This window comes from Sebastes umbrosus, chromosome 12 (assembly GCF_015220745.1).
Source record: "Sebastes umbrosus isolate fSebUmb1 chromosome 12, fSebUmb1.pri, whole genome shotgun sequence".
NCBI classification, from domain to species: Eukaryota; Metazoa; Chordata; class Actinopteri; order Perciformes; family Sebastidae; genus Sebastes; species Sebastes umbrosus.
In genome coordinates, this window is record NC_051280.1 from 20,664,461 (window position 1) to 20,950,497 (window position 286,037).

The 286,037-nt window shown below is 40.8% G+C and overlaps 17 protein-coding genes and 1 long non-coding RNA gene across 42 annotated transcripts; 8 read left to right on the forward strand and 10 right to left on the reverse strand.

Moving 5' to 3' along the window:
* Positions 1-2,056: 2,056 nt before the first annotated feature.
* LOC119498282 (mitochondrial coenzyme A transporter SLC25A42-like) lies at positions 2,057-13,075 on the reverse strand. 2 transcript variants are annotated; one of them, XM_037786986.1, is made up of 8 exons: positions 12,648-13,075; positions 7,673-7,819; positions 6,773-6,884; positions 5,829-5,854; positions 5,372-5,538; positions 5,126-5,242; positions 4,529-4,680; positions 2,057-4,402 (listed from the first exon to the last, which is right to left on the reverse strand). In XM_037786986.1, exons 2-8 carry the CDS (start codon positions 7,733-7,735, stop codon positions 4,077-4,079), a joined length of 963 nt encoding a protein of 320 aa, XP_037642914.1. In that variant the 5' UTR covers positions 7,736-7,819; positions 12,648-13,075; the 3' UTR covers positions 2,057-4,076. The 2 variants fall into 2 exon arrangements, with proteins under 2 accessions (XP_037642914.1, XP_037642913.1); XM_037786985.1 differs by having other exon boundaries at positions 7,661-7,819.
* Positions 13,076-13,286: 211 nt separating this feature from the next.
* armc6 (armadillo repeat containing 6) lies at positions 13,287-17,238 on the reverse strand. Its single transcript, XM_037786984.1, has 8 exons — positions 17,031-17,238; positions 16,693-16,824; positions 15,582-15,667; positions 14,933-15,503; positions 14,666-14,811; positions 14,440-14,571; positions 14,127-14,264; positions 13,287-14,021 (listed from the first exon to the last, which is right to left on the reverse strand). The coding sequence occupies exons 2-8, from the start codon at positions 16,811-16,813 to the stop codon at positions 13,809-13,811; spliced, it is 1,407 nt and encodes a 468-aa protein (XP_037642912.1). The 5' UTR covers positions 16,814-16,824; positions 17,031-17,238; the 3' UTR covers positions 13,287-13,808.
* Positions 17,239-17,639: 401 nt separating this feature from the next.
* On the forward strand, positions 17,640-25,356 carry mau2 (MAU2 sister chromatid cohesion factor). The gene is given in 16 exon segments (XM_037788428.1): positions 17,640-17,688; positions 18,540-18,623; positions 18,718-18,743; positions 18,852-18,962; positions 18,964-19,008; positions 19,991-20,128; positions 20,246-20,503; positions 20,659-20,727; positions 21,301-21,386; positions 21,616-21,742; positions 21,744-21,772; positions 21,883-21,930; positions 21,932-21,986; positions 22,103-22,193; positions 23,067-23,189; positions 23,281-25,356. Coding segments are annotated over 16 exon segments (1,419 nt in total). The 3' UTR covers positions 23,361-25,356.
* A 2,769-nt stretch (positions 25,357-28,125) lies between these two features.
* On the reverse strand, positions 28,126-43,807 carry LOC119498581. Its single transcript, XR_005209137.1, has 3 exons — positions 43,668-43,807; positions 41,322-41,437; positions 28,126-30,104 (listed from the first exon to the last, which is right to left on the reverse strand). It is a non-coding gene; the product is annotated as an uncharacterized LOC119498581 (long non-coding RNA).
* Positions 32,847-54,433, forward strand: LOC119498579 (transcriptional repressor p66 alpha-like). Of its 6 annotated transcripts, none has more exons than XM_037787576.1 (11): positions 32,847-33,158; positions 43,397-43,932; positions 45,738-45,867; positions 46,907-47,035; positions 47,157-47,234; positions 47,338-47,457; positions 47,755-47,949; positions 51,289-51,544; positions 52,007-52,419; positions 52,517-52,775; positions 53,235-54,433. In XM_037787576.1, exons 2-11 carry the CDS (start codon positions 43,400-43,402, stop codon positions 53,372-53,374), a joined length of 2,253 nt encoding a protein of 750 aa, XP_037643504.1. In that variant the 5' UTR covers positions 32,847-33,158; positions 43,397-43,399; the 3' UTR covers positions 53,375-54,433. The 6 variants fall into 6 exon arrangements, with proteins under 6 accessions (XP_037643504.1, XP_037643507.1, XP_037643502.1 ...); XM_037787579.1 differs by having other exon boundaries at positions 32,848-33,158; positions 45,735-45,867; positions 52,517-52,640; XM_037787574.1 differs by having other exon boundaries at positions 32,849-33,158; positions 45,735-45,867.
* Positions 54,434-55,543: 1,110 nt separating this feature from the next.
* ndufa13 (NADH:ubiquinone oxidoreductase subunit A13) lies at positions 55,544-61,461 on the forward strand. The gene is made up of 5 exons (XM_037788676.1): positions 55,544-55,738; positions 59,701-59,779; positions 59,887-59,958; positions 60,075-60,144; positions 61,214-61,461. Exons 1-5 carry the CDS (start codon positions 55,645-55,647, stop codon positions 61,331-61,333), a joined length of 435 nt encoding a protein of 144 aa, XP_037644604.1. The 5' UTR covers positions 55,544-55,644; the 3' UTR covers positions 61,334-61,461.
* An 879-nt stretch (positions 61,462-62,340) lies between these two features.
* LOC119499378 (cold-inducible RNA-binding protein A-like) lies at positions 62,341-68,150 on the reverse strand. 5 transcript variants are annotated; one of them, XR_005209383.1, is made up of 8 exons: positions 68,004-68,150; positions 67,188-67,294; positions 66,939-67,045; positions 65,820-65,958; positions 65,571-65,727; positions 65,430-65,488; positions 62,775-62,866; positions 62,341-62,691 (listed from the first exon to the last, which is right to left on the reverse strand). XR_005209383.1 is itself a non-coding variant. In XM_037788673.1 (7 exons), the coding sequence occupies exons 2-7, from the start codon at positions 67,285-67,287 to the stop codon at positions 64,885-64,887; spliced, it is 564 nt and encodes a 187-aa protein (XP_037644601.1). In that variant the 5' UTR covers positions 67,288-67,294; positions 68,004-68,148; the 3' UTR covers positions 63,960-64,884. The 5 variants fall into 5 exon arrangements, 4 of the variants coding, with proteins under 4 accessions (XP_037644601.1, XP_037644600.1, XP_037644602.1 ...); XM_037788673.1 differs by lacking the exons at positions 62,341-62,691; positions 62,775-62,866 and adding an exon at positions 63,960-64,898 and having other exon boundaries at positions 65,832-65,958; positions 68,004-68,148; XM_037788672.1 differs by lacking the exons at positions 62,341-62,691; positions 62,775-62,866 and adding an exon at positions 63,960-64,898 and having other exon boundaries at positions 68,004-68,148.
* A 2,888-nt stretch (positions 68,151-71,038) lies between these two features.
* Positions 71,039-80,006, reverse strand: LOC119499377 (midnolin-like). 2 transcript variants are annotated; one of them, XM_037788671.1, is made up of 8 exons: positions 79,905-80,006; positions 79,530-79,787; positions 78,564-78,651; positions 75,390-75,452; positions 73,527-74,072; positions 73,237-73,342; positions 72,261-72,497; positions 71,552-71,715 (listed from the first exon to the last, which is right to left on the reverse strand). In XM_037788671.1, exons 2-8 carry the CDS (start codon positions 79,781-79,783, stop codon positions 71,552-71,554), a joined length of 1,458 nt encoding a protein of 485 aa, XP_037644599.1. In that variant the 5' UTR covers positions 79,784-79,787; positions 79,905-80,006. The 2 variants fall into 2 exon arrangements, with proteins under 2 accessions (XP_037644598.1, XP_037644599.1); XM_037788670.1 differs by having other exon boundaries at positions 71,039-71,715; positions 79,530-79,965.
* A 4,989-nt stretch (positions 80,007-84,995) lies between these two features.
* LOC119498201 lies at positions 84,996-98,454 on the forward strand. Its single transcript, XM_037786794.1, has 11 exons — positions 84,996-85,313; positions 85,501-85,676; positions 89,845-89,916; positions 93,529-93,674; positions 93,859-93,920; positions 94,019-94,181; positions 94,269-94,449; positions 94,737-94,880; positions 95,626-95,824; positions 95,959-96,163; positions 96,248-98,454. Exons 3-11 carry the CDS (start codon positions 89,869-89,871, stop codon positions 98,055-98,057), a joined length of 2,958 nt encoding a protein of 985 aa, XP_037642722.1. The 5' UTR covers positions 84,996-85,313; positions 85,501-85,676; positions 89,845-89,868; the 3' UTR covers positions 98,058-98,454.
* A 1,388-nt stretch (positions 98,455-99,842) lies between these two features.
* Positions 99,843-120,754, reverse strand: stk11 (serine/threonine kinase 11). Of its 3 annotated transcripts, none has more exons than XM_037786795.1 (11): positions 120,494-120,747; positions 116,512-117,465; positions 110,176-110,259; positions 109,901-109,990; positions 109,430-109,562; positions 108,532-108,668; positions 107,512-107,639; positions 106,062-106,119; positions 105,722-105,915; positions 102,360-102,603; positions 99,843-101,607 (listed from the first exon to the last, which is right to left on the reverse strand). In XM_037786795.1, exons 2-10 carry the CDS (start codon positions 116,793-116,795, stop codon positions 102,395-102,397), a joined length of 1,317 nt encoding a protein of 438 aa, XP_037642723.1. In that variant the 5' UTR covers positions 116,796-117,465; positions 120,494-120,747; the 3' UTR covers positions 99,843-101,607; positions 102,360-102,394. The 3 variants fall into 3 exon arrangements, with proteins under 3 accessions (XP_037642723.1, XP_037642725.1, XP_037642726.1); XM_037786797.1 differs by lacking the exon at positions 120,494-120,747 and adding an exon at positions 118,020-118,174; XM_037786798.1 differs by lacking the exon at positions 102,360-102,603 and having other exon boundaries at positions 120,494-120,754.
* A 1,585-nt stretch (positions 120,755-122,339) lies between these two features.
* Positions 122,340-131,977, reverse strand: sugp1 (SURP and G patch domain containing 1). Its single transcript, XM_037788072.1, has 14 exons — positions 131,959-131,977; positions 130,503-130,671; positions 130,195-130,292; positions 129,501-129,752; positions 129,228-129,351; positions 129,033-129,133; positions 128,341-128,464; positions 127,942-128,255; positions 126,870-126,976; positions 126,487-126,664; positions 126,241-126,347; positions 124,716-124,861; positions 123,019-123,148; positions 122,340-122,822 (listed from the first exon to the last, which is right to left on the reverse strand). Exons 1-14 carry the CDS (start codon positions 131,975-131,977, stop codon positions 122,796-122,798), a joined length of 1,896 nt encoding a protein of 631 aa, XP_037644000.1. The 3' UTR covers positions 122,340-122,795.
* Positions 131,978-134,589: 2,612 nt separating this feature from the next.
* rnf126 (ring finger protein 126) lies at positions 134,590-142,842 on the forward strand. 2 transcript variants are annotated; one of them, XM_037787168.1, is made up of 10 exons: positions 134,590-134,800; positions 138,408-138,466; positions 138,569-138,629; positions 138,717-138,955; positions 139,439-139,507; positions 139,594-139,663; positions 140,079-140,172; positions 141,063-141,137; positions 141,452-141,567; positions 141,727-142,842. In XM_037787168.1, exons 1-10 carry the CDS (start codon positions 134,726-134,728, stop codon positions 141,877-141,879), a joined length of 1,011 nt encoding a protein of 336 aa, XP_037643096.1. In that variant the 5' UTR covers positions 134,590-134,725; the 3' UTR covers positions 141,880-142,842. The 2 variants fall into 2 exon arrangements, with proteins under 2 accessions (XP_037643096.1, XP_037643097.1); XM_037787169.1 differs by lacking the exon at positions 141,063-141,137 and having other exon boundaries at positions 134,599-134,800; positions 141,727-141,879.
* A 1,398-nt stretch (positions 142,843-144,240) lies between these two features.
* On the forward strand, positions 144,241-186,597 carry LOC119498355 (potassium/sodium hyperpolarization-activated cyclic nucleotide-gated channel 2-like). 3 transcript variants are annotated; one of them, XM_037787172.1, is made up of 9 exons: positions 144,241-144,396; positions 146,534-147,820; positions 150,816-151,239; positions 153,883-154,044; positions 163,530-163,748; positions 177,220-177,366; positions 178,497-178,737; positions 178,835-178,999; positions 180,511-181,463. In XM_037787172.1, the coding sequence occupies exons 2-9, from the start codon at positions 146,586-146,588 to the stop codon at positions 181,461-181,463; spliced, it is 3,546 nt and encodes a 1,181-aa protein (XP_037643100.1). In that variant the 5' UTR covers positions 144,241-144,396; positions 146,534-146,585. The 3 variants fall into 3 exon arrangements, with proteins under 3 accessions (XP_037643100.1, XP_037643099.1, XP_037643098.1); XM_037787171.1 differs by having other exon boundaries at positions 144,243-144,396; positions 146,492-147,820; XM_037787170.1 differs by lacking the exon at positions 144,241-144,396 and having other exon boundaries at positions 146,514-147,820; positions 180,511-186,597.
* A 23,288-nt stretch (positions 186,598-209,885) lies between these two features.
* LOC119498842 (spindlin-1-like) lies at positions 209,886-216,399 on the forward strand. Of its 3 annotated transcripts, XM_037787915.1 has the most exons (6): positions 209,886-210,041; positions 210,654-210,695; positions 212,336-212,598; positions 214,019-214,252; positions 214,410-214,524; positions 214,723-214,863. In XM_037787915.1, the coding sequence occupies exons 2-5, from the start codon at positions 210,676-210,678 to the stop codon at positions 214,481-214,483; spliced, it is 591 nt and encodes a 196-aa protein (XP_037643843.1). In that variant the 5' UTR covers positions 209,886-210,041; positions 210,654-210,675; the 3' UTR covers positions 214,484-214,524; positions 214,723-214,863. The 3 variants fall into 3 exon arrangements, with proteins under 3 accessions (XP_037643843.1, XP_037643841.1, XP_037643842.1); XM_037787913.1 differs by lacking the exon at positions 214,410-214,524 and having other exon boundaries at positions 209,887-210,041; positions 214,723-216,399; XM_037787914.1 differs by lacking the exons at positions 209,886-210,041; positions 214,410-214,524 and adding an exon at positions 210,255-210,278 and having other exon boundaries at positions 214,723-216,399.
* Positions 216,400-232,487: 16,088 nt separating this feature from the next.
* On the reverse strand, positions 232,488-240,903 carry LOC119498916 (fizzy-related protein homolog). 2 transcript variants are annotated; one of them, XM_037788033.1, is made up of 14 exons: positions 240,718-240,903; positions 238,625-238,698; positions 238,011-238,139; positions 237,773-237,836; positions 236,872-237,011; positions 236,702-236,787; positions 236,422-236,605; positions 236,232-236,297; positions 235,980-236,082; positions 235,641-235,825; positions 235,316-235,549; positions 234,906-235,010; positions 234,122-234,214; positions 232,488-234,023 (listed from the first exon to the last, which is right to left on the reverse strand). In XM_037788033.1, the coding sequence occupies exons 2-14, from the start codon at positions 238,691-238,693 to the stop codon at positions 233,982-233,984; spliced, it is 1,500 nt and encodes a 499-aa protein (XP_037643961.1). In that variant the 5' UTR covers positions 238,694-238,698; positions 240,718-240,903; the 3' UTR covers positions 232,488-233,981. The 2 variants fall into 2 exon arrangements, with proteins under 2 accessions (XP_037643961.1, XP_037643962.1); XM_037788034.1 differs by having other exon boundaries at positions 236,881-237,011; positions 240,718-240,902.
* Positions 240,904-242,855: 1,952 nt separating this feature from the next.
* On the reverse strand, positions 242,856-248,126 carry plekhj1 (pleckstrin homology domain containing, family J member 1). Of its 2 annotated transcripts, XM_037788479.1 has the most exons (7): positions 247,895-248,126; positions 247,671-247,772; positions 247,429-247,496; positions 247,244-247,310; positions 246,632-246,722; positions 245,352-245,415; positions 242,856-244,100 (listed from the first exon to the last, which is right to left on the reverse strand). In XM_037788479.1, exons 2-7 carry the CDS (start codon positions 247,762-247,764, stop codon positions 244,008-244,010), a joined length of 477 nt encoding a protein of 158 aa, XP_037644407.1. In that variant the 5' UTR covers positions 247,765-247,772; positions 247,895-248,126; the 3' UTR covers positions 242,856-244,007. The 2 variants fall into 2 exon arrangements, with proteins under 2 accessions (XP_037644407.1, XP_037644406.1); XM_037788478.1 differs by having other exon boundaries at positions 247,671-248,123.
* Positions 248,127-249,162: 1,036 nt separating this feature from the next.
* sf3a2 (splicing factor 3a, subunit 2) lies at positions 249,163-253,717 on the forward strand. The gene is made up of 8 exons (XM_037788514.1): positions 249,163-249,313; positions 250,492-250,787; positions 250,896-250,942; positions 251,177-251,286; positions 251,404-251,453; positions 252,819-252,959; positions 253,042-253,110; positions 253,219-253,717. The coding sequence occupies exons 2-8, from the start codon at positions 250,590-250,592 to the stop codon at positions 253,483-253,485; spliced, it is 882 nt and encodes a 293-aa protein (XP_037644442.1). The 5' UTR covers positions 249,163-249,313; positions 250,492-250,589; the 3' UTR covers positions 253,486-253,717.
* LOC119499249 (junctional sarcoplasmic reticulum protein 1) lies at positions 249,941-257,653 on the reverse strand. Of its 5 annotated transcripts, XM_037788519.1 has the most exons (8): positions 257,521-257,653; positions 256,909-257,004; positions 255,338-255,366; positions 255,188-255,263; positions 254,970-255,089; positions 254,793-254,890; positions 254,595-254,688; positions 249,941-250,301 (listed from the first exon to the last, which is right to left on the reverse strand). In XM_037788519.1, exons 2-8 carry the CDS (start codon positions 257,000-257,002, stop codon positions 250,204-250,206), a joined length of 609 nt encoding a protein of 202 aa, XP_037644447.1. In that variant the 5' UTR covers positions 257,003-257,004; positions 257,521-257,653; the 3' UTR covers positions 249,941-250,203. The 5 variants fall into 5 exon arrangements, with proteins under 5 accessions (XP_037644447.1, XP_037644443.1, XP_037644444.1 ...); XM_037788515.1 differs by lacking the exon at positions 249,941-250,301 and having other exon boundaries at positions 253,987-254,688; XM_037788516.1 differs by lacking the exon at positions 249,941-250,301 and having other exon boundaries at positions 253,987-254,688; positions 256,909-257,050; positions 257,521-257,609.
* Positions 257,654-286,037: the final 28,384 nt, after the last annotated feature.

Genomic DNA, 286,037 nt, shown 5'->3' on the forward strand with positions numbered 1-286,037 from the left:
TTGCATCTGCTGTTAACACTAATGCATCACCGCTGTTTTCTGATTAGAATAATATCTGACTGTGTTTAGGTCACCAGATCGCTGCTACAATCCTCCTGATTCACTGAACAATGAGTAAAACAAACACAACAGTGATGAACAGACAGATAACATGATGATGGTCAGACAGGCAGGTCAGGGAGGAGTTGACTAATGAATGGGGGTAAAGTGTAGTAGCCTATCCAGTACAGGGCTTGGCATCAAATCTCAATACTGTTTTGGTACTGACCCAAATGTACTTTATTTACTTACTTTCTATCAAATACTTTCTGATTTCAATCATGAATTTACCAATTTTAGACTATTTTATTTAGGCAAAGTTGTTGTATGCTGCTTGTGTTTAGACTAAGGCTGTCAATCGATTCAAATATTTAAATCGAGATTAATCACATATATTTTATCTGTTCAAAATGCACCTTAAATGGAGATTTGTCAAGTATTTAATACCCTTATCACATTGGAGTAGGTAAATATGCTTGCTTTATGCAAATGTGTGTATATATTTATTATTGTAAATCAATTAACAACATAGAAAAATGACAAATATTGTCCAGAAACCCTCACAGGTACTGCATTTAGCATAAAAAATATGCTCTACTCATAACATGGCAAACTCAAGCCCAACAGGCAACAACGGCTGTCAGTGTTGCTGACTTGACTATGACTTGCCCCAAACTGCATGTGATTATCATAAAGTGGGCATGTCTGTAAAGGGGAGACTTGTGGGTACCCATAGAACCCATTTTCATTCACATATCTTGAGTTCTGAGGTCAAGGGACCCTTTTGAAAATGGTCATGCCAGTTTTCCTCGGCAAAATTTAGCTTAAATTTGGAGCGTTATTTATTTACTTCTCGGCGAGCTAGTATGACATGGTTGGTTATCTTCACTCTAACTTTAAAACTGAGCCCGCTACAACCTCCAGAAGATCGATAGCATTAATGTGTTAAAGAAATTAGTGTCGTTAACGCGTTATTATCGCGTTGACTTTGACAGCCCTAGTTTAGACATATTTGATATTTGAGAAGTTTGGCCTCTTGTTAAATGAAAAAAAAAGTTGAAAATGTTTTTGTATTCCTGAAAGAAGTATCAATAGATAACTTCCCCAACCCCTAGCAGCTACTTTCATTGGAAAAGAATTAGCAACAGTGCACAGGACTGCATTTTGTTTTCCACAGTTACTTCGATTGTTCCACGGTCCACCATTTCCACTACTGGGGATAGTAACACCAAAGAACTTAAATTGATACTCTTTGGTATCTGGGGATAGCTACCGGGGGAAAACAAAAGTGCTATCCTCTTCCTGTTATGGTTGCACAATGGTTGACGCACTTCCTTTGCGCCGTAGATCGAGCCTTCATTTTCCTGGGAGATGGTACCCAGTGGCAGACTGAATTGCATAGTGAAAGCGAGGCTTATTGGGAACCAAACTAAATGCTGATGGTGTCATTATTCTATAGCCATTACATTGTGCATTCAACATTTACTTCACAATGATAAGTTAAAGCAAAACTCCTGTCTATCGCCACTTTAAAGTAACGTATCAAGAAAAGTATTGTTGTGATATTGGTGCAAAAACCATCAGCATTAGCATAAAAAGTCCTAGAGCATAAAAAAAAATCAATCGATAAATTGATTAGTTAATGGACAATTTTAAATAGTGAAAACACAAAACATTGGCTGATGAAGCCCTAGTAGAGTGTAAATACAATATTACAATATTTTAGTAATACAGTATTGCAATATTGTTTTTTTTAAGTATATTAAGCACCGTTTCCACCACAGGAACTTTCCCCGGGAACTAAGAACCTTTTGAGGAACTCATTAAGTTTCGACTGCAGGGTCCAGGGTCTAGGTTAAATTCTGGGGACAGTTTACGAGGCCTTTTTACCCCAAAAAAAGGCCCTGGTCCTACCAGAACTTTCATTTTCCTATGCTGCATTTCATTCATTACATCAGTAAATATATGCAGCAATAAATATCGTTGCAGTGAGACATTTTTTTTCAGCGTGTTTTTAAGATGAAACGGGCGGACACACTGAACTGCAGGCTGCAGAGTGTGTTTACCGCTGTGACCACCAGCAACACTTGTCCCATGTCATGTTGCTTGCCTAATCTTCACTTGTTTTTAGATCGCTATGGAAACGCAGATAACAATGGGCTGAAGGAACCTTTTAGTTCCTTGAAAAGTAGTTCTAGAGACTAAATATCACAGGAACTTTTGGTGGAAACCCGGCTTTAGTTTCAGTGGAGATCCTCAGACCCATTTCACAGAGAAAACGTCCTGCTTTATTCTGGTAAAGGTGACACTTTCCTGCCCTCTGCTCCACCTGGCACTGCACCCAGCTGCTCCGTCAGCTAAACCATCCTGCCTCGGTATGTCTGTGGTCTAAGTATAGAAACTATTGACACTCTTCAACAACTGTGATCCTGCATCAATACTCTTCAAACTGTCTCACACACAAATGAAAACGGAGCACCAAGTCCCATTTTTGACAATACTCCACGCAACACATTGACATGTGAGAATTTCATTATTATGTGCTGAGGTAAAGTACAATACTGACACTAAAATGTACTAAATCATGCCTGTAACAGAGAACTCAAATGATCTCTCCACTAGGTGTGTGCATATTTCCAGTCAAGCTAGTTCATTAGTAAATACTGGTCCAACTCTACAACTTGTGTGCCAAGTTTCAAACAAAACCCTCTGCAGCTGCCAAACCAACAGCAAATGGAAGACAACATTTGTATACGTATATGTGACTCTGTGTGCGTCCATTACCAGTGACATACTGGATTAGAAACACCTCTCAATATATTGTAATCCAAAACAACACGGCTAAAATAGTTAAAGCAACAACTCTCACACAGCGTCAACCACAACAGACCATTGTACGCTTCATAAAGGTAGAATTCCTTGTAGGGATGTTGTATTGGGTTACATTAGACTGTACATGAGTTCCTCCTAAACTGTTAAATTAGTGATCTCACATTAGTGATCTCACCTATCGAATTGCTTGATGTGCATTAAATGGGACTGTATGTCCATAGGAGGTTATTTTCAACTACAGAAATCTGTCTAATCATCTGTATTAATACTTCAAACAATAAAACTGGCTATCACAATTGACAATATTCTTCTAAAAAGCCCATTATATGATCACAGTGAAAACAAACCAAATCATATGGGCACTCTTTACACTTCATACATGTTGGCACTGGCATAAAATCTAGCTCATTCATCTGCTGTCAGCACAGTAGCTGAACTACAAATAACGGTTCTTTAGGAACTTCGCTTATAGATACTGGACTCATAGTGATTTCAATATATTCTACTCAAACAAAAACTGACCATCTGACCGCAGTAACAATGCTGTTACCTGTGTGCTGGGCAAGATTTTTGCTCTCAGGTGGTATTCTGTGAACTTTTGTGCTTAAATATACAAACACCACAAACATATAATCTGCCACTAGCTCATATCTGACCCTTTGGTATAATTCATTAAAACAAACTGACTCACAACAAAACTAATCTCAAAGGGGCTCAAAATTTGCTGTTATTTAATCAAATGCATCTTAAAAAGTTTATAATAAATGAGTGGCAAACTGCATTGCATTGGAAGGTGTCAGTTTTAAGCGGACATACAAGGCAATTGGGAGACCTTAGTGTGTGTGTGTGTGTGTGAACCTCTAAACTGTCAGATTGACACTCACAGGCCTGGTCCACGAGGGTAGAAGCGTTATAATTTATGTGTACACAAAAACACAGAAAATCACTGAGCATATTGCACTTAGCTGTACATGACAACAGTGTGTACAGGTATTCCGTACCATCCAACATACCTCACGCCTACAGTGACTGGACATCCCCCGCTGCACGCAGATGAAGTGAGAGAATGCATTAATATCACACATCCTGAGCCAGTGTGTGTTTGCTTCTACACAATGATACACTCACTCACTTCCTTTCTCTCCAGAGGGTGAGTGGGGAACTTGTGATCCCACTCTTCCCATTTTCTTCTCTCTGTATCGCTATTATCGAGCCATATAGCCCATCTGATGCAGCTTCCTAAGGAGGATCTGAGTAAGGTCGAAGGTGGTGAAGCTGATCCCCACTGCGATGGGCCCTTTGACCCAGTTCATACTGAGACCTTTGTAGAGTCCCCGGACGACCCCTTCCTCAGATACAATCTCTCTCATGGTGCCCAGGATGGTGCCGTACGTGTGGCCTGTGACTCCTGCAGTCTGCATGCGACGTCGTACCACATCCAGAGGATAAGACGCCGACTGGCCAATAAGTCCTGCACAGGCTCCAAACGCCAGACGTTCATATGAGTAGGGCTGTGGGCGCCCACTGCGCTCTACAGGGGAGAGGAGGATGTTAAGAAGTGCCATTTTATATATGCAACATTAACATTAGGTGTCAAAGAAAGGGGTTGTGGATAAATACACAATTCCATGTAGACTTGGCAGTGGTAATGCATTACCTGCATGTAATTTCTTCAGTGTCTCATAGGTGAAGAAGCTGAGACCAGCATAGGGAATTACACCCAGTAATGTGGGTGTAAAGCCTCGATACAATGTCTTCAGGCCCTCTTCTCGGGATATTCGCACAAAAACGTGCATGATGTTACTGTACCTAAACAGTGGAGGCACCAAAAACAAAAAAAATATGAGCATGAAACTTGGTGAGAAGCACTGTGTAAAGTCCATTCAAGGCTAAACAGCTTCTAGAGATTCGAGGTCTCGCCTGTTTTTTCCGCATGCCAAAATAGACCTTGATTCTTGATGATCTTTTGACAGTATATTGACATCATACCAGCAACATTACCACAGTTTCAATGTCTAGATATCTATCTTACAGGGTTGTACTATAACAATTGTATCTATGTATGAATTGCTTTGCGGTGTCATGGCTTTTGATAAGCCTTCCAAATGTTCCATATTTCATCTTAACCCTGAACCTTGTAGCAACACACTCTACTACAGCCCCCTGTGTTATTTTGCTGTAGTGTCGTTGTCAGAGTGTATACGTGTTAAATACATACTGATGACTTTGTATTGGAAGTTAAAGATGACCTTACATTTCCTTTGGCGTTACAGCCATCCTAGCTCGCACCATGTCCAGAGGATAGGTCAGCATGGTTGCCGTGGTACCCGCCATAGACCCAGCCAGTAACCTCGGTAATGGAGGCAGGACTCTGGAACAACAATTGTATGAAAATCTTGAATGAGCTTAAATTCAGTCTCAAAACAAACACAAGTGTCAAGATAAAAGTCAGTAGATGAGCCAACAGACCGGAGTAGTTCTACCATAAACTGACACTTACTTCCCCTGAAAGCCATAGTAGCCTCCCAACAGCCTCTTGTACTGCTCATGTGCACAGAACTGGATGGCAGCGTATGGGATGACTCGCACCATGGTGGCAGAGTTCCCCCTCCAGAGACTGAAGAAGCCATTCTTCAGGTAGGTGCGGTAGATCAACCTGTAGGCCTCCTGTAATGTAGTGTGCACAAATTCATGATTGATTGATGATTATCTATTTTGTTTAGACTTTTGTCTTTAAACTTGTTCCTGTGATGTATTCTTTGAAGGTCGGACTGAAAACTAATATGTTACTAAATGAACATGAAAATTGTATGCAAGTTTATTTGAACTGTGAATTAAACTCTAAACGTGTGGCTTATGTTAACTGCAATGGGTGTGAATTAATCTCTCGGTATGGATGAAAATCAGAGACAGTTGTTTTACAAAGAAACTGATATTAAATATGTGATCAAACTTACCTTGGCAGAGAATCTTGCTGAAGACACTAAAAAACAAAACATATGTGCAATATAAATAACATGTCCAGTGTTTCTGTAAGTCATTGCACATTTTCTAATATTCTCATTAATATAAATGCAACTTTCAAGAGCAACGCAGTTAAAATCTGGGTAAAGTACAATCAGAGATTTGTTTCAAAACACATTATACATGTTAGAAAATAAGTGCTTATAGTCACATGACATTCATTTCTTGGAAAGAAATAGACAACACACTGGGGAAAGAAGAGGCTTTTTGCTGCAGGTTATGAAAGAATATGAGAGATTGTTTTGTAAAAGCTAAAAAAAAAGGTCTCATGTAAAGAGTGGCATCCCGAGGGGAAGCACCAAAAGACAGAAAGTAATTTTGACTTGGAGGTAAGCGAGTTATAATTACAGTTAACAGATGCAATGTTTGGCGGTACGTCGATGTTTACTACTGTTGTCAGGCAGCCTACTTTACGATTACTCGTTGACTTCTTGCTTATCCACGGAATATTTCGTTTGTACGCCCACCCGGCGTTTTGGAGCATATTGCAAGATGGCAAGATGGCCAACAAGTCGTGTTGTATATACTGTAACTCTGCATATGTATTATCAACCCTCACTGCCATTTGGCGTGGTATCAGAGCCTTCAGCTGACACGCCCCCCCCCAGTGTTTCAGAGCAGAGAATCCTTAATATGTTTTTAATGATTTTGAAACGTAATTTTATATACTTGGCAATTTGTTTAATCATTCAAATGTGGCTGGGTGGGTAATAACGGCTTTTTCTGTTGTGTGACACACTCAGACCACATTTATTTTTGCTTTACCCAGATTTTAAAACATAACATTAGTTCTCGATATAACTCCATGGCATCCATGTGAGTCATTTCTAATTTAAAAACAGTTTCCACTTTTAGGTCAGCAGAGAATCCAACTTGCCTTGGAAGATGATTTTAGTCCTGTCCAACGGGGCGACAGCTGTCTTGGCCACAGCCCCCGCTAGAGCCCCAGAGAAGAGCGAGATGAGGACAGACCGAGTGTGCTTAAGGCCCTGCAAAGCGATGGAGGAATCACATTTAGGGTCACCAACACCAACAGAGTGAATCCTGCAAAAACTGCCTCCTTATGTGAACAAAGTTGTGTTTGAGGTGCTGTTGATCATTAAACTGGAGTTGTGTAAGGATAATAGATCACGTCTGACTAACCAGTTCCCAAAACATTACAAATGGGAGCAGATGTCCTTAAATGAACCGAAGACCGTGAAGAGGCCATGAAGCTACTAAGCTCAGCTCAGTTCATCTACAAATACAGCAAAGCAACTAGCAGAGAGAATTTCCTCCAAATAAAGACCGTACACAGGGCCTGTTCCCTGCTAGGGCCGGAATCGATAACGTTACTTGCTCCCGTCACCGCCACTCTCTTACTCTCTTGCTCGCTTCACCACTCACTTCCCACGTACACGCACACACACACACACACGCACACACACTCTACACACGGGCTCTGCTCCAGATGGCTCTAGAAAGGGCCATTCACATTTTTGCGTCGGCCCATCATAGCTCTCCAACGCGCTGGGCACACGGGAGAGACTTCAGTTGGTTGCAATCTCCCCACCTCACCGCTAGATACTGCCAGATCCTACACACTGTTCCTTTAAGATTACCAGATAATGACACATATGTTCTTTATTCTACTTAATAATATAGTGATTGCTCACTGTCAGCAATGTGATTGAAATTCACAGATTAAAACTGAACTGCAAAAAAAACGATATATTTTTGTGTGTTTTTAAGTATTAAAGGAAGGATCATGTCTATAAAATGTCACCTCATAACTCACTTCTGACTTCAGCACTTCTCCCTGTGTGAGTGATGCCCGTTGTTCCTGTACTCCACTCCCCATCCCCGAGGACTACGCACCGCTGACACTGGCCGTGCTCATGAATTCAACCACAGCAGGGGTGGCAGCAACACCAGGCGCTGAGAGCTGCAGAGGAGAGGAAGAGATCGGAGAGAGAAACAGTTTTAGAGGTCAGTTTTAGGTTAGCCTAAATATAAAACAATTGATGAGATATTTCAGTGGCTAAGCTTCTGTGTCAGGATCAGGTGACAAGCATGTTGACAATGACAACACTGTCTACAAATGAAGTCTTTGCAGTATAGCTAGCTTCATCATGTATGAGCACCAAAGTATTCAAATCTAGTCCAGTGTAAACCTGTAGGCACAGGAATCTATTCTAGTTCAGTACTTTCTTTGCACTCCCCCTGCTGAGACATAAGTGTCATGTCAGCATGTGATGACTAACAGAAAGGGGGGTTATCTTTCAAGAAACTGTAAATACAACAACCAACTCAAGTAAATAATTACTTAAAGAATAATCCAGTTACCTTTAGCCAACTGACACTCCTTTGAAGGCTATATAAACACACTGTCTCTCTTGGAGGGCAGAGTCGAGGACTTGTAGGTGAAAGATGTCTGAGCAAAGCTTTAGATACAAGAACACCATTGAAGCCCCTTCCTCGCTAACATATCAGATAACAGTATTAACACATCTTTGTACAATCAGGACATTCTTGCCTATGTGGTCAATGGAGATTTACATGTGATGAACTTTAGAGGGAGAACATTATCTGGGGCGATCTCACTACCTTCACAAACAAAGACGTCTGCATGTTCTACAATGAGCTAATCATTTTACTAGACAAATCACCTATTCATGCAACTTTCAACCCCCACAGGCTCACTAGCTCCATTATTACAGAGTGCACACGTGTCACAGCCAAGCATTGCTCAAACCAACACCACTTTTAAACCACAATCACAATTCAAAAGTTGTCAAATATGTGAATCTGAACTGCAGGAGAATGTGTTTAAAATTGGCATGTGTATTCTTTTAGGGCAGCAACAATTACTTTCAGGACTGATTAACCTACAATTTACTTCTTTAATTAATGACTTTGTAACATACATACGTATATGCTATTCTAAATAACAGCGAAAACAGTAGGGATGCACCGATCCAACTTTTTCAGTCTTGATACCGACAGCGATACCGAGTACCGATCAATGCAGCAACAAATTGGTCAAAACTTGAACCGGAATTAAGTATATGTATGTATCGTATATAAACATAAAATTGAATTGAATAGATCGGCCCCATTGTCACTGATATCTGATCCAGCTATTTGAGTCAGTGTTGGCCGATATCCGATCTGGTATATCCCTAATTTTATTATATCTAATATATAAATAATTGATTATTGTATTCTGATTTTCTTTTTCAGTACTAGATTATCCCATTGAATGTTACAGTGCAGCGACGTTAAGTTGGCACCTTTAGTTTCAATACCTCACTAGATATAAGTTAGATCCAGCTTCAACACCAGAACTATTATATACTCAATATTTTATAAGATTATTGGGGAAAATTCCCCTTAGAGACATCAGAGTCCGAGGAGTTAAGTAACAGTGAGGAGAATCGAGCAAAACAAGATGGAGAGAGAAAGCCATGGGACAAGAGAGCAAACAGAGAGGCTACTGAAATGCTGGGTAGTCATGGGCAACTAATATTGGCATCAGAACAGCAGGGCTTCAAGCCAGACCCTCAAATGAGCACTTAGATCCCTAATGCGTCCCCTTTCACCTCACCCAATGTCCTTATTAAGGGGCCGTCCCTCACCCCTCCTAGCAGCCTCCTTCCCCATACATTTCATTTTAGAGTTCCTTGTTCTTGAAGGCTAGCTATGCCTGTTTGGTGTGGATTTTTCCCACTTGTCATCTATGATCCAATACACCATTCCCATGCTATATACACAGCAATGGAGAGGTAGAGCTGTCCCTGTGGATTAATAGTGTTAATTAAGTACACAGCAGTGCCTTCTTGTGTGTGAGATGATTCTGTAAGAAACTTCTGTGAACAACCTGCCCTTTCAGCTGAGTGAGATCAGCGAAATAATCTATCTGTAACTGTTTAATTTACAAAATGTTCGAAAATAGTGCTCGCAATTTTCCTGATCCCAGTGACATTAGGGCTGGGAAATACAGAAAAAATCAAATATCACAATATTTTTGACCAAATACTTTAATATAATAGATATTGTAGGATGGACTGTTGGTGCTTTCACAAAATATTTAGACAATGAGAATTTTTATGATAAATAATCATCTAATGTGTGGATATAATAGGATCCCCAGGTGTCCCACTTTACGGGGGACTGCACAGCATTTTTATCCCTTGTCCCACGTCCAACACATTGAGACGAAATCCCAAATATTGAGATGATGTCCCACATTTTCATTGGCTCTAGCTTTCAAAAGTTAAACCACTGCAGGACAGACGCTTTTTTAAAATCTGACTTTTATCCAATGGCTGTGAAGAAAGCAGGGAAGGCTGTCATCATAGGGCTGTGTTTGCTGTCAAACTGTGCACACGTGGGTCAAGTTCAGGTTGACCTTTCACCGTCTTTGTTACGCTATGCCCAACGGGGAAAATTGAGAGTTACCGCAAAGTCACAAGCTATGCAGATTTAGGCGGAATATGATGGAAACTACCACAAAGAAAAGGAAGAGCAGCTACAACAAAGACTGTGAAACTACTTATAAAGTATTTATAAGCCGGTGGAAGGTGATTCTCAGAGGGGGGAATATGACATGAAGCAACATAGTATGGCTCCAAAAGAGATGTGCCTATCTATTGATCTATTGATGCACTCGGGCAAAGCATAGAGATGTTACAAGATAAGGGTAGAATGGAAATGTTTATTATTTAAGTTAGATAGACATTTTACAGGGTTGGAAATTCACTTTTTTGTCCACCTGCCACTGTGGCTGGTGGATTCCAAAATTTACCAGCCTCTCAATAGATTACCGTTGTCAACAGACTTCTGAAATTAACAAACTTCAGAAGATTACATCACTTTAGTGTGATGCAGCCTTTAAAACCAGTAAACGACAACACTTATACCATGTTATGATATTACGATATCCAAAATCTAAGACAATATCTAGTTTTGTATCACGATATTTATATAATATTGATATATTGCCCAGCCCTAGGTGACATCTTCATATTGTTAGTAGCTCAAAAACCCGAAGATATTTTTTTACACTGATTATAAAACAGAGAAAGGCAGCAAATCTTCACATTTGGCATTTATGCTTAACAAATGATTAATCAATTATCACAACAGCTGGTGATGATTACTTCAGCTTTAAATTCAAGACCCACATCTTTTCTTTGGCTTTTGAATGTACTTGAATTGTGATTACTAATTGGCATTTTATAATGCTCATTATAACAGTCTTTTACTCATGGATTTTATCTTGGTCTCTGTCTGTGGTTATGTGTGATTTTGTTGTCTGCTCTGTTGACCTGTTTTTATTCTGCCTATGTCTGTAAAGCACTTTGGTCAGCTCATGTTGTTTTAAATGTGCTATAGAAATAAATTTGACTAAATTAAATATGTCAATTTCAATAATGATCCTGAGTTTGTGGTATTACTGTGAGGGACATGCATTATATTAGGGTGTGTTATTTTGTCCTTTTGTAACAGCATTGTATCCCATAAAGCCACTATTTTTCATGGCATGTAACTAATATTGTTTTCGACTTATGTGTGCAAGTACTAACACTGCATAACTACAAACAGGGTATGGTTATAATTCATAAGGAAACTACAACACTTATACCATATTATGATATTACGATATCCACAATCTAAGACAATATCTAATCTTATATCACGATATTTATATAATATTGACATATTGCCCAAGCATCTTCATATTTTTTGTAGCTCAAAAAAACAAAGATATTTCATTTACGCTGATTATAAAACAGAGAAAGGCAGCAAATCTTCACATTTAGCATTTATGCTTAACTAATCATCACAACAGCTGGGGATGATTACTTCAGCTCTAAATTAAATATGTCAAATTTCAAAAATAATCCTGAGTTTGTGGTGTTACTGTAGGGGACATGCATTATATGATGTGTTATTTTGTCCACCATTTGGTAGGCAATAGTTTTGTAACAGCATTGTATCCCATAAAGCCCCTATTTTTCATGGCATGTAATATTATTGTTTTCGACTTATGTGTGCCAGTACTAACACTGCATAACTACAAACAGGGTATGGTTATAATTCATAAGGAAACTACAACACTTATACCATATTATATTACGATATCCGCAATCTAAGACAATATCTAATCTTATATCACGATATTTATATAATATTGATATATTGCCCAGCCTTAGGTGACATCTTCATATTGGTTGTAGCTCAAAAACCCAAAGATATTTCATTTACACTGATTATAAAACAGAGAAAGGCAGCAAATCTTCACATTTAGCATTTATGCTTAACTAATCATCACAACAGCTGGGGATGATTACTTCAGCTCTAAAATAAATATGTCAAATTTCAATAATAATCCTGAGTTTGTGGTGTTACTGTAAAGGACATGCATTATATTATGTGTCATTTTGTCCATCACCTGGTATTTTGTCCTTTCAGCAATAGTTTTGTAACAGCATTGTATCCCATAAAGCCACTATTTTTCATGGTATTTAATATTATTATTTTCGAATTATGTGTGCCAGTACTAACACTGCATAACTACAAACAGGGTATGGTTATAAAACATAAGTATTGGAGTTAAATTAACTAGATATTCATTCATAAAACAAGTCACCATGCTTCTCCCTCTCTGTCACACCGGTCGGTGCTCTCATCACCAGTGCTGTTGAAATTTGTCCACTAGCTAAACACATTCAGCCAGCTGTCAGTAGTTACAAACATTACATTCTTACCTTACTAATTAGACACCAGGACGAAGGTTTCCGATGCTATGATATCTCTAACTCGGTGCTTTGTTTGGAGTCGCTGGCAGGTTGGTCTGAAGCTGTTTCTAAGTTAACCAAACAGCAGGTTAAGTAACGTTAGCTAGCTGTTAGCTCGTTGCTACATTACCGTTAATGTAACTGTCGTCGACAGCGTTCAGGGGGATATTATATTAAATATATATATATATATATAAATGTCTCCTGGTGTTGAAGGCACTGTCTTCCACACATTCCTCATACTTCACCAGCTCTGCGGTGACTTTAAGTGAGTGGCATCGTCCATGCTGTGTTGTTTTCTTACCGTTACAACCAACTGCTGTCAGCGAGGCAGTGAACTGACGTTAGCTTGACCACAGTGAGCTCTGGGGTTTGACAAGGACGAGAACAGAGGCATTCTGGGAAATGAAGTCTGAACGAGGAGGGGCTTGTTTGGATAGGTCGGTTAGAGGGGCGTGAACAGGAGGAGACACAGTTGGCGTCTTACCAGATACAGTGTGTGATTATCTATATACACAGCCACACACATATACACATACACAGCAACATAAAGGTGAGGCACCAAAGAGTGAGTTTTATCATAATCATGCAACATATACTGTAATGTTGTCAGTGGTTGGGGTAGGTATTTTAGTTTTACACTGTAATAATACATATACAAACTAAAAAAAACATAAAAAGTACATGTTTAGATTGAGTACAAGTACAAGGCATTCAATAAAATTAAAATTTGGCTCTGCCAACATGGGAAAGGAATCTTAAAGGGACTGTTTGTAACTTCTTACACGTATAAATCAATCCGGGTCAGTGTCCCATGTGCGCTCGCATGTGGCTACGCTGTTCAGACTCAGACTCCAACACAAACTACACAGAAGTACTACAATGACCTTTTTTGTACTTGTCAGAAACAGAAAAAGGACTGGAAAGCATATTCAACCTCTCAAAGGTGTTGTGTGGGCCTTTCAGCTTGCTCACAAGCCTTTTCTACATCAACTACTTTTAACAAATACGTCTACCTGGGTAGATGCATCTGCTTAAACTCTTCGGCCATGTATACCAACATAACATTTCATCTAAAGCACGTCAGGCAAACTCATGGTAAGAGTGTACAGTGATTGCTCTCCTCTACTTTCACTGGGTGAGGCTGCCATGTTTGCCGGTCCACAGCTCTCGGAGCTCCACCTGGCATCCCAGATCTCTGAGGGCTGCTTTACCCACGTCACCACAGTCTTGGTGGGTCCGTAGTGCCTGGGTTATCAGGGCCTCTGCTCCCATCTCCAGGAATTGTTTGCTTAGGTCACTTATATGTGAAACCAGGTTTCTCATCATCATGCACGCCTGTTTCTGTTTAGAAGGAAAGAAAACAGGGACATAGAGAGTTGGCAGACTGTCACACGGCCTGTTTTTTTTAAGTAAGCATATCAATTATTATTAATGACCTCATATTACCTGCACATTGAGCACATCAGTATGTGTTTTCATAGCCTGCACAGCAGCCAAGGCACCTCCATTTTCCATGATGACTTTGCAGTTGTTGGGTTTACGCAGAGCAAGGACAGAGAGACATGCACAGCCCTGCTCACACACCTGCAGCAGAACGTGAACATAATCTTAGGAAATTTGCAGAATTTTTTTATAACTGAAATTCATTTTTATACAACAAAAAACAATGTATATTAAAATGTGTATATTAAATATGTGGTAAATGCTAGATCAAACCCATTCACAGTCTATTCGCGTGTAGGTATGACATTTAACTCACAGCAGAGTTGTTCATGTGTCTGTTCATGGCAAAGACAATGAGCTGGACTCCACCAGCATTAACAACTGCATCTTTCACATCGTCATTTCCTGCTATGGCTCGTATTGCACTAAGGACCTGCCGAACCAACTCCTGCAAGGAGAAAACCAGTTCATTGAACATGACAAACATGGAGGTTGAATCTTGAATCAGTTTGTATCACAATGCCTTGTTTTTAGTTGGCTACCGCTGTCTCGTAGCTGTCCGCAAGCAGCGTCATGATGAGTTTCAACCCTCCCAGATCACAGATGTCTTGACAGAACTCGTTCCTCACAGCCAGACGGGACAGAGTTGAACACAGTTCACTCAGAACTGAAGTATTATCAGGGTGAGCTGTGAGGGAGGAACACAGGAGATAAAGGAATTACAGTAATGAAATCACAATCTGATTTAGAAGATGATGAAGTAGTTGGAGCTATTATGCTAAACACCCTCAGCCATCAGCAGGCCTTACCTTTCGCAGCCTCAATTAAAACCTTCAGTCCATTGTGCTCAAGAACAATAATCTTGGCGTGTTCATGAGCATTCCCAAACGTAACTCGGACGTCATCATCAAAGGTCATGACCCTGAGGGCTGCAGAGGCCTCCTTGACCAGCTCAGCACATCCTTTGTGTTGTGTAGCGGCACCGGTCAGCAGAGTCAAGACGCCACCTTTTATCAAATCCTGCCTGTTCTGTTCGTGTTTCAAACAGCATTGACGCACAACACAGATGGCTACACGCGTCACAGAGGAATCCGCCTCGTACTTCTTCAGGACATTCATAAGGAACTGCTGACCCTCTGCATCCAACAAGTCTGGCTGTCTATCTGTCAGTGCAACCAGCGCAGACAGGGCGGTCAACACATCTTCCTGCTCCTCCATGCTCTTTTTGCAGTAAAAGAGGATGACAGGGTAGGCGTCTTTTTGGGCAGCCAGGTACCTCTGGGCAAACCCAAGTGAGCATTGCTCAGTGAAGCGTTTCATGTCTGCTGTAACTTCCTTAACACCGACAGAGTCTTTTCCAATGCGGAGAGAATCCAAAGCCTGAAAGTGGAAAAAAAAAATACGTGAGATTTTGACACTATGGCAGCCATCAATTCCTTTTCACAAAACAGGACTTACCTGTAAGATCTCATGTGTTTGCTCTTCTTGTTTGTCATCAGATGATACAGCTGGCGCAGTTTTTACTATATAACTGAGGTTCACACCTGCACATATAAGATTAGGGTTAATGCTTTGACACACAACAAAATATCAAGTACAAAACAGAAACGATTAAAAATAAACATAATTCAGTAAGCATGCAAAACTAAGTTTGCATGCAGCCAGGCAGGTGCGTATGAGTGTTCTCTCTTCTTCAAAACTGCACATTTTAAGGAGGGATGACAAAGATCTGAATGCAAGACTATAAACTATCCGAGGAGGATTTTTAAAACGGACGTTGTGTGTGGGTTGGAAGTGGAACATTATTCAAGACAATTAACTCCAGTTAATTAAGGGATGAAGGAAAAGTTACTATTTAATACTTAAACTCTCCATTAAGGTAGAGAGATGTTTATACATGCAGAGGAGAAGAGATGGGTCTTGAGGCGGGACTGGAATAGGGTGAGGGAATCAGAGTCTCTAATGTGTTGTGGGAGGGAGTTCCAAAGCTTGGGAGCTGCCCTGGAGAATGCTCTGTCCCTAAAGCTGCGGAGGTTGGACTTGGGGGTGGAAAGTAGACCAGCTGAGGTGGATCTGAGGGACTGTGGGGGTTGGTAGGGGGAGAGGAGGTCAGAGAGGTAGGGGGGAGCAAGTTGGTGGAGGGCTCAGGAGGCGAGGGCCAGGATTATGTAGGTGATCCGGTGGGAAACAGGGAGCCAGTGGAGGTCTTTGAGGACTGGGGTGATGTGATGCCAGGATTTGGTGTGAGTGAGGAGTCGGGCAGCTGCGTTCTGGCCCAGTTGGAGTTTATTGATGGAGATGGTGCTGATGCCACAGACGAGAGAGTTGCAGTAGTCAAGGCGGGAGGAGATGAAGGCGTGGATGAGCTTCTCGGCAGTAGGGGGTCCTAGGGAGGGTCGGATCTCTGCAATATTGCGCAGGTGGTAGAGGGAGATTTTGACAAGTTGGCGGATGTGGGGCTCAATGGAGAGGGTGTGGTCAAGTATCACGCAAGCTCACCATCAACAGTCAACAACAAACCTGTATATTAATCAATCTAATCAGTCATTGTCCCTTCTAGCTACGTTACCTTGAGACTCAAACTGCACCACAGCCTCCTTCAAAGCCTCATCAGGATCCATCTCAAACTCCTCCATGTTCTCCCTGACAACAGCATCAAAGGTCTCCTGTGTGATCCTCCGCGTCGCCATTTTCTCCAAATCTGAAATGAAGTATGTAATGACAATAAATGTCATTGATTCAGTTTGATCGAATAGAGCTAGTAATAACAGCTATCGTTCGCTAATACATGATGCAGACTGGATGTTGAAATTCACAAAGCTACCGTTACATTAAGCTGTTGTAATGTCATGTTTTTCCTGCTTTAGAACAATATATAATAAAACACATTAAGTTAAATCACTTAACTGTTACGACCCGCCAAGTAAGACACAACCTGCTCCACTGATGTCACTGAGCCGACCACCGCTGTCGAGTTACGCACTTTCAGTAGCCGTTGTGCTCTACTACTAGCAGCTCTACGTCACGGCGTGAATTGTGCGTAACAGTTTAAGTGAATAGTAAATTCCGCAAAAAGGTCTCACTCATATATATTCTCGGTTGGGAACATAGACTGCAACACATTAGTTCCACCAATTATAGACCGGTTTATACTGGAGACACCATATCCTGTATTTTAATAATAAAATTACAAATAAACTAGCTTAGTTTCATATCAAGAAGAGTGTTTATCCGTTGGTTATGGGACACAAACGGCTACTTTTAAGTTGACGTTTTTATTTTTACGCCTTTCCCCTTCAAAATAAAAGAAGCATTTGAGAAACTTTTAACATTACCGTTGTAAACTCCTGTGTCTAGTGGATATATATCGTGGAATGTATTTTCGATATAAATAGTTTATTGTTGTAGCTGTGTGTCACTACCATAACCTGAATTACATGAAAATATGAGTTAACTGTTACTCAAGTGGTTTTATTTTGAAAAAATACCCCAAAAAGACCGGAACTTGTTATTACCATGGTTCCTACTCTTGCTAGCTTTCCGCTAGTACTCATACATATTGTCGGTTGGAACATAGACTGCAACACATTAATTCCACCAATTATAGACCGGTTTCTCCTGGAGACACCAAAACCTGTATTTTAATAATAAAATTACAAATAAACTAGCTTAGTTTCATATCAAGAAGAGTGTTTATCCGTTGGTTATGGAACACAGACGGCTACTTTTAAGTGGACGTTTTTATTTTGACGACTTTCCCCTTCAAAATAAAGGAAGCATTTTAGTAACGTATAACATTCCCGTAGTAAACTCCCGTGTCCAGTGGATATAAATATCGTGGAATGTCTTTTCGATATAAATAGTTCATTGTTGTAGCTGTGCGTCACTACCATAACCTGAATTACACGAAAATATGAGTTAACTGTTACTCAAGTGGTTTTATTTTGAAGAAAGAAAAACAAAACCGGAACTTGTTGTTACTCTTGCTAACTTTCCGCTAGTACTGATATATACTCTCGGTTGGAACACAGACTGCAACACATTAGTTCCACCAATTACAAACCGGTTTCTCCTGGAGACACCATAACCTGTATTTTAATAATAATAATAATAATAAAATTACAAATAAACTAGCTTAGTTTCATATCGAGAAGAGTGTTTATCCGTTGGTTATGGGGCACAAACGGTTACTGTGAACGTTTTATTCTGACGACTTTCCCCTTCAAAATAAAGGAAGCATTTTAGTAACTTATAACATTCCCGTGGTAAACTCCCGTGTCCAGTGGATATATATCGTGGAATATCTTTTTCGATATAAATAGTTTATTGTTGTAGCTGTGTGTCACTACCATAACCTGAATTACACGAACATATGAGTTAACTTTTACTCAAGTGGTTTTATTTTGAAAAAAAAAGACCGGAACTTGTTCTTACTCTTGCTGCCTGTGATCTCCTATGAGTCGGATCAGAGTATAGAGTTAAGGGCTCAGAGTACACAAGGTAACAGATTAGATTTATGTTTGAACATCTGTGTGAACTCTGGTTTAATTCTCATTATCTCACATTAAGTCTTGTTGTTTTTCTTTTCCTGCAGAGCTGTTTTTACTAAGTAAAGAAATGGTTAGCATAATGAATTCTCTGTTAATTAAAGGCACTTCACATATTAGTTGTGTTTTTTTCCCTCACCTGCAATCTTAGAAACTGCACATGCATTTTGTGGCTCTGCAGCTGCTGATGATGGAGCAGAAGCTGAGCGAGGTGCACCCTCTGCTGACGCTGTGTGGGACCATCGTAGAAAACTGGCAGGGAAACCCCATTGAGACTGAGTCCCTTAGGGTTTTTCTTCATGGTGCTGCAGGTCACACACTACCTGGATGCTGGACAGGTACAGCTGCATCCACTACTGGAAAATCACTAAAATCCCACGTCAGGCGCTGCCTTTAAAAGTAAAATAAGTAGATTTTTTTTTTGCATTTGTAACATTTGCACATTTTAAAGGGACTATTTGTAACTTTCAGAAATGCTTGTTAACAGCGACACCTGTGGCTGTTAAGTCAACGAAAGTCAGCATCAGGCTCGCGCTTGCTCGACCTAAATATACCTGAACGAGCATCGCTCAAAACAGTGAGGCGACACACGTCAGCTAAAACCACAATATCACTCTATATTTCACCTGCTTGGCAGTAATGTTAGTTGACCAGACAAAGGTCTCTCCATGATCAATGCTGATCCTAGTGTTGGCTTTTCCTGCTACAGCAAAAGCGGGTCGGTGCCGGGGCTGAAGCAGGAAGAGAAACGTTATTGTCTCCCGACTGTGCCCGCAGGGAGACACCGGCACCCGGTCGGACACGATAACGTAACTCGCTGTGGAGCCCCGTCGCTTCAGAAGACACGGAAAACTTTTGTTGGTTTGGAGGAGCTGCAGCATTTATTTCTGCACAAATGTCCACTGTACATTCACTAGATATTCTCAGAGCTAAACTAACTCTTCTGCAGTGTGGAGTGTGCGCGCATGCTCGTCTAGAGGTGGAGCGAGACAGCGAGAATGCGCGCGATGTGTGTGAATGAAGGCGAGCATGCAGAGGAGGAGAGACTCCAGCCACACGCGAGTTCACGCATGGGATCCCGACTTGGCACATTTATACGCCTAAAAAGTTACAAACAGTCCCTTTAAAAGTAAAATAAGTAGATTTTTCTTTTGCATTTGGAACATTTGCAAACTTTAAAGAAAGGAAGACTTATTCAGTGAAAGATTTTTGCTCCATACTAGTACAACCAAATCTAGTAGTTAGGTTGTGTTGTTGAGTAGATCAATGGATTATAATGTATATATAATGGTCAGTCTTCTATCTATATGTTGGGTTTAGGTAAAGAGTGTGAAGCCGTGTCAGAAGCAGCTCCAGCAGTGAATCCAGACCTTCTCCACTCCCCACGACGATGAGATCCTTCCCACTTATCCAGCAGCTCTCTTCCACTGGCTGCCCAAAAAGCACATGTGTGTGTGCGTGTGTACCTGGTGAGGTTTTGATATCCTTAAAAATATGACCATAATTTCTTAAAGAGCATATTCTGTGTGATGCAGCTGCAACATGATTTATTTTTTAATTTTCTTTGTGCAAAAGGTGACGGGGATGCACTCCATGCAGGCAGGCTACTTGGAGAAGGCCCGGAAGTACACAGACAAAGCTCTAATGCAGCTGGATACGCTCACTGCTTATCTCCCCCTAGATGACGACACCACTCCGATCCATCTGTATGTGTTCAAAGTGCTGGACAGCAGTCCCATCCTGTCCACGTTCTAAGTCAGCCTGATGGAGCACATCATCATGTGCCGGCTGGTCACTGGACACAAGGCCACGGCTTTACAAGAGGTACGTCATGTAGCAGTAGCAGTTCATATGTATGTTGCCAGACTGTTGCTGATTATGAATAAAAGCACATATTCTATAACACCACTTTACTCTGGAGGTTGTCCAGAGTTTTTGATTGTAGTTTAAGTTTGTGATTACATGCTCTCTGTGTTTACATTTCTCAGGTTTGTCAGCTTTGCCAGCAGTCTCCGAAGCTGTTTACAAATCATGCTGCCCAGCTTCACACACTACTGGTAGGTCTACACACATGGAAAACACACTTTTACGATAAAGGAAACTATAGCTGCAACGATTAATCGATTAGTTGTCAACTATTAAATTCATCGCCAACTATTTTGATAATTGGTTTGAGTAATCTTTTAGGAAAAAAAAGTCAAATTCTGATTCCAGCTTATTAAATGTGAATATTTTCTGGTTTCTTTACTCCTCTATGACAGTAAACTGAATATCTTTGAGTTGTGGATAAAACAAGACATTTGAGGACGTCATCTTGGGCTTTGGGAAACGTTGATTGACATTTTTCACCATTTTCTGACATTTTATAAACCAAACAACTAATCGATTAATCGAGAAAATAATCAACAGATTAATTGACAGTGAAAATAATCATTAGTTGCAGCCCTAAAGGAAACACAGGCATTCTTATGATGAGAAAAATAGAACATGATATATTTGTGAGAACAACAACATCAACAATTGCCTTTTGGCCAGATTCCAATGAAATACAGTTTGCAAACTTTACAAGATGCATCTGTCCCAGATAATCTGAAGCATTCACACCTGTTTCCTCTTTTTCTGTGTGTCAGGGCCTCTACTGTATCTCTGTGAACTGCATGGATAATGCCGAGGCTCAGTTCACTGCTGCTCTACAGGTGAGTCTCATATCGTCCCTGTTAGATCACGAGCTCCCTTGTGGATTGTGAACTCTCTCTGACCTCCCGGGTTTATCCAAATCTGAATTAATCCGCTAACAATTCTGTTTGTTTCGGTTCATGAGAAGTTAACAATGTTGAAGACACAGGGTTATGATCATGTGACAGCGCTAAATGTAATATATTTTCCTCCCAAGACGATAGCTTGGGGTATAAAAGCCCTGACTATGTGACGCTTAGATGATTCAGTGTCTCTTTTCATGTAGCAGCATGTAAGTTTCACGCGTTTTGTTGAATTTTAAAATAATATAACTTTGACTTCTTCAGCTCTCATTGTCTACGAGCCGCAGCGTTTTACATCAGGGGGCTCCAGTCTTTTCTTCCAGGGACGTTACAACGTGGCCAAGTAAGAACACCTTACCTTTAATTTTAATATGTGCACTGTAAATGTCACATTTACTCTTCTGTCCTTATGTTTAGAGCAAGAGGGTTTAACATGTGAACTTGCATCAACAGAAGATTTCTAAGGGAGACCCTGAAGATGTCTAATGCTGAGGATCTAAACTGCCTGCTCGCTGGTCCTGCTGGGTCACATCTTCTTTGTCCTGGGCAACCACAGGGTGAGTCTACATATTACCATATATCCTCTTATCCATTAGACAACACACTGTGGTACCAGTATCTTAGGGCTGCAGATGTGATCTTGACTACATGTCTGGGTCTATATTTTCTTCAGGAAAGTAACAATATGATGGTTCCTGCCATGCAGCTGGCCAGCAAGATCCCAGACATGTCTGTGCAGCTCTGGTCCTCTGCCGTGCTCAAAGGTACAGCGGCCACACAGTCTTAATTCACAGTGAGGTTTTATGTTGATATTATGTTACAGGAAATATTTAGCTGTTAGAGGATGTAATAGAAGATAAGTTTACTGCTGGAGGAACAAGAGGAAAAGTCATGTAGTGTCCCAAAATGGGATGGCTTCAAGAATATATTAATGTGATCAGTGAACTTAAATGCTGGCTGCCCATTCAATTGAGATTTCTGTGTACCAGTGGACATCTTGGTCTGATGTTGGCAAATGTCAGGGGATCACCAAAAACATTAAGATATATCATCTGGATATGATAAACAGTATAAAAAATGTGTAAAATATAGAAATGAAACAATAATTCATGAAATTATTTAAATTCAACTCTTTATTATGAAATATTATTTCATCATTCTTATTTTCATAAGGGTTTGTTTTTTAATTTTTTAATATAAATTATTATTTCAAAATGCCCTTTTCAAAACTCTGTTTTTATTTCATATTTTTTAATTAATAATATCACTTTTCAAGTAGTGCTGTCAATCACATGCCCCCAACCTCTTAAAGGTACAGTGTGTAGCATTTAGGGGCTCTATTGGCAGAAATATAATATATTATTAATAAGTAGAGGTCCATTGCAGAGGAGGCAGACATATCCACTTCTCATTCAGTAGTAGCACAATTGCACCACAGAGTAATGAAGCCACAACTGAATTAGAAGTGGACATGGCTTAGAGAAAACAACAAGTGACTGAAGAAACACTTAATCACTCTGCAGAAACTCGATAAGTGTAAGCATCTTCAAAGGTGGATCTGACGTTAGGACCCAAAATCGTTAAACATAAAACTGCAGCTGTGGTTATCAGTGTTCACAGTAATCTTCTCCCAGCAGATCTGAACAAGGCTTGTGGAAACACCATGGACGCCCACGAGGCAGCTCGAATGCACCAGAACCTTTCCCAGCAGCTCCTGTAGGAACACATTGCCGCCTGCAGCCTCCCTGAACACAACCTCAAGCGCAACAAGATAATCAATCAACCCATAAACCGTGAGTCAATCCATGCTGCCTGGATTTTGATTTTGAAGGAAACTGTAATGTGTTGTGTTTCAGTGGACAGATGGCCTCCCTCCTGTGCAGTTTCAGCCTCAGAACGGACCCGCTACCAGCATGGCCAGCCTGCTCTGAGAACTAAATCCCACCCCTTACTGACTGGGAGAAGGAGACACAGAAGAGCTATTGCAGGGAAAATGACATAAAAAAGATGAACAGAAAAAAGGAGAAGCAGCTTTTAAAGGGATAAGAGGAACAGGAGGCAGGTCGATGAAATTGTGTCATTTGGTAGGCTTCTATTCAGGGCACCCCTTCACCTATTTGGGGCACTGGGGCATCATTACTGGATTTTAAGAAATGTAAGTTTTTTGGAAAGCATAAGGTGTCTAGGGCACATTTGTAATTACACTGACACTGTAATAGTTTGTTCTACCACACCAAAAGCAAATTGAAGGAAAAGTTATAAGAAGACCACTTTCATATATGTATTGAAAATATGCTTCCCCAATATATACTCGCCCGATGTCAGCTGGGATCGCCTTTAGTGTTTAATTTAAACCATCCATTAGCCAAACAGACGGTCAAATGTGACTCAACCTAACTCAGTGACTCAGTTCTAATTAGTAGTCCTAGTTGTGCACGAATTCAATATCTTTCTTTTCAAAACACTTGTTGGCTAGTTCTGATACACACTGTTAGGTACATTTGGATATACAGTATACTATATATCTGTAATGATCTTAATGTTGTGTAGTAGTATGTGTGATATGTACTTGCTGGTTGGGTTGACAGCTGCATATGTAGTTTATTCACTGAAAAGGAACAAATGTGAAATTAAAGACAATTTAAGATTAGATTAGATTAACTAGACCCTGGAACCAGCTGAGCATTTTATACAAAGGAAAATATTGGCTTGCTTCACATCCATGTTTTGAAGGTATAAAAAGTGTATTTTAAACATGTTTTGAGATGCATCCAAAAAACATTTGAATAATTTTGGACACTATTCAGCCTGACCTTTAGATTTTTACTCTCTCAGTGTGGTCTATGTTTATATGCAGTGCACATTTTGTGTGGATAGCAGTAATAATAAGATAATAATAAGACTATTACATGTTTGCACATATGTTGTTTCATGATGAAACTCACATTTTTATCTTTTCCATGTAAGCATTTTGGAATAATTATCTTTTTTTTCTCCTTTCCTGTTTTACTCATGTCTTCCAGATGATGGCAGTATAAATCTGTATTAAAATATCTTATTTATTTAATGTTGCTTTTCATTATACCAGATGCAGTTGTTGTTTGCTGATTACCATTTGATATATTATCAAATAACTGGTAGGACTGTTGATTTAGTTACGCTAAGGGTACATTGTTTAATTTTATCTTGTAAAGATATTTGTTTACAGATTTCTGCTGTGGTAGTTTCGAAATAAACTACTGAGTTTGGTCGATAGCAAAGTAATTACTGCAATAAAAACTGCATTATGGATGCCATTTATTGTTTTGACTTTTTACAGTAGAATGTTTTATTTGTGTTTTCTCCGTTATAATTTTAACTGTACTCAACTTTCTATGACTTTTTATAAATAAAGATTTAAGCGTGGAATGACTTGATTATTTTTGATTGTTTTCTAACAATGACTAAAATCTAAGTGCTGACTGAAAGAACCACACCATGTTTTTTTTCATGTTTGCTGTCTTTTAGACATTTACGTTTATTTCGGTACATACTATGCAGACTTTTGATTCTTGCAGTCTGCATTAATTTATGTTGAAGTTGCTGCATTTTCTTGTCTGGATAATGCAGTGCAGACTTTTAAGATCCATCTGCACTTATACACTGCATTACCACACAGCGATGGGTTGCACAACTCAGTTTCGAGTGTTTGCATATTCATTTTTATGGCAAAATGAATGGATCCTTGCAACAATAGAAAAATGCATCTAAAAATCTGAAACATAGCAGTCATTTAAAAATGGTCGGTAAAAATATAATGTGTACGTGATATAAAGTATACTGTAATGGTCCTGTCAGGCCAAATTTAGGAGATTTAGGAGAATTAATATTCCATAAGACAAGCAGAGTGATCAGACTTAGGTTAATTGGCATTGTTTCATTTCATATGCAGTGTGCTGGAATATAGAACCAATATAACAACAAACATGGGTAACTGTACATGTTCTCAGATTGATGTGGATATTGTTGCTCTGAATAAGGGAGACCCCGCCCCCCCCCCCCCTCCTTATTCAGGGCAACAATAAACAACAACTCCGACCTCAGAGGAACAACTGAGTAAACTGTGAAGGACATGACCTTTGTATCGAATGCAAAGGCCATGAAGACCGCGAGGGAGGCGAGGATCAGGTCACCGCTTTAGAAAAAGGTCATCATAATGTTTTTAGATCATAACCACTCGCCTCTAACTGTCTAGAGGTTTTACCAAGCTTTAAAAAATGGGAGTTGAAATGACTGTTTGAGTTAAAAAGATACCGAGAAACGCAGCACATGTTAGGTGAAAAGGGGAACTGTGAGGTGTGTTTATCACTCAATATCCTCTCAATATCCTCAATGGAAAACAAGACATTTGCTGTTTGAACACAAGATGACCCATCAGGCCAAAGTAGGTCTACAATATTAAAGGTCATTCAGGGGGATAGTTTTTATTTCCTTATCTATCTAACATATAAACTAGGGCTGTCAAAGTTATCACGATAACGCGTTAATGCATATTAATTTTAATGCCACTAATTTCTTTAACGCAACTTGTGATTTCTAGGTTGTAACAGGCTGCGTTTTAAGGCTAGAGTGAAAATACTGGTATCATATTAAATTAAAAAACCTAAGGAATCCATTGGTACCAACTTTGTCATACTAGATTGTTGTGAAGGACGATAAATAACGCTCCAAACTTAGGCTGAATTTTGGAGAGGAAAAACTGGCATGACCATTTTCAAAAGGGTCCCTTGACCTCTGACCTCAAGATATGTGAATGTAAATGGGTTCTATGGGTACCCACGAGTCTCCCCTTTACAGACATGCCCATTTTATAATAATCACATGCAGTTTGGGGCAAGTCATAGTCAAGTCAGCACACTGACACACTGACAGCTGTTGTTGCCTGTTGGGCTGCAGTTTGCCATGTTATGATTTGAGCATATTTCTTTATGCTAAATGCAGTACCTGTGAGGGTTTCTGGACAAAATGTGTCATTGTTTTGTGTTGTTAATTGATTTCCAATAATAAATATATACATACATTTGCATTAAGCAAATATTTGCCCATTTTCATGTTGATAAGAGTATTAAATACTTGACAAATCTCCTTTTAAGCTACATTTTGAACAGATAAAAAAGAAAAGTGCTATTAATTTGTGATTAATCGCAATTAAATATTTTAATCGATTGACAGCCCTTATGTAAATAAAAAATCCAAAGATGTTTGCAGCACTAATAAAACAGCCCACATTTAAAAGAAAAAAAACAGTCTTAATTATATATAACTGGACTTTGTGGAGGCAAAGTGATTTAAAGTCATTACATTGTTTTAAACATGTAATATTTTACCTTAATATGTAGGATTAAGCTGTCTTTTATTTAAATTATACAACTGAAAATATCCCCCTTATGAGACCCGATTTTAACAATATAATTGCTAAAGTAAACGTGTTGGTTGTCTTGATTCATAAAGCCTAAAAATATCTTATTATGAAACTCAAGACATCCTAAATGAACATGATGTTCTGCAGCTCATCGGCATTCAATGGAGATCACCTCCGAGAGCAAAGCTATTTTAAACCATGCAAACAACTATTTTCTAAACATAATTATATGAAGTTATAATATTCCTTCTCTCCTCTCGTATGTCCTTGTGTCCGCTGCTGTCGGTAAACTATCCTTCACCAGGAGGAGGTTTAGTGAGAGGAGAAAAGTTTTGGGACGCTGTAGGTGTCTCGGACGCAGCTGAAAGGAGTCATTTCCTGCCAAATAGTGAGCCCGTCTAATCGTGACTGCAGCAGCTACTTCCTGCATTGTTACAGTACTTAATGAGGATTAAGTTGAAGCTGTCATGTCGTAACGGGCGGCCATTAGGCCTCCTCCACACAGAGAGAGGAGAGAGCAGAGAGGCTGGCTGGAGGAGGATGATCTTACCTCTGTTTGATTTGATCAGAGCTGCTGATCCCTTCACCTGGTCAGGACCTGCTCACTGACTGGCCTGTCCCATTAGATATACAGAATATATATATATATTTAGCCTTCTTCACACCAAGCTAGTGTGACAAGGTTGGTACCAACAGATGTCTTTGGTTTTCTAGTTTCATATGTCAGTACCTAAGGTTACAAGCTAAAAATCACAAGTTGATGCGTTAAAGAAATTAGTGGCGTTAAAACGAATTTGCATTAATGCGTTATTAGCGTGTTAACTGTGACAGACTTGGTAATTATTTCTGTAAATATTTCTCAATATTACATTTTAAAGGTCCCATATTATAAAAAAGATTTTTTTCATGTTTTTTTTATTATAAAGCAGGCTTAAGTCCTATATAAATACTGTGAAAGTATCGAAACACTCAATCCACAGGGAAATACACACAGCCCGTATTCAGAAACTCTGCATTTGAAACAAGCTGTCAGGATTTCTGCCCATTCGTGATGTCACGAATATACAATATTAAGACCCTTGACACAATTTTAGACGTAAACATTATAAATGTGTCCCAGTTTACTCCTGGTTGCAGTGTATGTGAATGTCATCAGCTGACAGGAAGAACACATGGACCCAAGCTGTTGCCTAGCAACACAATTCTGTTGCAATTCCGTCAAAATGCGCTAAAACGGAGCGTTTCAGACAGAGGCTAAATACAGGCATATTCAGGCTGACAGTATGAGTAATATAAAGTTTTTTTTTAACATTACAGCATGTAAACATGTTCTAGTAAAACACAAAATACAAGTATGAACCTGAAAATGAGCATGATATGGGACCTTTAAATTTTATTTAAGAGCCTTCCCTACAAAACCAGGAATCCTATTCTGGTGAGGAAATAGTTACAGGACATTTTGAAATTTTCACGGCCCCCAGAGGATGAATCCTGATGACTTTACTGATCCCCTGACTTGTCCTCTAGCGCCACTACGTGATTTCGGGCATTTTTGTTTTTGAGTGAAATGTCTTGACGGCCACTGGATGGATAGCCATAACATTTTGTACAGACAGTCACCCATGTTCCCCATAGGATAGATCCTAATGACCTTTTATCTAATAAAATTTCTCAGATTGGCAAAAAGATTCCTGTACCCCAGAAAAGAGAATCCTGATGACTTTGGTAATCCCCTGACTTTCCCTTTCAACAAATGTTGGATGGGTTGCCATGCAATTTGGTCTTTGTAAACTTCCGTGACTGACTTGTGGCTTTCATCAGGGTCATCATACAACACCCTCCACTCTGCTATAATGTAAACTCCCCTCAGGTTGCTGAAAATGACCATAAATCCCAGAAAAGATACTGAGGACATGACCTCAGTGTCAAATGAAGCTGGCTCTGATTCAGTTATATCTGGCTGAGGTAACATCTACCAGTGACAATATTTACAGAAAGATTCATCATTACATATAAACTCCAGAGTGTTGTTTAATTTTTGCATTGGGCGAGGTGATTATGAGAAGATGGCCCCTTGGTGCAGATTTGATTGCATTTATATGAGACGATCTGTAGTCTCAGGAGATGGAGCGATAGGATGAGAGGACGGAAACAATCAGACCTGATGACACAGCATCATCTAGAGAGAGCTTTTTTTTGTCATTTAAAGAACAGCAACAAAGAACGCTGACAAAGCATCAACCCCCCACCTGTTAGAGACCAGCAGCCCCCTACCCACTTCAGTCTATTACTTATACTATTTCAAACACATAGTGTGTGTGTTTGTGCGTTTCCATGGGTGTTTGTGTGGATGACAGAGGATTAGTTCAGTTCACAGGGATGCTTTGAAGGGATGCCATGAAAGAGGCAGCCAGCTGGATCCTTTATGGAGCCGATTCTGACACTTCTGACGTAGTAACCCTGCCGTGTGTGCTCTGGACTTGCATGTATGGATCTGACTGTAACTGCAAGCTATTAATGGAACCCTCCTTTTAATCGCTATGATAGCGTCAGACGTAAATACTGTGTTTGGGGTTGATGGTTTGGATTTTTATGTGGCGTCAGGGAGTCATGTGTGATGCTAGCGTAGGTCCTTAAGAGACATGAGGTAATTATGTGATGCTGAGATTGGGATAAGGATCCGAATGTGATGATGATGCAGGTCCCTGTTGAGAGCCTGTGCTCATGAAGCTTCAAAAAAGTTTGAGTTTGGGAGGTAATGACTTCCCCACCTCCCATCCTCAGTGTTTTCATCCAGTATAATGCCTACAGCAGACTATACATGGCCTCAGGGTTACGTGTGTCAGTTATTGGGAGTAATTTCCTTAATGGGGCCAGATGTAAGAATCAGAAATGGCTTGTTAACAGTGACACCTGTGGCCGTTAAGTCAACGACAGTCATCGTCCTGTTGCTGGCGCTCGTAGTCAGAGAACGAGCATCGGTCAAAAACAGTGAGGCGACACACACCAGACTGAACGTGATTGAAAGGCATCATGTTGATTAACGTTAGCAACATTAGCAGCTAAAACCACAACATCACTATAAGTTTCACATGCTTAGCTGAAATGTTAGCTTGCCAATCGAAGGTCCCGCCCTGCATCGAAGGCACGGTCGATAACTTTTCCTGCTTCAGCCTCCCGACCGTGGTCAGAAGGCAAAGGGGAGACACCGTAGTTCTGATCTCCTGGTCCGGAGTCGATAACGTTACTCGCTCCGGAGCCCCGTCACGTCACTCTGGAAGCAAGACACGGGAAACCTCTGTTGGTCTTGAGGAGCTGCAGCATTTATTTCTGCACAAACTGCAACTTTCACTGTACATTTACTTGATATTCTCAAAGCTAAACTAACTCCACTGCCCGTTTGTTTCGTCGCCACTCTCTCTCTCTTGCTTCACCACTCACTTCCCACGTGCAAACACACCCACACAACACTAGTATTCGCCCGATGTCGGTCATTTTCCTGTTTTGCAAGATGGGCTTCACTAGATATAACTTTTTTTTTGTGCCTCGTGGAGTTTATGTTGGAGTCTGAGTTGTGGTGGGGGCCGGTTGTTTGTTTGCGTTAGCAGACTCCATTTCTAACCAACCGTTAGCTATCGTTAGCTATCCCTGTAGCTGCGCTGAAGAGAGTAGGCACTCGTGAGCACGCATGACGTCACATACGCTGGGACACCGACCCGAGTCCTTCACATAAAAAGCAATCTATAGGCTGATAGAGAAACAAAGAAAGTCACGGAAGGTCTCATTTTTTTTAGGTTACAGTTACAACCTGCTCCCTCATTTGCAAAAAAAAGGATTTATACGTGTAAAAAGTTATATACAGTCCCTTTTAACACATCTTTATTTAGGAACATGTGAGCTCAATATAAACTAAATGATTAGATCTTAAACCTAGATTTACTATACAAGATTATACAATAATAAAGAATCCACATTAGCAAATATTGTGCTTTGGTGGTGCAAGTTCCCAAACAAATTAGCAGTTAAAGCTGCAGTGGGTAGAATTGGACCAAATATGATTAAAAAAAGTTATTTTTATAAAACATTCACTATATCCTGACAGTAGTGCATGAGACAGGTAATCTGAAAAAAAAATCATGTGCCTCTTTGTCATCCGGTGCTCCTAATGGCATCTGCGAGATTTCACAGACCGGAGGAAAACAACCAATCAGAACCGAGCTGGAGCCTGCCGTCTCTGAACAGCTGTCAATCACTCGCAAACTCTGATCAAACAGTCAAACTAGGCAGAGCTGATCAAATATGAATCAATCTTCTGTCACTGTAATGCCCACTTCTCCCTTCAAATGTTTTCAGAAACATCTTGTAGTGTACTGTTTAGCTGTAAAATGACAAAGTTTGTGACCCGGCAGCTGTGCTGAGATCAGTTGAGGAAATTCCAAACACCGCCCACCAGCCGGAGCACAGCCAATAGAAACCACTCTCTCTGAAATGACCTGTGATTGGCCAATGTTTTTAGATATTGTAAAGCCTGTAAACAGAGCCCTAAGGAGGTGCAGATGTCTAGTTTTCTCTCAGAACACTTGAATTACAATATGCTGAAAGGTTATTATGGAATTTTGCCCAATGATGGCAAAAATATTCTGCCTACTGCAGGTTTAATCAGATTACCAAAAAAAAAAAATTTGGAGGGCCCTCTGTGGGTCTAGGGACCAGTCTTGGTTCCTGGCTATATCAGTTGTGCACTGATAGTGCTGCTTGCTCTGTGCACGGCATGTTTGTCCACTGTTTACTGTGTAAATTGGTTTTGATCTGCATGTTGCATGTTTTTCCGATCGTCATATGTTTAATGTTTTTTGTTATAACCAGATCCAGTGTGCTCACCATACTGGCTATAAAGTGATTTTGAGTCCTGACCTGAGGTTGGATCTTTATTGTATGTTAGGAGGCGATGCTGTTTTTAGGGAAATGTGTGATGATGCCTTAAAGGGACTGTTTGTAACTTCTTACACGTATAAATCACCCGGGTCGGTGTCCCATGCATGCTCACATATGCGCGCTCGCGTGTGGCTACGCTGTTCAGACAAGTCTCCAACACAAACTACATGGAACCACCAAAACCGCAAAGTTATATTTAGTGAAGCTCGTCTTGCAAAACAGTGTTGGCCACGGTCGGAGGATGCGGGGGAGACCGTAGCTTTGGTCTCCAAGGCCGGAGTCTCTGCTGTACTCTGCTCCTCTGCTCCTCTGCCTGCCTGCTTGCCTTCACTCACAGCTCGCTCCACCTCACGTGTATGCGCCCACACTACACACTGCAGAAGACTTCGTAGCTCTGAGAATATCTAGTGAATGTACAGTGGATGTTTGTGCAGAAATAACTGCTGCAGCTCCTCCAGACCAACAGAGGTTTTCCGTGTCTTGTGAAGTGACGGGGCTCCGCAGCGAATTACGTTATCGTCTCCGATCGGGTGCCGGTGTCTCCCTCCCACTGCGGTCGGGAGGCTGAAGCAGGAAAAGCCAACACGAAGATCAGCAGTGATTCATGGAGAGACCTTCATCTGGTCAGCTAACATTACTGCCAAGCAGGTGAAATATAGAGTGATATTGTGGTTTTAGCTGACGTGTCGCCTCACTGTTTTGAGCGATGCTCATTCATGTCTGTGTAGAGCGAACACAAGAGCGAACACAAGAGCGAACACAAGCGCGAGCCCGACGCTGACTTTCGTTGACTTAACGTCCACAAGTGTCGCTGTTAACAAGCATTTCTGATTCTTACAAACAGTCCCTTTAATGTTTTTGGTATAACCAGATCCAGTGTGCTCATCATACTGGCTATAAAGTGATTTTGAGTCCTGACCTGAGGTTGGTTCTTTATTGTATGTTAGGAGGCGATGCTGTTTTGGGGGAAATGTGTGATGATGCCTTAAATGTTTCTAGTTCCTCATTGTTACAAGATGAGAGTGTGTGTGTGTGTGTGTGTGTTGGAGGGGATCTCTGTACTTGCTGGTACAGTGATGGGTCACCCCTAGGAGCCCCCTGACATGCTCGTCCTGCGTTGGCCCTTTTGGTGGTCAGTGGTTTTAACATGATGTGATCCGGTCGTCCTGGTACGCCGAGGTGCGCATGCCCACTAAAGAGGACGCAGCGGCGGCTCCATGTGTGTGTTGAGGCGCATTATTTGGCAACAGACGCGGCAGTGGGGAGGGCCGAAAAAAAAAAAAGAGGATATCCCCTGGATTTAAAAAAAAAAGGCAACGATTTATCGAGGTTAACTGCAGATTAAACATTCCTTGGTCGACCATCGGCGAAGAACGGGCGACAAAGAGACCGAGTAAGTTGACTGGAGAAGTTTTTGTTAGTGAGTGAATCTCGTCGAGAGAGAGAGAGAGAGAGAGGAGCCAGGTTTCTCCTCCTCAACCACCACCACCTATCTGTGACGATAAAGAAGCTGATGGGCTGTTGAAAAGTAACACTTCTCTCCGCAGAGCCAAAGGTTGAGCACCGGGGAGGAGGAGGGGGGGCTCTCTCTGCCTAAAAAGATCATTTTATTTTACGTTTCAGCTCCTATGATGTTGATTATGTGCGGTAGAAGTGGTTAAATGAGGTAAGGATTATAAACGTTAACGTCGCCAACGGCTCTCCTCTCCTCTCCTCTCCTCTCCTCTCCGGCGGCGGCGGTACGCTCAGTCCTCCGGGCCGGTCGATGAGACTCTCTCTTCGGGAGGGGACACCCAGGTAACGTTAAATGAGCCCCGTATACAGGCTCACTTTTTTAGGGCAGTAGGGTAAAAGTTTGTGGCTGCTTTTTGAGCCCCCTGGTTGTCCCGCATCGGGGTGCAAACCAGGTCAACGGTTCTGGCTCGGTTCTGTGGGTCAATGTTGATGGAGGAGTTTCACTACTTTGACTTTCTGTACCAGCCGTTGACGTTCCAGCCAGCCGTTGACGTTAACGGCTACAGACGTTAACCGCTACAGACAGACGTTAACGGCTACGTGTTTTTGTGTTTGTGTCGATGTTAGCTATAATGTTAGCTCCGAGGCGGCGGTGTCAATAATAATAATTAAAAAAAAGCCGGCTAGTTGCACATGTAGTGTGGGCTGGGTTTAGTGTTGTTAAAGGGGCTGAGTTGTGTGTTTGGATGCTTGTACTGGGGTGGCCTGTAATGTTAGTTAATGGTGGTGGTGGACGCTGCTTTAAGCCCCCCTGGCACCAGTGTTGGTTCTGCTATCTGGTAGCTAATCTTCCTACTTCTCTCTCTGTGACAACCGTAGTCTTCCTCCTCTTAAAGCTGAACACACACACACACTGACACACACCGCACACACTCTGTCTCTCAGACAGACACACGCACACACATTCACATTTGCAGCCACTACAGTCACACCAGTTTGCTTCAGGACAAAAAAGCTGTGGCCATCAAACCAGTTTATACTACATTGTGTGTTTATTTGTACGGATGCATTTAAAAGCTTTTAATATTTAATGATTGGATATGACGGAAGCCGGTTTGTTGATACAAAACTACATGCAGCATTTTGCATGGTGTTGTTATGGAGGCACTGGCTGCATGCTGTTAACTTTATTTGTAATAGTTTCACTTTTTTTCTTATTTACTATGGTCTTATTACATAGTATCAAGATTCAAGATCCAAGCCCTTTATTGCCATTGTGACAATCCCATAGGTGCCAATGAAAAGATAATACAATAAAAAAAGAGATTGTACAATATAAATATTAAAAATATAAAAGATAATACATAAAAAAAGAGATAGTGCAATATTAATATAATCACCACAGTCATACCAGTTTGCAGCGCTTCAGAACTAAAAGCTGTGGCCATCAAACCAGTTTATACTACATTGTCTGTTTATTTGTACGGATGCATTTAAAAGCTTTTAATATTTAATGATTGGATATGACGGAAGCCGGTTTGTTGATACAAAAAAAACATGCAGCATTTTTGCACGGTGTTGTTCTGGAGGCACTGGCTGCATGCTGTTAACTTTATTTGTAATAGTTTCACTTTTTTTCTTTTTATTTACTATGGTCTTATTACATAGTATCAAGATTCAAGATCCAAGCCCTTTATTGCCATTGTGACAATCCCATAGGTGCCAATGAAAAGATAATACAATAAAAAAAGAGATTGTACAATATAAATATTAAAAATATAAAAGATAATACATAAAAAAAGAGATAGTGCAATATTAATATAATCACCACAGTCATACCAGTTTGCAGCGCTTCAGAACTAAAAGCTGTGGCCATCAAACCAGTTTATACTACATTGTCTGTTTATTTGTACGGATGCATTTAAAAGCTTTTAATATTTAATGATTGGATATGACGGAAGCCGGTTTGTTGATACAAAAAAAAACATGCAGCATTTTTGCACGGTGTTGTTATGGAGGCACTGGCTGCATGCTGTTAACTTTATTTGTAATAGTTTAAGACTTTCAAGCTTAATTGCACTTTTTTTTTTTTTTTTTTTTTTTTTAGATTTGCTATGGTTTTATTACATAGTATCAAGATTCAAGATTCAAGCCCTTTATTTTCATTGTGTAGTACAACGAAATTAGATTGTGACAATCCCATAAATGCTAATGAAAAGATAATACAATAAAAAAAGAGATAGTGCAATCTAAATATTAAAAATATAAAAGATAATACAATCACCACAGTCATACCAGTTTGCAACGCTTCAGAACTAAAAGCTGTGGCCATCAAACCAGTTTATACTACATTGTCTGTTTTATTTGTACGGATGCATTTAAAAGCTTTTAATATTTAATGATTGGATATGACGGAAGCCGGTTTGTTGATACAAAACTACATGCAGCATTTTTGCATGGTGTTGTTATGGAGGCACTGGCTGCTGCTGTTAACTTTATTTGTAATAGTTTAAGACTTTCAAGTTTAATTGCACTTTTTTTTTTTTAGATTTACTATGGTCTTATTACATAGTATCAAAATTCAACATTCAAGACCTTTATTTTCATTGTGTAGTACAACGAAATTAGATTGTGACAATCCCATAGGTGCTAATGAAAAGATAATACAATAAAAAAAGAGATAGTGACAGTAGATTTATAGTATTTACATTGCACAAAAGTGACACAAAAGTGACCAACGTGTTATTGCACATTTACATTGCACGTGTTCAGCTCAGACAGAGGAGATGTCAGAGTTCAGGAGGTTTACGGCAGTTGGAGAAAAAGCTGTTTTCAAGTCTGTTTGTGCGTGTGCGGATTGATCTGAAGCGCCTGCCTGATGGGAGGCGCTTAAACAGGTTGTATCCGGGATGAACACATGAATGGCTTTAAGTTGTTACATTAATTATTTCTTTCATTGGTTAATGTTATATATTTCAGAGATTATGGTTGTTGTTTGGGCTGCAGTAAACCATCACTTTCAATATCGCTTAATAATGCGCTGATTATTTTTAGGGATGCACTGATCCGACTTTTTCAGTCACGATACCGATCTTTGGGTATTGGCCGATACTGGTACCGATCCGATACCAGTGTTTAATTAATAAGCTGTATTCCTCACTGTGTGGAAGTGACTGGGATCATTCTTTTATGTGGAAACGCAACATCAGGATTGACTTAAATTAACAGGAATTACAAAACGGTAGAATTCAAGGGGACGTCTTCAGAAGTCTTGTTTTGTCCAACCAAAACAGTCCAGAATCCAAAATATTAAGTACACTATTATAAAAGTATAAGAAAACTAGACAATATTTGTGAATTTGGGCCATTTTTGTCTGAAATATTTAAACAATCGGTTGATTATCAAAAGTTGTTGCGGATTAATTTTCTGTCAATCAGCTAACTGTTGCTTTTGTCAAATATATTTAACATCTTTATCAGTAATCAATGACCATTGGTTAATTAGGACCTATGCACAACAAAGCCACTTAAAACCAAGTACTGTGCCTGCCATGTGGACTGAGGCTGGAATGGTGGTAAAGTGAGGAGACTTTATTGCCTCTTTGTGGAGATCTGGAATAAACAGTCAGTTGTCCATGTGGACAAAGACCCTGAAAAGTGTTATTTGCATGTTAAAAACCTGTTGCATTGTTTATAAGCTGTCACTGTGAACAAAATACAGGTTGCCTTTAGAGAAAGGGGTTGGCTAACACAGGTCAGAAGAGAGGAGAATGCTTTGCTTTGACAACGGCAATACCCACTAGCTACTACCTGTTATGACAGACAGTGTTGAAGTTGTACATCCACTGGTAGTCCTATCCACCATCCTGGGGTGACTCATGACCCAGTGTATTCATAGTATTAAAATTACAAGACAAAGTGTGAGTCAGAAAGTGCTCAGAAATTTCAGCCTTGTTTTCCAGAAATCACTGTTCCAGTGATCACACATAAGAGCGATCCAGAGCAGAGTTGTGTAATCAGCCACTGTTCTGGAAAGGGTCGTCTGCTGGACACATTTTAAGCTGCTGCACATGACTGCAGGGGTCACAGGGCAGCTGTTTAGTCAAGCCTCCATGACTTCATCAAATATATAGGCAGCAGCACTGATTGCCTTTTTCTGCCTGTTTTGTGTAGACAGTGGTGCTAGTTGCTCCATAAAGCACTGACTTGTTAAGAGTTAAAGTTATGTCATTGAGCAAGCCAGTGATCAGCTCCAAAGTTAAATTGTTCAATCAAACCAGCTTAGATCATTTTATTGTGAAGGTTTTGTTACTAGTTGATGCTTGGAGACCATCATCATCGCTATCATTTGTTATTCTGACAGATCCAATCAGATAATTGATAAGAATAATTTGCCAGTGCAGCAGTTCTATGACTGGGCACAGGTTTCTGAACACCCGGTGCAGTGTAGAAATATGTTTTCACAGGTTAAAGGTCGGTCAGTGGGTAAATAACATGCTGAATGCACCCTCTATGTGCAGCCAGACATCGATGATGGTTGAGAGTGAGTCTGCCAGCATGAATGAAGGATGATTGAGTGACTGATGGTTGACATGATCCACGAGTGATTAGATAAATAACCACTGCGGGGCAGGAAGTAAAGACACTCGGCAGAAAACAAGACCGGTGTAGATAAACTCTGGATATGGATGAGCGGCGCCCTGATAGTGGTAGCAACCTGATACCAGATTAAAGTACAAGTATTCTGCCTTGGTGAAAGCCACACTCGCCAAGAGTCAAGTACCTGCACAGTGCAATATAATAATATGGTTATGGATATATGGAATTACACTGCAAATGATAATGGGAGGTTTGAGTTTGATTAGATTAGAACTTTTTAAAAGTCTTCAAACAGGCTGTACTATCAGTTAACCAAATAGAGCAATAATGAGATATTAGATCAGACCTTTTTTAGCATAAAAAACGTAAGCAGTATCTACAGTTAACGTGCTGTTGGTTAAGAATTATTACATGTACTGTATATTAGAGCCCTATAAACTCTAATTAATTGTCATAGCTTAATGATAAGATGACAAACATGGTAAAAAAGAACACATTTATACTGCATGCAAGAACCTGCATGTTTTTTGCCCAAAACTGCATGTGGTTATCATAAAGTGGACTTGTCTGTAAAGGTGAGACTCGTGGGTACCCATAGAACCCATTTTCATCCACATATATTGAAGTGAGAGGTCAAGAGACCCCTTTGAAAATGGCCATGCCAGTTTTTCCTCCCCAAAATGGTTGGTTGGTTGGTACAAATGGATTTCTTAGGTTTTCTAGTTTCATAATATGCCAGTGTCTTCACTCTAGCTTTAAAAGTGACCGCTACAACCTCCAAAAGACAGAATAGCGTCCGGGTCCGCTGACGGGGCGTCAGATTTATTAAGAGGTTAGTTAAAATCTATACAGCATTTTGGAGAATCGGTACAGTATCGCAAAACATAATATCGTGATACTCATGTGTATTGATATTTTCTTACACCCCTACTGTACATACATATCATGGCACGTATCTCAACTTAGTGTGCCGTTTATTCCCGTTTTACAGAAATAACGCCCTCTCCTACAATGGAAGACCAAACAGCATGCTGGGAAAGGGCAGAGAAATAATGCCAGAAAGAACTGCTGATGGAAAACTAGTACTATGAGAGTGACAGCCAAAGGCAGCAGCCCAACAAACTTAAGGACACATCACCATGAACGCACCACCACACACAGTACAATGGCGTTTTTACAGTGTCGTTAAATGCTGTTCGAGGATTTCCATCTTATTTGAATATTTATCAGGATAATATTGTGTAGCGAGATAATTCTGATAATCATACTCTGAAACTTTGAAAACCACATTGATAGAAATAATGTAATATTGAAATGGGCAGTGTAGCTCTTTGATATGTGTGTTAGTGCACAGTCAGTTTACTTCTATGTTAACTTTGTGTACAGACGTAGAATTAAAGTGTAAAGTTGAGTTTTCCTTTCAGTTTTGGATGCCTTCAGAGCCTTTGCACTGGTTGCATGTGATGTCAGGTTCTTGGGTGGTAGGGGGTTTGATCCGTCATACGTGTGTGCGTGTGTGTGTGTGGGCTTGATGGAAATGTGTGTAAACTGCCATGGAGATGAAATGTGAAACCTGTCAGCCATTCAGATACCCCGTTACAAAGATAGGGTCGGTGTCTGCATGAGGTCGGGGGGGTTGGTGCGTCTAACTTCTTCCCCCAGCATCATTTCACAGCATGAGAATTAAAAACGCCATCACAACTCTCCTCAGCACACACACACACACACGCACTCACATGCCGTGTAATGGCCGTCACTGTGGAAGCACGGCGTCTACTCCGGCACCTGAAGGGTTAAAACAAGCTTCTCTCTCAGTCATACACACACACACACACACACACACACACACACTAGCCAACCGGTTTAAACCAGTTCTCAGGAAAAGTGCTTTGTGTCCCACTGAATCCTGGGAAGGGTCATGTCATGTGTGTCTCAGTGATGTCAGAGTATTTAAAAAAAACTTAGTCAGCTCTCTGTTATCAGATGATTGCTCTGCATGCTGCATCGGGACTCTGCATGTATAGTCTATATAGGTACATCATGGATACACTGAGTGTGCTTTATGCTCGCCGCCATAACCACTCTGAGAACAGGAAGAGGAGGGGGCAGGACTGTGTGTACAGTGTGTTTCACTGAGAAGTAGTAGGTTGTAAGGGTTAATTGTAGTCCTTTTTTTTTCCTTAAAAAAAAACATAGCTTCCTGTAGCGTGTCGCTGGGCAGACTGACGGCCTCAGCAGACTTGGAAGGACCGGGCCTCGATTCTGTAACATACATTCATGAATATGATTCAGGACGTAACGGTGCTGTGTTTCTTCTTTGTGGTCGTCCCGTAAATAGCGGCGGTCTGAGTCGGTCTCTGAATGTCACTTGTGCTTTCTGTTTGGGATTCTGAACTGAGAGCACAGGTCGTCTCCTGCAGCATGCCACACGGGCCAGCACGTGTTCACCTTTTTACATATTTGATTTGATTGCACAATAGTGTGCCCATTTTTTTTAGTCTTATCCTGGTTTTGTTGAAGTTGGAACATTAAAAACCTGGTTGTTCACTTCCCTGTTTACATGGTCATAACAGTCTTTGACCATCTGCGTGCAGGTGTGTCTTGATCCTTTGACATCTGAACCACTTTGTGTCATTTCTGTACTTACTGAGTTACCTCAGCAGCTGAGGATAAACACAGTTGTGCTTTCCCTTTATTTCAGCGTTTTGACAATCATTACATCATTTACCATCATGTTTTTTGTCTACAAAAGGTAACAGGAAACCTGGTAAAGTGTTAACATGCCACACTATCACAGTCTCTATCGGAGAACCCCAGCTAGGGACAAGGGTTTATCCACATTTCTGAAAGAATAGGACGTTAAACTGCGCAATGAGGATACTCCCTAAATTCTGATGATAATTGGGATAGTATTGCGCATGTAACACACTCGGTGTTGGACTGACCAGTCATTTTCTTTTCTGTACATGTTTAAAGGAGCAGTTTGAAGGATTAGTGGTATCTTATGGTGAGGTTGCAGATTGCAACCAACGGAGTACCCCCTCCGTCACTCCTCCCTTTCTAAAGCTGGGGACACACCAACCTGACATCAGAGAACTTGTGGCGACGAAGACCGCCTGTTTCGTCGTCTTATGTCGCCTTTGTTTTGGCCAACAAGTTGCATCCCGAACTTCCCGCAAAGACTACACCCGACGGCCAGATAGCACGGACGTTCTGTGTCTGCGTGAGAGGAAATATCTCTTCACGCCAGCAGTCGGCGGTAGTCAAGTCCACTGATTTATCAATAGTAAGGTTGACTCTCTTATAGTACACATTTCTTTTGTTATTGTGCAGATAAAGGCAGGGTGTTCTTTATACACACAATACAATGTGATTATCAAAACCATAAATATAAACATGTATTGACTCGTGGTCTACCTGTGTCTCCTCTCATTTCTGACCTAACACTGAGGGATTCAGAGCAGCCACTGTAGGGGTATAATGTGTGTCCGTATGTACCTACCATGTACATTCTGTCTTTCTGTCTGCTGGCATGTCAACATCCGGTGGGATAGAATTTGTTGTACAGGGGGCACATCAGTCGGTAATGGATCCGGTGCTCTTTGGTGCACTAGCTCTCTGAAATGAATGAAAAAATAATTTCACTTACATAAATTACTAAAATACTTGGATTAATGTGTCACTATGAATATTTTAACAGAATTCATGCTCCAGTTAATTTTTGGATATTCCCCAAGTCCCTTTTAACTCTGATGTGATTACGACGTTGTCATGTTTTTCCAGCTGTTTTGATGTCTCACCGCAGCACGGCAGCAACTTTTTTGTTGTTATCCCTCTTACAAAAAACAGTGAAGTGATCCTCAGTTGTTTTTTCTTTTGTTTTGCACTGAACATTGAGGACTTATTTAGTACTCCCATCTTTTTTTCAGTTTTTCTTTCTTTTGGTTTTTGGTTTGCTCTGACATTTGGATAATTGGATGTTTTGGAATTATACTTGAGTCAACATCTGGGTCATGTGACCTTTCTTATTCCACATGTTTTGTCTGGGCGCCATTTTAGTCACCCTGTGTCCCCTACAGCTGACTCAAGGTCAGTTTTGTCTACTTAAGTTCAGAATGATAGGCCCACAATCACAACCACAACTTAATTTATTATTATAATAGCTCTGTATTGTATGTTTGTCAGATAATGTCAACATCACAGGAATAAATTGTGACAATCAGAGCTTTAAATTGTCTTTTTAAACATTGTGCAGTGCAGCTGTTGTTTCAAACATCTGTAATCAACTTTATTTTTAACCAAATGTATTGGTTCAAGTTAATTAATTCAGTGAACACATTGCAGGATGTTCCTTAGTCATGGAGAGCTAAATGAATAGACTTTTGTTGATGTGTTTGTATTTGTCCTTCACTTCAGCTGCTTTCATCTCTTACTCTTCAGATGTTCTTTTAACGTCTTTCAGGACTTACATAGAAAAATGTTGGAGCCTAACTACCTGTTGGGTTTAAACTTGCAACTGTTTTTTAGCTTGAACTGACACCTTAAAGGGGCCCTGTGGAGTTTTCTTGTAAACAAAAGTTTTATGTTTTAACTTAAACTGACACTTCAACTCCTTTTAAGTGTTTGAACTTTACTGCAACTCACAATATTTCACAAGCAAAGATTTGTTTTTCATTAGGCCTACGTGTTAACCTGTTTACTGGTTTACATCTGCAATGGCTAGCCAGGTTCAACTACTTCAGCTGACATTTCCACTGCTTTCAACAATTACCATATTATCGTATTTATGGTGTTTACACCTGCTTTTTTCAGCATAATGCCTCGTTCATAGTACTTGACTTTAGCCCTGATTCTCCATACAAAAGACCCAGATCAGAGGTAGGTCCGCGTTAGCTTTTCACACGCACATGGGTGCTTGAGCGCCATGTGTGAACTGTTCAAAGACGGGAGCCGAGAGGTTCACCGGTGCCTCGCAGACACATTCCAGATATCTAGCATGCTATGTATCTGGACCTGTCTGGGTGTCTGTCAGGGCTACAGATAATGAGAACGCGAGACACGGGTTGAGGGGAAACCAAAACTGGTGGAGGGATCGCCTATAACAATAAGAACTTACTGTATGTGTTGCATTTGCAACACGGACCAAAGTTGTTGTTGCACCCCAGGGTGTTGGATGTTTGCAAGAATGAACATAACACATAATCAGATCTACAGAGGGGAAATAGTAAAGACTTGTGGAAACAGGTCATTTCTTTGAACACCTGTGCCAACAACAACATCAACAAGCATGACTACGCCCGTCACTTCTCGCCTGTGTTTTTGTGATGGAACGCAATTTGGAGACCTCATCAAGTCCTCACCCCTCATACAAGACAGCAAGTTGCGTAGTGTGAACAGTACAGTGATCTGACGACTTTGAAACTAATGTAGTGTGAACTTGGCTTAAGCAAGCACGCCTAACATTTTTCTCCAGAAAATGTAGCCAATTGTAGTTCTGTCTTATTTGTTGCTTTTAATAAAAAATGTTAAAATATAAAATAATACAGATAATTGAGTTATTTCTTCCTATATCTGCAGGGGATGTCTGAGGAGGCTGTCCGCCAGACGCGCAGCCAGAAGAGGGCGCTGGAGAAGGATGTTGCTCCCGATTCTGTAGAACCCTCTGATGATGAAAATGAAAGCAAAAAGCCTAAATTGGACCCTTCTGAAACTACAACACAGGAACAAATTGAACCTGAACCTGACTCTGTACTGGCACAGGAAGATCACAACCGGACTATGGTCGGATCAGAGCACGTGAAAGAGCAGGAGGAACGGCAGAGCCCGTCTCCGTTATCTTTAGCGTTACCTTTGGCCTCTCAGCCAGTTAAGGACGATCAGGAGCGGACCCAGAGAGAACAGATGACGGTTGAACCCAGCTCAGACAATCAGACTGACTGCAACGACAAAGCCAGCAAGGTGAGGACAGAGCCAGCTATGGACACAAAGAGCCAGGTCCGACCGGCGGAGCCAAAGGTGTCCAGTGGCATGCTGGCTGCAGGCGAGGTGAAGGCCACCATTAAAGTGGAAGTTCAGACGGGAGAGCAGCCCGTGGACATGAGCACCTCCAGAGGGTGAGAAACGGTTTATAGTAAACTCCCTTCAGCTGTGACAACCACATGAAGTATATGTAAAAGAAGTAATGATGGAAACTTTATCTAGAGAGCAGAAAGGCTGCAGGCTTCTTGTTAGGAAAAACTCACTTTTATAAGAGTGTACAAAAGGATGTATTACACTTTATCTGAATCTAAAAAGACTGAAAATGTTTAAAGTTACTTTTACGCTCCTGAATTACAATGCAGGGTAGAGGGGGTGGGGGGGGTTGTTGTCCTCAGAGGTGATGTTTAACTTTATCTTTTAGTCTACCTCCATTTTCCCCCCACTCAGCACCTGAACCCTAAAAACTCCACTCACACAAAATGAAGCCGTGTGTCACAAACCGGTTCCAGCCGGTTGTTGCCATGGTTTCCACAGTGGAAGGAACAGCGAGGGCAGGGGGGGAGGAGGAAAAGTGAATGTGTCACGTGATAATGACTTTGAGGTCATGTGACTTCTTTGGAAGAGTAGTGATTAATCCACAGGAAGTGATGATGGCGCTAAGCCCTGAGGAGACACACACACACACATATAAGGAGGCCGGCGAGGAGAGACAGGCCTCACGTTGTCGTGTACAGACTTTACCGACTTCATAAAAACACATAATCTGTGTAATCACAAGTCCATCCTTGTTTTTTAGAGGAACATTACTCATGATCTTCAGTTTTTTAATGCCTCTAGTTAAAGAATTTAGGTCATCCGCTCTCACATTTGGCCCGTAGTTGAACTAGTCGCTTTGCAGGAGAAGCTACATGTGTAATATATAAAGGTTGATCCAAACTGCCTCCAAGATTCCCACATGCGTTCATTTCCATTTTGAATGACGTATGTAGCCTGATACAGGTCACCCCCAAATGACTCAGACGACTGTAATGCGCTGCCACAATATCCTGTTTCAACAGGAAATAGGTGCTCTCAAACAGCCGTCTTATTGTGGCTAAAAGACCTTTACTGGAGCTTTAAGCCCCACCTGGCTCCTCCTCTGCATTTAGGACGGTTCTGTTGTTGGTGTAGCATCAACATGAAGAGAAGCTGTGTGGAGGAGAGATGTCTGGATTTTAGATTATAGTGGAGCGGATTAACCTCCAGTCATAAATGATGTTTGTGGTTGAGGAGCAGATCGGTGTGAATACAGACGTTACTAATAGATTCTAATATTTGAGCTAGTTGAGGTGTACTTCTTCATCTTGCCTCAAACAGCCATAAAATGTTCTTAACCTTAACCCCACTGGATCAGTCAGCACAAACTCATAATGTGCAGCTACACATTGTTTAAACCCAAATAACAGTTTTACAAATTCAAGTGAAGATCCCAGCGTTTTCGAAAAATACCAAATATATCTTAATTTGTCTAACTTTTGTGTAAATGTGTATAAAATGAGACATAAAGCATTTTGAATACTTCGGTGCAGCTGCACAAAACATTAAGTCCTACATTTTATAAAGTTTCAGTAAAGAGCTGGAACAAGCTGAAACAGAATATTTGTGATAATGTCAGATAGTGTGGAATAAGATGATGTTGACAACGTTACATCTACCTAAGGGGAAATAAAAGGGGAAAATGGGATGTTAAGAGGTTGAAATTGATTAAATAACCTTTTTTCCATTGTGGAAAAATGTTAATATATTCTTTTACATCCTGACAGTTTATTTGAGTAATAGTTTTGCCATAACCGATATACCGGTAATGCTGTTTTGTGTCCACTGTATACAGTATTAGTGCTTGATTTATAAAATACTGGAATCTAAATTTGAATGCCATTGTCCTTATTCTGTCCAGCAGTATAAAAAAGGAGAAGCGCCCTCCGTCCTCTGAAGATGACGATGTCATCATCCTGTCAGATAACGACTCCCCCAGTCCACAGATGAACGGCTTGAGCCACTTTAAGGAACTGGACACAGACCTGCTCATGGTGAGAAACATGTAAACACAAAGTTATAAGTTGTGCATTTCATGCTACTATACTACTACTACTACTACTGAGATGGATCCTGAGACACGTTTGAATCATAACCTAGGCCTTGGCTATTAGCTTTTTGGATTTTTTTAAAAATGTGGAGACTAGGGCTACTCAATTATTTTGGTCAACATTAAGATCACGATTATTTGTCGTGATTACTCATAGACTTTGGAAATATCATGCATTTAGAAACGACATCTTGTATCTCACGTTTTAAAGTTAAATGCATCAGTCTGATGCACTTTGAGAGCAAAATCAAGAAGATAGATCTATGAAGAACTTTGTGCTCTAGTAAACTATTTAATTATAAACACATTGGTTGTATAGATATGAATAGTGATGACAAACGAGACAGGGTCCATGTTTCAAGACGGGTCGGGCAGGTTGCCGACACTGAGGACAGTCCGACCCATTGCCCTGCGAGGGTTGCTGTAAAGCGCCACCTTCACCCCGGGTCTTTCCAAGCCGACCTAGAGCCGGTCGCCGCGCACCACCACGGAGGAAATACGCCCGGCGAGGGCCAGCCAGCGCCGGGAAGAGTTCACACAAGGGGATCCTCCCACACCGAGCAGCCATCTATGACCCTCAGAGCGGGGCAAAAGCGCACCACTGTAAAGGAAAGGCGTGCGCTGGATTTATAACACAAGACAAAACGAGAGCGTCATTAGGAATCAGAATGCGACACAATAACTGTTTTATGACGATTATCTTGTTGTCGTAATTGAAATTGAAATTCAATTAATTGCAGAGCCCTAATGGACACGACAAGTTGGTATAGTTTGGCCATGGTGTGACCAAGTTATTTTCTAACCTGAAAGATTTAAGTTACACTTAAGGCATGTCATTGATACTCAGAGCAACTGAAAATGAGTTAGTAGACGGGGCTTCAATGTCCCACAAGATGCATGACTGTAAGTGGACAATTTTAGTCACTGGAAAGTACTTTTGTCTTTTGTAAATCGAGTGGTGTAACTGATGTTGTCATCTGTAGAAGAGCAGCCCAGCGGAGAGGGAGCGCATCATTAAGCAGCTGAAGGAGGAGCTGAGACTGGAGGAGGCCAAGCTGGTGCTTCTGAAGAAACTTCGACAGAGCCAGATACAGAAGGACACTCTCCAGAAGGTAAACGGTTGTTACTCGCATCAACACAGGGTCACACGAAGCGTCGCACATCCCCACAACACAGGCTTCCACTTCAAGCATCCTGTTTGTTGTTTAATATCTTTCTCCATTTCCTCTCCAGTCCTCAGGTCTGTCCGGCTCCTCTGCTCCTCCTCCTCTAATTCGTGGAACAATTACAAGCAATAAAGGCTCTCAGCAGGTTAATGCTCTACTATGACTCATGCACTCAGGCAGCGTATCTGTGTGACAGCAACTTCATACTGTAGTTGATGCCGTTTCTGATGGGTTTTTTCTCTGACCAGATTTTGACAGGCAGGTGTTCAGGCACGGTCATCCCTCCGCCGCTGGTGAGAGGAGGGCAGCTGGTGTCGTCCAAACATGGCTCCCAGATTATAATGCCACCTCTGGTCAGAGGGGCGCAGGTGAGTCATGGGGAGATGTTAACAATATTACCACGCAAAGATATTGTATTTTTATATTTAAAGATATCTTTGTCAGGGCAATGATAGCCTGAGTTGTAGCAGCTTACTGCTGTTTTTCACTCTGGGACAATCTGCAGGGAAATAATTACACTTAAACTTGAGACTTATGATCTCTCTTTGCACCTCTCTCTCTGTGTGTGTGCCCTTTGCCTTGGTGCTTTTGATGCCCCTCCCTTGTCCACCACTACCTTTGTCTGTGATGTCCCTCCGTGTCATCCCTCTCATTGTCCTGGTTAGCCCATCTCTGTATCTCCACAGCAGATCCAGGCTCTCCGCCAGCAGCAGCAGCAGCAGTTGGCCGCCTCTGGAGGCTCGGGCTCAGGACCGCCTCCTCTGCTGTTGGGCCCCAGGAACTCAGCCCCTGTAACCCACATCCAGAGAGGCATGGTCAACTCAGGCTTCATCAGAATTGGCAATAGTGCTAACACACTGGTCAGTATTTCACAGGTGCTTTCAGGTTAAAGTCCAGGGTGGAAGACTAAAATATCCAATTAAATTAACTCTGGTAGATGTATTGCCTGAATAGTATGTGTTTACAGTTAAATGTATTTGTGTTCAGGTTGAGAAAATGTACAAAAAGGATTTTCATTCAATTCACTACATTTCAGTCAAAAATCTTTAAGTACAATTACAGAAACATATACCAAACTAGAAGTGCACTGGGTGGAAGCGCAGACCTCCACCCAGGCAGGTTTCATGTACGTCGCTGCCCCCCTGTGGTGGCCTGTGGTGCTAATGCACAGGCTGAGCTGAGTTATTACAATTACAATTCCCAAAGCCGGATCATGATTGGATCGCCACCAAAATCGAATGGATTGTTCATTGCGTCACACCCCACCCCTCCAAAAAAAATCATTCAAATCAATCTTGGACTTTTGGAGATATCGTCCAAACGGAAAAACCAAGAAACAAACCAACAAAACAACAAACTAATGCCGGTGATTGGTACTCAATTGCAATTATTTTATTTCTTTTTTTCTTTGATTAATTCTACAAGTTTGAGGTGTAACAAAAGTGCACAATCTCAAAATATTACATTAAGTTAATATTTGACATTCTTTCATAAATCCCTTATGCTAACGCTTTTAAATTGATTTTAAAATAAGAAATCTCACAGTATTAGAAGAACAGCCGCATACAGCCAGCAGGAAGCTGACAGAACCGTATATGTCATATGAACGTCCAGGGCAGTGCAGTCCTGTGGGTCTGATGTCATTCATTATGCTGAGGAAAATAACTCTGGATCCAGCTATTAGTGAATTTAACAACTTTAGGACATAATGATTTAAATGAGGGCTATATTTAGGTGTTTGTACTGGGAAGTTGATTTACCTAAAAAAAAATATCCTTTTTTTTTTTAAACTCTTTTTTTATTTGAGAACAAAGAGCATGAGGTCATCATGGGTGTTACAATGTCAGGTCACATTACATTTTTGTAAATACATCTTAATATACAATGTCACACCCTCAATCAATGGTTTAAATACACAATCCATTTTACCCAGTACTCAATACTTTTTTCCAATTTAAGCCTTAAAATAAATGTGAATCTTTCCATACAATATATTTGATTTACAATACCCCGCCATTGGTCTAATGTTGGAGGATCAGTCTGCAACCACTTTCGAGTTATGGCTTTCTTACTACTTGCCAAGAGAATCTTTATTAAATATTTATCTTTGTGTAAAACAATTTCTGGTATTTTTCCCCAAGTATAGTGTAATGAATGAGTACTTTAACTATATTCCCATTATTTTATGGATCTCAGTTGCCACCTCTTGCCATAACTGACATCTCTTTATACATTCATGACTATGGACTAATTATAATCTTCAGTCCAAAATGGCGGCAGCCCCACCGCAGCGGTCATTGTAAAAAAGAGTTTCGCCTCTTTGCTTCTGTACTCTTTGTTTAAACTCTGAAGAAATGGATGACAGAAAAAGGAAACTTGTGGCTATTTTACTTTTATATCGGCGTTGGAAGCGAAGAGAGCGGTGGTCTGGACGCTCGAGGGTTCATACCGCTGTTCAGGTTCATGAAAGAGTTTCTGAACATCGTAACGAAGCTGCAGTAAGTGCGTTCAGCTAGCTAGGTTAGCTAGGCTAGGTTAGCTAGGCTAGGTTAGCTAGGCTAGGTTAGCATGTGCTGCTGACGTTAGAAATCATGGAAACTAAGATTTGATTCCGTTTAACGTCTTCGTTAAGTTGACAGGGTGCTTGGACTTTATTATATTATTTAAGGACAGAAGAAACGTTAGGTGATGTTACAGATTTAAACTAGTTAACTAAATATAATGACCAGTCTAATTAGTTTATAAACTGTTGACCAACAACATGCTAACATTAACATAACGAAACATTTCAGTGGCCTGACCGTCATCTTAGTGAGTTACCTATTAAATAGAGTTTACTAATGACCTTACCTTTTGGGAAACTGAAGTGAAGGTAACATTATGAAGTAGCTGGCTAACTTTAGTGACTGCTAGCTTCACACTGGTTGACTGAGCAGGTGGTTCAGCTGAAGACTGTCTGAGGCAGGAGGTGTCTGTGGATTAAATCATCAGTTGACTGTTGAATTGAATCAATGCTTTTCTCTGAACATAAATCACTGAAGGCTATACTTAACCGACATTATGTACAACAAGAAGCTGTAACAAACCCCTGTATGAAAACAAAGCAAAACTGGTCCATAGATGTAAATGTATTATAAGTTTTAATAATTATATATTAACCACTGGATTTTACACTTCTGTATAGCAGTTTAATTCTAGCCGAGAAGTGTCTTTCTTTAATATTTGTACATTTTTTATATGGTCACAGAAGCCTCAAAGGGACTGTTTGTAAGAATCAGAAATGTCTTGTTAACAGCGACACCTGTGGCCGTTAAGTCAACGAAAGTTAGCGTCGGGCTCGCGCTTGTGCTCGCTCTACATAGACATGAACAAGCATCGCTCAAAACAGTGAGGCGACACACGTCAGCTAAAACCACAATATCACTCTATATGTCAGCTGCTTGGCAGTAATGTTAGCTGACCAGACGAAGGTCTCTCCATGAATCACTGCTGATCCTCGTGTTGGCTTTTCCTGCCTCAGCCTCCCATCCGCGGCCGGTGGGAGACACCGGCACCCGGTCGGAGACGATAACGTTTCTCGCTGCGGAGCCCCGTTACTTCACAAGACACGGAAAACCTCTGTTGGTCTGGAGGAGCTGCAGCAGTTATTTCTGCACAAACGTCCACTGTACGTTCACTAGATATTCTCAGAGCTACGAAGTCTTCTGCAGTGTGTAGTGTGCTCGCATGCACGTGAGGTGGAGCGAGCTGAGTGAAGGCGAGCAGAGGAGCAGAGTACAGCAGAGACTGGCCCTGGAGACCAAAGCTACGGTCTCCCCCGCGTCCTCCGACTGCGGCCAACACTGTTTTGCAAGAGGGGCTTCACTAGATAGAACTTTGCAGTTTTGGTGCCTCTGTGTAGTTTGTGTTGGAGTCTTGTCTGAACAGCGTAGCCACACCCAAGCGCGCATATGCGAGCGCGCACAAGCGAGCGCGTATATGCAAGCGACCCGGGTGATTTATACGTGTAAGAAGTTACAAACAGTCCCTTTAAATAGGGCTCCAACTGTCTGGTCAGTGTTCTTTGATCCTTGCAATTAATCAACACTAACAGCCCTTTGGTAACTTCTGTATCACTCAGACAATTCAAACATATTCTGACCTTGACTGGATGTTTACACCTGTCTGGTTTCTTTCCTGTCTTTGCTTGTTTTTCAAAGGTCTCCAGTTTGAAGGGCTCTTCCTCAGGAAGTAGCGGTGTGTCCGTGGTTAGCGTGAATGACTCTCCAGCCAGCCGCCAAGCTGCAGCTAAACTCGCCCTGCGCAAACAACTGGAGAAGACCCTACTGGAGATTCCCCCACCCAAGCCCCCTGCACCAGAGTTCAACTTCCTGCCCTCTGCAGCCAATAATGAGTTCATCTACCTGGTGGGACTGGAAGAAGTGGTACAGAATCTGCTGGATACCATCCACAGAGGTGTGTTACTTTTTCCAGTAAAAATGCCAAACGTCCTCTAGTTCCAGCTTCTAAATTGTGAAGATTTTCTGCTTTTGTTTGTTACATATGATAGTAAACTGAATATCTTTAGGTTTGGACTGCTGGTTGGACTAAACACACAATTTTGTGATCCCTCCTTGGGCTGTAGTAAACTGTAATTGCCATTTTACACAACTAATACAATGATTAATTGAGAAAATAATTGTTATATTCATCAATAATAAAAAATAGTCATTAGTTTCAGTCTAAGACGTTAGGGTAAAGCTAAAGCGTTAGCAATTGACCTGTCCATTTTTATGGAATTGAAATACTGTCCATATGTAGTCAGGATATCCCCACTTTCACCCAGGATTAAATATCTGTCTACCTGTGACACCATAAAGGCACCTCTGTTCGTTTTTTCAATCAGTGCGTCTGGTTTTCCCATCTCTCTCCATCCAGGGAAGACGGGTCTAGCACTGTCCAAGACCATTACCAGAGAGCCCTTCACCTGCACCCAGTGCAAAACGGACTTCACCTGCCGCTGGAGGCACGACAAGACCAAAGGCGGGGCACTCCTCTGTGAACACTGCATGTCATCCAATCAGAAAAAGATTTTGAAAGCTGAGCATACCAATAGGCTGAAAGCTGCGTTTGTCAAAGCACTGCAACAAGAGCAGGAAATAGAGCAGCGTATTTTTCAGCAGACGTCCTCACCAGTCTCCCACAGTAGCTCCTCGTCCTCTTCGTCGATGAAAGTAGAGAAGCTGGTGTCTCAGCAGCTGAAGCAGGCTCACGCCAGAGCGGCCTCCCTCCAGCACCTCCACCAGGCCAGTCGAGGAGCCAACATGATTCACCATCACTCCATCAAGCAGGTTGGAATCACTTTTTATTTTAAAGGGAAGCATTTGTGCAATTGATGCAACTGTAACTCAAGACCCCTCTCTCTGTGTTTCTTAACTCCCCCCTCAGAGCTCCCAGGGCCAGCTGTCCCATGGTATCTCATCATTGGGGATGAGGGGCACCCCCCACTCCTTCTCCTCCTCCTCCCAGCTGCAGAGTGCAGTGGCGGCTGCAGCTTTGGTCAGTCGGCCAGGTAAGCATGCCCACTTTTCCCACCGCTCTGTCCAGAGTTCAAAGGTGAGCAGCAGTGGAATCGCCGGCGGCAGGAATATCAGCGGAGGTAGTGCCTCATCCACTGCATGGAAGAAGCAGAGCAACAGCAACACAGGTAGACTCACATTTATACCAGCCGGCCTGCTGACATCGGCTCTCTTTCAAATTCCTGTCTGGTCCAAAAGCAATCCTTGAACGTCCTACGTCCAAATTTTTCTTATCTTATACAGAAGTTGCCCTCTCGTATAATCTCATACACTACATAAAAAATATAATACAGTTAAGGAGGAAATGTTTTCGGACAAGGCAATCCCACTCCCCAGTTCTCCCGCTGCCAGTGATCTCAATCTTCCTACTTTAGTCCCTCAGTTTGGTGGTGTATTGGTTCCCTGGGTGTCACTACTAAACCTTGGAGTAGAAATTTTCGTAATTTTTCCTTTCTGTCTGTATGTTGTGGGGACACGGGTTGCTATGAAATCATACTGCTTTTTTCTTATTCAACTCCAAAGGCATTAAACTGCCAGCATGCAGCTTGCTCCACACCTTGACCCGCTTCTCTGTTGCATGTTCACAGGAGTCACTATGGCTTACGTGAACCCCAGCCTGACAGGTCACAAGACATCAGCCGCCGTTGACGCTCGTCAGAGGGAGTACCTGCTGGACATGATCCCCTCTCGCTCGTCGATCTCGCAGACTGCAAACACATGGAAATAATTTAAATACTACTCTAGTACTACTTTGTTTTGTCCAAGTTCCTGAGTTCCAATAATATGGTCAACAGCAACCCCTGGAGGACTGTTAAGCAAATACAATCTCTCAAAGATGAAGAAACGTTCCTTCCTTACCTTTGTATGATTGTTCTTTGAGTTTTCTTTTTTCCTGTCGTTTATTTTGAGATTTGCTGTTCTTTGGTAATTGTGCAGAAACTATTTTGATTGGATTGGGGCAAAGAAAAAACTAATACTTGAAGGGCTTCCCCCTGGGTACTTCTGTCCTCCAGACTGGGTGGTTAAATGATAGTGTGATAAGAAGTTATGTGTGCATTGAGTACTCTGTTCTGGGCTTATATGCCCTTTCTGCCATGATGTGGGTTAAACTGACCCAAGCTTTTGACACTTGAATGGTTATAGTCATACCCAAGAGTTCACATTCAACAACATACACATTTATTTTAAGCAAAAAACAAAATAATGGAGTTGTAAAAGTTCCAGCACAGCCCTGTAGTTAAAGGTTTGAATTTATTTTGTATTTACAGTAAGTTATTTTGTTTTTTTATTATTATATTTCAGTATATGGTGGTTTCCACAAATGAAGAGTTTATTCTAGCTTTTTTTTCCTCCCATTTAACAGCATGCCTTCCCCGAACCCCTCTGTTCATTTCACACCTTAGCTGAAGAAGCATGGTGTCGTTGCTCAATTCATCTGTAATTACCATCTGTAATTTGCTTATTTTATATTAATGTCAACATTGTAAGATTAATTTGAGTGTTTTGTCATTGCTGAGAAAATGCAAACTCTGAAGGAGCTGGATTTGCCACACTTGAAGCAGAGATCTTGCTTCAGATTTAGTCAACTATAATCCAAACAACAACACGGCCTGAATCAGTTGTTAAAGGGACTATCTCCCAGCTACCAAGAGCCTGGAATACACAAGATAAGTTCATCTTGTACCCCTCACCATACTGCATCATTTCTCTGCTCCTCTGCATTGTACAAACTTATTTGGTTTACTTTTTTCCTAGCTCATAAAGAAATAAAAATATACATTTTAAACACTTGTTTTCATTTATTATGTGTGGATGATATAACACTTCAAACAAAACCTTATGGGTTGACTCAGTGTTCTTTGTCAAAAGATCAGGGCATGGGTTGTTGAATCTATTCTCTAGCATTCAGTATTGCGTCTTTACAAATTTCAACTAGTGAAGTGATGTGTAAAGAGGTTATCAGATCAGTGTGTGTCCAAAGCAAATGAAGGCCCGAAGTCGAAGAGAAACTGAAGTAAATGGAATGCAAGCAAGAAGGAAGGAATGTATCATAAAGGCGGATCAGATAACAGTTGGGGAGTGAGGTGAAAACAGGAAAGACAGGTTGGTGAGATCACAGATGAAACAAAACTAAAAGTGAAAATACAAGACTGCATATAAGTTTTTGGTCATTACAGCATGTAAACATGTTCTAGTAGAAACACAAAATACATGTATGAACCTGAAAATGAGCACAATATGGGACCTTTAATACAGTATTTATTATGACTCATCCCCCCTCGGCACAACACAAAGCGACTGGGTCAGTCCTTCATGCTGGTAGCCATCAGGCTCCACAACCAAGGCTCACTGCCATATGAGAACCATGAGGACTTTAAGAACTTTAAACATGCACTATCTGCAACCATCTTGGACTCTAACCACTGGCGCACTTTACACTATATACCACTTTATAGACTGCACATATGTACATATTACATTTATTTATTGTACACACTACATTTATTTATTGACAGACTGTACACACTATGTTCACCCATTCACTCTGTATCTTTTATATCTCCATTATTGCTTTTATAATTTTTGTATACCTTTACCTCTCCTGTGTTTTACTCTGTTTGCTGATGTTGCTGCTTTGACACCTGAATTTCCACAAAGGTTCATCTTATCTTACCTTATCTTATCTTATCTTATCTTATCTTATCTTACCTTATCTTATCTTATCTTATCTTATCTTATCTTATCTTATCTTATCTTGACTGGAAGCTAAGAAGTACAAAATAAAAACAATAGCTGCGGTATTCTTGATATTAAGTTTGTATTAAATTTAGTAAACTGATAAGAAGAAAGGTGGTATGGTTTATAATAAACTGTATAACAGTTGTCCTCCAGACACGTGGGGGCGCTCGAGAGCCTCTGAAGCTCATTGCAGCACGACAGAGGAAGTGTCATCCAGTGACGTCAGCAGCGTGTTTGTGGACAGCAGGCTGGAGGAAGATGGCGGGCTCCAAGGTGAAGCAGGACATGCCTCCTCCGGGAGGATATGCTTCCTTTGATTACAAGAGAAACCTGCCGAAACGAGGACTCTCGGGTACTTACATCACATACACAGTTAGTGGAATATACAGATGCACACAGGAGCTGTTAAGTAACACAACAGAACACATGATATCTGCTGCTAACTAGAACAGCAGCTAAAGCTAACAGCTGAGCCTCAGTTACACTGATGTAGTTACTGAAATACAAGTGTTACAGCTGTTGGATGCTCCTCAGTTGATGCCTGTTATATGAGGGAACAATACATGTTGTTTGTCCTATAATATGATTAATGTAGTAAATTGATTAATGTGATTAAAGAAGTAAAAGTTATGGAAAAGGGAACTCACTAAATGAGGAATATGGAGGATGTTTATGAGAAGAGATGGAGTCTGACAGAAGGAAACATATAGTAACATGGGTTAACACCATGCACATGTAGATTGGTTTGGAGGTGACCTGATGTGAAGGAGGATGCATGTGTGTGCCCATGTAAATGATATTACTATAGATTTCCTTTTTATTTTCTATTAACTTATTTGTTGATTTATTTATTATTACTCTCTTATTTTTGTATTATTATTGGTGTTTTTTTTTTTTTTTTTAAAGGGACTATTTGTAACTTTCAGAATTGCTTGTTAACAGCGACATCTGTGGCCGTTAAGTCCACGAAAATCAGCGTCGGGCTCGCGCTTGCTCACTCTAAATATACCTGAACGAGCATCGCTCAAAACAGTGAGGCGACACACGTCAGCTAAAACCACAATATCACTCTATATTTCACCTGCTTGGCAGTAATGTTAGCTGACCAGACGAAGGTCTCTCCATGAATCACTGCTGATCCTAGTGTTCGTTATCGTCTCCCGACTGCGCCCGCGGGGAGACACCGGAGCTTTGGTCGAAGGCGATAACGTTTCTCGCTGCGGAGCCCCGTCACTTCACAAGACACGGGAAACCTCTGTTCCTCTGGAGGAGCTGCAGCATTTATTTTCTGCACAAACATCCACTGTACATTCACTAGATATTCTCAGAGCTAAACTAAGAGAGTGTTCCAATCTGCGTACTTCTGTACTTACACTTACTACTTTGAGTACGGCAAAATGCAGTGCACTCAAAGTACCCGGATGTTGTACTCAAAACGGTCAAATCGTTGAGTGTGGAACGCTGGACACTTTCCACACTCAACTGTCGCCATCTTGGCTACGTAGCGGAAGGGGCGGAGCCACGACCACTATTCAAACATACGTAGATAACAGAATAAAACAATACAATTCGTAAACATACCAGTGCATTTTCAGCCAACAGGAGGACACATCGTAGGCGACGACGTTGGAAACGTAATTTCCACTCTGCTTCGGTCAAATGTTGCGATCGTCATTTCCGGTCAGTGCGCCGCAGAGTATTCGATTTGAGACGACCCTACCCCGTTGAAATTTACGCACTGCTCAAGTGAGTACAGAGTGCACTACATTGAAGTGTACTTCTGGAAGTACGTGGATTGGAACACACTCTGACTTTCCTGCAGTGTGGAGTGAGCGCGCATGCTCGTCTAGAGGCGGAGCGAGAACGCAAGAACGCGCGCGCTGTGTGAGTGAAGGCAAGCAGACAGAGGAGCAGTGACTCCGGCCACACGCAAGCCGCGCATATGCGAACGCGCATGGGATCCCGACCCGGTACATTTATACGCTTAAAAAGTTACAAACAGTCCCTTTAACTCTATTCTTTCTTTTTGTCATTATTATAATCGTTATTTCTTTTCTTGGTTTTGTTGTGGTTTTGAATGTTGGGGTTGTTTTCTCTAGTGTATTTGATGGGTTTGTCTGTAAAGCTCATCTACTTAAAAGTTGGTTTATAAACTGCTGTAGTAACGAACAGTGGGTTGCATATATGAAAACAGCCTTGAAAAAATAAAGTATATAAAAAAAATATATACATATGATTAATGTAATATGAAAGTTTGTAACATTGTTTGGGGCTAAAGATCGTGCTAATTATTAATGACATGATAACTTCTTGCTAACTAACTAACACCTGGATCAATGATGTTGTTCTAAAAAGGGAAATGACCTTGATGTTTGATATAATGCACTTCATCCCACAGCTTTAGTAAACATATACAGTTTAGCTGCTGTGTGAAAAATCTTGAGACCAACCTCTATTAAACTAAATGCACCTGAAATGGTGTTCCACTTAAATCTGCCCCCCCCCCATCAGATTCTGTGCTAGTGCTAAGCCATAAAAGGAACTAATCTTTCCACAGTCTCTTGCAAGTCAATAATTACACAGATTTGTAAGAGTAGAACAGAGTTCATGCTTGAGGCTTTCTACATGTAAGTTTTGAAACAGCAAATCCTCACACGTGAGAAGCTGTAACCCATTGGATGCATTGCTTTATTCACAACCAGTAACATATTGGTTGAACGTCATTAATAGGGTGACCAGATCCCCAAAAAACAAATGTGGGATACGTTACTACGGCTGAGAAGTAGTCTACAATTTTGATATAATGTCTATCTAACCTTAAAAATAAACATCTCTATGCTTTGCCTGAATGCATCCATAGATCGGCACATCTCTTTTTGAGCTGCACGTTTCTTGTGAGACTCACATGAACTGTGTGAAATTGAAAAATCTAAATTTTTCCGTTGGGGAAAGACGGTGACAGGTCAACCTGCACTTGACCCACGTGTGCACAGTTTGACAGCAAACACAGCCCCGTGATGATGACAGCCTTCCCTGCTTTCTTCACAGCCATTGGATAAAAAACAGATTTTTTTTTTTTTAAAAAAGCATCTGTCCTGCAGTGGTTTGTCTTTTGAAAAACTAGAGACAATGAAAATGAGGGACATCGTCTTAATATGCGGGACATGGGATAGAAACGCTGTGCAGTCCATCGTAAAGCGGGACACCTGGTCACCCTAGTTAATGTCATTAACTTTCATCGAATGGATTATTTTGTTTTGGCACATTATAATTACACCTCAACTGGTGCAACAGGTTCAGGCAGTGTAAATAGATAGGTGCGTAGGAGACCTGCACTGCCAGACAAATAAAATGAAACAAGCTGCGAGGACAATATCACGGCAGCCATTTTCACATTTCACTTGCCGGTTAAACACAGGAGGAAATGATCACATTAATTATGGTCCCATTCAATTTAGTGTCACAGCCATTCCACTGAGCTAGCATGCACAATACCAGGGCCTCGGCCTCTGAAATGGAACCGGGCCTTAACTGATGCTATTAATTACACCTGTGTTTACCCTGCAGTGACATGTCAAGATGGCTTCTGTGAAAAGGGCCTCGTCCACTCTTCCATTTGTAGGAGCTCATCATCCGTATACTCTGGCTCAAATAAATACGGGCGTCCATTGAAAGCCACAATCATCTAAATATTCAGCCATGACATTGAAAATCTTTTAAATAACAGCTACACAACAAACCTCCCAACTCTCACTCACGTTGTCACCTCTCACGAGATTTCAAAATGGACTTCTCCTCTCCTCCTTCTCTGTAGGGTTCTTTCCATAATGTTGTCAGACACTAATTATAACAATCTGAGCCTGTCAGTGGCAAAAACGAGCACTTTTAGTGGACGTAACATTACGTTGACAGTGCGCAATTGCCCTTGCAGCCCGGCGGCTGCAGTGCTCTCGATCAATACTGGACCAAATATAGGATCCAGGTTGAAATGTACAGAGTAATGTATGGTGTATAATCAGGTGTGGCAAACCGGTTTGACATGAAGGTAAGATACAGTTGGCAGTATCTTGATGCCTTGTGGTAGTGTAAGCCGCTGTTCTTAAAGACACAGCTTCGCAGCCAATATTCATTTATACTATCTTTGTGACATCAGAGAGAAAACTTTAGAAAGTACAACCTATTCTTTTTTCTCTTTTATTAATGTTGGTACACTGAAACTTGATAAGATTTAACACAAAACCCAACATTAACCATCAGTGGTAAAATACAATGTTTCCTTAAAAAGCTGTCACTAATCCGTTCTTTAATCAACAGGATATAGCATGTTCGGCATCGGCATTGGCGTCATGGTGTTTGGCTACTGGAGGCTTTTTGGCTGGAACAGAGAGAGGAGGTAGGATCATTCTTGCGATTATACTTTAGGTTACAAATGTTGGTCAAAGTCTGTATCATATTTCACAGTCAGGTTGGAACTAGTGATGACGTGTTTGTGCATTGCAGGCGCTTGCAGATTGAGGAGCTGGAAGCCAGGGTAGCTCTGATGCCCCTGTTGCAGGCAGAGCAAGACCGAAGGTGACAACAACAACAAAACAAATCTCACACACACACAAACCTGTGTAGTTTTTTAACATATGGTTACTCCCTTCATGCTAGTCTTTATGTAACAGCTGAATTTCCCGTCTGGCCAGGTCCCTACGGATGCTGAGGGAAAATCTAGAAGAGGAGGCGATTGTCATGAAGGACGTTCCTGGTTGGAAGGTAAAGAATTGCCGTGATTTCTCTTTGTTGTGAATACACTTTAACATCAACAACATCACAGACTTGACCTTTATTTTACCAGGATATTTTCCCATTGAGATTCAAAATCTCTTTTGCAAAGGAGTCCTTGGCCAAGACAGCAACATAAAATGTTTCACTTAAAAGAACAGACTTAAAACACATTACATCAATGAATTAGCAGTTTTCAGTAACAAGACGTGCATTTAGTGTTCTAACAGCCCTCAATCCTGTTTTTATAGTCTTCCATGCTTATAAAATGACTCTGTAGCTCACACCGTCAAGATGACAGTGCAAATTCTTGTAATTATCTATTTTACACTACATTTTTCACTATATAGCCGGCTAACATTACTGTAGTTGTGGATGTATTGTTGGCACAATTTAGAAGCGGCTAATTAAGTTGCATGCAGTGAGGGGCACATGCACTAAATTGTGTAGCTGCTTTGTTCATAATTTTTACTTTTTGCGTTTTTAAAATGCACAAACTTTATTTTTGTGTGGAATTAAAATAATAATTTTGAGCAAATAAAAATGCATTAAAAACACTGATTCTAATACAGTTAATTTGTGACCAACTTATATAAGAGGTTCCAATGACCCATGCATCTGGTTAACAATAATAGTAAGCTTTATTGTTTAAGAACGTTCCATACATTGCAGCAACTCATTTTAATGTACTAGTGAATATTTGCAACCGATGTTGAAAAACAAGACAGATGCCAAAAAGAATGCATGAACATCTGCAGATTTTTGATAACCTAAACCTATATATTTTGAAATACTCATTTTTCGCCATCAATATAATCTGTTTATTTGTCCATGAATGTCTATTGTAACTATATAAAACAATGGTTACATACTGAAGATGCCTGGCAGTTTGAAATACCAATAATACCAATAATACATGAACTCAGTAGCACTGTGATCTTATTTTCTATTTAATTTATTGGGAGTAATAATCCAAGTTGATAACTATCAGATGGAGATGCAGGTTAACATCGGTGTCTTTGTATTGATAAGAACTGTGTGTCCGTTAACACTCATGCAGGTCGGAGAGAGCGTGTTCCACACAGACCGCTGGGTCTCCCCTCTGTCCGAGGAGCTGTTCAACCTCCGGCCCCGCGAAGAGCTTTTGCACAAGCGTTTCGGCTTCTTGTGGTACGTGTGAGCGCCACCGAAGACGCAACGCCGTCCCGAGCTCCACCGCCTTCCACCGCCAGCACCACGTGGACCTGAGCCCTCGCTCAATTCAGCTTGTAAATGTTCAATATTAAAGTATCTTTTTTCTGTACCTCATCCTGGTTTACCTGTTGAAATTGTTTTTTTTTACCTCCCAGTGGTTGAACACACATTTACTGTAACTTTGAGGTAGTTGTACTTTACTTGAGTTACATTTTATGCTATATTACTTCACTTCACATATGAAGCAAATATTGAACTTCTTACATTTAATTTAGAGTTTGGTCACTAGTTACTTTTCAGGTACACACATCTCACGCATATGAGCTTAAAATGTATTGTATGCATTTTTATTAAGCTACACAAAAGTATATAAAGTTGGTAAAATAAGCTCCACCATAAAAAGCTACATTAAAATGCTGCTTACACATGCATCAGGAATAATGATGCAATAATATCAATTACATATATCACATTGAAAGGTGCCGTTCACAATGAGTACTTATGATACATGAAAAGCTTGCAAACTTTAATATGTTTGCATTGCATTAGTACGTTTACTTTGAGGATCTAACCTAATAAGGAAGTAAACCTGTTTATGGGTGTTGCCCCAAAATGCTCCCACTTTGCATCATCAAACACTTTGTAAGTCTCCCCAAAATCTAGTAAGCACACTAAAGCCTCGGAACACCCAAACAGGTGTTTCACCTCTGCCCACGTTGAAGATCTGCCAGAGCGTGACAGGAGTTTATTGTGACATAAATCATCTACCAATAGGAATGATAAACGTGTTACATTGTCCTAGCCCTGTACAAGTTGAACAGAGGACACTCATGCGGATGTAAACTAGTCTTAACACGTCCACACCGACCTGAGCAGAGGCCTAATTAGTCAGAATGACTGACAACCTATCTGGGTGTTCTTAGGCTTTTAAAATGTACATTAACTCCAGTAAAATACATTAGCAGTTATAAAAAGACAAGAAAGAGTTTGACATTTATGATTGCCACAATTTTATTTTGGAAATTGCAATACAAAAAGATCAGCAGAATAGTGCTTAAGTGTCATAATTAAATGAATTAGCATTAGCAACGGTCTTAAATGTAGGCCCACTGCCACCTTTTTACATTCGACGAGTCATGTTCAGGCACTAGGGCTTACAGCTCTGTGAGCTGTTCTCTTGGACTTTTCAGTAGCAGCCATTACATTTAAACAATGCATCTTTCCAGGTCAGCTAATGTTTGATATTCACAAAAGGCCACACGATCTCTTAGTTGGCCCGATCCCGGCCGGTACCTCCCATGGAGCCACCGCTTACAGCTGCACCACCGCTGCTGCACGTTGGACCTGAAAGGCAGTAAGAGATCACAATCAGCCAGGCATATTTTAGTAACACCAATCTGTTTTACAATAATTACACAAGAATTTACCCGATAACTGGATCTGCGTCCATCACTGCCATGTAAAGCTGGATACTTCAGCTGCGAGTAGATTCATTGAAGCCTCGGACAGGCAGTTCACTCTAAAGAGAAAGATCAAGAGTTGGATTAAGCCTGGCAGTTAACATTTGACACAAGTCAAGTCACAATATAACTGCATGCAGCCCTATTAGAGTCTGAAACTCACCACTTATTCATATGCAAGGGTACAACGAAAAACTGAATACAGTCTAGACACCTTAGACGTCAATTAGGACTGCTGTGGGACATTACTGGAGCAAATTTGAGGACTAGTGCAGTGAACAGAAGTGGACTGAGCACAATACTACCCATGACTTAAGAGGCCAATGCTTTTTTTTGGTGGACTCGGGGGAGGTGGAGGACTACAATCCAGAGGAGCATCACAGAAACATTTTCTCAATGGACTTTTCCAATCAGGGGGTGGGGGTGGGGGGGAGAGGCCATGGCATGTTGTAGGCGAACATCTGAAGCAGAGGACTAAAAACAACGACTAACTTGAAGGTATTCATGGAAACAATGAGAACTGAGTTTGAAGGATGTGAGCAAAGCAAAAGTAGATTTTTACCTCACGTGCATTGGCCTACTTTCTCCACATATGACCTAGGCAAGAGAGCAGCTTTCATCTCTGAGGAGCACTTGTTGGAAGGCGCAACACTTCACTCTCCAAGGACTTGTAGGTTTTTGAAGTAGCTGACCGCTTGAACGTAATGAAGGATTAACATGACCAGACACCAGCTTGTTTTTCCCATGTGCCACTTTTAGGGGTTTATTCCTCAAGCCTCACTAGAGGTTTGATGTCCATACACTATAAAGTTGCCTAACACATTTGGCAAATTGATGGTTTTTAGACGTGTACAGGTTGCACTGGGCCAAAAACCATCTTTAATTGTTTTTGGAAAATACTAGGCGACCAGACGGCAGCTTTTCGGACTGGAAGTGGACTTTAAAAAATAAATAAAAAAAGACACCAAATTACAGTTTATCCCATTGTTTTAAGATAATTTAGAGTTGACTGCCAATTTATAAATTGCCCTCCAAATGTGTAATTTCAATGCGTTGAGCAGTTGACTTTCTCACGCAGCATTACAGTAACATGAGATTACAGCTCACAGCTATTCCCCCATGCGGTAGTTTTGAAAGGCAAAAGAATCAAGATTATTTTCCACAGTCTGTTTAATAGGCTCCATGAAGCCAAACTGACAAAGAAAAAAAAATGTTGATCATACAAAGAACATAAAGTACAAAACTGTTCCCGGTTGAGATATTACTTTGGGGAAACGAAGTTACATTTTTCGATCACTTAAACAAGATTAGTCCATTTTACAGCACATTTAAAATGCAGATGTTGAGCAGAGCACAGAAGATACCTTGGACAGACTGTAGCATGCTGCAATTTGCAACTTCATGAACGGCCGGCCACTTCGGTTGTGTAGTTCACCAGTCTGAAAGGAATTCACTCTTTTTGGGAAATTGAACACACAGGAGCCTCAGCTAGACTAAGTTTTTTTTAATAGTAAAAGGAATTTAGCATAAAATCCCCCAAAAGTCTGTTTTAAGAGTAATTGGATTTCTTTCCTCACTCAGTTTAAAACCTGGCAAGAGGTAGGTCAGCCACAGAGACTGAGAGGGGAAGTAAGTAAAGGAAAAAAATACAAGCCCATCGGATATTTCAATATAAAAAAACAAAAAACTAAATAAGGAATCAAAAATCAGGTAACACTTTACGTGCTGGACAAAAAGTCTACAGCGATGGTAGTGGCCATGTGGAGAGCCGATGATCGGTCCCCAAATTGGGACTTACAGTACTAATCAGATTACACAGATGCCTTTTAGTTAACAAACGACCTTTGAGGAATAAAGATGCCCAATCAAGCAAGGTAAGAGTCTTGAACTGTAATTCGTAACATGGTTTGTTAAGGAATGACCAAAACTCATGGCTACATTTTTTTTTTTTAAGATGCTTGAGCTACTACAACAGAACTACAAAACTAAGGTCAGCAATAACACGTGGACATTTTTCTTGAGGAGCGCATCTTTGAAATACAGCCAGCCAAGTGATGATCTTGAATCAGGGAGATGTTTACTCGTTTGCAGCTGAGGATAAGAAGTGGGCACACAGGTAAAGACACTGAAAGTTCCAACACTGGAGTTTCACAATATCCCCTCAACCCACCAGACAGTCCATAAACCCTCCCTCAGTTTTTCAGCTCCATCCGCCGAGATACGAGTCAGAATGAGTAACATTTGTGTTTCAAATTGTTTGCCAGCCTCTTTATCAGAGTGGGACTGTGGAAGGGGGGGCTAGCAAAATTTGATAACCGCATAGAGGCATCAAGCTGGGCTCAGGTACAAAACTGAGGGACATACATTATACAAGTCTTCATATGTTGGGGCTGTAAGGTTTTAATTTTGATTAAATGTTTTTCTGACGCATAGTGCGATTGTATTAATCAGTCGAGCACAGATAAAATATGTTCATATGTATAACTCAATGAGTGTAATGCTCTGGTATATCCACTAAACTGTAAATAATTAAAGAGTTAATTTAATGTTTTAAAATTTGAAAAATGACAGCCCCAACATAAGTCTACATACACAGTACAAATACACATCATATATGCTTACCATAGCTGTCGTACTGATCGCGGTAGGACTGATTGCGGTCATTGTAACTGCCCTGCCCCCTGGAAATGAGGCAAACAAGATTTAGTAAAATTGCATTAAATTTTGGGCGAGCAACTTTGTCAGAGTATCAGATTGTCTTACCTATTATCTCTGTATCCGCCGCCGCCACCACCACCTCCGCCGCTGTATCCTCCGCTCCTGTATTGGCTGCCACCAGCAAACCTCCCTTCAGAATGGTAGCTTCTATCGCCATAACTTCTATCGCTGTATGATGGCCTGTCTCCGTTGTATCCACCACCTAGAATCACAGACCATTATTAACCAAAGGGCATGCAGCATGACAAGCCAAAAGGGCTTATTTTGGTTAATAGACAGACAGCTAGTGTCCACCTCTCGAATAACCTCGTCCACCTCTCCCACGCCCGCCGCCAAATCCTCCACCTCTTGATCCTCTTGGGGTTGTAAATCCTCCCCTGGAGCGTCCTCCTTTTCCTGCTTCATCCACACGAATAGACCGTCCATCCAGAGTCTGCAACACAAAGACCGACATTGTGAATAATAATAATAATAATAAAGTAAATATCTGATATATCTGCCAAAGGCTATACATTTGTTAAATAATAAAGATCAACACCTCAATGTGCATAGACAAGCATATAGCAAATGCTCAGGAAAAGGATCAATATTCTAAAAACATTTTGTTGATAATATGGCTTTAATCTTGTTTTTCTTCATTATATAGAGTATCTCAAATGAGAAATACACATTAATGTGCATAGACAAGCATATAGCAAGTGATCAGGCAAAGGATCAATATTCTAATTTTTGTTAATATGGCTTTAATCTTGTTTTTCTTCATTATATAGAGTATCTCAAATGAGAAATACACATTATTGTGCATAAACAAGTGTTGGGCAAAAGGTTAAAATTAAGAAAATGAAAAATAATAAATGTGAACATGGTAGTTAATAGGGTGATATTGTTTTTCTTCATAATATAGTTACTCAAATGAGAGGCACATTATTGTGCATAGATAAGTGTGTTGGGCAAAAGGTTAAAATTAAGGTTAATAAATTTAGAAAATGAAAAATAATAAATGTGAACATGGTAGTTAATAGGGTGATATTGTTTTTCTTCATAATATAGTTACTCAAATGAGAAATGCACATTATTGTGCATAGACAAGTGTGTTGGGCAAAAGGTTAAAATTAAGGCTAATAATTTTGGAAAAGTACAAAAAAAAAAAAAAAAAAGTAGTTAATAGGGTAATATTGTTTTTCTTCATAATATAGTTACTCAAATGAGAAATGCACATTAATGTGCATAATCAAGCATATAGCAAGTGATCAAGAATAATTAATAATATGGCTTTAATCTTGTTTTTCTTCATAATATAGAGTTACTCAATGAGGAATGCACATTGTTGTGCATAAACAAGCGTTTTGGGCAAAATGTAAATAATTTAGGAAATTAACAAAATATAAAATAACCGTGTAATGTTGTTTTTACCTTCCCGTTCATGGCATCCAGTGCGTCTTTAGCATCTTCTGCATTGTCGTATTTCACAAAGCCGAAACCACGAGATTTCCCCGTCTCTTTGTCTCTGATCACATCCACTGATGGAGGGAGGAGGGAAAAGAAAAAAAACACGTTTTTAAAATAAAATCTCCATCGTCGAAAGAAATGATGCTTTAAACCAACATATAAATGATTCATATCAAAAGAATATAAAGTTAAAAAGCTTGGATTGGATTTTACCTTTTTCGATGGTTCCATATTTGCCGAAGGCCGCAGCGAGACTGTCCTCGTTGGTTTCGAAGCTCAGACCTCCGATGAACAATTTACCTTCGTCCGACATGTTGGAACTAACACAAAAACACACGTGTTTACACCAATCTGTTAAAACAAACCTCTTTTATAACCTTTTATTAAATAAATACCACGAACAAAAAGTAGGTCAGCGGCCATCACATCATGCGTAATAAAAAAAAAATCCCGCTAAAGCTTTAATTCCTCTCCTTTTAGGAGTTAAATAACCAAATAAATCCGGTTAACCTAAAATAAATAACACGCATTGTGTTTAAAATCAATCAGTGCTATTGTTCGTCGCTAACGGCTGGGCTAGTTGCTATGAGCTCGTTGCTAGGCCTCGAGGCCTATAAACGTGGTGACCGTTAGTTAGCGGTTAGCGGATTAGGTTGCTATCATTTCTCTTTTCGGCGCCATTTTGTAGCAGCGGGCTCATCATGCGCCTCACTTTTGTTTCGCTGAACCGACATCACAACGAAGGAGAGGATGCCATGTTAGCTCGATTACATCACTATTCTGATTAATAAATACGGTTAATACAGTTTCCCACATTCCCACCGCACCAAAACAGCAACACAAGCAATATATACAAATAAAATACTAACATCGTATTTTTTATTTTTTTTTAAAAAACGTAGCATTAAATATCTAAATCCATAATAAATGTTAAGCATTCCTAGTAAATGCAGATGTATGTAAACATGTGTTATGTTAAAGATACCAGTTGAAGATGGTTGAAAATGAGCGGTGAAATGTTAAGATTACCTTTCTGAATCGCAGGAGCAGAGAGGCTGATGAGCGGAGCTGCAGGTCGGAGTGAGAGAGGAGAAGAGGAGCGCTCCGCTTTTACACGCTCTGCGCGATGACGTCTTCTTCTCATGCGCCTATTGGACGTCAACGGCACAACACGGCGGCTCCAGAGCGCCACCTGTTGACGGGACCCGGATGGTGGTGGAACGTTATGGTAACGGTCCAGCTCTCCAGCTCCAGGGCATGTTTTTTTACTTACAAGAAGCACTCTGAATAGCATGTGCGTGTGTTTGATATGGCATTTCAACAAATAAGATACATTTTATAATGATAATAATATTTTATTTTATTTAAAACTGTTTCAACTCCTTTTCCCTCACTTAAAAAACAAAAAACAAATCTAGATATAAGATATATATTCCTTTGCAGTGTATAGCAGCAAAGGGGGTAGTGCAGAAACATGAAGCATCAGTAAAAACTAAAAGCAAGATACAACACAGTAAAAAAAAGAAAAAAATTTACTGAATATATACATTATTGACAGCAAACTCACAATGTGTGTTTGATATGGCTTTTCAACAAATAAGCTACATTTCATTAATGATAATAATATTTTATTTAATTTAAAATTGTTTCTACTCCTTTTCCCTCACTTAAAAAACAAAAAACAAATCTAGATATAAGATATATATTCCTTTGCAGTGTATAGCAGCAAAGGGGGTAGTGCAGAAACATGAAGCATCAGTAAAAACAAAAAGCAAGATACAACACAGTAAAAAAAAGAAAAAAAATTACTGAATATATACATTATTGACAGCAAACTCACAATGTGTGTTTGATATGGCTTTTCAACAAATAAGCTACATTTTATTAATGATAATGTTATTTTATTTAATTTAAAACTGTTTCTACTCCTTTTCCCTCACTTAAAAAAAATCCTACAAATCTAGATATAAGATATATATTCCTTTGCAGTGTATAGCAGCAAAGGGGGTAGTGCAGAAACATGAAGCATCAGTAAAAACTAAAAGCAAGATTCTATTAATGATAATAATATTTTATTTTATTTAAAACTGTTTCAACTCCTTTTCCCTCACTTAAAAAACAAATCTAGATATAAGATATATATTCCTTTGCAGTGTATAGCAGCAAAGGGGGTAGTGCAGAAACATGAAGCATCAGTAAAAACTAAAAGCAAGATTCTATTAATGATAATAATATTTAATTTCATTTAAAACTGTATCTACTCCTTTTCCCTTACTTAAAAAAAATCCTACAAATCTAGATATAAGATATATGTTCCTTTGCAGTGTATAGCAGCAAAGGGGGTAGTGCAGAAACATGAAGCATCAGTAAAAACTAAAAGCAAGATTCTATTAATGATAATAATATTTTATTTTATTTAAAACTGTTTCTACTCCTTTTCCCTCACTTAAAAAACAAATCTAGATATAAGATATATATTCCTTTGCAGTGTATAGCAGCAAAGGGGGTAGTGCAGAAACATGAAGCATCAGTAAAAACTAAAAGCAAGATACAACACAGTAAAAAAAAAGAAAAAAATGTACTGAATATATACATTATTGACAGCAAACTCACAATGTGTGTTTGATATGGCTTTTCAACAAATAAGCTACATTTTTATTAATGATAGTAATATTTAATTTTATTTAAAACTGTTTCTACTCCTTTTCCCTCACTGAAAAAAAATCCTACAAATCTATATATATATAAGATAAGATAAGACATTCTTTTGCAGTGTATAACAGCAAGTAGTTTTAGTAGTATTTAAGTTTAAGATTTAAGTATTTTACTAGTATTAGTACTATGTTAGTATCATTATTTTTAACTTTCAAGATGTTTCAAAACGTCCTGTATTGTGTTGTTAATTGTACTACTCTACAAGCCTCTACAATTGCCCCTCGGGGACAAATAAAGTGATTTGAATTTAATTGAATTGAAAGGGGATAGTGCAGAAACGAGAAGCATCAGTAAAAACAAAAAGCAAGATTTAATTAATGATAATAATATTTAATTTAATTTAAAACTGTATCTACTACTTTTCCCTCACTGAAAAAAAAATCCTACAAATCTATATATAAGAAAAGATAAGATATTTCTTTGCACAAAAAAATAGGAACAATATAAACAACTGGAAATATTTTAAATAGGAACAATATATACAGTATTGACAATAAACTCCTTCTCCCTCACTGAAAACAAATCCTACAAATCTAGATATGCAAACATAATTTTTTTTCAAAAGTAACTACTGGGCACCAAATGTCTCCTTCAATTAAATGCCCAGTATCTGTATGTGGGCTGGAGGCTTTAAGTTTATATTCATATTACTGTTATTCTGTATTTTTACATTTTGCTGCTTTGGCAACATTGTTTCTGAAACTTTCATGCTAATAAAGCCCCATTGGATTTGAATTTGAAAAGACATAGAGCTAAAAGCCGGTCTCCTGAGGTGCAGGCGTTGGTGTAGAGTGTGAAGAGCAGTTCATATTCATCCTGAGTACAGGTGATGGGCCTGGCAGGGGGTGAAACTCGTTGTGTGATGATGGAATCAGAGAGGGTGAGGGGTGTGAATGTTGGGGGATGGTTTCCTGTAGCTGGTGATGTCCTGCAGGGTCGTCGGCTGCAAGGCTTTTCAGGGCAGCTTCTCTTTTGTTATTCTGATCTCCTTTGTCAGTGTGTTTCTGGCCTTGATTCACAGGCCTCACTCAGGCCTCCTTCTTGGCCAGACAAAGAGTTTGGCTTGATTTGCTGTATTTGCAGAAAGTTTCAGTCAGCACACACTTCCTCACAAAAGCTGATATAAAGATGTCACAGTGTCTGTGAGTTCATCTAGGTTTGTAGCTGCAGCCCTAAAAAACACTCCAAATACAGCAGTCAAAGTAGGCCTTTAACTTCAGCTTTGCCTCATTGGTCCATCTCCTCACAGTCAAATATCATGTGAGCCTCATGAACTTTCTGTAAATGTCCCTGAATGTAAGGAAACTTCACGTGAAAGTCTGAATAACAAAAGGGCCTTGACACAGAAATATCTCCAGGTTTTTAAATGTTTTCCTTTATTATTTTTTCCTTCTTTGTGTTTACACTTTAATATTGCATAAGTAAAACATTTTAACATCCTCTGCACAAAACAAAACACACATTCAAGACATGTACATTTAAGGCATTGGAATACATAAACAAACATACGAGGTCTTTGTACAAAACACCGAGATGTAGAACATGAAAATGTACATTGGAACCTTTTGCGGCATATGCTACATAACAATGAGTCTCTTAAGGACGGACTCCGGTGAAATAACATGCTCAGCACAGTGACAGCCACAGGAATCAGACTTTTCGGGCCTTCAGGGCTTACATTCTTGAGAAATGCTCGTAGTGTAAAAATAGCAACAAAGCGTCTGAGTTCACTCCGCTGCTGTCTCAACTGCTCCACAAGTTCAGAGGTTCAGCTTTGGTTTCCACAACGGTTCCTTCTGGTCACCAGAAAGCTGCTACTGCTATCACAGTGAGAGGATCTTTTTTTTATCATCAATAGGAGACTAGGGACGATGGCGATGATGCTGGTACGGGTGAGACGTTTGTGAGTTCCTGCGAGTCCGCCTGCGAGCACGCCTCTGATGCATCAAAAACTGCAGGCGCTCCAGCTTACAGTGCAATGTTTGATTTTCCTGTGTGGGTGAGCAGTTGGGTTGACTCTCCTCACCTATAGGGAAGGGGAGGGATAACAACATATTAGACGTAGAAATATTTTCAGTATTTGTTGAGGGAGTAGAAGTGTAAAGGGAAGAAGGCTCTATACACTCAATACAAGAATGTAATGATAAAGCCAGGAGTCCTTCTTTATATTCCAATATTTGATAAATGAGAATATAATGATGTCAAACACAGATTTATCATGAAAGTACACAATGGAGTTCATAATTGTAGGTCAAACAGTCAAAGGGAAGTCCAGAAAAACAAGAGTAAGTCAAAACAGGAAGCAAAGAAATGGTGACACATGCCAGATGTAGCCTTATAAAATGGAAGGACTTCAGACTATGGCCTATATACCAAATGTTTGGTCTGCGCCATTTAAGACAACTGGAGCTCTATTGTAAGCATCCATGTTCTTTCTCAATTTTTAAATATATTCCCCCTTTTCCCCCCCATCCTTGTTCCTGAAATATATATATTTGCATAAGGAATGTATCATGAATGCAATCTTCAGTAACTCCTCCAGTCTACTTGTGTATAATATCAAGTGTTCACCTGAAGTTTTACTGAGGCCCTCTGCCCTCTGGGTCGCCAGAGTTTTGCTTTTTGCTTTGCTTGGCTCCAGAGGGCTGGCTGGAGGGTTCGAATCAGGACAGCGGATGTGAGGAGGGGCAGGTTGAGCCCCCTGGTGGTGGCAGGCAGCTCTGAGGAGGTCGTTGAGGATCTGGAGGATGATACCGATGCCACGACGAGGATGGCTGACGCCGATCTGGCTGCAAGAGTTCAGAGTGCCTGATGTATGAACAAGAGAGCAAGGGGAGAGGAGGATAATAGTGGATGAAAAAGAAGAACTAGTAGCCTACAAGCTGAGACAGTAGACATTAAAGCTACAACAATAAAATAGTAGATCTAAGTAAAGTAAAATCATGGTTTTAGTCATTTTTCAAGCAAACATCCCATCGTTCATTGGTTCCAGCTGCTCAAATCTAATGATTTGCTGCTTTTCTGTGTCATAAACTGAATATCTTTGGGTCGACTAAAATGCCAAATTATAATGGGCATTTCCCTATTTTCTGACATTTTATAAACAAAGTGATTAACCAGCTAATCGAGATCGTCAGATTAAACAATAATGAAAATAATTGTTAGTTGCAGCCCAAGAAAACATAACTGAGCTGTTGTTAATGAACTCTCTGTGTGGTTAATCCTGTTTTAATATCCAGGAACAATCCTGCACCGAGCAGTACAGCACATAACAGTATCTACTAGATTTGCAGTACTAATGTACAATATGGCACTATTATTGTACGGTGCATATTCTATATATATATATGTATATATATATATATTATAATCAAGATTATGGTCTATCTTTAGTCCTATTCTCCATTTTTATCTTCTATTTAGTGTATTTTAGTTATTGTAAATAATTGGGATTTGTTTTTTGCCCCTTTGGACTAATAAAAAACTCCATCTATCTATTTTAATTAAACTAATCAAAAGATATTGTATTCAGGCCTCTCACACTTACCAGAAAAAGTCCCGGAGAAGACACCGGGTGAGTGGTTCACAAAACTTTCTATGACTGCTCCTGGCTGCTTGCACAGCTCTGCAGTGGATGAGGCATGAACATTACTCTGTAAAACGAGAAGGAAAAGATGTTTGTTACCATCCACTATGAGGAATAAAAACTAGTAGAACTGTTAAAAACAGGACATTTTGAACTCTAAACTGGCTTTTTATAGGTTGCCAATGATACATAGTGGTGAAACCATGACAATGATTTGGATTTAATTTTGCAGTACAATATGTAAGGCTAACCTCGCTGAAGGTTGAAGCTGGCGCTGGGCTCTGGGGTCCAGAAATGGAGTCGACGGGAGCAGGTGAACAGACTGGTGTGGCTGCTGGTAGTGGACAGCTGGGATGTGGACAACCAGAAGGCAAAGAAGGGGTTGAAAGAAGAGAAGATGTGTGCGTAGAGCGGGAAGGACAGGACTGATGTGGAGGGGCGGTGGTGAGTGAGTGGGAGGTGGGAGCTGTTGAGTTAAAGGAAGTTCTGGGTCTTTGAGCACTCAGTTGGATGGAGGACGTAGAGCCAGAAGAGTCCAGGGCTGGAGTAGAGGTATGGGGAGCAGGTGAGGAGGTGGCGGATCCTGTTGCGTTGGTGGTGGAGGAGTCAGGGCGGCTCATCCGGGCGGCGGTGGGCAGGCCGGTTGGAAGCTCGCCGCTGCTCCCAGCTCTCAGGTCCCGGTGTTGCTGCAGATCTGCCACGTTCTGCGCGGACAGCTGGAGCTGCACATACATGATGTGGGCACCGATTCCCAGGTTAATGGTCAGAGGCGTGCGCCCAGACAGGAAGTCACTGATCTGCAGGATAGTCAGGAAAGACACTTCAGTGGTTAAAATTGGTGACACTCATGGTTAGCGTGGTAACAGCAAATGTTTACAATCATATAATGTAAAAAAGAAGTGGACGGAGTGACCCTGACTTCTCCTATTGGTTTGTGGACTGCCGTTTTGAAGCCTCAAGTTTGGCATTTTGGCCGTCACCATCTGTTTTTTTTGCAACCAGAAGTGACACGAGAGGGTGGAGCTTAGTATAACCGAACGCTGAATAAGACATTTTAAGGCTCCCAAATGGTTGTAATTAACTTTCATGAACTGAAAACACAATGTGAAAGGGTTAAAGTTGTAAGACGAAAACAAGGATGACTCCCAGACCGGACAACGCTGTGGCAGCAACATGTCAATCACAAGGTAGCAACGCCCTAAAGCCCTGCTTTATGGTCTATTTGACTCTAAATGGGACCATAATTTACTAAATGAACATCATGCTGTATTGAAGAGGACTTAAAACCAGTAATTGAGACCATAAACTCGTGTTTACAATGTTTACTGAGGTAATAAATCAAGTGAGAGGTAGGCTCATTTTCTCATAGACTTCTAATCCGACTTCTTTTCGCATCCAGAGGAGTCGCCCCCTGCTGGTTATTAGAAAGAATGCAAGTTTAAGGCACTTCTGCATTGGCTTCACTTTTCAGACCCGGAAGTTGCCCACTGTTAACAACAATTTAGCAAACATTTATTGAGCAGCTACAACAGAACTGGCGTATCTGTTCACAGCACAACCTCATAAACTCACACCGTTTTAATAAATACAAAAGTCATCATGGATGACTGGATAACTTTAAATAAACTTAGGGCCATGGCTATGTACATGTGTGTGTGTGTGTAGTTTGTGTATGACTGTTAATGTTTGCAGGTGTATGCATGTTTTCCTGAAAACATCAAAACAAGAATGTGTCGGGGTTTTCTTTTCCCATGACAGCGGAATCATACATATACGTCGCTGTCCAGTGAAAACCATGTATCTCCAAATTTGGTTCATTTTCAATTTGTCAGAAAAACTGAACCATTCAACCATTCAAAACCCTGAATGTTTATCTGAAAAAAATGCACTGGCACAAAGCTGAAAACAAAAAAAGTTGAGGTTCTGGAGATACATAGTTTTCACAGGACAGCTGTGAGATGGTGTGTTACATCCTACTGCACGAAATAAGTGGTAAACACACCGACCGGTGCATATTTGAATTCTTCAAGCGTTTTTTCCCCCCTCACCTCATTCATGCATTAAACAAGTGTCTTTTTATTTACATCATAGAGTTAAAAAGACAATAAACCTACCTGGACTTCTGTTAAACTTTCCAAGACGTCCATCATAGTTCTCTCGGCTCTGGCAGTGGAGCACTGTGGGAGTAAAAACATGACATCTCTTCGTAAAGTGTGATTAAATTTGTGCATGGAAGTGAGTGGAAATGTGTTGGTTTTGGTAACACTTTATATATAAAAGGTACACAAAACTTTGAGTAGTTACCAGGGAACAAATGAGGAACGAACGAGGACCTAACTGCTAAACCATTAGTTCACGGGCAGTTCTTGAGTAACTCCTGATCTAATTTTATAGTGTAGCTAATGATTACTTAGAAAAAAACAACTATTTAATATTAGTTTCAGTTTCAGCTTCAGTCATATTCCCACTTCCTCGGGCTATTCATTCCCCTTTACCCGAGTGCTACACCCATCTACACACCTGCTTCCGTTTCCCTCATCTGCTCTGTAATTACCTGGCCTTCCACGCCCACCTCCTCACCGGCATCTCATTATCTCATCAGTCACTCACAAGTTCACTGTTTCCCTGTCACCTGTAAGGTACTCATTAAATTACTGAGCTGTCCCTGTCTGCACCGGAGTCCTCCTTCCTCTGCTGCCTATCTACTCCATCTGTGACAGAGTTGTTACAGAGTCATTACTTCATGATTACCTGTCCATTATTACCTCAAGTAAAGTGGTGCATCATACCACCGAGTTGTTAAAGAGCACAGTTAACTGTACATTAGTTACCAAGTCCTCCCCCTAAGTGAAGAAGTGCATCACCCTTACTGACAAATAATAGTTACTTCCTTATTACAGTATTAGAAATTCATCAATACGTAATGATTGATTAGTTACCATCTTACCTTTATGGACAAAGATTTGACAAGTAATCATTCATTCATTCATCATTACTTCATGTTTAGATCAATCCATAGTGTATGAATCATTTGTGATACATCACAACTGCATGACTAAATTAAGAAGACTAGAACAGGAAGGGAAAAACAGGAGGCGTACAGTTGATAATGATTGATTCAGTACTCGGTACTCAACAACTCAGTATGATGCTCCACTTCACTCGAGAGGGGGCACAAAATTGACAACTAATGGACAGGTAATCATGAAGTAGTGATTCAGTACTCAGTTGCAGCTCAGTATGGTAAAAGGACCTGCATCTATATACAGCCACTCAAAGCGCTTTACACTTCATGTCAGCATTCACCCATTCACACACATTATGTGTGTATGTTATTGGTTAAGTACTATTGAGCGCATTAAGATAACATAAGATATACTTTATTGTCCCACAGGGAAATTTGTCCTGCATCACTCAACATACCAAAGTCACAATGTGCATACACACATAAAACATGGATCATACATACACTCATGCATGAATGTGCTTAAATTCACATGTTGAGTGTGAGACAGTAGTTCTTTAAAATAATAAAAGGTAATAAAAGACAATAGTTTTAAATACTAAAACCAGGTATAATCATACCAGATAATAAATAATCAATTCACAATATATTGGTTCTCAATAAAATCATATCATATAATACTAGACCTACTTGTTGCTGTTTAATATTTTGATGGACGATGGAATTAATTCATTTTTTTGTAACGATTCTGAACCGTCTACCTGAAGGCAACACCTCAAATCCTGGGTTCAGAGCACACTATGCATTAAGTAAAGGACCAATATAAGAATTCACAGATGAACAATTAAGTTGATTAACATACAATCTAACAGGCTTTTCTTAATAATCATTAGCTAATAAAATTAGATTAGGAGTTACTCAAGAACTGCTGTTAACTAATGGTTTACTAGCCAGTTAGTCATTTGTGTAGGCCTACCTTATAGGCCTTTTCTCTGAAGACACTTTGATATGTCACAGTAGGAAAATCATAGGTGTAAACAATTTGATTTGATTTTTTATTTGACAGGGATGATGCATTTAACATATAGTTCCAATACCGGGCATGAAACTGATGTGCTGCACAGAGAGTGCATAGCTATTGCTAATTTTCAACTCTTGTCCCCAGTTGGGCTTTTACATGTAGTGTAATTAAAATATTCAGCTTTCTTTATGAAACCACAATGCACAACAAATATGGAAATACAATAAAATACCTATTACACAATACGCTAATACACATACACCTTGCTAATTTACAGTTCAATTTGCGAAAAATGGAGACAGCTCAGCCATGAGGAGGTGCAGAAGTCTAGTTTTCCCTCAGAGCACTTGAATTATAACATGCTCAAAGGTTATTATGGATTTTTTTTGCCCAATGATGCCAAAAAATGTCTGCCTATTGCAGGTTTAAGGATGACTGAATTGCATTTAGCTGCCTTGATTTCAGGATCCTGTGTTGTGCATGCTGGCTCACTGACACCCTCACATGGGACACGTGTATAAAACAGAGCCCTCATTAGTGTTATTAGTAACATCTGTGCTTTTACTACTGTAACAAGTCAACATTTCTGCTGTGAAAAGGGCCTACTGTTAAGTGTTGTGTTCGCAGACTCAGATCATTTGGAGCCAGTAGCCAGATTATTTTTCTGTTTTTCAGTTCAGAGTGTCCTGTTGTACTGCAGCACAGCCTGGCACAGTAATATATCTGTAAAACTTAAAACTAAACTTTATAGCCAAATCAAAATCTGCATGAAGATCATTGGCCAACCTTTGACAGCCTCCTTTCAAGCAGCTCACAACAAGAGTATGCTCAGACTTGCCAACAGCATCTCTTCTGATCCATTACATGTTTTAAATGGTGAATATCAACTTCTGCCCTCCAAGAGGCGATTCAGAGTCCCTACATTTAACCGCATCAGGCTAAAGAACGCTTTTGTCTTACTTGTCTGTCTCTCTATGGTAACAGTATGTCTATTGGATGTGTACTTTTTCTCAAACTGAGCTGCCTATGGATGCTAAATGAATGCAAACAAATCAGTGCAAACTGACAATAAAGTTGTATTGTATCTAATCGTATCATATCGTATCGTATTTCTCCCCCAGTGCAAGGAGGAGTATAACCAGTGCCTCTTCTTATAAGAATAAAATACAACAAAGACATTTCATCTGTTTGAGATCTTGATTTCCACATTCATTAGGACTCATCTAGGCAAATTTACAGGATTTCCATTACAAGTGTTGTCTGTATTTCTCCCCCAGTGTACAAGGTGTATAGGCTACTTACCACTAAACCAGCTTCAATGGCAGGGACCAGGGTCAGTTTGCTTCCATCTGTTACACCCAGCTCCACCAGCTTGCCTGCAGTCAGCTGCCTGTCACACACACACACACAGCAGTATATCACTGTTAAGAATTTCCCAGTAAAATAACAGTAAAGAACTGGCAGCAGGGTTGCCTTTATGTTACTGTAAAATTAACATTATTATACTGTCGCTGAAATTTACAGCTTTGTACTTTTAATGAAAAATACAGTTTGAACTGGTGTTTTTTTTATTAATTTCACAGTTTTTTACAGTTAATTTACTGTTTAAAGATACATTATATAGCTGTTTTTCACCTTTCTCTTACATTATCTTACTGATTTGTTTTAGTGCACTATTTAGGTTGTATTTTTTACATACATTTTAATAACATTATTTTTTGCCTAGATGAATAGACTTAGCAGGTTACAGACATAGGAATAGTCACACTAAATACAATTAAAGGCTCTTGTTAGGAAAAAGGCTATAATAGACTTGTTGACACTTTTCCCAAAATGTCTGTCTATAGCTGACTACAAGCACAGAATGCAAACCAGAACAACATGTGAGTGAAGAACAATAAAGCTAATTCACTGATTTTACAATCATGTACAATGTACAAGCCTCACATGTGCAGATCAGGTCCCAGAATTAAAAACATACTGCATGAAACTGTTACTGATGATACTTTAGACAGTTGATCAGCAGTAAAGTGATGTTTTTTAAGAATGCATTATAGTTCAGTTAAAAAACGGCCTATGAGCGTAATTTAACAGGTTTTCTTTTGTATTAACGGTAAAGCACTGTTTTTAGCAATAACAGGTTAATACTGTTGAAATCCTGCTGTAAATGAACAGCAATTGTTTACAGTGTACTATAGTTATATCATGAATAATACCAAACAGTGGTGATGAAGCCACATGTGTTTGATTCTCTACACATAAACTCACTTGTCTCTATAGAGGAGGACGATTCTGTCTGTTTGCAGTCTGAGTTTGTTGGAGATGTGTGTCCTCAGTCCCTCCACAGTCTCTCCCTGGAGGACAGTGAGCTCCACCGGGCTGCCGGTGGTGGAGGTGATGGACAGCCGCATGTTGGGCTGACCGGTGGAGCCTGCAGCCCCGCAGCCTGCAGACTCTCCCGGGGTGAAGCTACAGAGGCCCGGCTGCTGCTGCTGCTGCTGCTGCTGCTGCTGCTGCTCCATTCTGCTGTAAAAGGGTCCAATTTAACCAGAATTTAGTCGCTTTTACTCTCATTCCTCAGTAGACAACTCTGAAGAAAGCTCTGAACATTAAAAACAAACGAAAATGAACAGGTTTAACTACAACAGAGTGTAGCAGCAGTTCCTCTTTGTGGCTTTGACAGACGCAGCAGCAGCACTACTCCACCGAGCGTAAAACACCACAGCCCTGTCAGTGGAGGCTCCGCCCACTCAGACCCACACAGCCAATCAGAGAGAGCCCCGAGACCCAGTCTTGCCTGCGTCGTCCAATCAGAAGCGTCTGTTCTCTCACATGGCTCCACCCTGTTCTGTGCCTCACTGCCATTCATAAATGATGCAATCTGCAGAGCATCACAACATTTTGTACAGAATGTCAACATGTTTGTCTCATTTTTCCATATCAAAAGAGACAGACTGTAATAGGCTGTTGTAATAGTTTAAATGATTATTCACATTATTTCTGTGCTTGTCCAAAAATGACTTATAGTCACCAACAAATCTTTACCTCCTATTATAACACTAGGTTTTTTTTCTATGGTGCTATATTAATGTTTAAAAATAAATCCCAGGCTGGGTGACATTATAACACCAACTCATCTTTATTGTACAACCTACAAACACAGTGATGATAAAACCAGAATAAGCATACCTTAAACAGCTTATCACTCTTTAGATGAGTCAGCCTTCTTAATTTCCTTTTTCACTTTCATATTTGTTATTTGTTTAGGTCTAAAAATAGATGTGGTCATATGTGGTACAGATTGTAAAGCCCTCAGAGATAAATATGTGTGGTTTTGTGCTATTTAAATCAAATTGGATTGCCTCTTAATCAAAAAACACCTGTCAACTCCAAGGCACATTTGTGTAGCTACAACTCACTGTATAATTCACAATAATAATAATTACTGCACATTCTTTAGATAGTAAATTATAAAGAAAAGCTTGTAGTTTCATATAGTGATTTTCAACTACACAAATAAGCCCAGGTGTGTAATGAAAAGTCAAGTCAAGCAAGTATTTAAACAGCTCAAAATCACATATTTGAATTATAACATTTATTTTATTTTAAAATTCAGTATTATACAAAGAGGGTTTAATATACTCAATCATTCCTCCTTTTTCCCCCTCTTCAAAGTGGGAACTGACACCTGTCCCAGCATGCACTGCATTGGCTGAAGGCGAGGAAACACCCTACATGCACATCTATGGATGCGGTATAATCTCACTGCTCAGCCAGTGGGAGGAGACGCTGGCAGACAGCATCCAGCCTTTGTTCTCTGCGGTCTTTTTCATCCTCTGCTGTTTAGTATTCGTGTCCCACCTCTTGTCCACAGCAGGATCTCAGGGCTGCACCTGTCACATGACTCACAGCAGAGAGAGGACCAGCTTGGAGTAAAGTGACGTAGGAAGCCTGGATAGGGCAGAGAAATGCAGCTAATATGTGTCTCCACACTGTAGCTAAAAATAGCTGCACCCACAACTCCCCCGCTTTGTCCAGCCTGCGTCATTCCACTCCCATATCACCTACCTCTCTTCCTCACCCCCACACTCACTCCTCTCCTGAATGCAGACATGTTTGCCTCACGGTGTCTTTTCTTGTCTGTGAAGAATGTTCAGGAAAAACAGCAACTATCAATCTTCTCCTTGTCTGTTCTGTTTTATGTGTTGCATAGCTGTTTCCGTGGAGTATTTTCATCTGTTTCTTTCTCTAATGATTCATATGCTCCAGAAATATGAGAGCTACACACATACACACAGTAAATAACATTTGAAACCATAACTTCCTCTTAATCTTTACTGGAATTCAAAAGGAATCCCATACTCGATTGTTTTCCTTTCCTTTTAAGTGACTTAATGAACTCAATGTCCCAGTGAGATTGGGATGGAGATCTCGTCCTCTCTCCCTCCCTGAGCCTCCCCCACATTTCTATGGCAGCATGCCACTCCAACGTTTCGCCGAGACGAGTGAGAAAGGGAGAGGTTGCTGCTTTACATTCTTCGGGCCTCGCTGAGAACAATTCCACAGGATGTCCTGCTCTCCAGAGCATGCACAGACGCAGCTCTGACGTCAAACATCCAGCAACACACACACAGTGAAACACTCCCCCTATACAGCCCTTCCTGGCATCATTTCCCAGATGTTTCAATCCTCTGGTATGTTACACCTTAGCGTCGCTGGAATTTCAGGGATGAAAACATTTGCATGTGAGGAGGAATCAAGTCCCGAATATTTCAACAAGAGTGTTGTTGATAAAGTGAGGAAATCACCAAATGGCTGTCGCGTTGTCTGCAAATACAGAAGCACTTAAGGCTCTTCACTGATCTAAAAAGCATTACTTTATATCCTAAAAAAATATGCTCAAATCACACCATGTCAAACTGCAGCCCAACCGGCAACAACAGCTGTCAGTGTGCTGACTTGACTATGACTTGCCCCAAACTGCATGTGATTATCATAAAGTGGGCATGTCTGTAAAGGGGAGACTCGTGGGTACCCATAGAACCCATTTTCATTCACATATCTTGAGGTCAGAGGTCAAGGGACCCCTTTGAAAATGGCCATGATAGTTTTTTCCCCGCCAAAATTTAGCATAAGTTTGGAGCCTTATTTAACCTCCTTCGCAAAAAGCTAGTATGACAAAATTGGTACCGATGGATTCATTAGGTTTTCTAATTTCATATGATACCAGTACTTTCACTCTAGCTTTCTAGCAACATCCTCTGAAAGATCCTTTGTGTTAATGTGTTAAAGAAATGAGTGGCGTTAAAAACGTTTTAGGCGTTATTATCACGTTAACGCTGACAGCCCTAATAATTGTATATAGGGGTCTAAAAGCTGCAGCTGTTCTCAGAGACTGTGCCCACAGTGGCAACATTTAGTTTCTTCTAAAGTGTATAAACAAGTCCCAAGTCCTTGAAAACCATATGCTGTGTTTATGTTGCAGATGTTTGAAGAGCTGTCTTTCTGCTCGTAGGGTGAATTAGATCCTCTTAAACAAACGGAAAAGAGACTGAGGAGCTTATAAAAACCTACTGGAATGTAAGACACATAGTCTGAGAAGACATTAGAGGTCATTGCAGTCTACACAGACGTGACATATGAGGTCATGTGGTCACATTCCTGCATCAACAGCATCTCTTCTGCGTCTATCCAAAAAATGTGACACCTCACTCCTAAAACAGACTTCATTATGTCGGTTAACTCCAGTGGGTAAAATACATGTGGGTCATTTTGTTGGCTCTGAACTGATTCCCTCAGTCGAATCAAAGTAATCACTGCTCATGTGTGCTGTTATTTCTGTCACTCAACCAGCTGTTGGAGTTTTGGTCTAGTTTGCTAAAGTTTTGGGGGGGGGAAATCTTTGTGCAGAAACACGAGATGAGTTCTTCACATGTCTGACTCTGACTTTCTAACTCAGACATCGTCCTCCAGCTTTCTGTTATCACACAGACGCAGATTAGACCTCCTGCCCCGTTCTAGCTGACGCATTTTCCATTTGTGCTGCTCCTTCATGTCTACATCACACAGGAATGTACGCTGCAGAGGGGATGATTGCAAGAAGCCTTTTTGGATTAGAACATGAGTGTGAAATAGTGTAGAAAATAAAAAATACACAAGGTTTAGACAAAATAATGTAAACATATGATGTAAAAAACCTAAACACTGAACCAAATTACAAACACTCTTAAGAAAGGAGGGTTATCACGGTCATTAGGGCTGCAAATAAACGATTATTTTCATTGTCGATTAATCTGTTGATTATTTTCTCAATTAATTGATTAGTTGTTTGGTCTATAAAATGGTAAAAATGTTGATCAGTGTTTCCCAAAGTTCAAGATGACGTCCTCAAATGTCTTGTTTTGTCTAAAACTCAAAGATATTTAGTTTACTGTCATAGAGGAGTAAAGAAACCAAAAAAAATTCACATTTAAGAAGCTGCAGTCAGGGAATTTTTCTTAAAAAATGACTCAAACCGATTAATCAATTATCAAGATAGTTGGCGATTAATTTAATAGTTGACAACTAATCGATTAATCGTTGCAGCTCTAATGGGCATAAATCATCAAAGAGGCCTAAACATGCACCCAAACTGCAGGTGCATCAATCATCAAGCATGGTGGGCGGTGCTTGGTATTTCCTCAACTGATCTCAACATGGTCAGAAACGTTCTCATTTACAGCTAAACAGTACACTAGAAGATGTTTCTGAAAACATTTGAGGCAAGAAATAGGCATTACAGTAACAAAATATTGATTCATATTTGATCAGTGCTGCCTAGTTTGACCGTTTGAACGGAGTTTGCGAGTGATTGACAGCTGCTCAGAGACGGCAGGCTCCAGCTCGGCTCTGATTGGTTGTTTTCCTCCGGTTTGTGAAATCTTGCAGATGCCATTAAGAGTACCGGAGGACACATGTTTGTTTTTCAGATTACCTGTCTCATGCACTATTGTCAGGATATAGTGACCGTTTTATAAAAATAGCTTTTTTTAATCATAGTTATTTATAGTATCAATTCTACCCACTGCTGCTTTGTACAACACCTCTCTGGGGAGAGGGGGACAAAGGAGGACGGTCTGCATGACAGATAATAATGCACACAGTGCACTTTCATAGACTAAGCTACTGGAGTTACCCTGCACTATATTCATTTTTAACAGTTTCTTCTGCACTATATTCACTTTTTTAATAGTCGTGTATCTCAGTTGTTACCCTGCACTATATTCAGTTTTAACAGTTTTCTTCATCTCCTTGTATTTTTATATCTGGTATATTTTTTTGTACTTTGCACTACTAACTTTTTTACTGCCTTTTTACTAACTTGTTTTGCACTGCGGAACTGTGATGCTGGAAACTTGAATTGAGATAACCATATTTAAGGATCAAACCTTTCGTTTGAGAGAACAATCTTGTCTCTAATTTGGATGAGTTCTATTGAATTTGAATTAATTTTCTTTATTTAGTTGTGAGTCTGGACTGGATCTGACTTTGAAAAAAAAGCTGCATGAAGAACTTCCCTCTGAAGTATATTTAACCTGAAAACAACAGTGCAACGCTGCCACCAGGTGGAGAAACGTGAGATTACAGAATCCACAACATCCAGCTGTCTCCCTGCATTATGTCGCGCAACAAAGAGAAACAGAGTCAAACACAGCAAATTGAAAAATATTAAGATATTCATTATTAGAATGTCTTAGATAAATACTAAAAAAAAAAAAAAAAAAAAAAAATCCCATATAGCCAACCAATCAATCGCTCTGTCAGCTGCTGCCATTCATGAGCAACTGAATGAGGTTTTCTCCTCCGTCTCACATCATCATCATCATCACCACCACCATCATCGTCGTCAGTGCTGGTCACGTGGTGCGCAGGGAGCGGGCGGTGGGTGTGTCTAATCGCGTGTGGTTTCATTCATAACTACAGTCTTCATTTGAAGCCCAAATTAAAGTATGCAGACGGAGCAGCAGGCTGCCGGTGGACCGGACCGCCGCTTCTCACCGAGTCTACAGCCGGGTGAGTCACATCTCATCCCGCTCTCATCAGCACCACTTCACGGACCTATGCAGGCTACAATGTGCTATACTATATTTTATTATATAAGATGTCTCAAAGATAATCGAGGTGGTTTTAGTGAGAGATGTTTGACCCAGGCACATGTGGGTTGACATCCTGTGATGGTGATTTTATTCCCCGCATGCAGGCTGAGAGCAGACGACGCAGAGATGATGCTGGACAGCTCTGATCGGCGGGTTTTCGGAGGAGAGAGGAAGATGCTGCTGCTGATGCTGATGAGGCTGCTGCTGCTGAGCAACGCCGGCTGCAGCGGGTCGCTGTAGAGGAAGAAGCTGCTCCAACACCTCAACGCCTCTATAGACCGTAAGATACAGCAGCACATCTGGACAACATCAGCATCCAGTCACACACACGTCAGGGTGATATGACCCCTCCTCCTCCTCTTCCTCCTCCTCCGCCTCCCTCCATGTAACCTGATGGTGCTTATAAGGGTGTAAACACCACAAGCATCACTACAATCCACTAATGGAATGAAAGTATGTCTGTCTGTCTGTCTGCCTGTCTGTCTGCCTGCTGTTAAAGCCAGAGATGATGATGATGTGAGGAGCCACACACACACACACACACACACACACACACACACACACACACACGCGCACACACGCACACACACACACACACACACACACACACACACACACACGCACACACACACGCACACACACACACGCACACACACGCACACACACACGCACACACACTTTGGATGTATTTTTTCTCCACCAGTCGGGGTCAGTGTTTTCAATTCTATTCTGGTTACTTATACTTATTAAAATCAGATGATTATGATGCAAAGAAGTCAAACATTATTAGCCTAATTAATATTAGTTATAGCCTGCTATTATTAGGGCACAAATGTTCAGCAGAGGAGAAAGTGTATAGAGCCAGATGAGGCCATTTATACTACTATTACTACTACCACTACTACTACTACTACTTTTCTAGGGATGCACTGATACCGATACCGGATCGGATATCGGGCCGATACTGACTCAAATAGCTGGATAGGGTATCGGTGACAATGAGGCCGATCTATTCAATTCAATTCTATGTTTATATACTATATACATTACATACTGGAATTTGAATTCCTGTTGTTGCTGCATTGAAAAGGTTGAACACTTCATTTGTAATTCTTGATAATTTAAAGATTTTTACCAAGTTGCTGCTGTACGATTTATAATTTCAATAATAAATAACAATCAGGAAATGTATACCTATGTATTTATTTGTTACGTTTATTTTTACAAAGCTAGAAAAAGTAATGTTTAAGTCAATTGGTACTCGGTATGAGCCGATACCCAAAGCCCAGGTATTGGTATCGGTATTGTGACTGAAAAAGTCAGATCGGTGCATCCCTATATCTACAACTTTAAGAATGACGAATTAGACTAATAGGAAAAAAGTTACTCTTAATTGATGAATACATAATTAAATGAAATGATTAAATAATAAATATATATTTTATTAATTACATTTTTGAGTATTTCTTAATAAGTATAATCATAATAATAATGTGACAAACAAAAAATGCAATTATGATACATTTATTATTCTCAAAAGTAGCATAATGATGATTCAAATATTAAAAACCCATTAACCCACACTTTCCTCCTTTTATTTCCCCTCGGGCAGTTTTAAATCATCTTATTCCACACTGTCTGACAGTGAAATAGTGTATTGATGATGTTTACATCACGGTACATTTTTTTTTTTTTTCATGGCTGCACCATTTAATTACTAGAACACAAATGTTCAGCATAGGAAAAATGTATAGTATAGGATAAAGCCATTCAGCAGGATATATTTGGTATTTTTTGGGAAACTTTGGCACCTCAATTAGAATTAAAATCAAGTTTTGTGTTGGTTTGAACACTGTTTGGCTTCACAGCATGAGTTTGTCATGACTGACACACCATGGATCAACATTATATATTATACTATTTCATGTCAGAGATGCATGACGCTATTAATGAGTTTGGACTGGCAGCATTAATTGCAGGTTCTTTGCTGTAACAGGTCATTTACTATATGAAAATTATTTAAATGGGCTTCTGCTTTGAAAAAATAAAATTAAAGCCAATTCTCTAAGTGTGGTTTAGTGTATTATCTTGGCTGTAATAAGAAAGAAAAGGAAAATGTAAGTCCACCAGCAAGGACATTTTGAGACCTTGGACAATATAATGCGTAAGACCATTTAATTCTTCTGCAAGGTAGCTTTAAATCATTTTAACTGTTTTTCAGTCCCAAGAGAGGACAGATGTTTTCAACACATCTGTCTCGAGGGAGAATGAATCATGTCAAAATAAAAATAAAATATCAGGCAGAATCTTGTAATCCTTCATTAATACACTTCCAGTGTTACTTTAAGTCCCCAGTCCCCTATTTATCACGTATAATCAGTAAATATATAATAGTTTAAATCAGCTGTAATATAAAATGTTGATACAACATATTTAAATTTTTTAACAAATACCGTACATTAATAAACATTAAAAAAAACCTTGTATTTGCTTACAACTACATCATACTGTGTTAAATAATTTATTATATTAAAGTAACGTGTTACCAATATTCAGCATGATTTGTCTGTGGCTCTCTATTGTCGGTGTGCTCTTGCTATTCAGAGCTTCGTCCTCGTCATTGTTACCTTGAGCTGTATGAGATATTACATAAAATATGACTCTCACATGGAGAGGGAATGTGCAGCAGTGTTACCACTATGTGTAAGGAATGCAACCATGGACTGATGTTACACAAGCTGCACTCGGTGTAAATGATTATGATCTGTCAGCTTTTTTTCCTTCTCTTACCACACGTCTCATTTCACAGACTGCAGTCTAAAGACGGAGATGAGAGATTCTTGAGTATTATTTGATATTGTGTGTGTGTATAATGGTCCATCGTCAGGAGATGTCAGTAAATCTTTAGACACATCAGTAGGGTTTAATGTACAGCACTCAATCCAGACAAGTGTTAGGTTTATGTCATTTCAGTGTGTTAAAGGGGCATTACACCAATTTTAAACAAGAGGCCCAGCTACGGTTCAGCCTGTTGTGTAGTAATGCTTTCTGTTGCTTTGGTGATGTCATCAGGGTTAACTTTGCTTGAGATGGATGCAAATTGTAACAGAAAGCATGGAGGGTTTAATGAAAGACATTGTCATATTAGACAAAAAGTGACGATATCTTAGCCTCTGCTGTACCGGTTTTGACCATCTGTCCGTTGCAAATCCTCCAATGTCATGGAAGTGCAAATATATATATATAAATAGGAAGCATTGCCCCAGTCAGGGCTGTAGTCAGGAAATTAGAAATACTGAATCCATGAGTCTAAAATTGCTCAGTGCAACCCAAGAGACCCACGAAATGTTTGACTGGATGCTAAAACATTTTTAAAGTTATATTTTCTGTAAATTTGATCTCACTTCTTGATAAATGTTGTTTCAAATAATCATTTACATTACCAGGAAGATACACTGGTGTAACTTTTCTGACAAAAAAAAACAGTAAAATTGTAAAGCTAGTGACTAAAATAGGTTAATTCGAAATTCAGAGCACATCTATTGCCTGTAACTGTTAACTGTAAAATGAGAAAGTTTGTGACCCGGCCGCCATGTGGAGAAAAGTTGAGAAAATACCAAGCACCGCCCACCAGCCGGAGCAAACGTTCTCTTTTTACAGCTAAACAGTACACTACAAGATGTTTATGAAAACATTTGAGGAGAGAAATAGGCATTACAGTAACAGAATATTGATTCATATTTGATCAGCGCTGCCTAGTTTGACCGTTTGATCAGAGTTCGCGAGTGATTGACAGCTGCCTCCGTTGAATGAACAGCCAATAGGAACGCTCTCTCTCTCTGAAATGACCTGTGATTGGTCAAAGTCTCCCGTCACCGGGCTAGATTATATTAAAGCCTTCAAAACAGAGCCATGAGGAGGTGCAGAAGTCTAGTTTTCTCTCAGAACACTTCAATTACAATATGCTGAAAGGTTATGATGGAATTTTTGCCCAATGATACCATAAACTTTCTGCCTACTGCAGGTTTAAATCAATGCACACTTACATTTCTAAAACAGGCTAAATCATTTCCTGAAACAGCTGGCCACTGTAGTCTTTAGAAAATGTTACTCAAACGGGAGGAAATCGTGTTTTTGTTGGGGACTGTTTACAGCTGTGGATTAATACACATCTGGTGCTTATTTATGGCAGCAGGACGTGTGTGTGTTACTGAGTCAAAATAAACTACAGTCCCCACATTCATTGTAATGAAGGAATATGTCACCTGGTGCAACAGTGTGGCTCATTGATGTGTTTTTAATAGTTTTTAAACGACAATGGTGGTCAGAGGAATAAGATACTGTATAGTATAGTACCTGCACTTTTACTTTGCTGCAGGAAATAATTGTATTATTGTCTAGAAAGAAGCGGCAGCTCTGTCTGACTTCCCTTTCTCCATCCTCTGCAGGGTTAACACACGCTGACCTGGACCATGAGCAATGATTTGCCTGTTCTGACAAGTCTGACTGAGAACTCCACTGTGAGTATACCGCTACGTCTCCGACACCATCAACACTCAACACTCTCTACACCTTCACATCAGCTGGTGTTTACGTGACAACTCATCCACTATACTTTATACGGATCAAACTGGACCTCAGCCAAGACTAATAGGTAGACACAGTAAACACACCACAATGTCCCAGTAACAGGTATTATATCCCAGGTGGAGCTGTAGTGGAGGACAGCTTGATCTGTATCCAAAGAGGATTTGACTCAAAAACCGGACTGAGTGTGCAGCTGGCTGTGTGTGCCATGTAGCCCCCGGAGGCCAGGGGGGGATATCTGAGCCAGCGGCGGTGATTATCGGACAGTTAAAGCTGTCTGTGCAGAGGGAGAATTGACTGTTGTTTGCCTCGACAGTGTGTGTTAGAAACATGGTCTAAAGACTGGCGAGAGGCTTCGCTGCTCAAGCTGATTGATTGTGTTGTTCTTCCTGTTTGGCTGAGCTGGTAAAAACAGCAGATTTCATTAAGCTACAGACGCTGTGACTGAGTGTGTGTGTGTAACTGGGGGTGTATCAAGGCATGTTGTGATGGAGACGTTATTCTTACACAGACACACATACATTCAGCTTCAAACACATTATACTGTACACTACAGCATCTAATGAATGTGTGTGTGTTACATGAGACTTAGTTTAACACGTTCAGGCCTGAAGCAGGTTTGAGGTTTCAAGAAAAAAAGGTGTTCTCATTCGCACCAACGCACATAATCATCATCAACCTTTTCTGGTTTTATAAGTAGAAAATGTCAGTTTCTTCTATTCAGCTGCGATCTCGTGACTGGCTTGCTGTTGGATTGAGCTTGTGGTTGAGGTTGACACAGACTGATTGATGCTTTGTCTCACAGAAGTGCCTTTACTATTTACAGTAAAGCAGAGTCAACCCAAAACCAACTCTTTATCACACACACACACGCGCGCACACACACGCGCCCTCTGTTTCCTAATCCAACTGCATTAGTTAGTCAACAGAAAATGAATCGTTTCAGTCATTTTTCAATTAAAATGTCAAACATTATCTGTTTGCTGCTTCTCCATTTGTGAGGATTTGCTGCTGTAAACTGAATATTTTCTGGTTTTGCACTGATTGTCAGACAAAACAAGGAAGTTGGAGAAAGCAAACTAGAAATTGAAAAAACCTACAAATATAATTTTCACCGTTTTCTGACATTTTATAGACAAAGTGTTTGATTGAGGAATTAATAAAAGTTCATCCTATCCTATCGAAGTAACGGGCAGATTAATGAAAATAATAATTAGTTGCAGCCCTATAGTGTCTGTACATGCAGTCAGCAGCAGACTTTGTTTTTTTTATTCATTAATTATTTTTTTATTTAACCTTTTCCAGGATATTATTCCCATTGAGATTTAAAATCTCTTTTCCAAGGGCGTCCTGGCCAAAATTTCAGCATACAAAATTCCCATAAAAGAGACAAGTAACAGACTTAAAAAAAACAGCAAATTGCATCAACCAATGGATTAGCAGTGTTCAGTAACATGTAGCCTACATTCAGTGTTCAAATAGTCCTGTTTTAAAATTGTGCATGCTTATAACATCATTTAGTTTAAAGAGACTCTGTAGCTCACACCATGATGAGGGTGCAAAAACTTTAAAAGCACTTTCACTTTTGAGCGCATAATTTGTCCGCATGACCGAGGGTTGCAGCTACTGATAGTTTTAGGAGTCAGTAGAGAACATAGATAAGGAGGCAGTTCGTGTAATTTTGGCCTTATTAAGAAAAATGTACCAATGTTCCCTTCTACGGTTGTATCAGGAGGACAAACCAACTTTCAAATGACCTTTAATGACCTTGCTGCTGCTCCCGTCAAGGCCATCATCATCTAAAGGTCGGTTTCTGCTCAGTGAGGAGCTTCTCCACTCCACGGTCTCCTTTAAATCTGCGCACGATGACAACCTTTAACATTTTCATATATTATGTAACGCTAAATGTTGCAATAGATGAATATTCCCTTTGTGACGGCGAAAAGAGGCCAATTATTTTCATTCTCTTTTTGAAACTGATATCGGAAGAAGAGCCAGGAAAGTCTGGTGTGGGGATTGCTCATGTGTGTCTGCATCCTCCTCCGATTTCCATTTTTAGCCTGCGGAGGCCTCATTTCCCCCTCATTGAGAAGAGCTGGGAGATTGAATTAAGGGTCTCGCTGACGTTTCGATTAGCATCCCCAAGCTCACTCAGCCAACACTGAGAGTATTAATCAGAGAGAGTAGAAAGCAGTTGACTCTGTATGTGTGTGTGTATGCAGGCAGGATGTATATGAGTGTGTGTGTGGATAAGAATCACTGTGAGGAGGCAGGGACTCATGGAAATCTTTCAGTGTTAATTCCACTCCTTATTAAATATCACGGCGCCTAGCTGGCAGCGTAATGCGACAAAGAGTTTCTTCATTGCTGCAAAGCTCAAAGGGAGAAGAATCAATTACTGTCCCAGCAGGACGAACACAGCCAGCAAGCTCACAGCAACTAAACGTGACAACAGAGATATGTACGCTTCTGCCTTATTGTGCTGTTAAAGGAATGAGTTACGAGCTCCAGCCATGCTGTGTGAACACAGTATTGGGAATTAAATTGATGATGTGCAACCTCGACAGTGACAGTACAGAGAGTATCAGGGGTTTGAAGTTGGATATTTTTAGTGACGCATGATATTTTCTGTCAATATTAGATTTTTATTCCTGTCAGCAAGAAAAAGTTATATTTTTAACTTTTAAGGCAAATTCTTTATTTATATTTCAGGATATATCTTTTTTTGTGGTGTCCTTTGATCCAAGGGAGGTAGGGTTGGATTTAGGGCTTCAACTAATGATTATTTTCATTGTTGATTAATCTGTTGATCATTTTCTTGATTAATTAATTTGTTGTTTGGTCTATAAAATGTCAGGAAATGGTGAAAAATGGCAATCAGTGTTTCCAAAAGATCAAAGTGACATCCTCAAATGTCTTTTTCTCTCCACAACTCAAAGATATTCAGTGAAGAAACCAGATAATATTCACATTTAAGAAGCTGGAATCAGAGAATTTTTACTTTTAAAAAATAAAATAAAAATACTCAAACTGATTAATTGATAATCAAAATAGTTGGCATTTCATTTAATAGTTGACAACTAATTGATTAATCTTCTAGTGGGATTGGAAAACTGGTTGGTGTGTGATTTTTTTTAATCTTTATACACTGCAAATGAGCTGGACAAAGAAGCTCCATTGTCCAGTATTTGACAGATAAACTGAACTCCACTGGTGGAAGAAGTAATCAAAGAAAAAAATTAACAGAGAAAATACAAGTAAAAGTCCTGCATTCATAATATTGCTTCTTCTCAGGGAGAGTTATTACCTGATCTTACTGTTTTGGTTCATTCAACCATTCAACCACTATATTTTTATTATAATTTTAAGTTCAAGAATTGATTATATACTGTATTTTGTATGTTAAATGTATTGAAGTGAAAAGTACAATATTTCATTCTGAAATGTAGTGAATTAAATCAGCATGAAGTAAAGTTCAAGTACCCCAAAATTGCATTGTATTGCCTGAATATAGCTAACATCTGTTCTCTGCTGCTCGTGATCAGGATGTGCCTGTGTCGGCGGGCCACGTGGACAACTATGTGTTGCTGTTGGTGCTGCTGAGTGCTTTTGCCGGGGGGACGCTGGTCCTGCTCTCCCTGCTGCTCCTCTTCTGTCACCGCTGCTGCATGGGTGGACGACGCTACTCCAGGTGGGTGCCGCCTCGCTCAGTGACACACTGTGTTGGACCGACAGGCTTAGTTCGTTTGCAAACACACCGGGATTACAGGAGCCAACGTGATTGTGACAGCAGTGGATTAAAGCTGTGATGTGATGAGACATTTGTGTTTTCAGTGAAAAGGGGACAAAGAGTAAAAATCTTTTCCCCCTTTCAGAGCGAGCGATGACCCCGAGAAGACAAACACCACTTATGCTGAGGATTCTCAGCCCACCCAAGGTCAAAGTTATTTTCTCAAGTTCATACATACACACGTCTTCTGGTCCACTGTCGTCACTCACGTTATTTCTCCCGTCCTTGTTCTCTTTGTCACTCAGAGATCACCATTCATCTGGATGACTCAGACGCTTTCTCCGCTACGAGCTGTCACGATGGAGAGTCAGAACGATTCGTCTCCACCGGGTCTACTGGCCGCAGAGTCTCCTTTAATGAATCGGCGCTTTACGAACAGGAGAAGGCGACTCAAGACAAAGGACGCAGGTACAGTTCGACAGTTGATTTTTACATTATTATTATTGGGGTGAGCACTGGGTGGAATTAGATTTGATGATTTATCCTCTTTCCCAGGTACACTCTGACGGAGGGAGACTTCCACCACCTGAAAAAGGCCCGGCTGACCCACCTTCACCTGCCTCCCGCCCCGTGTGACCTGAAGATCCTCACCATCATGGAGTGTGACTCAACGGAGAGCAGCACCGTCAACATCAATGAAGCTGCGGCGCCCAAACTGCCCCTCACCATCTACCAGGTAACTTTACACTGGCTGGGATTAATCTCACTCATGTCACCAAATCTGGGACCAGTTGCATAATCTTAGTTAAAGACTAGTCTTGGCCTTCAAATGGTGTTAGACTAGTCTAATTAAGCCTGTCTGTTGCATAAATATTAAGACTGACTTCATTTGAGGTAGGAAAGTTAGCCACCGATCCCCCTGGCTACGCCTGATGTGAGAGCTTTGTTGCTATGACAACAATCTGTTAGGTAAATCAGCTTACAACTGTTGTTTTTTTCATCTTTGTTGATTTCTCTCTCCAGCCCACTGAGAGAAGAGTCCCTGACTGGCTGGCACAGAGCCTCAGCGGAGGTCTGCCTGGAGACCCCCATCACTCCACCATCCTGGACCAGGGCCTCAGACAGGCATCATCAGCCATAAATGCACAGCACACAAGGTCCCAGACAGTGAGTTTTCACCTTCCACCACTTTGTATTGACAGTTATGAAATGGTCATTTCATAATACAGGTCAATACATTTTTATCCACTATAGAAACATGACTCTTTGGAGGGCAATGATGTGTCTGTTGGTTGGTCGGGCAACCACTTTGGTCCAGACCAGCTCAAAGTGAGGCTGTGCCTAAGTACAGCCTCACAGAGTCACCAGCTGTAGACTCTTGTTTTTATCACTTCATCATCATGGGACAACATGCTCAGTGTTTTTATTGAGTTTTTGGTTCTCAGGCAAAACCAATATTTTCATCCTGGCGTCTCGTCGTCAGCGAAACGTCAACATTTCAGGGTCAGACTCTCAGGAATGCCAGCTCACATTTTTAGCATATTTTTAGCTCCTGCTTGAAACATTTATGTTTAGATAAAAAGAATTTCCTCGAAATCCGTAAACCGCTAAATGTTTTCTTTACAGTGAAATTGTGAGCCTGCTTTCTTTGGCCAGAAGCACATATGCACAGATAGATTCCTCGGTGAGGATTGATCCACTTGTATCACATATTAACAGAGCTGTGAAAAGCAGCTGCCACAGGCTCAGACCCACTGATGCACCGTGACATCAGTCATCGCTGCAGCTGAGTGACAATATGACAAACTGCCGTCCCCCGAGGGCTTCGCCTCGGCTCGTCTGCCTCAACCCCTCCTTAATGTCTCATCACCTCCCTCCCTCCATCCTCCTCTCCCTTCATCTCTTCTGTCAGATGGAGGCTATCGGGGACAGGGGAGAAGCTGAGAGCGAAAGGGGGATGAGAGGAGAGTTGACTCAAGCTCCGGGCCAGACTTCAGTTCTACATTTCTTCTCTAAACTGCGGCGCCATGCCAGCCTGGAGGGGGCAGGGCCTTACTTCAGGAGGTGGAAGTTTGACAGCAGTCACCGGGCTGCCAGCCTGGATGCCAAAGGTTTGGATAAATGTTATAAATGGTCTGATGAGTGAGATTCGATTTTGTCTAACTATGCAAAAAATAGCTACAATAAAAAAAAAATCGGAAGAAAAACATCAAGTAGACATTTTATCTTTTCATGTGATCATCAGGATCCCCCAAGAGAAGGCCCTTCCAGAGACAGAGAGCAGCGAGTGAAACCACCGATCACACCGAAGACGACTCTTCGTCTCTCCGAGATGAGGTCATTGACTCTTTCCCACAGTCCCCTATCCAGACCAGCGGCCTCCAGTCCCTCTCTGCAGAGTCTCTGTCTCACCCCGACACAGCACCCACATCCTCAGTCTTCCTCAGCAGGTACATCCCTTCACCAAAATCCCATGTCTTGCACCATGAAATTCCCACATATATTGATTAACTGACTGTTCTCCATCTGTGCAGGTTAAAGCTAGAGGCCATGGTGGAGGTAGGTGGTTGCAATGGCGCCAGAAGAGAGGATCTCTGTTCGCCAACAAATGATTGTCGCAACCAGAGGCAAGAGGAGGCCACGGCCAACGGGACGGGAGAAGAAATAGAAACACAGTTCGGCGCAGTTATAAGAACAGAAGCAGCGGGAGTCGAGCCGGATTTGATAGAAGATGACGAGTTGTTCGAGGCACAACAAGGAGCTTCTGTGCAGGAAAGCTTTGAAGACATGTGGAGGACAACTAAAGATACAAAGACATCAGACGTGAGGAAAAACAGTGAGGCAGATGACGGAGACGAGGTGGTGTTGGGAGCCGAAGCCAGACGAAGGGCCGACTCAGGCTCATCCCCCTCCTTCATGATTCGCCGGGAGAGCTTGGAGGCGCCCCCCTCCCTTTACAGAGACATTTGGAGCTTGCGAGCCTCTCTGGAGCAATACGCCTCATCCGACCAGAGCAGCACAGATCGGGAGTCGAACCGCAGCGATGCCGACAGCGTCTCATCCCTCGGTGGTACAGGAGCTCGCTCAGGCCTGGACAGCTGCTTGTCCCAAGACCTGGACGACGAGCCAGAGGGAGAAGGGGAGGGAGAGATGTTGGAGGGAGGAATCAGAGGGGCGTCAGGCGGGGACAGTGAGGCGGGAAGTGGAGCCGGGGGAGAAGGAGAGGTAGGGAACCGTAAACTCCTCCAGATGGACAGCGGCTACGCCTCCATTGAAGCGCCGTCCAGGCACCCTGAGGAAATGCGGCTTTTTGGGCCTCCTGGAGCTCCAAGAGGGAAGTCGGCGTCTGAGAGAAGATTGTTCTTCACCAACTCTGGGAGAAAAGGTTCGGTGTGCGAGAGCATCGAGGCCAAGCTGTTCCAGGAGGAGCTGGAGGACGAGATGACCGACACCACAGAGACGGAGGAGAAATCAAAGGAGAGATCTCAAACCGGCAGCCAGTCTCTCACCCTTCAAGAACCATATCAGCTTCTGAAATCCCATCATCCTCAGAAAGCTGCAGAATCCCAGCTGATGTCTCCGCTGACGAAGCCAATCCCACAGCAATCTAGTCCCCACAAACCCCGTCTCCGCCGCCGCGACTACAGCATCGACGAGAAGACGGACGCCCTTTTCAACGAGTTCCTCCGTCACGATCCGCGGTTCGACCAGCCGGATTCTCCGCTGCGCTCCAGGCACCGATCCAGAGTTCACCTCCGGAAGCAGTGGCAGAGACACAAGCAATACAGCGACCCGGGTTCAGGCGCCGGGGGTCGGTACTCGCCATCTCTGGAGAGGCAGAGGTTCACTCCGCTGCGGAGAGGCGACAGCGCCGGTTACCCTCTGGACACCAGGTATCACAGCACGCTCTCGCGCATTGCGAGCGCCGCCGACGAAGAAGCCAGCGAGGTTGCGGCTTGCGAGGATGCAGCCAAAGACGGCGCAGAGAACAAAGATCCGTCAAGCGGAGGAACCGCGGAAGACGCCACAGGAAGTACAACCTCTGAGGGTACCGACGCGACTAAGAGTTGTGAGGGTGACGGCTGCCAGGTCTCTACAGAAAGCACAACTAGCCCGACCACGGTGACGACGCAGACGAGCCACATGGATCCGAGAGTCAACAACAGAAACAACAACAGCAGTCAAGCTATTCTATCCGAGAGCAGCCTGACAGACAAGATGGTCATGTCGGTGGAAGACAGGCTCTACGGCGGCCTGCGCAGTGCAGAGAAGCTCGGCCTGGGAGGAACAGAGCGCGTGCTCACCGTGTCTCGCACAGCCGCACCTGGCTTCAGTCCCATATAGCCTGTTCAAAATACCATCTTCTTCATCAACTTTATTTCAGATCCATTATCTATAGATGGCAGACTTGAACAAAAGGCACTTCATCATGCGTCCCTTACCGTAACTGATGCATCAAAACACAGATATAGAAGAAGTCTCTTCCGGCGTTTCCATTCTAATTTCCACTGTGACGCCATGTGACACGTGATGCCCCTTCTTTTTTTTTTATTATTATTTATTGGTAACCATTCCTAAAATCAAATGCACTCATTACATAGCTTTGAAAATATAGACCCATCTTTAGAAAAATTAAATATTTTCAGACTTAACTGTGAATTTTCAGCATGCTACTACTGTATGTCCAAAACAATGTTTATGTTAATACTGTACAGTTTGAACTTTAAAAACAAAAAGCACTTTGATGGGAAGAAAGATAATGATGGAGTTTCTGTCGCCCATTTCTCTCATTTTAAAACCACATCCTCAAGTGTCCTTCTTGTCTCGATCACCACGAGGGTAAATGTCTCCGTGAAAGCTTGTAAAGAACACCGACGGTGTAAAAGAAAAACATAATTCTTCAGTGCTCGCAGCCCTCTCTCATTAATATCAGCAGACCTGGAGAATACATACACTATATCATAAGTAAAAACAGATGGGATACCCAATCTATACAGCCAACACAGCTGTTGGTGCTTGCATCAAGAATTTTTTATACTCATATTTCATCTATTTTTATAGGATTTTTGTTAGTCATTTGTCCCCGTTATTCATCGTAATCAAGGAGGTGGTATCCAGGAGCTTCCGCGAGCGAAGTGTGGCACACTGCTTGCTGAGGGGGAGACTGACAGATGATACTTAAAGTGACTGACACAGGAGCCTCTCAGGCTTTTAGACAGATGGTCCAGTGACAGAGAGTTGAAGCTGTGAAAGTGGAGGTTGAAACTGAATAGCAGTGGCACAGGATATACTCACTCAGTATTACTAAATAAAAAAGAAGTCTGGTGATATTTTATATTTTTCTTATTGTCAACAAATACCACGAAAAAGACCAAAATTAACAATTAATTCATCCTATTGTCAAGAATTACCTGTGTAAACAAAGCTCGATAAAAGGTGAGCCACGTTGCTGTGTGTGCTGTTGTGAATCCCACATGTATCCTAAATTTGTGCTGCTAGAGCATGAAATGTGTGCCAATCCACAGCTGAAAATAATGCCCCAAAAATGCAATATTTACTCCCATAAGAGTTGCTAAAAACCAGAGTGCCCAGCTGTTTTAGGAAATTATTTAGCATTTTTAAAAAATAAAAGCATAAATTTGTCACCCGTCTTAAGAATTGTTTTCAGTACTGTAAAAATGCAAAATCTTACCAAGTATATTTGTCTAATTACTAGTCAAATAACACTTAATATAAGACACAATCACCTAACAACTAACATTTCAGTGAGAAATGTTTTTTAGACAATGCATTTTGAAGTGACAAAATACTACTTTTGAGCATTGCAGGCTTATTATGACACAGAGCACTTCCTAATACTAGTCAAATATAGCTCAAAATGAGTTTTCCCAGCTAATTTCTGGATCTTTTTTTTTATCTTGAAAGGCCTAAATATTACATCTTATCTCAAGAAATCTTATCAAGAGAATTTTCCCTTGTTCCATTGGCAGATTTTTATACATCTTGCAAGCGAAAACACCTTGCATGCATTGTTTATTTGTCTTTTTAACTTATTTCTTGAGTGGCAGGCTTGGGGCTGAAACCCACAGACCAACTGGGGAAGTCAGAAAGTATAGAGAGACAAACTAACACCTTGTAGGTTTTTTGTTTATTTGTTGACATTGAGAAAAATATACAATATAGGCAGCCCTACCTGTCAAGTAATACTCTGCAAATATCCTGTCGTTACATGTTAAAATCACAGCTTTCTTTCCTCGCTCTCTGCCAGTATGGATGTAAAATGTAATTATTCTGCATTCGTGTCAAATTGCCTCTCTTCAACATACGAGCGTTGCTGCGTGTTATCATGTGCGATGCCACCTGGGAAACTGCGATGGTAGGTACAGCTCGTCCCTTATTTCCTTTCACACAGACTTGGGTTTGAGCTGCGGTACATGTATGTGTGCATGTTATGAAACTCATATCTTTGTCCTCATTCATGGTGAACCATCTGTTTTATTGTAAAACGAGTAGTGCAGAAAATTCAAATGTCTCGCAGCCTTGACAAAGGCTAGACATTGTGGGACCAACTGAGGCACATATTCATTTTGGACTGAACATTTTTCTGAATAAAAAAAAAACAGAAAAAATGGACTCCCCAACCCTGTGATGTTATGCTGTTGTAATATGATTCATGTAGGCTAATGTAGTGTGTGTGTGAAACTGTCATGACGGCAGAATCATTACCATGAGAAGAGAAAGGAAAAGGTGGCCCTGACATGCTAATCATACCGCTGAAATATCCTTCAGCCTGTTAACGCGACACATCTCTTCATCCTTCCTCGTGTGTCTTGTTGAACAGAGGATCTCTCTGTCGACCTTGCTGACGTGGGAAGTGCTGCTCTCTCCCTCCCTCAGAGTTGTGACTCACCTGCTCTCTGATCTATTCCCAGCGAGGGGCTGATGATGGGCCTGGCTGCGTAAGAGAGGGGGGGGGCTTCCACTGATGTGAGCGGCGCAACAAAGAGCATCGCTGGAAAACAGGCGATTGCAACGGCACACCGTTTGCAGCTGAGCGGCATCGGCTCTTGATATTCTAGGATCTAACTACAAACGGATGTATTCCCATCAAAGGAAAAAATTATAAAAAACAGGACATAAACCACTGAGGTGCATGATAGAAAGGATCATCCAACAAAATAGCCTGTTTGGGACATATTTTATATAAATAATAATTAAAAAATATTCATTGGAAAAAAGAAAAGAAAAGAAAAAACCTAAATGGAAATCAAAAATCCCCAACAGGTCAGCGGTGGATCTCAAAGCTTCAGTCTGTCCATAAACCAAGCACTTTCCCTTTCTTCCAGCTCTGTACAGCATGCAGTTTTTTATGTTGGTGGTAGTAGAGTACTATCATAATTATTCGCATTATAGATTTAAATATAGAATTATTCATAACTTTTGTTATCTTTTTTTTCCTCTTTAATTTTTTTTTTTTTTACACATCACAATGTGTCTTAAAAACTGCCATTAGGGTTCTGTAAAAACAAAAGGTAGTCAAAGAAACAGAAGGTGGGGTAGAGGGGGTGGATGGGTGGGGTACAGGGGTGATGGTGTTTGTAACGTTAACATCCGGTGGCCCTCCTGAGAGGATGACAGGATGGAGAGGGGAAATGACTAGATGACAGAACTGGAGCCAAAATATGGGAGGAAAAAAAAAATCTTCACAGCCAGTGCCTCAGTCTCAGAGCAAAAAGAACATTTCATGCTGTCCTCCTCCTCCCCGTCACTCATACCGCATCTTCAAAAGACTCTGCAGGCCAGTGGTCCAAGGAGGTATGGGGGGCATTAACGTCAGCAGGTTTCTCTCACAACTGTGAGGACTCCGGACACAGAAGGACGGGGACAGATCAACCTGAGAGGGACAGAGGACAGTTTATCTCATCACATATCACGACAAAGAGCAAGTTCCCTTTTTAGTTAAAAGTATCAGAATTACAACAATAAAGCACCGACTGGTGCTGTTAACACGGAAAGACTCGTCCACAGGGGGAGGAAGAGAGACAGAAACATCCCACAGCCCACTTCATCTCATCCAGGGTGAGTCATCGCCTGAACAAATTAATACACAGCATCTCCTCTGCACTGCACTCATGACAAACAGCCTCACACTGTGACTGGTTTGTACGTGAGAGAGATTGAAAGAGCAAACTGTGGGTGGTAACTGGAAAGAGAGGAGTATAACCTGTTAAATTGGTGCGTACGCTTGCAGCATAAATCTGCCCCACTTCTTCGCCTGAATGACGAACCCCTGGAAGGCTTTTATAGTCCAGATGAATACTAACGGAGAATAGAAAAGTGATGTTCCAAGACCGGACCAGTCCAGATCTAGTTATTGTGACTGTATAGGAAACAGCCCATGTGTTTTGCCTGGGGAGTGGTGGTGAGTCAGAGCGCTGCTTTCTGAATATCAACACAGACTCTCTCTCTCTCCTCCCTGATTCCCTTTTCCACTCTTCCTCCTTCACCGATACTCATCTCTACATTTGTTCCGACGCGGTTCTCATCTCATCCCACCTATCTTTTCATCTCTTTATCTTTCTCCTCTTACTGTATAGAAGGTGTCCTCTAAGCACTTCTGAACAGAGCTTTTGTTAACACACTCACCAGGTGGGTTGTTGCCGAGGGAGGAAGGGGAGGGGTCATTGCTGTTTGCAGGTGGAGAGCTTGCGGATCTTGCTGGCTGTGGACACTCCTTTACGCGAGGGGTTGGATGAAGAGGAGGATCGGCGTTCGGCTTTGGCCTTGCTGTTCAGAGACCCCCCCTCTGTCCCGTTCACACAAACTGGCTTGGCTAGAGCTGGACTGTGGTCTGCGTGCCCCTGATCCCCGTCTTCTTCGGCCACTTGTCCTAAAGACACGCACATTAGGCTCAAAACAAATCCATCACAGTTTCACACAAGTGCCGACTTGACCGCTGTTTCACTGAGCAAGCGTGAGGTAATAGCACGAGGGCGCACACTGCGAGTGATTACATGGATGGAAATTACAACAGACCTGCTGCTGTAAAAAACTGTAAACATGTTTGTTTTTTAAGAGGGGACCTTTAAAAAGCTCATTTGTCAGCAGCACCAGCTAAATGTCAGGTCACTTACAACAACAGGAAATCAGCTGAGTGAAAAATAGGCCCTAACCTCAACGTGACTTGTTCATTTCAAGTGCAGATGTGTGTGTGTGTGTGTGTGTGTGTGTGTGTGTGTGTGTGTGTGTGTGTGTAGAGATGCAGTGACTGCAGTTTTCTTGCCAAGGTCTGACTTTTCGGTCTTTCTAAGAACTATAATTGACAGCATACACAAACATTTTTGTGTCTTTACTTTTATAGAGAATTGAAATTCAATTGTGTATGTTCATAATAAAACATTGACTATTGAATAACGCACATTTACTCCAAAACTGCACCAAGTTACAGGACCTTCTCTCACTCAAACGAATCTCAGTTTTTCAGAATTCTCAGAATTGCAGTATATCCCATTTTATCTAACATGTTTTACTTTCCCAGAAGAAAATGGGTGCAACATATCTATAAAACAACATGCCAAATGTCATTTAAATCAAAACTTCCACACTGATGACTTCATGTGTGTTTTTGTGACGTTTTACAGCTGGCTGGAGGGAGATTGTTACCAACGACCTACTTGGCGTCGGCTATAATGTATATCATTTCCAGTAAATATCACAATATAAAACGTGCGTTTTCCATTTAAAAAGTGCAAACCAGGAAGAACGCAAGTAGGCTACGCACCCATCTTTTAAGTGGTCATGTCTCCAGTCTGATATGTACGCGGTTTGTTTATATGATGTAACAGAAGTACATATCTTTTGTTTAGCAATTTTTTTAAAACCATACATTGCAGGATATATTGGAAATAAAAACAGAAGTCCATATTTAATGGATTCAGTGTGGACAGAGAGCGTCCGATGTTACGCGATGCGACGCGATAGTTGGAGCGCTCGCTTGCTGTTAGGTCAGCGTTACTGTCTGTGCAGCGTAAAACCGTTGCGTGTGTGTAGGCGGGGCCGTGAGAAACTTTAAATGACTTCCCACACTGCAAAAAATGTAACACCGAGGAGAATATTAAATTAAATATTAAAGCGGTGAGATGTAGTTACTGCTTTAAAGTTTAATTTACCATACGCTCTATTATTTCATTCATGTGAAGCATCCTATAAAACTGTGCTGAGCATGTGTGGGAGTGAACCCTGGAAAAACCATTCATACTCCTACACCAAAAAAACATTTCAATTGAACTATTTTTAGATCACTTCATTCACAGTCTCCAGCTCTGTTTGGTTCCTATGTGGGGCACCACTTCTAGATACCCGACACAGACTCCTGCATTTATTATTACCAGCTGTTGCCTAGCAACGGATAAAGGGTCTGAATTCTGGGGGAAAAAGATGAATGAAGAGCTGGGGAACAAATTAAATCAAATATAAAGATGCTATCGTCATCTATTCACACCAAAGTGAGTAAACACTCTGATAAAGTTTGTACACTACAAGAAACATAATTGACACAAGTGTAGTATGCTCCGGACTTCTGAATCTATGCCCACATCTAAGTCTTGTTTATCAATAGGTCCAACCGATCAGAGCTTAGTAGGTGGGTTTAAGAGTGGGGACTTCATCTTCCTACATACCTGTAGCTAGCTATTTACCTACATACATACAGAAATATTGCAACAAGCGTGGATGAGACAAGCAGCTGTACAAGTTGTTATAAGGTCAACATGCAAATACAATAACCCATTTTAACAAGCTGTAGTAGGGCAATGTGCAACATAAGGTCGGGAGAGGGGCATGCAATACATATGGATGTGCAAAATATGTCTTATTGGTAATCATGTACCTTTGTTGTTGTCTCTATTGTCTAAATTATGATTATTGTTTACTGTGCTGTACAACAGGGGGGGCATTCAAGTCTAAGTCTAATGTACGGTTGAATTTTGTATTGCGAAAAAAATTCCATAATAACCTTTCTGCATATTGTAATTCAAGTGTTCTGAGAGAAAACTAGACTTCTGCATCTTCTCATGGCTCTGTTTGCAGGCTTTAAAAAATCTAGCCCGTGACGGGAGACTTTGGACAATCAGAGGTCATTTGAGAGAGAGAGCGTTCCTATTGGCTGTTCATTCAACAGAGGCAGCTGTCAATCACTCGTGAACTCCATTCAAACGGTCAAACTAGGCAGCACTGATGAAAAATTAAATCATATTCTGTTACTGTAATGCCTATTTCTCACCTCAAATGTTTTCAGAAACATCTTGTAGTGTACTGTTTAGCTGTAAAAAGAGAACGTTTGCTACGGCTGGCTGGCGGTGCTTGGTATTTCCTCAACTGATCTCAACATGGCTGCCGGGTCACAAACTTTCTCATTTTACAACTAAACAGTGCTGCATAGTTTGACCATTTGATCAGAGTTTGCGAGTGATTGACAGCTGCTCAGAGACGGCAGGCTCCAGCTCGGCTCTGATTGGTTGTTTTCCTCCGCTCTGTGAAGTCCTGCAGATGCCGTTAGGAGCACTGCAGGACACCGGATGGAGGACACAGAGGCACATGATTATTTTCAGATTACCTGTCTCATGTACACAGGATATAATGAACCGTGTCTGATGGTGTTGAATTTTTAAAGACATATCTGATGGTCAGTTTATGCCCGTCAGAATCCTATGGTTCAAGTTGTTTTCAACCACTAAAACAAAAGTGCATGACAATCACTGGGGGAAAGACTACTGCAATTTTTCTGTAACGCATTTCTAAGAAGGACGATTCAGCGTTGACATACAAGAGGAGGAAGCAGCAAACAATGAGACAACAAACAGTTCCTCGTCTTCTCAAAGCCAAAACAGAAGGAGGAGACTAAACAAAACAACACAAAAGACATTTATAACACTGATTGCTCTCACACCACAAAACACACATATTTAAATCCATCTTCAGCTGTGAGAGTTGTCTGAGCTCACACTAACCTGGCACTGTGAAGTCCTGAGTGTATATGATCTCGTCCTCTTGGTCGTAGAGCTCGTCATCGTCCTCCTCTGTGTAGCCGTGCAGATCCTCCAGGTAGGGCACGACCGTCATACTCCGCCAGGGATCCCTGCTCTCTGCGTTGGCAGGGATGGGCACAGGGGGCTCAGACGGAGGGTGTTTCTTACGCACCCAGCTAGGAGGGACAGGCACGGAGAAAATGGACAAGTAAATGACATGTTTACTAAACACTTAGTGTATGAATCAGGAGAATAACACATTTTTTTTTTAACATAATTTTACATGGGATACATGATACATGCAATTTACTAAATCACTCACTTGTGTTGCCTTATGTTCTGTATGGAAAACCTCTTCGCAGGGTCGTACTCAAGCATTCCTGAAAAACAAACATTACAAAGGTCAATTGAATCACAGTAATCCTGAACAATTTCTCCACTCACATCCTATTTCTGTTAATTGTTTAACATAAGCTGGTGGGAGGCCGCAGCGGCGAGCTAACGACAGACAGATGATAAACTCATCCAAGGAACATTAATTAATGCACATAATAATCTCATTCATCACTGTGTGTCACGGCATCCTGCAAAGCTTAAGGAGTCAATGAGGTACAGTACGGAAACATCAATATGAGTGGCGAAACAGCTGTACCAATGTAATGAAGATTTTGTCCCTTAATTATCATAATGTGGGCTGAATCCGTGGGAAAAGCAGAATGTCAGCGTGATAAGGCAGCAGTGATGCAGTGCCTATCCAGACCTAATGTAATTGTCTCCCAGCAGGCAGAGAGGGGCAGCATGCAGAGTGCTGATAGTAGTGCTGCGCCTGCTGAAGGACACCTTTTGTGGCACTAGGCTTATTTTAGACCATGTAATTATGGACTGACTATCTCCCAGGTGCTGCGTCATCACACACAGACGTCACACACGCTCACACAAAATGGGGGATGGAGGCTCTGTGAGTTATAACAGCACCAGAATGTGGCAGCTTTTGCCTTCTATTCATGGTTGTTCAAAATCCCTCCATGTGACACCAATAATGAGATAAGTTGGATAACAAGCTAGAATACGAGGCATTCAGCTGCATGGTTTCATTAGTTGGTGCAAACATAATCTTCCTAACATTCTTTATGGATTTTACATCCATTCAGCCGATTATACGTCTCACTGTAAAAGACCCTTGACTCTATTTGTTTTTTACAAGGAGCAGAAGCATTGCAGCATTCCAGTCGAGGAAAAGCAACGCCTGACTATGAAATGTTTAGTATTCTGCTGCTGGCTCCAGATCAATGGAAACTACGTCAACAGCTGGAGGGATTTCTACAGTTTGGAGGAAGCCTCTCATGCTGAGAAGTCACAGTGACTTTCAGTGTCACAGCACCACCTACTGGACGGATACATAAAAGATCATAGTGCGACCGGAGGGGACTTTGTTTTGTGATGTACTACGGCTCTCACAACAAAAAAAGCTCAAAGATTTTACTTTCAATAGAACCTTTTTCTGTAATGCTTCACAAACTTGCATTTAGTAATCATTAAAAACATACTAAAAGCAAACCTTTTCACTACCATTGTTAAAATAAATGCGTACCTGATGATGCATGACACACAGTCATCTACTGCTATGACAAAAATACGACACTCAATGGATTAATCCTACGCTGAGGTATGAATCATCCAATACGGCATTGGTATGTAAACACGGCAACACCTTGATGAAAAAGTATAATTTGGCCTTATGGTAAAAACATTTTGCAGTATACCCCACTCACCTCGCAGCAGGTCCGACAGGAGGGGTCCACACTCCTCGGGAATAGTGTAGTCTCCTTTTCCAATGTTCTCAAATAGCTTATAGATGTTGTCCCCCTCAAACGGATACAGACTCGTTGTAAGGTTGTATCTGAATGAATGGAAGTAAATTTGGGATACTGTTAACAGTTGTCAAAATGGTTTGCACACATCTAATGTTCTTTGTATGAATTTAGATAGACCTTTCTGGTGTTGACTGTTCTTTAAAATCTAATAGAACCATACAGGTGCACTTTTTAAAAAGGACTTATTGGACTTGTGCTTGTTCCCTTTCCTTTAGTGTGTTATATAGTTTTTTGTGCATGTAAAAGGTCTGCAAAGTTACAAAGCCCAAAGTCCACGCCAAAAAAGGAGTTACTCTCCCCCACGGAAACACTGCTCCTGAACTGCCTGAAATGTCTTGCTCAAACAGAGTGTTTCAGAGGGTGAAAAGAGGAGCTGTAGCACAGCAGTTTTTGAACATTAAAGCATGTTAACATGTTCTAGTAGAAACCCAAAATACATGTATGCACCTGAAAATTAGCAAAATATGTCCTCTTTAACTTTATAACATGCCTACATACACCTTACTTGTCAATCCTCTCTATATCTTGTAAGCAGTGTGTCTATTCATTCCCCTAAATCCTACACTTTAAGCTTTACACAGAATGACCAGTAGCAGGAAAGACTCTTTTTGAGGTCCTTACAGGTGGACAACAGAGTGTAAATGTATAAACAGCACGCACGCCAATGTATGAAAAGTACATCAAGAGGTGACTGAGAATCAGTAAGGATGTCTGTTAAGTGTTTTTCTCTATTAGCTTCTGCTGCTCTGCCCTTTGAGCTCCCTAAGAGAGGACAAGCAAGAGCATTTTTCTATGACAAGCAATTAAGTACCATGAGCAACTAATTTTGTCAGATATTAATACAACTTAGCAGGTCTTCTGTCTATAATTGGGCCTTTAAAATGCCATGATATTTAAAACGTTCTGAGAACTACTCACAGTGTTACTCCAGCAGACCAAATGTCCACTTTAAACCCTGAAAAGGTGTCCAGTCCGTTGGCGATCTCTGGAGGCTGGAAGGCCGGAGAGCCCTGACTGGTGCGACATGTGTCATCCTCTGCAAATGGGTGAAGGGCCTGAAAAATAGAGTGAATAAGATTAGTACGATTTTGAGTTAGTATTTCTCTATATCTATAACCAAAAATATGAATTATGAAATTACTAGGGCTGTTAAGTTAATGCATAATAACGTGTTTTAACGCCACTAATTTCTTTAACGCAGTAACACAATCGATCTTTCGAAGTTTGTAGTGGGCTCAATTTTAAATCTATCTCTGTCACTTGATTGACAGCCCTAGAAATTACGGAGAAATTTGTTTCCATTTGCTTCTTAAGCAACACTGTCTACATTAGAACCATAACTAGTGTTAAACCTTAAAACTAAAAACACAGAATAGACTGAGACACTTGTAGGCAAAATCTATTTTACACTCATCCACTTCTGTCACATGAGGAAAACACTGAAACTACAAATGAAATACAAAATCTACAGTAATGTGTGTAGATTCAGCCACTTAAGTCGGCATGTATCTATAGTAAGATACACAAACATAGTAACCGTTTCTACACAATGAATTTAAGTGTATTGAAGCTTAAAAGCATCCCTATTAACAGTACTTTTCCACTGACTGTGTTTTTGTGTATATCTGAGCTGCCTGTGTCCACAAAATTATAACCTTCAAGTTTCACTTACTAACTACCAATTAGTTGAAATGTGTGGAAATGAAAGGAAATTGGGAATTAGACTAGTAGATGTTTGATTTGCTGAAATCTAATGGTGAAAAAAACAAACAATCATTCCCCCTAGATGGTAGACAACACTGCAGCCCGAGCTCACCTCTGCTACTCCCAGGTCGGAGATTTTAAGTGCCCCGTCTGTGGTCAGCAGCAGATTCCCTGGTTTAATGTCTTTGTGAACTATTCCCTGGCTGTGCAAATATTCAAGGCCATCTAAGAGCTGGCAAAAGTACCTGTAAAAAAAGAAAAAGAGGGGTTGATGGATACAACTCAAAGAGGAATGGAAGTGATCCACACTGTAAGTTGTAAAAAAACAACTGGCTTAACAAACAATTTATCACTGTGGTCACATGAACCTTCATCACTTCTTTAGCGTCAGTGGCTTTCCAGCATTGACTACGCATTCACACAATCTATGGTCAGTTATTTTAACAGTAGAGGCCCTGCAGTCTTGGATCTAAACTTAGGCCTGGAGCGATGGCTGCAGAGAGGCTTAATCTAAATATAGCAGAGAGACTGAGAGAAAGAGGGAGAGAGGGAGCAGAGAGGGGAGAGAAAAACAGACTCTTACCCGTGAGCTTGAAATACTGGAAACCTTTTTTCTGGGACGCTGTCCAGCATTTCTTGCATCCCACAAACGCAATACTCCATCACCATATACGTAAGTCAGCAGTCAAGGGGATTTGCGAAACAAAACAAACAGATCCTTTAATAAAGTGAGCCTATTACAAAGCTGATAAGTAAATAGAAATATTTAGGCATAGAAATAACCCTCACGAACAGCAACATTAAAATCTAACATCTAAAAGCATTGCTCACATGCAAACATTTACAACGAAAGGATATATTTTCTGCTTCTCTTCATTGTAGAGCACATCCACCAACTGAATCACATTCTTGTGTTGGAGTCTTCTTAGCAGCTGAATCTCCCTATAAACGGACACAAGAACAAAAACATGCAAAAGATTAATTCAGTAAATGTATAGGGATTGAAAATAATAATCCAACACTGTACTGGCCCTTGTCGAAATTTTATCGAAATTGCGATATGGCTTACTGCAATTTTCAAATTGCAGGAGGCACAATATTTGTTAAAGATGAAATGTTTGTAAAAATACCATTTTAAATTAAATAGTGCGGTGCTGCAGAGATGACCTGGCCTATTCTACAGACTTAATAAAACATCTTTGTTTGGTACAGATCCCCGCAAAAATCACATCATAATCATTTTAATGATTTTCAGTGAAAAACAGTCATTCCCTCTAATATCACAAATCATACTGCAATTGCAATATATATAATACATATTCCATTTCTGCCAATAGATCCCCCTAAATGTTACACGCTGGTCCTTTAAAAGTAAAAACAAATGTGAGACTTTTCTAAAAAGGTGAGATTCACAGAAAACAGAATAGCAGGAATGATACTGCAAGACTTGATATTGTCTGAGTGCAGCAGCAGTCAATTACAGTAGTCTCATAAAGACAGATAACCTGACAGTTCGCTGCGCTACCCAAGGAGAAGAGGTTTAAATCACCAGCATGGCAATACACCCTGGAGACTCCACATTCATCAGAGAGCTGTGAGAGGGGACACTAATGAATTTGGATCTGGATAGGAAGAACACAAAGTACAAACCACAGACTTGCTACCCACATCCACACACAGAGGAAACACTAATGTTTTCATTAACAATTAAGGAGGGGAATCTTGTGATTAGATTTAGATTCAATTTGTCTCACCGCTACATTGTTCATATTACCGCATAACACAGCCAGTAATGTCTTTTAATTAGCAGCAGTGAATATTGAATAAAACCAACGTGCTATTCGCTGTACGCTTCAGTCAAACAATGACACCAGTCTGCCAGTTGCAGTGGACTCGTCCTCCGTCCTTGGGAGATCATAAAATCCAAAATGTTTGCCGTCATTGAAGATGGCGCTGGTTAAATTATTTCCCCTCTTTCATAGCGTCATACAGTAATCAGCAGCACCACCCCAGCTTTGTCCATTTCATCATCATTGCATATGTAACCATAATATAACCAACGTCAAAGACATCAGTGTTACTGACAAAAATAAAACCAAATACGTTTTTGGTCTGTGTGAATATATTTAGATTTGTAAAAGATATGGTTCTTATTTAGATAGAATAAATGTGATTTAATGTGTAACAGCACAGACAAGTCACAGCTATAACGGGAGTGCGTCTGTGCCAAAAAGAAATAAAGCCCCTACAGTGCTGACGCATCATCTGTTCTTCTTTTTCTACTTTAACACAATCTCACGACAAACACTCTGGAGCTTTTCTGTCCCTTATCAGCCTGCAGTTTATGAGCTCTGTCAGTCCTCTGCCTTATACACAATCTCACTACTGACAAATGGGTATTCTGGTGCCAAGGCAGCCTCCATTTGGTCAAGGATGATGGGGGGAATATATTCATCCTCGATACATATGAAGAATACTGTTATGCAATTTGAAATTTTCCACTGACATCCCAATTCACATCCAATATAGACCCCATGTGTGACAAGGGAACCAAGCCACTCTAATTCACATGATTGTCCTAAGTTATAACATTTTTGGCAGTTAATATTTGATATGCTTCCCAAAACTACTGATAAATCCTTAGAACCACCAGCCTGCCGTGAGAAAGTTTGTGACCCGACAGCCATGTTGAGATCAGTTGAGGAAATACCAAGCACCGCCCACCAGCGGGAGCAAACTTTCTCATTTTACAGCTAAACAGTACACTACAAGACGTTTCTGAAAACATTTGAGGAGAAATAGACATTACAGTAACATAATATTGATTCATATTTGATCAGCACTGCCTAGTTTGACTGTTTAATCAGAGTTCGCTGATTGACAGTGATTGACAGCTGCCTCAGTTGAATGAACAGCCAATAGGAACGCTCGCTCTCTGAAATGACCTGTGATTGGCCAAAGTCTCCCGTCACGGGCTAGATTTTTTAAAGCCTGAAAACAGAGCCGTGAGGAGGTGCAGAAGCCTAGTTTTCTCTCAGACAACTTGAATTACAATATGCTGAAAGGTTATTATTGAAGTTTTGCCCAATGATGCCAAAAACATTCTGCCTACTGCAGGTTTAACTTTGATTGTTTTATATTATTTGTACATTTATTATTTAACATTATTTGTTTACTTTTTTTCCCTTGCATAGTTTTAGTTGTATACTCTCTATCATGTTATCATCAGTGGGGGGAGAGGGGTATGTCTATCATAAGAATGAATTGCCAAAGTTGTATTAACCGAAATTCAGAAATAAACTTTGTTCAAAAAAATATGTTAAAGCATAATGAACAGCATCATTTTAAGCTATGCATCATCTCTGCTGCATAGCGAGCGCAGATGACACGTCTGAAATGTAGCAAAGCAAGTTGCATCCGCCTCGCTGCTTGTTTCCATAAAACAAATCATAAAACCGAGGCGGTGCTGCCACTAAGGCACAGTGACTGCTGCAGTCCATCTGCAGTCTCTGAGTTCCAACGTGTGCCGATGGACCTTGTGTGTTCAAGGCCTGCAGGCTGCAGAGCTGAAAGGATTTCAGCACTCAGCGATATAGCAGCTACTCTGGCACACAGTGGCAACATTAACAACGGATCCAAATCTGCATCTTCACTGTGCTGGTCCCGAGTCTGTGTCTAGTTTAGGGAATGTGTGTATGTGCGTCTATGTGCGCTCCTGTCATTCCAAACAAGGGCATGGCATTTTTGGGGTGTTGCCGTAGAAACAGGAGTGGTCAATTGCTCAATCAATGCCAGTATGAGCATGCCCATTCCCGTGGCAACCCTATGAAAGCAGGAAGTGTTTGGCAGACAGGAATGCTAAACAGAGGCTGAATGGGGAGGCCAAGAGCTACTACGGCATCCACACACAGACAGGCCTTCACAGGCTCGAGGATCCAGCTTCCTCAGGCTGGAAAACATAAGGTCTCCACCAAGTGAGACGGATGGAGAAGAAGAACACCCACAGGACAAATTAATTTCACACATCAAAGAACACTGCTGTGGTCTTATTAACAGAGTGACACAACCATGTAGTCTACCGCTGCAGCTTTGTCCTAAAAATAAAAATATATCCAGGATTAAAAAAAACACCGTTGAAAAGAAGAAAAGCGAGAACAGAGCTCCCGCTTAACTATCTCGTCACCCAGGGGAAGATAAAAATCATTTATGGTATGAGAAATATTTGGGACAACTTCAGGAAGATACACAAAAGGTATTCAGTATCATTAATATATGGCAACAGTAAGAAAAGGTGGGAGTGGGACCAGATTTTAAACTTGAGTAACTTTCAATCTGCAGTACAATGTGTCCAACCTCTTAAAATTGTTTATTTTGTCTCCATATTTTTGACATTTTTAATCACTAATCTCCCACATCTGAACATGACAGATATCCGCCATTCTTCTTTGCAAAACTGCTCAACCTGTCAAGTAACATTGGGACTGTGTCTTAAGAGTCCTTTTTAAGTTCCGCCACAAATTCTGCTTTGACTGAGGCCCGGTCTTAGAGTTGGCTACTCCAGGACATTAATATAGTTGTTTTTAAGTAATTTCGGTGTAGCTCTGCCTCTGCCCACTCTCACTTCTCTTGCAAACAGCAGTAGGTTTTCCACCAAGATTTCTCTGTCTTTTACCCTCTGCCTTCAATTCCAGCAAACACTAACCAAGCTGTCATGTGAGATTTTTTCAACCCTGGGTAGCATGCACAGTGTCTACCATCTCAGCCATGCAGCCCTGCAGCACCGTTCAAGCCGTCATAGGCTTCTTAGTGGCCTTTTCACAAGGAATTTTTAATGTCTGACCTTACAGAGTGTTGCTTATGTTGTTGTATGCTTCTCACCCTTTGTATTTTTACATAACAACATTACAGATACGCTTGAAATATTCTTTTGTCTTCATGATGTAGTTTCTACCAGGATATTGACATCAGCGATTGGACTTTGCATATGCAAGTGTATTTAATCTAGAACCACTATTTGATTAAATGCATCTCTGGTCAACTTCTTAAAATAGCTAAATTTTTCTATGAGGCCATCTCAAGAAAGAGATACACTTCAGTTGTATTCAGTGCAACACTAGGCATACACTTTAATACGACATGAAGAGTCGTTTTAGGCTTCAAGTATATTTTTTCCCCAACTTCAGCATGTTAAACACTTCTGAAAGCAAGGCAATACTATGGCTGAAGGGATCCAGTGTAGACACTGATGGAGAACTGCAGCTGCTGCCATCGAGCTGCTGACAGGCTGCCTTCAGTCCCAACTAACTGGAGACTGAGGAGAATGGTAAACACAATATTCTGTGATAGACTTTAGTAAAGTTAGTCTGGATATCTGATAAATATACAAGCTGCTACAATCCCAACAAAATGATTCTTACTGAACTGTCAACACAGGCTTTTCATCATTCTTCTGCAGCCTAAAAACACACCATCTTGCAGCTCTTCTTTCTCTCTGTGTGAACTCATTTTGACAGTTTTTCTAAAGCTTCCTCTATAATTAGCACAGGCCCGCAGCGAAAGGCTGGAGCAATATTTAATAAACTACTGTGTGATTAAAACTTCTGATACTCATCAGCAAACGGGGGATGCAGAAAAAAAAGTTTGAATATTTAGAAAGCCAAATCGCAGAGGAATCAAGACAGAAGAGAGACGGGCAGAGAGATGGAAACAAATAGGCAAGAACATTTTCGATTTTTTAAAAATCTATTTAAGATATTTAATTAGATAACGGCCTGATTTTGATATGTATTACTAGCCACGCAACTAAGAAAAGGTAGAACAAATAATCAATGAAGTAATACATTGTGATGCATTTCCTTGCAATGTGTTAATCACTGGCAACAAACATCACTGTTTTCTTATAGCCTAAATTATTGGTTTTACATGGTAATTTTTCTTGAGTTGCATTAATTTAAAAGAAGATCTTTAGTAGCACCGACTACATTAATGTGCAAACAATAAACCAACTTATTGAGAAAAATCTGGTTAAGGCTACACGCTCCGTCACTACAGACGGTGGCTGTTTTTGTAGTAAATGTCTAGCTGCGTTAACCACGTTTCTCTTATTCCTTCACCTCGATTACAGCAACAACATTTTTTGTCAATGCAATGTTTACAAAACTGGGTTGTTGCAAAAAGTTGACCCATTTAAAGTGTATGTAAACGCACTGCATGAAGCAGAGGTATATCCTCTGTGCCCTCCTTCACTATGGACATTTTAACTCTGTGTCAGATTATCACTGTTGTACATTTAAATACTGACACAGCTCTACGTTCGTGTGTGTAAAGGCTAAGACTCTATGCATGTTGTCACATTAGTTTCATATCCAGAATAGGTACTGAACCTTTGAGTACTGACTAAAAGGCATCTGCTGCAATGAGTATTGAAAGCGGAGATGTTTTCTGATTTAAATCATCCTTTGTCCATTTAAAACTGTTATTATTTAGGGAACGTTTTTGAAACACTAGCTAAAGGAGTATTTTGTTGACCTCCACTGACTGAAGTTCGTATATTGGTGCAGAAGTGTATTTAGGGTGTGTTGCTGAGTGCAACTTCACATCACTGTTGGGTGTGATGACAGGTGAAACAGAGCACGCTTCTTCTGACCAAACTCAACGGCCATGCTGTTGGTGCAAAAGACATGAGAACTTCAACCAGAAGAAGTCAGAGAAGAATGGCTGCATGAATTATTCTTTATAGTGTGTGAAATGCTTATGCATTTGACAAGTTTGGCTTTTTGTAGAAAGTGAAGTAAATCATCAAAAAGGTATTATTTGGGTATTTGTACTGAAACTAAGGTACTGGAGATTTCAAGTGAAGTATTTGAATTGCAGGTTGAAATGAAAGTTAAGAGTTGTGCACAGGGAGGGATGGTTAATAAAGTGGGCCAGGCATGACGGGCCTTTCTCATTGTGGCACAGTCATAAGAAACCAAGTTGACTTTTGTCATTAAATTTTCATTAGGGTGATTCAAATGAATTAACTCATATTAAGATAACATAAAGCATAACAGTCAAGTCAATGCTATTGTATCTCATGATAACAAACTATCCCTCACACTGCACAGGTGAGGAGTCAGTGACACTGGTTAAACTGTCAGAGTGCAGAGAAAAGAGGGATATAAAGGGTCAAAGAAAGCAGGTTGACAAACTCACTTTTTCACATTGGCTTCTCCATTGGGAATCCTCCTCAATTTCTTCTTCTTCAGTATTTTCACAGCCCTGCGACAAAGTGTCTCTGAGTCCAGCATCTCTTTCACTTTGCCATAAGATCCCTCCCCTAGCAGATCCCCCATCAAGTACTTTCCTATCAGCTTTGCCCTCTTCCTCCGCGGCTGGTAGATCACCTCTGTAGAGTCAATGCGGTGAATGAAAGTATCCATCTCCATCAGTTCATTTTCATTTAGATAGTCAAGATGATGCAGCTCGCCGACACTCATGACTGATGATTCGGCAGTCACAACTTAAGCCTCCTGTGCAAAAAAACGTTCGCAAATAGCTATGATTGCTGCTGGAGAGTAATCCACTGGTAACCTTTCAGCACTGAGCCGAGTGTTTCAATTCCACAAGATGGGAATACAGATGAATTACAAAATACTGAACATGGGAGAGAGAATAATCAGGCCTGAGTTGAGGGAGGAGGTGGGGGATCAATCCCAATTTGTAAACATTAGGGCTCTTTTCTCTCAATGAGGTGCGAACAGAGGTGAACGATCTGTTGGGTCCAGTGCCAAGTTAGTGCTCTATACTGTGCGTTTTGTACTACATCTGTGACAGAAATGAAAGAAAAATTGTGATTCTAAAATGTTCTTCTTCTCTGCTCAACTCTCAATATCCTCTAAAGGAATTTAATACCATACAGCCTAAGGTAGAGGCAACCAGTCCTGCTTCAAGGCCATGCAGCACAGCATTTTTGTCAAAGGTCCATGCTTCAAATCATAGCTTTCCTCAGGATGCATAAGTGTGTAGAGCTGGACTGGATCCAAGCACAGATCTACAGCCAAACGCAGTGTCAGCCCGGCTCCTGGAGGTCAACTGAGCCATCCAATGTGTCCAAAACCGTGCTCAGGTGTCCTCCATGCCACAGCACGGATTCCTACTGCCAGGTGCCTGAAAAAAACAAGAACCATTTAAAACATTAATGAAAATGCACACATCATGACTTTCACTGACCTAAGTTAGCCCTCTTTGGTAAACAATCTGTGCAGACATCAACACATGACTAGTTAACCTTACTGGGTTTCCAATCTGTGATGTGAGGCACACACACACACACACACACAGCAACATGAAAATACTATAACGTATGCAAAGAACACATTTAGCACCCTACTTTAATTAAACAGTGTGTGATTTAAGTTTGACACTTTAGTTGCTCAGTTGAAATAAATAAAAATAAATAAAATAAAAATCAACTATTAGCTAGCTTGTAAGCTAAGGCACATCAACACGAAAATATTATAATTTATGCCAGAACACATTTAGTTAGCACCCTACTTTAATTAAACAGAGGCACTAATTGACACTGAAATTGATCAATTGAAATAAAAAAATAAAAAAATAAATCAACTATTAGCCTGAAGGTAAGCTAACATAGCATAGTCTGCTTGAATGAAACTGGCTTGCCAACAAACACTTTCTTGTTCATTGATATTTATACACACCTTTTAGCGACCAGTTCAGGTTTTAACTCAGAAGTCTGCTTTAAAACAACTAGTTTAATGTTGGATGATGGACTAACTGTGGACTAACTGGAGGAGGATAAACCGAAACGTCGTCACACAACTGTAGCTAACGGCGGGTATGCAGCTAGCTCGCATTAGCCGTTAAGATTAGCCAACCTCACCTCATTTTGCCGGTTGGTGGAGCACCGGCAACACCGGGAATTATTCTCGGACTGTACTGCATTAACGTTATGTTCACCTAATAGTCAAATCAACATCAGATCCAACACTCAAACTAGCCTTTAAAAGCGGAGAAACAACCCAGATACATGCAGCTAACGTAAGCTAACCGCTAGCTAATCGTTAGCTAGTTAGCAAGCAACTAGAAACTAGAAAACTAGAAATAAGAAACTATTCACATGTTACGAACTAAATATCTATATATACGCACACCAATGTGGAATAATAGATATGTTGTGGTTAAAAACAAATCTTTATTTAACAAAGACTGGATGGATAAAGGAATTTGGTCGGTGACTCACTTAGTTGATAGAAGTGGCTGTATCATGTCATATGAGAATTTCTGTCTCAGATTTAATTTAATTGGCAATCGTGACATATTTAAATCCATAACTAAAGCCATCCCCAACTCTATTTTATGCTTGATTAGAGGAATTTTAACAAATCCTACTCCTATCACAGCTGTGACTTTAGGGAAATCAAAATCCCAAGCAAAACAATTAGAAATATGTTTAATCACATCTCATACCCAATAGTATATTACAGAAACTCAATTTCACAAATCTATCAGAAAGAAACTATTCACATGTTACGGACTAAATATCTAAAATTCCCCTTAACTCCCAAAGCAAAATAATATCCAGTGATTTGGAATTGAAAACCAATAACTGTGTATTTTGTGATGATACTGAAACTAATGATCATTTATTTTTTCATTGTATGTATTCTGGAGCTTTATGGCTTTATGATATACATGACTGGCTTTCCCAAAAGTTTCTCATCTGGGAAACTTCTCTCAAAAGGACATTGTTTATGGTCTTGTCATGTCATGGACAATAACAAAGATGACTTTCTGGTGAATAACATTCTCATTCTTGGAAAATTTTATTTGCACAAATCCAAGTATATGAAAGTAAAACCTATACAGGTTTAATGTGTTTCATTCTGAGTTTATTTCTTACATAAAAGCCCTTAAAGTCATGAAAAACAAAAATGCATTGAAACTTCTTAGTATAATAGAAGAATATGAATTACAGGTACAGCCCTATAGCCCTTAATTTAATTTATTATTATTATTACTATTATTATTAATATGAATTACAGGTACAGCCCTATAGCCCTTAATTTAATTTATTATTATTATTATGATTATTATTACTATTACTATTATTAATATGAAATACAGGTACAGCCCTATAGCCCTTAATTTAATTTATTATTATTATTATTATTATTATTACTATTATTAATATGAAATACAGGTACAGCCCTATAGCCCTTAATTTAATTTATTATTATTATTATTATTAATAATATGAATTACAGGTACAGCCCTAGCCCTTAATTTAATTTATTATTATTATTATTAATATGAATTACAGGTACAGCCCTAGCCCTTAATTGAATTTATTATTATTATTATTATTAATATGAATTACAGGTACAGCCCTATAGCCCTTAATTTATTATTATTATTATTATTAATATGAATTACAGGTACAGCCCTATAGCCCTTAATTGAATTTATTATTATTATTATTAATATGAATTACAGGTACAGCCCTAGCCCTTAATTGAATTTATTATTATTATTATTATTATTAATATGAATTACAGGTACAGCCCTAGCCCTTAATTTATTATTATTATTATTATTATTATTAATATGAATTACAGGTACAGCCCTAGCCCTTAATTTATTATTATTATTATTATTATTAATATGAATTACAGGTACAGCCCTAGCCCTTAATTTATTATTATTATTATTATTATTATTATTATTAATATGAATTACAGGTACAGCCCTAGCCCTTAATTTATTATTATTATTATTATTATTAATATGAATTACAGGTACAGCCCTAGCCCTTAATTTATTATTATTATTATTATTATTAATATGAATTACAGGTACAGCCCTATAGCCCTTAATTTAATTTATTATTTTCATGTATAATTTTACATATTGTATTTGTTCTTGTTCTGTATGCACCTTGTCCTTTTACTTGAATGCAATGATCTATGAGCCATGTTGTTTGTAAATTTGAATTTGTTTAATAAAATAAAAAAAAATTAAAAAAAACTAGCAAGCTAACCGTTAGCTAGCTAGCATGATAACAGCTAGCTAACCGTTAGCTAGCTAGCTAGCCGTTGCTGAGCCGTTGAGATTCCAACGTAAATTGCTAAGCTAACAAGCTAACTGTGTAACTCCTGGTTACCGGGTTCTTCACCTGTTTCCATGCGAATCTTGTTGCCGTTTGCAGCTTCTCTTTATTCCGTCCGTGTGTGTCTGGTCCTGGGCTGAAGCGAAATGTTTCCCTTGGGGGTCTTTCTGGTATATCACTTACAATTTTTCTGCCTCTTCGTGTTACTCTCTTCTTGCTACTCAGGTTGTCGCCATCTTGTTTACCTCCTCTCCTCCTCCCCCTCAGACTCTCCTCACTGACAGCCGCTCCGCTCCGCTCCGCGCCGCGCCGCTCCGCTCCACACGTTACTGCGTCAAATCAAAGACTTCTTCTCCTCCCACACACTGAAGGAGGAACTGGCAAAGCAGCATGGCAACCAGTGCTGACAATAAATACTTTAAATTGTAAGCTACTCAGCTTTATACATTTAATTTAGTAGTCTGATCCCATTGATATATGTGGGGATTTACCATGGATGGATATCCCCATGCAGGAGCAGCAGGGGACACACCGTAACTCTTTGACAACTGCAGTAGTTCTTCCACAAGGTGTTTATTTTATATATATAATATATAATATATAATATATAATATAATATATATATATAATAAATATATTATATATATATTATATATGTATATATATATAAATACATATATATTATATAACATATATATAATATATATGTATATATATATATATATATAAATAAATATTTTGTATATATATATATATAAAAAATGTATAATATATATAATATAGGAAGAAAAATAATTGTCAACGTTATATAATAAAAGCAAACGTTATGAATTTAAATGCACTCTACACAAAGGGCATTGGGGAATGAGAGCAAGGTTGTGTCATACACACCAGGTAATTGAGAAAATAGTAAATTTTTTATAAAATGAATAAAGTTTTTCAACAATTTACAAAAAATATAATAGCAACAATTTTGATCATTATGTTCCCATCAAAAATGTCCAACATTCCCAGGTTCTGACTTCTCAAATAAAAAAATAATATTTTTCAGTCTTGTGAAGGGCTCGTTGCATGGGTGGAGAAAAGTACAAAATGCAAGTCTCCCTCAAAAATAATCCAAGGCACACTGTAGTGTTGGTGTGCGAGCTACTGCTGAATGCTCACAGTGACCCTGATGAAGACCTGTGTTGGTCGCAACGCGTTGGTCATTTACATAAACAATTATTGCCATGTAAAATAAAGGCGTTTTAATTTTGTTCAAACACTGCTTTGGATTATTTTTGAGGGAGACTTGCATTTTGGACTTTTTTCCACCCATGCAATGAGCCCTTCACAAGACTGAATGAGCCCAATACACCTGAAGGATCCAAAGAGCACCTGTATGTGATTACCACAGAGACCCAGCAGCGCTTCTACTCCATTGTCTTCAAAAAATGTTTTTTTTCAGAAGTTTATAAATTGATTACATTTTAAACAAAAGAGTTTGATTTTCTGACATTTTTTTTTTTTTTAAACTTTACCATACCACTAACCAACCGAAGGCTTGGTTTACCTTTCTAATATGGCTCAAGTTGCCTCTGATTGATGCTTTGGCCAACACCAGAGTGGCTCTTGCTCAGCTGGGATTTCGGAGTTATATTTATCCCGTGTAAACCCCCTCTGGGGAATGGCAAACTGAAGGTCTGATTTCACTGATCTGTCAACCTCCTCCTCCTCCTCCTCCTCCTGGCCACTGGCTGCTTGAGCCTGGTCAGCTCTACTCAATGGCTCACTGGTGCTCAGAGCCGTACAGAAATGAATACTGATGGGAACATGATTGGATAGATAACTGCACTCAGCACACAAGTGAACCATAAACTTAGCTCCTACTTATTTCCTCATAAACAAGTGAATTAACAGATACGTACAGTAGTTATAAAGACATATTTGTCCACATTTCAGCAAGTGGCCATTTTTTATTGTGATCACAGAAGCATATAATGACAGGAATCAAAAATCAGTTATAACACAGTGAGGAAAATGTTATATAGTTGGAAATGCATAGTCGAGTCAAGCTCTGAAAGGGAACAAAATGGTAACACAAACTGAAGAGTGAACTCCTTCTGGAAGCCAGGCGATGCAAGTTTATATATTTTAAGTCGTTACAGTATTAAATTGAAATGTAACAAAACAGGTGATCCATTATTTAAAGGAAACATTTTAAACTTCAAACGTAATTGAGAATCTCTCTACTCGTCACACACGTACTAAAATTTCTGCAACAAGAGTCCATTTCACAAACCGAGCAGAGCTGTGGCAGCTGCAGAAAACAGCTTTTTAAGTTATGATAAACATGAACAAGTATAAACAAAAGAAACAGTCCTCTACATCAGTAATATGGTCTCCGTGGATTATTCTGTGGAAACAAAAATGAAATACTTGATTAAAATATTATAGCAAAGGACACTTAACCCTGATGAATGGATCAGCAACATTACGTTTCTAAAGCTAATATTAAACAATGAGTATGGATTTCTATTACACATTATATTCAATGCAAATTCACAGAATAGTGTTACAACAAACAGAAAACAATGTGAAACAGAACTTACCAATGGGTTTGGCCTGAAGCGGTAAGCCAGCATCATCCTCTTTCTAAAAGCATCGTACTCATCGTCATTTTTTGTGAGCGAGGCTGGACGGTCAACTCCCAACCCGGCTCCGTTCATAGCGGTCTGACCCCTGGAGTGAGACAGAGAGAGGGAGATGCTCAAAATCTCTTTTCATGCATGTTTGGTAATTCAAGAGCCAATACAATATTAGTGTTACTTTCAGTCCATCTGGATAAAGCATAACAGTTCAAATATAGGCCGTGTTCACAGAAGATAGTTTAACATGTCACAGAAGAAAAAGCACAGGTGTAAATAATAAAAAATAACGTCTGAATCCTATTTAGCTGCTTCATTTTAAAGCCTCTGAACACCCACACAGGTGTTCTCAGTTAATCTGGCTGATTAGACCTCTTCTCTGGACTGTGCCAGCGTGTATACCTCTAACTAATAAACTAATAAATGACTATTACCTCTTTCACACGGATGACAAGGGTCGGACCAGGGTTATCTGACCCATGTTCAACCCTTCTTTTGTCAATTCAAACCAAGCCAGCGAACACGGGTTGATCATGACAATTTAGATATGACCCGAGTCACAACCCCGGGAGCAATGCTTACCAATTACCTCAATCTTGTATCCTGTCTTGTGCCACATCATGGCAGAGAGCTCAGACTTTTGTCTGCTCACTGAGATTAATCTCTACAACTGCAAGAGAGGAGAGCCTCTTTCAATGTGAAACCCCATGTGAGGCCATTAAGAGCTTTTTATTGATGCAAAAGGTGTAGAGTTATATGACTAGTCTATTGTCTGCTGCATGTGCTAAAGGCACAATCTGTGATTTAAAGGGAAGTCCGATTATCTCAAATGTATATCGTTAAAAAAAAATGCATGCCAATAGGCCTTTTCCACAGAAGACATTTTGACGTGTCACAGTATGAAAACCACAGGTACAGGTATAATACATTTAATTATGGCTGCTTCAGTTTCAGGTTCCTGGTTTTGTGCATGCTGGCTCGTTAATATTATTAGTAACACCTGTGCTTTTCCTGCTACGACAAGTTAAAATGTGTACTGTGAAAAACGGCTTTCATATGAAATCTTCCTAACAAATTTTATTTACACTTCATCAACACCCCGAAGTGGTGTCACATTTTCTAAAGCACTGTTCAGGCAAACTCAAATGGCACTGACTAGCTATCCACCCTGAACAGCAGTCAGACAGAAATTTGCCTGACAAAATTTACTGGCGGAGTGTGGCCAAAAGCAGAGGCGACAGGAAATAGCGTGGGTAGGGTTGTAAACCTAAACCACTTTCAACCTGTTCAGAGGTCTAATCAGCCAGAATAACTGAAAACACCTGTGTGGGTGAACACAGGCTTTCAGGGTCCTGATATTGTACATGCCGGCTCACCGTCATGGCTTACTGGGACACTTGCTGAAAAAAAGATTTCCCAGTCGACAAAAAACAATTGTTAGTGGAAATAAACACTCAAACGGTTTCTGTTGTGTACTCTTCTGTGCACTGTCTTGTTGACTTGTTGTCTTGTCATTATTTTAGGAAACTAGAAAAAGTATTTTTCACACTTTAAAAATAACTGTAGTGCTGCTTCATTTAAGATTTACGGTTATTTACAAGTGTACCCTGAATGATAAAGAAATGCAATGAAAGACAAATGTACTGAAGATGAATGCTCACTTGTTGACAGGAGCCTTGATGCCCTGTCCGTCACTGCCGAGGCCATCACCGTCCTTCCAGCCCATCTTCATAAGCATTCGGAAACCAAGATTCTCCACCGTCAACTTAAACTCTTTGTATTCTGAGTAGTCTGGGTCCCGGCCCTCCTGCAAGCCAAGAAGACAAGAGTTGTGCATTTATGCCATACACACTGAAGTGCTGCACCATGTCACTGCCTCCAATACCATTTTGTCGCTTTCTAAAAATAAAAGGAGGAGGGTGGGGGAGATTATTGAATACTAATTCAGCGTAGGTGAGGCAAGACCTTCTATTATTCAGCTGATTTAACTGGAAAAGAATGAACGCTGCCTGTCATCTGAGACTGTTCAGTACAGCGGGGTTGGTGTTACTCCGCACTGGTGGTCTTCACTCAATACAACCTGCATTTTCTCTCTTAGTTTCATTTGCCGTTACACTCAAACAGTGTTACATTCTGGGTCTTACGTGACTGCTGACTTTCCATTAACTTTTCATGACTCTAGCTGAGAATTTGCGTTAGAAAAAAAAATCTCTATTGGCATAGTCTGCTGTTTTTCAACCTTTAAAAAGGGATTTTAAAAAAGTGTGTTTTCCACAACGGTGCCAAATCGAGTTAAACAGACAAGTGGCAATTACAGTCTCCTCCTGGGGATCCCTCAGGAGGAACGAGAGGAGTTTGCGGGGAAAAGGGACGTCTGCGTTGCTCTGCTGGCTGTTGCCACAGAGGCCCTGACCTGGATAAGCAGCTTGAAAACAGAGGCATGGATCGACGATTACAATCCTGTTTACAGACACTTTCAACTGACCTTGGCCCTACTAAATTGTGTATGGTCTTCCTGTGGCAAAGCAGACATTTAATGGCTAAAAGCTACCACAAACTACACTAGAGAGGTATGAAACAAGTTTTACAATACTCTGAAGATATCCCGCAGAAATTATTTTCTCTAAACACACAAAACACCTCTTAAAATAACACATTCAAAACATTTAATGACTTGTGGGATGTCTGAAAAACAATTATTTACATTAGTTTGGTGCCTCCTTCTCCGATTCAAAGGAGTCATCATCTACATTTACCTCTAAAACTGTAGAGCTGCAACGATTAGTTGTTAACTTTTAAATGAATCGACAACTATTTTGATAATCAATTATTCGGTCAAAAAAGTAATTCTCTGATTCCAGCTTCTTAAATGTGAATATTTTCTGGTTTCTTTACTCCTCTATGACAGTAAACTGAATATCTTTAAGTTGTAGACAAAACAAGACATTTGAGGACATCATCTTGGACTTTGGGAAACAATGATCGACATTTTTCACCATTTTATAGACCAAACAGCTAATCGATTAATTGAGAAAATAATCAACAGATTAATCAACAATGAACATGATCGTTAGTTGCAGTCCTATAAAACTTAAGTTAATGGATATGTGCATTCCTAGCAGTTGCACAACAGCGAAATCCTTCCCTATTAGGCGAGGGAACAAGTGAATTCAGAGGCAAACTAACCTTGAGGGCCTTGAAGGTCTCCATGAACTTGTCCAGCTCCTCAGGGGGCAGGAAGTCACCAATAAAATGTTTCCCTTTACCCATATCTGTCAGAGATTCTGCCCACTCTGGAAAAGTACAGACGAGAAGGTTCTTTTTTTTAAACAGTTGATAATTTTCACCTTTATGAGAACTGATTATCGAGCACGGACAGCTGCTAGTGTTGCAGAGGCAAGACCAACTATCCATACTGATGGTCAGCCTTACCGCGAGTCTTCTCCATTTCCATCTGTCGGAGACGATGCTCCCAGGTGCCTGCCTGCTGGTCCACTTCTTCATCACTGTCGTATTCATGTTGATGGTCTCTGATGGCCTTCTCCCACATCACCTGCATCTCCGCCATCGCACGCTTGTGCTTCATGATCATGTCAAACATCTCTTGCATCTACAGAGTGCATGAGAAAATGATGAGATAAGAGATTACAGGGCCTAATTATCCTGAATTTATGGTGCGATCAAGCCGAGTTATCAACGTTCCTTCTGACTAATCTAAAAAAGACAGATTAAATTAAAAACAATAGACAAAGAGTGAATAATAAAATATTGGTATAGTTAAAAATGCAGCGTACATTTAGTATTCACTTTCATACCTCTTGTTGTTCTTTGAGTTGTTTCTTCTGGTCCTCAGATAGTTCCGTCACTCCTACCAGACCAAGAGGCTTTCCCTTCTTATAACCGAGACCCCTCAGGTCCTGGGCTGAAACAGACGTTACCACAAACTTATATATTCATAAATTAATCATTGGCTGATGGTGTGGCCAAAACAGCAAATTAAAATGTGATTTTTGCCATTTTATCAATACGTATAATAATAACTGCACTGTTATCTTCTATTACTCTTCCAAAAGTGCACATAAATATTAGCATGTATGGGTTGGAAAATGTTAGACAAAGGTATCAGCTCCAAAAACATATTGACACTGGCTTCTGAAAAGGTTGCACCAAGTTTAGGTTTTGTTAATTACTTTCAATCCCCACAAGAACAAAATGTGTATGCACCAAGGTTATCGTAGTAAACTAAAATTGAAACTAAAAATGAAAATAAGCAGAGAGAAATATTGTTAGTAAACTGAAACTTAATCAAAATGATATCCTTTCAGAAAATGATTTTGCATTGTTAAAAAAAACGACTAAAAATAAAATAAAAATGAACATAAGTTCATTTCAGGTTTAGTTTTTTAGCTATAAAATATCATTACCGAAAAAACGAGACTGCAAGAATTGTTGTCAACTCTTGTGACATTGAACCACAGAAATTGAACGGACTTGACATTCCAGGAAATGGTGCTATGCTGCAATTGCTTCACTAAAGTAGCGTGACAATTAAACATTATGGCCATTCCTGTACAGTTCTCAAAACTTGTTTTATATGTATATATAGCTACATACGTCTGATACATTATACTTGGTCCAAACAAAAACAAACTAAAACTACTGTAAAACTAAAACTAACTAAATTTATATAAAGTAAACCTTTATGAATAACTGAAACTAAACTAAAACTAGCAAATGCACTCTGAAAACTAACCTAAACTAAACTAAAATGAAATTGAAAGGTCAAAGCTAAAAATAAAATAAAATAAACACTAACTGAAAATTCTAAACTATTATAACCTTGGTATGCACACATACTTATAGCATGTAGAAAAACAGTTCATGTACCAGAGAGAGAAGGTGTGTCATGGTCTGGAACAGTGAGCTCCGGAGGAACAATGATGGGAGGAATGGGCAACTCGACTTTGTCATCCTCAGACCCCCATCTACTCTTTCTCTTCCGTTTGACAGGCGGAGTTTCTGCCTCCCGAGTGTGTGGTGGAGGAGCGGCATTCAGCGATAATGGCGAAGCAGCTGGTCGCTGAAAGTCTGTCTTCGATTCTGCTTCTGGAGGTGAAGAGCTCCGAGAGGCAGCAGCACGATACGCCTGTACTTTCTCTTTGAAGAAGTGGTAGGCTGGACTTTGGTGGTCATATAAAAAACTGAGGGAGGGACAGTAGATATTTTGTGTAAAACCAGACTTAAAGTGTATAGAAACACAATGACATATATTATCCAGTGACTGACCTGAAGGCTGGGTTGTCTCGGTTACGCTCAGCAGCGATGGCTTCCACCTCGGGGCCACCCTCCACCACAAACCTGGCCAGCTTCTCAGCCACCTGCTGGGTTTCCGCGTCCACTGGGGGGGAGACTTTAAGCAGCCTATCAGTACTGTGACTCAATTCACACTCTACTACTGTACCGTACTTAACTGGCCCTCACACTCCACCAGTCTAGAGCCAATAGGGGATAAGAAGAGGAAGGAGGGAGGAGGAGCAAGGGGGACAGGGGTGGTGAATGGGAACTGCATGGATGTGAGGCTTTTTATGTAACAAATGAAGACCATGTAAAGGCTCCATCACATACACTATGCCTACACTGTGAAACTTGGATCTGCATGTACAATGTTGTGCACAATTTAGGACTAGAAAATGTACTCCATCTTTAAATTCTTAATATGATTCAAGTAGGCACAACATAGGGGTGAGCAACATGGACAAATATCACAACATACTGGTTAAAGTGTAGAACTCAATTCTTTGCAGCTTTCAAAGTCCAATCCAAAAACAAATATGGTTTATTAAAACATAAGAGAATAAGAGGAAAAACTAAAGAAGCCATAACCTGTATATGCACAGCCTAAAATAAGAAGCAGATCGATGGTGAACCTGGACTAGAAATTAGAGACAAAAACAGAGTGTGAGAAGAGGTAATCTTACCATTATCCGACGTATTCTCAGGTCTTAGCAAATCCTTTCTCAAAATGGCAACTCTGTGTTTGTAGTAGAGAAACTCCATGCTGCTCTTATCGTATAAAAATCTGAAAGGCAAGGATAACATTTGAAATCAGATTAGTGTGAATATACTGTACGAGTAAATACATCTGGATGTGCTACACTGTCCTTAAAACTTACGAGAAAACAGGATTGTCCTTGTAGTCCTCCTGGGCCTTTCGCTCCAGCTCAGCTCCTCCCTCCGCCACAAAAGAGGCCATCTTGTCGATAATGAGTCTGGTGTCTGAGTCCTCTGGGGGAGAGACTTTAAGCAGGCTATGAGTACATTTACTCTAAGGGCACCTATGACAAAATGCCAGTCACAAGGCACTGGAGTATGAAGAAGATGCACTGAAAATGTCCAAGCCATGGAATTGTCCAGAGATACACTGAAAAACACAGGCCTTGAATTACCTTTCATCTCTAAGAATCTGGAGTAATCTGTCTCCTCTTCCTCATCTTCATCATCCGGAGAACAAAACACGCTCGGCCTCTGGCTGAGAACAGGATTCTTCTTGTGTGAGTGTGAGTAGTTCTTGAACTGACTGAGCATGCTACTGACTCCAAGGCCAGGCCGCTTGCCAACAAGAATGCTCTTTTTCGGCTGTGCATTTCCTCCTGGTGATGAAGTCGAGGTTGTGGGAGTTTTGGTATCACTGGTGGAACCTAGAACGAGTATAAAACAGGACACGTTTTTTAAAAATCTAGTACAAGCCTTCATTTTAAGGGTATTCATTTTTCTGCTATAGATGGTTAGGGTTGTTCTTGAACCAGAAAATTTGGTAAGCAACACAAGTATGTAATGTGAGGTAATGTTCATGGTCCCCATTCCAGACTAGTTTCCTTAGGTCAGGATGCCCTCTTTAAAAACCTCTGCCTCCCACAAACTGTGCTGCTGTCAAGGACTTATAGTAGACAGCCTTGAGCCTTTTTGTCTGTCTCTTATGTAAGCCAAAAGTAAGGTTATGGCTATTATTCTGTGTTCCAGCGTTCATGCTGCTGTGCGACATTCACTATACAACATCACAGTAATACATTAATTGTGATGAGGATATGACAAAAACTTGAGAAATATTTTGGTCAAAACTGTGCAGATCAAAGTACTAACCATTGTTGGGTTTGTCCTTCTGCATCCTTATGAACTGCTGTAAGAAGCTTCCATCATTTAAAAACTTGTTTGAAGAAGGTCCTTGAAGACTGGGAGAACTATTGGGATTCAGAATTAATTAAATATGTTTAAATATACTTTGTTATAATTTAGGCCAATGTTGGTGTCAAAAAAAACATTCAAACATAACAATACTGACTGGCAGGACCAGACATTCACACTGTACTTTAAAAATAAAATGATTTCCATAGCTTTAAGTTTGCTGTGTCTGTGCCATATTACCAGGTCCATAATGAGCATATTGTTACCTTGGAGGCAGGGGTTTGCTCGGGGTTTGCACATTCATTTTTGCTTGCTCTGCCATTTTGGCCTCAATCTCCTTCTTCTTCTGAGCAATCAGCTTCTCTTGACGGAGAATATTCATGTTCATCTTGTTTTTCTGTGGCTGGATAGGCTTAGACTTCCATCCTCCTCGCCCTAAAACAGCAATAAAGGGAAAATGCAATATATCTGAATCAGAAATACTTTATTGATCCTCGGGGAGAAATTGGGGCATTACAACTGCTCTTATATAAACATAAAGAAATGTAAGAAACATAGAAATAAAGGTGTATGTAACCTGTAATTAATGCTACAATATATAACACAATATATGTAGAGAAATATAACTAAATAATAAAAATAAGAAAATAAGAAATATGTACAAATATTTGCATTAAGACACGCAATATACTGTATAACCACAATGTAAATAAGTAAAGGCAAAATGCTAAGAAGTGGGATCTATTAAGTGTGTTATATATAAATGCAAAAATGGTATAAATAAGAATATTTCTTGAAATGTACAATATAAATGCAGTATTAGTGACAGTGTAAACATCACAACAATACGCATGCTGTATAGCTGTGGAGCTGGCAGTTGAGGTAGCAAATGCAAGTGACATTTTCTGATATGCATCCTATGAAATTTGACCCAATTAAGGTTCAAGGTTAACTGATTCTACAACAACGAAATGCAAGTTGTAACGTTAGTCCCTTTGTGATGTAAAAGCACAGCTCAAGACCCACCTCTTTTCTGTGGCTTTTGAATGTACTTGAACTGTGATTACTAATTGGCCTTTTATAATGCTCATTATAACAGTCTTTTTACTCATGGATTTTATCTTGGTCTGTCTGTGGATGTGTGTGGTTTTGTTGTCTGCACTGTTGACCTGTTTTTATTCTGCCTATGTCTGTAAAGCACTTTGGTCAGCTCATGTTGTTTTAAATGTGCTATAGAAATACATTTGACTTGACTAAAGTTAAAAGAAAATTATTTTTTTATGGTGGAGTAAATTTGAGTTTATTATATAATTGACAATACAAGGGTTCATCTCCAAAAGGCAATATGGTAACATACATTTATATGTAATAATCTAACTTTGCATTGCAGACTAGCATACAAGAAAACTTTACTTTTAAAGGCTGCTAAGAAACTGGGGGGCAAAAAAGCGACATTCATGTCATTAAATGTGGATGTTACAGTTGGCAGAACTAAAGAAACTCGGGTATTTGTTAACTTACATATATATATATAATTCAAACTGTAACATTTGGTAACTAACCAGCCTTAGCGACCAGACCGCGAGCTAACGTTGTGACGCCAGTTAGAGAGCGCTCCTGTTAACAGCTAACGGCTAATCGGGCTAACTTAACGTGTTTACTGAGGCCAGCTGCGACGTGTTTAACGTTATAATCACAGTCATATTCACAGTAAAGATGTACCTGCATCGCTAGGCTCCATGGTCGTAGCAGGAGGTAAATATATTTGGGAAAACGACGCTCACGGACTACAATAAGGCCTTCCGTTGATCTGTACGCTGAGTCCACTGGTTCTTCTTCTTCTCTCAGTATTAATGGTAGATCACTAACAGGTTGAAGGTGCATACCGCCACCTACTGGACTGGAGTGTGGAGCAGTAGATTGGCAGGAAAATAAATAAAATAAAAATAAAATGGAATAATAATAATAATAATAATAATAATAATAATAATAATAATTATAATAATAATAATAATAATTATAACAATAATAATAATAATAATTATAATAATAATAATAATTAAATTATCTCCATTATTCCTGTTGCCCTTAAAGGGACTATTTGTAACTTTGTACGCGCATAAATGTAGCGGGTCGTCACACATGCGCGCTCCCATATGCGTGTAGCCGCTGTGCACTCCTCCTCTGCCTGCTCTCCTTCACTCAGACAGCTCAGCTCGCTCCACCTCTAGACGTGAACGCGCGTTCACTCCACACTGCAGAAGAGTTAGTTTAGCTCTGAGAATATCTAGTGAATGTACAGGGAACGTTTGTGCAGAAATAACTGCTGCAGCTCCTCCAGACCAACAGAGGTTTTCCATGTCTTGTGAAGTGACGGAGCTTTACGTTGTCTTCTCGTTACCGACCGGGTGCCTGTGTCTCCCCTGCTCTCTCCGGCTGCGGGCGGAGAGAGCAGGGAGACACGCTGGAGAGCCCCACTGCCTCAGCCTGCACTTAGGCAGGAAAAGCCAACACTAGGATCAGATCTAAATCATGTTCATGGAGAGACCTTCGTCTGGTCAGCTAACATTACTGCCAAGCAGCTGAAATATAGAGTGATATTGTGGTTTTAGCTGACGTGTGTCGCCTCACTGTTTTGAGCGATGCTCGTTCAGGTATATTGAGAGCGAGCAAGCGCGAGCCCGACGCTGACTTTCGTTGATTTCACGGCCACAGGTGTCGCTGTTAAGAAGCATTTCTGAAAGTTACAAATAGTCCCTTTAAGTAATAAATCAGAAGATTGTGTACTTTCTTAGCCTGTAACGGCTTCTTCTTCTTCTTCTTCTTCTTCTTCTTCTTCCTTGGTGTTTTATGGCATTGGCAAACAACTTTATGGTGCATTACCGTCCACCACCAACTGATTATGGACTTCACAGATATTATCCAGCAAGTCATTATCTTGTTAAGTTTAAACATGACATTGATGTAAACTGTTCATTCTGTGATGTACTCCCAGAAACTCTTCTTCATTTATTCTGGCACTGTGACCATAGCAAAAGGCTGTGGAAGGACTTGAGTAGATTCATTATTGATAATATTGACCCTGATTTTATTCTATGTCTAGAGAATGTTTTGTTTGGTTTCTATAAAGGTAACAGTAAAATTAAAGAACATTATATTATTAATCTGATTATTCTCTTAGCTAAATTTCTTATACGTAAATCCAAATTTAGTAAATCTAAACCTTCATTTTTTGTATTTGAACATGAATCCAAACAATACATTAAATTGATTCTCTCCTCCGAAAACAAAAAAGCTATTAAGACGTTAACTTTATGCACCTCCTTTAATATATTTATCTAAATGTTTGTTTCCCCTGGCTTTGTACTCGTAAGCTGTTTATCCCCTGGCATCTGTTATTTTGTCTTGTTGTTCCTTTTACAGTTTTGCACGTCTTTGTAATTGAACCTGTATGACCAGTTTGTGAAATAAAAGCAATAAAAAAAAATAAAAACTGATATGGAGTGTGGATCAGTATTTTACCTACTCACCAGTTTTACCACTAAAAAAAATAATAACAACAATGACAAAATAAAATATTACATATTGCTTTTATTTCAAGTTAATTCAACCGGAAGTCCTCTTCTCGGTAATTTTCTAGCTGCCATGGTAACATTAAATCGGTTGGCGCTCGTATGTTTCCGTTTTTCACCGAGTCTTTCCGAGTCACCTACTGTACACCATCATACAGCACGTTATACAGAAGAATGTTTAAAAAAAAAAAAAAAAAAAAAAAACTCGACCTCAAGTGGTCAGAGAAGTTTTTTTTTTAGTGTTTTTTTATTAAATAAATAAAAATTTACAAACAACATGGCTCATAGATTATTTCACTAAAGTAAAAGGACAAGATGCATACAGAACAAGAACAGATAAAATATGTAAAATTATACATGAAAATAATAATAAATTAAATTAAGGGCTAGGTCTGTACCTGTTATTCATATTCTTTTATTATACTAAGAAGTTTCAAAGCATTTTTTTTTTTTTCCATGACTTTAAAAATAAATAATAAATAATAAAATAATTACATACGCTTTTATTTCAAGTTAAATATTCAACCGGAAGTCCTCTTCTAGGTAATTTCCTAGCTGCCATGGTAACGTTAAATCGGACGCTCGTATGTTTCCGTTTTTCCACTGAGTCTCCGAGTATTTCCCTTTGCAAAAGTCAGGTTTTTACCAGTTTTACCACAAAAAAAAACCCAATAATAAAATAAAATAATTACATACGCTTTTATTTCAAGTTAAATATTCAACCGGAAGTCCCTTTCTTGGAAATTTTCTAGCTGCCATGGCAACGTTAAATCGGTTGGCGCTCGTATGTTTCCGTTTTTCACCGAGTCTTCCCGAGTCTTCCCGAGTATTTCCCTTTTGCAAAAACTCAGTTTGTATTGTCCCTTGTTGCTAGCCGTCCGTTGGTTGTCGTCTGAACTGGTCTAACTGCTTTAGAAATGGCTGAAGCTCCTCCACGGCCCTGCCGGTTTTTTTGTCACCGGTGTTCAGCAGAGATTAGTCCGCGTTTACCGGTAAGAGACATATGAACCTACCTTGAAGAATGGGGGATTTACATTTGGGCTTGTGTGTTTTTTTATGTGTGTTTTATGGCTGAACAGCCAGTCAACGTCGACCCACTGCTGCTGTTTAGCTAGGCTAGGCTAGGTAGCTAGCTCCATAGGCAACAAACGGTCCACAGTGACAGTCAAGTGTTAGTAACGTTAATAACGTTATGCTCTTGTGTTTTAAACATATACAGTCAGTTTTTATTGTGGTTTAATAAGATAAGATAAGATAAGATGAACCTTTATTAATCCCCGGAGGGAAATTCAGGTGTCAAAGCAGCAATAAATAAATGTAATATGTACATATGTGCAGTCTATAAAGTGGTATATAGGATGTATAGTGTAAAGTAAGTGGTATATAGGATGTATAGTGTAAAGTAAGTGGTATATAGGATGTATAGTGTAAAGTAAGTGGTATATAGGATGTATAGTGTAAAGTAAGTGGTATATGGGATGTATAGTGTAAAGTAAGTGGTATATAGGATGTATAGTGTAAAGTAAGTGGTATATGGTATGTATAGTGTAAAGTAAGTGGTATATAGGATGTATAGTGTAAAGTAAGTGGTATATGGGATGTATAGTGTAAAGTAAGTGGTATATGGGATGTATAGTGTAAAGTAAGTGGCTTATAGGATGTATAGTGTAAAGTAAGTGGTATATGGGATGTATAGTGTAAAGTAAGTGGCTTATAGGATGTATAGTGTAAAGTAACTGGTATATAGGATGTATAGTGTAAAGTTAGTGTAAAGTGTGCCAGTGGTTAGAGTCCAAGATGGTTGCAGATAGTGCATGTTTAAAGTTCTTAAAGTCCTCATAGTTCTCATATGGGGGTCAGCCTTGGTTGTGGAACCTGATGACTACCAGCATGAAGGACTGTATATATGTATGTAAATAGTAGCTACATAACATTAGTGCCCATCTTAAAGGTTCCATATTATACTCATTTTCAGGTTCGTACTTGTGTTTTGTGTTTTGAACTAGAACATGTTTACATGCTGTAATGTTAAAAAGAAAAACTTTATTTTCCTCATACTGTCAGCCTGAATATGCCTGTATTCACCCCTCTGTCTGAAACGCTCCGTTTTAGTTAATTTCAACGGAACTGTGACGGAATTGCAACAGAATTGCGTTGCTAGGCAACAGTTTGGGTCCATGTGTACTTCCTGTCAGCCGATTTCATTCACATTAAACTGCAACCAGGAATAAACTGGGACACATTTAGAATGTTTATGTTTAAATCTGTGTAAAGGGTCTAAATATTGTGTATTTGTGACATTACGAATGGACAGAAATCCTCACAGCTTGTTTCAAATGCAGAGTTTCTGAATACGGGCTGTGTGTATTTCCCTGTGGATTGAGTGTTTTGATACTTTCACAGTATTTATATAGGACTTAAGCCAGCTTTATAATAAAAAAACATGGAAATCTCACCTTTTTATAATATGGGACCTTTAACAGCTTTGCTGTTCACTTTCTAAATCAGAGTCTGTCAGGGGGGCGTATGTCAGGAGTAAGGGGGACAGGAGTGGTGAATGGGGAACTGTATGGATGTGAGGCTTTTGTTGTAACAAATGAAGACCATGTAAAGCCCAGAGAGGCTCCATCACATACACTATGCCTGCACTGTGAAACTTGAATCTGCATGTACAATGTTGTGCACGATTTAGGACTAGAAAATGTACTCCATCTTTACATTCTTAATACGATTCAAGTAGGCACAAAATAGGGGTGAGCAACATGGACAAATATCACAATATACTGGCTAAAGTGTAGAACTTTTTTTGCAGCTTTCAAAGTCCAATCCAAAAACAAATATAGTTTATTAAAACATAAGAGAATAAGAGAAAAACTAAAGAAGCCATAACCTGTATATGCACAGCCTAAAATAAGAAGCAGATTGATGGTGAACCTGGTCAGTACCTTACCAAATGTTTTGGTTTTGATTTCCAGTCAGCTAATATAACAACTCTTCTTGTAAATGTCTTTCCCATGAGTCTTGCTGTTACCTTATCGCGGTTGTAACCGCAAACAGAAGTACAACTTTCACAATATCTAACCAAAGCAAGTCTCAGATAAAGACAGTCAATATTACTATTGTAGTAACTGCCCGCTTGCCTGCCACAGCAGTCTGTTGTCACGCCATTCATGGGAAGCTTCTTGAATGTTACAGTACTAGGTTTATTGACAGTCAGCCAGCTGCTTACCTGTGACAGCGTAACGTTACTCCCATTGGAAGTGCTCACAATGTGTTATTATCAGCATTTAACAAACCACAAGCTGACTTAATTGTCAGTTAGACATCTGGGATGGATGGTATTGATTATTAACCTTAAAGTCTGCATAAACATTGGCATAATCTGCGCTTTACATAGACACATGTTTATAGGGAAGTATATATTTTCCATTATTAGACATCATAAACTCGGTTGCCAGTTTATTAGGTACATATAGACCTATAGCTTAAACTAATGCAGTCTAATACAAGCCCTGCTGTGTGTTGGCAAGAGTCTGGCGATACAGTATGTATCATAATACTGGGGTAACGATTCAATATATTGCGATATATTGCAATTCTTTTTTTAATTTAATTTTAGGAAAACTAATAGTATATAATCACACCAGAAATACACCATTTTAGAATAGGCAAATCAACAAATGTATGCTGTATGCAAATAACTGTATGTTTTTTGCCCCAAACTGCATGGGGTTAGCTTAAACCAGTATTCATTTTGTTAACGAAAACTGACGAAATATATTATTATTAATATGTTATTAAACACTAGCAGTGATGATATCAAACATGCAATATCGTTGACAAAAAAAGACGAGACTAAAATGTAGTTTAAAAACATAAAAACATATCTAACTTAACCATCGTAAAATATCTTGAGGTCAGAGGTCAACAGACCACTGTGAAAATCGCCATGCCAGTTTTTCCTCGCCAAAATTTGGTGAAATTTGTAACTTTGGAGCGTTATTTTTAGTCTCCTTTGCGACAAGCTAGTATGATGTGATTGGTACCAATGGATTTTCTAGTTTCATATGATGCCAGTATTTTCACTCTAGCTTTGAAACTGAGCCTGGTACAACCTCCGAAAGATCGAATAGCGGTCAGGCCCAACGGCAATCGATACAGTATCACACAACATAATCTTGCGATACTCGTGTATCGATATTTTCTTACACCCCACCTACAATAAATTCAACTTGTATGAAGGCTATAATATTAAGTTTTTGTTGAAACTTTGTTTTGGTCATTTTGGAGGCAACCGTTTGTGGGGCTGTTGAATTGTATTGCGAGAAGCATTTCTATTTTTTGTCCACCCCATTTATATCAGTGGTGGTGGACTAAATATTAGAAACACCCCCTCAGTATAGCACAAGACAATTCAACAGCAGCACACAGCTTCCAAAATGACCATAAAGTAAACTTTATAACCCTCATGAGGGTAGCATTTTTTGCCGAGCTGTTGAATTATAGTGCATTCATTTTATCTATATGTACCTAATAAACAGACAACTGTGTCTACGTTAGTATACATTCTAGATATTCACATTTATATTTTCACTTTAGGACTACACCTGTCCACGCTGTGATTCTGGTTTCATTGAGGAGCTGTCTGAGGAAAGAAGGTATGGAAAATTATTTTGTGTCTCATGAATTTGATCAATTAGATGTTTAAGTGAATTTCTGAGTCTTAGCTTTTCACTTTCTTTACCACTGTCTTTGTGCAGCACTGAAAATGGGTCCGCATCCACATCCTCCACCAGTGATCAGAACCGCCCAGCCTTTGAGGTCAGTGCGACTTGTTAAATCAGCTGATCCAGGATACATTTTTCACCCTGCACCACGATTTGACATTGTCTCTGTCTTTTCTACTAGAGCATGGATCACCAGCACTTGTTCACATTCCCCTCTGGGTACGGTCCGTTCGCCCTTGGGATTTTTGATGAGAACTTTGACCTTCGAACGCGACTACCCACAGAGGACAACCGCGAGACAGAAAACAGGAGAGAAAGGGAAATGGCATCACGGCAACGATACAGTGCGCGGCAACCGCGGGGTCGACATGTTCCTCGAAGACAGGGTACGCGCCACGAGGGAGTGCCCACATTAGAGGGGTGAGACATTTTCAGCAGTAGAGTGTGTTGGAGGTTGTTGTGGGACACAAGAGGATACGGGTAAAAAAAAGAGCTTCTTTTGTGTGTGCAATACATGCTTCACATGTTATGGTAAAAAACACTTAATATCATTTCCATTTTTAGAATATGGTGACATAATGTGTTAGATTAATCTAAATATAATGTAGAACTTTGCTTAACTTAAGTGATCTGTTATGCCTCTTAATACAAACATATTACCTCGTACAAATATTATAAAACAAAATATACATAACAAAGATACACTATTCCTATAAATACCAAACAGCAGACATCTATTATTACGATTTGTATTGAGAATGAATATATTTTTATAACCACAAAACTATTAATATGTACAGATATTTGTGCCATTTAGATAAGAAGACAAATTGAAGTTCCCAGTTTGATTCAAGAGTTGAAAGTGTTTTTTTTTTTTGTTTGTGATGTTTTTTCTGGACACAGAATTATCCAGCAGCTAGTAAATGGAATCATAGCACCGACAGCCATGCCAAATATCGGAATGGGACCATGGTAAGTGGAAGAAACCATGATGCATGTTTGCTTACTTGTTTCAGTAAAATTATTATATTTTTGTTGACTACCATCTTGTCTTGCAGGGGCATGCTACATTCCAATCCAATGGACTACGCCTGGGGTGCCAATGGTCTTGATGCTATCATTACACAGGTATAAAAAGTGTTATGTTTTACATGACAGTGGAGCTAAAACTGCATATCAATTAGGCAGCTACAGTGTCCCAAGAACCTGTTCAATAGATCCCCTGGAATAGTGCTATTTATAATATCATAATCCATAGTATAATTTATTTCATAGCAATATAATGATACCAGGATCCAAAGTCCTAAAAGTGATTTCTACATTTTAAAGAAGCCTTTTTTTTTTAGAAGGGATTATTTATGGATGGTACTCTGTTGTCACTAAACAAATAGCACTCAAACTTTGTGAAGAATTCATCCTTTAAATCAGACATATAGTTTAGCTAGGTAGTGAATGTCTTAAGTTGTCATTTACAGAACAGCCTTGTTGTCATGCAGATGATCTCACAGCCATTTATTGTGATTTTGTTCTTTTTCACTTGTAGTTATTGAACCAGTTTGAAAACACGGGTCCCCCTCCTGCAGACAGAGAAAGGATAAAGAGTTTACCCACCGTTACCATTACAGAGGAACATGTGGGTAAGTCCACGTCTCTCTCTGGCCTTGTTCATACAACACATTCTCATCCCAACTCGTCCTATACTGACGCTTTGTCAGACCCCTCTGTGTCACTTTTAGGTCGCTGTAAACACATGCTTCATGTTGTGAATTAAACAAAAACACTTGCTTAGGTTCAGGTAATAAAACCACTATAGTTAGGTTTAGGAAAAAACATCATGGTTGGGCTTAAAACTACTATGTTTGTACAGTGAAAATGACACTGAATGTTGTGAACAGGGGACATGAACAAACAGCTGATTGTAACATGACGCACAGGACACGAACAGAAGTCTCCTGGATGAAAGCCTTGTGTTTGTTGGACCCATCCACCTCTCCTCCCACCCGTCTGGTGTGTCTATTTCACTCTTTAAACTACGTCACCACAGCACTTTCCCTGAGCATTTAATATTGACATGGATGGGTTTACGTTGTAGTTAATGGAAAGCCCGGTGTGTCTCATACCGAAGCTAAGGGGTGCCTTGTGCGTCGGTATCTAACGGCAACGGTTGCGACAAAGTGTTGATATTATATATAGACGCCCTGGGAATGAGAACGGGCCGGTTCACAACTGGGTGTTCTTGGGTTATCCAATCACAAGTGGACAGCTCTATGTCAGTTCACACCTGGCATTAGAATGCGTCTCAAGTGACCACTTGTGATCGGATCTCACTTCCCCGCTCTATATACAAATAAACACGGACAGTACATCAGGAGTTGAGTTTTCATTGAAACAAAATTATGACTTGTGTGTTAACTGCATCTCAAATGACAACGGTTGTCGGTTATCTTCACTTCACCTCTCTGCTCCGTTCCGTGTGTGCGCGCGCGCCCCGAAAGCAGATGATATCAATGATCGTGTTAAATTTTAGCAGCGCTGCTAAAGAATGAATATAGGGAAAGCACTGTTCCATCATCTTGCAAGCTGTTGGGGATCACTTCTCTCGGTGAGTAACACACTCACATGCACATGTTAGTTGAGTGAAATAAGTTGATGGACTCTTTGCATAGGCCTGTAAGCCAATTCAATAAAAGTATTTTCTCTGTTACAAGAAGACACTGAAAATGTTGTCTTATCATCACAGACTAATGCGGGAAGATTAGTGGTAGTGAAGTGCTTGAATTTAATATTACATGGCCAACACTCAAATAAACATAATCTGTGTTATCACTATTTTCCATGCAGCTGATGCATGTGACTGTGGGTGTCTCAAACAGACAGACAGACAGACAGACAGTATGTTGTTTTGTGTTTGTGCAGGTGCTGGTTTAGAGTGTCCTGTGTGCAAAGAAGACTACAGCGTTGAGGAGAATGTTAGACAACTGCCATGCAATCATTTGTTTCACAATGACTGTATAGTACCATGGCTGGAACAGGTACGTATATCTATAAAGGATGTCCCAAACAGATAAAAAAGATTGATATCAGACTCTTCTTCTAAGTTACATCTGTAGCAGAAGTGGATGCAATTGTTTTTCATCCAAACCTGTCATGTGAATTTGTTAATGTATCCTTGTTATCCTTGTTCCCAACAGCACGATACGTGTCCTGTGTGCAGGAAGAGTCTTAGCGGACAGAACACAGCCACAGACCCACCAGGGTTATCAGGAATGAACTTCTCTCCCTCTTCCTCATCCTCTTCCTCCCCCAGCTCCCCTAGTAATGAGAATGCTGCCAGAAACTCATAGATTTTCACCGTCACCGCACATCTGAAAACCTCACAACATACGTCAAACGAGACCCAACGACTTCAATTATAGGGGACGATACGAGTCGAGTTGAACTCTGAATCTGTTGCAGACTTTTAGTCATCATTCCTCCCCCTGTGCTGAACAGACACCGGGTCCAGCTCCTGCTGCTATTGTTGCTGAGTATTTGAGGAGGTGGGACTGGGCTGTTGAAGGAGGATCCAGAGAGGCTGTGAATATTAATAAAAGTGGGGTTGTGACCAGAAGTGGAGCGGAGTTTGAACCAGAGTGGACTGCTTTTTGATGGAGACATGTCTTTGCCACAAGGCTGGGGCACATTTTATATATAAAAGACAGAATGCTCTTTTTAAAAAAAAACAAACATAGCCTGTGGTGGTGCAGAGTCCATAGATGTGTAGATAGAAAATTAATTTTGAACGATCAGCCACCGTACAGCTAATGGATCAAACTAAAACCTTGTGGAAAGGAAACTGAGTGTATGCATTTGATTTTTTTTAATTTATTTGCACCTTTGTTTTTTTAATTTGCACAAAATTTTGTCTGATGTTGAGATTGTGAATTTGGGTAAACTACTGAACAAAAAAAGTTTTTACATATTAATTGCATTGAATAAGTCTTTCAGGACTTGTTTTTTGTTTTTATTAGATTCTCTTTTTATTAGATTTTGATCCAGTGGTGCATCTTGACAAGGTAAAGATCCTCACAGCTCAACGGTGGACACATTTTTATTCCTCAAGTGAAAAAACCCCACAAACCTGCTTATTTATTGAACCCTTGCCCAAGACACAAATTCAGCAATGTAAAAGAAAAAAAAAGACATAAAAAAGGCATGGGAACATCTTACCTCTATGAAACTGGCCAAATGTGTTTCACAAAACAAGTGTTTATTATATTATTTACTGATTTTTCGTACAGTCGCAATAAAGTGCTAAAACAAACAAATTTGGAGTTTCTGCTGATAATGAACAGTTTCAAAATGTTATATTGGTGCTGTTGCAGGACGTTTAATTTTACACATTTAAAGTATTGATCAAACCCCCAATTGTTTTTAATCAGGATCAAATTTGCCATTTACTTGCCAAGGAAAGAGTAAACAATTCAAATATTTTTTTCGCCTGCTTTTCTCTTGATGAAACTTACTTTGCTTTAAGGTCAGTAGATGAACACACGTTAACAGTGTTTTTACAAATCTAGCCCGTGATATTTCAAAGGTAGCCTTGTCTAATTATTTTACTGATCGTGTAGTAAAATGATAGATAATTAATCATAACGCAGCCTCTTGTTTACAGCTTGTTTTCTGCCAGGTCCCAATAACAAAAGTCTACAGTGCCTTTTAAAAGGATAACCCCCCCGCCTCCCCTTGGAAGTTTTCATGTTTATGGCCTCACAACAGTGAATCAAAGTAGATTTAATGTGGCTTTTTTTTTTTACACTGATCAACAGAAAAATACCCTTCCCTAATATCAAAGTGAAAGATGGCTACGAAGTTATCTAAATTACAAATATAAAATACTAAATACTTGTTTGTATTCACACCTTTTAAATCACCACTGGTGAAGCCAATAGCCCTATTTTGACTTGTCAATTCAGGATAATTGTTAACATTAATGCTGATGGCCGCATTACATTTAGGTGAGCCAGTTCCAGAGCGAAGCCTGGCTTAACAGATAAAAGGGCATTTCCAAGTCATTAAAAAAAAAAAACAACATGAAAACTTCCACTGGGGGTGTATACTTTTTACAGGCACTGCAATCTGTCCTATGTGGATGTGTTGTTGACAAAAGTAATGTTGATAAAATTACTCAAAAGTCTTCCAGTACCTCCATGAAACTAGGCAGCGTGCCAATCGTGTTTCGCAGGCGTTCACAGCGAGCCCAGGAATTGTTTAGTATAATTAACAAACAGGTGGTGGCTGAGTCACCAGACCAGATGATTTCATATTCAAATAAATACGAATAACAATTCATATTCCTGATGGTCCCAAAGTTACCAAAGCAAAGAGATGAGGTGTTGCCACCCACTGCAAATATAAAATGCTCTTAGGTTGGTTTTAATGGCTTTGTTTACATGACTTTACTGGTTCAGGAAATGTGTGTGTCTTTTGCTCCACACTGATAAGGTCATCACTTAATCTTCCCTATATGGGTTAACACTCTTCATTTTGACTAATGGATAAAACCCTTTTAGCTCCTGTGTAGTACTGTAACATGTTTCTGGGCCACTCATGCCACCACCACTTGCATACTTGTCTGGAGTTTGTTAAACGCTGCGTCTTCTTGATCTCTGTCATTTGTTGAAAACAGTTAGAGAGCGTCACGACCGCTGCGTCACCACACCAGGAAATTAAAGTGAACCTTGGTGCAGCTGCAGAGTTTTGTCTAATGACGTGGAGGAGGGAGGATGGCAGAGAGAGAGGGATAAAGAGAGAAAGAAGAAGGGGAGGGGAGAGAAGAGAGAGTGATGACGCTCGTGGCTTCCCAGCACTGATGTCAAAAGGTAAGAATTGTGCAGGAAGAAAACTCAGTATGTAGCAGGGATGATGTGTAAATTTAGTGATTGGCACCAGTTTTAAATTGCTTTTAAGCAGGCATATATGTGAGTGTTAAAATCCAAGCTATCCTTCACATATTTGACCAATATTTGACTCAACCAATACTAGAACAAAGAAACTACTACACTTGATTATCATGGACCATATCCTGAATGTGTTGGGATAAAGCTCTGGTAATTGGCACAAGCATGCATTCAGGCTATTTTATATACTAGTGTAATTCCTTCCAACAGAGATGCTGTAGAAATGTAATTACTACTGCACTACACATGCAGTTTAAACCAGAGCACCAAATAATTCATCAGTAATACTCAGCCTGCATCCGTCAGTCTGCACTACATCAGAGGTTCTCAAACTTTTTGGGGCTAGGAACCCCTTATATGGGAGAATATTTTCCAAGGAACCCCTCTTAATCGTAACACAGATTATGCTTACTACCATTTGCACTCTTAGATGCCATTAGAACTAGTTAAACATTTCAACCTAAATATTTCAGACCTGTTTCCCAGTGATAAACAGAAACATTTCAATTTGAAACATGATAAGATGAGATGAGATAATCCTTTATTAGTCCCACAGTGGAAAAATGTGCAATATTACTGAATGTTAATACCACTTATATACAGCAGGCTATACCTTTTAAACAGGGTGATTTTATTCACATTGCATTTGGACTCAACTTGACAGCATTTATACTTTTCAAGTAATTGAACAGTTGCAAGACTGGCACAGTCCTAATAAACCCAGACCTTTAAACCTACCAGTCTAAAGCTGACTTTCAGTAAGTGCTTCAACTTAAAAAGAATGAATTTATTGCTGTGTGTCACAATCATATCCGTGTTTCTATTGGCCCAAAGCTAACGTGGGTGTGAAGTAATGGACACAATATGATTGCTTTAATGGTCCCCATCTGTAGATATGCAGTTTTTTAATGACACAGCACAATTTTATAGCAAAATAATTTGTGGACCCCCTGAGAGAGTGCCACAGACCCCTGGTATACCCATGAGAATCACTGCAGATGGGTACCTCTGCTGTACTTGTTGACCCTTGTTACAGGCAGTGCCTGCCCGGATTATGCAGTACCTGACTTGAATAGCAAATAGATTTCTCCTCAGTGAATCTTTGGTGCTTCTCTTATACTCACACTTTTTGAAAATAAGGATCAAGAATGTATTGTTCTTGTTGTCGCTTGGATTGTGTACTTTCAATACACAAAAAAAGCCTTTGGACTCTGTAAAGACTGGACTCCAAGGGGCAGAAATCTAAGAGTGAAGAATGTACCTCGTGAGAAGTGGAAGGAACATTATGTTCCCTCAGGGGCGTGAACCCAGCCCCGAGCACCCAAAGGATCAGGCACCTTTTAGGCGATATATCGGACAATAAACTGCACCTTTTTTGTAAATATATCAACCTAAACTATGTCCCTGTTCCTGTGTCTGAACACAACATTTGACATTTCTGTTATGTCAGAATCCCATAGCATTGAACAATTGTCTTCCACCCTCTGTGCCTCCCTGGTGTGGCCACAAGGGTGCGCTAAACTCCAACTATGTGTGACATCAGTTCAGGGAGGTTGTCATTGAAAGCACCTTCTGAAACACATGACATCATTTGAGTCTCCCATTAGCACGTGGTAATTAAACTCGATGTCACTACACCGTGATTGACAACATATTAAGCGTCTATTTCCAGTGTGATTATTTGTAAAAGAGCTACTTGAGGGCAATTTCAGGCTGCAGGTCCCTGACTGACTGAGAGAGAGGCCTCAGCTGGAAGAAGCAGCTTGACTTGAATTAGCAGCAGCATAAGCTCATTTTCATTTAATGATATTTGACACGCAGTCAGAGGGCTCAGTTTAGCGTGATGCTTGAGCATCTATGACACAATGACAAGTAAAAGCGCAGTAGTTTTGCAAAGAAGTCACGTCCACCCCTCCCTCTGTCCCTCTCTCCTTTCCTTTCTCTCCTCCTCTCTCTTCTTGTTCTTCTTCTCTCCATCTCCCCCTCCATCCGTCTCCTGATTGGTTTTCTCCAAAAGATAATTGGAGGCAAAATTTGATATGCTCAATGTCATGGACAGGAATGAGGTTTCTCCGGCGTCTGCTGCTGCTGCCACCACCACCACCACCACCATGAAGAAGCAGCAGGCGGTGGATGGAGGCAGTGGATGCGGCTACAACATCAGCGCACCACCGAAGGCTGCAGCAGCGAAGAACTGCACGAGAAGAAGAAGCAGCAGCAGCAGCCAGAAGAACTGTGTGCAGGACTCCGGTTCTCCGGTAAGTGGTAAGCAGCCCGGTGCTGCGGCCAGCAACGACGTCGAGATGATGGACGAGACGGAGGATGGAGAAGATGAGTCCAGGTTCCAGCATCCGCGGTTGCGCCGAGCTGGTGGGAGCGGTGGAGGAGGAGGAGGAGGAGGAGGAGGCGGAGGCAGTATCAGGATGAAGAACTTTACGCCAGGAGGGGGAGCCTCGTCCTCGGGTTCCAGCAGGAGGAACTCAAACAAGGAGCCAACCTGCCATATGCACGCAGAGGACGCTCCTGCAGCTCCACGGCCCACCACCACCACCGCTGCTGCCGCCTCCTCCATCTCCATCAGAGCCACCGACACCCAGAAGACACCCAGACCGGGCGATGCTGCCCAGCGCGGCGGCGGCGACACCAGCATCAGCACCAGCAGAGCATCTGGATCTGGGGCGTCATCGGTAGTAGAGCTTTCAAACGCGACAGCTGCGGGTGATGGTGATGGTTGCAAAAGCGCAAAAGCTCCAGTTTCCAGCATGAAATGCAACAAAAACGGAGAATGCAGGAGGGACTCCGGTACCGGGAGCCTGCGCTCGATCATCTCCAACCGGGAGAGGCAGACAGGAGGGTCCGGGAGGGCCGAGGATGGAGGAGGAGGAGGAGGAGGAGGAGGGAGCGCCATGAAGAGAGGAGCCTGTAACTCCACCACAGCCAGCATGGACGGCTCCATCACCCCAGGTGGGTCTCTGACCGGAGGAGGAGGAGAGACCGGTGGTATCCCGGAGAAAAAGGACTCCAAGGTGTCCTTCTCTAACGCGCCGAGCCGGAAAGCCTCGTCCTCGCTGCTGCACGGCCCGACTCAGACCCAGAGCCAGCCGAGGAACTCTGTCACTTTCCTGAAGCCGGAGGAGGATGGACCGCCGATTGTGCCCGCCGCCGAGGATGGAGAGCCTGGCGACAGCCAAGCCAGCTTCATGCAGCGGCAGTTCAGCAGCATGCTGCAGCCTGGAGTTAACAAATTCTCCTTACGCATGTATGGAAGTCAAAAAGCAGTGGAGAGAGAGCAGGAGAGGGTCAAATCAGCTGGAAATTGGATTATCCACCCTTACAGCGATTTCAGGTAAGAGCTGATGGGGCTGCCATTGAAATCCCTCATTGTACAACTTCCTTTCTAGTGAGGAAACCACTGTGACTCCACATGCACTGGTTATTGTTCAAGGCTATACAGGTTTGCTGAATGTCCATCTCGTATCCCCTTATGATTGTATAGCCATGGAGATTTTGAATGAATGCATTGCAACGTGCTGCCCATTAAACAACCTGTTGTTGTTTGTCGTGCAAATAGAGGCTGGAGCAAAAGAGTGTCCTCTCAAGGTTGTAAACAAACATCCTATATATTCCAGTCTATACATGTATACAGTACAGCATGTCTGAGATGCTCCAACAAAGCCAGGCCTGCTAACACATCTCTCCACTTTTGCGTTGCAGCATCGCTCACATTTAACAACATTCATTTAAAAAAATGTCTCTTTGATAATGGTTAATATTCGTTGTATATAAGCTATATATAATGTGCTCTGCGATAAGAGCCGTGCAGGATGTAGGCTATATATGCATGTGTGTGTCTGTGTGTGTGTGTGTGTGTGTGATGCACTCAGTAATGGAATGTCACCTTGAGCCAAGTGTGCGAAAACCTCAAGCATGCTCACTGGAGACACATCCGCCTGTACGACTCCTCGGATCCTGCATGTTAATGACGGATGCGCTCCGTTTAGCACGGCTTAAAACACCCAGAAACCCAAGATGGACATTCAGCAGATATTTTGTCATGCAAATATTTTAGAAGATGGATGAATTAGCCTTTTTTTTTTTCTCCCCTCCCCTTCGACATGTATCAGTGGCTGAAATTGCAATTTGGGTCAGAAAACCAGCAGGTTTTCTCTCTCTCTCTGCTGGCTGGGCTGCTCGGTTTCAGCACCACTAGGAGTGGACAGCTCCTCGGCTGATCTGGAGTCAGCTTTGTGAGCGCCTCCTTCATTCAAGTCAAGTCAAATTTATTTCTATAGCACATTTAAAACAACATGAGCATGACCAAAGTGCTTTACAGACATAGGCAGAATAAAAACAGGTCAACAGAGCAGACAACAAAATCTCACACATCCACAGACAGAGACCAAGATAAAATCCATGAGTAAAAGACTGTTATAATGAGCATTATAAAAGGCCAATTAGTAATCACAATTCAAGTACATTCAAAAGCCAAAGTATTCATTCATGTTTGGCCCCATGTGTATCACATAACGCACGAGTCTGAAGACCAATACAACTTTAAATAATGTCTTCAGCAGCAGGACAGGTCACAGACACGTTGTGAATCTGTAGCTGCACACACCCCTCCGCCATTCTTATGCTAATGAATGCATGATTTGAAAGCAGTAAAGTTGCATCAAACATCATCATCATCATCGGTTATTGTTATAACCGTGAAGTGGAGGAGTCAGAGCTTGTTGCATAAGTCGCAGTGTAATGACTCAGCGCTGCACCTGTCCTGCAGAGCCTTCCTCTGACGGGCTCAAACATCACTACTTTTACTCCTGGTGTCTGTGCCAGTCACCCAAACTGCCACATCAGCACACTGGCACTAAATAGCAAAGACAAACACCTTCTTGGTATCCCACAGGTGTACTGCAAGGTCGATAAATGCAGTCTGATGAATGAGAGTTCTGGTTGGGGTCCTGGAGACCCTGCATGGTCCCCTTTTAACAGCTCAAGAATCATTACTTAGCATGTTTTTATCAGCTTAATACTTCATGACTTCTGTTTGGGGTCAGAGATCCTGGCAGTAAAACATGGTTAAACACAATGGTTGTGCTCAATATCTGTGATTTATGTTGACAGTAGTTTTTATGCAGCTTCTTGGTAAGGGGTGTAAGAAAATATGGCGATATTATGTTTTGTGATACTGTATCTCAATAACACCTGTATTGATTTTTAATTAATAGTTTATATGTAAAGATTATCTCAGTCGATACTTTATTTCATTTGCAAAGATATATAATGCTCCCTCTCAGTGTATGTGCCCTCTCAAAGTAGTGCTGTGATGTTACAGAGATTCATGTAAATGTAGATCCAACTGATCTGATTGCATAAAAAAGACAACTTTTTTTACTCAGATTTTATGCATATGGTGGAGCGTTCTTTATACTATGACACAGTTTTCCAAATTTTTTTTTTTAATTGCAATATCGCAATATATTGTATCATAACTCCTGTATCATGATATGTATCATATTGCGAGATTCTTGCCAATACACAGCCCTACTTCTTGGATCTTATTGACGCTTTACAATAGTTTGTTCTTAAGGTCTAATTTACCCTAAACATAAGTAAGATCACTATGTAGGATAATATCTCAGTGGTGTAGTGGTCATTGATGAGGTGGGTGTACTACTAGGTAGATGGGTAGTACGTTATCGAGGAGGAAGTACTCTCCTATATATTCCAATGGCTTTTTGGCTGATATGTAGGTATACTGTAATCCGCCAGAAAATAGGTGCTCCGTATACCCTCCACTACACCACTGTATATACTATATAACAAACATAGGCCCATTTGTCATAGGAAACATTAAATATTTCAGTTTGCACTAGTAGGGTTAGTGTAAGTCAAGCCAATGTCAACGCAACAGAAGCGTTAATAAAGGAGGTTGAAGGTTGTTTCCATCATTTAAACCGTGAAAATGCAGCCCTACAGAGCACATTCACTTCAGTCTAGAAATCCCCCAAAAAAGAAAACAAACGTCATCAGCTGTGAGCAGAGACAGTCATAAGATTCATTTTGTTGCATTATAAGGCTAAAGCATGGAGAACCTTCTGTTGACTATGTAAATCCAGCATCTCATTACTTTCTGCATGTTCAGGCAGGCACAGTGGAGCTCCTGCACACGTTTACTTTTCCATCTTCAGTTAGGAAATCTCTTGTGCCTATCGGCTTTCCACAGCAACTCCCTTTTGTTATCTGACTCTATTTTTGTCTTTTTCCCCTTCCTGTACTCTACACACACACATGTTAACACACTGTCATGCATACACCACAACTACACACATGCCTGCTAGGTTCTACTGGGATTTCACAATGCTGCTGTTTATGGTGGGCAACCTGATCATCATCCCCGTGGGCATCACCTTCTTCAAGGAGGAGACCACGACGCCCTGGATCATCTTCAACGTGGTCTCCGACACCTTCTTCCTCATGGACCTGGTGCTCAACTTTCGCACTGGAATCATCATCGAGGACAACTCGGACATCATTTTGGACCCTAAAACCATTAAGAAGAAGTACTTAAAAACGTGGTTCATTGTGGACTTTGTCTCCTCCATCCCAGTGGATTACATATTCCTCATAGTGGAGAAAGGGATAGACTCGGAGGTGTACAAGACTGCTCGGGCCCTGAGGATCGTCCGCTTTACCAAGATCCTAAGTCTTCTGAGGCTGTTGAGGCTCTCCAGATTAATACGCTACATTCACCAGTGGGAAGAGGTAAGAGCACACGTTCCATGACTGTCCCTAAGTAAATATTATATTAACTCTAGTCACACAACTCTGAGAGCCACAGAGGAAGAAACGCCCAATCTAGTCTGTGATAAAAGGTCACTGATTTGCCTCCAGTATGCTGATGTTGGCTCGTGACCAAACCAACAATCTGCCTCCCCGTCTCCTCCGAGCGGCCTGCTCTCCTCCGCCTGGAGGCTCGATGTTAATGTTCTCACCTGCCACCTGGTGAGAGATGTATAATGTCAGCAGGGTGTTTGAGCTTTAACAAACTTTGCATTCTAATTACTGTTATTGTCACACAAGCCCCCCTACCCTTCTGTCTGCCTGTCTGACCTGGTAGTCCCACAGGCGGCGTCAGGCGGTCTAATAAGCAGCCTATTACCACAGCAAACACAGTTAATCAATTAACATGCCAGAGGAGGAGCAGGTGGGGTAGAGGGTGATGATAATATGCAGCACTAGGGGGCTGTTGATTGTCATTATATATGTCACTAATTGTTCATTTTAAGGGATCGGAGAGGATAGGTAAACTGGCATTTCGTGCGACACCTGACTGGTAAGACTTTGGATGTGAGTATGGGTGCTGTTGCTAGGTAGTCTCCGCTTCTGTTACACTGAACTCAATGACCCAGTCCTGCCCTTCCTGGCCACTCAGCTTTTATATACTCTGTGAGCACTTTGTCGGGACCCTGCTCCAGCCTCTCCATCGGACTCTTTCCTCGAATGAAGGATAGCAGCCTGGGAGACAGGGAGGTCCAACAATGTCACAAGATCACTCGACTTTTCGTTCATGCCAGTATTGGCAGCCTGGTGTTGGCATTTTGCAGTGGTGAGCAGCAGCGCAGTGGGGCTCGGCTGCTTACTTGACCTTTGGATAATTGGATTTCTGAAGATATGATGTGATACGCATACACACATACACACACACACACACACAGTGGTGCATGATGGGAAGTGATACTTGGCATGCATGGAGAATAAGAGCGGAGATGTGTTGGAGACTAGTGAGACACTGACACAGGAAATGCCCAGTTTCAAAAGCCCAGTCTGTTTGACGTTATCTGTCACGGTTTATTTTGAAAATCCAAGAATCTCAACCCTAAGCTACTTTTAGTTTGTGTAACTTTCTTGGAGCTGTCCATTGTGCTGAACGTCTCTATCAGCCAGCACAACACGACTGTGTACAGTCCATGGATGTTTAAAGAGAACTGGATACTGCGTTGCAGGCGGGCTCCTGTTCATTCCTATGAGAGCTGCTCAGTAGCACATGAAGCCAAAATGGCTCGACTGCTGAGTGATAAAATACGGCGGTCTTCCGCATCCATTGGGCCTTTAGAGCAGGCGCAGTAGGGTTTTCCTTTAACTCCGCCTCCTCCCAGCCCTCCCTCCCTGCCCTCGCTCCAGCCGCGGTCTGGGTCTCATTCATATGAACAGAGGAAGAAAAATAACTCTGGATTCGGCTATTAGTGCGCTTTACAACTTTTAGGACCTAATGATATAAATAAGGGCTATTCAAGTGTTCGCAATGGGAAGTTGATTTACCTCAAAAAATGATCCGCTGAGTTACATATGACTCTTTCCCAATGTAAGTCTATGGGGAAAAAGTATTTTTGGGCCCAATGGCATCAAGTGACGTATGTGGAAGTTGCAGTACCACAGTTTGGCCACTATGAAAATTTGCTTCACAGCTTGGCGCTCTTCCTGGGGGCTTGGTACAGTCGCGTGGTGCTGAACGTCTCTATCAGCCAGCACAACATGCCTGGGTACAGTACAGTTTCTCTCATCCATCCTCAGTGAAAAGATATGTCAAATTACTCTATTTTGTCAGTTGCTGATTGATGAAAACTGACAGTAAAAACCCCATAAAGGTTAAAGCGGCATTTAGAAAGATCAGCACATGTGATTCATGTCCAGTCTCATTCCTCATCACTCCCATATCACAGTGTATCACTTCTCCCTCAGCTGTACTGAGCAAGAAATGACCCACTTATCAGACCTTCCTACATGTCTTACTGTACGAACAGTTTTTAATTTCGACATATTGAGACATTAAAATGATTATTGTGGTATTAAATGCAGCCATTAAGCACCGACAAAGGGTGGTTTCTCGAGGTCAGTCAGGTGATAGATGATTGGCCTAAGTGACAGACAAGTGACTCAGAATGATTGATGTGTGAGACGACATGGACTATCAGTTGTTAAGGATCATGATGGTCCCTGTCCATCACTCTGTGTGTATGAATTTGGGACTGTGTGTACGTGTTGGCATGTCAGTCTGCACGTATTGTTAGTGTATCAGTGTGCCTGCAGGCTTGCGTGAGTGTTTCGTGTGCTCTATGTGCATGTTTGAGCCTCTGATTGATGTCATGTGTCTCTGTGGAACAAATGTCTTGCCGGCTCCTGCTGTGTTTGATGTGGGACTGATGGGAACCTGTCTCCCCTACTCATTAATCAAACTTGGTAGAATCCAAAGGAGACTGTGAAGCTGAGTGGGAAGCCAGTCCTGCCACTAAGATATGAAGTGACATATATATAGCAAAGCCATATTCACAGAGTTCATATTCCAAACATCTCCACATGTCTCAGACCAGTTTAAACTCCCCTCCCTGTCTTATCGTCTCGCCCCAGATCTTCCATATGACCTATGACCTGGCCAGTGCGGTGATGCGGATCTTTAACCTGATTGGTATGATGCTGCTGCTGTGTCACTGGGACGGCTGCCTACAGTTCCTGGTTCCCATGCTGCAGGACTTCCCCTCAGACTGCTGGGTGTCCCTCAACAAGATGGAGGTATGTGACGGGGAATCATGTCAACATATGTCACCCCGGAAACAGATTTGCATCTTTAATCTGAGTTGATTGGGAAAGAGCTAACGGTGGTCACAGACATATTGATTGAAGTTCCTGACCGCCATCAGAAAATATTGGCTGAGTGTCAATCAATATTTTGTGACTGTGATAAACTCTTTCTTGTCTTTACTAAAACAGGAACCCTAGTGTTCTAGTAAGGATGGTGGAAAGCCTCAAATCTGTGTGAACTTTTGCATTTGAAAGAGCTTTATTTTTCATTTAAATGGGATTATTTTCCTGTTAACTCATCTCTGTTGCCACAAAATTAAATCTGTTGGTAGCTTAGTCTCTTGTAGTAATGGAGGCATTCAGCAAAGATTGGAAATTTGTTAAAGATTGAGTCTTCCTTTACAAGGGTAAGCAGTAATGAATATAGCTTCTGGTCACTGAAACAAGACTAAGAGTCTACAGCCGCACTAGCTGCTCTGTGAAGCAGCACAGCGGGACTTAGAGCTAAATGCTAACGTCAGCATGGTAACAAGATCACAGTGGTAATGCTAACATGCTGATGCTTAGCAGGTATAATGTCTGCCATGTTCACTATATTAGCTTGGTGTGTTAGCATGCTAACATTTCCTATTTAGCACTATACATAATTAGTCAATTAGGTTTTCAGGTACTTGAGCATAAACCAAAATATTGGACCAATTACATTGTGACCTGATTATGGTACATGAAAGGTCAGGGGAACATCCAACATCCCAAATTTATCACAAACCGCCGCTTTGTCACACCACTTGGCACCGAATCCACTTAGTTAGGAAAAAACTACATTACGTTTTTACAGTGAAAATTAAACTGAACGTTGTGAAAACGGGACACGAACCAACAGCTGATTGTAACGTGAAAGTGAAACTTAACGTATGGGATACGAACAGCGGTCTCCTGGATGAAAGGCACACTTTCTCTGTGCGTTTACTGTTGCCGCGGATGGGTTTACATTGGAGTTAATGGAAAACCTGGTGCATCTCATACAGGTGCTAAAGGATGTGGCAGTATCACACGCCGACAGCTGTGACAAAGTGTCGGTATTTGACGCCCTGGGAATGGGAACGGGCTGCAAAGTCTGCAGCCTTCATCCTCTGGAGATCGTGAATGTCTGTACAAAAAATGTCATGGCAATCCACGCAACGGTTGTTAAGACATTCATTCATTTTATTCAGTATGAACCAAAGTGGTGTGCCGACATTTCCATCCTTAGAGTCATGCTGCTAGCAATTGAAGGGTTCTCTAGGTTGGCGACAATGGTTATATATATACTGTAATTTGGATCAATTTGGTCCACTTTGAAAACGGTGCACTACCCTCTTCAGGCAACCATTGTTATCCTATAATGTTTGTTGCAATTATGCTATTACTGGTTCGGGAGGATAAGTCAGCATTTCCTTCCAACGAATCAAGAAAATTACTCATATCACTGCCCTCTGTAGCAGCATTCAGCCGGTGTGCCAGACAAAACAACCGTAGGATACCAATGAAGAAGCTGTGAAAAAGAAACCAGAGAGATTCAAGCACACCTCTGGATCCCTCTGTGCCTCCTCTTCATGGTGGGGTGATGACAGGAAAGATAAAAGGGGAAAACAGAGGGATGGGGGGGGATACGGCCTGGCAGCTGGGCTCTTTGTTGCCATGTCTCTCTCAGAGAGATAAAAGCTGGTTGTTTATAGGTCCTGTCTGTGAGCCTTTTACTGAGTGAGGGGAAACCACACTAACCCAGACATGAGGCACAGGTCCAAATGGGGTTTTAAACAGATTGCGTCCAGCTCCCCGACATTTTCAGGGCCCGCCAAGGCTACTTGTTCATTTCAGATTCAAAGTATTTCATGGATGACAGCAACGGCGCTTGTTTTTATAGCTGTACAAAAGTAATTCCAGTCAAAACAAGTTGGTAATGAGAATGACTGTGCTGTCTTTCATCTTGTTGAAAGGGAAGGAGGTTTAATGTGTCAGACACGGACATACTGCAGTTTTACTGGAGCTATTTTGTAGAGCTGGACAGTATTGACAAAATCATATTTCAATTTTGGCTCAGGATCTCAGTATCAATAATGAGGGGTATTTTGGCTCTGATTAATGGTGCTTTCATGTGATGTTTAATCAAAATTAGCTGATGGGTGACATGATCTCAGAAAAAAAAACTATGGTGGCAAAACAGGTGAGGCATCTGCTATCACTCAAGACGGGTACATTCACATCACTACAGCGATAAAGCATGTACAAACTACATGTACCTCAATGTTACAACAATACGAATGCAGACATTGAGAGACTTTAGCCAGAGCCGGTGTGTGTCCACTCTCCCTGAGGCTGACTCTTGACCATATCCAAACCAAGTCTTTGATGTTATAAACTATCAAAAGCTCCATCAAGCATTGACTTCAACTGCATCCTTCGACCGTTTGCCCTCCGCTGAAATAAACCCACACGAACACCTCTGAATGTTACAAAGCAAAGCAAATACTGAATCCTTCTATCCATGTATTTTCTTTAAAAAAACACACACGGCTGAGAGATATCTTGATGTGATCAGAGCTGAAATGGTTAATCAATTAATCGATTAGTCGACTATTTTAATAATTGATTAATTGTTTCAGTCATTTTCCAAACATTCACCGGTTCTTTATCTTTGGGTTTGGGACTGTTGGTCAGACAAAATAAGCAAATTGAAGACATCATCTTTGGCTCGGTGAAATTGTGCATTTTTTCACAATTTCTTGACATTTTGTAAATCAAATGTGCTCAATACGATATCCAGAGCATTAATATAGCAGCAAACAGCTAGGTAAAGATATAGAGGAGTAATGTCTACCTGAGCAGAGAATGAAGTCGCTCTCCCTGTGTGTGTTGTAATCAGAGCTTCTCTGTGCTTTGTTGAAATTAGCCGGGCCACCTGCGCATGCTTTTAGTGCATGTGAGCGTGCATCACTGGCTAGCTCATGGCCAGCACTCTGCGCTGCTCTCATACGGCGGTTACAGCTGATAATGTCGTCCGGACCGAAGGCGCCGTTGCGGAAATGTAGCACCCACCCTCCGGTTCCCCCTCAGGTAAACACTTTTAGCTCTGTCAGCACTGTTGTCCTAGTTTTCACCGTTAGCATCGTTAGCACCGTTAGCAACGTTAGCTGCAAGCCGCCAGCTCAGCCGTCGCCATGTTGAGAGCCGTGTGGAGGGGAATCTTGCATTTAGCACCTTTAAACAATTAATCAGTTAATCCAGAATATAATAAATGGATATAATTCATATAAATATCAATATACTGATATGCAGCTATAGTCTCAACCATTAATATGGTCTTTCCTTTTTTTCATGTATGGAGTGTAAAAAATACGTAAACCTTGCTGACCTTCCCTGTAAAGCGCCGCAAGCACAACGACCTTAACTTCAAGATAATATCTCTGCTTTTATAAACTGACATGACTCACCAGAGGACAACCTTGTGCTGTGTGCAGTGCAGAGTTTGAAGTCCAGGATGATGAAGTTTGGGGGTGACAGGCCACTGACTCCTCCATTGCTCTCCATCGCTGTATAGTCAAAGACAGTCGGTCCCCAGAGAGCCATCACTCTCAAAACTACAGGGCATGGCATGGCTGGCATGGTACAGGCTGCCTACAGCCACCTGAGACCGCCCCCCTATTGAGTGGCTGACAACTTGTAACATTAGCTATTGTGTGGCAGCCAGGCCATCCATCATGCCTCGCACCCTACAGTGGCACTGGTGGTGTGGGACCCGGAGGCAGCAGGACCCATGGAGGGCGTTGAGAACACTCTGTAACTCCGGATGACATCCACCAACCAGTAATTGGATTCAGTGGAACTTGTAATACCTCAGGGAACATGGGTTGTTTTTGCAGTGCAACCCAACTTCCATACATTCATTTCATTTAGTTTATATTTAGCATCATGCACCCTTGTCAGCCACATAGTTAATCTCCATGGTAGAGTGGTGGCAAAGCCTTGCTGCTTCAGTGGGTAATAATAGTGACAGCAGCGCTACCAGACAGACACAGGGTGTACAGTTTCAACTCTGTAATTACAACTGTGTGTGTATCCATCCCTTACTGTATCCACATCACAGATCACAGAGACGTCTCTTCCTTATTATCCCCCACTGCCATCAGCAGGAGGGGGCTTTGCAGTACACTGGTCTGCTCCCTCGAAGAAGATAAGCCCGTAATTACTACGTATGGCGTTAAATCACTTTATTTACTCACCGCACCTCGTTTGACCAAACGGTATTACAGGTCCGGCTGCTGTACGGTGCAAATTGGATTTAAACTAGGCCTGTAACATCATATACTGTAAACATGAGAAGTGAAAGCTGCTGCTGCTGTCTGACCTCTGTAAATGGACTAGAAATTAGGTGGTGTTTGTTTTCCAGGCGAGGATGAGAGAAAGGATGCGATTATCTCAGTCCCAGAGGAACTCCGTTGTGTTTCTGTTCTGAAGAATCTCAAGCTGTAAGCGTATTATATTGAAAACTACTCGAGCAGAAATGCAAATGTTGCTGTTTTGAAGACTTTGTGACATATGGCCACCATCCTGATTTAGATCATTTCAAAATGATTACATCTTGCCAACCAAGCCCTCTCCAGTTAAGTGACACTCTAGTAGTCATCATTGCAACTTAGTGAGAAATGTACTTCAAAGATCACCTTATAAGAAAGAAGATGTTCAAAGCAAACTCGGTGGTACATATTCCAGACTGTACCACAACAACAGAACTGAACCAAATGCAACCAAATTCATCAAAAATCTTCACAGACTTTACACACGAGGGGAATATGTAACGACAGAGACAAACATAAATAACAGAGGAACATATTTTACACATAAAGGTCGGTTTAAAAGGTCATTACTACTCAGCTCATCATGTAGTGTTTTGTGTTGCTTTGTCAAGTCTAAAAAAACATAACCCCATAATGTCACTGGGGTTATCTTGGCTTGGGTTTGGAGACTGCATATTCACAACTAAAAGCCTGTGTTAGAAACTGGGGTCATAGAGTTTGAAAGATATGGACATTTACCAAGCAGTTAAGCTATTAAGTTGCATTATGGGAAATGTAGGACACTATGTTTTTGGAGCTTGATAGTAGAGGTGAATACAAGGAATACAACAGCTTTTAAAGGAACAGTGTGTAACATTTCGAGGGATCTATTGGCAGAAATGGAATATAATATTAATAAGTATGTTTTCTTTAGTGTATAATCACCTGATAATAAGAATCGTTGTGTTTTCGTTAACTTAGAATGAGCCGTTTATTTATACATACGGAGCTGGTCCTCTTCACAGAGCCGGCCGCCGTGTTTCTACAGTAGCCCAGAACAGACAAACCAAACACAGGCTCTAGAGAGGGCCAGTCACGTTTTTGCGCCAGCCACAGTAGTTCTCATACACGCATGCCACACAGAAGAAGTTTCAATTGGTTGCAATCTGCAACCTCACCGCAAGATGACGCCAGGTCCTACACAGCACCTTTAAAGGAACAGTTTTAAATTTTGGGAAATATGCTTATTTGTTCTCTTGCCGATAGTTAGATGAGAGCACGGAGCTAGAGCCTAATTGACAAATCACATCTTGTTACACAAATGTCAAGTTGTGTTTCCACCTGCTTCCAGTCTTGCTAAGCTAAGCAAGCTGCCTAACTGCAGCTCCACACTTATCCCACAGACATGTGGTATCAATCCTCTTGTGTCGGCAGGAAAGCTAATAAGCATACTTCCGAAAATGTTGAACTATAAACATGAATTAGGCAGTTCATTAAATTAATGAAGCGAAACCATCTACAGCACTCTAGGCAGCCATCACACAGTGTTCGTGTTGATGGATAAAATACTGAATGCCACTTTTCTTTTGGCCTTAAAATGAACTGTTAGGGAGCAGAGGATGTCTTTCCTTCCACATTCCCAAGCAACACTGCCCACCCCTCACACGCTCACTGAGGCAGACCAGAAGAAAGGAAGAGAGCGACCGAGAGAGAGGAAGCAGGAGAGACAGAGCTGACTGTACAATAAACTCGGATAAGCCATTGTAAACTAAACCTGGCGTGTGTGTGACAGGGCCGGTGCAGAGGCTTTGTTACATGTGTGTCGATTATCTTTTGATATTTGTCCAGCTTATCGGCCGTCAGACACATAGTGATCGGTCATTCAGTCTCATATAACGCCATTTTCCACTATCTGCTTCTTCCCTGTCTCTGTCATTTATTCCATCAGTCCTTCAGCCAGGGAGGTGTGAACTGATGAGGCTGGTAGCAGGGCAAAAGTTCACCTTTTGTGCTGGTCTCTGGGTGCACTTTTCGTCATTTTTAGCTCTAGGGATGAAAATGTCGCTGGGTCGGTCCACCACTTTTGTCCAGACTGAAATATCTCAACTACTATCAGATGGATTGCTATGAAATTTTGTACAGACATTCATTGTTCCCCAGAGGATGAATCCCATTGATTTTCGGTCATCCCCTGACCTTTCCTCTAGCACCACCATGAGGGTGACATTTGTGGTTCAGAGGGAAATGTCTTGACCAGTGGGCAACCCCCAGGTCTGAAAAGTGAAGCCAATGCTGAAGTGCCTTAAACTTGCATTCTTTCTAATAACCAGCAGGGGGCGACTCCTCTGGTTGCAAAAAGAAGTCTGATTGTATAGAAGTCTATGAGAAAATGACCCTACTTCTCACTTGATTTATTACCTCAGTAAACATTGTAAACACAAGTTTATGGTCTCAATCGCTAGTTTAAAGTCTTCTTCAATACAGCATGATGTTCATTTAGTAAATTATGGTCCCATTTAGAGTCAAATACACCATAAAGAAGGGTATGCTTTAGGGCGTGGCTACCTTTTGATCTACAGGTCGCTACCACGGCGTTGTCCAGTCTGCAAGTTGTCCATGTTTTCGTCTTAGAACTTGAACCCTTTTACAGTGTGATTTCAGTTCATGAAAGTTAATTATAACCTTTTTGATCCCCTTAAAATGTCTCATTCAGTGTTCGGTTGTGCTTAGCTCCACCCTCTCGAATCACTTCTGGCTGCAAAAAAACAAGATGGTGACGGACAAAATGCCGAACTTGAGGCCTCAAAACGTCAGTCCACAAACCAATGGGTGACGTCACGGTGACTATGTCCACTTCTTATATACAGTCTAATGGTCTTGACAACCATTGGATGGATTACCACACAATTTGGACCAGATGTTACCTTCTACTCTCATCAGCCTCAGCTGTGCTGCTTAGCACATGTTAGCATGCTAACATGCTAAACTAAGGTGGTAACAGTAGAAAAAATAGATGAAAACACTGATGATTTTAAACATACTTTATGCATAATTGTTAGAAAGATAAGGATCTCAAATCGCATCTTTGTGAACTTTGTAATACTGCCACACACTTATCTTAACACTTTAATTCTCATGAACATTTGATGAACCTCTCTGATATTTGTTACCAAAGACCTTTGTTCTGACATCAACTCTGTCCAAATAATCAATTTACTTCACTACGACTGCGAATTTTTTTTTTTAATCTAGCATTTTGTTTTTCTTTCACATGAGCTTTACAGCCTCAGAGCTATAGCGCGGCTATAAACTCTCTGAAATTGCCAGACACCCTAAACCAAATGCTGGTTCACTTTGTCACTTCTGGAAGAAACGTGACTAACATCTGGCAGGTGAAATTTACGTTTCAATATAAATGTGAGATATATGAAGCCTGCTGCACAGCAAGGTCGCAGCAGCGTATACAACGAGGCATTTTAGGACACTGGAAGATAAATTTAAAATCCCTTTGCGTTATCAGCCAACTTGAAACAGACTATCTGCAGCTAATGGAGACGGTGATTACCAACAAAGCAAAGGATAGTTCCCAAACTGAAGTCTCCGGGGACGTCTGTTGAGACTTATGAGGCTATGGAGTCTCTCTCTCCCTCTCTCTTGCCTGTGCTATTTCAGAATCAAAGTGCTCATCGTTCATCTATTATTCAATCTGTTTCACTCCACTGTTTCTCTTTCTGTTTTCACATACACCATTTAGCCTCAGCCCACTTGGTGGAGCTGTATTTATTTTTGGAGTCTTCATTTTCTCTCTGCTCGTGACGGAGGAGTCCATCTATCACTGTGTGCGTGGCCCTTTAATGCCGTGTCTCTTAGATGACACGTGCTGTTTTATTGTTCATGTATTTTGTCCATTTGCTCTAGTTCACTTCTTTTAGGGTTGCAACTATGATGATTCATTTAATTATTGAAAAGAAAACTGTAGAAAAAAAAATGCCTGTTGCAATTTCCCAGAGCCCACGGTGTAAAAACCCTAAAAATAACTCAATTAAAATGACATGGCAACTTTTCTCAACTCATGAAAAGTTAAACAGGACGGTGACGGGGCTGATTTAGTTATTTTTAAATAAGCCAGGGAAAGGAAAGTGTTTTTTATAATGTGCTGGCACATGCACTAATAAACTGCTAATGCACCTCTATGAGTTAGAGAGGATATAGTTGATTGCCTGTGCTGAATGCAGACTGTAACCTCTGTGTTCACGTTTAGAGAGGAGGAGTGTGTGTGTGTCAGGAGGAGCCATGATAGAAGATGTTTTTTTTTTGTTGCCCTTGAAGCCAGCCTCTAAGGGGTTTTCAGGAGGCTGTTCTAAACTTAATTTTTCCATGGACAGAAGCTATGTTTCATTACACAGGACTCTAGTTCCCCCTGGTAGGAGGATTTAAATTAAACCTAAAAACCTGGGCTTCAACCCTGGCTTTTGGCTTTACCTTGAATTAATTGGCATCAGCAGCCTGTTCGGGTCGAGGTCACCACAGTCACCACTTAGAGCTAATGAAAGCAAAAAGGGAAACAAAGGAAGCTGGTGGGCAAAAGTGTCAGATCAATGGAGCTTGTTCGGCTTGCTCATTCACCCCTCTCTTTTGTGACGAAGGGAGTTTTGGCATTAAGCCGCAATGGAAGAACACAGAGCCACTATTTAAATTTAGGAAAGTATACTGAGATGTTCACAAAGCGATCGAACGACATGACTAATGCCCCTTGATGTTTTTGTAACTTGCGACCTGAGGTTTGCCCCTTCATGAGTCTCAACACAAGCAGCCTGGTGGCCGCTGCCTGTCATGGATTCCTACTCACACAGCTCTGAAAGGGCATATTTAATGACCTCTCATTATCGTTTCTCTCTGAGGAAATAATTTCCAAACTGTCTCTACATTACTGATTAGGCCTCGGAGGATTCCCCTGATGTCGTTTCTACTTCCTCCCTCTTTCCTTCTAATGCAGCTCCGTCCCTGGAGTTCTCATTTGTATAAGTGCTATTCCACGACCTCGCTGTCCCCAAAGCTTCTCCCCTGGTTCCCTACCAGAGAGCCACCACTCTCCCTCAAAACATGGCTTTTTATGTAACATTGATGTCTTTAACTGTTTGCTTCTCTCTCTCTCCACAGAATGATACCTGGTCAGAGCTGTACTCCTTCGCCGTATTCAAGGCGATGAGCCACATGCTGTGCATTGGTTATGGCCGACAGGCCCCAGAGAGTCTATCAGACATCTGGCTCACCATGCTGAGTATGATTGTAGGAGCTACTTGCTATGCTGTCTTTATTGGCCATGCAACAGCTCTCATCCAGTCCCTGGACTCCTCCAGACGGCAGTATCAGGAAAAGGTAAGGAACTTCATTAAATCACCTTTCTGTCCCATGTTCTCAACGCTTTTTCTGTTTCCTACTAACCACTTAACATCCACTCTTATTTCCCCTAAAAGAATAAGTTTGACATTTTGGGAAATATTTGCTTTTCCAAAATGTCAAACTTTTTCTTTTAGGGGAAATAAGAGTGGATGTTAAGTGGTCAATACAACTCTCATGTCTATACAAGACATGAGAGTTGTATTGATTTCTCAGCAAGAAAAGTAAAAGTAAAGAAAAGTAAATATGAAACTACCATCACCAGCTGGCTAACTTAGCTTAGCAGCAGCACCTTCAAAGCTCTTTAATTAACACGTTATATCTTTGTAGGTTTAATCCGTATAACCAAAGTGTGTGTGCTGAACTATATCTTGGCCAAGACGAAAAACATAAGTGTTTACTATTAAACTGGAAGTGTTGACAGCAGGGCTCCTCCCAGTAGTCGATTAGTCGACTAATCTGTCGTTTTGGTCTTAGTTGACTAAGATTTCTTTAGTTGTTTTTTTATGCTTTTTTCATGCTGAATAACTTATTTAAGAAACTTATGAGCACATCTCTGGTAAACAAAAAAAATTTAGAGTGGTGCTTCTGTTTGATTCTTTATGGAGAAATTCAGTTTTGTCGATTAACAAATCGTTTAGTTGACAAAATCATGTAAATGTTAGTCGACTAAGAATTTCTTTGATCGAGGACAGCCCTAGTTGACAGTGACATGCATGGTTAGCAAATGTTACCAAAAATGAACTCCATATTGTTTTACATTTAGGTCTTTTTGAAAGGTTGCAACAAGAATGAAGTGGATTTTACTACATGTTTAACAAAGCTTGATGAGGGAGAGAGGCTCAGAAAACGAGGACTGACATTATATCTTATTAACGATGACTTGCACAAGCCTAAAAAGATTTATGAACGTATCTTAAGAACTGATGTGTAGTTACAGCCTCATGTTAAAGGATTTTACAGATTGGACATTTTTGAAAACAGGTACAACCAAACGCTGAATAAGACATTTTTAAGCGACCAAAAAGGTTATAATTAACTTTCATGAATTGAAAACACACTGTGGAATAGTTAAAGTTGTAAGACGAAAACACGGACAACTCCCAGACCGGACAACGCCGTGGTAGTGACCTGTCACAAGGTAGCCACGCCCTACAGCATACCCTACTTTATGGTTTATTTGACCCTAAATGGGACCATAATTTACTAAATGAACATCATGCTGTAATGAAGAAGACTTGAAACTAGCAATTGACACCATAAACTTATATTTACAATGTTTACTGAGGTAATAAATCAAGTGAGAAGTAGGCTCATTTTCTCATAGACTTCTATACAATCAGACTTCTTTTTGCAACCAGAGGAGTCGCCCCCTGCTGGCTATTAGAAATAATGCAAGTTTAAGGCACTTCAGCATTGGCTTCACTTTTCAGTTGGATCGGTTTCAACTATGTGTGGCTTCAGGAGTTTTGTGACCCGGCTCAGTGCGATTGAAGAGCTCAATTAAAGTGGTCAATTAAAAAACATTATCTTAGTTATCGAAACAATTGGTACTGCTCATTATTTCTCTCTCTCCTCATGTGTCTTTGTTACCCATCGGCTGCAGCTGGTTGCACATTATTGCTGCTGATTAAATGGAAATGTATCATATTGTAGCCTTATCCATTCATTCATTTAAAATGCAGGATTTGATAACCATGAGTGGAAAAGTTGTAGCTGTATTGTGATGCGGCAGCACAGTGTAGAATCCGGCTACACCACTATCCTTCGGGTTATGACCTTCATCACACGTTACTGTTTAACCACTCGTGTGTTGTCGTTAGATAGTGTTTTTCTTTGCCAATCAGACGTCTTCTGAAACAAGGACGGGGATCAGAGCAGTGCTGCAGCAGTGGCCTGTAGTGGTAACGGCGCAGCCTCTCTGTTTCCAAGCAGAGTCTCACTGGCTAGGGAGCAGGGGGAGTGTTGCTGGCTTTCAGCAGCCAATCAGAGGCTGCGGGTGTGTTCGGCCAGGTAGAGCCACGTCGCCAGGGGCTGGGCGTATGTGTGTGTGTGTGTGGGGGCTGATGTGGGAGAGAGAGAACGAGACATAGAGTGTGTGTGTGTGTGTGTGCGTGTGTGTGTGTGTGAGATATGATGTCCCCTTGGGCAGCAGTAGAATTGATGAGGCAGCAGACCTGTGTGTCCTGCCAATGTCATCCTGAAGGTGACGTAAGCAACCATGGCTGCCGATCTCTCTCTCACTTCCTGATCACTCACTCACTGGCTCTCACTCTACCTGCACTCTGTATCATCTGTTATGCGTCTTTAACCATCCCCTCTTTACATTATCTCATCCCCTCTTTTCTTCCCCATCCGCCTTTTAAATATCGCCATCTGATTTCCTGCCGTGTCTCCCATCTGCTTCTTATCTTTATCCCTCTTGATCTGAATTCTCTGTCTTCCTCTCCTCCCCTCTCTCCATCCTCTCTGGTGGTGGTGTCCTTGAGAGGTGCAGTGCTACTGCTAACTGTCTGCTACAGGGAGCAAAGCGAGGGGGGGAGGGGAAACCTGTGGGAGACGGTAGGGCCTTGTTGTCGACACAGGTCCTGGTGCACTGCGAGATATTAAACACCGTCTGTTTTCACATCGTTTGGAGTGCTTTTGTCTGCGTTTTGTCTGGTTATCTTTGTTTGGAACTCCCCATAGGGTGGCTGGACGCTTGGGTATAAATCATTTCCAATAAATGCTTTAGAAGACAACGATTCAGCAAGTTGAGTGCTTCCTGTTGCTCCTGTTCTTTACGGTGTGTATCCTGGATGATGGGAGTTAAAAGGATAGAGTGAAATCCATTGTGTTTTATCTGCGAGGATAGGTTTCTTCCACAGTGGGGGGGTCACATAACCTGTCCAAGAAAACAAAAACACAAACAAGAAAAAGACTGTTACTCTGCCTTCTTTTCCTGTTGCTGATGGTTGATGGTTTTCACCTTAGTTTTAAATATCCAGTTAAATTTGCACCACCAGCAGTAGCGTGTTCTGTAAGTAAGAGCTGTGATGAGTTGTATAAGTGTGTATAATCCTCAAACAGCCTGTATTTGTATTCAGTTTAAGGATAAATTGATAATTATGTGCTCTGTGCGTATTCACTCATATTTAGACATTTAATGCATCCTCATCACATCCCAGAATATATGGGTTTTTTTCTGCTGAGGGCAGGAAAGTACATTTCCCCCAAAACCACTTTTCTGACCAGTTGTCACATTTTCTCTTTTTTTTCCTGCTGCAAAGTTTTTTTTCTGCTGCTCTGTGAGGATTAGTATTTGAGCTGAAGTCGAGTTTATTTAAAAAAAGAAAAGGAAAAAAATAGCAGAAAAGTGCCAGCCATGCCAGTGAGAATGACGCCGATGCTGCTGGGTGAATTCGCCACGCCTCCGGATAGGACTGTGAGTGACATTTGTGTCATTTGGAGAGTGTTAGCAAAACAAGTCTGCTGGCAGTCTGTTACAGCCCCAGTGAGGCTCCAGCTAGCATTGTGTGGAGGTTTCCATTTCAGCCCCGGCAGTAATGTCACACTCACAATGCATGCTGGTTAAATTTAGGCAGAATCTGGCTTAGTGGCTTTGGTGCAGAGACCCATGAGTTATTTATACATAGTGTACTCTGACACACAGCAGAGGGGGCACATAGACCTACAATAGATAGAAGCAGTCTCACTTGTGCCACCTTTAATGCACCTTTGAAAACAATGCAAATGATGTGTTTCTGGTGATCGCAGCTCTTGGAAATTTGCATGTCAGAATTAATGTTTGTTGATATCTGACCTTTCAAACCCGCATGTTTGGCCAGTAGAAAGAAACGCTTCTTTTTTGGTGCATTATATTCTGTGATTTTGACTTTGTGATTCTGACATTACCCTGTTTTATGTAATCCGGTGTGAGGTCACTAGAAAATGCAGCATTAAAAGGCCCTTCACACTCCATGGTGCAGACACACACACACAGGTGTTTTCACTTATTTTGCCTGATTAGGCTTTGTCTCATGCTGCATTCAGGCACTGCCGGCATAATAAGAAGAACTTGATAACCTCCCATTATTCAGACCTGAGTGCTCACATTCCAAGACACCGCTACTTAATTAGTGATCCAGATACAAACTGTGAATAGCTCCTCTTAAATCAGCTGAATCCAATATATTAGTGTTTATAACAATAAAAAAACATTGACTGTCCAGCTCACTTTGAAAGGAAGTCCTTGGTATAGATTGGCAGTCTGGAAAACATCCGAGACACTCTGATTGTGAAATAAAAATCCTTTTTATTAAGAAACATTTTCCTTCATTTTAGTGTTTATATTGGATTTTATTTCGATGCAACACCCAGGGATGGTGGTTTTGCAGGGCAGCTGTTTTGCGTGCAGTCACATGACACTTCTGTAGCTCTTTTTCACCAAGTGGGAGATATCGTCACTGTCAGAAATTCAGGAAATATCTCCAACTCGGAGGCTGACGTTAGTGGATTTTCAGACTCCAGAAGGCTACATGCAATTATGGTGTAACAGTATGACGTGAATGAGCATGAGAACTGTGTGGGCACTGTGATTAACTGAAATCTCTCTGACCTTTGTATTATGGTGCCTTCAAATGAAACTCCTGAGCTCGTGTTTACAACATGGGAAGTCGTGTACACGATGCTTCAAGTGGTTAAGAAAACCGCTGCTAAGCAACGCCAATATTAACGTTACTGACGGTGTCTAGAAGCCACAGAGGTTAACAATTTAGCAAGATAGCGAGTGGATAACATAATGCAGTAAATGCAAAGGCATAATGACAAAGGAAAAAGATTAGGCCGTTGGTAATATCAACATTTTCCTCAGACATATTTTAAAATTACGAAGAAAAATATACGACAAAAATTACATTATATTAACTTATTATGCACCCAAAAATGAACTTCCACGGGCTCCACCATTTTCCGACAACGTCAACAAACACGTCACAACTCGTGAACTCAGAGTTTCATATGGACTCAGACTCAGGAGTCCATATGAAACTCAGACGTTCATATGGACTTTTCTCGTGAACACGGTAAACACGACCCCATTTGAAGGCACCATTAGTTTTGTTGTATCTGTTTGGGTGGAAGAGGATGAACCTGTAATTCTTCTTGGTTCATGAAGTTTGGTGTAATAAATCAGAATAAGTTAAAAGACCTGTGTAGGTGTGCAGGGCCTTTAAATCCTCTGAACACCCACACAGGTGTTTTCAGTTATTCTGGCTGATTAGACCTCTGCTCAGGTTGAAGGTGGGCCGGAGCTTTGATGGCAATTTATTTGGTCACAAATCTTCATCTACCAATAAGAATGATAAAGGTGTAATTTGTTCTGCCGTTACAGGTTCAACAAAGCTGAGAGCAGACTGAGGAAGATACCAATCAATTAGTGTATACACGCCCACACAGTCCTGAGAAGAGGTCTGATCAACCAGATTAACTGAGAACACCTGTGTGGGTGTTCAGAGGCTTTAACAGTCACTTGTAATGGTGAAGTCAGATTTTGCTCCTCATTCATTTCTGTGTGGGACGGGGCGAGACACATTCACTTCCAGTTCAATCTGATTGAATCACAGGGCTCTCCAATGAATGGCTGCAGTGACTGAGGTTAATGAAGTTTGATCAAACACTGTATAATTTATAACTTTGTGGACGACATGGGGCGACTCCTCTGGTTGCAAAAAGAAGTTTCTGTATAGAAGTCAATGAGAAAATGACGCTACTTCTCACCTGATTTATTACCTCAGTAAACATTGTAAACATGAGTTTATGGTCTCAATCGCTAGTTTCAAGTCTTCTTCAATACAGCATGATGTTCATTTAGTAAGTTATGGTCCCATTTAGAGTCAAATAGACGATAAAGCAGGGGATGCTTTAGGGCGTGGCTACCTTGTGATTGACATGTCGCTACCACGGCGTTGTCCGGTCTGGGAGTTGTCCGTGTTTTCGTCTTACAACTTTAACCCTTTCACGGTGTGTTTTCATTTCATGAAAGTTAATTGTAACATTTTGGTCACCTAAAAATGTCTTATTCAGCGTTCGGTTGTACTTCGCTCCATCCTCTCGTGTCACTTCTGGTGGCAAAAAAACAAGATATCTTGTTTGATTAACATGATAATGTTTTAGAAAATGTGACACCACTTGTGGTTTTGATGAAGTGTGAACAAAATCTGTTAGGAAGATTTCACATTGTTGATTAACTTGTTGTAGCAGGAAAAGCACAGGTGTTACTAATAAACTTAACGAGCCAACATGCACAAAACCAGGACCCTGAAACTGAAGCAGCCATAATTAAATATATTATTTACATCTGTGCTTTTCGTACTGTTGGTGCCTTCAAATGGGGTCGTGTTTACCGTGTTCACGAGCAGAGTCCATATGAACGCCCCCCTCTTGTGGTATTCACAAACTCGTAAGTGGAAAGTTTCTGAAAGCTCCAAGTTCACGAATTGTAACTTGTTTGTATCAGAAATGGCGGAGGCCATCGAAGCTCATTTTTCGATGCATAAGTTGATTTATTGTAATTTTAGTTGTATATTGTTTTTCTTCGTCATTTTATAATATGTCTGAGGAAAATGTTGATATTCCCAACGGCCTAATGTTGTTCCTCTGTCATTATGCCTTTGCATTTACTACATTATGTTATCCGCTTGCTAAGTTGTTAACCTCTTTGGCTTCTAGACACCAACAGTAACGTCAATATTGCCGTTTGCTTCGCAGCGTTGTTCTCACGTCTTAACCACTTCAACGCCAAGCATATTGTGTACACGACTTCCCATGTTGTAAACATGAGCTCACAAGTTTCATTTGAAGGCACCATGTGACATAAATACATAAACATGTAGCAGACAGTAGACTAGTCATATAACTCTACACCTTTTGCATCAATAATCAGCTCCTAATGGCCTCACATGGGGTTTCACATTGATTCAGCTCTCCTCTCTTGTAGTTATAGAGACTAATCTCACTCAGCAAGACAGAGAGCAGACATAAGTCTGAGCTTTCTGCCATGATGTGGCAAAAGACACAGGATACAAGATTGTTTTCTACCTTCTCCCCCTCCTCCTTCTCCTTCTCCTCCTCCTCCTCCTCCTCCGCTCCCTCTTCATGCCGCTGCTGCCATCAACAACAGTGATCTGTCTTCTTTTAGCCAGACTGCTTGTCACTGATCGCTCCAATTATCCCTCCAATTATCCAGAACCGGGCAGACTTTGCAAAGATAGTGGCCAAAGAAATTCCTACGCCAACGTCTACAACAAAAAAACAGCGTCCCTTTAGTCGTACCAGATGATATTCACTACTCTAGTAGTAGAAAGTGCGTCTGATGAACAAACCCCTTATCAGTCTCCTTTGGTCGTCACTCCCTTTGACTGAGTTGTAGGAATATCAGTGTTTCCTTAGAAGCCTCGTTTCATTTAATGAGACTTTGTACTGTGTGAGACCCCACAGTGTGTTGTTCCTCCCTGTGTACACATCTCTGAATTGAAGAAAGACAAGACGAGCTCTGACTTACCACTATCTGATTTCTCTTCTCTTTGGTGAATGTGCTGCATAATATAATGAGGCGATTTAACAGGGAATTAAGTGAATGAATTATACATCCAGCATGGCCATTTGGGATGAACCCAAATTAGAATTTCCAATGGAGAGAGGTTGTGGGATGAATGAGCAGGAGGAAAAGAGAGGAGAGGAAGGTAAAGGAAAGGAGAAGAAGGGGAAGGAGAGGTGAAATGATAAACAGCTGATAGCTACAGCATATTAGATTTGCGGTTAATGGGCTTAAAAGTTGAAACATATAATTAAAGTCAAAGACAAAACTCTCCATAAATTTTCGCCTAAATCACAAAATGCAAAGAGTTCACAGAAGCAGCAATTTAGAAAACGAAATGTCAGTGGAGCGTTTTGCTGCCACGTACACTGTCATCAAAGTGACACAGAAAATGGATGTCATTTTCACTCTCATTTGGGGGTTTGTCAGTTCCCCACGGGCGCTGTGACGCACCGGCTCGCTCCCTCTCCTCTGTGACACTGGAGAGATTTCAGGTTTGGCCTGGTGACGATCGATACGCCGCACTGTGACATGGCTCTCAAAGTCAAGTCATCAAACGCCACCATTTAGGCTTTTGCCGCATCATTCATTCACACTTTAGCCGAGCCACAATCTAAACCACAGCTGCGTGGTCGCCGCATGCATCTCTGCAGGCGAGTGCGAGGTTTTCCCCCTCGCCGTCTCACACCTACACTTTGTTCACAATCAGCACTTCTATTCTATGAAAGGCTCACCAGCTGGAGCGTTAGCTTTGACGCGCCGGGTAAAGAGTTGTGACACGAGGTCATTTCTTCAGGCCACTCTCCATCTGCAGATGTCAGGAAGCAGAGTCACTCATGCAGGTGAGACATTGTGTTGTGTAACTCCATCAGAGGAGCTTAGCAGAGATTTTTCCTTACATAGACGCTGAATAATTCAAATGTTGCATGTTTGGTTTATTTATGTTTATGTTATATGGCAGAAGGAAGCAGCGTGGGTGATGACGGTATCAGTCAGAAACACGCGTTGCTTTTTCTGGGCTGAGTGACAAAGCTTTTCTTGCCATGTGGGGTCATTGTATATCATCATCCGCTCTGCAGAAATAGTACATGGTAGCATTAAACCTGCTGTTTAGGTGACCAAATCGGCGAGTCTAGGGACACTCAAGTGTCGGACATGAAGTAACCAGAATCAGGGGACAGAGAGACAGGAAATTCCACCAAAAAAGGACTTTATTTTATATGAACTTCCCCTTTAACCTCATCAAATGGTGTATGTGCATTAGATACACGAACAGTTGCATGACATTAACAGCATTGCACATACATTTACTCACTGTAATCATAGTTGTCAACTGAAAGCCGGATAGTATTTGAACACAAACAATATTCCAGTTAAACATGAGAATTTTATTCATAAAGTGAACAGAGAAAGACATGGCATTATCAAAGTGATAAAACTTAAAGAATGACTCATTTAAGACGCACTGGATTAAGACAGGGGAACTGTTGGTAGCAGGACAAACAGAGATGTTCTTCCTCCTCTCCTCCCAGTTATAGGAGCACTGATTGCATGTAGATTGAGCTCACCTGTGCCTAGTTGTCTAAACAGCACCGGTGAGCCTGTGGAACGGCAGACATGAACGCTTTCTAACACCTACATACAGGTCAGAGAGTATTTGTTTTCACTGTTTTGGCTCTGTAATCTAGCACATTGGATTTGAAATAGAATAGAGACACTGAGACTTTAAGATTTTACCACCTACTGTTCCTTATGTGAGATGCGTTTTTACAGACTGCTAGTATTATGAAAACTTCTTGTGGATGAGAGACTCTTGGCTTTTCAGTGGAAGCAGTCACACACACCTACAGCCATGCTCGCAGCTCTGTGAGGCTATCCTTAGGCACGTTAGCAGGCTAACATTTAGTAATTAGCGCAAAAGGAGGGAGTACAGCTGAGGCTGGTTGGATGTCATTACTTTTGCAGGTATTTGGTCATAAACGTATTAGAAATATGAAAAGTCAGGAGGTGAGTCAGGATACTGAGTTATTACAAATCCTCCCAGCCCGTTCTCATTACCAGGGCGTCAAAAACTGCTGTTTTGTCACAGCCATCGGCGTTCGATACCGCCACACAAGACACCCTTTAGCGCCTGTATGAGACGCACCGAGCTTCCCATTAACTACAATGTAAACCCATCCATGGCAACAGTAACCGCTCAGGGAAAGTGCTGTGGTGACGTATTATAAACAGCAAAAGACACACACCAGGCGGGAGGGAGGTGAGGTAGATGAGTCAGACAAACAGAAGGCTTTCATCCAGGAGACCGCTGTTTGTGTCCCGTGCGTTTCACTTTCACTTTACAATCAGCTTTTCATTCATTTATTGTGTTGACATCGTCAAGTCACATTTTCACGGCAAAAACGTAGTAATTTAAAGTCAAACCACGTTGTTTTTTCCTAAACCTAACTAAGTGTTTTTGTTTAAATCACAACATTAAGCATGTGTTTACTGCGACCGAAAAGTGACGCCAAGTGGTCTGACAAAGTGTCAGTATATGACGAGTTGGGATGAGAACTTGTTGATCATCCAGAGGGGGATATGAAAGGTAAGCCTTAAAAAAAACTTAAACTATGGTGTCTTCTTACCTTAAAAGCACAAAAGTATCTCAGACTCAACGACTAAACTCAACTGAAAGATTAAATCTTTGAAAATGTTTGTCCAAATTCATCACAAGGGTCTAACGAACAAAAACGGTCCATTTGTTTTAATTCAGGTCGACCATCCCCAAAACAGGGGTGGGTGTTGATCGGGTAAGGATTGAGCAATGTTGGACTTGCAGCCTTTCATATTCCCACACTTTTAGGACAATGAACCAGAATAATATTCCCAAACATACTGTACCTCAACCCAGAGTACGTGTTTCTGTTGCTGAACACCAGACTGAACTTTAAAAGTGCCTGAAATAAGCGAGAACTGGAGAGTACAAACCTGGCAGAGCATCACTGCAGAGGATGCCAAGAGTCTGCTGATGTCTTCGGGTCATAGAGTCCAGCCAGCCATTGCCAGCAAATTTGAAATATGAAGACCTTCTTCAAGTCTGTGTTAACTTTCTGTCTCCTAAAAAGGAATGACTGTACATAAATACGCTGTAGTTCCTCCACAGTTCATCTAATGCGAATGTAATCACACTCAAATCAAACCTCTTTAACTCCAGTGGTATAGTTTCATATCAAATCAAACAATGCAACAAAATGTAATACTCTCTGACTGCACTGTAAACACTGTATGTCAGTTCTGAGGTTGCTAATGTGACCCTAGTTATATGAAATGGTACACACAGGGTCAGGTCTGTTTAGTCTCAGGTAGAATTACACTATAGCGGGGTGCTTTGTAGCTGTGGGTTAGTGTATTGCTGTCAAGAAAGTGGGGATTTCATTGCCCTGAACTGCAGGATTCTCCGTGTGTACACAAGTATCCAGTTATGTACAACTAGAGATCTTTGTTTGCCAAATGTGTCTCTCTTTTGGAGCCAGTCTGTCTGTCTCAGAGTACAAACAATTTAGGCGTTTATCTGATGCTGTTGAGGATCCAGAGCTTTTAGCGTGTGAGCAGGTGGACCTCGTTGTTTTAGCTTGGGGCCTACAGGATGCAACATCACCAGAAGTGAAACTGGGACCAGTTGTGGGGCGGTCTCGCTACTCTGAAGCAAACCTGTTGAAAACATTGTCAGGAGATGTCACTTTTGTGGCGTTCATCCGCTGCACAGTTTTAGGACCGATGGGATAGACAGGCGGTTTGGACGATGACGTCAGCCCTTAAAAGTCGTGAGTTGTACGCAGCACGTTCCTGCCCGCTGAGCTGTCACTCACTGCCTCCCAAAATTGTGTTTTGGACAGCTTTATAGGTGCAGGGCGGAGCTGCGCATCTTATAAGGCTTTCCATTTGAGCTTGTGCACACAGTCTGACAGCAAAGTACGAGGAGAAATCTTTTTTCTCTCCACAGTTTACCGTCTGTCCTGTTCACCGCCACATCCATCACCATCACCCTCGCCACGGCTGTGGCGCAGGCCGGCGGCCGCGTAGTTTTGGTTTCTCAGTGGTCACTTTGGATGGATTGTGATTAGCATATCTCAACAATAGGAGCTGATTGTTTGTGCTGTTGCCGTGTTGGACCCTTCACTTTCTATTGATCTGGCATTGATTAACTTCTAGGTAGCATTGATTAAAAGGGCGAGTGTGTTCATTTCAGTGGACAGCTGAAGGGCATGTGCTCGCACCGTTTTGTGTTGTATTTGTTGACTCACTGGGAGAAATATACGGGTAAAACGCTGTTGCGTCATCCCCCGAAAGACACCTTGTTTATTTTCATGTAAGCTGCATCCCTTTTGGTGGCTGTTGAATTGTATTGCGTCAAAAAATGAGAGGTGTTTGCTGTAAAGATGAAATATTAGAAAAACCTGTGAGGATAAAATACAATTTAAGAGCACCATCTACAGCCTCCAAAATGGCCATAAATTTGAAACAGGCACCTCTCTAACACTGTTTCAATATAAACAGAACATTATAACCTTCATGAAGATTTACTGCCAGACTGTTGCTTTAAACTGCCAACTGAGTGTAGTAAACACATGTAACGGCTTAGTAAATGTACATATCAAAGAATATATTTTGCTGTGAATTTGAGGTGGCTTCATACAAACATTTATCTAAAGATACTGTGTACTACTATCTGTGTGTGAATTGTAAGTTCTGCTGTCTATATAAACAGAAGTGTGTAAAACATGTGCAACCAATTGAATCATAACTTTATACATATTTTTCAAGGTTGGTGGGTGACTGTCTTTTATTCATAGCTTTTTAAAATGATTTTTGTTTATGTTAATGTATTTAAAGGATAAAGCTGCCAATAGTCTATATATTTGTTATTGTCAAATTCCATGAAAGGGACAAAATCAACAATGTGTCTGTTTCTCAATACTTTCTTTTACTTCTTTACCCTGTCTATAGCTCTTAGGGGTGTAAATCACAAGTTTCATCATGATGCGGTATTATATATTTTATATAATGATACGATATTTGCTGATATCACAAAGTCTGCCACGATATAGTTTCGATTTGATTCAGGGCCTGATTAATATGAGACAATATTATATGCCCATTTAACACAATCACTACTCACAAAAAGCAGCTAAAATATGATTTGACAATTTTATTATTGAGTTTTTTTAGGAAGGAAGTGCGCTTGGACAGAAATGGTGACACGGATAATGACATGTGTCAATGTTTTTTGGGTCGTTGATTATTGAATCGATATATCGATCCAGATCGATGTATCTTTACACCCCTAATAGCGCTTATAGCTAATATATAATTTCATTTAAAAAGGCTAAATAATTACCTAAAACTGTCGTTTTTAGCAAATGTTACTCAAACAGGAGTAAATTATGCATTATTTGGGGATATTTTCAACTGTGGAGGAATACATAGTGTGGTACTGTGGTGGGTATTTAACAGCAGCAGGATGGTGTTTGTGGGATTAAGTTGAAATAAACCACAGTGCCCATTTTCATCACAATGAGGCAACATGTCATCAAGAGCAACAGCATGGCTCATTGATGCGTTTTAATATTTTTTTTGGACAACAATGGAGCTTGTTGGCACAGACGAGTCAGGCTTTGACTACACAGACAGGACTTGTTGGTGGGATCAATGCATTGTTGGTTCGGGATCCTCTTCATTCATTTTTCTGACAATAAGAAAAACACTAGAGTTTCCCTTCAACAGACAAAACAATACAATTAAACATTGTTACAGTGAGAAAAGTATACAAGATGTTGTTAGACATATTATTGTGTGCACTGTATTAACAGAACATTATATCTGTCCTCTCAGTACAAACAAGTGGAGCAGTATATGTCCTTCCATAAGCTGCCATCCGACTTCCGACAGAAGATCCACGACTACTACGAGCACAGATACCAGGGCAAGATGTTTGACGAGGAGAGCATTCTGGGAGAACTCAGCGAGCCCCTCAGAGAGGTGAGACATAAACGCACAGAAAGACTTTCCACATATGAAGACTTACTGTAAGATCATTTTTTTGTTTGAGATACTTAAAGGGACTCTACGTAAGAATCAGAAATTGCTTGTTAACAGTGACACCTGTGGCCGTTAAGTCAACGACAGTCAGCGACACACACGAGACTGAACGTGTTTGACAGGCATCATGTTGATTAACATTAGGCACATTAGCAGCTAAAACCACAACATCACTGTATTATTTCACATGCTTGGCAGTAATGTTAGCTTACCAAACAAAGATCGTTCCATGAATCGAAGGCCTGGCCGATAACTTTTCCTGCTTCAACCTCCCGACCGTGGTCAGAAGGCGAAGGGGAGACACTGTAGTTTTGATCTCCTGGGCCGGAGTCGATAACGCTACTCGCTCCGGAGCCCCGTCACGTCACTTGGCAGCAGGGAAACAAGACACATTTCTGCACAAACTGCAATTTCTACTGTACATTTCCTTGATATTCTCAAAGCTAAACTAACTCTCTTCTGCTCCGCTGCTGGATTGTTTCGCCGCCGCTCTCTCTTTCTTGCTTCACCCCTCACTTCCCACGTGCACACACACTCCCATAACACTAGTTTTTGCCCGACATCGGTCACATTCCTGTTTTGCAATACGGGCTTCACTAGATATAACTGTGTTTTTTTGTGCTTCCTTGGAGTTTGTGTTGGAGTCTGAGTTGTAGTGGATGCATTAGCGGACTCCATTTCTAACCAAACGGAAAAACGGGTCCGGGTTCTTCACATTAAAAGCAGTCTATAGGCTGATAGAGGAAACCCAGAAAGTCGCAAAAGGTCTCATTCTTTTAGGTTACGTTACAACCTGTTCACACATTGGCAATAAAAAACGATTTACACGTGTAAAAAGTAACATACAGTCCCTTTAAGAAAGTCCCTTTCTTGTGTTCTTGACATCTTGAAAATACAAAAAAAACACTTGTTTTTAGCCTTTATTTTGTAGTTTGTTATCACATATATTCACAAGATGAACTTTTATACTTAAATCCCTGAGCTCACCATTCATGCATGCAGAAGGAGACACTTGACTGCAGTGTGGTGCTTCAGTTATATTTATCACCAAATAACGTGTCTTTTCTTAGGAAATTGTAAATTTCAACTGTCGCAAGCTGGTGGCATCCATGCCGCTGTTTGCCAACGCAGAGCCGTACTTCGTGACGGCCATGTTGACCAAGCTGCGTTTTGAGGTGTTCCAGCCGCATGACTACATCATAAGGGAAGGCACCATTGGGAAGAAAATGTACTTCATTCAGCACGGAGTCTGCAGCGTCATCACTAAAGGCACTCTGGCAATGAAGCTCTCTGACGGCTCTTATTTTGGAGGTAGGTCACAGTTCAGTTTTTTTTTTCTGGTGGTGATATTTTTAGCTTCTTTTTTCTTTTCTTTAAAGCCGATGCGCTTTATTCTTCCTCATCACAGAGATCTGTTTATTAACGAGGGGTCGGCGAACAGCCAGCGTGCGAGCGGAGACGTACTGTCGACTCTACTCTCTGTCTGTTGACAACTTCAATGAGGTGCTGGAAGAATATCCCATGATGAGACGCGCCTTCGAGACTGTTGCCATTGACCGTCTAGACCGCATAGGTAAAAAGTGCATGCATACATGTGATTAATGGCTGACATATGGTTGCATTTTTATTTTGCATTTAACTAGGACTGTCAATCGATTAAAAAATGTATCGCGATTAATCGCATGATGGTCCATAGTTAATCGCAAAATAATCATAACATTTTTTATCTGTTCAAAATGTACCTTAAAGGGAGATTTGTCAGGTATTTAATACTCTTATCAACATGGGAGTGGGCAAATATGTTTGCTTTATGTAAACGTCTGTATACATTTACACAAATCAATGACAAATATTGTCCAGAAACCCTCACAGGTACTGCATTTAGCATAAAAAAAATAAGCTGAAGCTCAAGCCCAACAGGCAACAACAGCTGTCAGTGTGTCAGTGTGCTGACTTGACTATGACTTGCCCCATACTGCATGTGATTATCATAAAGTGGGCATGTCTGTAATGGGGAGACTCGTCGGTACCCAGAGAAAATGGCCATGCAAGTTTTTCCTCGACAAAATTTAGCGTAAGTTTGGAGCGTTATTTAGCCTCCTTCCCGACAAGCTAGCATAACATGGTAACAATGGATTCCTTGACGGACAGACTTGCAATAGATGTCGTGTGTACAGAGTAACATCCATCCATCCATTGTCTTTCGCTTAGCCTGAGTAACACAACCTCCGCTTCACCATAGAACCTAGAGAGGAAAAGATTTTTATTTTTAGTTCACTGTTGCTTTGCTAATGTAAACGTATGTTTCCCATGCCAATAAGCCCCTTTGGACTGATTGAATTGATCATAACAGAAACAAGTAACAGACAGGAAACAAACAGCAAATTGCATCAACCAATGAACTAGCAGTGTTGTTCAGTAACAAGACATGTGCATTCAGTGCTCAAATAATCCATAATCCTGTTTTTAAAATCGTGCATGCTTCTAAAATACTCCAGTTTAAAGTGACTTGGTGTGAGTGACTCTCACACCAAGATGAGAGTGCAAAAACTTTAAAAGCACTTTCACCAAAGACGCTGCAGGTTCTAGGAACGACATACATAATTTGTCTTCATGACCAAAAGTTGCTGATAGTTTTAGACGTCAGGAGACGCAGTCAGACGTGTGAGTAGCGGTACAAAAGCATGTAACATCTGTATTGCATTATTGTAAGTCTCTGCATACAGCTCTTTTTTAAATATAAAAACATCTGAAATGAACCCCATGTACAGCGAACAAATTAATATTGTGCTTAGGAAATGTGTCCAGAATATTAATGTTGAAATAGGCAGTAAAATGAGCTGTGCTGTTCCCTCAAAATGACACGGGACACTGTAACAGTAGATGAGAGTACAGGGTGACACATCCATTTTCCTCAGGGCTCATTCTGCTAGAGGATGTACCTGGTGTGAAGGACATCACATGCTATATCTAACTCATATTGTTCTCCCTTTCCAAATCCTCCTGTTTCCATTTCCATTTTGTTCAGCTTTTCGTCCTCTCTGCCCCGTCCTTAATAATCAATCCATTTATTTATTTCTGCAGGTAAAAAGAACTCCATCCTGCTGCACAAGGTCCAGCATGATCTCAACTCTGGCGTCTTCAACAACCAGGAGAACGAGATGATCCAGGAGATTGTCAAGTACGACCGTGAGATGGTGAAGCTGGTGGACCTGCAGCGGCCGCGGGCCATGTCGATGACCCCTTCCATCGGCGGTATCTTTGCCCCCCCTGGCCAGGCGCAGTCAGGCTCTGCTATCGCCACTCTCCAGCAGGCTGTGGCTATGAGCTTTTGTCCTCAAATGGCGAGTCCCCTGGTGGGTCCAGGGACTCTGCAGTCTCCTCGCATGGTGCGAAGGTTCCAGGTGATGCAGAACCTGGCCAGCCCGGTCTCCATGTCTCCTCTTCAGTCTCAACCCCCTCAGACGCTCGGAGGGGCGTTCGGATCTGCAATCTCAAGCCCGCCCGTCCAAAGCCCACTCGCAGCTTCAGGACGGACTTTCCAGTACATGGCGAGCGCAGGACCCTCTGGTTCCCAGTTGTCCCTAGTACAGCATCATGCACCCAGCCCCACACAGACCCAGCAGAGGCCTGCCTCACACAAGAGCACCCACTCCCTTCATACAGGTAGCTTGAGCCATGACACCCGGGTCATGTCTGCCTCCCAGCTTTCGCTCCCCCAGGAGGGAACACAACAAGCTGCCTCTGCAGTCCCCAGCCCCCCACAATCCACCCGCACCTCCAACAACTCCATCGGTCCCCCTCAGCCCTCTCACCCCAACCTGCCAGGGCCCTCAGGGGTGGTGAGATCGTCAGGAGCTCAACAAAGGGTGGCCTTTGCCTCCACACCCCCTCCCGGTGGACCTGCTGGAATGGGGGCAGTAGTAGCAGCAGCTGCTGGATCAGGACCTCCAGACTCTGGAGTTCCCAAGAAAGATTCAATTGTCAGCCTTCCAGAGCTAGACTCTGCCAGATCCCGGCTGTCTTCCAACTTGTGACCCTGGTAGAGTTCAGGAACGAGGCCTTTTTTGTAGGAGTTTGTTTTAGGTCAGTCCAGCTGATCTGTCAGCCTGCTAAATGACCAATCAGCTACCGCCAGCGCCACCAGTCATTCGACCAGGATGCACTGTGCGCTGATGTCAGCGGAAGGAAAAAGAGCAACTCAAAGTCTTGAGAAACTTTGGCTAGGAGGAGTCTATACAATTAAACTAGTATAACTTAAGGTTGAACTGGTCTAGTCTACTGCGCCAGCACCTTTAGTCTTAGTATCACCCCTTACACTCTGCTTCCAAACACCTACTGTATATCGCTGTCTTTACTGTAAAGATATGAAGAAACGTATGATTCATGTAACTATTGCATACTGTGTAGAATCCATGCAATGCAATCTAGCAGGAGCTGGACTTAAAAATGAAAATCAGGGACTTGAGGTCAAATGACAATGACATTTTAAGCGTTCAAAAAGTGTTTTGAGTGTAATTTTTTCCGTATAAGCTGTCGTAGCAAAAGAACACATTGCTCTTCATATTGTTTAAAAATAGTAGTGAAAATAGTGTTTTAGACCGCTGGTCGATCTTACATCGATGTGTACATAGTTGGTGAAAAAAGTACGGAGGGATATTATATTCATTGTATCTACCCAAACCAAAGTTGAGCTCGAACACAAAGTCTGGTTGTGTCTGTATCAACTAAAAAAGAAACATAGAAGAAAATGCCATTTATTTAACTGCCTTGATTCAACGTTAGAAGCCATATATTTGGTTTGTGTGTATGTATATATGTGGGTGTAAGTTTGTGCGCGTGAGTTTGTCGGTACGTTTCGGTTCTATTTTCAGAGAATGGACTCACACACGCTCTACACTTGCTTTGTCAAGCGCGGTTGGTTCGACATGCTGACGGCGGCACTGACCTGTTTTCACGAAAACATCTGGGGAGGCGGTCAGCAGCTTTGGTCGGCGCACTGATTGTAACCCTGAAGGCAAAGGTGGTTAAAAAATCTGAGCTTTATCGACAAGGAAACATTTGTGAACAACCCATACTGTATACTTGCTTGTTTTTGTCTAGGTTTATTGATTAACACATGCAATATAATTCTGCAATACTCTACCCCGCCTATATATAAAAATATATATGAATATAAATATCTATACATATGCTGTACAGGAAAGTTTTCCTTTCGTTTTCTTTTTAATGTGAAATCTTAAAGAATCCAGCAGCTATTGTGGCTTCACTTGAAGTATTGTAATCCAGTGACCATGTTGTTACCTTAACCAAAAATGTCGGGTGGGAATGAGAGTGTCATTTTTACGTACAAACAGACGGGACAAACTGGTTTAGAGTCACAGGATGAATCCACGCTTTCAGTTCAGCAAGTCAGATCCTCCAAAACGTCACTTTAAAGCCCATTTGAAGATATTAAATTGTAAGATGAACGGGCAATATGGGGCACAAATGCCTCACTTGTAAAAACTCTTTGCTCTATATGGAAGTCTCTACGTGCCCCCAAAACTCCCACGAATGTCTCGACATTTCGACAACAAACCTATTGTTCAAATTTGGGGATCGGGGTTGAGGCTTTGTTTTAAATATCCTGATCCTGTTGAAGCTAAAAGCCTTCTCTTGCTGAATGTATGCCATACGAGAAGGAAGACAGCTAATCAGATATAAACTGCCATGTAAATATCAAGGGACGGAGGTTTAAAGAGGCTTTTATGATGCAAGGGGGTTGTGGGCATTGCCGTATGTGTTGCTGAGTGTCTGTCTGTGTGATCTTTTTAGGTTTGATGATGCTTCTCTGGGTAGGACGTTGCTGTATTTAACCTGTATGTTACCCCCCCCCCCCCCCCTCCTCCCGCACCCTATCCCCAGATCTATCACAAGAGGATCCGTCTTTTAAGTTCATTTATTGAGGCCGGCGTGAACAAGAGCGAGTCGTGACCACTTTGAACTCCTCGGTCCAAAGCAAGCACTGAGGACATTCAGTTTAAGCACCTTGTGTGATGCACTTCGACCTTGTAATCAAAATGAAAATCGATGCTCTATTCTCTTAAAAAAACGGGTGCGGTACTTCTCCCCGACCCATTATCTGGTTAAACTGTAAAGGACGACAAGTGAATCCAATTGGGAAAGAAAACAGGCAGCTGATTCAATGCGTTAAACAAACATCCGCGTCCTAACTTTTTCAGCTCCGAGCATCGATCAGGAGCCAAACTGTAAAGTCGATGCGATGGACATTTCACTCAGGTTTGCTACCTTTTCAGAGAGATGTATTGATCGCCACAGCTAGGCTGTCCATTGATTTATGTAGACTTCTCCATCCTCCCATAATCAACGTGTTGATTTAACCGCGCTGAAAGATTCCCCTTGAATTTTGATTGGCCCAGAAAAAGCGAGGATCTATCGAGTGGAGTCGTAACCCTCAGATTGTTATTAACAAAACTCGCTGCCGTTTTGTTTTGATCACTTGAGAGCTGTTTAAATCTTGAAACAAGGTGTAAGTGATTGTTTTCATCCAAGGGCTTCATTATATAAACCCCTGGCTCATTGTCACTGTAATGTAGAACAGCCACATTTCCCATTTCCGTTTGATCATGCTCTAAACCTCGTTCATTGTCATACCTGGGTCGCAGTGCTGCAACACGGAAACTTTGTATTGCTTTTTTTTCCTATGGGAAAGGTACATGCCAAAATGCCAACACGATTGTGAATGAATCCGTCCATTTGAGTCAATAGCTGTTGTGTGCTTCAATACTGTTCCAGTGCAATCAATTAATCCTCTTCCCTATATTCCTTTGTGCTAATACCAGAGTTTGCCCTATTAAGCTGCTATCAGGACTGTGCTGATATTATTTGAATGAGTCCACAGTCAGTAAAAGCAAGATGGAGGGAGAGTTAAAGAGCTAATGTTTCAGGCAATATCAGGCACCGTCTCTGCTTCATTGCATCCATCCAGTAGGATGCTGTAGTGTGTAATCCACTCCCACTCAAAGGATGGCGTACCAGACACTTTGATCACTCTGTTTCAACCCTCAGCCATGACGCCGATACAGCCCCGGCCAAGCACATACTTCCGTCAGCTGTCTGTCTTGTGTCACAAGTGTGTTCATTCAGTCGGCTTCCGGCCACCGCCGCCGTCGGGTCGTGTGTGTGTGAGATATGGCGCTGTATTTGCCTGATGACGGGGGGTTCAAAGTGCGATTGTTTAACGGTTCCTCTCCTGGACCTTGCTGTGAAGTGGGACTGAAATCCCTCATACATGTTTGACACTGACTGACAAGTATTGAGAGTATCTAAGTTTCAAACCTCTCATTCTCGCTGTACCAGATATTAAGGGTACTGAATGCCTTGGTGTTGATATGTTAGCAAATCAGGGTATTCTTTTTTTGTTTGTAAAAGTGTCTTTTGATTTATGTTTTGTTTGGTTATTGTTTTTTTTGCAATGTGCCCCATGCACACGGACTGTATATACCTTGTGCCTAGTATATCTAGTTTCCACATAGTCTATTTTTGTGGTATGTATGTGCCTGTAAAAATGCAAATATGTGTTTTTATTTTCAACTTGCAATATATGTAAAAAAAAAAAAAAAAAAAAAAAAAAAAAAAACATTAGATGACTAGTATTGCTGAATTAAAATGACAATGTCAGTATATATAATTTTCCCTGATTTGGGGAAACACAAAATTGCACATTTTTGTTGGTTTGAGCCTTCCAACACCATGCGCGCTGTACTCTGTACTTTCATGTTCTGTACATATGGTATACACAGAGATGTGGGGCACATTGTTTGTGTTTTACCACGACCTCCTGTATAAGAAACATTTTCTACAGTGAGAGGGTGAGCTCTGACAGGCTTCTGGTGGATATCGGCAGTCTAGACGTTAGCTTAGATGACCTGCTCGCTGCGCAGAGCCAAAAAAAGAAAATAAAACTGTGGAGATGCCTGCACAATAGAAACACAGGAACAAAACTAAGACATGCTGGAAACCTTCTCAAACCATATTGTTGCACAGGTCTTTAAACTCTGATACTGGTTGCACACTGATCTGGTTTGCCATTACAAAAAAAAAAAAGAAAAAAGATCTCTCCAAGGCTGATTTTGGCTCACGAGCCACAGCAGTCACAACTCCCTGGTCGAGTTACTTGACAGATAACAGCAGAGTGCATGCTTGTATTTTTCTTATCTAAGCAGAGTTCTGTGTGCGATTCTTAGTGGGACCTTCAAACGTAGACATTATTGTGTACCAACTACTGTACAATGATTTTATTTAGTCTAACAGTTAAACCTTTGTGTCGTAGCTACTGTAGCCTGCTTAGCTTACCTAAGCCTTCTCTCTGCTTCAGGACTCTGTGTAATTGTGTGCTTGAGTTTGTGTGTGCGTGTGTGTGTTCCTGTGCCTTTCCTTCTATAATGTTGGTCCCACTTGAGAATATGATGCCATTTTAGGGGTTTGAAACCCACCATGTGAGGCTGAGAGAGACGCCAGCACAAGCTGGAAAGTGTTACACGGTCACGACTCCACTTGTTCTAAAAAACACTGTAATGCTCCTAGAAAAGGCACATCCCTAGACTTAGTAGCATTCCACAGCCTGCACGAGCAGCTCGGTGTGGGCATCCAGACACACTCTACCAGCACCATGTAGACAACAGCACAGATATCTGACACAGCACGTGTCCTCTCTCTCTCTCTTTCTCTCTCTCTGGAGGTCAATCTGCAACCATCTCAGGCTGTGCTCTGCTTCTGCTCTTAACGAATAAGTATTTCAGAACTCCAGCTCTGTCTAAGTTGATGTCTACAATCCGGGGACAAATCAGCTCCCCGGGCCGAGCCGCAGCGCTTCCAAAACGATCTCAAAGGATCAAGGGGGGTTTAACTTGGGATGCTGGCGATATTTGTCGCCGTCCAGTCCTTTCAGACTGAGATGCACAGCTGGCGGCTGACGGGGGGGCTGATTTGAGCCTGCGTCCAAAAAGGCTGTCTTGTCCACCACCTCTGCTGGCCCGAGAACACAGAGCCACACCCTGGTCTCTCTCAATAAGCTGGTCTGTCAGTCAGTGGCAATGTCGTTTAAGCGTTCGTAAAAAGACGATACATTGTTGTGCAATAAAAAGATGAGCGCATTGGCATACTTAACATCTGTGTGTGGACTTTTTATTCATCGGTGTGTCTTTGTTTGGTCGCCACGCTGTGGAACATTTAATGCATACACCTCAACCTTGTAAATCAGCCAGCAACCCCTCCACCATCATTCTTCCCCACATCAGATGAGATCTCTCTCTCTCTCTCTCTCTCTCTCTCTCGCTCTCTCTCTCTCTGCAGACAGGGGCTCTGCTGCATCCCTGATGAGATGTCTGAGCTCAGTCTAAGAGCTTTCCACTGTGTCTGTGTGTACGTGAACACACACAGCACAGCAAGTGTATTTATTCCTGTACCTAAGAGCGCGTGCGTGGACATGCAAGCCCTAGTTTTGTATTTGTCTGATACGGAGAGAGAGTAAATGAACCAGTGGCAGGAGTGTATGTGTGTGTGTGTGTGTGTGTGAAAGGGTGGGTGGGTGTGTGCGTCAGAGATGAGGGCAGTCCAAGGACACACTCCTCTGGCAGCCTGGGAGCAGCAACCACCCGTTCCTATTTCCTTTCTCCCGCACACACACACACACACACACACGCACACACACACGCACGCACACACGCACACACACACACACACACACTGCTGTCTGGATCCTCAGTGATTATGCATGGCACACTGAGATAGAAAGATTAAAATCACATGCAAGGTGAGGTTTCGACACAGAGCTTCACACCATTCATGTTGCAGGTCTACATGCGGCCGGTACAAATGTGGGTGAGGCCATCCGCAGTGCGCGTACGTGGTTTTACCTTGGCGTGACATAATGTCCTCTCTCTCTCTATTGACACACTCTCTCTCTCTCTCTTTCTCGCTCTCTCTATCCATTTCATTGTAATTCAATGAGGAAGCAATGTACTGGTAGTGGCTGCAGGCAGATACTACACCAAGTAGTGAAGCTATATGTAGTCTGAGTATATAGTTTCATCCTGTATATGGCCGAGGATTGTCCTCTACCTGGTTTCCTCTGCAGTGCCGGACCTCTACTGTGTCCCTGGCTGTCCTACTTCAATTAATCATATCAGCATCTCCCGCACTACCCCCAAGGTTTACCTCCAGAGGGCAATTTGCTTATTTAGCTGCTTACCGGGATCCTCGTCCCCCCTCCCATCCATCTTCTTCCCCTCGCGCCGCTCCTTGACTGGACGCAAAACTTCCCATTAGAAGCTAAAACATTTGTGTCCCCCGGGTTTTTTTTCCCCAGCAAAATCATGCATATTCAGCAACTGTGATTCATGAGCACAGGTGTGGTTTGTTTTTGTTGTAACATTTGTAGGTGTGGATGTGCACAGGAAACTCTATGAGTGTGTGTATGGAAAGAAGGCAGATGCTGCCCTAACATTTTCCTCTCTGCTGAAGCCGCTTCGGCCACGTCTGCCTGAACCGGGGAGCATCTAGAGAGCACAGCTCACATCTGAATGCCAGGATTAGCATTTGGTCCAAGCTCTGAGTCCATGAATGAGTCAGTGAGCAAGACACAGAAAGAGAGAGAGAGAGAGAGAGAGAGAGAGAGGGATACAGTAAATCATCTTACAGCCGCAGGCGGCCTCAGTAACATCACAGTTGCTGGACAGTGGGCTGGGGAGGATGTGAGAAGTGCGTCAGGCCTAAATGATCAAGAGAAAAACACACAGTGTGAGACAGGAGGGAAGGGTCACGTGATCCTCCACAAGCTATGTCATCTTATTTAAATTTCATTTGTTGGTCCTCTTATCTGTCGTCCCTGAGGGGGTTTGTTTGACTTTTATTCCTCGTTGAGAAAAAAAGAAGAAGAGAGATGTTCCTCTGAGAGATCAATGCAGCCTTCATCCAAGGACACATGGCCTATAAATCACGTGTCTCCAACCCGGCTGTAATTCATACCGCCATTCAGTGGCACACTTACTGCACACATATATCAAAATGGTAAAGAGTCCAGTAATCCAAGAATTTATGATTAGCATAGTGTCCATGTAAAACCTCTGGTCATTTATTGGCACATTTTTTTAACCACTATACATATACGTCCAACTGTGTTATGATTGTTTTGTATAGTTAAAGCAGTAGTGGATAGAAATGGAGCAAATATGATTAAAAAAGGTTATTTTTATAAAACGGTCACTATATCCTGACAGTAGTGCATGAAACAGGTAATCTGAAAAAAATCATGTTCCTCTGTGTCCTCCGGTGCTCCTAATAGCATCTGCAAGATTTCACAGACCGGAGGAAAACAACCAATCAGAGCCGAGCTGGAGTCTGCCGTCTCTGAGCAGCTGTCAATCACTCGCCAACTCCGATCAAACGGTCAAACTAGGCAGCGCTGATCAAATATGAATCAATATTCTGTTACTGTAATGCCTATTTCTCATCTCAAATGTTTTCAGAAACATCTTGTAGTGTTTAGCTGTAAAATGAGAAAGTTTGTGACCCGACAGCCATGTTGAGACCATGCAGTTGAGGAAATACCAAGCACCGCCCACCAGCCGGAGCACAGCCAATAGGAACGCTGTCTCGCTGAAATGACCTGTGATTGGCCAAAGTCTCCCATCACAGATTTTTTAAAGCCTGAGAACAGAGCCATGAGGAGGTGCAGAAGTCTAGTTTTCTCTCAGAACACTTGAATTACAATATGTTGAAAGGTTATTAAGGAATTTTTGCCCAATGATGCCAAAAACATTCTGCCTACTGCAAGTTTAATATAGTTTCTTATATTGGGGCAACAAACAACTCATTCAAAGATTCTAACCAACTATAAAATGTGGCCGAGCTCCGTTGTTATTAACTATTTCATGATTATGGCTACTTTCTCATCAATATTGTATATTTCAGTGCAAGTTATACACCTTAGATTTACACAATCCATTATATTGTTCCTGACTAGTGACTTGTGATGCAAAGCTTTAAGGTATAAAATTGGCGGCTAAAGTCGACAATGTAACATTTTTTATCGAGCGCTGTAAATGTGCTTACAGCAACAAATTATGTAATGAGCAGTGTGTCTCTTGGGGGAGAGGAGGAGGAGGAGGAAGAGGGCAACAACAGTAACAAGGGCACATCCTGCATGCAGTATGCAGCTCATACATACAATGTTTTATGTAAATTATGGACCGCTTGAATGTGTCTTCCCGAGAAAAGTCCCTGAATACTGTTTTCAAAGTGAAATGATAATGCAGCAACTATTTCCTCTGAACTTAACAGGTCTTGTTGTTAAATGTTTCTTGAAAATAAAGTGAGAAAAGCAGCAGAGGAGAGAGGGGGAGATGAAAGGTTGCAGGCTTTCTGTGAGCAGCTGGCCTGAGCAGCTCTCCATACATCTGCTCTGCTAAACACTTCCCATTACAGACGACCCAGAAACGTCCATGAACCCTCTGGCCAAGAGAAGAGAAGAGAAAAGGGATGAAAGTAAAGCAGTGATATGCGAGCGACAGGAAATGTGATTCATGGAGAAAGAAAAAAAAAAAAAGCTCCAGGCAGATATTATTACCCTTTTTCTTCTCAAAGCACTTTGTGTCGTTTGCAAAACATTTAATCTCCTCGTGGTCTTTAGGCTGTTTCAGCTGTGATTGTTTTGCGACAGGAAACAAAGGCCCCCGTTCAATGATTTCACTCCATCATCCACTTCCACCGATAATATTTGCTCTGGGCCGCCAACTGAAGTGATGAGAGCCAGGACAATGCTTTGGCTTCTGAATCATCTCATCTGTTCTGCTCTGTCAAGGTCTGTACTCAGTGACACTGTGGCTATTCATCAGAGCAGACACACTCACACATTCACACACTGTGACACACACACACACACACACACACACACGCACACACACACACACACACACACACACACACACACACACACACACACACACACACACACACACACACACACACACACACACACACGCACAGTGAAAGACAAAAATATTCACCATCCGAGTGAGCCCCTCCTTGCAAAGCTTTTAATAACTAATCAGTGCACAGCACACACTAAAGTCACTGCACCGCCTTTATGTGTGTGATTTAGTGTGTTATTATGTCATTACAGACGGCATATCTATTAAATTTAAAGGCACCCTGTGGAGTTTTAGACCACTCTCCAGCGGCTATAGAGCAGAGTTTTTATGAGTGAGCTTTAGGGCTGATCTTATATCCCAATAAATGTAATTTCATATCTCGAGATCAATATATATATATCAAAATAAAGCACGTTTTCTAGTAAAATATGAGATAATCACATGGTAAAGCCTGTTTTTGTATACTCCTGTGTGAATTAAATACTTGACAAATGAAACATACTGAGTATTTTCTCATTTTAAGAATTTTAGTGCAAAATGAACAGTTTTAAGTGAAATAAATAAATATAGGCCTAGCCTATATAGCGGTGGAAATGATATAGAAAAATATATACGTTAATCATTTTTATATCGTCGATATATATCGTCATATTGTCCGGCTGGTATCATGCACACACGCGAGGGTGCTGGTTACACGGTGCATGTTCCTGCCAAAGGTTTCATATTATTCCACTGATCTACAGGTGGCAGTAATGTGCAGAGACATTTAGCAATGTGCCAACAAAGGCAGACAAAGACTGCTGGATAGTACACAAGGATGTAAACAATGCAGGTTTAAAATTATCAGAAAATCGGCTTTGCAAATGAGGAAGGAAATGCATTTGAAACCTTTGTAAGGTCTCAAGGCAGCACGGTCACACGAAAAAACTTATGAATGACACGATAATCCGTACGGCATTTAGCGTGCAATAAGAACGCCGTTCTTGCTTTAGACGTGTCATTTGTACAGCAGTCTGTACTAACTGCAATGTAAACATATCTGTTCCAACAAACACTGGACTTTCAACCAAGAGACTTTTTTTTAAAGTTACGTTTGTGACGTGTTTTCCATACTCATGCTATGTTGTTTCCGTACGTATGTTACTTAGATTCCTTACTTATTTTAAGCTCAACCATGATGTTTTTCTTAAACTTAACTAAGTGGTTTTGTTGCCTAAACGTAACTGCGGACATTACTGTAGTTTTGTTGCGTGGTGTACAAATGACATGCGAAAAACCTAAAATGCGTCCTCATGAAACGCGGAATGTCCTTGTAATGTCGTGATGTGTATATGAGCCATTAGATCGTGTTACTCAAGGATACATGCAATGTGTTTTGGTGAGAAACACTGAATGTAAACAAATATTGCACAGGGAACCTTTAATTATTCAACCTGGATCTTATTCTGAGCATGTGTCATGCTAACTTTGCACTTGGACTCTCCTAACACTTTGCAAATAAACTTAAATTATTTCAAACACTTGTCTTTGAGTCTGATCGAAGGCGGACACAGAAATTAGCCCCCTTGATTAGGTGCTGTAGCGAACTATAAAAGGGATCTAATTCTGAGCCAACTTATTTTCTGGGGAAAAATAAACAGCATCACAAAATTGGCTTTGCACAAATCACAGGGTTTTCCTGTTTCTAAGCAGATTCATTGCATGCGTGAAAACTATTAACCTACAGCTCAGATGTGATGTGAGGGGAGGCAGAGAGGAAGTGACAGAAAACAGAGAAAAACTATAAACAAGACAAATTATTTATTGCTATGACCCTTTAACAGTGCTATTTAATTCCGGCTGCGTGTGGCTTTCTGTTGTTGTCGAGCATTAGCCCAGGGGCCAGTCTCTTCTGCTCCGTCACTGTGTTTGCTTTACCATAATCGCTAATATGCGGCGGTGGAATCCAGCCCTCTGTGCAGAAACATAATCTCTGGTAGTGATTTTAAGTGGCCTTAGTAAAGATTGATGACTGTGTGCTGAGACGTCTCAAGCAGGCCGCTGTTTCTGGGTGTGAGGGAGGGAACAGCGGTGACGGTCTAATTGTCAGGAGGAGAGACAAACCCCACAGCATCCATCACATTCACACAGAGCACCCCTGGGTCCTAACAGCACCCTCATCTCTCTCTCTCTCTCGCTCTCACCTGGGAACAAAGAGGCCTCGGGTAAGTCCCGCTAACACAAACAAATGCAGTGGAGATGTACTGAAAGGCTCTGTGTGCTCAGCATAGTGTCTAATGGGCCTGCACTGTGTGCCATATGGTGTATCTGTTTGCTTCTCACCATGACATGACAAATTTATCTTTCTTTGTTTCAAGGAGTTTTTGCTTTTTTTTAGTGTCTACAGCCCCACAAGTTTAAACGTGGATATAGTGGACTAGAGTTGATTCAAATGTACAATCTTACATGTCAAATTACACATGTAGATGGGAATTTTTAGTACATTTAAACAAAATATTCATCAAAATATTGCTGTAGAGACGATTCAAGATTCCGCTATAATCTGTATTTGTATGATAATAACAATATTAATGTTTATCTGAAGAACCGTGACCTGTATCATCAGAAAGGTGAGCAGAACCACGAGCTACTGAAAAAAAAATATGATCCCAACTAACCATAAACAGTACACCACGGAGAAAAAAACCCCGTCTTGTAGCAAAAGAGGGGGGAAAAGGTCCTTTCACCCTTTGAATGTCCCCACTGATTAGAATAATTGGCTAAAATTTGTGGGACAAAGTTGACTGAAGAAAGTATTTTAGTATGGAAATATGCATGTGAAACAGTGTGCCCTTTAGGCCACTCAGCCAAAGACAGAGCCTGTCAAACTATCAATCATCATTAAGCAATTGACTGCAAACAAGATGTTGCAGTCAGTGGCTCCTAAGAGAAAACCTACATTTATTTTAAAAAAGAGGATGTGCAAGCTGAAATTAAAGACACATTGTGCTCATGAGAATATAAAGTAAAAGTATTAATTCTGGTCTGATCTAGTTTACCAAAATTGTTTTGTTTCTTTTCAAAAAGCGAGCGATGGCGCTTTCTGAAATGGTAAATGCATTTATATAAATGCCTTTCTAGTCTTCCGACCGCTCAAAGTGCTTTACACCCATTCACACATTCATCCACTGATGGCAGAGCCTTCGGGAGCAATTTGGGGTTAAGTATCTTGCTCAAGGACACTTCAACATGTGGACTGGAGGAGCCGGGGATCAAACCGCCGACCCCACAGCTGACCCTTGACTTCATGCTAAGATATTTGCAGCCATGACGAATTACTGCTTCATTTCCGCTTTTATTCATCATGTTCTGTAACGCATGTCACCCGGGCAAAACCAAATGAGGCATGCACAATCCTCTACATCATATCTGACCTTCCTATGATAAGTATAAATAAGTGATGAGTCAAGGGGATGAGTGGGAGTGGGAGTGAGGTCTTGGAAAAGTCAAACCAGTCATAGTGACCCATTGTTCAATCTGACGTGGCTCAAGTGAGGAACACTGACTTTGGACTAAGATGGCGAGAGACATTATTTCCAATCTGAGGACGCTGGGGGGCTTTTGAGACCAGCTCACTGGTGTCGTCATGACAGGTCACAACTGAGGTCATGAAGAGTTCATCCTGCACAACGTCAGCCTGGTTCCAGACCTCAAAACCGCTATCCACATCTCAGACTTTTTCATTTTTGTGCTCATTGACGGTTATCTCCGAGGCAATCAAACTTTTGTAAGTGGGATTAAGATTGGGGACGTCATCTTCCTGAGCCTGAGCCAGGAAAACAATGGCACAAAAATGGCCACAAGCGTGAATGAGATTGAGTCAGTTAGTCAGTCATTTGGTCTGAAATATCTCAACAATTGAATGCATTTTTGTACAGGCATTCTTAAAGGGACTATTTGTAACTTTGTACGCGCATAAATGTAGCGGGTCGTCACACATGCGCGTTCGCATATGCGCGCTCGCGTGTGGCTGGAGCCTCGTCTCCGCTGCCTGCTCTCCTTCACTCAGAATGCGCGCGCGTCCTCGCTGTCTCGCTCCACCTCTAGACGTGAACGCGCGTTCACAACACACTGCAGAAGAGTTTAGCTCTGAGAATATCTAGTGAATGCACAGGGGACGTTTGTGCAGAAATAAATTCTGCAGTTCCTCCAGACCAACAGAGGTTTTCCGTGTCTTATGAAGTGACGGAGCTCTTCAGAGAGTTATGTTACCCTCTCGTTACCGACCGGGTGCCGGTGTCTCCTCTGCTCTCTCCAGCTGCGGGCGGAGAGAGCAGAGGAGACACGCTGCAGAGCCCCGCTGCATCAGCCTGCACTTAGGCAGGAAAAGCCAACACTAGGACCAGATCTAAATCATGTTCATGGAGAGACCTTCGTCTGGTCAGCTAACATTACTGCCAAGCAGCTGAAATATAGAGTGATATTGTGGTTTTAGCTGACGTGTGTCGCCTCACTGTTTTGAGCGATGCTCGTTCAGGTATATTTAGAGCGAGCAAGCGCGAGCCCGACGCTGACTTTCGTTGATTTCACGGCCACAGGTGTCGCTGTTAAGAAGCATTTCTGAAAGTTACAAATAGTCCCTTTAAATGATGAATCTTAATAATTTGGGTTTCCTCTAGTACCATCATTAGGTCCAAATTTTGTCTAGTACTTTGGTTTTGACCAAAACCCTGCAATTGAATGACACTCCGATCAGATTCGGTTGCACTTGGTGTTTAGTGCTAATTAATAAATGTTAGTACGCTAAAACGCCGGTTAAAGGGGACCTATTATGCTTTTGTGCTTTTTCCCTTTCCCTTAGTGTGTTATATATATTTTTGTGGATGTAAAAGCTCTGCAAAGTCCACACCAAAGGGAGTTACTCTCCCTTACACTCTCCTGAACAGCCTGAAACGCCTTGCTTGAAGTCCCGCCTTTTCTTCTGTAATTTAGTAGTGATGTCACCAAGTAACCTCAAACCTCAAACAAAGATAGTTAGAGTGGAGCTGGAGCGGAGTTTGAAGAGTTTGGTTCGGTTTACCATTCACAACAGAGTGGACCAGCTGACCAATCAGAGCAGACTGGGCTCAAACAGAGCGTTTCAGACAGAGGGTGAAACGAGGTGCTGCAGCACAGCCTATATGAGAAAAGCAAAGTGTTTTTTGAACATTAAAGCATGTAAACATGTTCTAGTATAAACCCCAAATACAAATATACACCTGAAAATAAGCACAATAGGTTCTCTTTAACATCGCAAACTCCTACTAAACATCAGCATGTTAGCATTGTCATTGTGAGTTTGGTAGCATGCTGACATTTAAAGCACCACTATACCTATAAATACAGCTTAACAGAGCCGCCAGCATGGCTATTGACTCTAAGTGTTGTTGGAAGTCAACTTACAGAAATAACAACTCTTAAATTGGCATATTTATTCAGCTGGCGAGAAAAACGTTAAATGTCCCTAGAAACTGTGATGACTGAACATATGGGCTTGTGCGTCAGTCACGGCCCTCCTAAACAGAAAAAAACAAGAAGTCAAACAGAATAAATGATGTAAAACTTAACAACAGTCAGATTATCAGTAACATCAAGTCAGTCCTCAAACCAAAATGTGCTGATAATTGATGAAGAAAATGATCAATATCTTCTACTGAGTTTACATTTTACACCCATGATACATGTGCTCTCCCTTTCGTTAGAAACATTCTCCAGTAGACTCTCTTCCTAATCGAATAGGAAGCTCATTTCCTTTCTCTGTCTTCCATCAGACCACCGCTGCTGCGACCACCTCATCGCTCACACACACACATGAGTTCAGTGCATGACCCAGTGCATGCTCATCCTCCTCATTGTCTCTGCTGGCGTTCATTCTCCACCCCACCATGCCAGAGAGTCGGTGTTATCTAGGATGGCAGAATACCCAGGGCCTCTCCCTTCTCCTCCTCTCCTCAGATATCCCAGTATGGTCTATTTCTGTCCCTGCGTCTCTCTGCTTTCAGCAAAGTGCCACTGACGTCTCTCTCTGCACTAAACAGATGAGGGCTGTCAGTGATGGGTGCTCAGCTGAAGATCCTACCAGCAGAATTTAAATAATGACTTTCTCTTTTTTTGTTATTTCACCAGATTATGTTTCCCACCTCAATCGCTGCTCTAGAAAAGGAGCGACAGTAAGACAATGGATGTGTGATGATGAGTTTTCAAATTTGCTGTCCCTCTTTTCTCTAATTGAGAGTCATTTCAGTGATGAGATGTTATTTTTATGTACAAAAGCAATTAAGTAATGAGACATAAATGATTATTTGGAGCGAGGAGAGTGGGGTGTGAAAAGGGCAAAGGGGATAAGGAGTGAAGGGAGCAGAAGAGGGGATTATTTACACAAAAAAAAATATCATCTCTGAAATTGCTGAGTCACTGGAAGCTGCAGACCAGCTCTCTTCCTCCTACTGTCTCTTCCTCACCCACGAGCACCCACACCAAGACACACAGCTTGTCCCCACCCCACCGCCACCGCCAGCGCCACCGTCACCGTCACCACCAAACACACACTTACGCACAATCACAACCCAAGAGAGCGACGGGCGCAGGCAGGAAAGAGGATGAGGCATATTGTTGCTCCACAGCTATCCTGCGGTATCATTACAGCTGTGCTTTCATCATAAGGACTCTTAGAAACAAACCAGATCGCACTAAACCCAGAAAAAAAACACATTTATTCACAACTAAAGCAGCAGATTGGAGGCCTTGCAGTCAGATAATGTGTATTTGACTTCAGATCCTGATGTGTTTTATATCACATATGGGCTTTACACTGTTGCAGGTTCCAGTATTCACCAGAAAACAAGCAGGTTGAAGATTTAACACCATTTTAATGTTCAAAACCTCTGGTCACAGATGGCATTTTGTGCATTTTGTTGTGTGTATCTTCATTTTCTTTCTGCAATATGGGCAGGATGCCATGAAATGTGCCCTGACCGACACATCTTTCCCATGTGTTGTGCTGTGGCTATAAAAACCTCTGACTTGGTATACAAATCCAACTCTTATGCTCCACTTCCTGGAAAGCTTGCAGCCCCTCCGGAGCAGAAATTAGTGTGTGCAAATCGGTGATTGGCAAAGCTTGATAATCCTATCTATTACACTGCTCAGTGGGCAGAAAGCATTTATTTGATTGGTCAGGATGGATTATATTTATAGTAGTACTTGCCAACAGTGAATATATAACAGCAGCAGCAGCATGTTGGGAAGAAGATATACGACTGAAGTTCAAATGGCCGCCAACAAACTGTGATTTATATTCTCATGAAAACCAGAATGATGCGAACAAATCATGGCCCTGATTTGGTGCATTTATAACTCTATTTAATCTGAAGGGAAGATTTTACGGTTGTGGAATGTAATAAGTACATTTACTCAAGTACTGTTAAGTACAATTTTAAAGGGTACCTGCTTGAGTATTTTCATTTTATGCTTCTTTATAATTCCACTAGTGCAGTGCCAATTGCTTGGCGTCCGGTAATGATGCTTGCAGCTTTCTCGAGAACTATTCATCTGCACACTTGGGTCCTCAGCAATACACTTGACAAATTTGAAGTCGATCGAATGAAAAGTTGTTGAGAAAATACTAATAAATATGTCCAAATTTGACTCTGAAAATTGGTATATCATTTAAAAAGCTACATGTATTAACATCACAAGATACATTTATTACTCATGGATTACCAAAGTGGCCTGCAGGACATGATGACATCATGGATTCTATTCCATTCTATCATTGATTTTATTGTTGTTATTGGTTACCAGTTTGATTTAATATATGAATAAATTATTTATAATTATTCCTAAAATATTGTAAAGAGAGTACACTGACACATGGATGTCTTTGCACATGAGCAGCATACACGAGAAAAAGCCAGTTGGGACGTCATTTTCTGTAACTCCAGTAACCATCAACAACCTCCTATTAGCCTCATTAAGATGGTGCATTTACCACAGCGGACAATGCAATTGCCTGCGACAGTTGTGGCTGGAGGCACCGTACATCTGTATCTACATACGCCAGCCCATTCTCATGAACGTGATATTTCAGGAACACCTGGACGCTAACGTCCACTTGGACTCAAGGATGAACTGATTAGATTTTGGTGGTCAAAGGTCACTGTGACCTCACGTCCGTCCCATTGTTGTGATATCTCAGGAATGCCTTGAGTGAATTTCTTCAAATTTGGCACAAACGTCCACTTGAACTAACTTAGATTTTGATGGAAAGTTCAAGGTCACTGTGTCCTCATTAAAAAAGTTTTTGACCATAACTCAAGAACTCATATGCTAATTATGACATTTCACACAAACGTCTTATAGGATAAGTGATGACATTTTGGACAGACGGATGTAAAATGCAACTTATATTCTAGTTTTTACTTATATGCAATCTGTCCTATAGTTTGATGTTAGATTTGAAAAGCTGTTTAGCGCTAACTTAACTAGCAAACTATTTCATGATGTTCCCCAGCTCATGTTTGTCTTGGACATAGAAGCTGTCCTAAAGGTAGCACAATATGAGGCTTTATCTGTAGAAGTTTTAGTAGTTCTGTATTTAGGGGTTTTAGCTTGATCAATAGCTAACGTTAGCCAAAAGTAAAGTTATATCAATGGTTATATGGCAATGGCAATAAGTATTATCATCTCTCAACCAAAAAACAGCAAACGTTTGGTGTAAAAAAAAGTCACTGAATGAGAAGGAAGGACTGTTTTATGTTCTATGCTCTGATTGGTTGTTTTATTGATTGACATTTGTTCCACCAATCATGTGCAGTTAAGGTGCTGCACATGGCAGCTGTTGCTAATTATTGTCAATTAGGAGAGTGATAGCTGCAGGCAGAGAAAAGTAACTTATAGATAGCTTGGATCTGGGACTAAAGCAGCTGGATTTTGTTGTCAGTCTATTGTGTGCGTCCAAGGAAAGTGAGTAATGAATGGTCTTTCTGTTCTTTCTGTTAAAAATAGAGTTTAAGAGGGAGAAGTAACTACCAATTCAGGTTAAAAGGGGATGTTGTAAGCTTTTAATAGCTAAATCATAGCGTTTTGTTAGTAACCATTTTGGAAGTATTTAACACAGCACATGAGGGAATTTATGGGAAAGGATGCGGTTAATTGTTGTTAACTGCCGTGATTGAACTGAACTGCCATCATGCGCTGTGTGCAATGAGGCAAGGAGCTGTGCAGGTGTTACTAATTAATACGTGGTTTGCATGTAACCTTAATTTGGAGTTACGGTCAAACTATTCTTTTCTATATTTTCATCACTTTAACTGTTAAACTTAAACTTAAAGTTAAAGCTTCAGTAGGCATATTTCAGCATTTTGTAATTCAAGTGTTCTGAGAGAAAACTAGACTTCTGCACCTCATTATGGCTCTGTTTTCAGGCTTTAAAAAATCTAGCCAGTGACGGGAGACTTTGGCCAATCACAGGTCATTTCAGAGAGAGATCGTTCCTATTGGCTGTGCTCTGGCTGGTGGGCAGTGCTTGGTATTTCCTAAACAGATCTCAACATAACTGCCGGGTCACAAACTTTCTCATTTTACAGCTAAACAGTACACTACAAGATGTTTCTAAAAACATTTGAGACGAAAAATAGGCATTACAGTAACAGAATATTGATTCATATTTGATCAGCGCTGCCTGGTTTGATCATTTGATCGGAGTTGGCGAGTGATTGACAGCTGCTCAGAGACTGCAGGCTCCAGCTCGGCTCTGATTGGTTGTTTTCCCCCGGTCTGTGAAATCTTGCAGATGCCATTAGGAGCACCGGAGGACACAGAGGCACATTATTTTTTTCAGATTACCGTTGACTGTTTTATAAAAATAATGTTGCTCCATTTCTACCCACTGCAGCTTGAGTTAAGTTAATTTAGTAACAAAGGGAAATGATGATAATTATTTCCATAACGTGTAATTATTTGCTGTGGTTCAATATGCTGTAAACTTCCTTCATATTCGTTTCAGTAGCACACCCACCTACTATCCTTACACACCTTCAATAGCCTGTATGACAAATGTTCAAGTAGAAATGACCACACACACACACACACACACACACACACACACGTCCTATATACAGCCATCAGATTAGCTCCTATGGAATCAGCGAGCAGCATCAGCAATCGATTGACAGAGCAGCACCCCCTGCTGTTTGTGTGACAGTGACAGGAAGAACACACACACACACTGTTAAACACAAATATACTGTGAAAAGGAGAGGAGAGGAGAGTCTGATGTGATACAGTGTGACTCAGGGCTATGAAGTCAGAGTGGGTTTATGCAGAGATTAAAGGATTGAAGAACAAGGCAGAGAAAGCGTGGGCAGACAGATAGAGAGTCCACAAAGTCCAGTAGCCCGCTGGAGAGACTACAGAGAGAAACACAGCGCTGTTACTCATCAAAATAAACTGTAATCAACATCAGATGCAATAACATCTCTGGAGGGTTACGTGATCAATACATTCAGCACTGCTTATCATCTCAGCGGGGGAACATAAAGCTCAAATCATTTCTTAGAGTGTGAGGAGTAAAAGGATGGACATCTGTGTCCTCTGAGGTGGCTGCCTCGTGGTGAAAGATGCTGTCCTGTAAGCAGACGGTGTCAGATTACATCTCCACCACAGCTACTCTGTCTGTCCATCAATAACACAGAGTCCTGTCCGAGTGTCCTTGAGCAAGACACTGAACCCCTCCCATTTACGTCAGACACTTGGGATGGCATCGGCAAGTAAATGGACTTTCAAATCAATTTGAAAAAGCACATTTTCTCCAGAAAAAAAAGCAATATGACCGGCTGATAAATTTGGACATTTTTCATTTAATTTGACATCATTTTCAAACTTCAGCCGAGTTGAAAAAATAGGAATTCTGTTTTATATATCCATGTGTTTGTGTTTGAGACGAAAACAAACAGGATTACAAATTGATGTGATGTTTATCTTAAAGCGGCTATAATCAATATTTTAATAACAATGGATTACATGACTACTTTAAAGTGAAAGGAGTCGCTCATAGGGGTGCACCAATACCAGATCAGATATCTCTACGGAGTCTGCCATGTTTCTACAGTAGCCCAGAAAAGACAAACCACTGTGTTAACTTTTTAGTCGATAACGCTACTCGCTCTGGAGTTAACCCCCGTCACCCGACTCAGCCATCGGGAAACAAGACACGGGAAACCTCTGTTGGTCTTGAGGAGCTGCAGCATTTATTTCTGCACAAACTGCAACTTCCACTGAACATTCACTTGATATTCTCAAAGCTAAACCAACACTGACTTCTGCTCCACTCGTTCACTTGTTCACTCACACACATTCGCCGCCTCTCTCTCTCTCTGTCTTGAGTGATAAACACTCACTTCTCACACACTCTACGCATTGGTGCTGCTATTCTCCAAATGACTTAAGCTACTCTTACAACAGCTCCAGAGAGGGACATTTACGTTTTCACGTCGGCCGCTGTAGTTGTCCTACACACTTGGTACACGAGAGGGGTTGCAATCTGCAACCTCACTGCTAGATGCCGCCAGATGAATAAAGCTGATATGTCCATCTTCGGCCACATAAAGTGGTAGTAAAAAGAAAAAGAGAGACCAAGTCTTGATGGTAAAGCAATTTGCAAGTGTCTTTATAATGTTTTATGACAGGTATAAAATAACCATGATTAACACAGGATGAAATATATAATGAGTGTATACTACACTTATGCTTCTCTCTCCATATGGTCTGGCTCTGTTGATTGGGGTCAATAGATCACATGTCACACACACACACACACACACACACACATATGCGTCCCTTCCTTTCTGGTTCTGGTGTTAATTAGAGCTGTGCATAAATGAAGGCAGATGTACTCCACCTCATTCTTGGGGTCAATTAGCTGTGACAGCAAGAGCTACACAATCCTAAGACCCAATTAATGAGAGGATTTACTTATTATCACAGCGACTGGATATAATTACCTTGAAACATTTAGTGTTATGGTTAAGTGCTGGGTGGCAGATGTTACGGCTACCTTCAGCTCTCAGAAAGGGCCGTTGATAATCATGTATTATTTCTGTGGCACTTGAATCATACTTTGTGGCATCAGCCATTGTTATTTAAGACAGCCTATCTTTTTTTGTGCTTCTGAAATACTCTACATACTATAGACAGATAAACTCTTGCTTCAGTCTTTTACAGATATCGACTCCCTTCAGGAAATCCAAAACTTTTGAAAAGAACCACCCCCAGCTGAGAGTCTGACCAGATACGCCCCCAGCAGCGTGGGATGGAAACAGCAGCCACGGAGTATTATTTAATTTCTTAAGTTACTTGCTACTCAAGTAACTTTTTCAGTAAATACTTTTGTACTCTTACTCAAGTAGTTATTTTGATGACAACATTTATCTTTACCTGAGTACTTTTTCTTGCAAAGTAACAGTACTTTTACATGAGTACAGTTTTTGGCTACTCTACTCACCACTGGTTATGGTTACAGACTCTCTCTCCACCTCCTTCCACTCGTATTTTGAGTGTAATTCATTTGCCAAAAAAAGAGAAATGCACATAAACAAAGAGATAAAGATAAATTTGACGGATAGCATTATTTTTTTTCTTCAAATTTATTATGTATTAGAGTATTAGGGCCACACTGACAGGGAAAAAGAGATTGGAGATTTCGAGAATAAAGTCATAATATAAAAAAAAAAAAAGTCATAATATTACGAGAATAAAGTCATAACTTTATGAGAAAAAAAGGTAATTTCATCCTCCACAAAAGAGGCAATTTCTTCTTGTGGTTCTTTATTCAAAATAAACGCAGTTTCTTGCACAATCTATTCAAAGTCCTGATACTTATGATAATGTGGTGCTGATGTGCCAAAAGATTAAGTATTTTGTTATTTGTGAAACCTAAAGTATAACTTTGAAAGATGCTCCATGTTCCTCATTTTCACACAGGCTGCTCTATTTCCCCTAATATCATTATCATTAATTATTTTAGCCACGATAATCGTGTAGTGAAAAACTGCTATTGTGACAGCCCTGATGGAAAAAAATTTTTAAACTATTTTAAAAAAAATCACACATTTGAAACAGTCTGAGCACCGAAGGGGAGTTAGCTTTCATCTAAACATGAAAGAAAACAGGAATAGCCGGCAGCCAGCCGAATACACACGCTCATGTGTGTCTACTGTCCTCGCGGTCTCTGGAAACTCGTCATAATCACAGGGTTTTATCGAATGAGTTCATACTTGCCAGTTCGTCTTCTGAGAGGAGAGGTGAGCTGTGATCCAGACAGAAACAGAACCCTGCTAATTAAAATCGCTGGAAACACTCATCATCAGCACACTTCTCTTTTAGCTCCAACACCCCGCTTCACACACACGTCACAGACAAGTTCGATTCACCTCCACACATGTATGATACAGCTGTGACGTGCCATCCCTTTAAAGCTACCATAGTTCAGGTTGCATAGGGATGTTGCTAATAATAATAGAGATATCTAATCAATGCACACACATACACACACACACTAACCTGGGGTTGACTTTTCAAGTCTGCTATGCAACCTCCCTGCAATACTTGACAAAAACCATCAACAGTATTTCTCAGCAGGGTGCAAGTCTGTGTGTGGATGATGTGTGACTGTGTGTCCTCTAACCAGTAATGCAAATGGAAGCGACAGACACCTGGAAGAGCGGAAGAGTTGGAAGGAGAGGAGGAGACCTCTATTTTTGGAGACGGTATTCTCATGGTGTCCCAGGGGAGAGGGCCGCTGTGGGCTCCCCTCCTCAGACGGCGGCGCTGGAGAAACCTGCAAGAGACGAGCAGCAGAGGATGTCAGTCACAGACGAGTAAACAGAAGGATTTATTATATTTTGGGGCCTTGCAACTCTGTATAAATCAACACATTCAAGTGGCATAGATGTGCTGAGTCGCAGTCTCACTGGAAGCTGAGTGACCTCCGCTGATTTACTGAACGCCTGCTGTAGAGCATCATGGGACTAAATGTAACAACAACAACAAAAAAGAAGAAGCCAGTCCATTTCTCCAACATCCAGGCCTTTTCTGTTGCTGTGACAACAACATGGACAGGAGGAGCAACCTTGGACGCCGGACAGCTTTGTGTCGATACAACACTGGCTCCCTCCCGAAGGCTGTCGGCTTTACAGAGCACTAACACTGACTCACACCTCACACAGCGAGTCCGTCTGTAGTGAACTCATCTGACACATCTGTGGTCAAACTGTTTTAATCCAGGATTTGATTATCAGAAAAAGCGAACTCTGGCTGTAACCACTCAGACCGCCATGGCTGCTAATGTTAGGCAGCAAATATCACTCTGTGGGTAAAATGATCTTATTAATAGATCTAAATGCCACAGTGGAGTTTAGACCCTGAGTGGCTGATTGGTGATGAGTTCAAGTAGGTTAACCTGAACAAAAATACATTCACACGTCTGTTTTTACAGAGAGGTTCACCCAACGTAGACGTACATCATGATCAGTAGCATAGGCGTTGGAATAGGAGGGACAACGAGACTTTTTGTCCCCCCAATTTCAGGAGTTATGGTAATACACTGGAAACGTCTGACAAGTATTATGATCATAGACTGTTGGCGATAATGTTGGACCAATAATAATCAACCATTGTGTAGCCTAATTCAAATGAAATCAAAGTGATCTGACATCCAGCCCGCCACAGTTTAGGTTGGTCCGCCACAATTTCATAATAAAACGAAAAATATTTTTACACTCAAAGGGGGGGTTGGGGTCTGCGCAGTCTGCCGGTGGGATTCAACTAGGTGGGTTGAGACGTCCCCGCGCATCGCATTTCCTCGGGAGCACCGGCTCTAGGTCGGCTTGGAAAGGCCTGGGGTGAAGGGGCTGATGGTACGTGTCCACAGGGGCGTTTTTTATCGTGAGGGATCGCTTCGCTTCCCAGCATTGGACGCTTGGTGGGCTGTCACTAGAAACAAGGCACTAGGCTCCTGATTGGACGAACGCTTTCCCTTGTGAGCTGCTGCTCCCAGCTTTTCAAACCGGAAACAATATGGCGGCTCGTTTGGAAACTTTCTTCTCTTATTTCACGAAAATAGTTCACCGAAAGGTGTTTCTGAAAACATTTTATGTGAGAGATGAGCCATACAGTTGCTTAATCTGTCTTTATTTTGGATCGACAAAGGCTTAGTTTAAAAGTTTCCAGTGAGTTTCCAGAGACGGCGAGTCATGTTGGACGATGTGATTTGCATAAAGTAGCCTAGACCTCAACTTTATGCAAATGAGCAGCGGGTGACAGTCCGTCTCTCGAATCGTGCCGCCATGCTACCAGAATGCATTGCACGTCTGTTTACATAGACAATGAATGGGAAGCGTGGAAAGGATGGAGGCTGTGGACATGTACCTTCACGGCTTCAACCGTGAGTTTCCTCACCCGGACCTTGCCGCTTCCCGGGCTGTAAAGTGCTCGCTGAGCAGTGTGCTCTCTCTCCCTGCGGGGGCGCGACTGTCATCCGGGGTGGACGGTCCTCAGTGCGTCAAAGGGTCTGCGGGAATATCGCCACTGACCCGTCTTATGGTACGTGTCCACAGGCTCCGTCCTTTCCTCACTTCCCATTCATCGTCTATGTAAGCAGCCGTGCAATGCATTCTGGTAGCGTGGCGGCGCAATTCGCGAAACAGAGCGTCACGACGATTTTTTGTTTGCATAAAGTTGAGGGCTAGTCTACTTTATGCAAATCACGAGGGTCTGACGTGACTCACCGCCTCTCGAAACTCCTGAGAACCTCTTAAAATAAACATTGTTGATCCAAAATAAAGGCAGATTCAGCAACTGCATGGATTATTTCTCGCCTCAAATGTTTTCAGAAACACATTTCGGTGAACTATTTTCGTAAAATAAGAGAAGAAAGTTTCCAAACGAGCCTCCATACTGTTTTCGGTTTGAAAGCTGGGAGCAGCCGCCCACGGAGGGAAAGCGTTCGTCCAATCAGGAGCCTTGTGCCTTGTTTCTAGGGACAGCCCACCAAGCGTCCAATGCTGGGAAGCGGCGCGTCCCCTCGCGATAAGAAAACGCGCCTGTGGACACGTACCATTAGTCCCTCCAACGTCCCTACCATCCCCATCACAAAATTTGGACCCGACACCAATGACGTCACATTATTTAGATTTATCATATTTTATTCATTCTCTTTAACTGTTCAGTTTCTGTTAATTTATTCCCCAACATGGATGTCTAAATGCTGTTGGAGCTTTCACACTACCAGGAATAAGATTCAGGGTACTGAATAATTAATTTCTTTTTTTAGTCCAAAAGTTTTCCAATTTAAATATGATGAGTCTAAAAATACTTTTAAACACCCACAAACTCTTTGTGGGTGTTTTGCACAAATCACCTGACCTAATTTTTGTTTTGCTTTTTACTGTTTGTTTGGTCATAAAATATGTATTATGTATGCTAAATGGGTATTTGTGTGTCAAAGTACTGGCATTGTACACTAAAATGAGAGAATTAAACATAAATAGGTGAACAAATGAATGAATAATAGGCCATGTGAGACAAATGATGAAAGTTTTTTTTTAAATAAATGGAACCAATCAATAATTTATGTGCATGATTACTGCTGATTGCTTTGTGATTACCAGTAACAGGACATTAAGGCTTACGCAGTGTGTTTTTATTCACCTCCACATCACGGGTGAGTCATACACAAACAAACACACACACACACACACACACACACACACACACAGGTGGTTTGGCACAAGATAAAACCAAAAAGCTTTCACCCTGAAAAAGCTGTCAGACAGGCACCCAAGGGTACTGCATCATTCACTCTCCTCACTGGTCAGTCCATCATCTGAAGTCTGTTAAAGGAGCCGGTGGCAGAGATTTTGTGTTTAGTATGACATCTTGTGGTGGAAATTAGCATTTCAGATAAAGAAAAGTCGTTCTGTCCCTCTGCATTTTATGACAGCATTCACTTTTTCTTTTTCTTTATTTTATAATATGTGACAAGATTGGGCATAGTTTCACAAATGTTCCAAATACCTCATGACTGATTAATAGACAATAAAACAACACATTAAGATTTTTTTAGTGAATGTAACACTATTTTATTTATATATTTAAAAAAATCACAGCTCTTGAATTACAGAAGATATTCGAGCCAAAAAGTCAATTCATTTCTAAAACAAATGTAACATGCAGTTAAAAAACAATATGCATTTATTTTGTATTATAAATGTCACTCACAATATCTATCAATTCAGCTACCATTACCAAAAAGAAGTTTATTCAAGTCTGCTATTAGTATACTTCTTTTAAACTTAAAATAAGAGAGTATAACATTTTTTATGATGTAATACAAAGAAAAGAAAGTAATAATAATAAATAAAATAAATAAATAAGTAATACTATTTTTTATTTTTTCGAATTATTATTATTATTATTATTATTATTATTATTATTATTATTATTATTATTATTATTATTTTCTTTTCTTTTCTTAATTTTATTTCAATTTTGAATGCTGAAGTTGTTTTCCCTAGTGTACTTATTGTGTTCGTCTCTAAGCTTGACTACTTAAAAAATTGGTTTATAAACTATTGTAATTACGAACTGTAAATTGCATATATGAAAACAACCTTGAAAAAAGGGAAAAAATAAAGTATGAAAAAATAACATAAGAGAGTATACTTTCAGTTTACTTTTTATGTGCTTATCAGAGATATACTTAACAAAAGTAAACATAAGTATACTTATTACTCAATACAGAAAAGTATATTTGGCTTATAGGCCTACAGAAAGGTATACTTGGTTTGTAGTTGTGTTTACTTTTTGATAGAGTAACTTATTAAAGTGTTTGAGCCCATGTCAAAAATAGCATACTTCAGTTTTATTAGAAATGTAAATTAAGCATACAAAAGTTATTACAAGTTTACTTTTTGCGCTTCATTTAAATTATGTTTAACTTGTACTTTTGAAAAGTGTACTTCAAAATAGATGTCATTAAGTTGAACTTCAATGTACTAAAAATAAATATACTAATTCTGTAATTTTTAAAGGGGTATTCCAGTGTAAAAATGTACTTTATTGTAGGTGTATTGTAAATTGTGAAAAGTAAATTGAAATTACTTAAAGTGGTGATTTAGTGTTCTTATGACAAGTACAATTATTTTCAAGTCTCTTATAATATACTATATAAGCTTTTTTAAAGTTCATCTCTCACTTCATTAACAGTGTATATTTAAGTTTAATTTGTTTAGATTAGATTTTACTTTACTTTGAGTTTTGTATTATTATTTTAATACAAAACTCAAATCAATTGCGTGTATTTAAACAAACAAACAAAAAAAGATTTAAAATATGTTTAATTTTCTTTCATTCCCCTCAATAAATATAGCAAATAAATGCACTGGGGTTATCAAACTAAATTACAAATACAGTGAAAAAGAATTAATCTAAACTTAAAGTTTACTGCCTGCAAGCTGTCTTTATATATTTAATGTCTCTCAAGTAATTATTACCTACTAGAGATTTCTTGGTGCAGCAGTCAACTCAAGGAAACAATGTGGGTTTGATCTGTAGTGCATGATGGGAAATGTAGTTTCGAGACTTCCCCATATCTTAGACATCTTTTTTTTTTTTTTAAACAGAGTTTATTTCTGAATTTTGTTAATACAACTCTGACAATCCATTGCATAAACATTTTTGGACTGATAGATATCCCCCCTCCCCCACACACACACACACACCTCCCCCCACCCATAACAATACACAGAAGGCACTCAAAAAAAACAAGTGTACAAAAATAAATATAAATAAATAGATAAATAAATAAAATAAAATAAATAAACATAAATCATGATAAATTGTTGGAGGTCTAGGACAGTACACTCTATCATCTAGGGCACTGACATGCATAAAACAAGCACAGGAGTTAAGCCGAAGAGTTGAACACAAATATATACACATATATATGTGTATACATGTATACACATATACATATACATACCTACACACACATACATTAAACTTTAATCAGCCACAAAGTTATCTGGGTCTAAGGAATCAACACGACTGAGAAAAATTTGCCAAATAAATGAAAACTTGTCGGCTGACCCCTTAATAGTATACTGGATTTTCTCCAACTTAATAAAATATAACATATCTCTAAGCCATTGTGCAAATTTTGGAGGATTGCAATCTTTCCATCTAATCAAAATTTGTCATCTGGCCACCAGCGTAGTAAAAGATAAAAGGTTTTGTTTATTGTTGTTTAAAGTGAAATTTTGTGGTACCACCCCAAACAAAGCAAGACAGGCTGATGGTTCTAAAGATCTATCTTAGACATCTTAAGGAGAACAAAATGTCATTAATATGAATATCAAACATGTCGAAAATACATAAAACACAGGACTGTGTAAAGCTGACTAAACTTCCTTTTGCACCAAATCAAAAGGAAGTACCATAAAACTGACTTCAAGTCCCAGAGTGCTTTGCGAGCGGTGAAGTTGCCTTCTGGGAGTTGTAGTCCAACATATCAGGGTCGTTTCCGTGTATCTAGCCGACGTTAGTTCGCGTTAGGTGGAGGAATCTGCTCAGCAAAAGACAAACACATGTGAAATTAATGACCAGGTATGTTCAACCAGATCATTCCTCCGGCTCCACGCCTACCGAAACTTGTTAATCGGGTTAAACATGTCATATTGTGTGTGTTAAAGTGTTAATGTGTCCGGTAATGTAGAAACTACAACCTGTGTTCAACAACCAGCGTTACATGGCGATGCATTTCCTTTTGTTCAGCTAGCTTATATGTGAAGAAATGTAACAGCCAGAAACACCTCAGACATGTTTCTATTTTACAACAAAACAGTGAGTGAAAGGACTCTTTAACGTTTAACTACCGAGCTGTCTGTGTTATTACAGACTCACTGTTAGTTAAACACAGTCCCGTCGGCTTTTATCCAGCTTGTCTTAGTGAAGTTATACATTTATGTTCCATATGGTGCTAGCTCTTTAAACATGTAACCTGTAGGCTGCGGTAGCATGGAGCTAAGGCAGTTAGCAGTAGGTGTTGTCGCAGTTAACGTTGTTTACATCCGGTAATGTGAGTCTGTGGGCTCATTTGCATGACTGAGCTCAGAGCAGCAGACCAATACATACTTTAAAAACTGTTTTTAATTATTATGAATAGAAAATAATGGTGCTGACTTGTTTCACTGACTTGAGTTGTCTTGTGTCTCACAGGGTTGTGTGAATTTATGGAAACATGTCAAAGAAACGGGGCAGGTAGGAACCATGCAGTCTGTTTGACCTCTTTGACCCTGATGTGTTGTGTTTGAGAGTATACTATATACATACACTTATTTACTCCATGCTAGAACAGGGGTCAGTAACATTTACTATCAAAAGAGACATTCTAGGCAAAAACAAAAAAACATTTGAGCATTGTGATGAAGGTAACACAGTTTATAGTCTAAGTATAAAGTATATAAGTCTTATGCAGTGAGGGCCAAAGTGCACATGTACTATGGAGTATTAGGGCCACATTGAGGGGGAAAAACATCTGAGATTTCCAGAATAAAGTCATAACTTAACGAGAAAAAAAGTCGTAATATTACGAGAATAAAGTCATAAATTTACGAGAAAAAAAGTTGCAACAATGCTAGAATAAAGTCATAACTTAACGAGAAAAAAAGGCGTAATAGTACGAAAATAAAGTCAGAGGTTTACGAGAATAAAGTCATAGGTTTACGAGGAAAAAAAGGCGTAATATTACGAGAATAAAATCATAACTTTACGAGAAAAATAAGTCGTAATATTACAAGAATAAAGTCATAACTTTACGAGAAAAAAAGTCATATTACGAGAAAAAGTCATAACTTAACGAGAAAAAAAGTCGTAATATTACGAGAATAAAGTTATAGGTTTACGAGAAAAAAAGTCATATCATGGAAAAGTCATAACTTTACAAGAAAAAAAGTCGTAATATTACGAGAATAAAGTCATGGGTTTCCGAGAAAAAAAGGCGGAATATTACGAGAATAAAGTCTGAACTATACGAGAAAAAAAGTTGCAACAATACTAGAATAAAGTCATAACTTAACAAGAAAAAAAGCGGAATATTAAGAGAATAAAGTCATAGGTTTACGAGAATAAAGTCAAAACTTTACGCGAAAAAAAGTTGCAACGATACTAGAATAAAGTCATAACTTAACGAGAAAAAAGGCGTAATATTACGAGAAAAAAGTCATAACTTTATGAGAAAAAAGGGGTAATATTACGAGAATAAAGTCATAGGTTTACGAGAAAAAAAAGTCATATTACGAGAATAAAGTCAGAACTTTACGAGAAAAAAAGTTGCAACATTACTGGAAAAAAATCCTAACTTAACGAGAAAAAAAGTCGTAATATTACGAGAAAAAAGTTTTAACTTTACGAGAAAAGAAGTCGTAATATTATGAGAATAAAGTCATAACTAAAGTCTGTGGGGGCTTAGGGCTGTCCCTAACCGTATGGATGAAATCAGAGGAATGCAAGCAGTAGACTATATTACACACCTGATTTATTCATCAACCACTTTGTTTAATTTTGCTTAATGAAGTTTGACAAAATCAAGTAAATTAATTTTTTACAGTTACCTTTAGTCTCATAAGGAAAGAGCCTGAAAGACGTTCAAATAGGCAGAAAATTACCTAAAATAAAAACCCACGACTGGCGTCGTCAAGGTAACTTGATATGTCGCTGCAAAGTGCTGTTCCATTCATATTTGTATCATTTCCAGCTCTTGCAGCCGCTCACACTCAACCATTTACCAGATGATGTCAGTCAAGTCTCTGAGGGTTCAGGACTTAAGGCCTTATGGGGGACATTGGGATTGGGACTACAACTAGTACATTGATGCTTATTTGAACCCTCCATGTTCACAGGAAGCGTAGCAGTGGAGAGCTGAGTGAGAGCTCGGCCTCCTCGACCCTGAGCCCAGACCCTGACAACCTGCTGGGCCGTAGGATTCAGCATACCTGGAGGGAGAAGGGATCCGTAACCAAGTGGAAAGGCACCGTCCTGGAGCGCCTGACTGTGAACAGCTCCCTGTACATGGTCAAATATGACGGCTTTGACTGCGTGTATGGCATCGAGCTCTTCAAAGACAACCGGGTGTCCAACCTGCAGGTGTTGACAGAAAAAGTTGGTGAGTGTGACAAAATCTTATCTAATTATTGACATATTTTTGCCTTGCTTTGGTGCGCATATTTTAAACCTTAAAGTGCTGAGAAGTGGTAATTTGAGCTTTTTTAAATCTTGGTAACTATTCTGGTCACACTTGGTCTTTTATACCATGTGTGTCTCAGTATATCTGGGATCACATTGCAGTCACACGGCACTATTATGACCTTTTCTTAAAGGGCCAGTGTGTAGGATTTTGGGGGATCTATGAGCAGAAATGGAATATAATATTCATAACTATGTTTTCATTAGTGTATAATCACCTGAAACTAAGAATCGTTGGGTTTTCGTTAGCTTAGAATGAGCCCTTCATATCTACATAGGGAGCGGGTCCTCTTCACGGAGTCCGTCATGTTTCTACAGTAGCCCAGAACGGACAAACCAAACAATGCTCTAGAGAGAGCCCTTTCACATTTTTACTAGGGCTGTCAATCGATTAAAATATGTAACCGCGATTAATGGCATGATTGTCCATAGTTTATCATGATTATCTGTTCAAAATGTATCTTAAAGGGAGATTTGCCAAGTATTTAATACTCCAAAAATTATTGGAAATGAATTAACAACACAAAACGATTACAAATATTGTCCAGAAAGCCTCACAGGTACAGGTTTGACAGCCCTAGTTTTTTACGTTACCTGAAAGCCATCATAGTTCTCCTACATGCTGCGGTAACGTGAGCACCAGAGCGCAAAACCGTGGTACCGCCAGCCGCTATCTGTGTCGTTATGCTAGGGATGGCCTCTGAGCGAGGTGAAAGGCGTTACCACAGTTTTGCACTCGGTGGCTCACGTTACCAGTCTTGGAAAGAGAGGAGTGAGTGGAGGAGAACTCAGTTGGTTGCAATCTGCAACCTCACCACTTAGATGCTACCAAATCCTACACACTGGACCTTTTAAGATTTTTTTTTTCAAGCTTGAGTTGGTATTTTTCTTATTCTCTTCTAGTGTGGTGACTATCGTTGCTAATGCTGACCACCCAGTTCTTCTTCCACTGTTGTGGCTGAATGAATCATCAGACGTATCACTTAATTTGTGCCTGAGTATGATTGAATGGGTTGTAGAAAACAGCCAAATCATTTGTCAAAGAGTATGATGGGTTAAAACTTGAAATGATAACACTGACGGTGTGAACACTTCAGCCCAGTTGATTAGTTAGTTATATCTGATACATCAGTCCCTCATTTCACTTCAACTTCAAACATTTCTCAGCTTCAGTGAACTAATATAAAGCTGGTTTTAACTAAAACTGATAGTCTGTTAAGGGTTTTTGCAGATTTTATTAGTGTCGGCATTGTAAGATAATACAATAACATTTCAATGTCCTACTGGGATCTATACAGTTTTCCAGTTAACAGGCTTATCAAAGTTTCTTCTTCCTGCAGTGAACAATAAGATCAAGGTGCCTCCTGGGGCGGAGGAGCTGGTGGGCCGTGCGGTAGAGCATCTGTTTGAGAAGGAGGACGGTGAGAAAAACGAGTGGCGAGGCATGGTGCTGTCTCGAGCCCCCATCATGACCCACTGGTACTACATCACCTACGAGAAGGACCCGGTGCTCTACATGTACCAGCTGTGGGACGACTATAAGGACGGTGATCTGCGCGTCCTGCCCGAATCAGGTAGAGTAACAAGAGCTTTAGTGTTTGTGTGCATTAAACTGTCGGTGTTTCAGATTCTCCACTGGAAAGGTGGGAGGAAGAGAGCAGGACAAATTTACATAGTCTGCATTACAAAACACTCCAATCTGTATGCCGCCTTCTTTTTTTTCCTAAACAGCATTTTCTGAGTTTCTGCTAGATTCAGTAGTAAGACAGTATGTTCCGTTATGGGAACTCATTGTCTTATCATGAGAAGAAAATGCTATCTAAGGACATAGAGGAGGCAAGGAGAGGTGAATACATAAACTGGGCCAAGAATGTTTGGTAGGGGACAAGGTTCAGCTTCATTGTAGATAATTTACTATCTTAACCTTGCTGTTATCTTTGCAAATGTTTAGACTTTGGCTGCCTAAAAATGATAGAAGAAGAAGTTTCTTGCTCCTGTTACATTGTTCTTATTTTGTCTGTCTGTCTGCTGTTTATCTGTCCAGAGAACAAACACCTGCTGCCAGCAGACAGGAAGCCAGGTGAGGAGCCAGAGAGCCTCGTGGGTAAACAGGTGGAGTACGTCACAGATAACGGTCTGAAGAGGACGGGCTTGGTCATCTATCAGGTCCCGGCTAAGCCCACGGTATACTACATCAAATATGACGATGACGTCCACATCCACGTCTACGATCTGGTGAAGACCACCTAGTACTGACTGTCCTGTTTCATCTCCAGCTGACGGCTCATCTCTGAACCCGACCAGCCGTTACCTGTGAAAGTGTTACACATTTCAGTTTTCCTCCAGTGGGAGGCGACGTGCCGAAGATCAAAAGCCCCGTCTTTTTTTGTTCAAATTTTTTTTGGCCTCCAGAGGCTTCTTTCATTCTCACATCACCAGACGTCTCGGTTTTTGATTCTCAATCTTAAAGGCACAATGAGTAGGATTTGTCGGTTTGCGGTTTGTAAACATTCAAAGTTGGCCTCTCCTCCCCGGCTGAGCGAGGGTTAGGGTGCTCGCCAGCGGGTGGAAGCCAACCCCAGGTTCACTCGCGTTTTGGATCGAGCTTTGTCCGCTTGGCGTTTGGCCTCACTATATTTGCGTTTTTTTGATGCTGTGTCCGCCATTTTCGTAGCTTCCTCTTGGATGCGTGCTTACGATCTGGCACCTGGTTGCTAAGTTTTTATAGAGGTTGACGCCCAGAAGCGTCCCAGCATAATGTAATGAAAAAAATCCAGGTAGAGGGCTGCAGGGTCTCTGCAGATACAGCCACCGCCACACACACTTCTAGTGGCTCATAAGTGATAATTGAGAGGGATTATTTTTGTATGAGTCTATACATTGTGTTTCAGGAAAATCCTACTCACTGGGCCTTTTTTAAGTTGACCTTAATATGACTATTGGGTCCTCTTCAATGTAAATAAAGCAGGTCTGAGACCAGTTGTATAGCCCAGCAGATGAAAAGGAGCTAGACATTTCTTCTGGTTAAATCACACTTGTATAGCGCAACTTTCAAACTCCAAATTCATACTTTTTGTAAGCAACACATCAAACTAAAACAACTCAGCTTTCTTACCTATACCTCTGTGTTTTACTCTGTGTTTTTTCATTTCGCTTTTATATGGCTGTACTATTTATTTCTTCTGGAATATCTGGCTGTGTTGCTGGTTACATTTTGGCAAACATGTCTGCTGTGCTTTATGTGTGTCACTGGGTAGGCCCCAGTTTGTTGAATATAGAAGTCATTTGACCAGTGTGCTAATTTTACCATCACACGATTTCAGTTGAAGTGTTTAGGCATTGATGCGACTTGACTGTCTCATGGATATAAAACACAGATTATTCCCAAAAAAAAGAAGAAGTCATTTATCATATTTCTGTCTCATCATGTAAACTGCAAGTTTTTCTACATTATGATAATATATGAAAAATACTGATGTTGATGTCAAGTTGTTTCAGCTGTGTTTGTGCAACACACCATTTCTGTAGTTCAAATTGGCTCCCAATATTGTTTAGTATTTTGGACTGAAGTCTTTATTATTTGCCAAAAAAATGAATGATGTGACACGATATATTCAAGCCTCAAAATACTGTTCATTGTGACCCTAAATATGTTTTGTTCTGTAAATATAATCGGAGACATTTTTATGAACGTAAAAAAACAAAAGCTGCTTGAAAATTATTTTCGTATTTGCGTTATTGTTACATGCTGTTTGTGTTGCGGGGGTTGTTCCACCATGGTTCTAAGTATAATACATTAATTTAATCAAATGGTAAACACATTTTATCAGATTAGCATATTTTTACCCCGCATGATTATAATGTCTGAGGTGATCCGAAAGTGCTTCTCTTATTTAAAGGGATAGTTCGGGTGTTTTGAAGTGGGGTTGTATGAGGTATTTATCCATAATACAGTAGATGAAGGTCGACACGCAGCAGCTTGGAGAAACAGGAGTTTCCGACACGGGAGCAAAGCAATTTACACCTGTGGACGGGGCCAGCAGCAAAAGGTATTTTAGCCACCTAAAGAAAGCCTCCGTTCATATCAGTTATATCAGTTCAAGTGTACGCAATATAACAAATATTTTCACCCCTCTACTTTGCCATCAGACATAAGGAGGCGGGTCTACCGCTGCCTCGATCGGTTACATTTGCACTATGGTGTGACTTCGGTGAATCCAAACTGACCGAAGTCACACAATAACACAAATAAACTGACAGCAACTCCCGTGCAGCAGTACATTGCTGTGGTTTTGTGCAGTAACTCATGTCTGCTTCTCCAAGCTGGGGGCGTGACGACCGTCATCTATTGTAGGTAATGCACTGACTATGGATAAGTAACTCATACAACCCCACTTCAATAACACACAAACTATCCCTTTAATGACATGCTACGCACATATGCTATAATTAATAATCCAAGGCTCTGACCAAATGACCTCCAGTAATATGTCTGTCAATATATTGCTGATATAGTGGCTCAATTGACCCATTCAGAATGTAAATATAACTAGAATTAGATGTGGGCCCTATGTGCGTATTCATATTGTATCTGAATATGAAATTCCTCTCTTTATACAACTACTTGATCTGAGAGACATGTCCTTGCCCTCTGTAAATACAGCGAACACTTCAAAACAGTGAATGGATACTCTACGTACAATATGTCAAAAATATCGCTTGAATTCAAAGCAATTTTTTCCAAAGCACACATCTTCATATTTCAAATTCTATGGGCAAATAACATATTTAAGCAAAATATACATTTTTGCCACCAACTTCCCGTCTGATGTTATGAACAATATACAAATACAAAAAAATCTTATAGCAAAGTATGAGTCAGATTTAACAGCCTACTTTGGTCATCGCAAGAAAAAGGACACTAACATGAATCGGTTAACTCCTGCACCTCAGGTGTGACTGTTTTTGAGTGTGAAAATGCCTTTAATTGCTGCGGAACAGCTCCATCAACCTCCCTGCATATATGAATGTAAGTTGGAATTTACAAGATAGTTTCCAGCATGTAGTGCAGCTTGATTTTTGCACCTGCAAAACAAGAAAAATACCGGACACAAGCATGTTCATCGTGTGAGGTGTTTATTTTTAGTTTTCTTGTCATGCTGGTGGCCTGGTTGTGATGGACATATTCTTTTGACCCGGTCAGAAAGGGTCACCTGTCTTTCTTATTTAGCTTATTAAACTGGATTCCGACATTGACACTTTAGCCTTCCATGTTTACCAGTGAGGCAAAAGCTGTTACATGTTTTGAGGGGCTCAACAACAAAATAACCAAGATGATATTGCGATTACACATTACATAAAAAGTGTAACAAAAGAAAAAACAGTCAGTGATGTGTGTCATGCTTTAAAACGATCAGTAACTAACAACTTAGTAGAGTTTGACTCAACACTTTCCCTCTAGTTCGGCTGATTCACTTTTTTTTGTCACCAGTTTTAATCAGATTCTTGATTAGCTCCTGTATTTAAAGGCCAATGAAATCAGGGGAACAGAAACCATTAACATTCACAGTTTTAGCATCAGAATCATCTAAATGTCTGTTTATTTATACAGCAGTGGACACAGCATTGCCATAATCCTTATTGATTGCTACATAATTCTTAGTCGTGCCCCATTAAGTGGGCTATTACTGTAAAGATGCTGCACACATTGACCGTGTTAAAGGCCTCTATTTTGTCGTGAATATTTGCTTGCGAGCAGCAGTTATTTGTCCTACAGTACTGTGAATTATTTATCATCAACAAAAAGATATTTAGAGATGACCCCGCTTAGATATTTGTAATCATTGAATGCCAAACGCAATCTGCCATGAGGTGGAGCTTCTGTCTGATAACAGCTCATCAAATGTCAGCCCCGCTTTGATGACGACCAGACATGATTCCCGCTCCTCCTGACCACACATGTAGCCACATGCTGACTACTGACTTGCCTTTCCCTCCCCCAGAGTCCCTCCGAGGTGCCAGGGTGCTGCTGACGGGTGCCAGTACAGACAGCGGGGGAACAGTTGGCATACCATCACGCCAGGCTCGGTGCCCAGATAGTAATAACAACGAGGAGGGACTACATGCATTACACAAGGTCTGTGCTCTTGAGAATGTGTGTCTGATGCAATTTGTCACCTGTTGTGCACTTCCTTTTACACATCCATCACTATTTTCTAGCATTTTCTTTCTTTGTGAAAGCGTCTGCCTGGACTCTTTGGCAACTGCTGTCATTGTTCAGACATAATAATTATGACCTCAAGTGTCTTTGACTGTGAATGCATCTCTTTTCACAAGGCCATAGTAGCTTTGATTTTGAATTCAGGCAAAACAAGATAGATAAAGCACCATATGTGCCTGTTTGTGGCTGTGATGTGTGATTGTGTCCCCGTCCTGTGGGGGGCAGAAGTACTCGGGGGCCCAAAAGCCTGCTTTGTTCTTTTGATCCCTTTCTGTATTAACATATTACAGCCACACATTAAAATGGTCAGATTCACCGCTGACCACCTCCATAGTTTTTAAGAGAAATAAATCTACCACATTTTACCTCTCAGGCTGAGAGCCGTTCATGAGCTCTGTGAAGGTTGCGTGACAGAAATGCTTTATGCACAACACTATTTATACACAAATATATGAAAGGTTATTAGAGCATCCTCGCCTCTGTTTTCTTTTCTGTGAGTTACATTATTACAGGACCTTCCCTGGAAAACCTTGAAACTTTGTCTGCATTCTTATTGGCCAATAAACAAATGCACTTGACTCTTTTGTGTTGCTTAGCAACGCAAGCCAGTCCCTGGTTTTTTTTTATATATGAAAAACCAGCATGCCGCCAATCTGGAGACTTACAGGGTGCAGTGTGAATGAGACCAGCCACGATGCATATTTAATTAAAACGTTGCCAGCTCTTCTGAGTGAAAGGGGCTGTGAGCATTGTGTGTTATTAACAGGAGATGATTGATTTTTAGTGTCAGTGGAGATAAAGATGATTCGTCATTCAAATGTTGGTTTCGTGTCAGCTTTGGATTTCAATGATCAAACAATCTTTACTTAACATTTAGCTGATAACATTTAACGTAAATATAGTGCCTCTTTTTCACGCCTGGTAGGCTTGAATTTGTGTTCTGAGCAACCGTTTGCCATGCGTAACAAAAATGGGGATTCTGTCAGGTCACTCATGCAGGTTTCCTGTGGGAGGGAAAGGCAGATAGAGTGTTTTCAAATGTTTAATGTCTGGAGCCTCAAGCCTTTTCCATCATTTCCATCCAATCCTTTTAAACCCCCTTTGCTAAGAAATAATTGTGCTCACCACCACTGCTTTTCATATATTTAAGTGCACAGCTGGCAGAATTTGACGTAATGCCAAAGCATCGTGATTTGAAGTCCTTTAATTGTACATCTGTGTCAGATAAATTTCCTCATCTGTTTATGTGAATACGGCATCAGTGCAGAGAGCAGGATCTTCTTTCATGTGTGAGCGTGCCTCTCAGACTTCTTCTTCCTAGATATCTTATATTTGCTCAGGTCTGTTTACTGATATTAATCAAAGCTCAGAAAAGGCCTGGCTCTGCATCCATCCCATAAAATACTGGCAGTGAAGTGTAATAAAAAGCAAAAACAAATGTACAAAAAGGGATGAATACTGTGTGTAAGAGACTCATTCTGTAGTTATTCCTGATACTAAGTTCACGCTGAATGCTTTCCTCATAGCAATGTGTTAGTCACCATGCAGAAAGTCAGGTCAGCCTCCCAACACGTCTTTTAATAATTAGGATAATTGCCTGCAGTTGGTTTTGGGATATCTTCAACATTTGGTGTGCATTAGACTAGTTCAGTTGCATGCATTCATGTATTCTCACACCTCTCCTGCTGGTTCATTCACCTGGTCACTCAAAACTCTGACACATATTGAAGAAACAAGCACTACAGGAAGCAAGTGCTACCCACTGTCCATTACAGAGGGATTTAGACTCCTCTTATTGATGGTTGACGTGTTTTTCGTACTCTAAGTACTCAAAGTGTTGCACATAGTAGAGCGTTAAGTAAAGCAGGCCATCTCATCTAAGAGGAATAATACGTTTGAGTGGAGAATGGAAGCGTAATTAATAGGACACGAGAACAGGATAGACCAGAGTGCCTTTTCTTCTTCTCTGGGATCTCCTCAGCTCCTGGTGTTTGTGACGTATAATATGTGTACATTCAACGCTGTCACGTTGATGCTGATGAGGAAATGCAGGAATACGCGTAAAAAAGGTTTACATCCGGGTTTTATTTCACCAATATAAAAGCCATAAATAAGGTCCAACAGATTAATTTATGAACATTTAGATGAACAATTACATTTATGTAGCACAATTAAAAAGAAATGTGAAGTTATTTCAGTCTATTTTTGTACAAAGTGTGCTGCTGTACGCCATTATTACAGTATTTCCCAGAGTTTTATCTCATTGTTTAAATGCTTAAATGGTGCTTTTGATTGCAATTTTGCTGGTAAATAACATTGCTGAGCATTAAGGCCCAGTTACACAGGGGCAGGTTACATGTCGTTGAAGCTGAATAAACAGGAAAACTTGTTCACAATGACACGTGAGCGCGTTCTGAATTGAAGAGCTGTGCAGGTTAAAGCTGACGTGGACTGAAGAGCACTGCTCGTGCTGAGAGGCAGACTGGGACTTGTTGTTCTTTGATCAGCGTCACAACAAAATCACTAGTCTTCCACTCAGCACTACCAACACTTTTGCCGAAGCATCCTCTCATTTTTTGTTTGGAGCTCCACGTCCGCTGCTTCAATCTGTAATAAAAGGAAAAAAAGAGTTGTAACACCGACCACGGGGCCTTGAAATACTCAAGTTTGAATCTCCCCTCGCACTGTTAAACACATCGATTTTGCATCGTCACCCAGAGTTAGAGAGCATTACAGGATATGCATGTGTCACAGGTGTTGCAGAGCGCCCGTGTGTTGACAGGTGTTGAACTTCAGATGTCGGAGAGATGGAAACGCTACATGCAATCCCCATCTCTGTGTTTCCCTCAACCCATTTCTCTCTGAAGCCTGTTGACATTCCATCCTTCCTTTGTTGTTGTAATGCCAACCTTTCAGCTCCTCTCAAAAGAGGGAGACAGGAGGAGGAGGAGGAGGTGGAGGATGAGGAGGGGGGGAGGAAGAGAGAGAGGATCACAGCACAGCACTTAGAATAAACGTTGTTCACCATATGCAATGAACAGAAAGCTGTGCACAATTTTGAAAATTACACCCCATTTTAGATTGAGAAAAATGGAAAATGAGGAACGCAGGTCGTCAAACTCAGTGATGATGTGTTTTCTTTTCCAATAAGTCGTAACTGAAAGAGAAAAAGAGACAGACAGATTGTCCTGCATCTCCAGTATGTTTCTGAGCTGGTAGCTATGCAACAAGACTGGGAGTCAGTGGAAGAGGGGGATGGGAAGATGGGGACAGTTTAGTGAGAGGAAGGAAGGAAGGAAGGTAGGAAGGAAGCAAGGAAAGAGGGAGAAAAAAGGGGGGTCCTTGAGTGTAAACTAGAGGAAAGAGGAGTGCTGAGCAGACACAGCACTCTATTTAGACCAAGAGGACACCCCAGAAGACACAATCAATAATGGAGTCATTTTGATTAAAAAAACACTTCATTTGCTCTCACATTCAAGCATCTGCTGCTCAAAAGAAAAAATCCTCCATTTAGTTTCCAAGCAGCAGCAGCAGCAGCAGCAGCAGCAGCAGGGACATCTGAATGCTGAGGTTAATATTCACCAGGCATGTCAGGATTTAAAGCTACAAAAGCGACAATATAAACCGTCTCGACGTGGGAGCTGTCCAGTATCTCGGTGCTGAATGACGCCCTACTTTCTTTTTTTCCTCCACGTCCATCTCTCCTTCCTCAGCATCTCGGCCCAGGAAAAAAAAAAAAAAAAAAAACATGCCACCTGTTGCTGCACCGAAGTTTTCTCTCAGGAGGTTGGAAAGCCAAAAGAACCTCTGATATGTGACACATATAATATGCACTAACCCTTAGATGCTCATCTAAAGTAAAGGTTTTCTCTCTCTCTCTCTCAAATCACAGCAACATGACGACATGATAAACATTTCCCCCTCCAGGCGAGGCAGGAAGAGGAGGAAGAGGAAGAGGAGGCTGGCATTTCATTTGAATTTTTTTCCTTTTATGCCTTTTTTTTTTTTTTTTTTTTTTTTTGCTCCATCATATTTATTAAGAAAAAAAAAACATACACCCACTGACATTGCATTAAGAAAAACAGCAGGACAAAAGGTTGTAAGTGATGCACTCACCGTGTATATCGATGGAGAACAACAGGTGAATATTCTGCAGCGTGGGATGCTGCGTCTCTTTCACTGTTTCTCTGTTTTGAGATCTGGAGGCTGATGAGCTCCACGTATACTGGTTAGCATCATGATGTTACTGGGTAGGCTGGAGGAAAGATGGATCAGCGTGTTTATATACGATCTGCTGCCCGGAGAAGACGAGGAGGAGGAGGCGGGACTAGCTGGAGTGACGACTGCAAGAAGAGGCCAATAAACGTGGAGCTTTTTTTTCCCTCTCCAGACCTTGTTAAGGGTGCGGCCCAATCCAGCAGCCAAATTACATTATATGAAGGTTAAAGGATGCATATGAATAAAACATAGGGGGGGGGGGGGGCTTAGGATGTGTATGTCGATGGCAAATACCTTGGTTTTCTATTTAAGGATTGTTAGGGTTAAATCAATGCTTCTTATAATCTCATATTAGTGCAATCTAATGGAGGAAACATCTCACACACAACAAATAAAAATTGAAATCATGTGTCCCACGAGTGCAAAAAAGACTGAGCACCTGTGGTGAGGAGCTCGGGTGTAATTGAATTAAACCTGAACTGTGCAGATCAAGATTATGCATCAAATTAATTGGTGAGGGGAAACAACAAGAGTGAAATGCTACATACCTAAAGGGCTGTGGAAATTGTAAATGATAAAACTAATTGCTTTGCAGAAAAAGAAAAAAATTAGCCCTGCTGAATACAATTTAATTTATCCTCCTGAGCAGATATACATTCACACAATTTGAGTTATATACATGTTTATAGTTTGAGACATGTTGATATTTTGAGATTCAATACTTTATTGCAATTTTAACATAGCTCAGATAAAACATCACACACAGCAACCACATTGAGACATAAGACAAGTGGTACAAACTTGAAATGGCCATAGTCAACAACCTTTATGCATAAAAGAATAAATAGATAAAACAAGCATTCCCATGGGGATGCTATTAGTAGGGCTGGGCTATATGACTTAAATCTTCTATCACAATATAGGTAATTTCATATCTCGATAATGATATATATCCCAATATAGCATGTTTTCTGCATGATAACTCAATAAATAAATAGTCTATATGAAATAACCACATGGTAAAGCCTATTTTTATACTCCTGTATGAATCAGATACTTGATGAAACAGATTTTTTTTCAAACCTTTTTTATAGTTTTTGTTTTTGCAGACATTGCAAAAGGTTATCATATCAAATGCAGAACATAACTGAGTGTCCATGACATGAAATAAAAACATAGAGAGAGGACACCCCCCACCCAATGTTGGTCTTGGTCACACAAAAGAAAAGAAAAGAAATAATAATAATAATAATAATAATAATAATAATAATAATTTAAATAAATAGAAAAGAAAAAATAATAAAAGAAAGAAAAAATATTAAATTAAGTAATAAATTTAGCTTAAAAAAAGGAAATAAAATGAAGTTAAGTGCAACGTTAAGTAAGAGTAAAAGAGTAAAGACAATAGTATTTGTTGGAATTAAGGTAAGTGAGCTGGAGAGAGACATATTAGTGTTAGTAATAGGCCATAATTAAAGATGGTCACAGGAAAGGAGTAGTGAAGATCCCTCTCTCCTCTCTCTCCCTGCCTCCAAAGCTCCGCTCAAGAAACACAGTCAGTATCAGGAGTAATAGTGAGGTCGCTGATATAGACCAGTAGAGGACTCCAAGATTTGTAGAAGGATTCCAGAGATCCTTTCAGAGAGAAGCTTAACTTTTCCAATTGTAAGCAATATAAGACTTCCTGTATCCAACTGTTATGTGTTGGAGGGGTTTTCATATAAGAAGGATGGATGGATAGTCTGGGAACATAACAGTTTTAAGTGAAATTATAGAAAGAAAATAATAATTAAATATAGGCCTAGCCTATACGCGATAGAAACAATATAGAAAAATATAAACAACATTTTTATATCGTTTTAAACGATATATATTGTCATATTGCCCAGCCCTAACTATCAGCATCACAAACCAACTATGCATATACCATTACAGTGTCTTATGGACAATAACAGCACACTTGTCGTGATACTTTTCAGTCTTTTAAAAGAAGGAAGGAAGCTAAAAAGATGTCTTGAAGAGTCTTGTTTGCACTTTTACCCTTATAGCTGAATGGTGTAAATGTCAGCAGGGGGTGGCTGTTACAAACTGATGTTTACAAAGTCATCTGTCAGTTGTAGCCCAAATGACAAAGTTTCCCAAACAGGTCAACAACACTGGACAGTGGGTTGAGAGATGATAATCATAAATGCTATCTTTAAATGACATAATAGTTAAAGGGACTGTTTGTTAGAATCAGAAATTGCTTGTTAACAGCGACACCTGTGGCCGTTAAGTCAATGAAAGTCAGTGTTCTGTTGCTCGGGCTCGCGCTTGTGCTCGCTCTACATAGACATGAACGAGCGTCGCTCAAAACAGTGAAAACCACAATATCACTCTATATTTCACCTGCTTGGCAGTAATGTTAGCTGACCAAACAAAGGTCTCTCCATGAATCACTGCTGATCCTAGTGTTGACTTTTCCTGCCTTAGCCTCCCGACCACGACCGGAGGGAACAGGGAAGACACTGGAGTTTTGGTCGGAGACAATAACGTTTCTCGCTGCGGAGCCCCGTCATTTCACAAGACACGGGAAACCTCTGTTGGTCTGGAGGAGCTGCAGCATTTATTTCTGCACAAACGTCCACTGTACATTCACTAGATATTCTCAGAGCTACTAACTCTTCTGCAGTGTGTAGTGGGCGCGCATGCACATGAGGTGGAACAAAAGAGCGAGAACGAGCGCGGTGTGTGACTGAAGGCAAGCAGGCAGGCAGAGGAGCAGAGGAGCAGAGTACAACAAAGACTCCGGCCCTGGAGACCAAAGCTATGGTCTCTCCCGGGTCCTCCGACCGCAGCCAACACTATTTAGCAAGACTGGCTTCACTAGATACAACTTTGCGGTTTAGGTGCTTCCGTGTAGTTTGTGTTGGAGTCTGAGTCTGAACAGCGTAGCCACACGCGAGCGCGCATGGGACACCGACCCGGATTGATTTATACGTGTAAGAAGTAACAAACAATCCCTTTAAATGATACTGTAACTCATTGTTTTGACCTCCTTGACAGTGTAGTTGTAGTTGCAGGCTGGAACTTGCGTGCAAGAGAGTGATTTAAATGTGCAGTTGTTGTACTTTTAAGAGCTTGGGTTTAGTATTATTGGTAGAGTATTATTGGATTGTTCTTCCAGTGCAGCAATGAGAGTAACACAGAGCAGCATTATCACAGTGAGCAGAGGTGTCTGTGGTCCTTTAGTGCTTTTCATGACTCTGCCCGCTCCTCACTCATCCTATCTGAACCACAGGAAAACTAAACAATGACCTGTCAGAAGTGTGTTTTTACAAATAATTACAAATGAAATTTGGACATGTTTGGTCTACTTAGGGATTGGATTGTACCACCTTGTGAATTAGAATTCACAATTATAATAATTGTCAGCAAGCCGCGGGGTATTAAAAAGTGTTGTCAGCAATTAGACACTTAGGCGGCATCTGCCTTAGTCTATCTTTCCTTATTAGAAAATCAGAAACTGTCACCATGCAGCCAGAATGATTTGAAAGCCAATATGAATCCTGTTCATAATTCCATGTGAGTCATATGGCTACTAAACATGTTGGCAAGTCTGCATTTTAGAGCTCCATCTAATTTGCACTTCATCTAGAAAATATCAAAAATGATTCTCAAATTTCTTCCACAAGTTGCCAAAGCCCTTTGGGATGTTTTAAAATTGGGTTGTCAGTATTCAGTTTATGGTGACATGCAGAAAAAATGAAGCAACTATTCATATTTGCAAAGTTGTACTGAGCACTTTTATTTGCTAACTGGAACCCACTTATTTTATATTAATAAATTGAGCAGACATCAACCTTGACCCTTTTTTTCATGTTTTTGTGTCTGACTATAATAGGGAGAACCATTTCGGAAATTAGTCCAGTATTGAGGGATGATGATGATTCTACACCTGTGGGGGCAATAATGTACTAAACCATGCCTAGTCTGCCATAAAGAAGAACAAGAAGAAGAAGTCTCATTCTGAAATCTTGCGAGATGACGCGTTGCCTCCATATACATCCATGGTGGAAACTTGAGAGCCAGCTGGGCAAAGTTTGTTGTGTTGGAGTACATTGTAGTTTAGTGTTATCTAAAAGATTCTCAATGTCACGGCTGAATATTTAGATGTGGATGAGGTGTTTGAATTCAGTGTATTTATTTGAGCCAGAGTAAACGGATATTCAGATTTCAGAATGAGCGGGACTTGGACAAACTAACAAACATACAAAGGTTAGATGAACCTTTTGTGTTCATCTATGTGTTTGTTTGCCAGGTGAATTGTGATTTTGCCCTGACTGTGATGTCATATTACTAAATTAATACATCAAACTAGTAGGCCTAGAGGCTGGTGATGTCTCCTGGGACGCAATAGTTAATTGTAACATTGAGATGTGCACGCGATACCTGAATGAGAACGAGCATCCGTCAAAACAGTGAGGCGACACACGTCAGCTAAACCACAATATTTCCCCTGTTTGGCAGTAATGTTAGTTGACCAGACAAAGGTCTCTCTATGAATCACTGCTGATCCTAGTGTTGGCTTTTCCTGCTTCAGCCTCCCGATCGCAATCAGAAGTCAGAAGGAACAGGGGAGACACCGGCCGGCACCTGGTCAGAGACAATGATGTTTCTCGATGCGGAGCCCCGTCACTTCACAAGACACGGGAAACCTCTGTTGGTCTGGAGGAGCTGCAGCAGTTATTTCTGCACAAACGTCCACTGTACATTCACTAGATATTCTCAGAGCTACGAAGTCTTTTGCAGTGTGTAGTGTGCGCGCATGCACGTGAGAGGTGGAGCGAGCTGTGAGTGAAGGCAAGCCGGCAGGCAGAGGAGCAGAGGAGCAGAGACTCCGGCCCTGGAGACCAAAGCTACGGTCTCCCCCGCGTCCTCCGACCGCGGCCAACACTGTTTAACAGACAGGCTTCACTTGATATAACTTTGCGGTTTTGGTGCTTCCGTGTAGTTTGTGTTGGAGTCTGAGTCTGAACAGCGTAACAGTCCCTTTAATCTATGTGTTTGTTTGCCAGGTGAATTGTGACTTTGGCCTGACTGTGATAGTGCTGCTACACTCAACTTTGACTGAAACAAACACAATGTTATACAGGAACCAGACTAGCTAATAAATACCATCTGACAAACTAACACATAACGTTAGCCAACGTTAGCGCTTTGCGTTAGCCAAAGTTAGCTAACGTTAGCCGCTGTCGTATTACTAAATTAATATATCAAACTAGTAGATGATGTCTCCTCTGACGCAATAGTTAATTGTAACATTGACACTACAAGCCAAGCCATTGATTCCTCATGACAACTTTAGCTAGCAAGTTAGCTACTTGCCAACTTAACTTAGCTAATGTCAAATAGCAACACGCCGGGCGCCGGTGGTCTCTTCTTCAACATTATGGATGTAACCTTCAATCCAGTTGCTGTATCCCTTTGTTTGGATTATTTTGGGGATCTTTACAGACTTATCTGTCCACATTTGATTGTTTGAAGCTGGGGTACACGAGTCAAATGTTTGAACCTCTTCACTAGGGATGCATCGATACCACTGTTTTTCAGACCGAGTACGAGTACACGTACTTACATTTGGGTACTCGCCGATACCGAGTACCGATACGAGTATTTCTCTGTGCCTTATTAACAGCCAGCTGGAGGGTGTGAGCGACACACGGCAGGCTGGGGATTCCCGCATACGAGGCGGTGCGCCGCGACCGGCTCTATGTTGGCTTGGAAAGGCTCGGGTGAAGGTGGCTCACAGCCGCAGCTTTACAGCGCTCCCCGCCCTGACCTCGCCGCACCGTGACGGGCTCCCTGCTTCCAGTGCGACTGTCGACCAGGGCAGACTGTCCTCAGTGCGCCCCAACCGCGTGTGGTATTGGTGCCGTTGTATTGGACCGTTTTGCATTGGAGCCGTTTTGCAAGTATGAGTACATGAGCACAGTATTGAACCCGATACCAGTATCGGTGCATCCCTACTCTTCACCATATCTATAGAGTGGTGCAGGGATGACATGTTTTTGTAGGCCAACCAGGAAGTTAGCATCGCCCTGGGTTCCCTTGACAAAAAGACAATGGGATTTTTCCATTGGAGTTTGGATTATTGCAGAAAATAAGCTCTGTGGCAAACAAAGGTTTATGATACTTACACGTTTCGTTCAGCAAGATCATTTTCACAAATGAACACCACTTTTTCAGATTTTTGAAGTGTAAATGCAATCGGCAGAAGTAAAAAGCTAAAGTTAGGCTTTAAACAAACTACACCACGGTCACAAGTATACATAATGAGACTGTAAAGACGGACGACTCGGCGTGATGATGTTTAGTAGTCTCATTTAGTCACTTGTTAGCAACCACCTTTTTTAAGACACATAAAAGCTTCAAAATTCAGGAGAGGGGTATCTACTGATGTGTTTTATCTTGTAGAACAAAATGTTAAAATATCTTAAGCTTGTGTTAACCACAGACCTTATTTCAGGCATCTAACTAAAAACCCATTCAAAGAACCCATTGACTTCCAGAAGTGCTAAAAGGCTAACTCATTTCTGGGGTTTAGGACTCATTCCTTGAGCACTCTATATAGCTGTACAGTACTACTACTGTAAACTACTGTCTGACTACAGTAGTTTACAGAGATTCTTCCCACCCTGAGCGTGACGTAGGATGAATACTGGTCCAATTTCAAAAAGTCTCGTCCCATTAGTCACTTTTCCCACAAACATAGGAAAATAGGTTCCAGGTTGAAAAATACCGAAGTTACCGTCTAAGGACGGTCTAACTTTCGTTTCACTTCAGAGGAAGACACTAAATAACACCTCGACAATGATGTTTCCTGCTTCTTTCAGGGCACCTGTTGGACAAAATCTTCAAAAGTCTCAAGACATTCAGGCACAACTGAACCTTTATAATGCTCTGTTGTCCCTTTTTTCAGCTCTTTCCATCGTAGCATCTTCTCTGACACCTGCTATTTGACAGCTCGTCACAGTTTACAGGCTACAACCCCCCAGTTTATGAATGCAGGTGCTGCTGAGTGACCGTAGTGTCTATGTATGAATAAGGCACATGAGTGACCCTCTCTGTGCTCTGATAAAATGACCAAAAAGAAGCCTGGGTGGCTGCAGCCATTAGTTCTCACAAAAGCCTTGTTCCTTTGATACCCGTGTATACGCTGGTTATCAATACAACTCAAGAGTCGGGCTTAGGGAGGAACCTGGGGGAAGATCCAGCTCTCTGTGTTGTGAGGCTTTAGTTGTATAACGAACATCGCACTCTGTGCCTCTTGATGGAAACATCAGGAGGTAGGATTATGCATATTAGCAATCCCCCTTCGTCCTCCCCTCTGCTTTCAGGGCTTAATGTTAACATCTGCCCACCGAGAGCCACAGATGAGCTGGAAGACTGTGCTGAATGTCTTCCATTCAGATGATTTATCTGATCACTATAATGGACTATGCATGTTATTTAGATGACATTATAATGGAGTCTGAAGGGGAGAAAAGCTCGGGCTCTCTGGCGTTGAGAGAAGCTGAGTCACGGAGGCCCACAGCACCTGATCGTCATCACGCGGAAAAAGACTTTACAAAAAAAGACCTTTCGTTCTTCACTAAATTAGCGGTGGTGTTTTTCAGACAGCCAGTATTCAATATTAGCCATTTTCTGATATCTATCTGTAAATTATAGCAAAACCACAGAGGCAGAGGCATTTAAGATTTGTTTTTTTCTTCATGTATTTAGACCTTCAAGCTGTTTTGTTTTTTACACTGATAAAAATCCTGCTTAAACGTGTAAGAGTGAGTTTGGATGGACCACGGGGCACGAGCAGAGGTGTAGGAGCTTTGGGACGTGGTGCACATTCATTATTTTTCATGCTCTGGGTGAAAACTATGCTTGTGTGGGCTGGATTAGTAATATCCACAGACTTCCAGGAAACAAGTTGAGGCCAAAGGATGTTTGGCACGTTAAAAAACTCTCATTCTTATAAATGTGGTGCGTAACGGTGGATAAAATGAAACCAGATACAATCTCTGTTAGAATGTTTCACCTTCCTCATAGCCGGTTATAAAGACAGGCAACGTTACTGGCGGGATATTCCTCAAGTGAGTGTTAGATCTGATTCTCACCTTCAAGGTAACATGGTTAAGGTGGATTGTAAGGGTGTGGTAGCAACAGTGTAGTGTCTGCTCATAGGATGGCTCCCTCTGGTGTCCACTTTGAATTTGGACAACACAGGAAGCCACATCTACTGAGAGGCATCCTGACAGGTGACAGATTAAAGGAAAAACTAGAATAATTGAGTATAGAAAAAACAAATGATGACAGATTATTCCGCACGATATGTAATTATTATGTGAATTATACGCCATTACAATCACCAGATTAGGACGGCAATTAGCAATTAACAATTATTTATTTTCTTCATTAATCGATTAGTTGTTTGGTCTATAAAATATCAGTGTGTTTCCCAAAGCCGAAGATGGCGTCCAGTTTTCTTTCATAGAGGAAATAAAGAAACCAGAAAATATTCACATTTAAGAAGCTAGAATCAGAGAATTTTGTCTTTTTTTTTTAAACTAAAAAATGACTCAAACCGATAATCTAAAATCGGCAATTATTTTAAGTTGACAACTAGTTGATTAATCGTTGCAGCTCTACACCAGATCCCTTTTCCTAACAGGGGAATGCTACCACTAATAGATAAATAGATGTATGCCATAATCCAGATGAACCTCTTTTGGGATATTTTAAAATCAAATTGAAAAGTTAAGGATAAATGTGGTGATATTGTTTTTTTTTTCTTATTATTATTGTCAACAAATCCCATGAAAAGACCAAAACCAACAATGCTTTAGTTTGTCTTTGATTTCTCTAGCCTGCGTCTGGGATTCAGCTCCGAGCCCATTGGTTCCTTCTGAAGATCTTCTAAAAATGGTAGTTTTATTTCTTTTTTAAAAGGCAGATCATTTTCTAAAAAGCTAGGCACTGTAGTTTTTAGCTAGACAGTAATAAATAGTGCATTTGATTAGGACTATTTTCAGCTGCAGAGAAATACACATTCAGTTCTCTAGTGAATATTTACAGTAGTGAAACAGAAATAAGAGAAGCTTAAGTGCCCATGTTCATGGTAATGAAGGGACCCAGTGCAGCAGTTTGGCTCATTCATGTGTTTCTAATAGTTTTGGCGCTCTATAGTTTGGCTACACACCAAATACTTGTTTGTAGTATGAATTTGTTGATCTTGATCAGGCTATAAATAATGATATAACAATGATATCTCCACTTTTACTTCACAGCAGCAGACTGATTTCACTCTCGAGTTATTGCACAATAAAACAGCGACGACGTAAGGTACAAGATATGATCGTTTAATTGTTGATTATCTCTCAGAACAGAAATATTTTTCTTTTTAACATTCTTTCTGTAACTCAAGTTGGCAGCATTGTCTTGATTTTGAAGTGGCATTAAAAGAAATTTCCTTAAAGTCCAGCAGTGAAACTGCCCATCGACTTCCCTCAGATAACATTAGTAAACAAACAAAGCCGTTTCTGTACAAGAACCTTTCTTCAACACAAATAAATAGCATTCGTTAAATGTGGCACGCTAGTTGACTCAAACACTCAAACAAGGAAAAAGGATAATCAAAACTGGGAGAAAATGTTGCAGATGATATGAAATCTTCTTTTCAGATATAAAACAAAGTAGAATGCATGACTGCTCAACGCAGAAATGGTCTGAAGTAGCAAAAGACAAGTGCCCCGAGCTTGAATATGTTAGCAGACACAGCACAAAGCAGCAGCTCTGCACAGAACAGCATTTCACTCTGATTTAATCCCAAATGTTTTCACTGTGTGCTTTAGTTGCTGTTACAGACTACACTGATAAGCCAGAGTGTTTTCATTTTAACTTCCCTTTGCCTGATTTTCCATTTGAGAAAGTAGGGAAACAACATGAGTAAAAAGCTTCAACACAAGTCACATTAATATCTTATCATTTTCATGTGAATTACGTTGGTAAGCGACTGTTCTTATCCACTGTGTTACCAAAAAATTATGTTATTCTAAGATGTGCCATACGTATGCCATTACAGGATTTTAAATGAGAGATTATGAAACAACGAGCCAATACTGCTTAATATCAACAGACTAAAATTAACTTAACGTGAGATTTTAAAAAAGGAGATCAGGCCCGTTCGTCCGATACTTGTTAACCTTTAACAGCTCTCGAAACGGCTATATGTAATCGGTTATCAGTGTACATGAAACATTATTGTCTCAGTAATATACAAAAAGACGAGCTGCAAACATACTCCACAGATCAGACCAAAAACCGCAGTTACACACAAAAATAAAAGGAAAATCTACCAGTCTTCGAAACAAACACACTAGTAGGAATAGATTTTTAAAATGTTATTTAAAAAAAACAAAAAATAAAATAAATAAGACAAACAAAAAGACAAACTCAATATTTGGCAGGTAAGCACAACGTCAGTCTGTAAACAAAACATAATCACGTGGGGAGAGAAACGCCCCCCCAAGTCCTCCTGGTCATCAGACATCAGTGGTCTGTTGGGAGGAGGCAGTGGCTCCGTCATTCAGGAGGAAGTGGAATACTGTAAATACGTATCTCCTCTGCCCTCGACACTCCAGGCTGTGCATCTGTTCAGCTCCCTCACACCTCCAGCTACAACTTGGCTAAATAACTAAGGGCAATCGAGGGGGGCCCTCTGTAGACTACTGAGGTGAATGAATACTCAAAGAAGAGGCCCGTTTACAGCTTGATACATGCAAAGATAAATCCCCTTCCAGGCTTTATTCCCTCGTAGTACAGAGGTGTGCTCACTACCGGATCCTGGTGAAGAGGTTCAGCACTGACACCGATTCCTAAAAGAGAAAGGGAGATAGAAGGAGGGATAAAACATCACAGACAGATATAGGGGGTGTAACAGAGAAAGATATCTTGGGTGTAAAGTAATAAATACCTTAGTGGATCTCATCTTGCTAAAGACGTTCCAGAACCGAAGTGTTTCATCTCCAGCTCCCGTCACAATGGCCTCTCCATCAGGGGACATGGCCTGCACATAAACGCATTATTATACACTGAATATACAGTATTATAACAGTAGAAAATCAAAGTAATCAGGGGTATTTTGTAGGGGTGGGAATCACCAGAGACCCCACGATACCCCATTATCACGATACGATCTTATTGTGATTTTAAACATTTTGCAATAAGATGTATTGCGATTTATTACCTTTTTTCAACTGAAAATTATGCAGTTTGTCAACATCTGTTTTATCGTATAAGATACAGGTTTCACTCTGTTCATCTCAGAGTTTTCATTCACATATCTTGAGGTCACAGGTCAAGGGACTCCTTTGAAAATGGCCATGCCAACTTTTCCTCGCCAGAATTTAGCCTAACTTTTGGAGTGTTATTTAACCTTCTCCCCGACAAGCTAAGATGACATGGTAACAATGGATTCCTTAGGTTTTCTAGTTTCATATGATACATATGAAATACATATGTATATATATATATATATATATATATATATATATATATATATCAAATACATGTGATATATTTGCACATACAATATAGACAAAGGAGAATCAAAATACTTCATCAGCACATTTCTTTATTTTATTAATAGTAAATTAATTTCAATTGTATTTATTTTCCAGCAATGTTTTTAGCACCTAGTATTAGCTATTTGGGACAATGTTCTGCAGATAAATGCACACAGTATATCATATACTGACCAGGTAGAGTACTCTGTAGGAATGTCCAGTAAGTTTGGCCACTTGAGTGAGAGAGGGATACTTCCACACCAGGATCTGGTTCTGGGAATAACCATGTGTGCTGACCTGCAGGAAACAAACAGTGTTTTTTTTCACATATTTACCTTGAAGGAATGTTAGTTTGAGACATGTGCCTGTATACTGTCAAATAAAATCAATAACTGCTTATAGTTCAGAGAGACGTATTTAGCTTAGCTCAAAGATTTGAAGCAGAAACAGTTTTCAACATTCATTTACATGATGCATCTTGTTGGATAGCAAGCGAGTCACCAACACATCCACCTCGATTTGTGTGCAAATAGCAACTTTACTATAAAAACATAACTTAGGAGATGCTGTATGCATGGCTAGTAAACCGTCAGGTGACTCACCAGCTCATTCGTGTGCTTGGACCAGGCCAGGTTGCAGACCTGAGAGCCGGTGTCGGTGCATTGTAAGGGCTGGCCGGTCAAAGTGTTCCAGAAGCGAATGCAGCGGTCGGCAGTGCCGCCTCCGGAGGCCAGCAGGCCGTGTTGGTGGGGAGACCAGGCGATGGCCTTCACTGCAGCCAAGTGCTCCGTGTACTGCTGCACCGGGAGGACGCTCGAGTGGTTCCACACAAGTAGCTACAGACAAGAGAAACGTGATGTTGTATAAAAAAGTGGTCCTGACATTGATGTGTAGCTCGCAGAAAGGTGAGAGTCTCCGTCTACATACCTTGTTGTCATTTCCACCTGAGGCTAGCAGCTGGTGGTCTGTGCTCCACTTGAGCCCGCACACTTCCTGTCTGTGTCCTTGCAGACGGCGCTCTGACTGGAGAGGCGGGGCTCGGATGTCCCGCTGCAGGATCACCCGATCGCGGCTCCCAGACGACAGCTGGTCCGCATTCCATGCCAACGCACCTGGCAGCAAAGAATGAAATGAAAGGGAAAATGATTCACTGGCCGTGAATGAGAGATGTTGCTAAACAACTGTGTGAACATGAACATAGGTTGTAATATTTTACTCAAACTATGAACCGTCTCCGCCTCCGTCTTCTCCAGCCACTCAACTCACCCACTCTGGCTGTGTGCCCTTCTAGTACGGAGAGCTTCTTCCCTGCTGCTGCATCCCAGATCTGTACATAGCCTTTATGAGTCCCCACCGCCACCAAGTTACCCTAAAAATAGGCAGCACACTTTGAAATATCCCTCTGACAAAGAGTTTGTAATGAGTTAATACAGCATTTACAAAAACCTAAACGTTTCTATTTTAATGTTGTGTTGACAACAATTTGAAAAGATGATAATCGATGACAGAGAAACTCACCCTCTCTGACCAGCCCACTGACGTTACAGAATCTCCTTCTACAGAAAGGTCACATAGACGTGTCACCTAAAACAATGGGGAGGAAAAAAAATACAGATTAACATGATATCCAAGAGGCAGTTCAATTACATCCTCTTATAATTCAAGTGATGTACGATTGTGTGTTTGTGTTAACAGATCACACACACACCTGGCTGGTGCAGGCACTCCACAGGTAGACACAGGTACCCAGTCCCACACTGAGCACGTTCAGAGAGGACCAGTCCACTAGGTTGAGGTAGAAGTCGTCCTGAAGCTCGGGAGCGTCCAGGACTTTGAAAGGAATTTTAGAGATTTTGCGCGTAGGTTTCCTCGGCGACCGCAGCAGTTTCTGGCTGCAGTGCACAACACAATGAAGTAAGGAATATGATACTACATCCCCAAAAAATGGATGAGATGGCATTTGAGGAATGGTGTGGAAAACACATTACCTGTTGCTACTGACAGGTGATAGAGAATATGGAGAGACTGTGTTTCCATCCTCTTCTGGCAGAGCCCTCTTAGCACTTACAGAATACTACAAAACACAAATGGATGATTACTGATGCAGGAAAAAAATCCCCATGAAACTTAATGCATTAAAAGCTACAGCCATGTTGACTATTTTTACACTAAAAAGGCTTCTCTTGGCAGGGGTAGATGGCTGCAGACGGCGGTCTTCTGACTGGGGGTCCTGGACTTTCTCGATGCCCGCTCCTAGCAGCTCGTTCTTCAGCAGCGCTGAGTAAGCCAGACCATCCGCTAAAGGCAGAGGAAGAGACGGAGAGGAAATCAAACCAGGCTGTCGAGATGAGTAAGTTCAAACACTGTGCGCTCTCTCACATCTCTAAAGATCAGGGAGAATTTTTCACAAAGCTTTGTTTCGTCCTTATCTCCGGTTTCCATGAGGCTGTCCAGGCTTAGTAAACAAGAGAAGGTCAAATTATCAACTTTGACTGGAGCAGACAGAGACACCTGTAGAAATGAGCTGAAAACTGGATAAGACTCACATCAGATGCACATTACAGCAGAGACTATTTGTCTTTTTAGAGAGTCATAGGATAACTCAGGAGTATCATTATTATTTTCCTATGATAACTAAATTGTCGCAGAAAAGGTAATTTTGCAGTGTACAATATACCGAAAGGCAGTCATCTTTAGAGTTGCAACAATAAGTCAATCAACCGAAAATGAATCTGCAACAATTCTGATAATCAATTAGTCATTTAAGTAATTTTTCAAGCCAGCAAAAAATGAAAAGGTTGCAGCTTCTCAAATGGGAATATTTTCTAGATTTCTTATTCTTCTATGACAGTAAATTGAATATCTTCAGGTTTTGGACCGTTAGTTTTACAAAACAATACATTTGTAGACTTCACCTTGGTCTCTGGGAACTTGAGACAGACATTTTTTTGCAATTTGCTGACATTTTATAGACCAAACAAGTAATGGATAATCGGTAGATTAAGCGCTAATGAAAATTAATTTTAGATATGTTAAATATATAAAAATGGATTGATTACCTTTGTTGCTGTCCGTTGTGCCATCTTTGGTTTTTCTGTTTTGATTGTGCGACTTTTCAATTTCCTACATCAGAAAAATGGAATTATCATTGAAAGCAATTTCAGACAAGCAAAGGAAGAATGGCAAGGGGCTAGGCTTTGTCTTTATAAGCTCTAATCAACACTTTGATCTTGAGAACACTGTTCTTTTGGTAGAAAACACAGTGAAGTCCCGGGTGTATTGTAGCAGCAGACTCACATTGATGCGGTGGAAGTTGACACTCCAGTTGGCTCCGGCCCGGGAGGGAATAAAGCGGTCGCCGTGCTTGCTAGGGGAGGACAGGGGGGAGCTGGTGGGTGTCAGAGCTCGCGCCGCTCCTACCGCTTTCTACACAAGTAAGAGAGAAGAGAAAGCATTTTCTGACAGGAGGCCAGACACAAACAGACCTTGGACAGTGATGTAAAAACTTGGAAACAAAGCAGGAAGATCATTTAGGTGGCAGATGGTGCGTTTGTCTGAGGTGTTAATAACAGGAGGCATCATTCACAAAACCCCGTCATTTGGCTGGTGAGGTCTTGTTTTCACTCAACACTAGTGACATCGACAAAAGAAAAAGACTGGCCTGTTAAACCGTTTATTCTTCCAGCACATGGAGACTAACACCATCTCCACCCATCTTAAGTCTCATGCTAGATAGATAACAATCCTCTTTGGGAGGGGCTATCATCATGCTATAGTAAAGATCTAATCTTAAACCTAATCACACTAGTGATACTAGTCAAGACTGTAAGTCTTGGCTAGATGAGGCAATTTATGTTCATTTTTGGAAACTATTCTATTCAAGAGGAAACACAGCAAGTGTCTTTACTTACTATGGGGCTTGCGTTCTCATTTTGAATGTTGATCTGCCTGAGCAGCCTGCACTCATAGTCCTGATCCATGATGCCTGAAAACAGGAGAAGGCTGATCAACACATTTATAAAAAAATCATACACATAACAGTTTCCTGAATGCACATGTCAGATGACTAGGTTAGTAAACGGACACTCAGTTATGACTTGCTGACTTCTGGTCCGGTATCGACATGTATTCAAGATTCAAGATGTTTATTGTCACGCTGGTTATACAGGTGCAATCGTGTGAAATGCTTTTTGCTTGGAAGCTCCATTAAAATAATAAGTTATATTACAATTATAAAAGGAAATACTTTGTACAAGGGCATATTAAGAATATATACAGGCATATTATGTAAATGTAATTGTAATGTAAATGTAATATAACTTATTATTTTAATGGAGCTTCCCAACAAAAAGTATTTCACACGTTTGTACCTGTATAACCGGCGGGACAATAAACATCTTGAATCTTGAAGGCATATTAAGAACATATACATTAAGAACATATACAGTATAAGATATATTTTTGTGTGAGAAGGTGTCGTATGAATTATCTATTTAAAAGTCTGATGGCCTGGGGGAAAAAACTGTGTATTGCATTTGGCATAAGGTAGAGTAAATTTAACTGGATGATAATGAAAAGACAAACTTTAACAGTCACCTTCAAGAAGCAATTCCTACATAATGGCATGACAAACAATTGTTAAACTCTAGTGCCTTATGGTTAAGATATCTGGTTAATATATTGTTAATAGCTAGTAAGAAAGCTATCACAAAGAAATGGGGTAGAGTGGATCCCCCTACACACGAGCAGTGGATGGGGTAGTAGAGGAGATATACATAATGGAGAAGCTGACACATCGTTTAAGACTGCAAGAAACACAGATGGAAGACAAGTGGGAGAAATTGACATTATTCAAAAAACAAAACAGCAATGAAGACGGCAGAAAGGACAACTGATTGAGTTGGAAATGACATGAGAATGTATGGTATAATGGAAGTGTAACTCCCAAACATGAGCCCTGTTTGTATTGTTCCCTTGGTTTGTGGGTCTGAATGTGTACATGCCCATATGTTGTTGATATGTGTATAACTTTGAAAAACATCAATAAAAACTAAAGTGGAAAAAAAAAACTCTAGTGCCTTCATTTAATCGCACTTAAAACTAGCTCAACCTTAAACTAGCCTTAAACTAGGGGTAAATCCGTACAGTAAATGACACTAACATGAGTCACAGTGGCTGTGATCAGCTGCTGGTTGGGCGCAGTCTTCTACTAACAACATTATCTTTAGGAGAACTAATGATAGCATCTACACAGCTTTAAATCCACCCTAACAGGGGTATTTTGGTTGCTGGTTGCAATAAACAAAACCCCCAGTGTGTGGTGGTTATCGCTGATCTGTAATAGTGACGCTAAAATGATTTCAAAACCAAATAAATCAGTCATCCAGCATACAGAGCTATGCTAAAGATATAGTTTTGTGTGAGAAGGTGTCATATGAATTATCTATTTAAAAGTCTGATGGCCTGGGGGAACAAACTGTGTATTGCATTTGGCATAAGGTAAAGTCAATTTAACTGGATGATAATGAAAAGACAAACTTTAACAGTCACCTTCAAGAAGCATTCCTACATAATGACATGACTAACAATTAAGTTAAACTCTAGTGCCTTCATTTAATCGCACATCATCCTTAAACTATCCGTACAGTAAATGACACTAACACTAGTCACAGTGGCTGTGATCAGCTGCTGGTTGGGCTCAGTCTTCTGCTAACAACATTATCTTTGAGCTTTAGCAACTAAATAGCTGTGAATCCATCCTAACTGCGGGTATTTTGGTTGCTGGTTGCACTAAACAAAACACCCCAGTTGTGGTGGTTATTGCTGATCTGTAATCGGGATGCTAAAATGATTTAAAAACCAAATAAATCAGTCATAAAGCATACAGAGCTATGCTAATGCTAACGTTAGCTCAGCTGGCTGACCTAACGTAAGACAAGCTAGCTGTCCAGCTAACGCGTTAGCACACATTGTTTGTTCACATCTATGTTGTATTTACACCTACCGTGCCCGGAGGAACTCTTCCCGTTACGCACCGTTGACTTGTGTTTCTTATCGGTGTCCGATCCCAGTGTAAATGTGTTGTTTTGTGCGTTTGACTCTTTAAAACAGAGCCTGTAAAACACAATTGTTTTCTTTTGCCGAGTGTTCAATTTGGGGCTCGCTAAGCATCACGGGAAGGATGTGACGTCACTGTTTTTTGAATCACACATTTCGCGTTGCTAAGGAAACAGCGGTCACGACTGTCCTCCCACATCTCCAGAGACTAACAGTGTGTTCCAATCCAAGTACTCTTTACTTACACTTACTACTTTGAGTGCATGAGCGCGTTCACACTGGGAAGTACGGGGAAATGCAGTGTACTCAAACCGGTCAGAGTGTAGAACGCTGGACACTTTGCACACTCAACTGTCGCCATCTTGGCTACGTAGTGACAAAATTGTCTGAAAAAAAGTTTGAAAAATGTTGGGAAAAAAATCTGAAAAAATGTCTGTAAAAAAAATGTCTGAAAAATGTCTGAAAAGGAAAAAAAGAATAAAAGAAAAGTCTGAAAAATGTCTGAAAAAAAAGTCTAAACAAAGTCTGAAAAATGTCGGAAAAATACGTCTGAAAAAAACAATTTGAATAATGCTGGAAAAAAAGACTCTGAAAAATATTTGAAAAAAAAAAGTTTGAAAAATGTTGGAAAAAAAAGTCTGAAAAAATGTCCGTAAAAAAAAAGTCTGAAAAAATTCTGAAAAAATGTCTAAAAAAAAGTTTGAAAAATGTTGGAAAAAAAATCTGAAAAAAATGTCCGTAAAAAAAAGTTTGAAAAATGTTGGAAAAAAAATGTCTAAGAAAAAGTTTGAAAAATTTTGGAAAAAAAATCTGAAAAAATGCCCGTAAAAAAAATGTCTGAAAAATGTCTGAAAAGGAAAAAAAGAGAATGAAAGAAAAGTCTGAAAAATGTCTGAAAAAAGAGTCTAAACAAAGTCTGAAAAATGTCGGAAAAATACGTCTGAAAAAAACTATTTGAATAATGCAGGAAAAAAAGACTGAAAAATGTTTGAAAAAAAAAAGTTTGAAAAATGTTGGAAAAAAAAGTCTGAAAAAATTTCCGTAAAAAAAATGTCTGAAAAAAGTTTGAAAAAAATGTCTAAAAAAAAGTTTGAAAAATGTTGGAAAAAAAATCTGAAAAAATGTCCGTAAAAAAAATGTCTGAAAAATGTCTGAAAAAAAAGTTTGAAAAATGTTTGAAAAAAAACTGAAAAAATGCCAGTAAAAAAATGTCTGAAAAATGTCTGAAAAGGAAAAAAAGGGAAAAAAAAGAAAAGTCTGAAAAATGTCTGAAAAAAAAGTTTGAAAAATGCTGGAAAAGAAAAAACTAAACAAAGTCTGAAAAATGTCTGAAAAAAACGTCTGAAAAAAACAATTTGAATAATGCTGGAAAAAAAGACTCTGAAAAATGTTTGAAAAAAAAGTTTGAAAAATGTTGGAAAAAAAAGTCTGAAAAAATGTCTGGAAAAAATGTCAAACAAAAAGTTTGAAAAATTTTGGAGAAAAAAAGTCTGAAAAAATGTCCGTAAAAAAAAGTCTGAAAAATGTCTGAAAAAAAAGTTTGAAAAATGTTGGAAAAAAAAGTCTGAAAAAATTTCCGTAAAAAAAAAGTCTGAAAAAAAAGTTTGAAAAAAGTTGGGAAAAAAACCCTGAAAAAATATCTAAAAAAAAGTTTGAAAAATGTTAGAAAAAAAAGTTTGAAAAAAATGTCCCAAAAACAGTCTGAAAAACAAAGTTTGAAAAATGCTGGAAAAGAAAAGTCTAAACAATGTCTGAAAAAAATGTCCTTAAAAAAAAGTTTGAAAAATGTCCTTAAAAGTCGGAAAAATGTCTGAAAAAAAATCTGAAAAAATGTCCGTAAAAAAAATGTCTGAAAAGGAAAAAAAGAAAAAAAAAAAAATGTCCTTAAAAGTCTGAAAAATGTCTGAAAAAAAATCTGAAAAAATGTCCGTAAAAAAAATGTCTGAAAAGGAAAAAAAGAAAAAAAAAAAAAGTCTGAAAAATGTCTGAAAAAAAAGTTTGACTGATTTTGAGACTGTCCATGATTAAATACACAAATGCATGTGTTGCCAAAATAATTTTAGTAAACAGATGACCCACGGTGTCGATTTACAGTATCTTTTAAATGGCTTTATTAGTAAAAAAAGAGATGCAAGTGAAACAAATATAATCTAACATGAAGTAAAAACAGACTAAACACATTACATGTGCAAAAGTTTTAAAATAAAGACACATTCAGTGACATATATTCTGTTTGTTGGTAGGCTCCTGACTGCTAGTGAAATGTGGTTGAGAGCAGAATTTCACCTCACCATTAGCTGCAACTCCGTTGTAGCTACACCGACAAAGAAGTTGGTGTGATATTAAAAACAAAAGATGTCAAGAGCCTGGTCCAACAGCTTATCTACAGGAATCTGATTCAAAGTGCCACAGAAAAGATACAGTAGGTTCAAGTAACTTAAAACGTAAAAAAAAAAAAGACCCTCAACTCCCAGTAAGGTAATATGTGCAAAAGTATCCTGTAGTTTTTAAAACTAAATGGGCTATATGATATTAAATATATAATTAGATAGCTAAACTTTTTCCTCATAAGCAAGAGTAAAATGGTTGGCTCAACTAAGCAGATCAAAGGGCCCATGCAGTTCAAATCTGGACATTAAATACTGCCGAAGGTTTTCTAAATTGGGCACTGTATCTAATAATCATAAGCTTCTACAAACAGCGTACATTTGCTTCATTAAAACTATTGTCCTGGATTGATTCTTGTTAAACCCAGTCATGCCTAAATTACGAACAGTCCTGAAAGAAAGTCACAGCTGTACAGCACGAGTACAATCAGACGCTTTCAAAATCACATTGTCTAAAAGTACAGCATGTCCAGTAGAAAACATAATATAAAACTTGTTTTATACAGACAACCAATTAACCAAGAAAAAGTCTGAAAATTATACAGAAAATGTCATGTAAAATCCCCTAAACCAAAAATAAGACAGCCCTGTGTTACCTGTAATGATTGACATAAAAGAAATAATCAGCGTTATCACTCCATCACTTTGCCTCTGATACTCTGCTATAACATCTGCATAAGAACCTCTCTGTGAGTCTGGACTAACACTAAATACATTCAGAGCAGCGAAGAGCTAAAAAGCTGGTGTGGTTATAGTAATGCCGTGGTTTTTAAACCAGGGAGGAGTGAATGTTGGAATGGCAGGGCGAACTAAAATGAAAATAAAGTACATCTGGTCTCAGGATGCTGGTCTACAGGGAGGAGGAATCTCTAGGCATGAGTTGCAGGCCATTGTTGACCTGGAAGCGAGTTTCATCTGATATACCGTACTGCTCCAAGGGGTCCTGTGGAGAAAGGAGAAGATGAGTAAAGACTGTCGTTATTGAAGCAGAATCAAACTTTATATTAAATGGTTAGTTCGGGTTTTGAGATCTTTGAGACTACCAAAATACAGTCTAGGTGGGTGGAATTTAATTAGTGGCTCTTACAGCATCCAAAAATGACATTTGATAACCTCGACAACCATTTTTCTTCACAGACTTTGCTATGAACAATTTTCACTGAGAACTATTTTTTAGTGATTGTGTGGCTCAAGGTCTCTGGATCATCCTGAGTGACCAGGAAATTGTTTCTGAAAATACATATTGCTTTCACGTTTTTCTAAAGTACTTAAAGGGATAGTTCGGGTGTTTTGAAGTCTGGTTGTATGAGGTATTTATCCATAGTAGGTGTATTACCTACAGTAGATGACGGTCAGCACGGCCCCAGTTTGGTGAAACAGACAGGAGTACCCTGTATTGGAGCAAAGCAATGTACTGCTGTGGACGGGGCCGGCAGCAAAAGGTATTTTAGCTACCTAGAAGAAATCAATATCCGTTTAAGTGTACGCTATATTTTGAATATTTTCTGACGGGGATCTGAACTGAAGGTGATACGTATCTATACTGTTTTTGTCATCTGAGCCTGCTGGCTTTGGAGAGAGCATAGATAGGTTTTACTTTCTGATCAGTTCCCCGTCGAAAAAGAGAAGGAAAGGGCTGTCTGATGGCAAGATAAAGAGGTGAAATATTCTAAATATAACATACACTTAAACTGATATTGATTTTTTTAGGTGAGCCTTTCTTTTAGGTGAATAAAATGCGTTTTTCTGCCGGCCCCGTCAACAGCAGTACATTGCTTTGCTTCCGTATCGGTGCTCCTTTCTGCTTCTCCAAACTGGGGGCGTGCCGACCGTCATCTTCTGTAGGTAATACACCGACTATGGATGAGTACCTCATATAATCACATTTCAAAACACCCAAACTATCCTTATAATGTATGCTTTCAGAACCACAGATAAAGCTCCAAATATCTCTATTGTTTTTGGGATTGTGTGGCTTAAATCTCAACAGCAAAACCTTGTCGAAAAAAGCCTGAACTACTAAATCTTCTTATCCATCTATCTTCTGTTGATATTGATGATATTGCGCAATTCAGTGAGTCAAGCATGGCACAAATACACTTCACACTAAAATGTTCCTAGTACGACACTGTTTGATAGAAGTGCCATCTGCGTGGCATTTAGTGCATCAAGATGCTGCTGTTGCAGGTCTCACCTTGCCAGTGAGTCTGTGGATTTCAGTTCGATAGAATATCAGGTTCTTCCTCATGAACTCGTAACTGCAAGAGATGAGATGACAAATTAATTTGACATTCAAATGAGGGGTATCATCCCCCGTTTGAGAGCATTATGGCTTTCCCAGTTAACTTAAAGGTATAGTGTGTAGTATCTGGCGGCATCTAGCGGTGAGGTTGCAGATTGAAACAAACTGAGACCTTATTGAACTTCTCCTGTGTGCTAAGCGTGTAGGAGAACTACGGTGGCTGGCACAAAAAGGCCCTATTTAGAGTCAGGGTTTGATTTGTTCGTTCTGGGCTACTGTAGAAACATGGAGGCTGGCTCCGTGAAGAGGACCAGCTCCGTTTGTAGATATAAACGGTTCATTCTAAGGTAACGAAAACACAACAATTCATATTTTCAGGTGATTATAGAAAATATATATTCCATTTCTGCCAATAGATCCCCCTAAATGGTACACGCCGTTCCTTTAAACACATGGTCAAGTAGTGATGAATCAGTTGAGAACTGTTCAACACAAGTCACATTGTTGACATCGTCTCTCTGGAAACAGCTACATCATTCATTTGTAACGATTTCACCCATGTGAGTCTATTACTGGAGGCTAAAACACAATGAGGGGCAAGTTGTTCGAATAGCATCTCACTGCACATTGAGCTGTTTATCGCTGCAGATGTGTGACCATATTCAGTTGTAGAGAATACAGTTGCTATAATGTTCATTCATATGACCACAGTTTTATAGTTAAGTTGGAAAAATACAAACTGCCTTTTGCTTACTCAAAGACCATATGAAATATGTACAAACGTTTTAAGTTTTTTACAGAAAAAATGATCTTCCAATGTTTAGTGTTGACATTTTAAAAAATATATGGAAAGAAGAACTTTAATCTTTTGTTTCCCGACCATACCAAAGAGAGAGCCTTTCACATTTTTTGTTACCTGAAGGCCACCGTAGTTCTCTGACACGCTTGTGAAACTGCAGTAATATGAGCCGCAGAGTGCAAAACCATGGTACCGCCAGCCGCCAACCGACTTCCGTTGCTCCTAAAGTAGTGTTATCATGGTAAGGATGGCCTCTGAGCGAGGCACACGGGGTTACCACGGTTTTGCAATCAGCAGCTCATGTTACCGTAGTCTTGGAAAGGGATTGTAAATTGTAATCAATTCATTTTCTGTCAGTTACTGCCAGGTCACCAAACATGTGTATATGATTGTGGTATCTGTTGTAATAAGATGGAATCAGAGTCAGTCCTACCTGGCCTTGATAATGGAGTCTACCCACTCCCCACACTGCTCCTCTGAGTCACACTCAAACATATACTTCCTCTCCGCTTCATCCAGAAATGCTGCAAAGAGAAACACATAGAATCACTCAGAAATACATAATACAAAATGCATATTCAGAAACTCTGCATTTGAAACCAGCTGTCAGGATTTCTGCCCATTCGTGATGTCACGAATATACAATATTTAGACCCCTGACACAGTTTTAAACGTAAACATTCTAAATGTGTCCCAGTTTATTTCCTGGTTGCAGTGTATGTGAATGTCATCAGCTGACAGGAAGTACACATGGACCCAAGCTGTTGCCTAGCAACGCAATTCTGCTGCAATTCCGTCAAAATGCGCTAAAACGGAGCGTTTCAGACAGAGGGTAAATACAGGCATATTCAGGCCGACAGTATGAGGAAAATAAAGGTTTTTTTTAACATTACAGCATGTAAACATGTTCTAGGAGAAACACAAAATACAAGTATGAACCTGAAAATGAGTATGACATGGGACCTTTAAAGGTTGTGAAACCAGTCAGCTAGAGAGAAAGTGTACAGGTGAGTCATGTGAATGTGAAACAGGGAAGTGAACTCACTAATAGAGAAGGTCTGGAGGTCCTCCCTGTCCACCCGACACTGCTCCAGCAGCAAAGCTCCAATTGGCTGACAAATTAATAAATAATGACTTTAAAAGAAATGGTTTCACTTTCTCACCAAGACAATGAATACATGAGGAGGGTAAAAGCTGTCACAGTGAATGCATTAAGGGCAGGTAACTGACCTCTTCCTCATCAGTTCGGAAATAAAACAGGAAGTTAACGATGAGTTTCACCAGCCTCTTCTTCACAACTGTGTAACAACAAAAGGGAACTAAGATGAGACTTCACAACACACACAGCTGATGGTTTGACATGCACATGACATCTCTGATGGTTTCTGTTCCCTAACGTTTAGCTGTCTGCTGTCCACGTTACATGAAACGGAAGTAGGTGTGCTAACGGCTGATCTATTAAACCGTGTTACCGTCTCCTTTCTTGGGTCCTCGCATCCCCAGCTCGGCTGCCATCTCCGAGGGCTGTCTGCTCAGAGACATCAGCTCCTTCTCGTTGAAACGCATCACGGTCACTGACGCAGTAAGACACGCAGGTTAAAGGAGGATACTACTAGGACCGAGCTGTTCCCACCAGCAACATAGTACTGGAGAGAGACAACAGCGGTAGTGAAGTAGAGTGTTGACTCTGTACTACCGTCGGTTAAACGTCGCTGTCTCGCTATCTGCTGTTGAGAAGTGACGGAGTGTGTTTGGTCATTGCTGCGGTTAAGTAAATACACTCTCGGACTTCTCCTTCATGCTACACACCGGACACACACACCGGACACACACACACTCCTATCGGTGGGTTGGCAGGCACTCCTCACTGGCTGGTCATAGTACGGTAGTCGGTGAGGCTCAAACTAGGCGAACAGCGCGTTTACGATGCAGCCTGTTGTGGAGACAGGGAATTGTTGGAAAGCTGTTCTAATAAGGTTTCTTCAACTTCTTCTGTTTCTTCCGTACTTTTTTTGGACTCTAACTACTTCTGCATACTTTCAGCTACAGAAACCATTCAACTATCAAAATATTAATAGTATTAATAAATAACTCTTTAAGGACATTAGTGCTAACTTTTTTTTTACCATTTATACTTTTTAAGGTATTAAGCTTTTTTCACATTTTTTTTTTTTTTAAAGTGTAACTCAATGGAGAAAATCTTCAAATCGTCTTAAACATATTCCACTTTGAAATGCTACTGCTCCCGCATACTTTCATACAACGGAGTATTAGAGCCACATTGAGGGGAAAAAAATCTAAGATTTTATTACGAGAATAAAGTCGTAACTTAACGAGAAAAAATGTCGTAACATTACGAGAATAAAATCGTAACTTTACGAGAAAATAAGTCGTAATATAACGAGAACTTTCCGAGAAAAAAAGTTGTAATATTACGAGAATAAAGTCGTAACTTTACAAGAAAAAAAGTCGTAATATTAAGAGAATAAAGTCGTAACTTTACGAGAAAAAAAGTCGTAATATAACGAGAACAAAGTCGTAACTTTACGAGAAAAAAGTTTTAATATTACGAGAATAAAGTCGTAATATTGCGAGAATAAAGTCATAACTTTACAAGAAAGTCGGAATATTACGAGAATAAAGTCGTAACTTTCCGAGAAAAAAAGTTGTAATATTACGAGAATAAAGTCGTAATTTTACGAGGGAAAAAAGTCGTAATATTGCGAGAATAAAGTCATAACTTTACGTATTATTTAGTCGTAATATTACGAGAATAAAGTCATAACTTTACGTATTATTTAGTCGTAATATTGGGAAAACATATTACAAGCAACCAACAAAACGGGCGAGAGGACATAGCGGCCTGAGCCTGCTTCTGGACGGGTAGCAGCTGTTTGTCTCGGTTTATTTCTTCGGAATAAATGTATATGTTTCTTGCACACTCTTTTTAAGGTCCTGATACTGATGATAGTGTGCTGATGTATTTTATCAGCTCCAGTCCAGCAGGTGGCGGTAATGCACCGGAAGTCATTTACCAACCACCAAAAGCCGAAGAAGAAACCGCGCATGCGCACTACCAACCTACAGTGCGTGATCCTCTAACGTTGTGGAGTCGGTGAGTGTTTATGAACAAACTGAACAGTTTACAACATCCTTTCATTTATAGTTATCGTTTTATCGTCTAACTAACCGATCTATTATCACACATACACAGCTAGATATGTTAGATTTCTCGTTTGATCATTCAGAATCGTTCAAATCCATCAATTACTAGCTGGTAACATGGTGAGCTTAGCATTAGCTTTGTCGTAATGCTAGCGTTATGCTAACACACTGCAGCTATGAGTTATAGAGATAACTCAATATAGAAGACATCTATGTTGTAGCGTGATAAAACTCAACCTCTTAACTGTGGTAAATTATCCAAAGTAATTAAGAACTAGTTGGCTAAATAACAGTGCTGTTACCTTTTTGCTTCACTTCCCAGTAATTAGACCATCTCAAGGGAAGTTATTATGAAGATCCTCAGCCAAGAGGGCTCTGAGGAGTCATGCATTGTTTTTATCTTGATGTTTGCACTATTTTAACTTATGTAAAGCACTTTGTAACTATGTTTGGAAAGGTGCTATACAAATAAAGTTAATTAATATTATTATTATTATTATAGAGATCCTCAGCCAGGAGGGTTCTGAGGAGTCATTGTATTGTTTTTAAAACACATGAAATGCAAGCTAGACAAGTGACACGTGTTACTCCATACACATGGTACTGTGTTGCACCACAATCCAGGACGTATACAATAACAGTAAATGTTCTTATTTATCTACATCCTTGGCAACAGTGTGTGCTTTCTTTTTCATTTCCTCCATCCCCATCTTCTTCATCTGCTGCTGCTTCTTCTTCTTCTTCTTCAGGTTCCTCCTTTTTATCTTTTTCTTTCTTCTCTCTGATTTCTTTGTCCCTGGCTTTCTTGGCTTTCCTGTCCTTTAATTTCCCTTCACTTGTTTAAGGAGTTTTTGTCTGGCAGTACAGTAGCTTGTTTCTGAGACCTCTTGATGCTCGTGCTGTCGCTCCTGTTTTTGACTTAACCCTTTTGACTTGTCAATCATCATCGTCCTCCTCATCCTCCTCATTGTATTGTTTTTAAAACACGTGAAATGCAAGCTAGACAAGTGACACATGTGACTCCATACACATGGTACTGTGTTGCACCACAATCCAGGACGGTAATAACAGTAAATGTTCTTATTTATCTACATCCTTGGCAACAGTGTGTGCTTTCTTTTTCCTTAGATAATCAGGAAGGATCTACTTGGAGCACCTGTCCAGTGCTGACTGTGCCAACACGTGTGGGTGTCTGCCTGCGTAATTGAACCCATCCATTTGCAAAGATGGATTTCCAGCATCGAGCTGGCGGGAAGACGGGGAGCGGTGGGGTGGCTTCTGCCTCTGAGAGTAACCGTGATAGGCGAGAGCGGTTACGTCAGCTGGCCCTGGAGACCATTGACATCAACAAAGACCCCTACTTTATGAAGAATCATTTAGGATCGTACGAGTGTAAACTTTGCTTGACACTTCATAACAATGAGGTGAGGAGACCCATGATGACATTTTCATAGATTGTGTTATCTGAACTTGGTGTTATTTCTGGTTATCTGAGTATTTTGTTTGACAAACTGTTCTCCTCTGCATTACAGGGCAGCTACTTGGCTCACACACAAGGAAAGAAACATCAGACCAACTTGTAAGTGCAATATGCAATTTGTATTTGTTTTGTTGTGTTTTCTGTGACTGATTCATTCTTCCTCAACCTTCCCTTGACTCATAAACTTATCAAGCCACAGATCCACCTTACATATATTCAACTTGTGGCGGATCATCAGCTATTTCATGGTTGCTGTGAATTGACAGAGCAGCAACCCACTGTGTCCAGTGCATTGATTAACCAGTTAAAAACTGTATATTTTGTTTTTTTCAGAGCGCGGAGAGCAGCCAAAGAGGCAAAAGAAGCTCCCGCTCAGCCAGCTCCAGCAAAAGTGAAAGTTGAGGTTAAGAAGTTTGTAAAAATTGGTCGACCAGGATACAAAGGTAAGCTGGCAGCGTGGTTATGAATCAATGCAGTCATTATATAGTTTATTCTGATCATTGTTCACTCCAAATTTATTGCATTTTAATATATGGTCCATGTCTTTGTCTTCTTTATAGTAACCAAACAGAGGGACCCAGAGACCGGACAGCAGTCATTACTTTTCCAGGTTGGTGTGTTTGGTTGGAATCTCTCTGTCAAAAAGTGTTGATTTGAAAGGGTTTTTGTTGAGTTTGGAAGATTCCTAAACAACGTAAATCAAAAGCTCCACTTAAGATAGATGCTATGAAGTTATTCAGTTTGCTCAAATTATTACTTTTTGTTTGGCTTTTGAGTGTGGTCTTGTCTAAACACTGACAGCTGAAACAGCTGTAAACAGATATTCTCCAGCTTCTCAATCCCTGCTCTCCCAAAGCTGGCTATAAACTTTACTTCTAAGAAACTGGCCTTTCCTCAGTCTGAAACAGCTGTCTTTACAGCGCCACATGTTTTTTTGGCATCTCTTCTTTATGGAGGAGCTTGTAAGCTTGTGATCCACAGCAGAGCAGATGTTGATAAGTTTTGCTTTTTATTCAGAGTTCACAGTCTGTGTCAAATCAAAACCAAAGTTAAATTGCACACTTATTTTTGGTCGTAAACACATCTGGAGCTGATGATGGAAGTAGCCAAGGACTGAGCCATCTGGCTTCCTTCTCATCTCTGTTGAGAGTTGCACATGCACAGTACCGATCAGGCACTCGCGAGAAAATCACGTTGGGTAAAGACAAAGTTTATGATCTGAAGCGCAAGCAAGCATTTTAATTATCCTGGAAACAGGAGTTTAGTTGGGTGACGTTAGAGGATGTGGGCGAAATTCCGACTATGTATTGCGCAGTTTGCCACAAGTTTGAGGGAAAGGTAGATAAAACGGGGTATTTTTTAAAATGCACGTCAAATTTCACAAAAATGTTGCTGGAGTGCCATAACAATAGCCGACAGCATCTCGCTTGCATGGCAGCTAAGAGAGCTGCCGACTACCCTTCCTATGGAGCCTTGCTGGTGCTTTGTATATATTTTTTATTACATCTATTTGTGGTATTTATTATCTGTGATGATGACTCTGTGTTTTTTATATACCTGTCTCTTTTAGCTATGTTAGCTTTTGGTCTTTTGTGACTTCTTTTAATGGTGTGTCTCGTCTGTTTTATACGTTGTTGGGGAGGACGATATTTTGCTTCCATGTATGTGTGTATGTGTGTACTATGGTCGTGACATAAAGAATCTTGAAATCTTGAAATTTGATTATCGCAAATAAATAAAACAATTTGTATAGGGGCAAGTAAAAATTGACTCTGCAAGTAGATCACTTGCTCAATTAAATATTAATGATGAACCCTGTGAAGTAAGTGACTGTATACTGGAATTGTCTATATAGATAGAAAGCATCACCCCGTGTTTCAACCTAGATGACTAAATATTGTTGTTTTTAGTCGTTGAGGTCAGACCGTCAAAAAAAATCAATTAACTACCTGTTATTCTTTTCTCTGTTCATCAGATTGACTACCCAGAGATCGCTGAAGGAATTGGACCCCGGCATCGTTTCATGTCTGCTTACGAACAGCGCATCGAGCCACCTGATCGTCGCTGGCAGTACCTGCTTTTAGCTGCTGAACCATACGAGACTATTGCCTTTAAGGTGAGTGGGAGCTGCACTTCTGTTCTAATAGTATTTTTGTTTTTGCTGCTGTGACATAACATTAACATCTTTGCTCTTTTAGGTCCCCAGTAGAGAAATCGATAAAGCAGAAAACCGCTTCTGGACCCACTGGAACAGAGAAACCAAACAGGTATTGATCAGCTGATTACATTTGTTACCACAAAGTCAACCTGGGTATTTCTATGATAAAATGTGGGAATGTGTTTTAACCTGTCTTTCATGTTATTTTTCCTCCCAGTTCTTCCTACAGTTCCACTTCAAAATGGAGAAAGCTATTCCCCAATCCAGCGGGCCCCCACCACCTGCAGGTGTGAAACGCCCCCCTCCTCTCATGAGTGGAGTTGGACCTCGCCCACCAAATGATTCAATGCCGCCTCCCCCGCCAGGAGGGATGCCCCCTCTCCCACCTGGTGCTCCAGGTACCCCCCATATGCCCCCTCAGATGCCCATGCCCCCGATGCCAATGAGGCCGCCTCCTCCTGACGGCCTTATGTCTAATAATTGATCCCCTACCAGCGGATCATGATTGCTTTCTTTCATGGTGTTTTCAATGATGTTTAAAGTCTGCATTTAGTAGATTTCTATACATTTTTTTTTGGTTTATGTAAATGCGTAGGGCAGCCTGTATGACCACACTGTTTTGTAAAAATGCTTAGATTCTGGAAATGGAGCTATGATTGAAAATAGCTCATCTTTTAAGATTCTGTTTTTGTAATTAAATTCTGTGGAGAAAAAGATGAGCCTCTCAAAGTCTGTTTTTACAAAGACATCACACAGAAAGATTAATTGATGTATCCTCTGATCGTGTGAGTGGGTCATAACAGAAGAGAAAAAGCGCAACACTGCAGAAGTTCCTGAAATATTTAGGCTTGAGGTTGCTGATGAGAATAAAAACTTGACTTTTCTGGGGAGAAGATTTAACAGAGTGGGTCAAATTAGTCATATTATGATTTAGTTTGCCATGTTCAGTACCTTCTAGCTACATATTATTGACAGTTAGAGGAGCTGGCACGATTGATGAGCAATTTATTAAAGACGTAGATCTTTCAACACTAAAGGGAATCAAATGATCACATGAAGATTTACAATAAAGCGGTCAGCACATTAAATTACGCAAAATCACATTTGTCTAGCAAGGCAACAAAAAATTAAAACAAAACATTATTTTGGAGTCTCAGTGATATGTGAGAGATTTGACAGAGAAAATCTCATATTGATTTCAATATTATCACCTTTAATAAATGTTATCAAATTCAGGTGAAAACTGTTTAGAAAATGAATCGGCGTTTGCCACAGTAGAATCAACTCATCCCTTTTGAGTCTTTTTCTTCTCTTTCTTTTCCTCCGGCTTGTTATTCTTCTCGGGCTCTGCCTCCTCATTTCCTCCGTCCCCATCTTCCTCATCTGCTGCTGCTTCTTCTTCAGGTTCCTCCTTTTTATCTTTTTCTTTCTTCTCTCTGATGTCTTCGTCTCTGGCTTTCTTGGCTCTCCTGTCCTTTAATTTCCCTTCTCTTTGTTTAAGGAGTTTTTTGTCTGGCAGTGGCTTGTTTCTGAGACCACTTGATGCTCGTGCTGTCGCTCCTGTTTTTGACTTAACCCTTTTGACCTGTCCATCATCATCATCATCGTCCTCCTCATCCTCCTCATCCTCATCATCATCAAGGTCCGGCAGCCACCAAAACATGACCTCCCAAAGAGATGTCTCGGGCTAGAGGGGGGAGCACACGTGAAGTAGTTGACGCAATACAAACTGGTACATGTACAGCTGTTCAGATTGGAGGATAGAAGTGTGAAATATGTGAATGTCTTTACCTCTGGCGGGTGTCTGTGACGTAATGAGCCTGACCGTCTCATCGTCAGTCCAACTTCTTCCTCCTCCTCTACTGCTGCCCTCTGACCTCGCAGGGTTTCTGTTTTTTGAAAAGAGACCAATCATTCACAGCAGGCATGTCACTTTGTAAGTGTGATCCTACTTTTTAGTTTACTTGCCATGAAGCCTCTGAAAGCCTGAGGTGAGCACCAGGATGGTAATGGCCACAAACAGACAGCGGTTGAGGGTGACGTTCTCCCACGGCGTTTCAATCTGGGTCAGGTTTTGGCTGGACAAGGCTTTATGTAAGGGTGCTGAGGGAAAGGCAAAGGCTTTTATTGTGGTCCAGCAAAGTAAACACTGACAAGGGTTGTGGAGAAAGATGGGAATGACTCACTTGTTCGGGGGTAGCTGGGTTCCCTGGGTGGAATCTTGGGTTCTGCTCTAGGTTGCTGTGGAAACGGAGCCATTTCCTGTTTGAAGAAAAGATCTATTAGGGATGTGAATGGAGTGAAAAATTGCTCATGTTGGTTGTTTTCCAACTAACCTCTCTGACTTTCCTTGTAGCGTACATTTCTGAAACAGACAGATGGAGATTTACTGAGGGGTGATATCATGAATCATAAACAACCATTCCTTCAATCTGGAATTTATTTATCCACATTAATTTTATGTATATATTCATGCATTATTGTTGGCTGACATTTTATTAACCTCTCATTTACATAAAATACACAGTCTACTGTGCCAAGGTTTTTTTATTACAGACATAACAGATGAACTAAGAGCCTACAGTTATGCTAATGACTCTGTGAGGCTGTGCATTGAGCTAAATGCTAACATCAGCCTAATAACATGCTCACAGTGACGATGCTAACATAATCTTTACCACTTGCAAAGTCTCAGTTTAGCGTGTAGCATACTAACATTTGCTAATTAGCACTAAACACAAACCTACAGCTGAGGCCGACGGGAATTTCAATCATTTTGCAGGAAAATACAAGTAGGCCTATTGGACAATTAAAGGAACAGTGTGTAACATTTCGGGGATCTATTTGCAGAAATGGAATATAATATTCCTAACTATGTTTTCATTAGTGTATAATCACCTGAAACTAAGAATCGTTCTGTTTTCGTTGCTTAGAATGAACCCTTCATATCTACATAGGGAGCGGGTCCTCTTCACGGAGTCTGTCATGTTGCTCCACCATGTTTCTACAGTAGCCAAGAACGGACAAACCAAACACTGGCTCTAGAGAGAGGTCGTGTCTATAAGGTAACCCGCAAATTGTGAAATCGGATCTGAAATCTGCCAAAACTCTCACAAGACTCGCTATATATGTACTGTGTATAGACCTATTCTAATCTTGACAATTCGAGATCAATGCCTAACCATCTCGCAAGAGTTTCCTCAACTCGCAGATTCCCTTCTAGACACGTTACCTGAAGGCCACAGTAGTTCTCCGACACTCTTCTGAAACTACAGTAACGTTGCAGAGTTCAAAACCTTCCGTTGCTCCTAAAGTAGTGTCATTATGTTAAGGATGGCTTCTGAACGAGTCGAACGATGTTACCACGGTTTTGCACTTGGCGCCTCACGTTACCGCAGTCTTGGAAAGGAAGGAGTGAGCGGAGGGGTATTCAGTTGGTTGCAATCTGCAACCACACCACTTAATGCCACCAAATCCTACACACTGGATCTTTTAAAGTATTCAGCAAATTAAATTGGCATTATAAAAACTCGGAACCACCAAAAGTCATTAGGATTCATCCTCTGGGGATTTTAACTGACTGTACAAAATGATTTTAGTCTGGACCAAAGTGTTGGCAAATAAAAATACTTTCTCCCACATGGTCTTTTTAGACTTTTAATTAAGAGCTCTGCCTCACAAGTAGGACTCTGTATGTGTTTGGAGAGAGTGTTATTACACCCACCATCCATTCAGCATAATCACTGTGTTGCCTTTGACACAGAGTCAAATTTCAGCAGCTCCCTATGCTGCTGCTCCCAAGTATTTATAGAGGTGTACAATATATGTACAATGGATGAAGGCTTTTATGTGCAGGCATTACAGCTTCTGTATGTGTGTGTTTGTGTGTGTTTGTGTGTGTCGCCACCTGGTCTGCGGATCTGTCGAACAGGCTTCTGTGGAGGAGGATCTGCTCTTGGTGGCCCTAACTCCTCTTCAAATGTCTCATAGCTTTCTTCCATCCCTTCCCCCGAGAGAAAGAGAGGGAAGAAGATGGACTTGGCTCAAAACTGAGTTCATTTAAAAAAATGATTCAGCGGATTTTAGACCAGAAATACTTTTCATGCCAGCTCCTTCCAGAAACAGGATGATTCGATGCATCACAATGTCTTTACAGCTGTTCTTATCAGTATTCTTCACTTTGTTAAAGTTATTCCCATTGTCTCATCAGCGTTCCACATTGGCTGCACAAAATGATGAAAGGTCAACTTCTTTAGTTTATGAACAAAATCAAAGCTGTTTCTTGACCTTCACATTTACAGATGAGTGCTGCGAGGCCCTTATGTCTTGCATGACATTTCTACTCGGACATTGAGCTAATGTCCTAGCAGCCCTATAAATAGATGAAGCAAAGCCACTGGAAAGACAGATGGATACACACACAGCATATAAGGGCTGATGTTACCATTATACCTCCTGGCTAACCTCTCCACTGTGATGAAGCCTATAACCTTTGACCCTGATTGAAATAAAGACCTACCTGCCTCGACATTTAGGGTCCTCCCCGGGCAGCGTCGGCGAGCCTTTTGTCACAGAGCCTGTTGTTCCTCGGCAGAGATGGCAGCAGAGTCACACTCTGAGCTGTCTGACAGCCAAGCACAGGTGGCGGAGAATGAAAAAACAAAAAGAAATGAGTGTCAGTCAGAGGTGTTGACTGAGGGAGGGTTGACATTAACATGTGCCATACAGCTGTCAAATCCCACGAGAGGGCTGAGAGGGGAAGGCCACACCTTATACCAAGTCTCAGGAAAACTGAGCCACTTTGGAAAAATCTTAGAAAAATGTTATCTTATTTGGTATTTTGAGCAACTAGGCAACTCCAGCTGTAAAAACTGCTTTTGTGTTTGTGTTTTGAAAACCGACAGGAAGAACAAATATAGTTGTGTATGGTAGAGATTTTTATTTTAAGGATGCTTTCCCACTTTTTGTCTGAAACTGTGGACATTATATAGATACTCTTTCTATATGTCACCAGCAGAGAGCGCCACTGTACTTGAAAGATAGAGTCTCAGGCGGCTTTGCTCCACTAATGAAGTCTGTAGTCCTCAGACAGACTAGCTGTCATGCAGGTTAACAGAAGCACTGACACATCTCCTTTTTATGAGCTGACCATCAGACGCACCTTCTACATCAAACACTGAAAACACATATGACCATGTTGTCAATCAAAGTATAATCTATGTTTCCTTAGTGCATTATTGCATTAGGGCATTATTATTCTCATACTGTGTGTGCGTGCGTGCGGTAGTGGGTGCGTATGTGTGTGTGATGGAGGCCGCTAACAAGAGGCAGTGTAAACAGATGTAAAGATGATTGGGTTATATCAGGGTGAGGTGGTTGCAGGCCACCTTTATGTGGGAGGAGAGAGGAAGTGTTGGTAAACAGACTTGTGGCGATGTTGATGACTCATACCTTTGCTGGGACTCGGCCCAATTCCAGCTGAATCACACATTGCTATACCCATCAGTCATCACTTTGAAGTGGACATAAGCTCTGTAACCTTTTGCCGTGGGTAGACTGACTAAGGGAAGGCCGGGGTCTCAAATGAGCTCCATCATATGACATCATGTCCCAAAACTGACACAACCAATCTCTGTCAGTTGTGGTGCTTTTTTTCATCAAAATTGGGCGGCCAGCCACTTTGGTCCAGACTGAAATATCTCAACAACTATTGGACAGATTGCCATGAAATTTGGTTCAGACATTTATGTTCCCCTCAGGATGAATATAACAACTGGTGATTCTCTAATTTCTCATCCTGCACCGTCATCAGGTCAAGAGTTTAATTGGTCCAATACTTTGATTTATGACCAAATACGTGCAAAAACTCTACTTTGTGTTTAGTACTAATTAGCCCCAACACACCAAACTAAAATGGTGAACATGGTAAACTTTAGCATGTTAGCATTCTGATGTTAGCATTTAGCTCAAAGCACTGCTGTGCCTGTGTAGGCCTACAGCCCGACAGAGCTGCTAGTGTGGCTGTAGATTCTTAGTCTTATCACAAAAAATGTTACTTTGATTGAACAACATTGCAACCAACTTTTAAAAATACATTTTACAAAATTCAATATTCCATCTTAACCCATCAGTTGGTAAGGTTGAATCTCCATTTTCAATACAAAATTGCAAATTTTATATTCTTTCAACCTCTTTTTTCATACAAATTTTTCAAAACACAGTAGCCTATAAACATAGCCTACAGTAGCCTATGTCCTCCATGCCGCCATACTTTGTAAGTCAGTATGCAGTTGACCTCAACACATCCCACCTTCAACTTAAAGGTGCTAAATGTGAAATTCAGAGCATGTCTATGATTGAGGGATTTGCCTCGAAACGGCTCTCAACATGGCGACGGCGGCTGAGCCGGAGGGGTTGAGTCTAGAAGGTAACCCGCAAATTGCAAAAACCTGCAAAAAATCTTACAAGACTTGCTGTTCGACGGCCTATCCTTACCTTAAATATTTGAGGTCAATGCCTATCTTTAACCATCTCACAAGAGTTTCCCAAATTGTGGGTTACCTTCTAGACACGACCAGCCGGCGGCTCGCAGCTACAACGGTGCAAACAACGGCAACACTGACAGAGCTAACAGTGATTACCTGAGAGGGAACCAGACTGTGGGCATAATGCTTCCGTGACGACGCCGTGGGTCGGGATGGCGTTATCAACAGTAACTGCCGTATGAGTGCAGAGCGGCGACGATTAGCTCGACGGTGGGGCACACACGCAGGGACTTGCAGGGACTCACATGCACTAACATGCAGATGTAAACAAAGCACAGAGACGCTCAGATTACAACACACACACACAGGGAGAGCGACTTCATTCTCTACTCAGGTAGACATTACTCTTCTATATCTTTACATAGCAAATGTTTTTTTGCTGCTATATTAATGCTCTGAGTTTCAAATTTAGCACCTTTAAGTTCATATTGTTTGGAAACAAATAGAAGTGCCTGTAAGTGCTAAAATCAAAACCAACCCTTAGCAGATTTAAGCTGTTTATTATCTACAACGTGTACAATATGTTGTGCATTTATGCGTACATGATGTGTTTTAGGCTCTCATCCAGTATACAGAACACACACTGAATATTTCAGTGGCATCATGTGTTCATTTAGTGTTATTCTTGCTTGTAATGAGCTTGTCTGCAGACTTAATTGACCAAGTGCACACTCTCACCCCACTGATTTGTCAGTGTTTACACTGTAATCCCAAGGACACAGCTTCATCACTAGTTAGAGAGCATCATCTGAGGGAACCGTTCTAATTGAAAAGCACATTTGATTTGGATAAATTAATTAAGTCCTCCAACATTAAACTGAGCCTTCAGATTTCTTCCTTAATGTCAATAAGTAATCTGAGCTCCTGTTTTATTCTCAGCATGTGTTGAGATAAAAAAGTGAAACTCTGCCAAGTTTGGGCCAAAGTCTTAAAGAACGTTTGAAGGGCAACACAAACCCCGTGTGGACACGTCGTACCCAATAAGATGAGCAAACATTGCTCGCGGACATCTACGTTCCAGATTCAGTCACTGGAGAGATCCGAGCCGGGTGAAGCTTTTTGTCCCTGCTTTGTCCTTACATATTGGGGACTGTGCTCAGAGGACACACTGACCGTCCAGCACCCAGTGGGAGCTGCTCTATGCCCTCGTTCACAGAGGAGTATGGTGGAGCGTGCAACGTTTAGTCTGTCTCAAACTCACAGGCTTGAATGATTTACAGGGATTTTAATTCATATTGGGTTTAATTATTGTGTTTTTCAGTCATTGTAAAGGAAGAGCTGATGTGTCTGTATAAAGCTGACTGATGATGTGTCCAGAGCTGTAGACATGAGACTTTGACATGAGTCAGACTTAAAGCCTCTGTATCCTTCAAACAAAACGCTTCGCCGATCGTATTAAGTGTCAAAAACTTCCTCACCTTACATCTTTCCGAAGTCAGGAGGGCTGCGTCCAGCCATTTTTCTGAAACATACAACCCGACAGTCAGAGGTGAGGAAGTATGCAGGATCTGAACTTCTTTCAACTCCTTTTCATGTGTACAGCTGAGTTCAACACCATGAAAGCTTTTGAAGAAAAATTGTGCACCGATTTATTCCCAGTTGTACAATTCATCGCATCTCACCCCTCTCCATAACGGCAGGCTTTTAACCTCCACCTTCGAGTGTGGCCATTTGCAGCATACATAAACACTTTTGCCTTTTAGACATGTTCAGATCACACTTTGTACAAACTAAGTCATTTGAAGCATACTGAACCCTTTAAGTCACAAAAGTGAGGACTTCACTTTCACTTAGTCTGTTCTGAGACTGGATTTGCCTGCAATGTTGCATGCCGATTAGACTGTTGTCAGGCTATTAAATAGGCGCTATCAGTCGCTATAAGTCCCATAGATGTGGGTCGGTAGGGGCCTACTACACCCGCTACTTGGTTTTATCATCAGAGCAGAAGCGGAAGTCAGGATCTGTTGTATAGACAGGGTGAAACTCCATAAGGGAGAAAGGGTTTCACCCAGGAGACTGGAGTTCGCATCCTGTGTGAAACCAACAATGTAGTTGTCTTTGTGTTTGTAGTTATTGTGACCCAAAACACAATGTTTTCCAAGTCACTGCATGTTCTACAACATCGTCCGGCACAAATTTCAAAATAAAAGCTGTGTGTTAACGAATGAAGGAATTCTGTCCACGCGGGCAGTGTGGTGCTCTAATCTGTTAACACGGACACCGAAATAAAAAACAACAGGTAACGCAGCCGCCACGCACTCTTGAAGTTCCCAGTGTTGACGAGGCTTTAGAATGTGTTGTTTTTAAATTTCACTTTTACAACGTAGTAGGCGTAGTAGGCCTTATAGTGACTGATAACACCTATTTAATGGCCTAATAATAGTCAAATCGGGTGCACAATGGCGGTTCTAAAGGGGCCCCCATAATATTAAGCCTGGATCTCCCTCTGGCCCCACCAACTGTGGCAAATATTTTCGTACATTTTCCACCCCACATTCGTCCCCAGAGAGGGGAAACTGTAATTATTCATGGGCAGTGATTAATAAAATGTATGTTAAAGGAATATTTCACCCACAAGATAACCAATTGTATATAAATTACTCACTGCAGGTTACCTTGAATACTTGAAGACAACTTTACGTTAATCTTTTGGGGGTGGTGGTATGTGATAGTTATGCTTTATATATTTGATACCCCTAAAATTACATGTAGCCCCAACCATTTGAAACGGTCTAGAAACGCCACTTGAAGACCTTAACTTGAGATTAGAAGATGAACACATTCATGTGGTAAAATCAATAGAAAAATAACATTGAGTCAAACAGTCAAACCTTGCATGTCCACATACCTTGCATATTTAACCATTAGGCCTTTTGCCTTGACAGGACTTTGTGTCAACTACGTAGCCAAAAAGGTTATTTACACATAAGCACTCGAGTTCTTTCTTGATCTTGCAAAGTTTCACAACTCAAGGTCTACAAAGCCTTTTCAGAGGCGCTCAGTCATATCACACTGTCTTCAAGGTTTTCCTCTTTTGTCATGCAGAGGGATCTATTGACATGAAAGCGTAGCGTATGATTTTATTCTATTTCTTTAACACTTCTCATTCATGTCGGTTTTCAATTTAAGCATGAAAGCTCATTCTTGACCTTGGAAATAGCAATTCAATAAAACATTTTTCTACAACCTTGAAAGCTGCAGGAAAAGCTAGTGGGTCTTGATTTGCGGTTATTTTTGTAAAAGTATTAACACAGCTTTGAAAGAAAAATGCTCAAAACACGTGTCATTTTAATGCCACATGTTGCATCTTGACTTGCAATTTGCAAAAGACTTGTGACTTAACTTGGAGTTGTCCTGAAGAATTTCAGATATGACACTTGTTCTGACAGTCAAAGACTTGTCTTGGACTTGTGCCATAAAACTTAAAGAGGACTTATTATGCTTTTGTGCTTTTTCCCTTTCCTTTAGTGTGTTAGATAGTTTTTTGTGCATGTAAAAGGTCTGCAAAGTTGCAAAGCCCAAAGTCCACGCTAAAGGGAGTTACTCTCCCCCACAGAAACACTGCTCCTGAACTGCCTGAAACACCTTGATTGAAGTCACGCCTTTTCTTCCGTAACGTGGTGATGTCACCACATTTGCACAATACCTGCCTAGCGGCTAGTTTGGCACGCCCTCAAACAAAGGTAGTTAAAGTGAAGCTGGAGCAGAGTCCGAAGATTTTGGTTTGGTTTAGTGGGCCAGCTTAGTGGGCCAGCTGGCCAATCAAAGCAGACTGAGCTTTTTGGCCAGTATGAGAAAAATAAAGTGTTTTTTTTTAACATTAAAACATGTGGACATGTTCTACTATAAACCCAAAAGTATGCACCTAAAACTGAGCATAATAGGTCCTCTTTAAAAAAACAGCTCTGGATGTTTCACACCTTATCAAAATGAACACTGTGCAAGAATTGAAGCATGTTCATAAACAGTGGAGATGAAGTTAGAAGAAACTAGAACTGGGTTGGCATGGTGGATAAATGGACACCGGTAGAGATGGAGATGAAGCTGCAGAAGTAGAAAATGATTTATCCTCTCTGGATCTTTCCAGAAATCCTGTTATTTAATGATACAGCCATCAGCTCTTACTGGAGTGCTGTGCTTCATCGAAACAAACAACCCTCTTTTGAGCAGCGTCAGCACTTCTAATTCAAATTATTCACATACAGATGACACATACTGTCGGTTGTATGTCCAAATGAGGAATATACTGTATGGAATACAGTTTATTTTCACTACAGTGTTTTTGCATAATATACATTGGTAAAAAAGTGTTTAGCATAAATTATGCCTTTGGCTTGTGTGTGGATGTTGTGAGTTCTGTCTACCAGCCCAGTTGCACAGCAGTTGGTGAAATAGTGCCAAAATCGAAAGTATTGATTCGTTTTCATAGACACAGATTATTTTTTTTTTGTAATGGTCAGTATGAAATTAATTTGTATGTGATCCACGTAATTGTGAACTGGCAAGTATAAAGAATGGCGAATGAGGTCGGGTGGATGGGTGGGTCAAAAAACACAGAACTTTCGCCCAGGAGACCGGTGTTCGTGTCCAGTGTGAAATCACAAGTCAAACTTGATTTATTTGCCACGTAAGTTACGTACTTAAATTACGGCACTTCCAGAGTTATTTTAACCCAAACCATGATCTCTTTGTAAAGCTAACTAAGTAGTTTTTGTCACAGAACTTCCGTACATAAGTAACGGCACTTCCGGTGTTATTTTAAAACCAAACCACAACCTTTTCCTAAACCTAACTAAGTAGTTTTGTTGCCTAAACCACCAAGTCGATCTTCTCGTAAACCTAACTAAGTAGTTTTGTTGCCTAAACCACCAAGTCGATCTTCTCGTAAACCTAACTAAGTAGTTTTGTTGCCTAAACCACCACACGATCTTCCCCTAAACCTAACTAAGTAGTTTTGTTGCCTAAGCCAAACCAAGTCGATTTATTCCTAAACCTAATTAAGTAGTTTTGTTGCCTAAACCTAACCAAGTCGATCTTCTCCTAAACCTAATTAAGTAGTTTTGTTGCCTAAACCACCAAGTCGATCTTCTCCTAAACCTAACTAAGTAGTTTTGTTGCCTAAACCACCAAGTCGATCTTCTCCTAAACGTAACTAAGTAGTTTTGTTGCTTAAACCACCAAGTCGATCTTCTCCTAAACGTAACTAAGTAGTTTTGTTGCCTAAGCCTAACCAAGTCGATTTATTCCTAAACCTAACGAAGTAGTTTTATTTTGAAAAGAGCGGAAAGTGACACGTGTTGTTGACAGTCGTGCTGAGCGTCACCAAAAAAAAGTGAAATTCGTGTCTATGTAAACGAATCTAATGCATCTGCAATCTGATGCAATTTCGTGACTATTTCACAAACTGCCGTGAGGCTATCTTGTGTCTACACACACTGACACATGCTTTTGTGCTCGCTATGCTGACCCAGCAGTACACCTCCCCTTGTAGACTTTATAATTTATGCGTACAATAACCTTTTATTTCCCCTCAAAACCAAACTTTAAACTGCTTTTACTCTCATTTTTATTTATTATGGCATTCTTATTGCCTCATTACCTTTGTCCCTATATGCTATTTTGTATAAACTATATGGCCAAAACAAGCGGCTGCCACCATGAGAGTAAGGCAGTTTGACTGAACTAGCAACCCTCAGCCTCACAGGATAACCTGTCTGCCCTTCAGCACAGATACATCGGCCTGTGTGTTAAACATCCTCCCTCTCAGATGTGCTGACAGTGTAAAACCTGTATTTGAAGAGGAATGACACTAGATCCACAAGGATTCAGTCATATGTCTCGGTGCCGCTCGCCCTTCACTTTGAATCTCCAACCAAAGCCTTCAAGTCCTCTTGGAGTCACTGTGGGACTCCGGTGTTTCTCTGTATCTCTTCAGGCAGCTTGCTCGGCCTTTGATCTCTTAGAGACCACAACATGTAACTGACCGGATCATGAGTTGAGTTCACTCGGGGGGGGCGCTCTGCTGTAATCCGGACCATGCCCCTCAGGCAGATAGATGTTCAAATGTCCAAACAATGTGATAAAGTGTCCTTCATTTCCCCATCGCTGGAGGGGGAAGCGGAGGTGTAACGTCCAGAGACATGCGTCTGAGAGAGAGTGAGATGCTGACCCAGAGGAATGCTGGGACATTGCCGAGTGGATCGTGACTGTTGCACAGTGAGCTCTGCGAAGAAGATTAGGTGAAAGATTTTCATCATGTGCAGGCTATGCATCCCCCCCCATTGATCTTTTTCTCCAAGTATCTTGAAGCCTTGTTTCATCATTATGGGACGAGCTCGCAGGAGAGGAGAGATGAGAAGCAAAGAAGAGAGAAGAGTAATTGGTTAGAGATATTGGATTTCTTAAAAGGCACTGGAAATCCAATTGATAGTGTTTGATTGTGAGCATTAAGTTCAACGTTATCACCACCTTGCTACAGAGCCCATTGTCTATTTTATGTAACTTTGGTGTTATGATAGCTTTACATTATCTGTCCTTCCTTTTCACCTTTTAAAACTGGTTTCTTTTATGTTTGTTTCTCTAGGGAGGCATGACCGAGTGTCTCTTTATTAAACTTCACTTTCACAGTCAAACACCTGAGAGTTGCTTGGCCCTAATATGTACAGTTTTCTCCCCTACTCTCTGTCTCTAATTGTGTCTACAGGCCAGTTTATTGATAGTGTAATTTGCCCTGAGATTGTACTGCGGTCTCCCGGGTGCTATGTGTATTAATTACCATCTATTCATCTGAGGCTGTTCAGCCTTTCAGCGTGCTCCAAAGCGGCGGTTCCAGGCCAATGCCTCACAGCTTCTGTCACAGCCCTTAATGCTCCGGCCAGGAGCGCGTATGCCTGTGGGAGACGAGTAATGTGCAACCTCCTGCACCGAGGAAGAGTGTGATATATTATTGCTGTTAGGCGATGACCGCGTGAGTCTGGACATGTGCAATTTTGAGCTTTGATCACGTCATATCACAGATTATGAGAAGCTTTTTATCTTCATTGATGTCTTCAGCCTCCCCTTCTCAATGCACGTTATTGCATGTTAGATGTACGTAGAGCTGCAACGATTAATCGATTAGTTTTCAACTATTGAATTAATCAGCAACTGTTTTGATAATTGCTCAATTGGTTTGAGTCATTTCTTTAAAGAAAAAAAGTCAAAATTCTCTGACTCCAGCCTCTTAAAGTCGGGGTAGGCAGTATATTTTTGGCATCATTGTGCAAAAATTCAATATCCTTTCAGCATATTGTATTTCAAGTGTTCTGAGAGAAAACTAGACTTCTGCACCTCTTCATGGCTCTGTTTCAGGCTTTAAAAAAATCTAGCCGGTGACGGGAGACTTTGGCCAATCACAGGTCATTTCAGAGAGAGAGTGTTTCTATTGGCTGTGCTCCGGCTAGTGGGCGGTGCTTGGTATTTCCTCAACTGTTCTCAACATGGCTGCCGGGTCACAAACTTTCTCATTTTACAGCTAATCAGTACACTACAAGATGTTCCTGCAAACATTTGAGGTGAGAAATAGGCATTACAGTAATGGAATATTGATTCATATTTGATCAGCGCAGCCTAGTTTGACCGTTTGATCGGTTGTTCGGTCAGTGAAATCTTGCAGATGCCATTAGGAGCACCGGAGAACACAGAGGCACATGATCTTTTTCAGATTACCTGTCTCATGCACTACTGTCAGGATATAGTGACTGTTTTATAAAAATAACTTTTTTTAAATCATATTTATTCGATTTCTACCCACTGCAGCTTTAATTGTGAATATTTTCTGGTTTCTTTATGAGTAAACTGAATATCTTTGAGTTGTGGACAAAACAAGACATTTGAGGACATCATCTTGGGCTTTGACAAAACACTGATCAACATTTTTCACCATTTTCTGACATTTTATAGACCAACAACTAATCGATTAATCGAGAAAATAATCAACAGATTAATCAACAATGAAAATAATCGTTAGTTGTAGCCCCAGTTGTACGCACATAATCAATAACTCATTTCAGTGTCTTAAACTCATTAGGACTTGTGAAACTGCTAATCACGCTTTCATTTGCATACAGAGTGAGACAGGAAGATGGACAAAAGGAGGATGGGGGATTTTAGTTTTGTTTTGGGGGACTATTTGATGTAAGCTCTGATAAAGAACACCACTCCTGTCAGCTACAAGCACACAAGACGTGTATATATTTGATATCAAAAACATACAGAGCTGATTATCCCAAGCTTCTGTGCTTGCTGTTTGTGCTCTCTTATCCTCTGACATTCAGCATTCAGACATTTACCTAATTATCTCTCTTGTAGAAGAGGTGCCCCTCTTTTGCTCTTATGGCTGCTAAGAGGAATGACTGCTGCATGGCAACATCCTAAACCCTCCTCTTACTCATCCATCAGCCTTCTTCTCTGCCTCATCAAGGAGCCTACAGTACATGCACTTAGTGTCTCTGCCGTCTGAGCCATCAGTAGCAGCGTTCAAACTGTGCATTAGGAATATTACCTTCAAAGGCTTTATGGGCAACATGCTGTAAGTGGCAGGAGGGAAAGTGTGACAAAATAGGAGTAAAAAGCAGTTTAGGTAAGAATGTATCAAAGTAAATGATAGAAGTAGGTTGTGTAAAATGTTGTGTTGTTCCTTTAAAGGGGCTAGATGTAGGAATGTAGGAATTAAGTCAACGACAGTCAGCGACCTGTTTCTCGCGCTTGTGCTCGCACTATGTAGATGCGAGCGAGCATCAGTCAAAACAGTGATGGTACATGTCCACAGTCTCCGTCTTTTCCACGATTCCCATTCATTGTCATGTAAGCAGCCGTGCAATGCATTCTGGTAGCGTGGCGGCGCGATTCGAGACACAAACCATCACATCATCCACTCCTCATTTGAATAGAGTTGACGTCTAGGCTACTATATGCAAATCAGGGGTGTCCAGCGTGACTCACCTGATATTCTCAAAGCTAAACTAACTCTCTTCTGCTCCACTGCTTGCTTGTTTCGCCGTCACTCTCTTTCTCTCTTGCTTCACTACTCACTTCTCACGTGCACTCACACTCTTCGCACTGGCTCCGCTATTCTCCAAAATGACCTACGCCACTCCTGCAACACTAGTTTTCCTCTGACGTCGGTCACATTCCTGTTTTGCAAGACGGGCTTTACGAGATATCATTTTTATTTATTTTTTTGTGCTTCCGTGGAGTTTGTGTTGGAGTCTGAGTTGTGGTGGAGGCCGGTCATTTGTTGGCGTTAGCGGACTCCATTTCTAACGGAACGTTAGCTATGGTTGCATACTGTTAGCCCGGAAGCGGAGCTGAAAATAAAGGCATTCATGAGCGTGCAGAACGTCACATCTGTTGGATTTCCCGGAAAAAAACGGCCCACATTCTTCACATAAAAAGCAGTCTACAGGCTGATAGAGGAAACCCAGAAAGTCACGGAAGGTCTCATTTTTTTGGTTAGATTACAACCTGTTCACACATTGGCAATTAAATTTTTTTTTTATACATGTGAAAATTTACATACAGTTCCTTTAAAACAACAACTTCTGGTAACAATGGTGTTTTTGGAGAGAAAAATTAGGTTTTATCGGAGACAGAAGGCTTTAGAGACACAAGTCAGTCCTGTTGTCATTTTCCACTCTGATTAGTATTCACATCTGCTGCAGCTTTCATTTGTGATCTCAACATTATAACGTGTTCTTCACAACCTTGCCGGCTTATTTCGAAACCAACATCGCCACCATTTTCTTTTCTTTTCCAAGAGACATTTTACCCTCCGCGCCCCCTCGCCGCCTCTCTCCCTCCGCCGTGTTTGTGTGCAAGCAGCCTTTCAGCCGGCCCCTGGTTGTCAACTGATTGTAGATAATTACAGCTATTTGACTGCAGCATTCACAGCCAGTCCTTTCTGGAGGCACTTACAGAGGGAGAACATGCCAAGCGGAGGCCCTTAACTGCCTCTGCGGATAGCTACGGACACAATGGGGGAGAAAATGAATCATATATCTGACCGATGCTGGTGCTAGGAGGTGTTCACACACGAAGCATAAAGCAAAAACCTCAATATCTAAACAGTAAAGATGCAATATTATCATCTTCCTAAACATTTAAGTGCTGCAACACAGTTATGCAGAAAGATAATTCCCTTTTTTCAAGCAAAATGTGATTGAAATGTGACTCCACTCAGAATGAATGGCTCAATTTTATATTGAGGAATGAAATGACTTACAACTAGACATAATGTGGTGGCAGTTTCTGTGGAAATTGAGTTCTTACTCTGTGTAGTTTTGTAAGGACCGGCCCGTTCTCTCAGATATTATGAGACTAATCCCGGTTTGAAGGAATGTAATTGTTCTCGAGCTGTCGTACATGCCTCTCAGCTCAGTGCTATATCCAGAACAGTAGGAATGAGTCAGACTCTTTATGATGACAGCCCTCCTCTCTTTCTTTCTCTGCCTCTCTGCCTGCCTGACACTTTTTCCTCTTCCCCTTCTTTCTCTTTTCTCTGCTCATTGTCTTGTGCGTTTCCCTCCCTCCTCCATCGCCTCTTGCTTACATAAGCTGCGTCGTGTGCATTGACAGTGGAGAGACTTGAGGACCCATCACAGCCCTCACTCAACAGGAACCCCCCCTTTCTGTCTGCCTCCTTGTTTCATGGGGAGCCATGACAGCTGCACACTTGACCGCAGGCGAAAGTGGATAATAGCGAGTGAGATCAAAGCAGAAGAAGATAAAACACACACACACACACACACACACACACACACACACACGCTTTCTCCATCTCCATCTTTGTGCATCTCTCTCCCACATACACTCCTTCTCTCTGACTCTCTCTTGACATACATGAGGAGCATTTACTTTCAAAGTGGACCCAAAAGTTCAAAGCTTGCTTCTTCTTTTTTTTACTTTTTATGATTATATTCCCCATCATGAAAGGAGATGCTGGGTTGACAGAAGTTGGAAGTAAAAGAGGGATAAGGACGCATCTGTTGGTATGCAAAGAACAACTAACAGGAACCCCCAACTCCTCTGCAAATGTAACAGTCTGAGTTTAAAGAATACAATTTTTGTTATATTTGTTGAAATTCTCTTTTCATCCCGTCAGCAATCACAAAATCAAATGCTCTGACAAAAAAAGGGAAAAAATCTGTTATCTGTGGTTGTTGCAGGACTGTAATAAGCCCGTTTCATGTGGCCCGAATGTAATGATTAGATGGGCTACCTGCCTGTCTTCGTGCACTGTTTCTGTTTGTAATGATAATTGTGAGGGAGTGGCTTTGGAGGGAGGCCTGACTTGGCGACTTTCTCACTAAATTTAGGGACTTTTTGAGCTAGTGCTGCTAGCTACTTTCATTGCAAAAGAGTTGGCAACACTGGGCTCTGGGCTTTAAAATCTAGTGTACTCTTGCTCGTTTCTCAAGATTACTGACCCTGCCTTTAACCTTACAAAAAAACAAGAAATGTTAGTAATCCAAACACTTGCTGGTGCACTACCAGTCCTGTCAGATATTTAGTTGTTAAGCAACAGAGCTCACATTATGACAGGCTAACAAGAATACAAAACAGATGCGTCGGTGCGTGCCCTGATAGGATGTTTTTTTCCTTTTGCTGCTTCATCACTGGTCTCAGTTTGTATTTATGGGCTGTGAAATGAGGCGGCCAGAGGAGAAGCAGGAGATAGAAGAACTACGGGGGGAAATATGGCTCTAAGTATACGATTATTGAACTGAACTGTGCCCTCTGGTCTCCTTCAGGCTTGTATGGTCCTGGAAGGCATGAGCACAAATTCAGACACACACACACACACACACACACACACACACACACACAGAGAGACAAAAGGCCAAGCCTTGCTTTTTGTTTATCTCGCCACTGCAGGCACTCTGATTTCCCATGCAGGCTCACATATGTGATTGTTGAGCCCACCGAGTGTTTGCTGGCACCTGACGGCAGAGTTCTTATTGCCTGTCTGTTGAGTGTGTGTGTGCACGTTGTACATGCCTGTGCTTATTTGTGTGCAGTGATGATTATTCTTTCTAAAAAAAAAAAAAAAAAACAGAACTAGCAATCATTTTTGAACATTTGGGCGAAAAGGATGCTTTCAGCCAAATGTTCACCCCCTGTCCAGCTGGATATATTCTTTTGCATGTGTGAATGGTTGCATAGATGAGAAGCCACCTCCTTTGATTCATACTCACTGGGTTATTTGCATGATTGTGACCCTGTAGTGCCATCGCAGATTACCTAGAAATGTTGGTGATTATTCATGTATTTTTTTTTGCCTCTTTAGTGCTCTGGAGTTGTGCTTTTATCTATGCCTATTTGGCATTTACAGTAATCCAGGGAGCCAGATATACAGCCCAGTTCAACATAGAACTGCAGAGAAAAATAACAATCAATATGGGATCAATACAGGAGGGAGACGTGTGACAGGCTGCTTGTGTACTGTATGTATAATGAAACATCTGCTTGATCGTGCATTTCTGTTTGTGTGGACCTGCAGCTGGTGATAAGAGGGTGATCAATGCCTCGTAATAATAGTCCAAGACTGTTTCCATTTCAGCTGTGCGTAGGAGTCCCACGCCAGGTGCCAAAACGAAATAAGATTACCATTTATTCTCTCAGAGCAGTTAGAGTGCAGTGATTAATGCAAACCTGAGCCTCATTTATCAACGCTTTCTCTTCTGTATGCATGAAATGCCATGATGCTTGACCAAGTGCGTGTTCATTTGTTAATATATCACAAGATAATTGGTGTCCACTGTGAAAGTAAACAGAATCAACCTTTCTGCAGATATGACGCATTATAAAACAAACTGTTGTTTTTTTTACTTTGCCAAGACAATGATTCAGTGTGTATGTGCTCTCTATAACAATGAGGCCTACATCAGCTGTGGCTCGCTGTGTTGCCGTGGCCCTGGTCTCAGGTGTTAGGTGGTCATGCCAGAGAGAAAGCGGCCCGGCCTTCATCAGAACACATCATCTATCCCTCTCAGTCGCGCTCTCCGCTGGGAGATGGAGCTCTCATCACTCACCCCTCTCCATCTGCCGCGGTGATTGGCTTATTATCAGATGTCCCGCACAGACGAAGAGCGGGCCGCGCATCACTGCACACATCACAACACTTATTATGAACCCCTAGTACACAAACACTCACTGACTACACAAACATCAAGGAATCTAAAAGGATAACACCTTTTTTATTTGTCTCTGTCAGTTGTAATAGCCTGATAGGACACAGGCGTTTCACACACTTGAATGTGAATACACTGGTGCTCACACACACACACACACACACACACACACACGCTTGTAGTCATAGTTACAGAGGTTGATGGTAAATATCGTGTTTTTTTTTACTTTTTATTTATGACAATTTTTCATATTATAAGAACAGTGAGCAAAAAGCAATTGAGAAACAAAAACAGAAAAAGCAAACGAATATGAGGTCATGGGATGATCAGTAAATCAAGGCAAGATTAACAAATAAAACAATTTAAGATCAAATATTGCACACGGTACATATAATAATTTTGAAAGTTGTTTGGTACCGCTCCAATTTTGAATGTTATAGTCAGTTTTCCTGGTCTTATAATATCCTCTGTGGCTCTGGAGGGATCTTTGTCACATTTAAATAAATCACCCTCAGGAAGTCACAGTGATGTCATCGGGGTTATCTCGGCTTGAGCTTGGAGAATTCAGATTTATAGTCAGGTTTACAGCAGAAAGCCGGCATTTCAAACCAACCCGGTCAAATAGCCTACCGGCATACCGGCGTACCGACGTTGACTTATTTTGTCACTTCCGTCGTTAGTCACGTGACTTGTCCTCATTAGTATCGTCAGTCCCGTGAGTCATTAGTCACTGAAGTTAACGTCAACCACGACCGTTTCCTAACCCTAAGTAAGTGGTTGTGTTGCCTAAACTTTCTGTGAAAACAGAAGTTTATTTTGAAAGGACACTATGCATTTAATTCAGCGTGTATTGACACGTCCAAAGGTAACGCAAGAGGGGTAACCTGTGCGTCGGTGTCCGATGCTGAGTGGCACTGGCCGAGTGGTGGTAATTGTGTTGGTAGTAAGAATGTGTTGAAAGACGTGGTAGCGAGGGCGTAACAAAAGATGATGTCCAGTTGCATTATGGGAAGTGTAGGATCTTAGTTTGACATGTACAAAGCACTAAAAGTCAGGATATGTCGGCCTCTGCTGCTTCAGTTTTTACTCTTCTTTTATTAGTCTGTGTCTCATGAGTCCCCAGACGTCATGGGTGTGCAATACTAAATCACTGGACTGCCTGTTTATGGTATAGAGCAATCGTTCCCAAAGACTGGGTCGGGTCCACAGATGGTTATATCTGCAGTACACCTTTTGGCCACATGAAGGAGCCCAAATGTTCGTATTAATCTGATAATTGTAGCAAATTTATAACATTGAATCTAATATGAAAGGCAAGCGTTCCTTCTGTTTGTTTTACTGATGAGAGGAAAAACACAAGAGCCCGTTAACCCTGCCGAAATGCATTTATTTGGTCTCATTTATAAAGTATTTATTTATATTTTCAATAACACCTGCATAAAACAAAGTTGTGATTTATCAAACATATGGTTTACCTATTCAAGATGATATGAGGTGATGCGGAAATGGCAGTAAAAAAGGTCACAAACGTTCATTTACACAAAAATTTGCTCCTGTCACGATTTATAGTCGGGGCCTACGGTATTGTGAATTTGGTCGTGGTTTGTCATCTTTAAAAAGTGGGTCCCCAAAAAATAAGTTTGAGAAACGGTGGTTTAGAGTGCTATTAAAGAATTACAAATCTAGGCTACATGTTCTTATGGAGCCTTACATACCATAGCTGTATACTGTGAGGCTGCAGCAGGCTATTTAAAGTACAGAACAACTATAATGCTGCATTACATCACATCAGTGGGTTCATAGTGCAGTCAAATGCACAGTATGTGCCAGCTACTGCCAGTTACTGCCTGTCTCTATTGATGGAAAGGTTTGCTTGCCATATGCTTACTGGCTCTTCACTCGGCTGAGGGCACAGTCTAGGTTTAGTCTTCTACTCTGAAATGTTTATATAAAAGCATTACCAAAAGGGGACACAACAATGAGTCAAGTGGTGAGGGCCTGTACAGTATTGGCCAAGCTCTTCATTGGATGCATCTGCAGCAGAGCGTGGTCCTGGTGTAATAAACAGTGCTGGAATGATCGCTCAGTGTTTCAGACCTGATTTCACTTCAGTCATAGAGAGACACAGACAGAGAGATAAAGTGTGACGGTTCAGTGTTGAAGTCGAGGGTCCAGGGATCAGCATCGTGTGTGTCCAAGTGTGAAAGAGAACGAGCGAGTGCATGCATGTGGGTGTTTTGTTTTGCCTATAGCAGAGGATATATTTTTCAGTCTGAGGTGAATAGAGGTAACCACCAACAGTCTTCCACCTTCCTTCTCCCTTATCCTCTTTGCACAATCCCTTCATTTTCTGGCCTCTCCGCCATCGTGTCTCCAAATGCACTCTAATTCTGCAACCAATTTCATAGTGTATTTCTGCCAAAGCCTTCACTTCTACCCACTCACTTGTCAATCCTCCTCTGCTTCACGCTTTATATATTCTGATTTAGGCCCCCTTCCCCCCCCCCCCCCCCCCCCTCTTTCAGGCCGGTTAATCTCTCCCTCTGTTGCTCCAATCCCTACCTTTCACTTCCCTCCTTTCCAGGTTATTTTCCTCTTTCTCAGCTCCATCCCTCTGTGCCCTTCTCCCTGACCTCTTCCAACCTGGCTCTAAGCCTTGCTTTTCTAAAACCCGGTGAGAGGCCCCAAGTGCTTAAACAGCGTGGAACTGTACCTCTTTTCTGAGGGCTCGGAGAGCTTGAGGGTGTGTGAGGATTAGTATCTTTCATGTTTGTGTGCGCTTCAGAGACTGTCAGGGGAGTTGCGAGTAGTACCAGTGGTGATTAATGCGCTGTCTTTTCTCCCCTCATGCAGATCGGACATCCTGGGAGGGTAAAGGCAGCACAAGGACAGGAAGTGGGGCAGCAGTAAAGAGGAAGTCAATTAATGAAATAAATTGTTTCCACTTATTTCAGGGTAGAAAAGTGCCGATTTGTCCACGTTGGACAGAGCACAACCTATTAACATTCACTAAATGTGGATTTTCCGAGCAGAAAAAAGGTTCCCTTTATATTCCGAGAGTTAATGCAGGGCAGCAGTGGAGGTGTAAAGATGAGGAAAGGTGAAAGAATCCTCACGATGTCTAGAAAGTGTGGGTGGCCGAGTTGAATAAACTTGCAGCAACTTCTTCTACAGTGCCCTGTTAGCAAGGTTCTCGGAGGTCAGTACCAGTCGTCTTGCATTTATTTATTCTGTCAAGTACAAACTGAATACATCTTCCCATCCTTTCAAACAGTTGCTGGTTTGCACTCATTTATCAACAGTATGAAAATCAACTGGTTAAGGTGGCAAAACACTTTAGTTCAGGCCAGGGACAGATTATGGTTATGCCATAGACTGTATATAAGAAGTGGATGTAGTCACCGTGACGTCACCCATTGGTTTGTGGACTACGGTTTTGAAGCCTCGTGTTCGGCGTTTTTAGCCGTCGCCATCTTGTTCTTTTTTAATCAGAAGTGACACGAGAAGGTGGAGCTAAGCACAACTGAGCAATGAATGAGATATTTTTAGGCGACCAAAATGTTAATATTAACTTTCATGAACTGAAAACACATTGTGAAAGGGTTAAAGTTGTAAGACGAAAACACTGGACAACACTGTGGTAGCGACCTGTCAATCACAAGATAGCCACGCCCTAAAGCATACCCTGCTTTATGGTCTATTTGACTCTAAATGGGACCATAATTTACTAAATGAACATCATGCTGTATTGAAGAAGACTTGAAACTAGCAATTGAGACCATAAACTCATGTTTACAATGTTTACTGAGGTAATAAATCAAGTGAGAAGTAGGCTCATTTTCTCATAGACTTCTATACAATCAGACTTCTTTTTGCAACCAGAGGAGTCGCCCCCTGCTGGCTATTAGAAAGAATACAAGTTTGAGGCACTTCTGCATTGACTTCACTTTTCAGGCCCGCAGGTTGCCCACTGGGTTATATATTATATAAAAACAAGCAAACCTCACATAAATGGATAGGCTATATACATAAATAGATGAAATAGTTAATTAATAATAGTTGGAAGAGTTAATTGTGTCACAACATACCTTCGATAATGGACATCAGTGTAGGAAAGCAGTGTAGCCTGCGGTTTAAAACGCTCTCAATTTGTAGTTAACTTAATCGGCTAAAACATGTATGGTCTTTCAATCCCCAACAACTCCAGCCACCAGAGCTGTGCGGTGGTAAATGGGTACCACTGAGGCGTGAATATATTTACTTGTGGAAGTGTGAAGCGCTGATGGAAAAGAGTATCTGAGCTCAGCCCACAATTTCTGGATGAAGGCTTTAAAAGAGAGAAGTTGGGTGGATGAATGTGGTTATGAGGTGTGATAAGGGCGTCGAAGAAATAATTGCAATTCTCCCGTCATGGAGGCTTGGGTTTGACTCCAGGTTACCTTCTGCCTGCTAGGACTATAGAGCAGGTGGATGGAGGGAGATATAGACACGGAAATTAATTAAAATCCTCCCTCTCCTCCCTTTCTCTTTTTATGCATACAACCGCTCGCTGCTCGCGACCACAGGGTTGAGAACCGCAAAGCTGGGAGGAGGGCGGAGAATGAAAGGTTAGAGCGGGGAGAGAGGGATATACTGGAACAGGGAGAGGCGGAGAGAGGTAGCAGAGTGATGAAGGTGAAAGATTAATAACCGCCTTGTCCTTCGCTAACAGCCTACTAGATGTAGTTATATCCACAGCCTTCAGTATGTGTGTGTTGGCAACCGTGGAAGGCTTAGTGGGCTTGGATACGACATCTGCTTCATCTTTACACCTGGAAACTGCACAAAACACCCACCCTCAGCCCCGGGGCTTTGTTTTTGGGATCATTGACTGCAGTTTTTAACAGGGGGTAAAGTGTTTTAGTAACTTTTTTTTTCGTGTACATAATTACCTAATGAAATAACAGTTCCCTTGAAAGAACAGTGTCATTTGATTCAAATTTTAAAGGCCTTGAAAACATATTTTATCGTATTTATCAGCTTTTTATGAATGATGAGGTACAACACTTTTTGCTTAACGTATTATGGAAAAATTAACTTCCATGGCCTCCGCCATTTCGGACGCCAACAAACACGTCACAAATCGTGAACTCTGAGCTATCAGAAACTTTCTACTTACGAGGTCATGAATACCACAAGAGGGGGGCGTTCATATGGACTCTTCTCGTGAACACGGTAAACACAACCCCATTTGAAGGCACAATTAGTTACCGTCTCAGAAGACATCAGTCCCTTTTTGCTTTTTGTACCGGTCACCTCAAATTGTTATGGCGTCGTGGCCCAGGGGACAGCTGCCAACTGACTAACATCTCACAGGCGACACTGTTTGGATCTCGCCTGCAGTTACCGTTTATCGCCATGGGTGCCACCAAAGAGAACGAAACGGAGATCTTTGAGATTGTAACTTTAAAATCATTCTTTTCACCCAGCAAAACACACTCTTGATTACACCTTAATCTGTTTCTGATATAACGTTGTTTTTTTCTGTGCACCTCCAAAGTAATGTGCTTTCATCTAAGTGTGTGTGAATGAACCAAGAAACCAAAGAAAAGGTTTGGAGAGAGTTGTTGTTTTCCAAGCAGACATGGATTAAGTGTGTGTTGTGTGTGTGTGTGTGTGTGTAAGTGTGTAAGAGTGCTTTCATTGGGTTTTTAATCAGGGCGTCACGCTCTCGGTTCCGATTAGGTACAGCAGGCAGGGCTCTCCAGCCGGCTGCCTCTGAACAACAACACTCTCTAAAAAGCAGATAATGCTTCGACACTCAGACTCAAAGAAAATCAACAGCTCTCTTCCTCTCTCTCCTCCTCTCTCCTCCTCTCTCTTCCTCCTCCACATCTGTGGTCCAAATCAGATCGATGGTGTAAGAAAATGAAACTCCACATCGACAGGAAGGTGAGAGCACCAGCCTCAGGTACGAGATGTGTCTTGTCTCACGTGCCAAAAAGAAAACAAGAGAATCTAATATGAGGAGCAACCAGTATGATCCAGTGATGTGTCCTCTGACCTTCCACATGTCACAAACCATTTTCAAACATCATCAGATGTAAGGCACAATCTCACTCACGCTGCGGAGATGCACAGCCACAATAATTGTGTTTTTGTGTTGTGCACATCTACATTGACAATATGTGATCCTCACACTCCATTCCACATGTCAAAAGACATTATTCTCGTTGCATCCCATTAATTGACTCATCTTTTTTTCATTTCATCTCTAGCCAGCGTGTACAAGGACTCATCTCTAGGCTCTGCTCCCGTCTTCTGGAGACATTATGACGAACTGAAAAAGGGAAGCAGTGAAGATGAATATGTGCATTAACGATTGTGCCTTATGTGTGTCTGTTTGTGAATAAAAAAAAATATTTTAAAGTGTGTGAATAAGGTAAAGTTTATCTTTCAAGGGCGACTGTTCAACAATCGCTCCATCGTCTTTCCCGTATGATGATCATAAATTCAATGCAGCACCAGACACATTTTGTTTGTAAAATTAAACAGATTTTGGGTACATTTATTGTTAATCTCCGTCTGTGAATCCATTATAAACTCTCCGTTTTTTTAATGTATTAGTTCTTAATAACAAGACCGTAGCCATGAGGGATGGCTATGTCTGTCGGTCAACCTCTTTTGATCCACAAATATTGGATGTATTACCCTGAAATTTTAATCCATACATTCATGTCCTGTTCTATTCCATGGTTAATATTTTGCCATGGCCCTTTTTTTCTATGTGTTTATCAGAATAAACAGAGGCCAACTATAAAGAGATCCCGGTGTCACAGAGTCTTTACTATCTGACCAACACAACGCAGAAGTCCACCGGTTACATGTGCATAAGACAGTCAGAATAGCAGCAAACAAGAAAACCTTCGTTCATCCATGACTGTCTTTTTACTCTTTACAGTGCAATAAAATAATCTGGCACCTGAATGGAAATGTCATCATTCAGCTTGTGTGTAAACCTGTCCAAGGTGTACCTCGCCTCTCACCCAATGTTACCTCAGACAGATTCCTGCCCCCTGTGACCCTGCACAGAATAAACAAGTATAGGTAGGTAATGCATAATATGTCTGTGAATTCATTCCTCACCATCGTCACTCCTGTTGCAATCAAAGCACAGAAAGACAACATACTGTAATGAAATGCTTGGTTAAATACCCTGAATTTGCCGGAGCGGCTATGTGATGGAATATTGCATGAGCTACTGTGACAGATGCCCTATTGTTGGCTCTGAATGCAGACCGTTGCTTCACAGGGAGAAGGCCTTCTGCCTTCTGTTTATTCCCGCCACATTTTTGATCATATTAAATCAGCAGGTGATGATGTTAAGAGGTAAGCAATCAGTCACGACCCCACCATCGACCCGCTGACAAACACTCCATGCTCACCAATGTTTTCGGAGTCGATGGGGTATTACACACTTCAAGCTGAACAATTGAGATGTGAAAGCTGAGACGGACACTAGATTAATTCTTTGGCTCCACATGTGTCCTACTGATGAATTCTAAACACACACCAGACACCGGTACTCGGCTGCTCTCATCTCCGCAGTGGCCTCTAGTGATTTTCAGATTTAATAGTTAAGTTTTAATTATCGTATAAAAGGCCTCACTGGACCTTCTAGCTGACTCCATTTTCAAATATGCTATTTCCTTAGTTCCAATGAGATGGCCCGCAGGTCCCCGCAGGACTCCTGACCATTACAGTTGATATGAAAATCAAGAAGCAGCCGAGCATTTCTTTTCTTAGTCTGAAACTAAAAGAGCCTCTAAATCTCATGGACTCAGACTGTAATCTCACACAGTATATTCATTCATTCGTCTCTCCTCTAATGGCTGTTAGGAGGATAAGGTGGGGAAACAGAGGAAAATGTTTTGATTTGACAATGTTATGATGATATACCTCAATATTGGTATAGAGAAAATGCATATGTTATGACCAAACACCGTACATATGCTACGATCAGATCTAGTGGCGCAGAATAAAAAGCGAGAAAGAATGCTTATGGAGGGCGGGAGGGGAGATGGATGGGTCCAACAAACACAGGACTTTTAACCAGAAGACCGGTTTTTGAGACCGGTGTTTTGTGTAAGTTAGCCTACGTTAATGACGTTTGTGACATGTTTCTGTACTTATGTTACATTGTGTCTGTACGTATTTTACTTAGTTTATTATTGTTATTTTAAGCCCAACCGTGACGTTTTTCCTAAACCTAACTAAGTGGTTTAGTCGCCTCAACCTAACTGCGGACGTTACTGTAGTTTTGTTGCGTGATGTACAAATGACATGCTAGAAGCGCTGTACAAATTACACACGAAAAGCCTAAAATGCGTCCTCATGGCACGCAGATTGTCCGTGTAATGTTGTGCTATTTGTACGCCTTCCCGTGAGACCGGGTTGATAAAACCGGTGGAAACCACAGACATGGACTGAACTTGCAACAAAAGGAAAATAACACCTATAACCACACATATGTGGAAAATTTCAAAAGTGTGCTTTCACAGAAATTTGTAGAATCCCAGTTTTAGTATGTAGCTCCATCAGTACATGCTGCAAATCTGTCTCACTCTGCTCGGGCCAAACAATCAGTGATCCGGCTCGGTGGCCTCAGAGTCTGATGGTCTGCGGGTCGAAGAGTAAAGACAGGTGGGGTAACTGGTATTTAGGCCATCCAAGGCCCAGTTTAGCCCTGTGTGAGGGTGAAACAGATGTAAATGAGCTTTTAAGCTGTAGCTTGTGAAGCAGCATTCTCTGGAGCTACCTCATTTATCCCCCTCATCCTCTCCTAAGCTGGGGATCCAGACAGCCGTTGGAGGCTCGTGCCTGAGTTTTTGGAAGCGAGGGAGTCATTTGGGACGGTGACCCAGATGCCGTGATCTTCTGTCCATCAAGCCTCTGTTCCAGGCCTGAAATACGCTCATCTCCCAGAAGCTATGCCCGTCACTGTCTGGGCTCCCGTCAGGAATTTTCTGACTAAGAGCCCCGTGGTCTGCAGTGGCACGATAACAAAAACATCTCTTCCCTGTTAGGCTGCGAGCTCTTCTCTCTTCATGGTAAAACATCAGGCGTGGATTAATAAACACCGATTTTTTTTCCTGATATCTGAAAGGATATTTGTAATTGCGCTGTCACACCTAATATTGTGTGTTCCCTCTATGCTAGTGGCTGTTGGATTACAGTTGCCATGGTTTCCTCTGTTTTGATCATTCTTATATAATGTTATTGGTGGCTGGTTGCTGTGAAAAAATGAACACACACACGCTCGCAGTTTGTGTCAGTAAATGTTGCTAACCACCCCCACATCCTTGTCCTTCCTCGGAGAGAGCAGCCTGAGGACAAACAACAGCTCCTCTCACATCATCTTGCGCACTCTTATATTCATCACACCCTCTCTCCCTCTCTCTCTTTTTCTCCTCATCACCCTCTCATTCCCTCTCTCACCCCCTTCCCCCTGCCTCCTTTACCCTTCTTTCAGCTTCACTGTCACCGTTCTCCCTCCTCCACTGCCCCAATTCTCCCTCAATCCACTTTATCTCTCTCCAGTCATAGCTGTATTGATTTTCGCGAGGCCTCTCCTGTCATATCTCCATATCTCTTAATTCCCACACTCACTCCATCTCTCTCCACCTTGCAGGGTTGTTTCCATTTTCACACGCAAACACAATCACACAATCTCTCCCTCCCTCTCTATCATTTCTCAATCTCCAGCTATCTCTGTCAGGCACTCACTCTATCTGCCTTCCAGATATGATTATTCTTAATCTCTTTTTGTACTTTTCTATCAATCTCATCTAATATCTCCTTCCCCCCTAGCTGTGTCCCACTCGCTTCCTGAATTTGTTTTGACACTCCTTTTCATCTCCCCTCTCCTAACCTGTCTTTTTATGTCCAAGCCTTTTGTTGTGACTTTCTGTTGTGACTTCACACACGCTGGCTCTGGCTGCCTGCTGTGGCTTCTGAGCGAGGCAATGTGTGTTTGTAGTGCCTTCAGGGCGCTGCGTAGCTGCAGAGCGTTTGTAGGGCAAAACGCTGATAATGCCCCTTTTCTCTCTGATGTTATCACTGAGAAATGCACATTGTGCGTCTGTGCCATGCTGAAGATTTACATTCAGTTCTGAGAGTTTTTACTGCTCATTGCTGCATGGCAGTTGCTGTGGAGAGAAACACTTTACAGTCGTCGCATAGCAGTGAATTCACAGTCCTGCCTGTACTGAAGGTCTGTGTAAAGCCCATGTGTGAAGGCTGAAACACGGAAAAAAAACATTTTGGATCACATGCATGGCTTTAAAATCTCAACATTACTTGTGTAGCTTCAGTCCAAAGACAAATGGAGCAGGGAGGGATAGCAGGTAGCACGGAGGTTAGGCCAACATGCGACTAAAACAAGGAATCTAACTGCAGAAGCACTCAGATAGCTTACTCTCTTCATTTTGTGATTTAGTGCTATTTTTAGTGCTAGTCTTCATGGTTGGTTTATGCCTGCATTTCTTCTTTATTTCATGTAATATAACTTTTTAAATCCCACTTTTGCTTTTATTTTCACAGATGACAGTGAGGTTGACTGGAGAACCAGTGATGTTGCGATCACACGGTATATATCTTAGACCAAGAGGAAACAGAGACACCCCATGATAATGGTAAACTCTACTTCTATAGCACTTTTCATACATGAGATGCAGCTTGTGTGCTTTTTATGATTTTATTAGCAGCATCGGAGGACACCAGAGGACACAGAGATACATGAATTATTTCAGATTACCTGTCTCATGCACTACTGTCGGGATATAGTGACCGTTTTATGAAAATAACTTTTTTTAATCATATTTGCTCCATTTCTACGCACTGCTGCTTTAATTAATAAATCCGGCAGTTCAATAAACAATAAACTAAAGTACAAAAAAATGCATCACGTACATGTACGAGAAGTCTTAAAAGTGCACAGAATAATAGAAAATCAGAAACTGAATTCAATGACTGCTGAGCAAACCACTTCATCTGACAATGAAGACTGTGTGACATGGTCAAAAGCTCCAGAACAAGCAAGAATGTAAACTTTGAGTGGAGAATGTTTTGTCACGTAAAATGCTCGGTAAATGTGACACTAAGTCAACATGATAGCGGCACATGCCAGTATGTTGGCAGATATTTGTTCATTAATTTGTGATGTATTATTGGTAGTTCTCAGTATCATACTGTAAGTCAGGTCTGGATGCGTTGGTTGGAACAACACTTATGGGTGGGTCTATTTATTTGACACAAACCATTTGTCGAGGTGCAAATTTGTTCTCAAAACATTATGCTGTTCTTAATGTAAGAGAGAATACATTTTATTGGGAGTAGATGATGGTGTTGGCAGTCTAGAGGAAGATATGAATCACACTTACAGTTTTTTGGACTCAGCATCTGGACAAGATAGATGTGCGATTTGGTTGTTTGGGGCAGAACACACAACTGCACACGGTGCTCGCAAATGTTTTCTGACTCGCAGACAGGAAGGCTTCAGGCAACATTTCCTACTTGTAATTGTGGAATGTGAGATACCAGAGTTGTGGCTACAAATTTCATTTTGGGATAAGTTAATGATGTCTTCCTGAGGGACGCCGCCTTTCACTAGTGTTGAATTGTACTTTGGAGGCTACATGTTTTTTGTGCCATAGTGAATTTTAGTACTTAAAAATAGGAGTGATTTTATTTCAGAGTGCTTCATGTAATTTCAAGCAGCCACCATTTTTTCATATGAAGGTTCAGAATATTCTGGATATTATGTATATTAAAGCCTTCAGCCTTCATCTTAACCAGCATGGCAATACTGTGAGCCAAAAGCGAGAGATTAGTGGCATCTGAACTCCCCCGAGGCACCTGCATGGAAGATTAGTCCATCAAAAACCTAATTTCTGAGGCCTGTCTCCCCTCACCTACCCAGTCTTCCTTATCACCTTTCAGGCATCACCTCCCTCACCCAACTTCCGTTGTCCTCTTCCTCCCAGTCCGTCCCTCTTCTCCCACTTCCCATCCGGATCACGTCCCATTTGCTCCCCATTTCCCTCCCACTATCCTCCTTTTTATCTTGCGTTCTCCTCGTTCACAACGCATTATCCCTCTTTGATATCCTCCATGTGTCTATCGTCCAGCTCCACGTCTCTGCCAGCTTCCAGTCTCCCATTTCTTTCCTTATCCTTCAATTTCACTGTTGCTTTTCTACCCCACCCCTCCTCCAACCACCGCCCCCTCTTCATCCTCCTCCTGCTCGCCACCCTGCTCACGTCCAGGTCTGTTTCCACTGATAAGACTCTCAGTAACACCCACACGCCCGCGCACACACAGAGGAAGAGATAACGATGTTGCATTGCCAACATAGTTAGCATCACAGTTAACTGCTATTCGTCTCTTCCCTAATATTATCGCTAATGAATGTGTCATCAGTGATCTTTCTCCCCGAGCCAAATAGAAGCAGCGAGTAGACTGGAGAGAAAAAGATGGAGAGAGTTAGAAGGTGAACAAAACAGGACAAAAAGTTCCTTTTTTTTCTAAATCCATTTTGTTTTAGGGCTGCACCGAAAACAAAGTTATTACCTGACATGTCATGGCCGGCTCAGGTAGAGAGAGTGGTGAATAAGCTGCGCTATCTGAGACCACAGGCTGAGCTACAGGTCAGACAGTTTATTGTTGCCATTATCTGTCTGAGACACACAAACAGAGACTTTTGCCAACAGGCCTTTTCACTGAAAACATTTTGACTTGTCAGAGGAGGAGAGACACTGGTGTAAATAATGAAATTAATGATGGCTGAATTCAATTTAGCTCCTTTGATTTCAGGTGTCTGGTATCGTGCATGCTGGTTCACTGTCACTGGAACACTTGAATATAACAGAGCCATGGTTAGTGTTATTAGTAACACCTGTGCTTTTCCTACTGTGACTACTACAAAATGTCTACTGTGAGAAAGGCCTATCAAGCAAGTCTCAACTACATTTATCTAACCTTACAGAGTGCTGGGATAAAATAAGATAATCCTTTATTAGTCCCACAATGGGGAAGTTTGCAATGTGATGCATTTTTGTAGTCCAACCAGGAAGTTAGCATCGCCCTGGTTCCCTCGACAAAAAGCCAATGGGATTTTTCCATTGGGTTTTGGATAATTGCAGAAGATAAGCCATTTATGATACTTACACGTTTTCTTCAGTAAGATAATCTCCATAAATGAACACCGCTTTTATGATTTTGAAGTGTGAATGCAATCGGCAGAAGTAAAATGCTAATGTTATAGTGTATAAACGAACTGCACC

Excerpts from the sequence above, each read along its gene's own strand:
- LOC119498282 (XM_037786985.1), bottom strand. The coding sequence starts at position 7,735 with ATGGGGAGTGGAGTACAGGAACAACGGGCATCACTCACACAGGGAGAA. Across the intron at positions 6,885-7,660 it reads AGTCAGAAGTGAGTTATGAG|GGCCTTAAGCACACTCGGTC; the intron begins GTGACATTTTAT and ends ATCGCTTTGCAG. Across the intron at positions 5,855-6,772 it reads GACTAAAATCATCTTCCAAG|TGTCTTCAGCAAGATTCTCT; the intron begins GCAAGTTGGATT and ends TTTGTTTTTTAG.
- armc6 (XM_037786984.1), bottom strand. The coding sequence starts at position 16,813 with ATGGCGACGCGGAGGATCACACAGGAGACCTTTGATGCTGTTGTCAGG. Across the intron at positions 15,668-16,692 it reads GGTGCAGTTTGAGTCTCAAG|GTGTGAACCTCAGTTATATA; the intron begins GTAACGTAGCTA and ends TTATATGTGCAG. Across the intron at positions 14,812-14,932 it reads TTTAATTGAGGCTGCGAAAG|CTCACCCTGATAATACTTCA; the intron begins GTAAGGCCTGCT and ends CCTCCCTCACAG.
- LOC119498579 (XM_037787574.1), top strand. The coding sequence starts at position 43,400 with ATGTCTGAGGAGGCTGTCCGCCAGACGCGCAGCCAGAAGAGGGCGCTG. Across the intron at positions 43,933-45,734 it reads GACATGAGCACCTCCAGAGG|CAGTATAAAAAAGGAGAAGC; the intron begins GTGAGAAACGGT and ends TATTCTGTCCAG. Across the intron at positions 52,420-52,516 it reads ACCATCACTCCATCAAGCAG|AGCTCCCAGGGCCAGCTGTC; the intron begins GTTGGAATCACT and ends CTCCCCCCTCAG.
- ndufa13 (XM_037788676.1), top strand. The coding sequence starts at position 55,645 with ATGGCGGGCTCCAAGGTGAAGCAGGACATGCCTCCTCCGGGAGGATAT. Across the intron at positions 55,739-59,700 it reads GCCGAAACGAGGACTCTCGG|GATATAGCATGTTCGGCATC; the intron begins GTACTTACATCA and ends TTTAATCAACAG. Across the intron at positions 59,780-59,886 it reads GGCTGGAACAGAGAGAGGAG|GCGCTTGCAGATTGAGGAGC; the intron begins GTAGGATCATTC and ends TGTGCATTGCAG.
- LOC119499378 (XM_037788672.1), bottom strand. The coding sequence starts at position 67,287 with ATGTCGGACGAAGGTAAATTGTTCATCGGAGGTCTGAGCTTCGAAACC. Across the intron at positions 67,046-67,187 it reads ATATGGAACCATCGAAAAAG|TGGATGTGATCAGAGACAAA; the intron begins GTAAAATCCAAT and ends TCCCTCCATCAG. Across the intron at positions 65,728-65,819 it reads TGGACGAGGTTATTCGAGAG|GTGGTGGATACAACGGAGAC; the intron begins GTGGACACTAGC and ends CTGTGATTCTAG.
- LOC119499377 (XM_037788670.1), bottom strand. The coding sequence starts at position 79,783 with ATGGAGCAGCAGCAGCAGCAGCAGCAGCAGCAGCAGCAGCCGGGCCTC. Across the intron at positions 73,343-73,526 it reads CAGCTTCAACCTTCAGCGAG|AGTAATGTTCATGCCTCATC; the intron begins GTTAGCCTTACA and ends CTCGTTTTACAG. Across the intron at positions 71,716-72,260 it reads GGGCCTCAGTAAAACTTCAG|GTGAGGAGAGTCAACCCAAC; the intron begins GTGAACACTTGA and ends CCTTCCCTATAG.
- LOC119498201 (XM_037786794.1), top strand. The coding sequence starts at position 89,869 with ATGAGCAATGATTTGCCTGTTCTGACAAGTCTGACTGAGAACTCCACT. Across the intron at positions 89,917-93,528 it reads GTCTGACTGAGAACTCCACT|GATGTGCCTGTGTCGGCGGG; the intron begins GTGAGTATACCG and ends GCTCGTGATCAG. Across the intron at positions 95,825-95,958 it reads TGCCAGCCTGGATGCCAAAG|GATCCCCCAAGAGAAGGCCC; the intron begins GTTTGGATAAAT and ends TGTGATCATCAG.
- stk11 (XM_037786795.1), bottom strand. The coding sequence starts at position 116,795 with ATGAGTGTCGGCGAGCTGCATCATCTTGACTATCTAAATGAAAATGAA. Across the intron at positions 110,260-116,511 it reads GGAGAAGCCAATGTGAAAAA|GGAGATTCAGCTGCTAAGAA; the intron begins GTGAGTTTGTCA and ends GTCCGTTTATAG. Across the intron at positions 108,669-109,429 it reads CCGACCTGGGAGTAGCAGAG|GCCCTTCACCCATTTGCAGA; the intron begins GTGAGCTCGGGC and ends TCTATTTTTCAG.
- sugp1 (XM_037788072.1), bottom strand. Across the intron at positions 126,977-127,941 it reads TGACACACCTTCTCTCTCTG|CCCAGGACCTGAGGGGTCTC; the intron begins GTACATGAACTG and ends CGTCTGTTTCAG. Across the intron at positions 123,149-124,715 it reads ATCAAGGCTCCTGTCAACAA|GGGTCAGACCGCTATGAACG; the intron begins GTGAGCATTCAT and ends GTCTCACTCCAG.
- rnf126 (XM_037787168.1), top strand. The coding sequence starts at position 134,726 with ATGGCTGAAGCTCCTCCACGGCCCTGCCGGTTTTTTTGTCACCGGTGT. Across the intron at positions 138,467-138,568 it reads GAGCTGTCTGAGGAAAGAAG|CACTGAAAATGGGTCCGCAT; the intron begins GTATGGAAAATT and ends GTCTTTGTGCAG. Across the intron at positions 141,568-141,726 it reads TAGTACCATGGCTGGAACAG|CACGATACGTGTCCTGTGTG; the intron begins GTACGTATATCT and ends TGTTCCCAACAG.
- LOC119498355 (XM_037787171.1), top strand. The coding sequence starts at position 146,514 with ATGCTCAATGTCATGGACAGGAATGAGGTTTCTCCGGCGTCTGCTGCT. Across the intron at positions 154,045-163,529 it reads TGTCCCTCAACAAGATGGAG|AATGATACCTGGTCAGAGCT; the intron begins GTATGTGACGGG and ends CTCTCTCCACAG. Across the intron at positions 178,738-178,834 it reads TGACGGCTCTTATTTTGGAG|AGATCTGTTTATTAACGAGG; the intron begins GTAGGTCACAGT and ends TCCTCATCACAG.
- LOC119498842 (XM_037787913.1), top strand. The coding sequence starts at position 210,676 with ATGTCAAAGAAACGGGGCAG. Across the intron at positions 210,696-212,335 it reads ATGTCAAAGAAACGGGGCAG|GAAGCGTAGCAGTGGAGAGC; the intron begins GTAGGAACCATG and ends CCATGTTCACAG. Across the intron at positions 212,599-214,018 it reads GGTGTTGACAGAAAAAGTTG|TGAACAATAAGATCAAGGTG; the intron begins GTGAGTGTGACA and ends TTCTTCCTGCAG.
- LOC119498916 (XM_037788033.1), bottom strand. The coding sequence starts at position 238,693 with ATGGATCAGGACTATGAGTGCAGGCTGCTCAGGCAGATCAACATTCAA. Across the intron at positions 237,012-237,772 it reads CACAACGGACAGCAACAAAG|CGGATGGTCTGGCTTACTCA; the intron begins GTAATCAATCCA and ends CTCTGCCTTTAG. Across the intron at positions 234,024-234,121 it reads GCAAGATGAGATCCACTAAG|GAATCGGTGTCAGTGCTGAA; the intron begins GTATTTATTACT and ends TTTCTCTTTTAG.
- plekhj1 (XM_037788479.1), bottom strand. The coding sequence starts at position 247,764 with ATGCGTTTCAACGAGAAGGAGCTGATGTCTCTGAGCAGACAGCCCTCG. Across the intron at positions 247,311-247,428 it reads TCCGAACTGATGAGGAAGAG|CCAATTGGAGCTTTGCTGCT; the intron begins GTCAGTTACCTG and ends TTAATTTGTCAG. Across the intron at positions 244,101-245,351 it reads TCCACAGACTCACTGGCAAG|GACCCCTTGGAGCAGTACGG; the intron begins GTGAGACCTGCA and ends CTTTCTCCACAG.
- sf3a2 (XM_037788514.1), top strand. The coding sequence starts at position 250,590 with ATGGATTTCCAGCATCGAGCTGGCGGGAAGACGGGGAGCGGTGGGGTG. Across the intron at positions 250,943-251,176 it reads AAGAAACATCAGACCAACTT|AGCGCGGAGAGCAGCCAAAG; the intron begins GTAAGTGCAATA and ends TGTTTTTTTCAG. Across the intron at positions 251,454-252,818 it reads AGCAGTCATTACTTTTCCAG|ATTGACTACCCAGAGATCGC; the intron begins GTTGGTGTGTTT and ends TCTGTTCATCAG.
- LOC119499249 (XM_037788515.1), bottom strand. The coding sequence starts at position 257,002 with ATGGAAGAAAGCTATGAGACATTTGAAGAGGAGTTAGGGCCACCAAGA. Across the intron at positions 254,891-254,969 it reads AGGCTTTCAGAGGCTTCATG|AAACCCTGCGAGGTCAGAGG; the intron begins GCAAGTAAACTA and ends TTCAAAAAACAG. Across the intron at positions 254,689-254,792 it reads GTCACAGACACCCGCCAGAG|CCCGAGACATCTCTTTGGGA; the intron begins GTAAAGACATTC and ends TCCCCCCTCTAG.